This window comes from Trichosurus vulpecula, chromosome 4 (genome assembly GCF_011100635.1).
Source record: "Trichosurus vulpecula isolate mTriVul1 chromosome 4, mTriVul1.pri, whole genome shotgun sequence".
Classification (NCBI taxonomy): domain Eukaryota; kingdom Metazoa; phylum Chordata; class Mammalia; order Diprotodontia; family Phalangeridae; genus Trichosurus; species Trichosurus vulpecula.
In genome coordinates, this window is record NC_050576.1 from 170,161,486 (window position 1) to 170,374,709 (window position 213,224).

General features: G+C 41.6%; 2 protein-coding genes, 8 non-coding genes and 4 pseudogenes across 10 annotated transcripts; 9 read left to right on the forward strand and 5 right to left on the reverse strand.

The window, feature by feature from the left end:
* Positions 1–14,001: 14,001 nt before the first annotated feature.
* LOC118849370 lies at positions 14,002–14,151 on the forward strand (annotated as a pseudogene).
* A 4,567-nt stretch (positions 14,152–18,718) lies between these two features.
* On the forward strand, positions 18,719–159,450 carry TEX14 (testis expressed 14, intercellular bridge forming factor). Its single transcript, XM_036755595.1, has 30 exons — positions 18,719–18,854; positions 37,589–37,703; positions 40,648–40,813; positions 48,829–48,965; positions 56,329–56,410; positions 58,753–58,883; positions 61,437–61,550; positions 64,712–64,835; positions 70,409–70,587; positions 75,802–75,953; positions 78,004–78,194; positions 78,509–78,659; positions 83,778–84,694; positions 87,839–87,948; positions 89,510–89,592; positions 102,497–102,766; positions 106,180–106,280; positions 123,705–123,842; positions 125,992–126,076; positions 128,970–129,051; positions 133,730–133,857; positions 134,423–134,631; positions 138,825–138,927; positions 141,146–141,220; positions 142,058–142,135; positions 143,390–143,495; positions 152,163–152,258; positions 157,306–157,412; positions 158,614–158,671; positions 159,047–159,450. The coding sequence occupies exons 1-30, from the start codon at positions 18,719–18,721 to the stop codon at positions 159,081–159,083; spliced, it is 4,461 nt and encodes a 1,486-aa protein (XP_036611490.1). The 3' UTR covers positions 159,084–159,450.
* On the forward strand, positions 26,657–26,873 carry LOC118849372. Its single transcript, XR_005010415.1, has one exon. It is a non-coding gene; the product is annotated as a small nucleolar RNA U3 (small nucleolar RNA).
* LOC118849373 lies at positions 35,477–35,693 on the forward strand. The gene has a single exon (XR_005010416.1). It is a non-coding gene; the product is annotated as a small nucleolar RNA U3 (small nucleolar RNA).
* Positions 73,474–73,690, forward strand: LOC118849375. The gene has a single exon (XR_005010418.1). It is a non-coding gene; the product is annotated as a small nucleolar RNA U3 (small nucleolar RNA).
* LOC118849382 lies at positions 74,357–74,494 on the forward strand (annotated as a pseudogene).
* Positions 159,451–160,831: 1,381 nt separating the features above from the next.
* Positions 160,832–161,347, reverse strand: LOC118846215 (annotated as a pseudogene).
* A 5,482-nt stretch (positions 161,348–166,829) lies between these two features.
* Positions 166,830–176,349, reverse strand: SUMF2 (sulfatase modifying factor 2). The gene is made up of 9 exons (XM_036754512.1): positions 175,989–176,349; positions 174,292–174,448; positions 172,094–172,208; positions 171,421–171,465; positions 170,532–170,682; positions 169,564–169,619; positions 169,276–169,360; positions 168,892–169,042; positions 166,830–167,372 (listed from the first exon to the last, which is right to left on the reverse strand). The coding sequence occupies exons 1-9, from the start codon at positions 176,062–176,064 to the stop codon at positions 167,288–167,290; spliced, it is 921 nt and encodes a 306-aa protein (XP_036610407.1). The 5' UTR covers positions 176,065–176,349; the 3' UTR covers positions 166,830–167,287.
* An 8,412-nt stretch (positions 176,350–184,761) lies between these two features.
* LOC118849377 lies at positions 184,762–184,978 on the forward strand. Its single transcript, XR_005010420.1, has one exon. It is a non-coding gene; the product is annotated as a small nucleolar RNA U3 (small nucleolar RNA).
* A 2,340-nt stretch (positions 184,979–187,318) lies between these two features.
* Positions 187,319–187,535, reverse strand: LOC118849379. Its single transcript, XR_005010422.1, has one exon. It is a non-coding gene; the product is annotated as a small nucleolar RNA U3 (small nucleolar RNA).
* Positions 187,536–189,486: 1,951 nt separating this feature from the next.
* On the forward strand, positions 189,487–189,703 carry LOC118849378. The gene has a single exon (XR_005010421.1). It is a non-coding gene; the product is annotated as a small nucleolar RNA U3 (small nucleolar RNA).
* Positions 189,704–192,037: 2,334 nt separating this feature from the next.
* Positions 192,038–192,254, reverse strand: LOC118849380. The gene has a single exon (XR_005010423.1). It is a non-coding gene; the product is annotated as a small nucleolar RNA U3 (small nucleolar RNA).
* Positions 192,255–194,233: 1,979 nt separating this feature from the next.
* LOC118849376 lies at positions 194,234–194,450 on the forward strand. The gene has a single exon (XR_005010419.1). It is a non-coding gene; the product is annotated as a small nucleolar RNA U3 (small nucleolar RNA).
* A 5,681-nt stretch (positions 194,451–200,131) lies between these two features.
* On the reverse strand, positions 200,132–200,284 carry LOC118849381 (annotated as a pseudogene).
* Between the last annotated feature and the right edge of the window lie 12,940 nt (positions 200,285–213,224).

Below are 213,224 nucleotides of genomic sequence, written 5' to 3' on the forward strand. Positions count from 1 at the left end.
AATGGCGGTGGAGTTGAAGGGCGTCCGTAGGCCTCTGGTCTCTAGGCCGCGCCCCGGCGCCCATAAGCAGGCTGTCGGGAGCTTTCCCCGATTGGATTAAGTTGCTAGGCAGGGGCAACAGGCTTTTTTAGGTAAATGATGTTGAGAAATATATCGTAACCCATTCTCCAAGCATCTCATTTTAATCTCACAATCCTAGGAGATAGGGGTCATTTGTAATCTCTATTTTACAAATGGGGAAATTGAGGCAGAGCAAGGATTAGGGTTAGTGGCTTGACCAGGGTCGCGCAGCAGCAGGGAGGGTCTGAGGCTGGATTTGAACTGGTGTCTTTTTTACCCCGGGTCCAGCACTGTATCCACTGTAGCTGCTGCCTGTATAAAACGGCAGATCGAACGGGTGTAATTCTGTACTGTTTCATTTTTAAATCTTAGAGCAAAGATAACCTTTAAAAACTCCGGCCAAACTTTGACCTTCCACCTGTCACATAGATCGTAGTTTCCAGTGTGGTCATTCAAGCACATGGTCGTTGCTACAAAAAGCAAAAATGGGTCTTATGGGAGGCACAAAAGTGGTCACCCCCATACTGAACAATCAGGTCTACTGCACAGACAGGATTTCACGCTAAAAGAATTCTTCTAAATTGGAGGATCTTGACCTTTTTTGAGTGTCATGAACATCTTAGGTGATTTTAGTGAAGCCTATGAATTTCTTCTAGAGTTAATGTTTTTAAACGTGTAAAATAAAATGCCAACGAAAGAAAGGAAACTAATTATATTGGAATAGCTACCAGTTTTTTTTTAAGTTTACAGATCCCAGATTAGAATCCCTGTTATAAATTGATTCCAACCCTTTATTTAACAAATTAAGAATTTGAAGCCCATTGGAGGTAAAATGACTTACAGGAACCTTAGGCTCAGAATTCAAAACCCCCTAGTCTTCTGACTCCAAATCTAGTGCCTTTCCCACTGTACAATACTTCCTTTATATAACAATTAGTTGCCGTATACATAGTCCCACTGGTGTGATATTTGGGCAAAAATAACTAGGTTTGTAGTAAGTGGAGTTAAATTCTAGTTGTGACCTACTTGTGTTACCTTGGCCAAGTCACTTCACCTCCCTGGGCCTCAGTTTTATAGTGTGTAAAATGAGGGAGTTAGACTCTAAATCTAAATTACTGAGTATGTATTGAACTTGTACTTTGTTCAAGTCACTGATCACATGGTATTATTTATTCTAATAGAGTAAGTAGTGATAACTTTTAAATTGGTGTAATTAAATTTAATAGTGAATAATAAAAGTAATAAAGTTATACTCCCCTATTACTATCCAGAGCTGCACCATCCTCTTACTCACTCAAGCTTGCAACCTAGGTGTCATCCTCAACTCCTCCATCTCTCTCCCATATCCAGTCTTTTGCCAAATCTTGTTCAGTCTACCGAACAATAGCTCCAGCGTATATTCCCTTCTCTCTTTTGACACTTCTGTCACCTTGGTGTAGGCCTTCCTCACCTCATGGCTGGACTGTTGCAGTAGCCTTGTGGTTGTCCTCAAATCTCTTTCTCCATCTGGCTGTCAAACTGGTCTTCCTGAAGCTCAGGTCTGACTGTATCACCCACTTATTCAGTAAACTTTCAGTACCTCCAGGATCAAATATAAATTCCTGTTTGGGTTTTAAAACCCTTCAGAACCTAGCCCCTTCATACCTTTCCAGTCTTCTTAAACCTTCTTCTCCTCCACATTCTGATCTCCTTGATATTCCTTACATAAGACTCCAGCTACCTCTGATAAAGGCCTCATCTCTAAAATATACAGGGAACGGAGTCAAATTTATAGGCATACAAGTCCCAATTGGTAATTGGTCAGGGGATGTGAACAGGCAGTTTTCAGAGGAAGAAATTAAAGATATCTATAGTTATGTGAAAAAATTCTCTAAATTGCTATTGATTAGAGAAATGCAGATCAAAACAACTCTTAGGTGCCACATCTCTCCTGTCAGATTGGCCAGCATGACAAAACAGGAAGATCATGGATGCTGGAGAGGATGTGGGAAAATTGGAACACTGTTAACATTGTTGGTGGAGTTGTGAATTGATCCAGCCATTCTGGAGAGCAATTTGAAACTGTGCCTAAAGGGCTATAAAGATGTGCATACCTTTTGACTCAGCAATGCCGTTTCTAGGGCTGTATCCCAAAGAGATCAAAGAAGTTGGAAAGGGACCCATATGTACAAAAATATTTATAGCAGCTCTTTTTGTGGTGGCAGAGAATTGGAAATCAAGGGGATGCTTATCAATTGGGGAATGGCTGAACAAGTTGTGGTATATGAATGTAATGGAATACTATTGTACTATAAGAAATGGGGAGCAGACAGACTTCATAATAACCTGAAAAACCTATGTGATCTGATGCTGAGGGAGGGGAGCAGAACCAGGAGGACATTATACACGATTACAGACACATGGTATCTGTAATGACTAACTTTTATAGACTTGACTCTTCTCAGCAATACAAGGTTCATAGCTCCAAAAGACTCATGACGGAAAAAGCTATGCACATCCAGAGAAAGAATTGCAGAGTCTGAATGCTGATTGAGGCAAACTATTTGCTCTCTTTTTTTCTTTTCTTTTTTCTTTTTTGGTTTTGTGTCTTCTTTCTCATGATTCATTTCATTGATCATAATTCTTCTTTACAACTTGACTACTGTGTAAATAAGTTTAATGCAAAAGTATATATAGAACCTATATTGGATTACATGCCATCCTGTGGGGAAGGGGGAAGGAGAGGAAGGAGGAGAAAATTTGGAACTCAAAACTTGTGGAACTGAGTGGAACATAAATTAAAAAAAAAAAAGACTCCAGTTCCTGATTCCATACATTTTCGCCAGCCATCCCCACTGCCAGGAATGCTTTCCTCTTTTGTCTTTGATTTCTGACATAGTCAGGTCTAAGCTAAAATCCCACCTAATGCAAGAGATCTTTCCTGTGCCCTCTTAATGTTAGTCCCTTCCCATTGAGATTATCTTCAGTTGTCCTCATTAGGTATTTATTAAATGCCTACTGTTTGCCAGGAACTGTGCTTATTTTTTGGAATACAAATAAAAGCAAAAGATAGTTCTGTTCTCAAGAGTTCACAGTCTAATAGATGATTCAACATGAAAATAACTGTACAAACGAGATAAATTAGAGATAATCAATAGAGCATTATCTATCACTAGCATTAAAGATGATCAGGAAAGGCTTCTTGTAGAAAGTGGAACTTGAAGAAAAGAAGGAAGCCAAGAGGCAAAGATAAAGAGGAAGAGTATGGCAGGTGTGAGAAACAGTCAGTGAAAATGCATGGAGTTGGGAGATAGAGTATCTTGTGCTTGTGAGGAACAGCAAAGAGGCCAGTGAGTTAAATTGTGAAGGGTTTTGAATACCAAACAACGAATTTTATATTTGATCTCAGAAGTGATGAAGTATTGCTGAAGTTTATTGAACAGGAGGTGACGTGGTCATATCTGCATTTTAGGAAGACAAACTTGACAGCTGAGTAGAAGATGGATTAAAGAGGGAAGAGACTTGAGTCAGGGAAACCAACCAGCAGGCTATTCAAGTGTAAGGTGATGAGGGCCAGTATCAGATGGTAGTGGTATCAGAGAAGAGAAGGGAGAACACAAGCAATAGTTGTTACAGAGGTAAAATTGATAGGTCTTGGTAACACATTGGATAGGGAGGATGAGAGAGAATGAGGAGTGGAGGATGACATCTGAGCCTGGATGATTGGGAGGATGGTGGCACGCCCAGCAATTAGAAGGAAATTCAGAAGGAGAGGAGGATTTGGGGGAAGAGGTGAATTCAGTTTTGGACTTGTTGAGTTAAAGATGTTTACAGAACATACAGTTTGAAATGTCTAGTAGGAGCTGTGAGTCTGGATGTTGGGGAGAGGTTAGGGCAAGATAAAATGAGAGTGACACAAGAAAATCAGGAAAAGAGAGTCAGCAGCTTGGTGCTTCTCTGCTCCATTATCTTTGTTCCATCTCCTCAAGGCCATAAGATTTATATCTATAATGGACTTTATTGATCATATTCTAACCTTCCTGTTTTACAGATGGGAAAACTGCGGCCTAAGCAGGTTAAATAACGTATGTGACCCTTTATTTAAAAAGGGGGGGTGGTTCATTTTGGAAAATTTTAGGGTGGTCTATCAAGTTCTAACCTGTTTAATATCTCAAGAGTACCAGTTACCATGTGGTAGTAACAAAGATGAGATTTAAAACTCAGGCACTCTGATTCCAAATTCAGTGCATTTTCCACTAAACTACAATGCCTCTTCATACATATTTGGCACATGCAGATACACACACACTGACACACATACACAGAGTTTCAGTATCAGTAGGCTTGTTTGAGTAGCTTAATATACTTAATCAAACAAGTTAATATATGCAAAGCACTTTTTGAACATTTAAAATAGCCTGTTTTATTTGTAATGATAAAAATTCCTTGGAATAAAGAAACTCAATGTTGGCATGTTCCTTTTTTAATTGATTCCCTTATGATTTCTCTTTCATGTTTTATGTTTTTATGCTTCTCTTAAGTCTTGTGTTTGAAAGTTAGGTTTCTGTTCAGCTATGGTCTTTTCATCAGGAATACCTGAAAGTCTTCACTTTCATTAAATGTCTATTCCCCTCCCCACCCCCACCCCCCAAGCACTGTACTCAGTTTTGCTATTTAGCTTATGCTTGGTTGTAATACTAGCTCCTTTGCTCTCTGGAATATATAACTTAAGCCCTTTGATCCTTTAATGTGAAAGCTGCTAAATCTTGTGTGAGCCTGACTGTGCCCCAAGATATTTGAATTGTTTCTTTCTGGCTGCTTGTAGTATTTTCTCCTTGACCTGGGAGCTCTGGAATTTGGCTGTAATATTCCTGGGAGTTTTCATTTAGGGATTTCTTTCAGGAAGTGATTGGTGGATTCTTTCAATTTCTATTTTACGTTCTGGTTCTAGGATATCAGGGCAGTTTTCCTGGATAATTTCTTGAAGTATGATGTCTATGCCCTTTTTTTGATCATGACTTTCAAGTAATCCAATAATTCTTAAATTATCTCTCCTGGATCTGTTTTCCAGGTCAATTGTTTTTCCAGTGAGAAATTTCACATTTTCTTCTATTTTTTTCCTTCTTTTGATTTTGTTTTATTGTTTCTTGGTTTCTTGTGGAGTCATTAGCTTCCACTTGCCCCATTCTAATTTTAAGAAATTAATTTCTTCAATGAGTTTCTGTGCCTCTTTTTCCATTTGGCCAATTCTGCTTTTCAAGATGTTCTTTTCTTAGGTTGATTTTTGTGCCTCTTTTACTATTCGTTCAATTCTGGGTTTTTAGGTGTTATTTTCTACAGTATTTTTTCAAAGAAACGCTATTTTTTTTTCTTTTATTTATCTGTCAGAGGAATCCTGAGCAGCTAAGAGATAATACAACAGATAAGGGTAATTAAAATTGTGTACATACAAGAAATCTATCCATGCTGACACATCAAACTTTCTAAAATAATTATTACTAAAGTTGCCTCCTCCTGGGTGTAACTAGTTGCTTTCTGGCCCCAGATTATATTAAGGGGAGTCTTCCATCTATAAATCTGATTTTGTGATTCATTATAATGAGTCTAATAGTGTAGAGTTAGAGGACCTTGGTTTAAATTATACCTCTGATCCTTATTTACCTGCTTTACCCTGGTCAAGTCGCTTAATTTTTCTTGGTCTCAGTTTCTTCATCTCTAACATGAAGGAGTTGGACTAAAAAGCTTCTTGAATGCTTTGGGGGATTTTTGCACCTGGGATTTAGATGATCATCAAAATTCATTCATTCTTCCAGTCCAAAGACTGTTGTCTGCTAAGCAGAATATCCCTCCACCCTCCCTTGGTCAGAAAGAATTATCACAAAGTTTATTATATCACCACAAAAGAAATTTTAACATTGCTTTCTCAAAATTACTCAACCTGATACACAGAACCATTCCCAAAAGTCCCAAAATAAACCCCTTTCCTTACCTAAGGTCACATAGCTAATAAGCAGAGTTGGGATTTAAACACAGTGACTAAGGCATTGAAAGATAAGGTATGTAATGTTGTATCACAAGGATGTAATATATAAGGCATCCAAAAATTGAGAGGTAGAGAAAAAAAATTTTTGGAATAATGGATTCAAATTCATTGTCATACTTAGTTGTAGTATATCTGTCCATGCACATCTTACCTGGGTGCCCCTCAGTTTTCTCATCTATATTAGCCTTGTAGGAAAGAACCCTAAGTTTGTAATCTGAAGAACTGGGTTCTATTCCTGAGGCTGTAAATTAGCTGGGTGACCTTAGGGAAGTCTTTTATTCTAGGCCTTTCATGATTCATAATATGAAATGCCAGCACGAGCTATCTCACTGGATTGTCGTTAGATTGCAAAAAGATAAGGTATGTGGAAGTGAAGTACTATATAGATATGACATATAGCTTCAAGCTTTCTCAAGTCTGCTGGTTCCTTCCTGCAAACATGCTCTTCCCTATCCTAAAAATAATTTTCCTAGGCCCTGCTATCCTTTCAAGCTGTCATTTTCTCAACTCCTTGCAGTCTATCTTCAGTTCCCACCACTTTACTGAAACTTTTCTTTTTAAAAATAGATTTTATTGATACCTTTTGTTTTTATATTTTCCTCATTTAGATTTCCTCCTGTATTGCAGTCTCTCCCTTATCCCAGAGAACTAACCCTATATGTAAAACAAAGAATTTCTTAAAAAGGAAAAAAAAGAGATGAAGAAAAAAATTTAATAAGACCGATCAGTACCTTGAAAAATTCTAATATTATATGTGATGATTCACACTTGTGAACCCCCACATCTGCAGAGGATCAAGGGAGATGTCTTCTTACATCTTTTCTTTGGAATCAAACTTATTATTTATAATTTTTCAACATTTGGTTTCTACTTTTTGTGATGGTTATTTTTTTCCATTTTCAATACTGTAGACATTGTGTACCTGTATATTGTTTTCTTGGCTCTGTTTATTTCACTCTGCAGCAGTACCTTTCCAGTCTTCTTACAGCTTATTTCCTGCCACATATTCTTCCATCCAGTGATAATGGCTCCTGGCTTTCCCCTGAATAAGGCACTCCATCTCTAGCTCCAGGCATTTTCTTTGGCTGCCTTCCTTGCCTGGAATGCTCTCCCTCCACCAACCTCCCTGGCTTCCTTCAAGTCCCAACTAAAATCCCACTTTCTATAGGAAGCCTTCCCCAACCCCTCTTAATTTCAGTGCTCCCTCCATCCTCCTTAATTATTTCCTATGTGTCCTATATACAGCTTATTAGTACATATTTGTTTGCATATCTTCTTCCCCATTAGATTGTAAGTTCCTCTAGGCCAGGGACTGTCTTTTGCCTCTTTTTGTATCCCCATCACTTAGCATGGTGCTTAGCAAATATTGATTGATTAATTAATTTCATTTCTGGTCTTTCTATGATTCTCTTTATTCATAATGCTCATCATAAAACTGCCCTTAAAAGTCACAAATTATCATGTTAAATCCAGTAGCATTTTTTTTAAGTTCTCTGAAATATTTGACACTGTTGACAACAGCCTTCTTGTTCTTGATTCTGTTCCCTTGATTGCTATACCACTGAATTCTTATGGTTCTACTTCCTTGCTCCTTTTTCTATTTTTCTGACTTCTTATTCTCTTGCTTAAAAATTGGTTTCTGTCAAGGTTCTGTCCTTGTTCCTCTTCTCTTCCTACAGTCTTTCCTTAGTGATCTTATCCATACATTTGATTTCAATTATCACTTCTATGTATATGACTCACAAGTCTCCATTTCCAACTTTACAAATTTCTAGTTCTGTATTTCTGCCTCCTGCAGCATCTCAAACTTAACTTGTGAAAAATCCAACTCTTCACCTTCCCCCAAACCTTTAATTTCTGTATTTCTGTTCTTGATAGCACTTTCTGAGTCTTGTAACCTTTAATTCATTCTTGACTTTTCCCTTCAATTTTCCCCCATCCAATTAATTTCCAAGTGTTAATTCTACCTTGGCAATCAATATATCTAACCTCTTTTCTAGCTCTACTGCCGCCACTCTGGTATCACTTTTCCCCTAGACAGCCTCTGATTGATCACCTTGCCTGTATTCTCTCCAATCTCCAATCCATTCTTCCCACCCAGTCACTTTCAGTTGTATGTCATTCTAAAAACCTTACTCTTCAACTCATAACCTTTTAGTTACTTACAGTTGCAAACTGACTAAATTTCATTATCTTGGCATTCAAGGCCATTTGCAATTTGCAATTCCTAGCTTTATCTCATACTCTTTCCCTTCTCATACTCTTGAATTCCAGCAAAAAATGGACTTTCCCCATTTTCATCCTGTCTTCCCTTGTCTCCATGCCTTTCTACTCTAGATTCTCCGCTTCTTTCAAGGCCCAATTCGGGTGCTGTTTTTTCACAACTTTCCCTATCCCCAAATTCAGTGATTTCTACTGTCTACTCTCCAGATTTCTTGTGAAGCTCTCTCCTCTGTTAGTTATTTGTATACCTGTTTCTTCCTTCCACTGTATATTTCTTTCTGTCCGAAGTACCTTGTCAGTGTCCTTGTAGGAAAAGACTGGAATCACGACCATCTTGGCTGCACAGGAACATCATCAAACAAAGTCATTCATTAAACACCACATTCTAAATGTCCGAGAATTGCAGGTGTTCAGGGAAGCTTCCCCATGAAGGATGTAAACTCCTGGGGGAGAGGACTGTTTTAAAGTTGTCATATCTTCATTGCTTAGCACATAGTAGTAGCTTACTAAATGTTTGTTTATTGATTGATAACTGTACCTAAAGAATATGGAAAGTCTATCTAGAGTGAATAAACACTATGCCGTAATAAGTATGTAATATCATAAATGTACTGCCTGTCTAGAAACTGCATTTTCACAAAAGAATTTTACTGTAAGTTTGAGAAGAACTAGTTAGTACCAAAGAGGGGGATACAGTAGAAACAATGATGAGGTTTTACTTGCGTTTACTTGTAGGTAGTGTTTCATACTGTTACGTCCCTCCAAGGATCAGCAAGTTCGAACTGAATCTGGTGGCTGTGGCTATACCAAGAGCTTACATTCTAAAGTGTACAAGTTACTTTCTCCAACTCCTCCTGCCCTCCAACAACAGAAGGTGTCTATCCTTATGTCTCTATTGCAGAACACAGAATTTTGTTGTATTGCATTGAATTCTAATTGTGCTCAGGAGAGTTGTCTCTTAGGACAATGAGTCAGTCTCCATGATTGGGAGGCCCCCCAGTTTAGATCATATTCTGTTCTATACTAGTTTAAACAACTGCAACTTGATGGGTAAGGAGCTTTATAATGCATTTGGCAAAGACAGAGTAGGAAGGGAGAGGCAATGAGAGGTACTGGGAACCCCCTAGAAGACCAGAAGCAGCTAGAAGACCCATTCTGAAATGATGATTAAAAAGAGGTGGGGCATATGTTAAGAAAATTTATTCTAAAGTTCATGGGGAAACTTTCTTAAGTGCACATTCAAGAGGAAAACCTCTCAGGGCATCTAGATGGTGCAGTGAGTAGAGCACCGGCCCAGGAGTCAGGAGCACCTGAGATCAAATGTGGCCTCAGACACTTGACAGACTTAGTAGCTGTGTGACCTTGGGCAAGTCACTTAACCCCAATTGCCTTGCTTTCCCCTCTCAAAAAAAAAAAGAGGAAAATCTGTCAGACATCTGTACTTTAAAATGATTTTTTGAAATTTGTTCTTTTTTCCACCAAAAAAAAGTATGGTCTTTCAAACGGTGCTTTAAAAAAAAATAGGTAAGAATGTGCTAAGTAGCTTACATATGTGAGGGTGTTGAGATGACTGGAATTTTTTTTTACATTGCTTTTTGTTTTTTACCTGATAAGGGAATACTATGATGAAGGGAGTAATTTTTCTCCAAGGAGATTGTTTTCCATACCTGGCATGCTCTCCCCTTTTCACTTCAGCTTCTTCTCTTTGCTGATTTTAAAGATTCAGTTCTAAATTTACCTTCTGTAGGAAACCTTCTCTGGTCCCCTTTAATTCTAGACCTTTCCCTCTAAAAATACCTTCCATTTACATATGGCATAACCCTAAAGTGGTTTTGGATGTTTTGAGTTGAAGAATGGACATATGAGTTGAGTGATTGAGGACTCAAGCATGACACTGAGGGTAATGAGCCTGGGTGACTGAGAGGATGGTGGTGCCCTCCACAGAAATAGAAACTTGGGAAGAGAAGCCTTGAGGGTGAAAGGTAGGAAATATAATGAGTTCTATTTTGGACATTGAATTCAGGATGTCCAAGAGACAGTTGGTGATGGGAGACAAACTCAGGAGTGAGATTAAAACTGTCACATAGATTTGGGACTCATGTGCATAGAGGTGATAATTGAATCCATGAGAGAGTTTTATGAGATCAATCATCAAGTGAAATGATATAGAAGGGAGAAAAGTGGCTGTAGGACAGACCCTTGGGGGACACCCATGATTAGTAGGGTTGACCTGAATGTAGATCCACCAAAAAAGATTGAAAAGAAGAGGTCATACAGGTAGGAGAAAATAGAGCATTCATTAAGTGCTTCCTACATGACAATTACTGTCTAAAGTGCTGGGGACACAAAAAAAAAATGACAAAACAAGATAGGCTCTGGGAGGTCTGTCTTACGGCAGGCAGGAGCAGATCAAGATGTGGTCTCAGGCAGGCACTGGCAGTTTGAGGAGGCTCTCATCTAGGGATAGCCTCTAATAAAGAAGGCCTGGAGACTTGGTTGCCAGAATCAGGGCTGACCCAGAAAAATTTGAGGAGGAAGATAGCCTTAGTAATGGTGGGGGTTGGGGGGGAGGGAGCAGTTAGGGGAGGCTGCTCCAGAGAGTTGAACCCTAAACTGAGCCTTGAAGAAAGATAAAGATTCTGGTGCAGATGAAGAGGGAATGACATTGGAGACAAGGTTGACAGCTTGAGCAAATTCATGGAGGCAGGAAGATGGACTATCAGTTAAATTGGGGGAATAATTAATAACCCAGTGTGGTTAATGATAATTAACTGACATTGATATAGCACTTTAAGAGGCAGCATAGTAGTAAGCCTTGGAGAAGAAAGACCTAGGTTTAAGATCTACATCTGATCCATACTGCCTGTGTGACCACTTTCTCTCTCAGTAATCCTAGGCAACATTCTGAGACAAGCTGCTGATATGAACTGGTGAAAAGGATTTCTAGCCTGAAAGTAACCAACACTGATGAAATCAGAAGAGTGGACAGTATCTTTAAAGTTTGCAAAGCACTATTCTGTCTTTTCTTCATTTGAGCCTCATAATAGCCCCTGGGTCTAGGAACTACAGCTATTATTATCCTCATTTTATAGATAAGGAAAAAAATGACTGAAGTAAGAGGAGTAATAATGAAATAAGGCTATAGCAACATTAATAATACCTGACGACAGCAATTTACAAAAATTAAATCATTTGATACTGAGAAAACTGAGGCTGAGATTGACTTTGCCCAGAGCCACACAGCTAATAAATATCTGAGGTAGGATTTGAATTTGGGCCTTACTGAGACTCTCATATTCATCTCTCCAGCATAACTATGCCAGGCTGTCTCCATCAAAAAAAAAAAAGTCACAAGGATGCATTTGCTAAATAGTTCTGCCAAAGAATTGGGGTAAAGTGAAGATAATCTGCAACCAAACAGGGTGATCAAAAATGAAACTGAGCAATTTCAAATCACAAAAAGTATTAACACACATATGTTATATGGAAAGATCTAGTCAGGTACCTTAATATCATAATCCTAGGTGCACCTCTACTTCATCACAAGGTCAATTATGATGTCAGTTGTTCTGTACTTTATAGTGGAATAAGACCCCTTTATAATGGAATAGGTGTATGGGGAATGTAAATGAGAAGAGTATAGAATGTGTTTATCAAGGAGCAGCATGTTGGTCAGGGCTCATCCTTATGGGTGTTCTACATTTCCAAAGTTCTAGTAGATATTTAGAAGGTTGTTCTCTGTTCTGTCTGGGGAGTCAGTTGCTCCTGAAAGGATAAGTTATTGGTGACCATGTAGGAGAGGTATCAGAATGAAGGTGCTGTATTCATACTCTTTACAAAACCCTGTGGTTACTATCCGCTGGAGGTAGGTGCTATATTCTATAGATAAGAAAACTTATAGTCTGAGAGATTGTAGCTCACTAGAATTTGAACTTGAGGTCATGGTATTTTGTACTGAAATGGACAGTTCCTCACACCCTCTCCCCCTCCCATATTATCCACACTCACAAATTATGTGCTAGCATTTGCAACATTTGGGAAAATTTCTGGGGTCAGCAAATCTGGACCACTATGACCAGCTCAAAGCTTCTAGAGGCCACTGGTTATGCCTTCCTTAAGTTTGCAGCCATAATGGCACATTTACTATCAAGATGGCAACCAATTCTAATGGTGTATGGGGTTGAGAAACCAATATAGAAATGTCTTATTTAGAGAAAGAATGTAAGACTGGTGAAATCTTCAGAAAGGGAACCTTCAGTAAATCAGCAATTGATTGATATGGGGGGTGGAATAAGTAAATGAAGTAAGGTTCCTTGGGCTGTAAAATAATTTTCTTTCTTCATACGCAACTACCTGGAAGATGTTTCCTCAAGTTCTCCAACACTGGGGTACAGTTTTATTCCCTTGGTGTGTTTACCTATCCTGGAGTGTCTCCTGAGCTCAGTTCTTGCAGGAATGACCATGGATTTAGTGTGGTAAATGTTCAAAGGTGTTGGTGACAGAGGGTGGTAGGGAATGGAGACAGGCCTATCATATTTATCTTCTAGAATAGGTGCTATGGTCATAAAGGTGGCTTTCCCAGTACTAAGGTTTATCCATTCTGTTGGATGTCCTGAGTCCATATGATTTTCCTCAAATAAAACAAACTCAGCTGTATGTTCTATAATGGGAAGAGGCTGTGCGCCTCTGTTGATATTGCATAACAAAAAGATAGACTTTGTGATTTTTAAATTTATTTTGTTATTTTTCAAGGAAATAAACATTTATAAAGAAAAGGTTACTGGCATTTTGGGTAGACAGGTTAGTTGCTGGTGATCAGATTAGAATGTGATAATTTTAACAAAGGTTCTTTCCTAGAAGAAAGGTTACAATAAAGGCAATATAATCTGTTTCCTATTTAGGGCTGCATATGTTTGGTAGAATTCTCTAAAATGAAGTGGCAAAATCAGGGCCCAAAGCCTCAGTCCTGGGGTTTACAGGATTGAATTCAAACTTGAGAACATTTTCATAAACTATCTCATTTATTCATACCTCTACCCAAGATTTTCACTGGGAACAACCTAGGTGGGTTTTTCAAAGCCTCTACAGGAAACAGAAAAGGCCTCCCATTCAGGATGATAATACAAGACAGACTTTAATTAATTTTACAAAACAATGCAAAAATAGTATGTGGTCTTTGGAGATATCAGAAGTAGAAGAGCTCTGGATGGGGTCTGGTCTTTCCTTTATTTCCTGTGTGATTTTGAGGAAATTTCTTAAATTGTTTCCTTAATGACTTTGGCCTTTTTTGGAATGTTTGTGAGAATCAAAGTGACTTCCCTAGAAAAGCTGTTGATGAGGTGTGAAGGCCACACCGGGGGAGGGAACACATGCTCATCCTACAGACTAGGGACAACAGGAGCTGACCAGCCAGCTGCAGGAGGCGCAGAGCAAGTTACCTGACATTGCATGATGTTGAAAGAGAGGCTGGTAAATATGTAAAACAGATGTCTCCAGTTCACTATAGCAAAGATCCAGGAAGCATATGTTGTGGGGTAGAGTGGTAAAATCTGTGAGACCACAACATTTGAATATTATTCATAGTATTTATGCTATGTTGTTTCCACAGTAGAATTTTTCAGATTTTGGGAGGGTGTGACCATGGATGTAAACTCATTTGCTTGTGAAGGTGTTGATGTGTATGGTCATTGCAGTTCATACTTATTTGGCAGGGTGAGGCTTATCCACTATACTTTACATGGGTTGACTCTTATGATTTCCCAAATGTGGGAAACTCAACTGCATGATCTGTGGTAGTAGCGGGGGGGGGGGGGGGGGGGGGGGGGGGCAGGGGGAGGATTCCCTTTTGTTTCCAGGTTCTTATTACAGATTGATACTATATACAGTTTTGTACATATGGGTTTTTTCTTGTTATCAATAACCTCTTTGGGATTTGGTCCTAGCAGTATAAACTCTAGGTCAAAGGCTGTGAACATGTTAGTAATGTTTCTTGTATGATTCCGTATCATTTTCCAGAGTGGATTTTGAACAATTCATAACTTCACCAGCAGCCCCTCCAACAGTGAGTTTTCCACCTTTCCTTTGCTGATGAGAGAAAGGATTACCTCAGGGCTTTAAAATTTTTTATTTATCTTTTCATTAGTGAATTAACTTTATTTAGCATGTCATTAATTTTATTTAGTAGTGCAAAAGAAGTAATCAGGCCCTCTTATCCCATTTCTGCATTATTTAACAGCAGTACTTTCCAAATGAGTGATGTTGTGCTGAAGCCAGAGTTCCACACAAGAGAAGTAAAAGATAGTCTATGCACAGAATTTGTCTGTATCCTTATGAGATTTATTGAAGGATATTCTGTTATAACCAACCAAAATTTGAGGTGGAGGGAGATGCTTTGGTTCTTCTAGCATGATGGCAGAAGACTGCACAATCATATCAGTTTGGGGAGAGTTGCAATGTCCAAATAAGAATCCCCACTTTTCCCTTTACATATTGGAAAGGACTCATCTCTGACCGTGTCATTGATGTTTCACTAGTTTTTCCTCAATGCTGCAGGGCTTTTGGGACAGTGATTGATGGGCAGAAAGGGTGTTATATGTCCTGAATTCCCAGGTGTATGCTTTGAGATTAGGATCTTTGAACAATGTAATGAGGAAGAGTTGAAGGGAGAAAAGACAGTTTGGGAGAGAGTCTGACTCTCAAGCTGACTTTACAGATTTTTGAACTTGCTCTTAATGACTTTAACTGAGAAGCTTTCCCAGAACAGATGGGCTCCCTCCTTTACCCTGATGACCATTATTAGTTCATTAGGAGTTTGGATAAGAGGCTTCATGGATCAGAGAATCAAGGTTAATTAAAAGCACAACATGGAATAATACTGCCATTGTTCATCATTTTCTGAATTTCTTATTTAACCTTTAACCAAACCAATCTGTCGACTCTGTGATATTTATAGGTACAGTAAATAGGTTAATATTCACTCATGGATGATTTTTTTTACTACTTCATATATTGCAGTGTTATACAGATGGCATTAAGCAAGCAGCTCCTGGGGGCTTTTAGCAATTAGTGATTTTGAATCTTTTTCAGTTTTATTTATTGTTGGTATATTCCTCTTTTGAAAACATTTTTCTTCATATCCCTTGACCCACCTCTCTTTTGTGGGAAGGGTAGATTAATTTTTTAAACTGTTTTCTCAAATTTCCTTTATTGTCCATTCTTTATATTCTAATAAAAATTAATGTTCCCTAATAATTGCTTTACCTTAGGGCAGGGGTGAGGAACCTACAGCTTCAATATGGCCTTCTAGGTCCTCAAATGCTGCCCTTTGAATCCAAACTTCACAGAACAAATGAGGTTTAGATTCAGTCAAAGGACCTCACTTGAGGATCATGTGGCCTCGAGGCAAAAGGTTTCCTACCCCTGCCTTAGGATATACTAGACCCATGGTTGAAAAACTTCTTTTTTTAAAATCCTAATTTTTTTAAAAATTCTGATCTTAACAAATTTCAAATAAGATTATTTCCATACACAAAGCAAAACAGGAAAAAAAAAAAGGATTGCACATGCAGCTGCGAATCTTTACCACTTACAGCTTTCTTCTTCCTCCAGGTATATAAGGAAACACTATTTTCAAAGCTGTTAAGCTTGTTTTTTTCCTTTTGACTTTCTGTGCATTTTTAAATACTTCAATGATCCTCTTTTCATATTTTAAAAAAAATTTTAGTAACCTTTTTCTAGCCCACTTTTCCGTTATAACTCCCTCCCTACCACCACCACCACCGGTTGAAAGAAAGAAAAGGCAAGTCAAGGCAGCAAGTCATCATCACATAGGCAAAACAATCTCCATATTGGCAATGCCTGAAAACGTAAATATCTTTTGTACTTTGAGTTCATTGCCCCACTGCTGGGAGGTAGATAGCATGTTTTATCATCTATTGTCTGGAATCATGTAATGATAAGTCATTACATTAATTAAGAGATCTTAAGTTTCTTAGTTGTTTTTCTTTACAGTTTTGTTATTATTGTATAATTTGTTCTCCAGGGGGCTCCTTAACTTCACTCTGCATCAGTTCATGAAAGTCTTACCAGGTTTCTCTGAGAGTATTCTTTTTTCATTTCTTATGTCAACAATATTCTATTATGTTCATATTTTGTTCGACAATTGCACAATTGTTGGGTTTCCCATTCTTTGCTACTATAAAAAAGAATTGCTATAAGTATTTTTTTACATGTGGGTACTTTTGCCCTTTTTTTCCCAACTTTCTGGGGTTTAGGCCTAGTAGTAGTATTTCTGCCTCAAAGGTTTAGTGAATTTTTGGTTCTAGAACCAAATTGCTTCCCAGAATGTCTGGATAATTCACAGCTCTATTAAAAGTGCTTTAGGGATTGATTTTATTTTCCTACAAACTCTTCAACAACGATCACTTTCCTTTTTTGTCATCTTTGCCAATCTGATGAGAATGAGTTGGGAACTTAGAGTTGTTTTAATATGTGTTTCTCTAATTATTAGTGATTTAGAACACTTTAAAATATCTGTTGATAGCTTGGATTTCTTCCTTTGAGAAATAACTGTTCATATCCTTTCACCATTTATCATTTAGGGAATATCCCTTATAAATTTCAGTCAGTTCTTTATATATCTTCAAAATGAGACCTTTATCACAGAAACTTGCTGCAAAGTTCTTACCCCTGCAGTTTACTGTTTTGCTCTCATTTTAAATGCAATAATTTTGTTTGCACAAAACTTTTTGATTTTATATAATCAAAATTGTCTCTTGTTTCTTGTAACCCTCTCTGTCCCTTATATAGTCACAAATTCTACCCCCATCCATAGATATGATAGCTATTTCCTTCCTTGCTCCTCTAATGTGTTTATAATGTGATTTTTTTTTTATCTCTAAGTACTGTATCCATTTGGAACTTATCTTGGCATATAGTATGAGATATTGATCTAAAAGTAATTTCTGCCAGACTGTTTCTCTTCTTTAGCACCCTGATAATATGAGACATTAAGTTCTATCTTGTTTTCCCCCATTACATTCCTTCGTACCTCCTTTTTCTTTTTTCTTTTAAAAATGTTAGAATAAAACCCTTTCCAGGCCCTCTGTCTTGTTTAACTAATTCTATGACCCTTGATGACATGATTCTGAGGAGACAGTTGTTTTTCCTCTCCCTATTAGAATGTAAACTTTGTCCTTTTATAGTCCTTTATGATTGCTTCAGTAGATTTTTTAAAATGTTTCTCTTGATAATTTGGTTTGCATTTTGAAGTTTCTGCTTAGGTCTGGGTCTTTTCATCAGAAATGTTTGGAAGTCCTCTGTTTCAATAAAAGCCAATTTGTCCCCTATAGGATTACACTCAGGTCCTTGGTTTTAAAAAGCTTTATCTTTGCCCCTTGGAATATTGCATTCTGAGCTCTCCTCACCTTTATAGTGGTAGCTACCAAGTCTTATGTGAGACTAACTTTGGTTCCTTGGCACTTGAACTCCTGGCACCAGCACCTCTCTGCATCAGAAAAGTCTCCTCCAAGTCAGAGGGACAGAAGTGCAGTCTTTCTGATGTTCTCCCCACTTCTCCCTTCCTTATTTCCGTCTTCACGTGGAAAGCTCTGTAACCCCATACAGAATCAGTGACGCAGCTGCAGGTTCATCCCTGTCTTGAATTCTCTGCCATGGTATATAGCTACAGGCCTCAGCCCTCATCTTCACACTAGAAAGCTTCTTTGAGCCTTCCTGGTTAGACTCCTTCCCAGGGACCCACTTTTTTATCCCCCCAATTCCAACTTGTACTGGAAAAGGGGGCCCAATGTAGTTTCTCCTTGGATTTACAAATGACACTTGGTCTGGTACCCTTCTTCTTCAGTCTATGAATTATGTGTGAGAGCTAGGCCATATTTTCTTTCCCCCTGCTATTTTTGTCATATTTTGATCAAAGCTTGTTAGTTTTACTTAGATCTGTAACCCTAAATTATGATTCCCTGTTTTATTTGCAGGTACTTACCCTTACTTAAGCATTTCTGAGCCTCTAGAATATGGCTAGGTAGCTTTCCCAGAACTTTCTGTTTGATCTTTTCAGTATCTGTTTAATACTGGAAGGACTTTAGTGGAAAATGAATTACTCTTCATTTTCTAGTCATTAAACTTATGGAATTTTGATAAATATATCTTTTTATAATTAGAAATGTTTTCTTTCACCTAATGTTTTTTAAAATAAAATTTTATTGCTATCTTTGCCTTTTATAGTTTCTAAATTTTTATGGTATGATCTTTAACGTTCAGGCTTTACCCCTGATACTGAATTAAGGGAAAGGCTTGTCATTAATAAATTGAGTAATTTGACTCATTCTATATCTGATATATTCTCATTGATATTTTTAAAATTCTGTTTCTTTTATGTGTGCATGTGAGAACAGGATGTCGCGAGCTGTTCAGCTTCCAATCCCCTGCCCTGTACAGCTTGGTTCATTGAGGAATGACTCTCTAGAAGCTCAGTTCCATGAATATGTCAAACAAGGAAACTATGTTAAAGTGAAAAAAATTCTGAAGAAAGGTAAGCACAGTATAGAGATGTTAATAAACAAGGTTCAGAATATCAATAGATAGATATATTGATACATAGATAAATAGATAAAAAATATGGAGGCAAAACCAGAGACTATGTGCTAAGGAAGTCCTGAACTGGAAATCTTGATAAAATGTGGTTGGAGGTACATTTTTTTAGACTACCAAATTTATATTATTCAAATAGAGGTTTTTAGAGACATGCTGTGGATTGTTTTTAAATGAAGCTTTGCCAGGTATGACAAGCCTGTATCAAGTGACCATGGGCCCCTCTTGGCTTTAGTTTCCTCATTTGTAAAATGAGGGAATTGGACTAGATGACCCTAGATGACCTCTAAGTCCCCATCAACTCTGAAAATATGATTTGTTTCATCAGTTGAAATCAGTTGAAAATGACATGCAGAACTAAATCATACTGCTGTTGATTCTGAAGGCATTTTATTTCTAATATAGAGTTCTCTAGTATACTAAAGGACTTTTTGGTGATATAAAAGTATTTTAAAATCATGAAGATAATAAAACATGTATATAGTGATATATTGCGACATTTCACCCCACTTTGTTCATCGAAGAAAAATGAGCAGTGACTAGATGTCATTTGGAGTTAGGGCAATTTCATGTAACTATTTGTTATTAATAATGGTTCTTTTCCCTAGAGGAAGGAAAAAACCAAACACAAAATACAAACTGAGTTGCTATTTTCCTTTAACTTGGGGGGGAAAAGATCATGATTTTTTTTCTTTTTTATAAGTAGTAGGGTCTAATAGATGAGAATACAGGATTTAGAATTGGGAAGACCTGGGTTCAAATTCCACTTTTGATCTTTATTAACTTTATCATTTAAGTTATAATTCCTCTATAAGGAACCCCTGTAATCTGCAGGTTTAGTTTTCTTAGTCTTCCTGAAGATCAGTGATGGTAGTAATCTACCATCAGTGATGGTAGATTAACTAAAAATTTCCTTCAGACAGAGGTATGAAAAGCATGAAGAGTTAGACAAAATCAGTCAACAAGCATTTTTTAAGCTTTTATTACGTGCCAGATATTGTGCTAGGTATGTAAAGACAAAAGTGAAAAGAATAGAACATAATTTGGGAAGGAAGGAAATAGCAACTTGGGGATCAGAAAATGCTTCATGGAAAAGGTAGCAGTTGATATGAGCCTTGAAGAAAGCTAGGAATTCTAACATGCAGAGGTGAGGAGGGAATGCATTTGAGGCATGAGGGTAACTGTGACAAATGAAAAATTCAAGAGACATAGTTTCTGGGTATTTAATAATCAATTTCTTAATTATGGATAGCAGGTAATTAATAAAATGATGGTCATTTGGCTTTCTCTTCTAAACCAAAGACAAATCATGGAGGCCAATCAACACTTATAGGCCCTTGAAAGAAGAGTGGGTATTCCTGACAGACAGAAATCATCTGGGAGTGGTTAACAATTAATGAAAGAATGAATATTATAATGAGAGATGTACATATTTTAATGAGGGAGTAGAGTGGGGTGCTGACTTTGATTATGTCATTCTTACTTATCTCTACCCAGACCTCCCCTCTACCTTGGGCAATCTAGACAACCTCCACCCAAGCATGCCTAAGTAAAACACAGTGAATTAACCTACATTAGATTCTCTTTGTAAGGTTTTCTAGTTGGGTGGAGTCCCAGCCAAGTATGTACTTTGAAGGTTTGGGTAATCTCATCTATCAGCCGAAACTGGCTGTATAACCTACAGGGGGTTATTTCTGAATGAGGAACTAGAAAGGGAAGACCTTAATCTCAATAATTAGTTGTTGTTATTATAAGAGAAATAATCATTTCTCTCATCACTTAGTGCAGAAAATGGAGATAAGAGATGGTATGCCATGTCTGGGAAACAATAAAAAGGCTAGTTTGTGTGTGAATGAAAAGGAACTATCCATATAAGTCTGGAAAAGTAGGATAAGTCCTGATTGTGAAGGGCTTTAAACACCAAACAGAGTGCCTGTTCTCAAGGAAATGGGGTGCTAGGATCATAGATTCAGAGCTAGAAGGGATCATAGAGTATTATCTAGTCAAATCCTGCACAACATGTGGCCCACAGATAGCTAAAGGATTTTGGATGGCTCTCGAAAAATGTAGAGGATGTAAATATAGGCCTGCACAATGTACTGCCCTTAGGCCACTTTGGTGGGCCACACATATATTGTGCAGACCTGATCTAGTCTGACTCCCTTATTTTATAGATGAGGAGCTAAGGTCTAGAGAATTTAAGTGACTTGCACGAGGTCACATGGTTGTTAAGTATATGAGGTGGGATTTGATCCCAGATTCAAGAGAATCTAAACCAAGGACTTTATTCATTACATAACATTGATTCTATTCATAGGATCTCCATCTGACTTATTGTTTCTATCTGTGACGTGACTGTTGAGCCGTTCTTTGATGTTCTTAAAATTGTGGTCATCTTCAATTCTCCCTTCCCTTACCTCTCACAACCAGTAATGACTTGATGGTCATGTGAGTTCCATGTCTGCAACTTCTCTTGTGTATGTTACAACCTTTCTGAGGCTACTTAACCAACTAGACATTAGCATTCATTAGCACTCAGGTTTCCCAAAAATCCACTGAATCTTCTTTCCCCTGAAAGCCTTTGAGGTAATCCTGAAGGATTATGGCTTCTAGTGCTGGGGTTCCTGCTTCCCCACCAGTATGATCCCCATTATCAGTGAACCATTATAAGTTCATTACCTTTTAGAAAAGGCATCACAAAAATAATTAATGCAAAATATGTCTCTCAACCCTGGGGGCAATAGCCCCTTTGCACACTCCAGGTCCCTTGGGAAAATGGGTTTAACCTTAAAGTACAAAAGCTGAGAGGCACTCATATAGAGAACACATGGGGCAAAGAGATCCTGGCCTGGGAAGTCCCTATGTCCTTACAAAGTCTTCATAGATGTAGCTTTCTGTTGAACTGCTCACTGCTTTTCCAGAGGGCAGAGACCCTTCTCTCTTCAAGGGTCACACTCCCTGAAGCTGCTGCCTTCTTTGGATGACTGTCTTTCCATATCTGTCTGATTATGCTTCCTCTGAGTCAGTGGAGATGATACAGTTTAGGGGTACAGGGATCCCAAAACTACTGAGGTACAGGGCAGAGTCATCTGGAAAGAATTCTCAGACTCAAGTAGTCTTTCAGTCAAGTGGCAAAAAGTTTATTGTAATGCTAATATAGTGAGGCAGAGCTCCTTAGGGAACTTGCAGCTTAATGGGGGTGAATCTAAAGCTTATATAGAAAAAGTTCAATGTATGGTGTGCCAAGTCTATATCTTGGGCACAGGCATCATTCTGTGAGACACAACTCAGGCTTGGGAGGGGTAAAGATAAAAGAAAAGTTTATTAGTCACGACTGCAGTGGCGGGTGCTTCATAAAATAGATACACCTCTATAGAAACAAAAGCAAGCCTAAATACTTGTACTGGACCGCAGAGTCCCTTCCCTGTCTCCCCATTGGCTGGTTAATACAGGGTGTACAACTTTCAGATATACCTACTACATAGTGCCTCTTAACAGGTTTCCCCCTCCTGCTACATACATTGTATGACCATTAAAATGAACCATGAGGAGAAGTTAATATTCATAAGCTTATTATGTATGAGCATTCCAAGCAAGACTTAACCTTTACTCTACTTAGCTGATTTCTAACCTCAAAACAAGATGAAAACCAGTTGGATCCTTGCTTTGCCTGTTACCTTTTCTACGAGACATAAGTCCTTCATTATGTCTCCCATTCTGCTGATTGTTGTTCTGAATTTATGGAAACATTTCTCCGTTATCTCTCTCAATTTCTCTCCTCTTCTGCTAGAAGATGATCTAGTACTAACCTATGTTGATAGTGTCTTCAACAATCAATTTATTTTCCTGCATTTGCTGTATGTATGGATCCCCTAGATTTCACAAGTCATATATGACATAATTTCTGTGGAAACAAAAGTTTTAATCATTCCTCACAATTCACTACATGGCCTGGGGGAGGGAGGCTTCTAAGGGTTGCGTTTTTGGTCTGTAACAAGATAGCCTCCAGAGTTGACATCTATAGCTTGACCTCTGGATTGTGTCCTGTAACTGTGGGAATTAGTACATGATAGTTGTGCTGGTACAAGATACTCCTGTTCATACAAGGGAAATTCTACAGAGGTCAGCTTGTTCTTCTAACAGAGAGAGATGGTTTGCCTCACTGGGACCCACTCATGAGTTATTACCAGAGATAGGTCTTTGGGCTGGGGAGATATATGGCCCTGTGCTGGGGTCTGAGCACCCCATCAGAAAGAGGGTAGTGCCTGGAATCAGGAAGACCTGGGTTCAGATCTAGCCTCAGATACTTATTAGCTGTGTGACCCTGGTCAAGTCACTTGTTTGCCTCAGTTTCCTCAAATGTAAAAAGAAATGGGGATAATAACAGTACCTACCTTGCCTTGAACAGACTTTAAATACTGAGCCCTCATTGGCCAGTCCCCTCATTTCTTCTAGAATACCCATACTCCCCAAATTTTCTTGTCAAATTAATACCTATCTTTTAAAGTTCAGTTCACAGAATATCAGACATAGGATAGCACCAGTGTATACTCATTCCACTTTTTGTTTCCAGGGGGTGCAGTCCTGAGAGAGATTGATGTTTAGTTATGTGACCATACAAGTGTGTGATAAAGTGTAATATAGAATCTGGTCACTGGAGGTTAAGAAAATGAGAAATGATGTGGCCCACACTCGTCACGGGAGTCATCAATATAATGGAAGTTTGTCCCTCAGGATAATGGCAGGGGATGGGACAGAGGAAGAGATAGGTACAAAAGTGGGATTAAGGTCCTGGTAACTCCCTGTCATCTACAGGATCAAATACAAAATCCTCTCTCTCATTCAAAGCACTTTATAACACACCCATACACACACACTTTTCCAGTTTTCTTACACCTTTCACCCTCTACCTCCCCTACATACTGTTCAGTGACACACAGTGACATCGGCCTTCTTGCTGTTCCCCATACAAGACACCTTTTCTCCAGGCTTCAGGAATTTTCCGTCAGTCCCCCATGCCTGGAATGTTCTCTCTTACATCTACTCACCGCCTGGCTTCCATGAAGTCCTAACCAAAATCCCACCTTCTACAGGAAGCTTTTCCCAATCCTTCTTAATTCTAGTGCCTTCGCTCTGTTGATTATTTCCAGTGAATTTGGTACATAGCTTGTTTGTATATAAACAGAATTCAAGTAGTTTGCATGTTTAGGCTGTGAACTTCTGGAGGACAGAGACAGTCTTTTACCTTTCTTTGTTTCCCCAAAGAAAGCTCTTAGCAGAGTGCCTCACCCATAGTAAGTACCTAATAAATATTTGATGAAGGACTCCTTGACAGATAACCACAAGGATGGGAAAAGTGTGGCGCAAATGGTTTTGATGGACCCTGAAGGAGAAAAGGTCCTTGAAAGATGGTGGTAGACATGTTCTTAAAAAAGCAATGGAAAGCAAAGAGGCCCACTCCTCTTCTTCGACCTATGAGTTGTATGGGAGTAAAAGAAGAAACCAGCAGTGGAGGGAATTGCAAGACATTTGGTATCCTTAGAAGAGGATTAGATTTCTGTTAAAGCAAGGTTGGAAAGAAGCTTTGTTGAAGAATTCAAGGATGTGGTTGTGTTTTTTGGAAGGATTTTAGAGAGCACAGTGGATTGGGCTAGGTAGGCAGTGAGTGAGATGAACATATTTAAGAGCAAGTTTGGTTAGAACTAAGGGTGCTTAAAATGAAAGTGAATTCAGAAAAGGTAACATGAACACTTATAGTATTGTTTGTGGAAAATAAAAATGATTTTCAATGATTGTAGTGCACAGTAGATCCAGGCTTTCTTTGTAAGGAGGAATAATAGAGCAATCAATAAGTCAATTAATAAGCATTTATCAAGTGTCTGCTACGTGTTACGCCCTAGAAATAAAACAGCCTCTGTCCTTACCTAGCTTACGCTGGAGTGGGAGGAAGAGCAGTGCAAAGAGTATTTGGAGTAAGAGGACCCAGACTCTGACATTAATACTTTTGTGACTCTTAACAAACCACATCTGCAGCTTCTTCACTTGTGGAATGGGGATAAAAATATGTACCCTGTCTCCTTCACAGGACTGAAACAGTGGATGGTGGAGAGATCTTTGTAAGTTGTAAAAGTTCTCTATTTATGTGATAATAGCAGTAATTACAGTAAAAGCAGAAGTGAAGGTAATTTTGAAGAATCTACTAAAATTCATCATCCTTGGACATAGAGTTCAGTAAACAGGGAGAGGCTGCATAGTGATCATAGCTGATACATGCCTCAGTGTATAGCTGCTATAGTCACTATAGCACATGTTTTTTGATCTTCACAGCAGTCTGACAAGGATATATTTCAGGTGTTGCAACCCCCTTTTACCTTTTGGACTCTTAAGAAAGGTAAGAGGGAGTGGTCCTTAAGAGCACATGGGTTTGCAACTCCCCCACTCATTCTTTATAGCAAGCTAAAATATTTTTCTCAGTTTCCCCTTCATCCTGCTGCCTCAGATTAAAGTAGAGGGGGATATCATTTTCAGTTGCTAAAGACTCCTCCCTAGGTGTATTACATTTGGGCCTGGCAGCCCCATTTGAGAACAAAGGAGGCTGCCTTTCTAAGAACAAAGGAGCTAGTCCTTTTAGATATGCTAATTCTCAGGGGGGCTAGCTTGATTTCCTATCCCTAGCCACTAGTATATGGCTTCAAATCATGATTTTATATAATCTCTGCGGAAACAAAATTCAGTCATACCTTACATGAGCAAAGCTTAATGATTATAGAAATCAAAATCTTTCTCATAGTCAATACCCAGATTCAATAAAACCTTTCATCAGTAACTAATCAGCCCTATTTTCCAATCAGGTTACAAGTTTCTTTTAGCTTCAGCTCCCCACAGTTTTTCAATGTGGAGGGTGGGGGAAGGGGGTGGCCAGGAGCACGTGAGCAAGTGGCAGCTAAGAGCAGCACATGGACTCCTGGCTAGACAGGAGGTCTCAAGGTGTCATCCTACAACCCCCACCGAAATCCCTTTATCTCTAGCTTCTCTCTCTCTCTTTCCCAACTTTTACTGAAACTTTTACCCTCTGCGTTCCAATTTCAATCTTTCTTCCCTAATCTTGACCCAAACTACCTCAAACATTTCAGATAAATAATAGAATATGTCACACTCAGCCTCTGAAGCGTCTGTCTGGGCCCTAGTTTTCAAAGTGGGACGCACTTTGAATTTTTAAGTTGCAGGGCAGGTTCCCTGCGATTCTTATCAAGAGGCTCCCCTTCACTAATAACCTTTCCAGGGGTTCTCAGGGATTCAACACTGGCATTCTAAACCCAGGTGAAGGCAGACCCCAAGCCGGGGAAGGGTGGGGGGCGGGGTACACGGGACGGGAAGGACGGGGGACGTGAAGGACGGGGGACGACGGACTGCTGAGTGAAGGACGCTGCTTTTCTCTGCAGAACTGCGCGAGAACTCGAAGCCCGGCCCTCCTCTGCCCGTTGTTCCGGGTTGAAGAGCAGCTACGCGCACCTGATTGGCTGTGGGGAGGCAATATGCTAATTAGCATTCGTGAGACTTTCGGGGTCCTGGACAGCTTCCGGCCGGGGGAACGAGCTGTGCGGGGGCTCGTGCGTTAGCGTGCTTGTTCGGGATGATGCGCCGCGTGGGTTTGGGGCGGGAGTCTGGAGAGTATGGGAAAGTAGCCGTGAGCTAAGGGTGAGCGGGGTGGACTGGGGTTTGGGCGTCGGGAGAGTGTTGGTTAAGACTATACTTTCAGGGATCATTTCTATAGTATGTTACTAGAGAATTGTGGCTGAAAGTGTAGCACGGAGGTAACCACGAGGAGGAGCTGTGGTGTTCTCTTCTGAGCGTGAAGCTGGTTTGTAACGCTGCTTGTGGGCAGTTGTTACTTACCATTGATGATCGTTCTTCCCTACTTCTGGGTGGGGTGAGAGGAAGAGAACGCAGGCTGAGTGGTCTTCGCATCGTATTTTCTTGTGTGGAAAAAAAAAGTTATCTTCTTTTTCTTTCTAGTTTGCCGTTAGTACTGCTAAAAATCATCTCATTGTTTTTACTTAAATTATGTTTTTTGATTGGTGTATATCAAATTGTGTTCTTGGTTTTTATTTTTTAAAAATTTTAGGCTGTTGACTATTTGGTTTTTGTATTTTGAGAACAATTGTTTTTTGATTTCAACACGTAGATTCTCTCGGGCTTCTTAGGGTTTTCTTTATTGTGGCCGTGATTAATTTTTATGCTCCTAAATTTTGCTTTCTCATTGCTTGTTTCTAATGGTATAATCTTAGTTATTTGTTTGGTATGGTGTTAAATGTTTATGTACCGCTTTCCAAATTATCTCCTAGCCTTTTGGTGCATTTTATTGAACTGTTAAGTGGTTTCTCCTTCCTCGTTTTTATTAGTATAGAGAATGGCTGTTGAATTTTGTGGCTATATTTTGTATCCTGTTATTTGTTGTTTTATCTGACTTTTGGTTACCTCATTTTGGGTTTTTCATAAGTCATATATGACATAATTTCTGTGGAAACAAAAGTTTTAATCATTCCTCACAATTCACTACATGGCCTGGGGGAGGGAGGCTTCTAAGGGTTGCGTTTTTTGGTCTGTAACAAGATAGCCTCCGGAGTTGACATCTATAGCTTGACCTCTGGATTGTGTCCTGTAACTGGGAATTAGTACATGATAGTTGTGCTGGTACAAGATACTCCTGTTCATACAAGGGAAATTCTACAGAGGTCAGCTTGTTCTTCTAACAGAGAGAGATGGTTTGCCTCACTGGGACCCACTCATGAGTTATTACCAGAGATAGGTCTCTGGGCTGGTATACTGTACCCACTCCTTTTTCTGTACTGCTTTGTATCCAGGTGTGCAATTTGGACTCATTTTAGTGCTAAAGAATTGTGCTGCTAATGAAGTGGGTGCTTGGTTCCCTTTTTTTTTTCCCCACATGTTTGGGCTCAATGAGATCTCCATCCCTTTCTTTAAAAGTGGGGGTGGGGTAGAAAAGGTACTCAGTGTACAATAAAATCAAGTAAAAGACTAGTAATTTATTCTTATGCACAAAAATAAAATGTTAAAAATAAGACTCAAAGCATGAATATGCCAGGATGCTGGGATGCTGATACTTCAGCCTCCTCAGAACATAGTTTGTAGAACTGCTAATTAAGCATTTTACAGTTTTGCCTTGGATCAGCACTGTACATCTGCTAGTAAAGTGATCAGGCACAGAGCAAGCTTTTTCTCCACCATCCTCCCCAGAAGTACTGAAGTAGCTGCCAAGCACTCCTCCTCTGCCGCCAACCTATTCAAGCCCTAGCTGCTGCTACCCATCACTTGTCCCACTGAACCCAAGCCCTCCTGCCTTCTTTGATTCACAAGGTCATCTCCAAGTCTGGACAGGTCCCTCTCAGAATAAGAAACCCAGGCTCAAGCTTGCCTAAGTAGGACATTTGCTTTAGATGACATGGGGCAGGGGTGGGAGATAAGAGTAGGAATCCCTTCCTTCCAGCTCAATTCTGAAAGCAATTCTGACATAATTTAAATCTGGAAAGGAAGAGAGAGGAGGATGGGGGTGGCTCAGCCCTTTTTTGTACATCTTACAAATCCACCTTTTTCAGCTCTGCAACCAGCAAGGAGAGTTTTTGTTTAAAGTACTTTATCTCAGAGCACCAACCCTGTAGCCCAAATCTCATATGACCAGAAAACAATCTAAATGAGAATGAATGCAATCTAAGTGCTTTTCTTTTTGACTCTACTGGCAGAAAGGCCAGGGCCTCCTATCCCACAAGCCTTCAACCCCCAACATTGTTACACATAATTTACACATATAGCTCACCTGGTAGGCCAGAGGGATTATTATAAGCTCACTCCCCAAATACAAAAGTATACAAATCAAGGAAGCAAACAATATTTTTAGTAAGTTTTCATAGGTTACCATCACCATAGTACTTTTAAGAGCCTGTCTTAATCTCAAACCATTAAGAATAAAAATAAAACAGCTAACAAAAGCAGCGAGGAAAAAGGAAAGGGAAAAAATGTTTCTGTGTCAAAATGAAAGTCTAATCACAAATGAGCTCTCAGAATACTTAGTTTTCCCACCAGGGATTAAGGATGGACCGAAACTGACCCTTTTCTGCCAGATAAGAAGCCAAACTCTCTTGGGTGAAACTGTCTCCCACGGATGCCCTCAGCCCATAGAGCAGATCCCTAGCAATATACATAGATGGAGAAATGTGCATAATCTCCAGGGGTCCTTGTAACAAAAATATCATATGTGTTTTCCAATGACTCCCTGAGAGACTATAGGGCATTTCAAATGGAGGACTGAACCTACTGAAGGATAGACCCGGAGGGTAAGTTCAATCAATCAATCAAACTCATAAGACCTCCAAGCATTTGTGGAGCTTCCAAAAAGGCATTGAACACTTGCAACTGATTGAATTCAACCCCTCTAATCCTGGACTGGCCCCCTACGATCTCACCCAGAGCCTGAATTGGGAAGGAGTCTTCTGCCACAAAAAGGTTATCACTCTGGGTTCAAGCCAATCAATTTCATCCTGATGGTGAGGCCAACCCCAGAGAGAGGGGGATCAGGCTTTTCTCACACCTCCTGACTCATAATACTTCCTCTCCAAAGTCCTGGGGAAAATCTTTACAACAAAGTTTAAGTATAGCTTATGTCTAGGATGGTCATTCAAATGAATTGTTGCAAAAAAAAAATACTGATACTCTTCTATTTAGATCCAAATCTGCCAGAAACAGTTTTTTTGTATTTAACAACAATCTATGCCCAAGACATTTCTAGGAGAGAGATACTCAAACTGGCATAGACCCTGATGCCCTCTAATATAACCTTTTACCCCAAGACAATGTTGGGTATCTTGAACAAAGAAAAGATCATAGTATGTTAAAATAGAGTTAGGAGTAACTATTCCAGAGCAGTCACTACTCAGTTCCTTCCTGGGACCACATTGCCGGAGGGTTCTTTCCTGTAATAAGTATCTCAACCTTGAATTTTAAAAGAGAAGTATGGGAAGTCCTGTCACCATCAGGACAGGGGTTAAGTTTGATTATGGTCCTCACTCAATTTCAAAGGAAAGCTATAGTCTTTGTTCTTCCCACTTTCCCAAAGGGAATAGTCTGGAAAGGGTTTAGACTGATGAAATATTTCTTAATATTTCTAGAGAAATTTAAAAAAATGGATTTTTAACTTTTACCATGCTTCCACTAGATTAGAAGTACCAAGTATCAGTTGTAGACAAGCTATTGGTTTCTTCCACCACATAAGAGATGCTTAACAAAGACATAAAATGTAATAAAACAATAACTGATTGTACCAATTATACTTTAAATAAAGGCAAAGACACTTAGCTGAACTTCTGTACCTATGTTTCACTTCTCTGTTCTGAACTGTTTTCTTAGCTGGAAAACCTGGATGACCTGGCAAGTGAGCTGAGCACAGGCTTAAGTTTCCTAATCCTTTCGGCTGAAGCATTCTATCTCTTTCTCTGGGAGATGATGTGTTTCTTTGAGAAACAGTGAACTAGAAGAGAAGCCTTTCCTCTTAGGCTCTTGTCTCCCACTGAAAAACTCCCCACCCTCTCAAACCTATAAGGCAGGATCATCTATTGTTTTGCTTATTCAATGCTGAAACAGCCCTTGGGAAATCAAAATTGATCCCTTTGGTCTGCCTAGTTCTAGACAAAATAAGGAGAGGTTCAGAAATATAATAATAACTTGCATTTATCTGAGATTTTAAAGGCTTAAAACAGTTTCCTCACAACACCCTTGGGTAGGTGCCAAGGCAACAAATCCATTTCTCAGAATGAGTATTCTGTCACCTCTGCTCACAGAAAAAAAGCAAAGCAAAAAAAAAAAAAAACAAACCAGCCAGGCACTTGGGAAGTCAAATCTCAGTCTTGCCTAGGCAAGTACATGTATTCACTGCCATGTGCTATAACTTCTGGGGATTGGGAATCTTCTACTACCTTAATGAGAAGGCAAGAGACCGATGTTCCAAACTATTCAGGGCCCCAAAGAGCCTGCTAAGAAGGCAGCTCTTTCAAGGCACAATTAACAGTCAGCCTTTGGTCATGGGGATATGCAAGAACCAACCATGGGCCCATCTTCTACGTTACTCCTGTAGCAGGTATGCGTTGGCTGTTTCTCCCAGAACCAGGCTTGTTGCATCTGCCCTCTAAGGGTTTTAGGGTACCGTGAGGAGTTTTGGAGATACCTCCTCTAATCCCATCAGCTGGCAGTTTCCCCCAGTATTAGGAGCCGTTCACTAGCACCTCAATTCCGTTTAACCACTTTACACCCATTACCTTTTACAAAGAGAAAGTTTCAAAAAAAAAAAAGGAATTTTCTCTGTTTCCCCTAATACATTAAAGGGATACTCTTCCCTATACCACCTCAACCCTTGGGAGCTAGTAGTCCCAAAACCTGGCTCAATTCTTACATAGCATTGGTCCCACCAAGTTCATGTCCAGACGCTTAATGTTGGTCTGGTTCCAGAAGGTTGCTTCTTGCTCTGTGGGGCAGCAGTACTGGGTTGGCAACAAAACTCAACATGGATTCTTGACTCCTAGATCCCCGTGGCTTCTAACCTTTCAAAGTCCAGGATGTCTGAGACTCCACTCCCTTTACCTGGAATGGAAAAAAAAAAAAAGGTAGAAGAAGCAAGGTACTAAGGCTTTTCCCACAGAGCCACATGACGTCAGAGGGCAGAAGACCCCATTATCTCTCATTGGATGTTGTGAGCAAAGGAGTCCTGCTACTAGAGAGCCGCTGAAGGGAAAATGGCCAAAAGGCCTAGGCCAGACCAGTCTTTTTTGAAGGTCTCTGAAACCAAACAGCCTCCTCTTCACCATGTAACTAGCTAACCAGAACATCATGTCACATCAAAGACTCTCGATTTAATCAAAGAAACAAAGGCCGGACTTATCAAGGGCACTTGATTAAATAAGTGCTCCGAAAGAGAAAACAGTAAAAAAGTCCCACCTTAATTACTGATACAGCTTAACACGAGAACCTCAGAAGAATGCATTAGCAAAAGCTTAAAAGAAACAGCAATAACTTGTAACTACTGTTCTATCTCCCAAGAAGGTAAAATACTTAAAATATCAAAATAGGAAACTTGTAGTGGAACTACTGAACAGTTATTTTCCATTCACCTTCGCTTTGCACCGTCTTCCTAAATGTCTGTATTCTCTGGCTCCTCCCTTTGTTGATCATCTTTCCCTCTAAAAAGTACTTTAGGGGGTACCTCCTATAATGAAGTTGGCACTCACCTTAGGACCCAGGAACCCCTGATCTCTTAAATTCATGAGGAAACTAATGAGCCTAGCTATTTCCATCTTATCAATCACCTGTACTCACGGAAGGATCATAAAACAGAAGAGGCACCAAGGCCACAAAGCCCAAGGTTAGGCTTTCTGAGGCAGGACATGTGCCCATTGCAGTCACCAGACTACTGACCCGCTCCTCTACTCAGAGGATCCTGACACTCTTGGGCAGACAAGGAAAGAGAAGACTAGAGAGAAAGCTCACTTCTTTTTAAGGTTTGCTGCATAGGTAACTCTTCCTGCCTCATTGGCCGATCTGGCTGCCACCACAGGGACTGTTGTCCAGCAGAGGGTTTGCTGCATTATCCTAAAGTTCAAGCTTTTAGCAATAAAGTCAGCATACATAGCCTCATGGAAAGGACCACTATAAACATGTCATAGGAAGGGACCAAGTTCCAGGCAAACTCCGTGGAGTTTTCTCTAGCCAGAGCCAATAGAGAAGTGGGGGGAGGGGAAGTCCTTCTGATTCACATCCATTATCCTCTCCATAGTCTCCCAAAGATCTAGAGCTTGACGGTATCTGAGAGGTTATATAGTCCAGCCACTTCCTTTTTAAATGAAGAAACCATAGAGTTTGTTAGGTCCTCAAAGGTCACATGTCAGAGGTGGAAATGATGCGGTTTAAGAGGTTCAAGGACCCCGCAAAGACCAGAGTACTGTACAAGATAGTCTGGAATGAATTCCTGGACTCAAGCATTCTTTAAGTCAAGGTGGTGAAGATTTATTGCAATGCCAGCATGGTAGGCAGAGCTCCCTAAGACGCTTGCCACATAACAGAAATAATGCTAAAGCTAATATAGGAAAAGTAGTGGATTATCTGGCAGATATGCTAATTAGGTGATAACTTATAACCTTGGTCACTAGTATCATTCACTACTGAAACCAGGGGAAGGGATTTCTCAGGTGTATTTTTGGTCTGTTATGTCTGTAGCAAGATAGTTTTGAGAGTTGATGTCTATAGCTTGATCTCTGGATTGAATATGATAACTTTGAGAATCAATACATGATAATCTTGTAGTTTCAAGATGGTCCTGTTTCTTCAGAGGTCAGCTGGTTCTTGTGATGAGGAAAGATAGTTTGTGTGCCAGCAGTGGCAGAAATACAGGATGGCGTAATCAACACAAAAAGACAAAGACATGGGGTTAGGCGAGTCGTATAGTCGTGCTATAGACTGACTTTAATGGAGTTACTGACAGTATTTTATACAGGTTAATTGCTGAGTCATCTAGACTTCAAAGAAGAGTACAATAAAGCATTGGTTAAGTTTTTTATCTCCTTGTTCCTAGGACTGAGACACTATTTTTACTAACCAAATTGAAACATTTATGTTCTCTTGCATATAGATAACCAGACTGAAACATTTCTTTCATCACCCATGTGGGCAATCAGCTACAAAGGCAGGTTTTCTTTGCCATGTCTTCTCATCCTAAAACTGGCCTTGCCATGAATAGACCCATTTTCAATTGACCCTGTCTTGCAGAGGTCTAAGAGGCCTAAACAGGACGTAGCTGGCTCCCTACAGGTTTGTCTTACTGGGGCCCACTAATGAGTTATTGCTAGGCATAGTGTCCCTTGGGCTGGGGAGGAAACTGTAAGGGATAGTGTTTAAGGGATAGAAGCTAGGGAGAAATGTGATCTTGGAATTGGGGTCCAAGCACAAGCATCCAAGCACCACATTAGTATTTGAACCCAAGTCATACGATCATAGATTAAGAGCAGGAAGGGACCTCAGAGGCAATCTAGTCCAACATGCTCATTTTGCAGATGAGAAAACTGAAACCCAGGTTACTTAAGTACCAGAGGTGATATTTGAACCCGGGCAGGTCCTCTGATTCTAGAGCCGGTGTACTTTGCACCATACTGTGATGTTGCCCTTAGCTCTTCATTCTCACCAGATGTCTAATTATTGTTCCCTAAACATGACAAGCCCATTTATTAGAAAAGCACTATTTAAAGATGAGTTTTATTTTTCCACATCCTGAGTCTCACTCCAGGATGCCCTCCCTCCTTAACAGGGTGCCTGGCATATAGTAGGTGCTATATAAATGCTTATTTCCTTCTTCTTTTCATCTCTCTAAAGTTTATTCATCCTTTGAGCTCCTCCTTATGGCTTCCTTCCTCAGGGAAGTCTTTTTTGACCACTCTGTCTGTACTGAGTCTGTACTGATCTCTTTATCAGAGTACATATCATTAAACCAGGCATTTGACACTAAATACAAATACTTTCTATTTACTCTGTATAGAATTTATACTTATTTAACTTGCTTGGTGTATCTTCTGCTGTGTGTAAGCTTCTTGGGGTGGGGTGGGACTTTGTCACTGTATCCCCACATCTGGTATGGTGCATTGACCGTAGATAACTCTGTCATTTCTATTGTGCATTTATTTAGCTTTGGATGTGAGTATGGCCAGAGTACTTCCTTGACCTCTCAAGAGTAAGGGCCTGGGAAAAAAAAGTATCTGTACAGTAGTCTTTTTTTGTTGTTGAGTCATTTCAGTCGTGTCTGATTCTTCATGATCCCATTTGGATTTTTCTTGGCAAAGACATTGGAGTGGTTTGCCGCTTTTTTCTGCAGGACAGTGTAATCGACTCTTAAGTACATAAGAGCTGCTCTGGTGTCTGGCCTGAGAGTCTAAAGGGACACCCAGTGTGGCTGAGGCAGTGTCTTTTTAAAAATTAATTACATTAACGATGAAAATAATAATTGGCACTTATTATAATCCGTTAGGTTTAGAAAGGACTTTCCTTATAATCTCCTACTTAAAGTAGGTGCTAGTAGGAGTAGCATTTTGCCTGTTTGACAAATGAGCGCTTAAGACACTTGCTCAGTCCCCTTATGGGAAGAGCTCAGCTAATGTGGGCTCCCCAGGGATGCAGGTGCCCTTGGAAACTGGGCAGTATTCACAGAAGGAAGAAAACTTTCCCGGCCTGGGGAAAGGGCGGGGGGAGGAGAAGGCAGGCAGGGCAGTGGCTGGCCTCGGAGCAGTGATTGGCTGTGGGGAGGCAGTATGCTAATTAGCACTCGTGAGACTTTCGGGGTCCTGGACAGCTTCCGGCCGGGGGAACGAGCTGTGCGGGGGCTCGTGCGTTAGCGTGCTTGTTCGGGACGATGCGCCGCGTGGGTTTGGGGCGGGAGTCTGGAGAGTATGGGAAAGTAGCCGTGAGCTCAGGGTGAGCGGGGTGGACTGGGGTTTGCGCGTCGGGAGAGTGTTAGTTAAGACTATACTTTCAGGGATCATTTCTATAGTATGTTACTAGAGAATTGTGGCTGAAAGTGTAGCACGGAGGTAACCACGAGGAGGAGCTGTGGTGTTCTCTTCTGAGCGTGAAGCTGGTTTGTAACGCTGCTTGTGGGCAGTTGTTACTTACCATTGATGATCGTTCTTCCCTACTTCTGGGTGGGGTGAGAGGAAGAGAACGCAGGCTGAGTGGCCTTCGCATTGTATTTTCTTGTGTGGGAAAAAAACGTTATATTATCTTCTTTTTCTTTCTAATTTGCCGTTAATACTGCTAAAAATCACCTCATTGTTTTTACTTACCCTGTTTTTTGACTGGTGTATACCAAATCGTATTCTTGCTTTTTATTTTTCAAGAAGTTTTGGTTTTTTTTTTCGGGCCCTGCCTTTCCGCCCCGCGTCCCGGCTTCTTCCACGTCCCAGCCCGCGCCCCGGCGCCGCCATGTCCGCTCTGGCTCCGCGCCTGCTGAGCGGCGTGACGTGCCCCGGCCGCTGCCTCGTGCGTGTCCCACGCGCGGCCGGCCCGGGAGGAGCTGAGCACGCTGGACAAGGCCGTTGGTTTGGCCGCCAGCTTTGTGTGCCTCCTCGTGCCCGGGGGCTGGGTCTTATCCCACCTGGAGAGCTACAAGAAGGAGTGAAGGAGCGGCTCTCTGGACATTCCTCCGTGACCTCAGGATCTGCCTGCACCCCGGACCACGAGCTCCCCACATTCCGCCCCCAGCAGTCTTCTGATGAGTTAATCATGACCACTCGATTTTTCCCAGGCTTAGTGCTGTCCGCTCTGGCCTGGGCAGATGGGACCTCCTCCGCATGTTAAAATAAAATCACTCGAAACCTCTCTTCAAAGGTTTCAAAGAAACCTCTTCTTTTTTTGGGGGGCCCCCAAAAAAATTTAGCCTGTTGACTATTTGGTTTTTCTGTTTTGAGAACAATTATGTTTTTTGATTTCAACACGTAGATTCTCTCGGGCATCTTAGGGTGTGGCCTTCGGGTTTTATTTTACATAGAGAAGTTGTTGGTTTTTTATGGTGTAATGTGTCAATAATTCTTGTTCTTGTCTTTTTTTATATGAAGATTGTTGGGTGGAAGTAGTTTTGAAGTACTCGTTGAAGTGCTCGTTTGCAAGGTTTCTAGTTACAATTACGATTTGAAGTTAAACGGTTTTTCTTTCAAGTCCAGCACTTTGTTCTGCTCTTATTAGTTTTTCTAACGGCTATGAATTTTTCCAAGTAGGATCAAGGAGTTGGAAATTGAGGAGCTACCCAATAGTTAGGCAATGACTGGACTTCTTGTGGTATATTAATATGATGAAATGCTATTGTGCTGTGAGAATTTATGGAGAGTGGAATTGATGCAAGGTGAAGTGAGCTGAACCAGAACAATTTATACAATAGCAACAATATTGCAAAGATTATCAGTTCGAAAGACCAAAATGACCAAGGACTGATGATTAAGAAAGAGAACTGATGTACTGCAGTGAGGATTGAAGCATATTTTCTTCTATCTCCCTCTTTCTTGGATCATGGCTAATGTAAAAATTTGTTTTGCATCTCTATCCGTCTTTGTAATGGTTTTTATTTTTCTTGCTCCTCAATGAAGGAGGAGAAAGGAGGAAATTTGAAAGTGAAAATAAAGCTGAATTTTAAAAAATGACATTCTCTCTAACCATGAATTTCAAAGTTGATAAGAATTGAGATTTCCATTCTTTGCAGCTGCTTTTCAGCAAGTCATCAATGTGAGGCATTTGAGGCATACCTTCTTTCTTTTGGGGGGGGATTTTTTTTTCTGTTGAGCTTTTAAAAACTCACTTTTAATGATTTCATTTTAATTAATATCTGGCATTATAGGGAAAAGACTAAAGTCTTCATGATGGAATGTAGTAATACAATTTACATGTTAAATTCAACTGCACTCTTGTTTGCCTTTGTTCAACTTTTGGATAACATGATGAAGGAAAGTTATAAAAATAAATAAAACTTGCATCTCAGCATACACATGACAAGAGATTGATCTAAAACTTTAAAATTGTAGTTGAGTAGCAAAGAGCAGTTCATGAAAGTTGCCTTCATTCATTCTTCCATTTACCTTGCAGGAATTTATGTTGACACTGTAAATTCCCTGGGCCAGACAGCACTTTTCACTGCAGCATTGTTAGGTCTTCCCAAATTAGTTGATGTCCTGGTGGATTATGGATCAGACCCAAATCAGTAAGTATCTTGCAGTTATGATGCAAAAGATTGCCAATAGTCTCTAAAGATGCCTTAGATCTTTCGAAAATCATGTTGTTAGAAAACAGCACTAGTAATCTTGACCAGTGGAGGCCAGTTTGAATTAAGAAATATTTATTTATTAAGAAGCAGTTTTACAGAACTTCTATAAAAACTTTCTAAGGTAAGCCCTTCTAAGCTTGTTTAAATGGAATAGATGAGATATTTGTAATTAACATTATCATTTGCACATTTTTTAATCAATGTATTTAAAATCTCTTTTTAAAAAGTTCCATTACCTAATCATTTGCACTATTAATTTACTTAATAAGTCTCATCTTTAGAGAGAATGTAAGAGTCATTGGTTAGAACCAATAATTTAGTACAATAATGCCTTTCTGGAATACTTTTTGGAGTTCAGTGGATAAAACATCATTCTTCATTTCTTAAAATTAATGAAACTTGAGAGCAAAATCCAAAACCTTAAGTTTTTAAAACTGACTAGATTTTTTTTTTCAGAAACAGGTTGGGTGAGGTATTTTCACTTGGATTTGTGACATAGTTCAGAAATTTATAGAATCAAAGAGGCCTCCAGAGCATTACCTAGTTGCGTATATATTATACATGGCTTAATTATTATACATGTGCATAAATATCAGCCTTCGTAATAAAACTGGAGATCATAGGATTTAGAGCTGGAAAGAACCAGAAATTATCTAATTCAGGGCCGGGAAACCTGTGGCCTCCAGGCCACATATGGCCTGGAGGCCTCAGGTTCCCCACCCCTAATCCCTGCCTTTTATTTAAATGATAAAGCTACAGTGAGCAATGTAATACAGTTATTTATAGATACTATAAAGTTACATGATAAAGATGTTTTTAAGTTAGTGGTCTCCAAAGTGGGGACCTTGTAAAGAATGGTTGTAAAAGTTACGTGATTGCTCAGTTGGAGGATGGGAAGATGACTCTAACTGCATTCTCTCAACAATAGTTAATTGTGGGGCTTTTTTGCAATACAACCACATCCATACTTCACCCATTCTCTGCCAGTACTCCACTAGTCTACCACCTCCAGCATGTGGGCAAGCTCCTAACCTCTCCCCTTGAGCGATTATAACTCATTCAGTTTCTCAAAACATCTCTGCTGTGTAGGTCCTACTGGGAAAATTCTCCCCTCTCACTGCCAGCATAACCTAGAAATCACCTTATGACTGTGGCAAATGTAACCTTCAAGAGGGTAGGCCGTGATCCCAACCCTTCCCACCTGCATTTTTGTTTTGGGTTGTACAGAGTGGAAATGAACTTCACAGTAGTGTGCCTGTGTAAGATGGGTCATAGTGTTCATATCTGTAGCTGGGAGAGACCTCAGAGCCATTTAGTCCAACCTTTTATTTTACTGTCTGGAAAACTGTGAGCCAAGAAGGTTAAGTGACTTGCCCAAAGTCAGACAGCAAGCCATTGATATAGAAGGGGCCATATCTGTGACCCCATTAATATGACAATTTATAGGCTTGAGGAGATGCTGCCAAAGCAGGTCTTTGTCACCTTCTCTGATACTTGTAGACATAAGAGTTACATACAGCACAGAGGTTAAATGACACTTCATGGCCACTGCATCAGAGGCAAAACATGAACCCAGTTCTTCCTGGCTTCAGGACCAGCTCTCTACTTGTTAGGCCATACTGCTTCTCTATAAATAAATATATAATATTGGGGATTTGTGCTCAAAAATGTTTTTCACCTTGGTACATGACCAAAAAAGTGTGGAAGCCAGTGGTCTAGACTAAACCTTTGTTCCCAGAATCTATTTTCTGGCTATCTACATAATTTGAATTTTTTATGCCAGTGATTATTTCACTCTAAATTATTTAGTATGAACTTATTCATCTTTGAACAATAGACTTGTATATATGGTCCCCTATTAGAATATAAGGTCCCCTTTTGGAATGTAAGGTCCTTGATGTTAGGGACTGTTTCACTTTTGTTTTTGTATCTCCTAGTGTGCTTAGCATGGTACCAGGCACATAGTAAGCCCTTATTGTACACTTGTTGAATCAAAAATACTTGTTAAACATGGCAAGTCATTTTATGGAAATAAACTTGAATTTTATCTATTTTGTCCCCAGGTTTCTTGGCATCCCAGTAATGGCCCCATAGCACCAGGCTTTCCAGACCAGTGTTCTGTCAGTACATTATGAGGCAGTAGGGCTAGCACAGTAGATATAGTACTGGGCCTGGAGTCAGGCAGACTTGAGTTCAAATTCTGCCTTAGACACTTCCTAGCTGCATGACCCTGGGCAGGTTGCTTAATGCTGTTTGCCTCTGTTTTCTCATCTGTAAAATGACCTGGATAAGTAAATGGCAGACCACTCTAGTGTCTTTGCCAAGAAAACCCCAAATGGGGTCACAAAGAGTCAGACTCAACTGAAATGAGTGAACAACAACAAAATGCAAAATGCAATATGAATTTAAACCACACTTCTGTCATTTGCAAGCTGTGGAACCCTGGGCAGATTACTTCTCTGAGGCTCGGGCCCTAAGTCTCTAAATAATGGGGGGAGAGGAAAAGGGGAGTACAAACTGCCAATGTAGTAGTATCTTTCAATTCTAAATACTCTTCATTTTGTTTCTTGCCGCATTAGTTAGCAGAGTAATGAACTGAAGCCTGTCACAGGTATAGTGAAGAACAGCTTAGTTAGTTCAAAAGAACACCTACTTCAGAATTCATAGCCCTGATTTTTGCTCACAGCCCTGGCACTAACATGCTTTGTGACCAATCATGTGTGTAAAGGGCCTCTATTTTTTAAACTTTTTGAATTTGTGGGTTTTATAGGCTTGGAGAGCTAGCCAGCAGCATTCTAAGGCTCTTCCCATTTGCTCTTTGTTGTGGGGGAAACTTTCCACTTGCTTTTTATGGTCTAACATTTGGTCTGATGTTCCTTAGTCGCTGCTTTGATGGAAGTACACCTGTTCATGCAGCAGCATTTTCAGGTAATCAGTGGATCCTCAGCAAACTGTTGGATGCAGGTGGTGACCTGAGACTCCATGATGAAGACGGCAAAAAACCTCAGACCTGGGCATTGTCTGGAGGGAAGGAGAGAAGCGCCTCGGTAAGGCTGTGCCACAAAATAAGGTGGAGTGCTCTCTAGGAAGCAGCCCTGACTTGATTAAATCTTCTCTTACAAGAACCGTTCAGGGTTTTGATCCAAAAGAAATGAAGTTGTTTAAGACAGATCATTCCAATAATATTATTTCTTAATATCTGTAATACAACTGAGGCCCTAGTAGAGGAAGCTAGGTGGCACAGGGGATAGAGTGTTGGATTTGCAATCTGGAAGACTTGAGTTCAAATCCTATCTTGGACATTTACTTAACCGTGTGATCCTAGGCAAGTTGCTTATCCTCTCTCAACCTCAGTTTCCTCTTCTGTAAAAAGAGAATAATAGCACCTTTTATACAGGGTTGTTGTGAGGATCATACATACATATATATACATACATGTATATATACATATAATTATACACATATATGTATGTGCATATATAGTGCTTTGCATCCCTTAAAGCACTGTATAAATGCTAGGCATTAATTTTTTAAATTATGATTTATCTTTTTCAGTCAGCAAAAATCTACATTTTCACTCTCCCATCCTAACCACATGCCTCTTACTAGTATATATGGTCAAGCAGATGAAATTTCTGCATTGGGAAATATTTATGTCACTTTGCACTCTGAATCCTTAACCTCTCTGTCAAGAATTAAGTAGCATATTTCATCATTAGTCCTTTGGAATCATGGTTGGTCATTATGCTGACAAGAGTTCCTAATTCTTTCAAAGTTGTTACTTCTTTACCATATTGTTGTCATTGTATAAATTGTTCTTCTAATTCTGTTCCTCCATTCATCACATACAAGTTACCCTTCACTTCTTATAATGGTATAGAATTGCATCATATCAATATACTGTAACTTGTATATCCATTCATAAATTTATGCACATCCCTTCAGATTATTTTTCTTCGCCACCTCAAAAAGAGTTATAAATATTTCTGTACGTTCCTGGTTAGTTTGTTTTGCTTAGGACTAATCCCTCCTTTAACCTATCCTCACTGTAATTCCCTCTCCTACCTCTTTCCTTTCTCTCCTATTTCCTTCTTGAGTGAAATATGTGTCAGTACATTGTGTGTATGTCTGTGTGTGTATTCTTCTCACCTTTAACCAGTTCACATGAGTGAGGTTACGTCTTCCATGTTTATATAGATATCTGCTTGCTCTACTCTGATTATATGAAATGATTTTCCCTAACCTTTCTTTCCCTTACCCCACATCACAGTGCGTTCCTGTTCTCCTCTTTTTCCATTCTTCTCTTAAGTTCATCGGAGCATAACAGAACTCCCCAAAGAGATCAAAGAAAGAGGAAAAAGGACTCGTGCAAAAATATTTATAGCAGCTCTTTTTGTAGTAGCAAAAAATTGGAAACTAAAGGGACATCCATCAATTGGTGAATGGCTAAAGAAGTTATGGTATATCAATGTGATAGAATATTGTGTGTGTAAGAAATGGTGAATAGGTGGCACAGTGAGTAGAGCACCTGCCCTGGAGTCAGGAGGACCTTAGTTCAAATCCGGCCTCTGACCCTTGACACACTTACTAGCTGTGTGATCTTGGGCAAGTCACTTAACCCCAATTGCCCTGCCTTCTTCCCTCTAAAGAAAGAAAGAAAGAAACGGTGAATAGGATGGATTCATAAAAACCTGGAAGTACTTGTATGAACAGATGCAAAGTGAAGTGAGCAGGAGCAGAACCAGAATAGGTTACACATTAACAACAATATTGTAAAGATAATCAACTCTGAAAGACTTGGTAACTTTGAACGTATTTTTTCTTTTCTCTCTTTCTTCCCTTCCTTCCTTTCTCTTTCTTCCTTCCTTTCTCTCTTCCTTCTCTTCCTTCCTTCTTTCCTATCTTCTTTCTTCCCTCTCCCTTTTCCTTCCTTCTTTCCATGGCTAATACTGGAAAATGTTCTGCATTACTATATGTATTTGCAATGGGCTTTGTTTTTCTTACCTTCTCAATGGGTGGTGGAGAGAAGGGAGAGAATTTGGAACTAGGGCAGGGAAAGATGTAACAGAAACACTCCCAGGCCTTGTCTAAATAGATTCTTTCTATGAACCCTGATCGTGATAGGGTTCAGAGGCAACAGATGTATTAGGAACAGATCCTCACATTTGAATGTAAGCAGTTTGTCCTTGTTTAGTCCTTTATGTTGCCACTTTTATGTTTTACTTAACTTCTCTATTCTAATTTCAGAGGTTTTTCTGAAGCTTTGTGCTGATCATCAGAAATGCTTAGAAGTCTTCTATTTCATTAACTGGCAACTTTTTCCTCATGTAGTATGATACTTACTTTTGCTGAGCAAGTTATTCTTGGTTGTAAGCCTTTTGGAATATCATGTTACAAACTCTCCATTACTTTAAAGCAGCAGCTACTAAATGTTGTGTGATCCTGACTATGGCTCCTTGGTACTTGAATTCTTTATCTCTGGCTTCTTGACGTATTTTGTCTTTGACCTGAAAGCTCTTGATTTTGTCTATGATGTTCCTGGGAACTTGCATTTTAGGGTTTCTTTTAGGTGATTGATGGATTCTTTCCACTTTTCTCCCTAGTTCTAAGCGATATGGGCAGTTTTCTTGAAATATGATGTCTAGGTTTTGTGTGTGTGTGTGTGTGTGTGTATGCGTGTCTTGATAGTTGAATGATTCTTAAATTTTTTCTCCTTGTTATGTTTTACAGTTCACTTATGAGATACTATACATTTTCTTCTGTTTTTTCAGTCTTTTAACTTTGTTTTAATATTTCTTTTTAATTCTATTTTTTTTTGGAGGGGGGAAGGCAGGGCAGTTGGGGTTAAGTGACTTGCCCAAGGTTACACAGCTAGTACGTGTGTCAAGTGTTTTGAGGCTGGATTTGAACTCAGGTCCTCCTGACTCCAGGGCCAGTGCTCTACTCACTGTGTCACCTAGCTGCCCCTTTAATATTTCTTTTTGTCTCATAAAGTCATTAGCTTCTATTTGGCCCTTTTTAATTTTTTTTTTAGGAGTTTGATGCTTGGGCAAGGTTTTGTATCTCTTGTGCTAAGTTATTAATTTCCTTTTTTGATTCTTTCTTCAATAGCTCTTATTTCTTTTCTAATTTTTTCCTTAAGCTCTCTCATTTCATTTATAAAAACATTTTTAACTCTTAAACTCTTGCTTCATGAACTCTTTCAGAAGATCTAGTTGAGTTTGTGGCCAAAATATATTTTTCTTTGAAGCTTTGCTTATAGATATTTTGGAGTCACTCTTCTCTGTTTGTATCTTGAGCTTCCCTGCCACCATAATAGCTTTTTATGGTGAGGTTCTTTTTTGGTTTGCTCATTCTTCTAGTCTTCTTCCTGATTTCATACCTGATGTTAGGGCTAGGCTAGGTTGCATTCCTGGAAGGAAAGTCTGAGCTGATCCTATTGCTGCTTTCTTGAAGGATTAAGTATTTTGTGTTATTTCAGAATGTCAGGTACAGGCTAGGGGTTTTGCAAGTTTTCAGTTCTCCCTAAGTGTTCTGATCTAGAGCAAAGTATGATTGCTACCCCATAGTCTGAGTTTTGCAAGTTTCTGGACTGGGTTTGGGTCTGAGCAACAGTAGATGCTGCTGGACTGAGCCCTACTACTGGTACAGGCCCTCTGCTGGTACAGAAAGGCAGAGTTATAGGCTACCCTTGGGTCTGGGAGTTCTGCCCTGGTTATTCCTTTGCAGGCTGGGCTAGAAGCTGTACCTGAGACCCAGCTTAGCTCCTAGGATCTGAACCATACAGTTTCTCTTTGCTTATGAAATTTCTTTTTTCAGCACTGCCCAGGGCCTCTGTACTTGGAAGTCACCCCCTGTTGTAGAGGGTGCCCTCTATCTGTGACCCAAAACTGTATAGTGCATGAGGAAGTTGCCAGTTAATCCCTTTTTCCATAGCAGTGCATCAGTATGGGTCTAAGTGGTGTCCTGGTATGTGTCTGGGATCTCTTCTTGCCCAGGTAGATATCCTCTTGCTGGGCATATAGCTGCCTCTGGCCTGATACTGTCCCTGGTGTTCACAGACCTTCCTTTCTGTCTTTCTATGCCAAGCTGGTCTGGAGAAATGACTCGTTGTGACTGTTTTCTGGATTTCCCCATCAGGATTCAGTCTGGTGCATTTCTTTTTTTTTTTTTTTTAAATGCAATTTATTTATTTAACATATTTGGTTTTCAGCATTGATTTTCACAACATTTTGAATTACAAATTTTCTCCCCATTTCTATCCTCCCCCCCACTCCAAGATGGCTTATATTCTGGTTGCCCTGTTCCCCAGTCAGCCCTCCCCTCTATCACCCCCCTCCCCTCTCATCCCCTTTTCCCTTCCTTTCTTGAGGGCAAGATAAATTTCTACGCCCCATTGCCTGTGTATCTTATTTTTTAGTTGCATACAAAAACTTTTTTTGTTTTTGAACATCTGATTTTAAAACTTTGAGTTCCAAATTCTCTTCCCTCTTCCCTTCCCACCCACCCTCCCTAAGAAGTTGAGCAATTCAACCTAGGCCACACATGTATCATTATGTATAACCCTTCCACAATACTCATGTTGTGAAAGGCTAACTACATTTTTCTTCCCAACCCATCCCGCTTTATTGAATTTTCTCCCTTGACCCTGTCCCCTTTCCAAAGTGTTTGTTTTGATTACCTCCACCCCCATCTGCCCTCCCCTCCATCATCCCCCCGCCTTTTATTTTATTTTTTTATCTTCCTCCCTTTTCTTTCCTGTGGGGTAAAATACCCAACTGAGTATGTATGGTATTCCCCCTCAGGCCAAATCTGATGAGAGCAAGGTTCACTCATTCCCCCCTCACCTGCCCTCTCCCCTCCTCCCATAGAACTGCTTCCTCTTGCCACCTTTATGCGAGATAATCCACCCCATTCTATCTCTCCCTATCTCCCTCTCTCAGTATGTTACTCTCTCATCCTACTTAATTTCTTTTTATTTCTTTTAGATATCTTCCCTTCATCTTCAACTCACCCTGTGTCTGCTCTCTCTCTTTTACATATATATATATATATACACATAAACACACACACATATATATATACACATACATACACATACATACATATACACATAGATATATACATACATACACATTCACTTATATATATATACATAAACATATACGTATACATATATATATATATATATATATATATATATATATATATATATATATATATATATACATACACACATATATATGGATATTCCCTTCAACTACCCTAATACTGAGGTCTCATGAATCATACTCATCATCTTTCCATGTAGGAATGTAAACAAAACAGTTCAACTTTAGTAAGTCCCTTGCAATTTCCATTTCTTGATTACCTTTTCATGCTTCCCTTGATTCTTGTGTTTGAAAGTCAAATTTTCTATTCAGTTCTGGTCTTTTCACTGAGAAAGCTTGAAAGTCCTCTATTTTATTGAAAGTCCATATTTTGCCTTGGAACATGATACTCAGTTTTGCTGGGTAGGTGATTCTAGGTTTTAATCCTAGCTCCATTGACCTCCGGAATATCGCATTCCAAGCCCTTCGATCTCTTAATGTAGAAGCTGCTAGATCTTGGGTTATTCTGATTGGGTTTCCACAATACTCAAATTGTTTCTTTCTGGCTGCTTGCAGTATTTTCTCCTTGATCTGGGAGCTCTGGAATTTGGCAACAATATTCCCAGGAGATTTCTTTTTGGGATCTATTTGAGGAGGCGATCGATGGATTCTTTCAATTTCTATTTTGCCCTGTGGCTCTAGAATATCAGGGCAGTTCTCCTTGATAATTTCCTGAAAGATGTCATCTAGGCTCTTTTTTTGATCATGGCTTTCAGGTAGTCCAATAATTTTTAAATTATCTCTCCTGGATCTATTTTCCAGGTCAGTGGTTTTTCCAAGGAGATATTTCACATTGTCTTCCATTTTTTCATTCCTCTGGTTCTGTTTTATAATATCCTGATTTCTCATAAAGCCACTAGCTTCCACTTGCTCCAATCTAATTTTTAAAGTCGTATTTTCTTCAGTGGTCTTTTGAACCTCCTTTTCCATTTGGCTAATTCTGCCTTTGAAGGCATCCTTCTCCTCATTGTCTTTTTGGAGCTCTTTTGCCATTTGAGTTAGTCTGTTTTTTAAGGTGTTGTTTTCTTCAGTGTATTTTTCAGTATTTTTTTGGGTCTCCTTTAGCAAGTCATTGACTTGTTTTTCATGGTTTTCTCGCATCCTTCTCATTTCTCTTCCCAATTTTTCCTCTACTTCTCTAACTTGCTTTTCCAACTCCTTTTTGAGTTCTTCTATGGCCTGGGGCCAGTTCATGTTTTTCTTGGAGGCTTTGGTTGTAGGCTCTATGACTTTGTTGTCTTCTTTAGGCTGTATGTTTTGGTCTTCTTCTCCGCAGTCTTTGGTGTTTGTGGGTCGAGGGGGTCTGGTAACTGCCACAGCTCACATATTCAGGGCGCTAGGGCCCCCTCCGCCCGGCTTCTGGTCTGGATCATCCACGCCGCTCAGGCTGGGCTCTGCTCCACTCCGTTCCCAGCTCCGAGCTCCGTGTGGAATAGACCTCACCCAGAGACCATCCAGGCTGTCCTGGGCTGGAGACCTGCTTCCCTCTGCTGTTCTGTGGGTTCTGCCGTTCTAGAATTGGTTCAGAGCCATTTTTTATAGGTTTTTGGAGGGACTCGGGTACGGAGCTCACTCCAGTCCGTGCTTACCAGCCGCCATCTTGGCTCCGCCCTCCAGTCTGGTGCATTTCTTAGATACATTTGAAGGAGTTTTTGCAGGGTAGGACATCAGCTGTACTTCTTTCTGCTACTCTGTCCCCACAGTGCTAGCTGTTATTATAGGTTTCTGCAGCCTTCATCTCTGCTCTACACTATGCAGTTACCTCCAGGTCCATGTCTTCTGACAAGCCAGGCCAGGAGTTGGGCTTATCCTCTTCTCAATGGTCTTCTCCAAGAAGCTCTGTAGTGAATTCCTTTCCCGGAATAAAGCTGGTACTGACTGAGGACCCAGGAGCTCCAACCTCTTGAATTCACAAGGTTGCCTTCAGGGGTATAAAATTCTGTCTCAAAATCCCTACTCAGACACTTAGACGTAAAGAAGAAATTAGACAGAATAGGCAACCTAAGACCCAGGCTCAGGTTCTCTTAGACAGGCTACATGCCCCCTTCCAGGGTGGGAAAACCCCACATAGAAATCTTCCATGCTCCTTGTTCCAGAGACAAATGAAGAGACCCAAAGGGCAGAGTCACTCCTTTTCAGGTCCACTACAGGGACCACTCTTGCATTTGTGATCAGTCTTCTCCTATCCAGGCTCCGCCCCTCACCCAGCAGCCATAGCCTGGTAACAGGAGCAAAGGGCCAAGGAATCACCCAGGGTTTCCTGTGTCATCCCAAAGCAGTAAGCTGTGATAGCGTCCAGCCACATGTCTCTGGGAAGTGGTCAGAGTTCAGGCTTAGAGCGTGGGGAATAGGGGGATACTACTATTTATTCCTTTCCCTGTTACATATGGAAATAAAGCCACTCTCAGCCCAAATCCAATGAATGTTCTCGCATCTTAGATTATGGGGTTATAGCATCATTTCAAGTCAATTCCATTTATTGAACACCTTGCAAGGCTCTAGGGACACAAAGACAAAACCAAAATGGTCCCTGCCCTCAAGGAGCTTATATCCTAATGGAAAGGATACAGTGTACATGGATAAGCAAATGCAAAATGTATTCAAAGCAATACAGAGTAACTTCAGGAGGGGAAAACCCCAGAAACTGGGGAATCCCCAGGAAAGAGCTCATGAGAAGATGGCCCCTGAACTGTATTTGGAGGAGGAGGTGAAGGAAGAAGATTCTACAAGTTGAAGATGAGGAAGGAGAGTCTTCTACACATAAGAGACCACTTATACAAAGATATGGAGGCAGGAGTTTAGATTTGGAGTGTTGTCTACTTCCCTTGTCTCCCCCTTCCTCTTCCTCAAGTATTCTTTTGACCAAATGTGTGGTTGTCTGATGTTGAGAATTTATGCATCATTTATTGCAGATGTTGAAGTTCATGCACCGCTGTGCCTCCCATATGCAGGCAATCATTCAGGGATTTTCTTATGATCTGTTGAAGAAGATTGACTCTCCACAGAGACTCATCTGTAGCCCATCCAAATTTGGAAACCTGATACATGGGTAAGTGCCCTTCTAGCTAGGAAGCCCAACCAGGGACATAAATGGCCAACTATGTAGTCATTAAACCATAATGGTCAGACAGGGAGATTGCAGCCATTTGGTTGTGACAGCTGCCACCCTGCCAAATTACCAGACTTGGCCAACAAGGCACGGGGGTACCCTCTTCCTTCACTATTCCATGGAAACTAGTTCTATTCTAAGATTTCTGCCTGTTTGTACTTTTTTTGGGGGGGGTGGGGGTAGGGAGGAGGGAGATTGTTTCTGATATGATCCGTCTGACACTTACCTAGGCAAATTACTAAACCTCTTAGTGCCCAGGCAACTAAAAATTGAAAGGAAAAGTTACAGGGTAGCTGAGGACTTGCTTTGGAAAAGGGAGTTTCCTCACCAGGAGTTCCCTGCAACAATGAAGTTAAAGGTCCAGAGCCCAAGAAAGATCCAATAAAAAATAAATACTTGAGGTCACAGTGATTCAGTTAGTGTGGTTACTTGATAAGTCTTAAGAGACTGACTGGATGAATGTCTTTCCTTTGTTCACAGCTTGATTCAAGCCCCTCCATGATGTTAAAATGTGATCAGATATTATTATTGCTTCTATTATTTCTTGGTCCCTGGCTGTGTTCTTTGATAGCTGAGTTTATAAGACAGCTAAGCTTGAAATAAATGTAATAATAAATGTAAAAAAATGTAAAAAATAAATGTAATACTGACAGTATTGCTGTCATTAAGATCCCATTTCAGCTGCTTGGGTTTTATTTCCAGGAAAGTCTGTGAATATTGATGCAGAACAGGAAATTTCATTTTGCTTTAAAGGCTTACAGGAGAGCCTTCTCAACAGCTCTCCTGTTGAGCCAGCCCCACCAGACTGAGCTGTGAACTATGTGGCAACTTAAAGTGGCAATGAGGAGCCAGTACACAGATCTGGCAAAACATTCATGCAACAAAATGTGAATATTAGAAAGAGCAGCACTGTGTTGTGTGCTCTGCCCTTCTAGCAATAATGCATCATTTTTGTTTTCTTTTTTATTCACCCTGAATGGGAAAGTGGACAAAAGCATTACTTCTTCCTGATCCATGAGGGAAGTGCAAATGTAGAACTTTACTGTTTGCATGCATACTATTGCCATCTAGAAATATGTGTATTCCAAAAACAGCCCTTTTTTCCCTTTACAAATCTTCTTGTTTATTATTCATCCAAGGTCATTCAGCAGATTTGCTCTGGTGTCTACAATATGCAAGGCAGTGAACTGGGCACTGATGATATAAAGGAATATAAGTCTTAGTCTCTTTTATCAAGAGAGCTTACAGTCTAGTTGGAGACATATGAAGTATATCATGGTGTGTTGGAAAACTAATACAAATAGGAATTAGGGGATTTAGTGATAGCCCCAGCTCTGCCTCTAACCTCCTATGTGAACTTGAACAGTTGACTGAGAACCTCAGCTAGCTCTCTAAATTTAATAATTCAATTCAGTAGACATCTCTTAAACAGCTGCTGTACCAGGTCCTGGAAGAGATGCCAAGCTGAGTTAGGTAAGATGGCTCTTGGCCTTAGAAAGCATACAGTCTAGGAGTGTGATCCATAGAAAAGTAACTGACCTAAAAAAAAATAAGTACATAAGAGATGTGTAAAGCAAAGTGCTGTCTGAGATCTGAAGAGGAAGAAATCATTACCAGCGGAGGGACCTCAGGAAAGACTTGGCGGAGCTGGCAGTATCTGATTTGGGCTGGAAAGGGCAGGTCAAGAGAGAGGGGAAGGAACCTTCCAGGCACAGTGGATGAAGGTATGAAGTGGGGAAGAGGGAGGCCTCTGTGAAGGGACAACAAGTGCCTAGAATTCATGGTGGGGAGTGATTATAAAAATAGAGAGAGTTGTGCCGGGCCAGCCCATGGAAGGAGAGCTCTGATTACCAGGCTAAGTAAAGTTTGAAATTTACTCGGTAGGGAGGGGTTTTGAGCAGAGGGGTACTATAACCAGTTCTTAACATAAGAAAGATAACTGCTGCTGTTAAGGCTGGATTGGAGAGGAGAGATGCTGGAGGGAAGAAACCTTGATAGGAGGTTTTTGCAATAATCTAGGCAATGACAATGGGAATAGAGAAGAGGTGAAAGATATAAGAAATGCTGCAGAGGAGGAATTAACAAAATTTGATAACTGGAGGTTAGAAATAAAGGAAAGGGGGGCGGGCAGAGCCAAGATGGCAACTGGAAAGCCGGGGCTTGCGTGAGCTTCCCCCCAGGTCCCTCCAAAAACCTATAAAAATGGCTCTGAACAAATTCTAGAGCTGCAGAACCCACAGAATAGCAGAGGGAAGCAGGGCTCCAGCCCAGGACAGCCTGGATGGTTGCTGGGTAAGGTGTACCGCACGAAGCTGGGAGTGGAGCGGAATAGAGTCCAGCGTGGGCTGCGCCTGGACCAACCAGACTGGGAGCCTAGTGGACCAGGCCCTAGCACCCTGAATCAGTGAGCTGTGGCAGTTACCGGACTTCTCAACCCACAAACACCAAAGACAACAGAGAAGGTTAGTGGGAAAAGCTGCAGGGGACAGAGTGAAAGGAGTTCACCACCCCAGGGGCAGTGGAGGTGGTGCAGCTCTGAGGACAGAACTACAGCTGCAGTTGCTTCCAGCCCCAGACCCACCTGGTGGGAGGAATGTAGTGGCAGATCAGAGCAGGAGGGTAGAGCCTGCTTAAGATCTGAGTCGTGGTCTGGGTTTGCGGTTCTTGGGGAAGTCAAGGAGCGCTGGTGTGGCAGAGCTGGCTGCGTAGAAATACCTCTGAAAACAATAGCGCAACCTGTCAAGCTTGAGACAAAGTACTCTATGCTCTACAAGCAGTCATACCCCAACAAAAAACTCAAGGGTCAAGTAGTTGGCTGGGAACATGGCCAGGTGGTGAAAATGGATTTGGATTCAAACTCAGGCTTTGGAATCTTTCTTTGGTGACAAAGAAGACCAAAACATACAGCCAGAAGACGTCAACAAAGTCAAAGGGCCTACATCAAAAGCCTCCAAGAAAAACATGAACTGGTCTCAGGCCATGGAAGAGCTCAAAAAGGATTTGGAAAAGCAAGTTAGAGAAGTAGAGGATATGTTGGGAAGAGAAATGAGAATGATGCGAGAAAACCATGAAAAACAAGTCAATGACTTGCTAAAGGAAACCCCCCAAAAATGCTGAAGAAAGAGACTAAGTCAAATGGCAAAAGAGCTCCAAAAAGCCAACGAGGAGAAGAATGTCTTGAAAGGCAGAATTAGCCAAATGGAAAGGGAGGTCCAAAAGACCCCTGAAGAAAATATTACCTTAAAAATTAGATTAGAGCAAGTGGAAGCTAGTGACTTTATGAGAAACCACGATATTATAAAACAGAACCAAAGGAATGAAAAAATGGAAGACAATGTGAAATACCTCATTGAAAAAACCACTGACCTGGAAAATAGATCTAGGAGAGAGAATTTAAAAATTATTGGACTACCTGAAAGCCATGATCAAAAAAAGAGCCTAGATATCATCTTTCAAGAAGTTATCAAGGCAAACTGCCCTGATATTCTAGAGCCAGAGGGTAAAATAGAAATTGAAAGAATCCACAGATGGCCTCCTGAAGAAGATCCCCAAAAGAAAACTCCTAGGAATATTGTCACCAAATTCCAGAGCTCCCAGATCAAGGAGAAAATACTACAAACAACCAGAAAGGAACAATTTGAGTATTGTGGAAACACAATCAGAATAATACAAGATTTAGCAGCTTCTACATTAAAGCATCAAAGGGCTTGGAATATGATATTCCAGAGGTCGATGGACCTAGGATTAAAACCAAGAATCACCTACCCAGCAAAACTGAGTATGATGCTCTGAGGCAAAATATGGACTTTCAATAAAATAGAGGACTTTCAAGCTTTCTCAGTGAAAAGACCAGAGCTGAATAGAAAATGTGACTTTCAAACATAAGAATCAAGAGAAGCATGAAAAGGTAATTAAGAAAGAGAAACCATAAGGGACTTACTAAAGTTGAACTGTTTTGTTCACATTCTTACATGGAAAGATGATGTGTATAATTTATGAGACCTCAGTATTAGGGTAGCTGAAGAGAATATATATATATATAGACAGAGGGCACAGGGTGAGTTGAATATGAAGGGATGATATCTAAAAAAAATAAAATCAAATTTAAGGGATGAGAGAGGAAAATGAGAGAGGGAGAAAGGGAGAGAAGATAGAATGGGGTAAATTATCTCACATAAAAGTGGCAAGAAAAAGCAGTTCTGTTGGGAGGGAAGAGGGGACAGGTGAGGGGGAATGAGTGAATCTTGCTCTCATCGGATTTGACCTGAGGAGGGAATAACATACACACTCAATTGCGTATCTTACCCCACAGGAAAGGAGGAAGGAGATGAAAAAGGGGGGATGATAGAAGGGAGAGCAGATAGGAGGAGGAGGTAATCAAAAGCAAGCACTTTTGAAAAGGGATGGGGTCAAGGGAGAAAATGGAATTAAGGGGGATAGGACAGGATAGGAAGGAGCAAAATATAGTTAGTCTTTTACAACATGAGTATTGTGGAAGGGTTTTGCATAATGATACACATGTGGCCTATACTGAATTGCTTGGCTTCTTAGGGAGGAGGGGTGGGGAGGGAAGAGGGGAGAGAATTTAGAACTCAAAGTTTTAAAAGCAGATGTTCAAAAAAAAAGTTTCTGTATGCAACTAGGAAATAAAATATACAAGCAATGGGGCATAAAAATCTTTCTTGCCCTATAAGAAAGTAAGAGAAAAGGGGATGGGGGGAGTGGCCTGACAGAAGCGAGGGCTGACTGGGGAATGGGGCAATCAGAATATATGCCATCTTGTAGTGGAGGGGGAGGGTAGAAATGGGGAGAAAATTTGTAATTCAAACTCGAAAACTTAAAATATTAAATAAATAATGATTTAAGGAAAAAAGGAAAGGAAAGGAGAGTCAGCAGTTTTTAACATGGGAGATGAGGTGAATTATGGTGCCAGTGACAAAAGTATTGAAGTCAGAAGGAGGAGCAAATTTTGGGAAGAATACAATAAGGTTTATTATAAACATGCCAAGTTTGAGGTGCTATCAGGAAATTCAAGTGGAGATATCTTATAGGAACTTGGAAAGGTGAGTGTGGGTTTTAGAAGTGTGGTGAAAACTGGAGCTAGATTTGGAAGCCATCGACAAAGTGGTGATAGTTAAAGCTATGGGAGCGGATATGACTCTCTGGGGAGAAAATGTAGACAGAAAGGGGTAGAGGGCCAAGTACAACAGCACTTAACTCAAAGTCTTGGGATGATGTTATAGATCCACTGAAAGAGACAAAGAAGGAAGGGTTATAGAGGTAGTAGAACCAGCAGATTATTTGTTATTTGGGCTAGGTAGGTAAAGGAAAAGGGAATATTCAAGAGGATATGGTCGGCTGTCCAAAGCTCCAGAGAGGATAAAAACTGAGAAGGCCCTTGGATCTGGTTATTAGGTGGTCATTGGTGACTTTGGAGAAAGCCATTTGAGTAACGTAGTGTGGACAGAATCCAGAGTTGCAAAGACTCAGAGAAGAGTAAAAGGTACAGAAAGGAGGCATCAATCATAGATCATATGTTTAAGAAGTTGACAGTGAAAGGGTGTTGAGGAGTAGAGCAGGAAGTGGATAGAGCAGAAGAGTGAAGTGAAACCTTTTTAAGTTTGAGAAGGAACAGGTTCGTCAGGAGGAGGGAGAGGAGGTGATAGCAGGAGTACTGGAGGGGAGGAAGTCAAGAGGAGACACAGAAGGGTCAAAATCATTATCATCATTGGAGGAAGATGCACATGTTCGTTAAGACTAGGCTCCTGTTGGCCTGTCTTCTTTACACTCAGGGATATCTCTTCCTCCAAGGCATGGGAGAAGGAAGAAAGACTGAATGATGATAATGAGAAGTTTTGAGGAGTGGATATGAGGACGCTCCTCTCTAAGTCATCTGCTATCAAAATCGGGGATGCTGTTTGAGGCTTGAGAAAGAAAAAGATTTGGAATTGTTGCTGTAGGAAATGAAAAAGGCTAGAATGAAAGAATTGCCTAACAATGGTGAAGGCCCAGATAAGGCCCATACCATCAATTTGTGGGGATTTTCCCAAACCTGTTATTTCAGCAATGCAAATAACTTGCAAAGTAGAAATACCCTCCACTAATGCAAATCAGCAGCTTGTCTGTAACTCGTAGTCTTAGAGAGTTTCTTGGGATAGTGAGCACCCAAGTGATGAAGGGGAACCTTCTGCCCACCCTGTCTCATTGCCTGTCATCAGAAATTTATAGAGGGTGAAATCATCTTGATTATGTGACTTCCTTCTGTTATACTCAACCTGGAAGCAGGAATGACAGTGAAGCTGGATAATGAGGTTGATTGAGGTTAGTAGAAGCAAAAAAGTGGTTGAGGAATGGCAAGAATTTTTATGGCAATGAATTATTGAAGTGGAAAACCGTGGTATCAAGCATGGCTATGGTGGTGAGTGAAACCTTTGAGAATAGGAAGGAATTAAGTGACAAGCAGTCAAGAAGAGGGCAAAGAGCTGGTTTAGTGTCAGAGAAGAAGTGGGGGGGGGAGTTTAGGAAATGGTGGAATTTCAACATTCATGACATTTGATATGGGACAGTTCTGGGAAATGGTGATGGTCAAGAGTGTCACCATGGTTTGTGGCTGAAGAATGATGGAGAAGAGAGATCTTGGAGTTGAGGAAAATGAAGAATTTGTAGTCCTGATGTGGCAGGGTTTGTCAGCATGAATATTAAAATGCCTGAGGATGACAACAAAGGATACTTTGGAGAGGAATACCAGGGGCCAGGTGCTAAAGTCATTGAGAAAGCTAGGAAAGTGACCTGGAGTTTGGTAGATGACAGCAATAAAGTCTTTCTGAAAAGTGACATAAATAGATTGCATGGACTTAGAAAAAGGAAAAGTTTTTAAGAGATGGCAGTGGAGTAAAGATGCTTAACCTTTTCTGTGCCTGAACCCCCTTTGGCAGTCTGGTGAAGCATAAGGACCCTTCTCAGAACAGTGTTTTTGAAGGCATAAAATACTAGGATTACAAAAGAAATAAAGTCAGTGAAAATAAAGTTGTCATTTTCCCCATCCAAATTCACTGATCCTGTTAAAATCTATAACCCTTAGTTTAGCCCCCTCCCTGGTAGAAGAATGACCTGGAAGTGGTAACAGGGAGCAAGATGCTCCTGCAACCTTATCCTGGTCCCATCAGATGAATGGGTGGGACATTTTGTGTGTCAAGGAAGTGGTATGTATGAGTAGTATTAGAATTGGACTGCCAGGAAACTTAGTCCTGGAGCATTTCTCGAATGCAGATAGCTAATCCTTTTTTTCCCCCAACATTTTTAGAAACTCTGACAGCTCTCCTAACCGCCTGCTCAAACCTGGAGTTGTTTCTCCCAAAAACATCTACAGCTTTGGTTTTGGAAAGGTAAGGTGTTAAAAATGACGAACTGCTGATCAGTGTAGGTGCTTAATTCCTCCTTCCTCCTTTCTCTTCCTGCCCCATCCACCTCCCAACATATCAAGTGGGGATTTTCTTCTTTTTTAACTTCAAAAAAAGAAAGTCCTTAGTTTGGGTAGTAGAGACTCCAAAAGCATTCCCCTAAATGATTCACAGTATGTGAATTATTTGGGCATTTCATAAATCAGTCCTTCAGTTATCAGTGAGAGCAGAAGAATCAAACAGTCAAGCAACTTCTGACAGTGAATAGCAACAATCACTGGCTTCTGTTCTTTCTTTTCACCCTCATGGAGGGCTTCCTATTTTCCTAGTCAGTTAGACTGTAGGTTTGTGTGTCCTTTTACTCCCTGATCTTCTCCTTCTACATATGTTCTATCATTTAACAACCACAAAAATTTTTAATTTTGTATTCAGTCATGGAATCTTGGTCTTTTTGCTTCCATTCTTTCCCTGTTCAATCCTATACTGGAGGAAAATTATTTTAGCACATTTGTGGAAGCTGGATTCATATATCTATCTAAGTGTTTTGTATCTATGAGATAGACCATCAGGAAGTTTCCAGGAGGCTAGAAAAGGAGACAGCCGCTTTTTAAAATCTCTTAACACTTCAAGCTCCCAGCCCTACTCCCAAACCTGTTCACTCACTGACTTTAAAAAATGACTTTGTCTCCACTGTAGATGTCCTTGTTAATCTCTCTTAGACCTAAAAACCTCTCTTTGTCTTCACCATTCTCTTCTGCTATCCTTTTTGATAGGATGAGGTGGCCCTTCTTTTCTAGGCTAACCCCTTTGCTTGATCCTTTGATACTGGTGTCCTCTGAGATCTTGCTCCATAATCTGAGTTTCTCTTCTCTCTCTTCCTCTTTCCTTCTTTTCTCTCCTCTCCTCTTCTTGCCTCTTTCCCCCTCTTTTATATTTTCAAACTCTTTCATCTTTATCCCCTTCCTCCCTGCTTATGTTCTCAGCACTCTGTAGATCTTAAAAACTTTCCCTTAACTCTGTCTGCTACCCTTTGAGTTTCTGTCTTATATTTTTGTTCTCCTTCACTGCTAAGCTCCTAGAAAAAGCAATCACCCCTGTTGCCCAACTTTCTCACCCCTCAATCACCCCACTTCCCTGAATTTTGGTTTACTCACCTGTTCTCCTGACTTCCCTCTTCAAAATGTCCAATGACTCTTTAATTGCCAAATTTGATGGCATTTTCTCATCCACTTGGAGCTTTCCACGACATGTTGGCACCTCTTGACTATAGCCTAGAATAGAAAGTCTTCCTCATTCTGCCTCGCCCCACCCCCCATATTTCCATTCTTAGTTCAAATAATTCCCCTTCATGTCCTTTCCATTCCACTGAAATCCGCATGCTGGCTATTTCTCATAGGTCACATTCCATCTCCTGTCTCCTTGCCTTTGGTCTTCCATGTCTGGAGTGGACTTCCTCTTCCCCTCCACCTGATGGAATCCTCAGCTCCCTTCAAAGCAGAACATTTCCTGACCACTCCCCCTCCCCCTTTTAAATAACTTTATAGTATTTGTGTTTGCTAACTTGGGCCCAAGATGCATAAGTCCCTTGAGGGCAGGGAGGTTTCATTTTTGTCTTTTTATCCCTAGCTCTTCACATAGTACTTTGTTCACGATAGGCACTGAATTGTTCAGTGATGAATTTTGGGAGTGCTTATTAAATCAAGACTTAGAGAAGAGAATCGTTGGTCATGTGAGAGAAGATATTTTGGACCCCAGAGTGCCCTTCAAAAAAACACTATTAGGAAATGTTAAAATGGAGGGAGCGTACTGACCCACCGCTTTGTGCAGGTGGTTGGGCCACAGGTACTGCACATTACACACATTTTAAGCCTTTTTCACATTGTAGACAATTTGTGCTGACTTTTGTTTTCTCTAACAATACTTTTTATTCTATGAGATGACTCTCTAGGAAGGGCAAGGGGAAGGATATTTGGGATAAGTATGATGTAAGAAACAAGACATTGATGAAAACAAACAAAAAGAAATAGAGGGAGTATAATGAGGCAGTGTGGTATATTGGAAGGAGGGCCGAATTTGAAGTCTAGGAGCTGGGTCCAAATTTCAACTAAGCTGTTTACTAGCTAGCTATGAGACCTTGGGCAGTCACATCCCTTCCTGATTCCCAGTTTCTTCAACTGTAAGAGGACCTTGAAAGTCCTTTCCATTTCTAAATCTGGTCCTATATATTTTATTGTACTAGTCCTTAAACTATGTAAGTTTGTGACTCTTATGTAGCTTAGTCCTTTTTCTTTTCCTCTTCATATTATGAGGGAAAGTTTTGGCTTCAGTTTTATCTCACAGGAGGGACACAGCTGGCTTATTTGGGATCGCTCCCAGTCGTCGGAGAAAAGGAAGTGATTCAAGCAGATGATGAACCAACCTTCTCTTTCTGTAGTGGTCCCTACATGGTCATGACAAAGTAAGTCAAATATGCCTAGGGTTCGCTCTGAACATTTGCTTCCTGAACTGTAGGAAGGTTGAGTTATCTAGATTAGTTGTCTACACGTGTCTTTCCTTATGAAACCATTATTGTCCTCTATGTAAGCAAAGTACTGCTCTTCATGTTTTGCAGCATCCCAAATCATTATCTGTTACTGTCACCTGTTAAATCCAGTACAAGCTGTAGTGGTGAAATAGATCACAATATTGTTTCTAAGAAAGATCTCAGAGGTATTTTATTTGTAGCTAGAGACCTGACTTGACTAAAAAATCCATGACCATCTTCCTTTTCCCACCATCATTAAACAAAGTAGCAGCACCATCCAGGCCAGCTCTTTCCCCACCAAATGGCTCCATTTTCATAGGAACAGGAACCAGTCGATCAACAGCCATGGATCCTAAAAGAACTCTCATCAATCCTGTGACTTGAGAGAAACAGTGGTGGCATGTAGTGAGAAAACTCCTCTGCCTGGCTTTCATCACCCTTTATAGCCTGATCCTGTGCTCCCCATGCAGCCTTATACCCTTGTACTCCCAGTATTTATTCTCTGTTATTAACCTGTCTGGTCTCTTCATTATCTTTCTCCTTCTGTCCTCCACTCGGAAAAAATATTCTTGCTTCTGTTCATTGTTCTGAGTTTGAGGGGTGGATTTTCAGAAGCTGGAAGTCTCTTCTCTTCAACCACCAGCATTTAGTAGCAAATGCTCTCAAATGGACGTGTTTTTTTGGTAGGTTTCCCAGCATGCCAGATATGTGAAAAGACAGTTTCCCCACTAAACATATATCTAGAAGGTTTATTTAGGAGCATAGCAAAACTTATTGGGTCCTATCACAACATGGAAGGAATAGAAGCCATCTCTCTCTGATATTCCTCCTGAATATATAAAAGGCAGGCAGCCCTTTGATGTCTTGACTCCTGGGCTTTTATAACTTTAGAGGGCCTGTTTCTTTTAATTTTGGAGATACCTACTTCCCCGTTTCTTTATCTGACTTTGGACTTCCTAGCATTTTAATTAGTGGGGAAATAACTATCTCTGTTGCTTCCATTCCTCTATCTATGTTTTGGAGGTATTAAAACACTATAATTGGTTGAAAGGATGAAGAAGAAAGGATCAGGTAACTTTGGCTCAGCCTATGGCTGGTCTTGCAGATTAATTGTTCATATTCCCATAACCTTTAGAGGGAGAAGCCTGGACAGATCAGGAGTATATGGGATAAGCAAATAACCAAAAAATCCTAAAGATCCCTGTAAGTCTGTCTGCAGCCACAGTACACTACAACTCAATTCTACCAAGCCAGTCTCCAAATTTTAAAGCACACTAAGTAGGTGTCTTAGCAAACTGGTTTTCATTCAGTCAAGGCTTTGCTCAGTACTTCATGCATTGGGGGTAACTTATGTTTTTTACATGAGTCAGAGTGGAAATAGAACAAGAACCTGAAGAGCATGCTCATGGCACATTGGGACTGCTCCTTGAATCCAGAATACCTTTGATAAGTACCTGTTGGGTGCCTGAACTCTTGTAAGGGGGTGGGTCTGTTCTGCCCTAATGATGCGATTGTAGAGTAGCAGACCCTCTAAGAGAATATTGAAATACTGAAGAAAGAGGAGCCCAGGCCAACTTGGTTATTAATAGGTTTTATTAGGGTTAATTGGGGGAGTTTACTCATAAGAGGCCAGTCATCCTGGGTGGCAGCAGGACAGAATGGTGTATCCCTGCACTAACCCCAGGTGAGGCCAGGTATTATATAGAAACAGAACAAAGAAGGTGTAGTGCCAGGAATGGCTGAGAATCATGTGCAAGTTCTCCCATGAGATGGTTGGAGCTTCTTTTGCTGTTTACATTTACTCAAGGGTGGTTTACATTCTTTGTGGAGTCATAGGTCATGTTCCCAGGCTTGGGTTCTCACCATACCTCAATCCAAGGCACTGGTACTAGGCATATGGGGTGCAAAGACAAGAAGACAACAGGAGACATCCCCTGATGGCAAAGAGTTTACATTCTGCCTTCCCCCATGTCCTGTTCAGAACCTATCCACCCTCCTAGCTTTAACCCACATACAGCCTCTTTCTGGAAATCATGTGCCCTGATAGCCCACTCAGTTCTCCCTTCTCTGGACTCCTGATGTGCACAGGGGTTGCTTCAGATCTTTTAGCTTGGAAACTTTCCTCAGCCTCCAAGTGTTGTCACTGGTCTCTGGCTGTGAACCTTTTTCCATCAGCTTCTTAACGAAACTTGTGTCTCCCTCAGTACCCGGGACAGTGTTTGTGCTTCCTGATTGGTGACAAAGATGACCTTACTTTTAAGAAGGATAGATTGTGTTGTACTTTCCTTCCCTCTGTTGGTGCTAATACAGGTATTCAGTAGAGAAGAGTGACGAGATCATGTGAGTAGTCATCATCAGTGTTTACCTGCTGGAGCACTCTGGGTGCTGAGCGAGGTAACAGACATGCCCATCAGGAAACAGGGTTTCAGGTGAAACAGCCTACTCTGTGGGAAATTGACTGAAAGTGCTTTCTCCCTCTTTGTTTAGTCTGGTGTGGAACGGCAGTAGAGTCACCGTGAAGGAACTGAATTTTGCAACTCACCAAAACTGCAGTAAGCTTCGGTTTGCTGACTTGTTGATTGCAGAACAGGAGCATAGTAGGTAAGAGATAAATATCATGGTGCATGTGGCATGACTTGAGATACCACTAGAGTGTCCAGGTCAAGAGTAGATAGCTAAACAAGCCACAAGAGGCCACATTGCTCAGTGGGGAGGTGCTAAAATTGGATTAGATGCTGACTGTGTGACTGTAATAATCCATTTAGGATCATGAAGTTAGAGTGAGGTGGTTGTTGTTGGGTCATTTCAGTCATGTCAGATTCTGTTTGAGTATTTGGGGGTTTTCTTGGCAAAGATACTGGTGTGCTTTGCCATTCATTTCCTTCTGCTCATTTTACAGATGAGGAAACTGAGGTAAACAGGGTTAAGTGACTTGTCCAAGGTCACAATGCTAGTATCCAAGGCCAGATTTGAACTCAGGAAGATGAGTCTTCCTGATTCTAAACCCAGAGCTCTATCTGTTGTGCCCCCTAGCTGCCTGTTTAGATTGAGGGAGAGACCTTAAAAGTCATCTAGTTCAACCCCCTCATTTTACAGAGGAGTTACTTGCCCTGGGTCACAAAAATGGCAGGACCAAGATTTGAACTCAAGTCCTCTGATATGCATTCTAAAATGACAATGGTAATACCCAAACTTCCTACCTCAAAGGGCTGTGCTGAGGGCCCAACGGCATCATGTGTATCCAATGCACAATCTGTAAACTTTAAAAGGCTATATCAGTATTAGCTTCTACTATGATTATTTACCACGTGGGCCTCAGTTTGCTCATCTGTAAAACAGGGATGGTTGGACTAAGTGACTTGCTTTCTGTCTCTAGATCTATGATCTTGTTCCTCACAAGGCTCAAGACTCACTCCCAGCCCCCCCCCCCCGCCCGTGAGAGACGAGAGGCAGATCTGGAGCAAATTGGGCATAAACAAATTGTGTTCAGGTGAAATTAGGTGTCATTAAAGCAGAAAATAAGTTTGATTTTGAAAAACATTGAAGGTGGAGGAGGGGATGGAAATACAGAATTTGAGACAGGACTAAATTTAATTTTGAATTGAAAAATAGGGAAGGGCAATCTCACCTGCTTTGCCTTAGTGCATAGGGGTGGGAAAGTTTAAAGCCGGACATCTCTTTTAGTCCCAGCTGGCAGAACTGCCTTCTTTCCCATGTACTTCCCTGAGTAATTATTGCCCAGGGACCAGCCACTGGGATAGCAGGCATGATGTCCCAACTTGGCCTATGTGTTAGGGGTGGCTCTGATCAAGGTTATTTGGCAAGTTTGAAAAGGCCTTCCAACATGAGGTTAGTTATTCAACACCATAGTTTATAGGCATGTTATTTTTCTGACTTTTGCAGATAGTGTAGGAAACTCAGAGATTGAGGGGGCAACATGGTGCAATGGAAAGAGCCCTGGTTGTGAAGTCAGAGGGTCTGGGGTAGAATTCAGCCTCTGACTCTTAGTACCTGTGTGTCCTCAGTGCTAGTTACTTGACTGCCATGGGCCTCAGTTTCCTCATCTGTAAAGGACTTATCGTGGAATAGAAAGCCTCTGAAATCTCTTCCAGCTCTAGTGGTCAGAGCTCGTGAACCCTGTACATCCAGGTTCTTATGCTTGTAAAGTTTCCATGATGTCCCTGGTGCTGTACTGATTCTACTCAGGGTATGTCTGTGGATCTTTAGGGCCTTGAGGTTTAGTCATTGTTGTAAGGCGAGTTCTCCCAGCTCTTGACAGACCAGGAATTCAACTCTGTTTGACCACGGTTGAGGAACTGATTTTCCATAACTGAACTCGGGGGTGGGGTGGATTCTCTCAGAGTGTCGGTTCCCTCATTTATATGAGATGTGTGTATCTGGGCAGCCCAGAATTATCCCTTCTGGGAAGGAGAGTCTATGTGTTCAGAAACTCTGAGTGAGTCTTAGAAGGAAGCTCAAGAGAGCATATGAAACCCCAGGAATGAGAATTGGGGCTTATATAAAGGGGAATTTATATCTTGGTGACTCAGAAAAGAGATGTGGTCATGTGGTGGAGAGAGCGCTGGACCTGGTGCTCAGGATCCCTGGTTTTCAGGCCAGGTTCTCTAGTCACTAGCCATGTGATAGACCAGTCACCTGGTCTTCCTCATCATTGTAACACAGTGAAAGGACACTGGATTGGAAGTCTGAGTTTGAATCCCTGCTCTGCCCCTTTCTGTGTGACTGTGGTGAGTCACCTCTCTTAACTTTAGTCTCTTTACCTGTAAGTGGGATTAAACAACACCAACTTTATTTACTTCATAGTCAAATCAAGTCAGTTAGCACTTATTGACTGCTTAGTAAGCGCCAGGCATCTTGCTAAACATGGGAATACAAATACAAGCAAAAAGAAAGATAGTTCTTGCCTACAAGGAACTTATATTCTAAAGGAGAAGACAACGCATAAAAGAGAACTGAAAAGAAGGGGTAGGTTTTATTTTGTTTTGTTTTTTGGCACGGATGGGAAGATTACGGTGCTGAGAACATCCAAGAGGCAGAAATGCAGCCTGGAGAGAAGTGAAGACATGCTGGCCTGGGCCTCGCCTTAAAATGGAGGTTCAAGGAAGAACCATCTAATCAGAGGGAAAGGCCAAAGGGGTGGAGGGTACTTCCATGTGAGAAGTGAAGGGTGAAGAGGTTCTGGGACATATAGAGAAAGTCTAAAAGAATCAGGAGTGCAGCTTGGAGAGGATGAAGACTATCATCATCATCATCATCATTATTATTATTAATTACCTCATGGGGTTATTGTGGGAATTCGTTGTGATAATGTACATAAAAATTATTTAAAAGAGTGAAGCTCTTTATTATATAAATGGTAGGGATGATCAGTAAAAAAAATTTTAGAGGTTTTATAGGCTTCCCCCTGAATAGTTTTGTATATCCTCTGGGCACAGTCAGTAAGAGCTACATAGGTTTTCTCCAGACATTATCTGTTCCTGGATCAGAACAGGAAGGACTCTTGGTCCTGCTCCTCTCACCCTCTTGAAGAGGAGGGAACAGAAGTAAAATCTCTCATCCAGGGTCAATCTAGATAGGCAGCAGAGCAGGCCCAGATGGCAGGCAGGGCTGGGCTTCTTTTCAGGGCAAGAGAGGGCCCTGAGACTGTAGTTTAAATAGTGCCGAGAAGGAGAAGGAAGGAGAAAGACCCTTTTGTACTTCCTTTCACACACCTAATCTTTGAAGTCTTTTCTCCCTCACAGTAAATTACGCCATCCCCATTTGCTGCAGCTGATGGCCGTGTGTTTGTCTCAGGATCTAGAAAAAACTCGTCTGGTGTATGAGCGGATAAACATTGGCTCCTTATACAGCATCCTTCATGAAAGGGTAAAGGACTTTGTTCTCTGGTTTCTTTCTTTTTTTTTCCCTAAGCTGCAGTCTTTTCCCCGTTGCCCCCTCCCCCTCCAAAAAAAAGGAATTCCCATTTATGCATATTTGGAAAGTTACCACTCAGTAGGCCCTTGGGTAGGTGCGTATGATGCTATTGATGATAATAGCATTTATGTGACATTTTAAGGTTTACAAAGCACTTTGCAGAAGTCTTATTTTCTCCTCCCAAGAGTTAGATGATATTATTATCCCATTTTTTGGAAAAGAAAACTGAGGCAGGCAGAGGTTACCTGACTGAGGCTGCATTTGAACTCAGGCCTTCCTGACTTTAGGTGCAGCACTCTATCCATGGTAACAGCTGGCTGCTGCATGCATAAAGTGAGAGAACAGCTCTATCTACTCAGTTTAATCTCAGTCTTAGTGCCACATACAACGTAGTGCTAAGCTGACCCCTCGGACCCATCTGGACTCCATTTTGGCTGAGTACAGTTTGGAAGACAATGAGGTTTTTCATTTTCATTGTGTGTGTTAATCTAGTTCTAGATCACAAGGTACAGAAATGCAGGTCTGTACTCCCTTAGTCTAATCACTTAGTTTATTTGATATCATACCTTGTTAAACCTTAAAGGATCCCAAGAATCCAACTTCACCAGCACCCCAAATTCTCAGCTGTCTTCCTGATCCCTTAGAAGCAAAGTAGCTCAGATCGGTCAGAAAACCAGCCCTACCCAGAATAACAGGCCAGGACCAGGTTGCTGCCAGGGGGTGCCATGTTGGGCACAGAGAACCTGGAGGAGGAAGTGAAGCTTGTGCTCAGAAAGGAGGTGGGAAGATGCCTCAACAACCGCCACTCACTACTGTAACTTTTCAGTGACCAGTCTTGGTGGAGCCAACTCTTCCATCAACCAGATGAAGGTGTCTTTTGATTGACCTTAGTTAGAGAAAAATTGCCACCCTTACCTTAAGGAAACTTTCTTTGTATATTCTTGACAATGACTGTGGCTATCCCTGAGCAGATTTAAAGGTCGTCTTTGCTTTTCTTCCCCATCCCTGCTTTTCTTTGGTCCCTTGGCCCTCTTTCAACCTCTTTCCCACCTCTGCTTGCCCAAGGGTCTAATATACTGAGCCCTCTGTCTTCTGGATTCCTATTTTACTTTACTTTCTAAAAGATGCCTGGCTCTGCTCCACCCCAAGCCTTTGCTTATGCTTTCCCTCTGTCTAGAATCCCAAACTCTTCCCTCCCTACATCTCCAGCTTTTGAAAATCTTTTTATCCCTCAAGGCCCATCACCAGTGCCACCTGATCTGGGAAGCCTGCCCTGATACTGCCAGCTGGAAGCACTTCCTCTGTCTTTAAACTCGTGTAGAATTTTGGCCTTTTTTTATGACACTTACCTTACCATACATTCACTTGTAGGGTAATGTACTGGAGTGTGGGTTTTATCTCTCCTACTTGATTATCAGTTCTTTGAGGGCAGGGATCCTAAATTTTACTTCTCTGTAGTTACCCAGCTACTCTGTACCTGATCTCTTTGTCCCTACCTCCATAGTGCCTAACATAGTGCCCTGGGAAGTAGTGGGTGTTTAATGAATGCCTGTTAGTGCTGTTTCTGAAGATGATCCCCCCTGCTGCCCATTGTGCCTAGCAATACCCTATGCTTTTAACTCCCTCTGACTTTCCAATTTTATCTGAATCTAATACCCTGAGGACACATCTGGGATTGGGGAAATGGGAGGTAGTGAGTAACTTTATAAGATAAAATGATACTATTCTCCCTTTGTTTGCTGGCTAATGTATTAACAGGTCCAGATAAATAGTGCCCCATACCATTTAGAATGCACACACACATGCCCAGAAGGCCCTTAAGAATTTTTTTTCTAAGAACGGTATGTCAGGCACCTTGATAGATTCGTAGGGACAAGTCTTAAGGATAGATGGGTTTTTCAGGGCCCCTCAATTCCCGATAGGTACATAGGAGCCTCCTACTATATCAATAAACTTGACTAACTGTATCTGGAGGTACATTAAGAACACTTTATGATCCCCCAATGAATTCTGAAGCACTCACTAGTTTATAATTAATTATGTCCTGCTTTGTGCCATCTCTTCTGTTGTCTTAAAAATTTTTTAAGACTTGTATTTGTCAAAGATGATAGTGAGAGAGAGCAGCTGGCCTCACTCATGTGAGGCCTTCTTTAGATTCCAGGGTGTGATACTCAGGTCTGCTGACTCAGGGACTTGATTTTGTCAGCCTACCCAGAGAGGATCAGGCTCTCTAGGGGACTGAATCACAGTAACCAAACTTCCAAGAGGGAGGTTGCTAAATCAGAATGCCAGTTTTTAAATTTACAAACAGCAGAACTCTGCAGGAAATTTCGCAATAATAGTAGATGGTTGACTAATGAGCAGGTCATAGTCAAGTGATTTTAAGAGATGTCTCCTTCAAAGGATAATAGTTTGAGGTACCCTTCTTCACTCTAGAGAGATGCCTATGATTCTTTTTTTTAATTTAATATCTTGTTTTTCCTCAATTACATGTAAAAACAGTTTTCAACATTTATTTTTAAAATTGAATTCCAAATTTTTTTTTCCCTCTCTCCTGGATATATTTTCCAGGTCAGTTGTTTTTCTAACGAGATATTTCACAGTCTTCTATTTTTTCATTCTTTTGGTTTTGTTTTATTGTTTCTTGATGTCTCAGAGAGTCATTAGCTTCCACTTGCTCAATTCTAATTTTAAGGAATTATTTTCTTCAGTAAGGTTTTGTACTTTCTTTTCCATTTGACCAATTCTGTTTTTTAATGAATTCTTTTTTTCAGTGAATTTTTGTGTCTCTTTCCATTTAGGTAATTCAGCTTTTTAAGGAGTTTTTCTCCTCATTGAATTTTTATACTTCATTTGGCCTCTTCTGTTTTTTAAAGTGTTATTCAGTATTTTTTGTGCCTCCTTTACTGACTCTTTTTTTGTTATTTTCTTGTATCATTCTCATTTCTTTTCCCAATTTTTCCTCTACTTCTCTTACTTGATTTTTAAAATCCTTTTTGAGCTCTTCCATGGCCCAAGACCAATTCATATTTTTCTCGAAGACTTTGGACATCCAGGAGTCTTGACTTTTCTGTCTTCTTCTGACTATGTGTTTTGATCTTCCTTGTCATCATAGTAACTTTTATAGTCAGAATTTTTTTTCTGCTGTTTGCTCATGTTCCTAGCCTATTTCTTGACTTTTAACTCTTTGTTAAAGTAGGGCTCTGCTTCCAGGGTGGAGAGCTCACTGTCCCAAGCTTCAGGGGGTTTGTGCAGCTGTTTTCCGAGATACTTCTAGAGACCTGTAGGTTTTCAGTTCTTCCAAGGTGGTATGATCTAAGGAGAGGTGTTTACTCTTCTCTTGGTCTGTCTGTGAGCAACCACAAGCACTCTTTTCTGCACTGGAACTGAGACAAAGGTCTCTGCTCCAATGCAGCTACCAACTCTGGTGTACTAGTGTTCCTCCTTGCTCTGGAACTGCCACTCAGGACGGCAACCCAGATCTGACTGTGGGCAAAGCAACAGAGTTCCTGCTGCCAGTGCCAGCAAAGAGACCCCTGTAATCTCCTTCTGACCAGTTGCTCACCCCCCTTACCATCTGTGGGCTGAGAGATCCAGAAGTGGCTGCTGCCACTGCTGATTCAGTCACTCCTAGAGCCTGCTCCTGGTTTGCTGGGGCCCAGTCTGCATGGGCAAGGCCGGCACTGGACCGTCCTCCGCTCTCACCCTGGTATTATAGACCTTTTCTGCTGACTTTTAAGTTGTCTTGGGCTGGAAAGTTGTTTTACCCTGTCCCTTCTACTGCTCCAGAATTTGTTTTAGGGCATTATTTTAAAGGTCTTTATAGGGATTGTGGGGAGAGCTCAGGGGAGTCCCTGCCTTTGCTCTGCCATCTCGGCTCCGCCCCCCCCATTCCTGGGATGCTTGATCTTGCTTATCAGGACACCCTCTTCCCTGGGCAATTGTCACTGGTGTTCTACAGAAGCTCCCAACTTCAAAGAGAGGTTCCAGTTTGGTCATAGAGTCCTTGAGGGTTGGATGGAGCTGTGCCTTCACCAGTAGGGGCACTCTACCACCAGTAAGAGAAATCTATTATAATAGCATTAGTTCAGTTGCTGAGTTGTGTCTTGTGGACTGTTCCACTCCAATACTGCCTATGGCGTTTTCCTGGCAAAGATAATGGAGTGGTTTGCCATTTCCTTCTCCAGTGGATTAAAGCAAAAGTTAAGTGACTCACTCAGGGTCACACAGCTGGTAAGTGTCTAAGGTTATATTTGAACTCAGGTCTGACTCCAGGCCCAGCCCTATATCCTCTGAGCCACCTAGCTGCCTATATACTAGGGGGCATATAATATAATGCCCCTACAAGATATGACCTCCTTTCAAATACAGTTTAGTGAATCAGAGCTTATTTTACTTTAGTTACATTTGTTATTTTGGGCTTCTAGGGAACAAAAAGGAGAAATCTAAGTAGCCTGGAATGAACCAGGCTCCTGAAGGGACCCTGACATTTCTATAGGGGCATACCTGTAGACAGTTTCTTAGATTTTATAGCTAAAAGGAACCTTAGAGGCCATCTAATCCCAAAGGATGTTTGTTGAATTACTGAATTAAATGCTTGCCAGTTGACAATATTTTGAGGGAGAGGAGCCCATTTTCAAAATAATATCACTTAATATAACTTTGTTAAGAGTAGTACTATATAGATACAGATATAGACATAGATATAGATATGTATTATTGATATGAGAGAGTTTTCATCACCCTCATATGGACTAGTTTGAGTTTCAATTTCTAGGAATGACTCAGAGGGGCTCTTTTGGAGCCTTTCAGCAAGAAGGCCACAATGTTTCTACTTCTCTAGGGGTGCCTTTCAAATGTGCATAGACCAGAGGTGCTTAACCTGGGGTCTGTGAATTTGGGAAAAGATTACATTTTTATTTGAATGTGATTGGTTTGCTTTGTAGTCCTATATTTTATTTGATAGTTAAAACATGATTCTGAAAAAAGGTCCCTAGACTTGATCAGCTGTCAAAAGATCCACAACACAAAAAGTCTAAGAACTCCTGCTCTTGACAAAGGTCCATGCCCTGTAATCTCATTAAATAGTTTAATTAGAGCATTAATCCAGTGAGTTTAACCAATTTATCTTCACTTGGCAGTGAAAGAGACTAGCCCTAATTCATTGACTTCTGGAAGAGAAGGTGAAAGGGAGGAGTGCTTGCAGCAGGTCTGGGGGACCAGTGAGAACAACTAAGGAGAAGGATGCTCTACTCGCTCCTAAGGCCATTTATTGATTAATTGTTTCTAGTAATGGAGACGTCTTCATGAGATGGCTTCCTTCTCAAATCACAATTTGCCAACTGCTGCTTTAAATTGTTATTCATTGAGAAGTTTGGATGAATTTTATATCCTTTGTTAAAAGTATCTGTTGATGGGATCCCATCATGCCATCCTGCTTCTCAGAAACAAATGTGCCCTGTTTAATAATCAGATTGTGATGAGTTTTATTTCTTCTAACAACTGTGCTATTTGGTTACTTACAGCGTTCACAGTTTCCTGTGTTGCACATGGAGATGATTGTGCATTTACTCCTCCAGATTAATGATGCACTAAGATACTTGCACTCCAGAGGATTTGTGCACCGCTCCCTTAGTTCCTATGCTATCCACATCGTGTCAGCAGGTGAAGCAAGACTGACCAACTTGGAATACATGATAGAAAGGTACAGAAAACCAGTGTTGTTACTTTGAAAGGGGCCATGTTTCAAGTCATTTAGAATGGCTTTTTTTTTTCCTCTGAGGATTTAGTTTGTATACCGAACCATTTTCCATTATTAACAGGGTAATCAGTATGTTTATATAGAACTTAATAGTGCAGAGTCATCAAAAAGCCCTTTGCCACAAATACTAAGTACAGTCAATCCTCAACATTTGAGTATGATTTCAAGAATTCTCATGATTTTATTAGTAACCTCACTTTGGGGTTGGCAACTGCATACATTCTCGGCTCTGCCCAGTAGAGAAAAAAATGAAAGCTGCCATGCACAATTCTGTGTAATAGCTGGTATCCTACTAGGCCAGGGGTGGGGAAACTGTGGCCTTCTAGGTCCTCGGGTACAGCCTTTTGACTGAGTCCAAGTTTTACAGAACAAATCCTTTTATTAAGGGGATTTGTTCTGTGAAGTCTGGATTCAGTCAAAGGGCTGTACTTGAGGACCTAGAGGGCCACATATGACCTTTCCCACCCCTGTACTAGGCACTTCACTGGTCTTGTTGATCCTACTGTTGTAAAGAACTCAATGTATATTTGTTGCATATTTTCATTGTTTTCGTTTAAAACTGAAGTTCCATGTTGCAATTTTGCCCCCAAAGTGTAGTGAAAATCCTTAAGCTCTAAGCCAAAAGGAATTCAACTTAATGAGAAAAAAAAAGGTGTTAGATAAACTTTTGTGGAATGTGCAACCACTGTCAGCCTGTGAGTTTGAGGTTAACAAATCTATTATTCATTGTATCCACAAAAAGAAGGAAATTATTTGTAAAAGAATTCATGAATCTGTTCCAAAAAGTGCTAAAAGTAACTTCTCAAGTGCACAATGAGGGAATTGGAAAAAAAAATTGAAAAGCTTCTAGGTTTGTGGGTAAATGAGATGGTGGCCTGCTCAGCTGAGCATAAGGCACCCCAGGCAGGACTGTTCCATTTTCAAATAGTCTATCCCATTAACCAGTGAAATGTATCAGAACTTAGCTCAGTTTATAGCTTGATACTTCACGCGTGTATGTGTGGTGCAGGTGGTAGAGTGGCAAGTGTCTTTCCGAAATCTGTGAGGTAGCCATCTGTCTTCGGTGCCTCTACTTCTTCTCTCCTAAGCCCCTCCACTATACAGCTGGACTTCCAACACCACCACTTCACAGAAACTGCCCCCTCCAAACTTTATTGCCAAGTCTCATGACTTTTCCTCAGTCCTCATCCTTGACCCCTCGGTAGCCTCTTCTCTAGGTCTGTGACTGCTTTTTCCTGGTTCTCCTACCTGTCTGTTCCTTTTTAGGCTTCTTTGATAGGGATCTTCAACCAAGTTTCATCTTCTAATCCTAGGTGTCCTTCAAGGTTCTGTCCTGTGCTCTCTTTTCTACCTCTACTGTCTCCCTTCCTATCAGCACTCATGGATCCAGTGATCATCTATGAGATCTACTTGTTTATTCATCCCTAAAGTCTGCTGACCTCATCACTAGTTGTCTATGGGACGTCTCAAACTGGATCTTAGACATCTTAAATTCAACATATCTAAAATGGGACACATTCTCTCCTCCTCCTAATCTCCTCATTATTGTTAAGGACACCATCATCCTCCCATTCCCTCAGGCAGCTTACCAACGTATCCTCCTCCACTCCTCCTCTCCTCACCACCTCTCTGGTCCTCACCGTTCTCTCCTCTTAAACCCCTGGGGCAAGGACAGGTCCTCGCCATCAGTCTCTGGACTACTGTAGCTTTCTCATTGACCCCAGAGCCATCTTCCACTCAGTAATCTCCCCAAAGGACAGGTCATTAAATTCATTAAAAATTCCTGCCTCGCGTTATGGCCTCTAAGGTAAAATATCCAGCCCTCGGTTTGGCTTTTTGTACCTGGGCCCTTAGTACTGCCCCTGCACACCTCCTGGTGCTCTGCTCCATCTCCAGCCTCCAGGCATTTCCCGGCTACCAGTCACTCTCAGAATGCTTTCCAAGCCCTTCCCCATCTCTGGGCCTTTTCTTCCAGTCTTAGCTAAAGCTCCGCCTTCTTTCTGAGAACTGCTACCCAGGCTTCCTTCACCTCCCATGACCCTCGGGCTCGCCCTCGAGCCCCTCAGTTGTCCCAGCCAAGCCTAAAGTCAGGCCCGTTGGCTGGACTAGAGACTTAGCAGTGAGCCCCGAAGCCCCTGTCTCGGCCTTCCGGGGACGGACAGAGTGCCCACCCCGCATCATTCCATCATGCTAGATGTTATTTCACTTCCGCTCCATTCGGTTTTCAGCCCCTCGATTTGACAGGATCCGACCCTGGGTTGGGCCCCTCAACTCCAGCTCCTGGATCTCTTACTGAAAGACAAGCGTGGCCTTCATCAGCATTTCTGTTTGAGGCTCCTTCCAAACCACTAAAAAAATTTCTGGGAATTAGAAATACATATTTATTAATATACAATAAAATATAAGAAAAAATATATGTATATATGTGTGTGTATATGTGTGTATGTATATATAAAATATAGTTTTTTTCTGGGGGTGTTTTATTTTTGGAAATCCACCCCGGCATACCAATCTCAGTCACCGAGGGGCGGTTCTCTCCCAGCTAGGAGAAAGAGGGTGAGGTGGGGTAGGGGCTGGGCTTGGAACAGCTACGCGCTCCTGATTGGCTGTGGGGAGGCAGTATGCTAATTAGCACTCGTGAGACTTTCGGGGTCCTGGACAGCTTCCGGCCGGGGGAACGAGCTGTGCGGGGGCTCGTGCGTTAGCGTGCTTGTTCGGGACGATGCGCCGCGTGGGTTTGGGGCGGGAGTCTGGAGAGTATGGGAAAGTAGCCGTGAGCTAAGGGTGAGCGGGGTGGACTGGGGCTTGGGCGTCGGGAGCGTGTTGGTTAAGACTATACTTTCAGGGATCATTTCTATAGTATGTTACTAGAGAATTGTGGCTGAAAGTGTAGCACGGAGGTAACCACGAGGAGGAGCTGTGGTGTTCTCTTCTGAGCGTGAAGCTGGTTTGTAACGCTGCTTGTGGGCAGTTGTTACTTACCGTTGATGATCGTTCTTCCCTACTTCTGGGTGGGGTGAGAGGAAGAGAACGCAGGCTGAGTGGGCTTCCTTTGTAATTTTTTTGTTTGAAAAAAAAGAGACAGTTTTCTTTCATTTGTTATAATCCTTTAGTTTTTTATGTGTAAGTGTGGTTTGTTGTGTTATTTTGGGGTTTTTAGGTGTATGGTGATTTGCTTTTTGTGTTTTGAGATTACATGTTTCTTAGTGGGAACATGTCAGTTTTTTATAGATTTGGGGCTGGGGGGTTAGTACTGTTTCTTATCATGGTCATGGTTTTTTTTGCTTCTAAATTTTGCTTTCCAATTGGTTCCCATTTTTTCAACCAAACATTTTGCTTTTTTGCTAGTACTATAAGTGTTAAATGTTCACAAATTATTACAAAGGATTTTACTGCATTTTATTGTTCTTTTAAGTGGTGTTTCTCATTCTCACTCTTCTTTCTTGTTTGTATTAGGAGTATAGAGAATTGCTGTTGAATTTTGTGGCTGTATTTAGTGTTCTGCCATTTGTTGTTTAGTCGGTTCATTTGCATCTGTCTTTGGTGACCCCATTTTGGGTTTTTCTTGGTAAAGATACCTTGATGGTTTGCTGTTTCCTTCCACAACTCATCATTTTACAGTTGAGAAAGTGAGGCAAACTGGGTTAAATGACTTGGCTAGAGTCACACAGCTACTAAGTGTTTGAGGCTGATAGTGTAGCACGGAGGTAACCAGGAGGAGGAGCTGTGGCATTCTCCTCTGAGCAAGAAGTCGGTTTGGAGCACTGCTTGTGAGCAGTTGTCACTTTCATTGATGTTCCGTCTTCCCTACTCTCTGGTTGGGTGAGTGGAAGAGAATGAAGCCTGAGTGCCTCCCTTATGTCTTTGTTGTGTTTGGGAAAAAGGAATTGTAGAGTGCCATTAGTGTTTCTTTTTAATGTGTTGTGGGTGGTGTTAGAAGTGTACATCTAGCAGGGACTGTTTTAGGTGTGGTATTTGGAGAAATTAAGTGATTCCCTACTCAGTGAATTTAAATTCTTGTATAGGTGTGAATTTAAAGTTAACAGATGAATATACACATGAAGGAAGTAGCTAAATTCCAGGTATGTAGATGTTTAAGCTACATTTTAAAGGAGGGAAAAGAGGGATTCTGAGGAGTTCTGGGAGTAAGGAAGGTATATATTCCAAGTGTGGTAGCTAGAGTCTGGCTAATGCTCAAATTCAGTCTAGCCCACTTGTCAATACAAGTGTCATAGTAGTGCAGATTCTTAAAATCTAGCCCACCCTGACTGGTGTTCTAATAAACCTTGTCTTTGGCTAAAAGAAGGCTTGGGTTGAATTCATTTAAGGCAAGACTTGTGTCAGTTGCCCTTGAATTTTGGGGTCCCAACACCCGTATACCTCAACAGTAACATTTTCAGGAATCTTGAGCAAGGGAAAGGTCACAATATGATAACATACAGTTTGGGATTAATATTCTCTTCATCTTAAAGAACAAAAATCACTTCGTCTTCTAGAAACATTCAATTCCTTCATTAACTATTGCCAAAGTACTCCAGGTAGCCTGCAGTAATCAAAGGGACCATATGGTCAATACCCTAATCCCTTCAGAAGCAGGAATGAAAACATTGCCTTTAGATGGGCCACTTCTGGGAACTGGAAAAGCAAATTATCTTAACCAGACAAGAGATGTTTCTTATTCTAAGTTTGATTACTTAATCGATTTTTTGACAGGCTATTTGGGGGAGTTTTTGCTTTTGTTCTTTTACACAATTTCTAAGAGAAAGGAGTTAGGTCTAAAGCAAGGCAGAAAGATCTGGAAAGAACTGTAGACTGGAGAAATATTTATTTCTTAATACTTTCAGGTAAACTTTTTTTTAAAAAAAAGGTTTTTTAATGTGCTTTCACATCCAGCAGGGCTTTGTAGAAAAGGGGGGGGGGTTTGAACTGGATAAAGTGGATAAAACCTCTGCTATCCTGAAGCTTTGTGGTTCTGACTCCTGTAAGAATGTGTGTGTTTTGTGTGTGTGTGTGTGTGTGTGTGTGTGTGTGTGTGTGTGTGTAGAGAGGGAGAGAAGAGGGGAGAGAAAGAGAGAGAAATACTTGGGGGAGGCAGGGCAGTCATGGTGAATAATTACTTCAAACATGAAGTATGTCCTCTTTGCTTCTATGCTCTAGTCAGGACAGAGATGCCCACAAGGACCTGACTCGTGTTCCTATCCCAGCTTTACTGTATCGTTGGTCTTCTCCAGAGGTAATCTTGCAGAAGGCTGCTACAGTCAAATCAGACATCTACAGCTTTTGTATCATCATACAAGAAATCTTAACAGGTAAAAAAGGGGGAAATTAAGAGACTGCCAGATACAAATCATCCAGAGTGCTGCTTTTTCCTTCAGATTTGTTAAAAATGGAACCTAGAAAAAGTTCATGTAAGAAAAGGAAAATGATTTAATTTTAGAAAAACAAATGTTTGTCTCGTGAAGATGCAAGATCACCCGTAAAGTTTTATCTTTCCATGTGTGAATGAAGAAAATCCATCTACCTACCTACCAATGGTTATTTTTTATTTAAAAAAAAAAAGAATTAATTTGGATGCATCTTGTCTTTATACAGCAGATATTTCTTAACCAACACATCCAGATAATTCCACCAACTACCCCAAATACATTCTCGAAAAATATTTAAGCAAATGGGGCTGATACTATTACCTTCTACTTTTGTAATTTACCAGTAGTTAACAGGAAAGTAGGTTGTATGATTAGGGTAGCTATTTGTAGCTGAATTAACCCAAGTTTTATTGCCTTTTTCTCTTGTTTTTATTTACGTGGTTTCAGTTGTTATGTCTTTTTTTCTTTTGGTTCTATTTTCTACATACGCACACAAACGCGCACACACACTCTCACACACTCTTATCCCCACCTCTACCCTTTTTTTTTTGGCTCAGCAAGCATTTCTGTCTTTAACTGGTAATAATAGAACCACAACTAAGCTGGTAAGTAAATTAAACAATTGCTGACCCCAATTTCCCTATGAAGAATTATTTGACTCAGAAAAAATACTAAGAGTCAGAAATGAAAAATGAATGAAAATTTAACCAATAAGAAATCATATTTAACACCAGAATCAAATTGTAATTGTTCAAAATCTTAAATTCATCTTAATTCCTAAAATTCATTTTCTTGTTACATGGAAATATGCGTTCAGTTTTCTACAAGGCACAGGCTTGAATTAATAAGGCAGAAAGTTCTTGTCTGCATCATTTTGCACAAGTCCTCCCACATTTTTTCTGAATATTTTAATAGGTTCCTTTCTTTCCATTTATCCCTTATCCCTCTCCCAGGCATTTTATTCTCATGGTCATAGTTCATAGAATCATGGAGAGATAGAATGTTAGAGCTAGAGGGGACCTTCAAGATTTTGTACGCCCACCCTCTCATTCTAATTTTTATATTGTACATGATTTTTATTGTCATAGACAACAAATACTAGGAAATAAAGAAAACATAGAGTAAGTTTCCAAATAAAACTCTAAAATAGAAAGCTTTTTTACATTTTTGATTAAGGAAAAGAATAAGACATTTTAATAAAATAAAAACAAACAATATGTTTATCCCATGTCTAATTCTAAATCCATCCATGTACTTTAAGAGATCTGTTACCTTTGTTTTTATTTTTAATCAATATGTATACTTTTCCTATTCTACTGTTCTGGCTTTTCATTAGTTAATAGAAATCTTTGTATATTTCTTTGAATTCTTTATTTTCTTTTTTTAAAACACCAAAATAATTCCCTTGCATGAATATACCATGATTTATTCAACTACTCCCTTTGTTGTTGAACAAATAGGTCACTCACATATGGCAAATAAAACAGCTATGAGTATAAGGCCTTGAAGTGCAGGGACTCTGCCAGCATGGTCTCTGACACATAGAAGGATAGATGTTGCTGGAATTGAACACTTTTTGACAGATAGGTCTCTTTTTCCCTTTCTCGAAATCTTTAGAGTAGAACTTCAGTAATTAGATCACTGGATCAGAGCATAAGATCAATTTTGTGACTTTTATTATTTATTATGTGACTTACAGCTAAAGGTCTTTCTAAGAAGTTTCCACCAAACTACAGTTCCACAAACAATGTTTAAGAGTCTATCTATTTCCCCAGAGCACAACCAGTATTGAATTTTGTTTTATTTTATGTTTTTGCCAATTTAATAGTCAAAAGGCATTATCTTAAGGTGGTTTTGATTTGCATTTTTCTGAGTATTAGAGAATTTGAAGGGACTGATGTCTAAAGAGGTGATATGAGCAGCCTAAGGTTATACAACTTCATTTTATTCATTTGTCTGTGGTAAATTCCCTTATGCAATATTTTTCTTCCAGATACCCTACCCTGGAATGGTCTAGAAGGCTCAGTTATTAAGGAAGCTATAATTTTGGGGAATCATTTGGAGACAGATGCCAGACTTCCAAAAACCTACTATGATGTTGTTAAGACAGGCATACAGGTCAAACAAAAAGACCGGACTATGAACCTTCAAGATATTCGATATATTCTAAAGAATGACTTAAAGGTAACACACTCTGATATAGATGGAAATTTTTGAGATTTTGTTTGTTTCTTTAAATATCAATATTCATATTACCCTTATCTAAAATGCATTCTACTTAAAAATATTAACAGCATCCTATTTATGTTATATTTTAGAATTATGGACTCTCAGAGTAGGACACTTTGTAATACAAACCATACTTAAACAGGAATTTCCCCTAAAATACCCCTGCAAGTGGTTGTCATGCATTCCCTTGAAACTCTCCCATGATGAGGCTTGTCCCTCACATTTATGTGACAGCTGATAATGTTTTTGAAAGTCTCTCTGTGTTACAGGATTTAATTGAGACCCAGAGAACCCATCCAGTTGAAAACACAAATGTTCAGAAATATAAAAAGCATCATGACATAAATATTTACTTTGGCATGACATCAGAAAATAAGAGAGAGACCCTTGATTTGGAAGTCCGGGAGCTGAAGGAAACAGGTAAGGCATGAACTTACAGAGATTGAATGTGCCATGTACTAACAGGTGCTAGCTTCATGAGAATTAATCTCAGATTGTGAGCTCCTTAAAGATAGAAACTATCTTTTGCCTTTCTTTATATTCCCAGGGCTCAGCATAGTGCCTGGCAGAGGGTAGGCCCTTAATAAACATTTACTGACTGATGAATCATAATTTGGAAAATGATTTGTTCAGATGAAAGTTAAGATCCTAATGTCTCTATTAAACTTTCTGGACAAACACAATTAGTGCAAATAATGAATTCTGGGAAGGTGCATGTTTTTGAATTTGCATTATTCAGTTATAGTTGTGTAAAATATTCATCCTAGCCCAATGGAAATATGCAGTGTAGAGTGAACTGAACAGATTAAATGAGGCACTCAGGAGACATCCATTTTAGTCCCTGCCCTAATTTAGAAGAAGTTATTTGATTTCTCCTAGCCCTTTTCTTCCAATTTGTCTTATTTGGCTCTATCACTATTTTACCTATTGGGAGGTGGGTAACATCTTTAAATGATGATTAATCCTCTGGAATGCTGATCATTATTATGATCAGAGTTCCTAAGTATTTTGGAGTTATTTGTCTTACACTGTTGTTGTTACTGTATAAATTGTTCTCCTGGTTTTGTTCACTTTGCTCTCTGTATTAGTTTAAGCAAGTCTTCCCAGGTTTCTCCAAAACTTTCCCTATCATCATTTTGTACAGCACAGTAGTGTTCTATCACCTTTATACACCATAACTGGTTCAGCTATTTCCAGATTAATGGGCACCTTCCCAGTTTCTAATTCTTTGCCACTACAAAAAGAACTATACATATAAATATCTTTGTATGTCCTAAGTTAAACTTGCTTAGGACTAATCTCTCAACGTATCCTCCCTCTCATTCCCCCTTTGCTTTACCTTCCCTCCTGTGTCCCTATTGAGTGAAATGATTTCTGTACCCAAAGTGTGTTTATTCTTCCCTCCCTTGACAACAATTCAGATGAGAATCTGTCAGTCAGCAAACATTTACTAAGTGCCTACTGTGTGCCAGGCACTATGCTGATCAAGTGGGATAACAAAAAGGAGCTCACAGTCTAATGGGAGAAACAGCAAACAAATATAGACAAATAAACTATGAGCAGAAAAAATAGGGAATAATTAACAGAGGGAAGGCACTAGATTTAGGAAGGATTGGGAAAGGCTTCCTGTAGAAAATAGAATTTTAGTTGGAACTTGAAGGAAACTAGTAGGCAGAAATAAGGAGGGAGAACACTTTAGGCACGGGCGACAGCCAGAGACAGTACCCAGAGGCCAGTTTGATTAGATCCAAGTATGTGGTTGGGAGTAAGGTGTAAAAAGACTGGAAATGTAGGAGAGGGCTAGATTATGAAGGGACTTGGATGTCAAATGGAATTTTATGTTTGGTCTTAGAGGTGATCGGTGATAGGGAGCCACTAAAGTTTGCCAAGTAGGGATGGTGACATAGATCTGTGCTTTGGGAAGGTTGATTTGGTGGCTGAATGGAGGATAGACTGGAGTGGGGAGAGACTTGAGGTAGGCAGACCCACCAGCAGGCTAGTGTAATAATCCAGGCAGGTGATGAGAGTTTGCATCAAAGGGGTGGCTGTATCTGAGAGAAGAGGGGGGAAATACCAGAGGTATTGCACAGGTGAAATTGACAGGCCTTGGCAACAGATTGGATATGGGGAGGGGAAGAGTGAGGAATCCAGGATAACTAGTAGGTTGTCAGCTTGAAAGATTGGAAGGAGGATGTTATACTCTGCAGTAATAGGGGAGATGGGAAGAGGGGAGGGTTCAGGGGGAAAGATAATGAGTTTGATTTTAGACATGTTGAGTGTAAGATAGCTAAAGGACATGCAGTAGATGTCTGAAAGTCAGTCGGAGATGTGAGACTGAAGGTCATCAGAGAGTCACCTGCTCTTATCACCCTTCCCTTTTTGTATGGAATTCTACTTGCACATCCCAATTATGTGAGAAAATTTTCCCTAACATTCCTTTTCCTTTCCCTTTCTAGTATTTTCTCCTTCCCCTTCCTTTCTGTTCCTCTTTTAAGATCATCAGGACTTAACAGAACCACTCTTAAATCTTCTGTCTAATTATGGTCTCTGTGTGACCCCTGATGATGATAGAGTTCAGAGGGGACAGGTGCCATTTCCTCATGTTTGAATGTTAGTAGTTTATCCTTGTTTGGTCCCTTATCATTGTTTGTTCATGTTTACATTTTCATGTTTCTTTTGACTCCTCTGTTTGTACTTCTTAGTTTCTCCACAAGGATGCTTGAAAGTCTTCTATTTTAATAAAGATCCATTTTTCCCCTCTATAAGGGGATACTCACTTTCGATGAATAAGTTATTCTTGATTATAAGCTAATTCTTTTTAGTATAGGGTGTTCTAAATGCTTTCTTCCTTTATGGTGATGGCTACTAAATTATATGTGATCCTGAGTATCATTCCTTGGTACTTAAATTTTTTCTTTCTAACTGCATATACTAATTTTTTCTTTGACCTGGAAACTCTGAATTTGAACTATAATATTCTTGGGAGTTTTCATTTTAGGGTTGATTTTTTTTCAGGAGGCAACTCATATATACTTTCTATTTCCACTTTGCTCAGGTTCCAAGCAATATGGACAATTTTCTTTTAAGATTTCTTTAAATGTGATGTCTAGACTTTTTTTATGGCCTAAAGTTAGTTAAGTTTTTTCCCTCAATCTGTTTTTGCTGTGATATACCACATATTTTCTTCAGTTTTTTTTATTCTTTTAACTTTGTTCTAATATTTCTTGTCTCATGGAGTCATTGGCTTCTGTTTGATCCATTCTAATTTTCTGGGAGCTTGTTGCAAAGATTTTGTGCCAAGCTGATAATTTCCTTTCCAGTTCTTCCATAACTCTCACTTCTTTTTCCTCTTTTTTCCTCTATCACTCTGATTTTGTTTATAAAAATATTTAAAACTCTTTAAAATTTGTTTCATCTCTTTCAAGAATTCTAATTGAGTTTGCGCCCAACATGTTGTTCTTTGAGGCTTACTTGTAGATGTTTTGGAGTCATTCTCTTCTTTATCATCATAATAACTTTTTGTGGTGGATTCTTTTTTTTTTGCTCACTCTTCCAAAATGCTTCTTGATTTCTGACTGTATGTTATGGCCAGGCTTCTGGAGGCAATATCTGGGCTAGTTCTGCTGCTCTCTTGGGGTATCTAGTGTTACGTTATTCTAGGATCTCAGGGACAGTTCAGGTTAGGGACCTGCAAGCTGTCAAGGCTTGCAAAGTGGTCTTATCCAGGGCAAAGTCTTATTGCTGGCCTCCTGATCTGAGCTCTGCAGAGTCCTTCCTGGGCTTGGTTCTGTGGGCCTGTCCCATTTGGAGGTTTGGGAGGCTACTGCTGCATCCAGCCTCTCTTAGCCAGCTGGGAAGTTCTGCCTGTTCAGAGTAACAGAATTGTAGGCTTCCTTTTGGTCTGGGATTCTTGCTCTGGTTGTTCTGCTGCAGGCTTCAAATTTAGCTGGAAGCTGAAATTAAAATCTGCTCCATTCCTAGAGTCTGAGCCACACAGCTGCTGCTTGGCTCTGGATCCATGTGGGCTCACCATCTCTTTATACCCTGGAATACCCTTCCTCACTTCATCCTGTGTAGTGAGTGATAAAGCTGACACTAAGCCCCTATTCTTGCATCCACCCTATGCTAGTTTAGATCTCTTTGTGCTAGACCTGGGACCTCTTCTTGCAGTGATACACAGCCTATCCCTGCTCGGAAGTGCCACAGGTTCCCGGATAGACTGTCCCCTTGTCTGCAGGCTTCTCCATCTAAGCTGAAAAAATGACTTGCTGTGATTTTTTTTCCCTTGGATTTCCATATCTGTACTCAGTCTGGTTCATTTTCTAAGTGTTTGGAGGAGTTATTTGTGGGGGAGGTGGGGAGGGTGAAACTAGCTGTACTTCTTTCTGCCTCTCTGCCATCTTGGTTCTGCCACCTCTGTGGTCTTGTTTCCCAAAGCTGGGGGTGGGGACTTGGGTTCTGGCCACATCTGTGTAAGAGCAGCATTACCACAGTGCAGACTTACCAGTAACACCTTGCATTCAGGGAGTTTCCAGTGTAATTGAGAAGTCACGTTAGCACATGAGACAGATTAAAGAACCACTTGTCTGAGGACATACAGAGTAGGGGAAATTTAATCCAGTACCAGGAGCACATGAGTGCCAAGGAAAGGCAGGGTTAAAAAGAATAAACCAGTGTTGTGCAAGAGGCTGATCAGGGAAGGCTTCCCCAAGACAGCTGACCAGACTTTGAAGAGCTTGAGCGGCAAGGAATGTGAGCCGTTTCGATATTAACAGTCAGCCAGCCAATGAGCATTTATTAATTGCCTGCCCTGTCCCCAGCTTGGTGCTAGGCACTGGAGGTACAAACAAGACAAACAGCCCCGTCCTTCCGGGAAGATGAACAAAGCATATACAAAGTAAATAGAAAGTCATTTGGGAGGGGGCTGACGCCGCTGAGAGCAGGGTGGATCCAGAAAGGCTTCCTGCAGATGAGGATGCTTGAGCTAGGCTTGGCAGGAAGCAAGGGATTGGAAAAGGGAGAGGTGTGGAGGGAAGAGGCGCGAACATTTCTTACAGAACTCGAATGTTGGCAAAGCCCTTTACACACAGCAAGCTGTCGTTTCAGTGTGATGGCTATTATTGCTATTGTACTGATAAGGAAACTGAAGCTTCATTAGGTTAAATGACTTGCCTATAGTCAACATAGCTAGTAAGTGTCAGGTGGGATTTGAATGGTTTCTCCTCACCCAAATATGGCCATACGGTGCGTCATGCTGTGTCGCTTCACTATGGAATAGGAGCCTTTGATGCTTGCTGCTACTGCTGCCAGTCCTGGAAAATAGGCACAGGGATTCTTAAAAATCTCTCCTACTCATGCCCATGTTGTAGCATTGTGTATTTCTGTGTTTGCCAGGCAGAATTTTACATCTGAGAAGTAGAGTGAATAATGAAAGGCAGCTTCAATAATCAGAAAGGGCTGCTTGGCTGCCACTTGGGACTCAGTGTGGGGCTTGTTGCTAGTCTTCAGGAAGATCAAGGTGTTGATTCTTTCCCACAGGCTGTCAGCCCGATTCACCACAATGTCACTCAGCTTTACCTGAAAAAGCAGCGCTGGATTGTGAGGTTTTGCATCACAGTGTGACAGCTAAGGAAACTGGGGGTCAGGATACTACATCTGAATTGGCCAGGGCTTGTAGCCCAAGCTGTGTTGATGAGAGCCTCCGAAGTTTCGAAATAAATGAAATCTACTCTTGTTACTTGGATACATGTGACAATGATTTGGGAGAAATTACTACATCAGATATATTTTTAGGAAATGGAAAAAACCAAGGGGAGGAACCTAAGTCCATAATGGAAGAGTCACCTGAAATAAACAAAGCTTCACACTCAGATTATAGCGAGGACGATGCTATTTCTGAAACAGGCACAGAGTCATCCTCTGAGGACTGGGAGCCTCTCAATGATACTTTCAATTCATATGTACAAGAGGTGAGCAGGGAAACGAAGCCAGACATGAGCAGCAAGTCTAGAACAGAGCACTACATCAGTAAATGTGTTCTTAACTTGAAGATCTCTCAGACATTAATGCAGCAGGTGACTGAATCCCTGCAAAACGCAGAAGAGAAGATAGGCAAACTAGAGATGATGCGAAGGCAACAGGAGCAGCAGATGTCCTCCTCATGGGCTGCCCTAAAATTTTGTGCAAGGGGTCATGACCTATCAACTGTGTGGGCTGCCTGTGGGCCCCCAGCAAAGTGCTACGTCCCTCCCTCCACACAGGCACCAGGACAGCATCCTGGCTGTGTTGATCGTTTCCAGAACTTGGTGAAGACAGCTCAAGCAATGAGAGAATTCCAGGGCATGGGTCTTGGAGGCATTGGCCAAAGGCACAAGAGAAGAGGTGGTCACAGATGGAAACCTTTTGAGTCTGTCCCTGAAGAAAGTATTGGAGACCAGGCAGAAAAGAACCACCAGGTAAAGTGGGAAAATGGGAGAGCAAGGAGAGGATAGCAAGCGGCACCCTGACCTGGATGCTACTCTGGGCAGACTAGACTGAGAGGCAGGGCTGATGTGGGAGCCCTCTTGGGGTCTGGGTGTGAGGATAGCTTTATTGTTCACTGGCATTTACTTAAATTTAATGTGTGCCAGGCACTAAGCCAACCGCTTTTAAATGGCTCGCCTTTGACCTTCACAACGACCTCGAAAGGTCAGTGCTGTTACTATCTCCATTTATAGTTGGAGACACTAAGGCAGACAGGAGAAGGGACTTTCCCAGGGTCACACAGCTAGTCAGTGTTTAAGGCCACATTTGAACTCGATAGATCTTCTTGACTTCAGGCCCAGCTCTCTAGCCACCACAAAGAGAGATGTTTTGTTAATGAAGTCCTCTTTAAGAGACTGCCTTTCCATAAGAATTTGTCCCCCAGCTGAGCACACTGATGCTCACAGAAAAGGACAGAGGCTCTCCCCCAACCCCAGACTCAGGCAACTCCACTTCCTCATTGCTTGCGGCTTCTGGTTAATTACCCAAGTGGTAGGCAGCCCGGGAAAGGATGGAAGAGTTGAACATTCTTCTGGTGCAGATCACCATTCCTGTTAACTTTTCTTTTTTTAAATTTTGTAATCTGTTTTTATTTTTAGTTTACAACATTGAGTTCCACAAGTTTTTGGGTTCCAAATTTTCCCTCCCTCCTACTCCTCCCCCCAGCCCCCCAAGAAGGCATGTACTCCAATGTTAGGTTCTACATATACCTTCACATTGAACTTATTTTCGTAATAGTCCAGTTGTAATGAAGAATTATAACCAATGGAACGAATCATGAGAAAGGAGAAATGAAATTTTTAAAAAAAGGAAAAAGAGAGAGAGCAAAAAGTTTGCCTCCATCTGCATTCAGACTCCATAATCCTTTCTCTGGTGTGCATAGCTTCTTCCATCATGAGTCTTGTAGAGTCCTGTTTCCTTTTCATCCCTTCATTGTCACTGTGTAGCCTCCCTTTGAAGCTGCCTCCTCCAGTTCTGTGCTCTTGTCCCTAAGAACCCCCAGGCCTTTCCTTCTTCCATTCTGCCGTTGCCCCCTTAGAACTTTTTGGACTCAGTGTACAAAAGATGGGGTGAGGACAAACATTTATTAAGTGCCTACCATGTGTCAGGCACTGTGCTAAGTGCTTTACAAATATTTACTCATTTGGTCCTCACAGCGGCTCTTCAAGGTTGGTGCGAGGTGCTCTTAGTATCTTCATTTTACAGGAGGAAACTGAGGCAGACTAGCCCTGCTAGTGAGTGTCTGAGGTCATATTTAAACTCAGGTCTTCCTGACTCCAAGCATTCTATCTACTACACCCAGCTGCTTCTCCCAGTTCATGCACGGGCACCTTGAGATCAAGGACTGTAACACTTTTTTGTTTGTGTCCCCAGTATTTATTTTAGTGCTCGACACAAATGACAACCTAAAATTCCAATGAGAGAAAGAGGCCACAAACAATCCTTTGTCCATTTTCTGAAAGGCATCAGCACATCTCCCAGGGAAATCCTCTTTCTCATATCAGCAGTTCAAAGTTTACCTACTTCTCCTAGGCACCTCTCTGGATTATATCAAGTCCACAAGCTTTCATATAGACCATAAAACAATTCAGAATTCAGAGGCAAAATTTTTCCAGGCTTCCATTCAAGAAAGAAATATGTGAGCCTCAGGACATGGGCTTTGTGCCTTTTGGCCACTCATCCAGAGGCCTTTGTGTCTTTTTTTTTAAGGGGTTTAGAAAGTGACCTACAAATAAATGAGATTATTGTATCTGAAACATGAAAAGGAAGATTTATTTCAAGCAGGTATGACCTCTCATCCAATTTAGGATGACTTTTAAAATGGAGGTGATAGTAATAACTCTTACTCTACAGTGAATAAATAGTCAAAGGATATGAACAGAAAAAAGGAAAAATAAATTACTTATTATCACTTTAAAAAGTGCTCATTCTCATACTGACATGGCCATTGTGAGAATTTGTTTTGCTTGATTATGCTTTTTTTAAGAGTTGTTTTTTCTTCTGGTGGCAGGGGATGGGAGGGAGAAAAATTAATGCTTGATAAATGGAAAAAATTCTAATTAAAAAAAGAAAAAGTGCTCGAGCTCTCTAATAATCAAAGAAAGGTACAAAATAAAATGACTTTGAGGCACCACCCGTCACCTGTCAAAGATGGTAAAAATTACAAGCTACAGAACTCAGTGTTGTAGAATGTGGAGAAACCACTATAATTATTCCTTGCTAGTGGCATGGTAAACTTTGAGAATCTTTTTGGAGAACATTGTAGCAGTATCCATAAAGGCTACAAAAATAATCATTCTCCTAAAAATCTCATTGTTAGGAATATATCCTGGCATGTTAATCAAAAACTAAACATTTTCTCTTCAGAGATCTTCATAGCGGCATCATGTGTAATTGCAAAAATCTGGTAGCATTCTAAATGTCTAGCAGCAGGGAAAAGATTAGGTAAATTGTGCTATATTAGGCCATATAACATAAAGCAGTTAAGATGGACAATTATAAGGAATACAAAGACATTTGGGAAGAGCTTTATGAAATTATTGAAAGTGAAAAAAGAAGCTACCCCAAAAGGAATGAGAACAAATGGATAAAGAATCCTACTAGAGAGAACTAAAACATGCTATGATACCTTATACTTTGAAATTAATTCATTTAAGTGTAAATTGCTACAAAAGCAAGTATAGGTATTGGTATTGATGTTTGACATTCCTGATAAAATATTTAACTTTTTAAAATTGAAGGTAGTAAGTAAGCATGTGGTGCATGCTTGTCATCTCATCTGTCAGGGAGGCTGAGGCTGAGAAATCTTGTGAGCTCAATTTTGTGTTGCAGTGGGTCCTGCCAAACTCAGTCTGAATTAAATTTGGCATCAGTATGGTGAGCCATGGAAGGGGCTAAGAGGAATGAAAAAAGCCCAGGTAGGAAATGGAGCCGGTTAAAGTTCTTGTGCTGACCATAGTGGGATGGACCTTTTCAGGAGCCCTGTACTTAAAAAAAAAAAAATGAATAATGATAGTCACAAGAAGCAAGTTATGCCTAAGAAGAATGTAAAATTGTATTATCTTTCCCCCCCCCAGCTGTCAGCCTTTTGTGGAGTCAATAGACAGTGCACAAATGTTAAGTTACAGTACCCACAAGGAGATGACGAGAATTTGGAAGTTATTGACAGAAACCGTGATACAGTCAGGTGGGTTATTTTTATGACACTGAGGCTATTCAGTGATTTTTAAAAGCCTAGAAGGCCAATGGCTTGGGACTGATGGGAGAGTTAAGTCCATTCCCAAAAGCTTTTAAGTGTCTATTTACTTAGCATAGCCAAAATTATCCATCTGATGAAAAACTTCTAGGCAATGCCAGAGATTAAAAGTTTGATCCTAGCAGCCTAAGAATAATGAGTATTTTGTGAAAAGCAAAGTATCTGCCTTCACAAAAAATAATTTAACTGGGTTTCCCCCACCATTTCCCCTTTATGAAAAGGAAAGCCAGCTAATCAGTTAAGTCTAATTTCAGAAACCACAGGGAAGCCTGAGTTGAGGGTTTCAAAGCCACCACTGTTACCTTGTGGTCTCTGATTATTAGCCAAAGAAATTAAATGGGCATAAAATGATTTCATAGGAGAAAATATGGCAACTAAAGTCACGATTATAGAGAATTTTTTTAAAATTAAAAAAATCTAATAATATTTCCTTATTATTATGTTATTTCAGTCATTTCTGACTCTTTGTGACTGCATTTTGGGTATTCTTGGCAAAGATACTGGAATGATTTGCCATTTCCTTCTCCAGCTTGTTTTACAGATGAGAAACTGAGGCAAACAGGGCTAGGTGACTTGTATAGCATCACACAGCTAGTGAGTGTCTGAGGCTGGATTTGAACTCACCAAAATGAGTACAAGCCCTAGCCACTGTACCATGTAGCTGTCCCCATAATCTTTCCTACTGGGTTTTAAATAAGAAAGAGGGGGAAAGTGAGTATCTTTTGAGATTGTACCAATTCCAATTTTTCTTCCTTACAAATCCAGAGATGGTATTCTTTTAATCTATAACTACAATGTTAGCTCTGCTTCATCTCTTTTGATCTTAGCAGTAATGAAAATAAGGTTTTTGTTTTCAAATAAAAATTTTGAACAGTATGAATTCAATATGAATGAAAGATTCAGGAATTTTAGATTCATATGTTTCCCCTTGTTTGGGAAAAAGACTGTTAAATTGAATTGTCACATGAGAAGCTAAAGCAGTCTGAAAGAGCGCAGTGTTCAGAAAATTGGCACTTAGCTTGATGGTAGAATTCAATGATGTATCAAAGATCACATATCTAGTTAATAATAGAATAAGCATTATCACTCAGTGCTCAAAGATTTTGTACCCTTTTCAGTATACCATGCTACCATTTTTGACTGCCTGGGTCACTTGGGCCCATCACAGCAGCAGCTCTGGAGATAACTTGGTTTGTACTGAATGTGGCCTGGTTTCCTGAATACAAGAACCCAGCTGTAGTCCAAAGTGCACCCGCCCCCCTCACCGCCTTCAAGAAGGCTGCAGGAACCTAATGGGTAAAGTGTTGGGGATTTGGGTGCCCCCTGGTGGTTGGAAATCATGAATACAACTTCCAGTGATATGATCAGTGACCAAGCATAGGTTGGTCCAGGGGTGACAGTTTCTCAAGTTGCACTGATAGCCTTTATATTTGGCAAAGAGATGTGTTTTTATTTTTAAAAATGATACTACAATAACTCTAAACCCCTTTAGGATGAGCATGGAATCAGTATCATCTGAATGCTATAATTCAAAGACGAGAAATGATGACAGAGAAGCACGATTAAAATGGACAAGTGAGTATAAAGTCATAGCTTTGATTTATACAGAATTTAATTCAATCTATTTTTTCATACCTATTTAGGATATATGATTCCATGGAATGTATTAAAATAGTTATGACCATAGCAGCGTCCTTTACTCTGAATGACCAAAAGCTATTTTCTTATAGCACATGTCACCTTAAGAAGATCATCTTTTTGACTAACAGGCAAAGAAATGGAGAAAGTGGTGTCTTTTCTATATTATGTTTATCGTTCATGTAAAATGTTACATAATGTAATTCATAGGACAAGAGTCATCATAAAGTATGCAATATATAATATTTTTGTTATTCTCTATGTATGTATGTGTATGTTCAACCCTTCATACATAAGTGTGTTGTCATGACAACACTGCCTAATAGATAACTAGGCTTAAATTAGGAAAAACTTGGGTTCAAATACAGTTCTCTGAATCTAAATCATGGGCAGGTTGTCATCTGCATCGATTCTGGGTATTCCCACACCAGGAGTTTCCCATGCTGACAAAATCACAGGTTTTTTAGATATTTTCATATGTATAAAAAAGATAATATATAGTATGCTCTTTGGTATCCTCTGGCCCTAATTCTTTTATATCAGTGTAAAAAAGTGTTGTCTTTTTGACAACACTTGTTTGTAGAACTTAGAAATAGGCATATTTAGAAAAGATATTGTAGTATTAATGTGATCAAAGATCTTCCCCACCCATTCAATAGGCCTCAGGTGGGGCTGGGTAGGAAAGCTTGATTATATCTTGGTTTGCAAGTAGGCCTAAAGCCTCTACTTATCAGGCACTAAGACAATTTGGGCGTGAAGCCCTCAGGGCCCTAAGGGGAGTTGCTAAGACCAGAGCCAATGGTATGTGCACTAAGTTCTAGTCAATCATGAATTCAACCAATCAGATGCCCGGCTAGGACTGTATATAAGGAGAGCCCAGAGTGTGAGAGAACTAGAATTGAAGAGGGACAGAACTGAAGGGAAGCAGAATTGAGGATTCACCAAGAAGACATAGAGGCAGCAGACATCAAGAGGGTGCTGAAGAGCAGACATTGAGAGAGCCAGTGTTGACAGAGCTGCAGAAGAGAGTGTAGAGGGGAGAAGAGTTAGGATTTGTGAGTGACTATTTACAGGAAGGCAACAGAGTCCCCTCAAAATGAACACATCACATTTGCAAAATACTTAATATGACATCTCATCACCAGAGCAGCCACACGGCTCACTCGTCGGCCCCTAGATCTTGGTATCCATTACATAGGTCAATGGGAAACTGGTGCTAATAATACCGTAACAATATAACAGTACAAGAAGGATAATACAAAATAAGTACACTGAACAATGTCATCATTTCTGCTCCCCCTCCATCAAATGGGGCTCAAAATCTTGGGGTAAGGGGCAAAGGTCACATCTTCCATAGCTTCTTCCTGTTGAAATTGGACATAGAGCTGTCGTTGCTCCTAGAGGTCAAGAGTCCTATTTGAGAGGTTAGTTCTTTAGCAATCTGGCACCTAGAACTGGATTGATGCCAGGGCCAGGGGTGACATAGCACAGTCATGGACAGTGGGTGATGTCCAGCTTAAGCAGTCAGTCCTCCACAAGCATAGCGTATTTAATCCTGGAGGAGACAGAGCTAGCAAAAAGGTTAAACAAAACAAAGGCCAAAAAGAGTGGGCTAATATAGACTATTATCCTTCAAATAAGGTCATCTCCGTTTTGATTGAGACTCCAACTATGCAATGTCAATTTAACCTCATCAAAAAAGAACACAATGCGGAAACTAAGCGAGGAGGGATCCCATCCCAAATAGAGACTAAGATTGTTCTCCCAGCCTTTCCCCAGTTACACAAGGGAACACAACGGGAAAACTAAGTCAGGAGGATCCCATCCTAAACAGAGACTAAGATTGTCCTCACTGCTTTTTTCCCCCAGAAGCTAACTTCTGCTTGTTAATCATGCAAGATCACATTCCCTCTGAGTGGCTTTGTGGCATTGATCTCATCTGAGTCTCTCTGAAGGTGTGACAAACTGGGTACAAAGGTTCAGGATCTGTAGTAGCTGTAGGGGCAGTTCTTACTTCTCTATTCCATCTGTTATCAAGCGCCTTATCTCGGTACACTCTATACAATTCATTGCCTGGGAATACCATCTATCATTTCAAAATCTACCCCTGCTCTCAATAGAGCAGTGAACATTTTTCTCATCACTTTATTCTGATGCCAAATTTGCTGGCTATTCACTCTTCTCTCTTGAGGAGATCTTTCTCTTCCCCAGTCTTCGAAGTCATTTAACTGTGAAATCTTGTCTATCACCCCTGAAAGTGAATGCCCTACTTCTCCGAGTAACACAGTCAAAATCAGTTGTTTATAAGCAGAAGGAGCTGTCTTAACTATTAAATTTCTGTGAGAGACTCCCAAGGGAGTGTCATAGTATGTATCCATGCTCCATATCATAATAGCAGTCTTCACTACCACCTCCTTTACCTTGCTGATACAGTCTCTAAGTGAATACCAAAGTTTACCCCCAGTGGGCCACATAGAATCAACAGGATATTTTTTATCACATCCCTCAGATGCTAAAGCTAACAGACTAACCGTACTAACCGCCATTTCCTTGTAGATGATCATCCGTAAAAGCTTGCTGAATGAAAGGATTCTGGCTGATACCTATGAATTTCATACAATCCACATTGTTAACAGATACTCCTGCAGCCCCTTCATCACTCATTCTCACTATGCAAGACATTAACAATTCTCCCATTCTCTGGGTGAACCTACCCAAGATATCTGTGATTTCTTGCTTTGAAAAATCTTCTAAAACTTCCCTCATACCTGCATTACCATTTTGGGTTTCCCTCCTCCTTTAAAGTATGGGACACACTTCTGTCTGAGAATTTAACAATCTCTCATTCTCTTTGTGAGGGACATCATGCACCATAGTAGCATTTCGTGCCTCAGCTCCTAACATTGTTTCATTTTCTCCTGACTATCTTCCCCTGCCACCGTGGCAAGGACAAAACTGGCAGTTAGACTTGACCTGGGCTGAGATGCACTTTTAACCTCTTTGGCCTCCTGTTTCTCCTAGCCACACTAATGGCAAAATTCTCATTCGAGTCAGTAGATTCCTGAGCAATAACATGTTCTCCTGCCACCTGAGATTCCCCATCCTGCTGTGGCATAGAAGTATTCCCATTTCTTTCTCTTGATGATCTATTCAGTCTTTCATGTATCAGCTGGTAGGCTGATAACAATATCCTGCCTTGCCTAGAGAGTGCTGTCAATGATCCTTTCCCTGTCTTAATTTCAATCTCTCACAAACATTTTTCCAAATTCCTAGGGTCTCCCCTCTATTGTGCTTTTACCCAGATTTCACAGACTATAGATCCTTTAGCCTATTCTTTTGCTAGGGAGAAATAAGATAAATCCTCCCACCCTGGGATATCCATCTCTTCCTCTGAAGTCCTTCAGCTTCTAAATAGAGATTTTATATCCTGCAATCCCATCCTACTTGTCGCCAAATGTATCAGTAAGGCAAGATTCGTGATCATCAAGGATGAAAATGAACTTGTTTGAATGGTTCAGAATCACAAAGTATGAAAAACTCTCTAAGTAGAAAGCAGAGGAAGTATAACATTTATTTAGACACCAGAGAATCCAATCCCAGGTCCAGTAATTTCAATTCAATATAGCAGTAATTATATTCCAAAACCAGCAAGCCCACCTCAGTATAGCAACAAGGAAATTATAACATAGTAGTATAGTGAGGAACCAAGTCATCCTGTAACCTTTCCCCCTGCTAGGGCCTTCCTATGAACAGTCACTCACAGATCCTAACTCTTCTCCCCTCTACACTCTCTTCCGCAGCTCTGTCAACACTGGCTCTCTCAATGTCTGCTCTTCAGCACCCTCTTGATGTCTGCTGCCTCTATGTCTTCTTGGTGAATCCTCAATTCTGCTTCCCTTCAGTTCTGTCCCTCTTCAATTCTAGTTCTCTCACACTCTGGGCTCTCCTTATATACAGTCCTAGCCGGGCATCTGATTGGTTGAATTCATGATTGACTAGAACTTAGTGCACATACCATTGGCTCTGGTCTTAGCAACTCCCCTTAGGGCCCTGAGGGCTTCACGCCCAAATTGTCTTAGTGCCTGATAAGTAGAGGCTTTAGGCCTACTTGCAAACCAAGATATAATCAAGCTTTCCCACCTAGCCCCACCTGAGGCCCACTGAATGGGTGGGGAAGATCTTTGATTAGGTTAATACTACAGACATACATGTGCATGGATTTGTAGGTATAGGCCTATATGTGTATATGTATCATGTCACTTGTATTATATCCCTTCCCAATTTAAGCTCTATAGTTAACTAGTTCAGCTTTACACTGTTGTCTACTTTCAAAGCCCTGGTTCTTTCATCTTATCATCTCTTGTGCCTTGCCATTGTCTCTTCCCCTCTGAATCCCTTACCCTTACCATCTTCCTACTCGTATGTTACTGAAAAGTGTAGAAAAGTCATCCAGTCATACTGGAAACAATTAGGAACAGTACAGATCTATCTTGTCTAGTATTATTTGAACCCTCACTGTAGCAAGGCAAGCTTTTATTGTTTTCCTCTCATAAATGTTTCCAAACTTCTTCTCTCCTCAGTCTGTAAAGAGGAATAGGTCTGGAGTCAGAAAATTTGAGTTCCACTATGACCTCTGATACTGATACCTAAGTGACCTTGGAACAGTCATTTAACTTCTTTGGGTCTGTTTCTTCATCTGTTAGGAAAAAAAATGGGTGTGGGAGAATCCAACTAGAATCCATTGGAGTTCTCTTCCAGCCTAAAATCTATGACCCTTTTATTCTGCATCCCTCTTTCCCAACAGTTTCTCACATCATACTTTACTGAGAAACTAAAAGCCATTCTTGTGAGTTCCCTCTATATCTGAAAACTCCTTGACATCCTCCCTCAGTCACTCCTCCTTTACTCCAGTTTCTGATGAAGATGTTGCCTTTCTCCTCACCAAGGTGAGAAAGTTATACTTCAGTTTGCACTCAGTGAACTCTCTCTCTCCAGTTCTCTCTGGAGGTGGATAACATTTTCTCATCTTGAGTCCTTTAGATTGCCTTGAATCATTTTATTCACCAAAGTAGCCAGGTCTTTCACAGTTGATCATCATTACAACATGGCTGTCGCTGTGTGCAATGATCCCTTGGTTCTTCTCACTTCACTTTGCATTGCTTCATATAGGTCTTGCCACATTTTTTTGAAACCACTCCCCATGTTTTTTCTTATAGCATAATATGACACCACAATTATGTGCCATAATTTGTTCAGCCTTTGGGGCTGAACAAGGCCAATTGATGAGCATCCCCATTGATTTCCAATTCTTTGCCACCACAAAAAGAGCCGCTATAAATATTTTTGTGTATGTAGGTCCTTTTCATTTTTCTTTGTTTTCTTTGGGATACAGACCTAATAATAGGATTGCTGGGTTAAAGGGTATGCACTTTTTTGTATCCCTTTGAGGATAGTTCCAAATTGTTCTTCAGAATAGTTGGATCAGTTCACAGCTCCTGCAACAGTTCATTGGTATACCTATTTTTCCCTCATCCCCTCTAGCACTTGTCATTTCTGATTGGTGTGAAGTAGTACCTCAGAGTTGTTTTAATGTTCATTTCTCTAATCAGCAGTGATGAGGGCATATTTTTATATGACTATATTTAGCTTTGATTCCTTTTGAAAACTGGCTTTTTGTATGCTTTGATCATTTATTAATTGGGGGATGGTTCTTATTTTTATAAATTTGACTCACTTTTATATTCAGTATATATTTGAGAATTGAGGTCTTTATCAGAGAAGCTTGCTGTAAAGAATGTTAATATTACTTCAGAAATTGTCTCTGGTACTCTTTAGCAAAATGACATTTACCTGATTATCTCTTTTAATTAGGTCTGTTTTTGCTTTTGCTTTGTCTGAGATCATCGTTGCTATCCCTGCCTTTTTTACTTTAGCTGAAGCATATTAAATTCTACTCTGGGCCTTTATTTTAACTCTTGTGTCTTTCTGTTTCAAGAATGTCTCTTTTGGGGCAGCTAGGTGGCGCAGTGAGTAGAGTGCTGGCCCTGGAGTCAGTAGGACCTGAGTTCAAATTGGGCATCAGACGCTTGGCACACTTACTAGCTGTTCGACCTTGGGCAAGTCGCTTAACCCCAATTGCCCTGCCCTCCCCCAGGTACAAAAAAAAAAAAGAATGTCTCTTTTAAATGGCATATTGTTGGATTCTGGTTTGTAATCCCATTCTTCTGTCCTCTTCTGGTTTTATGGGTGAGCTTATCCTACTCACATTCACATTTATCAACTTCCCCTTTTTCTTATCCCTTTCACCTCCTGTTTACATATTGAGTAAGTTTCTTTATGCAACTGAGTGTGTATATATAGTCTTCTTTCTTTGAACCAATTTCAATGACAGTGAGGTTCAAGTATTGCCTGCCCCCGCCCGCAGCATTTTCCTCTCCATTGTAAAAGCTCTTCCTTGCATATCTCTTTTATGTGAGAAAAATTTCCCCATTCTACCCCTCAGTTCCCCCTGTCCCAGTACATTCCTCTTTCTCCCCACTTCATTTTTTTTTGGACATCAGTCTTAACATAATTAACTAACATCCATGCCCTTTGTTGGTGTAAACTCTCTTTAACTTCCTTAATAATGGTAAAGTTCTTAGGAGTTACATGTATCATCTTCCCATATAGGAATGTAAACAGTTTAACTTGAGTCCCTTATGATCACTCTTTCATGTATCTATTTGAATGTCACATTTTCTACTAAGCTCTGGTCTTTTCATTAGGAATGCTTAAAAATTCTTTTATTTCATTAAATATCCATTTTTTCCCTTGAAGGATTATACTCTGTTTTGTGGGTACATGATTCTTGGTTGTAATCCTAGTTCCTTTACCTTCTGAAATATATTCCTAGTCCTCCACTCCTTTAGGAAGCTTCTAAATCTTGTGTGATTCTGACTGTTGAATTATTTCTCTCTGGCTGCTTACAATATTTTCTTCTTGACCTAGGAGCTCTAGAATTTGACAGTAATATTCCTGGGAGTTTTATTTGAGGATTTCTCTCAGGAGGGGATCAGTAGATTCTTTCCATTTCTATTTTACCCTCTGGATGTATGAAACTGGTGCAGTTTTCCTTTATAATTTTTTGAAATATGATGTCTAGGCTCATTCTTTGCTTATAGCCTTTAGGTAGACCAATATCTTTTTTTTTTCCTATTTTTTGTTATTTATTTAATACTTTTCATTTTCAGCATTAATTTTCACAAGAGTTTGAATTACAAATTTTCTCCCCATTTCTACCCTCCCCCCACTCCAAGATGGCATATATTCTGATTTCCCTGTTCCCCAGTCAACCCTCCCTTCTGTCACCCCACTTCCCCCTATCCCCTTTTCCCTTACTTTCTTGTAGGGCAAGATAGATTTTTATGCCCCATTGCCTGTATATCTTATTTCCTAGTTGCATGGAAAAACTTTTTTTTTGAACATCTGCTTTTAAAACTTTGAGTTCCAAATTCTCTCCCCACTTCCCTCCCCACCCCTCCTCCCTAAGAAGGCAAGCAATTCAACATAGGCCACATGTGTATCATTATGCAAAACCCTTCCACAATACTCATGTTGTGAAAGACTAACTATATTTTGCTCCTGCCTATCCTATCCCCCGTTATCCAATTTTAACCCTTGACCCTGTCCCTTTTCAAAAGTGTTTGCTTTTGATTACCTCCTCCCCCATCTGCCCTCCTTTCTATCGCCCCACCCCCCTTTTCTATCCCCTTCCTCCTTTCCTATGGGGTAAGCTACGCAATTGAGTGTGTATGTTATTCCCTCCTCAGGTCAAATCCTATGAGAGCAAGATTCACTCATTCGCCCTCACTTGCCCCTCTTCCCTCCCAACAGAACTGCTTTTTCTTGCCACTTTTATGTGAGATAATTTACCCCATTTTATCTCTCCCTTTCTCCCTCTCTCAATATATTCCTCTCTCATTCCTTAATTTGATTTTATATTTTTATTAGATATCATCCCTTCATATTCAACTCACCCCGTGCCCTGTATGTATGTATGTATGTATGTATGTGTGTATGTATGTATATTCCCTTCAACTACCCTAATACTGTTGAGGTCTCATGAATTATACACATCATCATTCCATGTAGGAATGTAAACAAAACAGTTCCACTTTAGTAAGTCCCTTATGATTTCTCTTTCTTGATTACCTTTTCATGCTTCTCTTGATTCTTGTGTTTGAAAGTCACATTTTCTATTCAGTTCTGGTATTTTCACTGAGAAAGCTTGAAAGTCGTCTATTTTATTGAAAGTCCATATTTTGCCTTGGAGCATGATACTCAGTTTTGCTGGGTAGGTGATTCTTGGCTTTAATCCTAGCTCCACTGACCTCCAGAATATCATATTCCAAGCCCTCCAGTCCGTTAATGTAGAAGCTGCTAGATCTGGGGTTATTCTGATTGTGTTTCCACAGTACTCCTTCTTTCTGGCTGCTTGCAGTATTTTCTCCTTGACCTGGGAACTCTGGAATTTGGCAACAATATTCCTAGGAGTTTTCTTTTGGGGATTTTTTTCAGCAGGCCATCGGCGGATTCTTTCAATTTCTATTTTACCCTCTGCTTCTAGAATATCAGGGCAGTTCTCCTTGATAATTTCTTGAAAGATGATATCTAGACTCTTTTTTTGATCATGGCTTTCAGGTAGTCCAATAATTTTTAAATTATCTCTCCTGGATCTATTTTCCAGGTCAGTGGTTTTTCCAATGAGGTATTTCACATTGTCTTCCATTTTTTCATTCCTTCAGTTCTGTTTTATAATATCTTGATTTCTCATAAAGTCACTAGCTTCCACTTGCTCCAATCTAATTTTTAAGTGTTTTGAGTATTTTCTTCCGTGGTCTTTTGGACCTCCTTTTCCATTTGGCTAATTCTGCCTTTCAAGGCATTCTTCTCCTCTTTGACTTTTTGGAGCTCTTTTGCCATTTGGGTTAGTCTATTTTTTAAGGTGTCAATTTTCTTGAGTATTCTTTTGGGTCTCCTTTAGCAACTCGTTGACTTGTTTTTCATTTTTTTCTTGCATCACTCTCATTTCTTTTCCCAATTTTTCCTCTGCTTCTCTTACTTGCTTTTCTTTTTTTTTTTTTAATTTAAATTTATTTAACATATTTAGTTTTCAGCATTGATTTTCACAAGAGTTTGAATTACAAATTTTCTCCCCATTTCTACCCTCCTCCCACTCCAAGATGGTATATATTCTGGTTGCCCTGTTCCCCAGTCAACCCTCCCCTCTATCACCGCCCCCCATCCCCTTTTCCCTTCCTTTCTTGTAGGGCAAGATAAATTTCTACGCCCCATTGCCTGCATATCTTATTTTCTAGTTGCATGCAAAAACTGTTTTTTTGTTTGTTTTTGAACATCTGTTTTTAAAACTTTGAGTTCCAAATTCCCTCCCCTCTTCCCTTCTCACCCACCCTCCCTAAGAAGTCAAGCAATTCAACATAGGCCACATGTGTATCATTATGTACATATAACCCTTCCACAATACTCATGTTGTGAAAGACTAACTATATTTTGCTCCTTCCCAACCCATCCCGCTTTATTGAATTTTCTCCCTTGACCCTGTCCCCTTTCCAAAGTGTTTTTTTTTTTGATTACCTCCATCCCCATCTGCCCTCCCCTCCATCATCCCCCCCTTTTATTTTTTTATCTTCCTCCCTCTTCTTTCCTGCGGGGTAAGATACCCAATTGAGTATGTATGGTATTCCCTCCTCAGGCCAAATCTGATGAGAGCAAGGTTCACTCATTCCCCCCTCACCTGCCCTCTCCCCTCCTCCCACAGATCTGCTTCCTCTTGCCACCTTTATGTGAGATAATCCACCCCATTCTATCTCTCCCTATCTCCCTCTCTCAGTATGTTGCTCTCTCATCCCTTAATTTGATTTTATTTCTTTTAGATATCTTCCCTTCATCTTCAACTCACCCTGTGTCTGCTCTCTCTCTCTCTTTTACATATACACACACACACACACACACACACACAGATATATACATACATACACATTCATTTACATATATATACATAAACGTGTATATACATATATGCATATTCCCTTCAGCTACCCTAATACTGAGGTCTCATGAATCATACGTGTCATCTTTCCATGTAAGAATGTACACAAAACAGTTCAACTTTAGTAAGTCCCTTGCAATTTCTGTTTCTTGATTACCTTTTCATGCTTCTCTTGAATCTTGTGTTGGAAAGTCAAATTTTCTATTCAGTTCTGGTCTTTTCACTGAGAAAGCTTTAAAGGCCTCTATTTTATTGAAAATCCATATTTTGCCTTAGAGCATGATACTCAGTTTTGCTGGGTAGGTGATTCTGGGTTTTAATCCTAGCTCCATTGACCTCCAGAATACCGTATTCCAAGCCCTACAATCTCTTAATGTAGAAGCTGCTAGATCTTGGGTTATTCTGATTGGGTTTCCACAATACTCCAATTGTTTCTTTCTGGCTGCTTGCAGTATTTTCTCCTTGATCTGGGAGCTCTGGAATTTGGCAACAATATTCCTAGGAGATTTCTTTTTGGGATCTATTTGAGGAGGCGATCTCTTACTTGCTTTTCTAAATCCTTTTTGAGCTCTTCCATGGCCTGAGACCAGTTCATGTTTTTCTTGGAGGCTTTTGATGTAGGCTCTTTGACTTTGTTACTTCTTTTGGCTGTATGTTTTGGTCTTCTTTGTCACCAAAGAAAGATTCCAAAGTCTGAGTCTGAATCTGAGTCCATTTTCACTGCCTGGGCATGTTCCCAGCCAACTACTTGACCCTTGAGTTTTTTGTTGGGGTATGACTGCTTGTAGAGTAGAGAGTACTTTGTTCCAAGCTTGAAGGCATGCACTGTTGTTTTCAGAGCTATTTCTACACAGCAAGCACGGTCACACCAGCGCTTCTCCTCCCCCAAGAACCACCAACCGGGACTGAGACTCAGATCTTAAGCAGACTCTGCACTCCAGATCTGATCCACCACTTAATTCCTCCCACCAGGCGGGCCTGGGGCTGGAAGCAACTGCAGCTGTAGTTCTGTCCTCAGAGCTGTACCACCTCCACTGCCCCCGGGATGGTGAACTCCTTTCACTCTGTCCCCTTCAGCTTTTCCCACTAACGTTCTCTGTTGTCTTTGGTGTTTGTGGGTTGAGAAGTCTGGTAACTGCCACAGCTCACTGATTCAGGGTGCTAGGGCCTGTTCCACCTGGCTCCCAGTCTGGTTGGTCCGGGTGCTCTGCTCCCCTCCGCTCCCACCTCCATGGGATAGACCTTACCCAGCGACCATCTAGGGTGTCCTGGGCTGGAGCCCTGCTTCCCTCTGCTATTCCGTGGGTTCTGCACCTCCAGAATTTGTTCAGAGCCATTTTTTATAGGTTTTGGGGAGAAGTTGGGGGCGAGATTAAACAACTCCCTACTTTCCAGCTGCCATCTTGGCTCCACCCCTAGACCAATATCTTTTAAGTCATCCCTCTTGCATCTATTTTCCAGGTCAGTTGTTTTTCCAGAGAGCTATTTCACATTTTCTTCTATTTTTTTTTCATTATTTTGACTTCATTTTATTGTTTCTTGTTGTCTCATTAGCTTCCCCTTGCCCAGTTTGATTTTTAAGGAATTATTTTCTTTAGTGAGCTTTCGTACTTCTTTTTCCACTTTAATTTTTCTACTGCTTTTAAAGTTCTTTTCTTCAATGAATTTTTATGCCTCTTTTAGGCCTATTCTGTTTTTCATTATTTTCTTCATAATAATTGTGTTATTTTATTCAGTACTTTTTGTGCCTCTTTTACCAAAATGTTCCCTTTTCATAATTTTTCTGCATCATTCTCATTTCTTTTCTCAATTTTTCATGTGCCACTTATTTCTTTCTTTAATTCTTCCAGGAATTCTTGTTGGGCTTGGTTCAAATTAACATTTTTCCTTGAGGCTTTTTTTGGTAACTTTTCACATTCTTATCTTCTGAGTTTATGTCTTGGCCTTCCTTGCCACTATAGTAGCTTTTTATAGTCAATTTTGTTGTTGTTGTTTGCTCATTTTTCCAGCCTGTTTCTTGACTTTGAACTTTACGTTAAAGTTGGGCTCTGCTTATGTAGGAGTGGTGTTGCACTGTCTCAAACTTCAGGCTTTTTTGGGCTGCTGTTTTCAGAACTAGTTCTAGGGGCGAGGGGGTCTGCAAGTTTTTGTTGTCTCCAGGTTGATGTGATCCTAGGAAAGGTGTGATCACTGCTCTCTTAGTTTGTGCTGTGGTCTTTACCCAGAAATGGCCCCTGGTCCCCTGAAGTTGAATGCACTCGTGCCCTTCTCTGTTTTGGTACTCTGACTAGGGCCTTTGCTCCTTTGTGCCCAACTGTCAGCACTCCTCTCCACCCTGCAACTGCAACCCAGAACTATGTATGGGCAATAGAGTTGCCAATCAGCACCAGCTGTATCCAATGCCAACAAAGGGTCTCCTGTAATCTCTTTCTGACTAGCTGTTCAACCCCCTACCACTCTGGACGAAGAGCTCCCGAAGCTGCTGCTTCTGTGGCCACTGTTGCCGTCAGCATGGGCTCCAGATAGCTCTGCACCCCGATGCTACAGAGTTTTCCTGACTACCTCTTAAGTTTTCTTAGGCCAGAAAAATATCTCACCATGACTTCTTATTGGTTCTGCCACTCTAAAATTTGATTGAAGGCATTATTTTAAAGTTGTTTGGAGGACAATGTTGGGAGAGTTCAAATGGGTAGCTGCCCCTAATCTGCTACCTTGGCTCCTGTCTCTTTCTTTTCCTGTAAAATGATGTTCATGATGAAACAATTTATTGAACTTTATTATTCTGTGGTCTAGCGGAAGTGAAAGAAATGGCTGAAAAGGCAGCTAGTGGACAGCTTGGAAGTCTTCTTTGGTCTCCTCAGAGCAACGTCACTTCAAATAGTGAGATAGAAAATGAATCTGAACCAATGCAGCAGTCTTCTCCTAGGGACCTAATGAATACTGACTGCCACCAGGCCAATCCTCCCAGAGATCATGATGATCCAGGAAGAAAGGACAAATGTGAGAAAATCATCCACAATGATTCCGACAGTGAGGGGGAGGCTGAGTTCCAAAATGTAATAGGTAAGACTCATTGCAGGAGTAATATGTAAGCAGGTGGTCTGTCCACATTTACATCTAAAAGGAAAGCTATGTAACCTATTTATTATTCAGCTCTAGGCATGTCTCTGGGAGCCTTTTCTGCTAGATTGAAGCTGCAGATTCTTTTCCCTGGGTCTTGCCCTTAGGCAAGGAACTATATAGGGAAAGGGGAGAGAGAGAGATTGAGAGATTATGTCCTTTATTTTATCAGGTGGAAACTTTTGTACTAAAGGTCTCAACTTTAGTAATTTCCACTCTATGCAAATACAAGATTGGAGACATTTTACTTAGTGGCATCTCATATGAAAATATTTATGGATTTGAGTCAGCCACAAGCCCAACATTAAAAAAATAAAATCAGTGTGATTGCCACATAAAATGCTAATGGAAGCTTAAACTGCATAAATAGAAGTCTAATATCTATAAGGGAAGTGGTAGTCTCACTATACTCTATGCTAATCAGGCCACATCTGGAGTGTGCTTGTAGGCAGCACATTTGAAAAAGGGCAATTTGGCAAATTAAAAAGGGTCAATAGGCTATCTTATCTCCAGGGAATAAGTGGTGTTCCTATACTAGTAACTTTCACAGGATACAAAAGCTAGGAGGGATGGCAAACATACTTTATGACAGAATTAGAGTAGAAGATGATCTTGACAGGTCAGAATGATGAGCTAAGTATAATAATAATATGAAATTTAACAAGGATAAATATAGTCTACATTTAATTAAAAAATCAACTTAACAAACATAAGATGGGAAGTACTGGCATGGCTAGAACTGGGGAATTTTAGTCAACTACAGGTTCATTTTAGGTTATCAGTGTGACAAGGCACCCCCCCACCCACCCAAAAAAAAAATCCCCCAAACTGTGATCTCAGACTTCCTTAAGAAAGGGATAGTCCCTTGTGTTAAACCTGAAAATTTGGTTGAAGGAAAGAACAGGCTAGGTGATAGAAAAAAAATTCATATTGCTTATTTATTTATTCATTCCCTTTAAACTTAGCAGATACATGCATGCATGGAGTCAGACCTGAATCTGACTGCCTGAACAAAGGAATGAGAAAACTTATATACATTATTTTTAGCAGACTCAGAAGTCTGTGTTACCTCACTTTTATGATCCCCATGTATATTTAACCATGATACAAGAAGAGGATTTTCCTTAATGGAATAGGTTTGTAAAGACAAGAGTGTTGACAAAGGTCAGTTGAAGTACATACCCGCAGAATATTAAGCGAGGTAGTATTCTCAGGATTAGGATCTCATCCCTTAATGGTTAACGGGGGAAAGAATGTTCTTAGGTCAGCTGGATCTGGCTTTGTTGACAGAGAAGATATTCTGAGTTTACTCAGAGAACAAAGAGACTGTTAGGATCAGGCTTTTCTTCTGGTTAATCACTTCAGGCTCTGAGTCTTATTGAAATTACAAAAATGATATAAAATGGTATAAAATGTTCCACACTTGGAACAGAGAAGTACCATGTACTGGTCAGAATACACCAGGAGTGTGGTGTTCAATTCTAGGTGCCACATTTTAGGAATGACATCAATAAATTGGCCAGAGGAGAATGGCCAGGATAGTGAAGGGCTTTTAGATCATTGCATTTGAGGATTGGTTGAAAGAACTGGGGACGTATAGCCAGCTTGAAGAAGAAAAGACCCAGCAAGAACATGTTAGCCCACTGCAGATCTCACTGAAGAGGGATTAGACTTATTCTGCCTGTCCCCAAAGGACAAAATTGGGAGCAGTGGTTGAAAGTGATGGAGAAGCAAATTTAGCATTCATGGAAAGAGAAACTTTCTCCCAGTGACAGCCCTAAAAAGTGTAATGGGTTGCTTTGGGATTTCTCTAAGCAATGACTGTATGACCTCTTGTTGGGTGTATTATGGGAATTCTCATCAAAGTGGGAGTTCAGTTAAGTGGCTTTGAGGTCCCCTTCAATTCTGAGATTCTGTGATTAGGCTGGCCAGTGGGAGGCTAGTCCTCAGGAACATGCACATGATGCTCTGCCTGATGCAGTTCCCATGTGGAGCCTTTGGGACCCTCTTTATAGAAATCCATGGTGATATGGGATAGAACAGCCTCCAACCATGTGCACAGTGTGCATGCTTCTGAGATCTGGGCTCTCACTGGCTAAATCCCATCCCTTTTCCTGACCTTTTTCACCCCCATTACATATATAATTCTGTGGAGAGGGCTGCTGGGATGATGAAGAATGTGAAAATTGTGTTATGTGAGAACTTAGCTATCAAACTTTGCAAAAACCAGGGCGCAAGAGTCACTATCTCATATTTTTGCTTAATCATTTTCATTGGTTACAAGGGCAGGCTCAGTCTAGAGTAGGGTAGTAGAAATGACTGTAAAGACAAGGCATCAATAATATGGTTTTTTTTAATAGAATAGGATGCCTTTTGAAAAAGTGATCAGTTTTTTGTCACTGAAGACTTAAGCAGAAGATGACTAACCATTTGCAAAGGATATGGTAGAGGAGATGGGGTGTAAGATTAAAGAATAGGTGCTTCCAACTCTGAGGTTCTAGGACTTGATGTACATTCCACTTCAAAGGTAGCTGGATGACCCTGGCTCTAACAGTTGAGTTGAAATGTACTTTAAACTCGGCTTGAACCTAAGCACTCCATGTTCAGGAGGAGATGCCAACTCATATTTTTGCACACAGTCTTGACTTTCTCTAAACAAATCACGTTAATTCTCCCACACCTAAGGCAAAAATAGTTGTTACCCTAAAAATCTTCCCTTTATTATATTACAGAGATTATTAACCTTTTTTGTGTCATAGACATCTTTGGCAATCTGGTGAAGATTAGGGACCCCTTCTCAACATGTTTGTAGATGCATAAAATAAAATACAAAAGATTACAAAGGAAAACAATTATATTAGAATATAGTTATAAAATTAAAAAAAAAACCACAAGCTTGTGGAACCCAGGCTAAGAATACGACCCCTTTTTTATGTTTGTAATCTAAGTTCCGAAGCACCTGAACGCCATTATAGTATGAAATACAAAGTGGTTTCATCATCATTTGTAAGTCAAAGAAGGATATTTTCAAAATTGTCATATATCCTTATACAGAAAAAAACATAGGCTTTGGATTTTGGTATTCAGAATCTGATCCCTCCTCCTTTAGTGGCAGTTGAAACAGCTATTACCTAGAGATGCCTTTTTTATGTAGACTAGTCCAAAATGGCTTTGTCCTCTACAAAATCTGAACCAGACCAAGATGTCCATCCTTATCTACCCTTGACAGGATACAGAACAGTTTTGTCATAGAGAAGAATGTCTGCTCTTTCCCACTACCCTTAAAATATTTTCTTATTTGAATTTCAGTATAGATGAATGATTTCATTTGATCTCCAGCATGTTCTGTTTGTTAGGCACAAGACATCACTTGCCAAGAAAGAAAAAGCATCGAGAACATGGAGGAGTCTTTCACAAGCATTCTGACTCTACTGAAGGAATTGAGAAGCTCCGTAGTGTAAGTAACATCGAATACGCAATCTAGCAGGTCCCGGGGAGCTAAGAAAGCCTTTGTTTGGTCTCCTTATGTACAAGATCTAACCAAATGGCTTTGTGACTTCAGGCAAATCCCTTAACATTTCTAGACTTCTGCTTCCTCATCTGTTAAATTAGGAGGGGATAGGAATTTACTAAGATCCTTTCTAACATTCTTTTACTCTGTAGATAACACCCATTTTCCAGTGGGGAGAAAACAAACTTTTTTTTTGTACTTTTTTTCTCAGCTCAGTTTTATTTTATTTTCAGGTTCAAATTCTCTCTCCCACCTACCTACCCTTCCTCCCCCATTGAGAAAGCAAGAAAAACAAAACTCATGTTACAAACATGTATAATCAAGCAAAACAAATTTTCCTTCATTGCCCATGTCCATAAAACATGTCTTAATCTTCACTCTGAATTTATCACCTCCATATCAAGAGATGGGTTAAGCATGAATCCTCTGAAACTGTGTTTGGTTATTGTGTTAATCAGAGTTCCTAAGTCTTTCTGAGTTGTTTGTCTTTACAGTATTGTTATTATCATATACATTCTTCTCTTAGTTTTGTTCACTTCACTCCACATCATTTCATACAAGTCTTCCCAGATAACCATCACCTTAATTTCTTATAGCACAGTAGTATTTTAACGCATTTATATGCCATAACATGTTCAGCCATTCCCCATTTTATGGGCATTCCTCAGTTTCCAAATCTTTGCCACCCCAAAAAGAGCTGACAGAAATATTTTTGTACATATGGGTACTTTTCCTCTTTCTCTGATCTGTTTGTTGGATAAGGATACTGCTGGATCAAAAGATATGCACAATTTAGTATTTTCTTGGATATATGTGTAGTTCCAAATTGCTTTCCAGAATGAGTGAACCATTTCACAGTTCCACTCACAGCATATAAATGTACCTGTTTTCCCATATACTCAGTAGCATTTGACATTTTCCATATTTGTCAACTTTATCAATCTGATGAGTATGAGATTAAACTTCAGAGTTGTTTTAATTTTTGTTTCTCTAATTGGTGACACAGAGCATTTTTTTTCATATAGCTGTTGATAACTTAGATTTCTAATTCTTTAAACTGCCTATTCATATGTTTTTTTTCTTATTCATATTTCTTGACCATTTATCAATTGAGAAACTGCTTTTTTTCTTAAAAATTTCAATTCCCACCCCAGCTTCTGTGATAAGAACTCACTATTTGATGAAAACTGCTGGGAAAACTGGAAAATAGTATGGCAGAAACTAGGCATAGACCAACATCTGACACCATATACCAAAATAAAGTCCAAATGGGTACATGATTTAGATATAAAGGCTGGGGGCAGCTAGGTGACACAGTGAGTAGAGCACCAGCCCTGGAGTCAGGAGGACCTGCGTTCAAATCCGGCCTCAGACACCACTGACCTGGAGAATAGATCCAGGAGAGATAATTTAAAAATTATTGGAGTACCTGAAAGCCATGATCAAAAAAAGAGCCTAGACATCATCTTTCAAGAAATTATCAAGGAGAGTTAGAAACCGCGAGCAGTCTGAGTGGGGCAAATTTCCAAGCCAGGAGAGTCTGAAAGGCGGAAGGCATGAATCTGTAGGCTTGGAGAGTGCTCGGCGTGCGGAGCTACTCCAGACCAAAGTGGAAGCGGCTGGCCGGGAAACCCACGTGGGAGACAGGCTGGGAGAAAGCTGGGCGCCCAAAACGGGCGGAGATCCCCAGGCTTCCCAACACAGAACGGCAGTCTGTGGAAGCAACGAGAGGCAGCGCAACACCACTGGCCGTGAAATACCAACTCCTGAGGTTTGCAGCCCAAAGGTATGAAACACAGCTTCTTGAACTTCGGGGAGATATAATGTCCAGGTAAATAGCTCTAATCCCTCCCTCTCCCACCCAGAGAATTCCTTGGAAAAAAAGAACGCTGGACCAGAGGAGATAGAAGTGGGGCTTCAGTGGCCAAGTAGTAGAAGTTCATTAGTCCCAGAGGGGCAGAGCTGGCAGGGGTCAACACCAGGAGCCCATACGTACTCTTGCTCCACCAGGGGAAGTGCCAGACATCAGTTCAAACAATAAAGAGCTGAGACCATTGCTGGAGAGCAACAGTGCTGGAGAGCACCCCTAGGGAAAGAGACATCAGGGAGCCAGACCCCCTCCCCCCACACCTCAGGAAACTGAAGGCTATACTTCACAAAGACAGCAACTAGACTCACAATCCCCAGAATAAGAAAGCTGGGACAGAGAGCCCTGAGCCCCAAAGGCAGAAATTTGTTGTAAAGCCAGGAAAATGCTAACCAATATGAAGAACACAAAAAAACCGAGGACCATAGATTCTTTTTATGGAGACAGGCATGATCAAAATGCCAATTTGGAAGAGGACAGCAATGACACTATAGATACATCTGATACTTCAAAAGGTAATGTGAACTGATCTCCAGCTGATAAAGCATTGCTGGAAGAGCTAAAGCAGGATTTTAAAAACCAAATTAAGGGAGGTAAAAGAAAAAAATGGAAAAAAAAATCTACTGATGAAATCAGATCCCTAAAGAATAAGATTGGTGAAATGGGCACAGAGATTCAGAATCTAAATAGAGATTTACCCTGAGGTAAAAATCAACCAATTGGAAAAGGAGACTCAAAAGCACAATGAAAACACTAACTCATTAAAAATTAGAGTTGAGCAAGTGGAAGCTAATGAATGTATGAGGCACCAAGAAGTAGTAAAACAAAATGTAAAGAATGAAAAAAATAGAAAAAAATGTGAACTATCTGATTGGGAAAACAACTGACCTGGAAAATAGATCCAGGAGAGACAATTTAAGTTATTGGTCTACTGGAAATCCATGATGAAAAAAAGAGCCTTGACAGTATCTTCGAAGAAATTCTCAAAGACAACTGCCCAGAGGTCCTAGAACCAGAGGACAAAATAGTCATTGAAAGAATTCACCAATCACACCCTGAAAGAGATCCCAAACTGAAAACACCAAGAAATATAGCCAAATTTCAGAACTGCAAAGTCAAGGAGAAAATAGTGCAAGCAGCCAAAAAGAAACAATTCAAATATTGTGGAACTACAGTCAGGATCATGCAGGATCTCTCAGCTTCCACATTAAAAGACAGGAGAAATTGGAATATGATATTCCAAAGGGCAAAGGAGTGGGACTACAACCAAGGATCAACTGCCCAGCAAAACTAAGTATAATTTTTCAGGCAAGTAGAAGGACATTCAGTGAAATAAGGGAATTCCAGACCTTCCTGATGAAAAGGCCAGAACTCAGTAGAAAATTTGATCTCCAAATACAAAACTCAAGAGAGACATAAAAATGTAAACGGGGAAAAACCCCTACAAACCTTATTAATCAATAAGGGCAAATTATTTGTATCTTTATATAGGATTGTATCATCTTACGTATGTTTTATATATATACATATATATATATATATATGTCAGTTTTCAGAATAGTACAGCTATTATGACAATTGAAAGGGATACACATAGATTGTGAATGCCTGTATAAAACAACTGATATAAGGATAAAAAACATATGTAAGAGATGTAAAGGGAGGGCTATGAGAGAAGAGGTATGGAAGTAGTAAAAAAGGGTAAATTACACCAAATGAAGAAGCACAAAAACATAGTAGAGGGAAAGAAGGGAGGGAGAAGAGCAGTATTTGAGATTTACTGTCATCTGATCTGGTTCAAGAAGGGAATAACATACCCTGATAAGTATAGAAATCTAACTTGTCCTACAGGAAGCAGGAAGGGAAGGGGGGAAAAAGGGAGGGGGGTGGTCAGAAGGGAGGGGAGAAGTAACAAGTGAGAAACGGTAAGATAAGGGAGGGGAATAAAGAGGGAGGGTAAACTGAGGAAGGTCAAAAGCAAAACTTATTTGAGGAGGGGAAGGGGAAAGGGAGAAAAAAAAGCATAAACGGGGAAATAGGATGGAGAAAAAGACACAAATAGAAATTATAACTGTGAACGTGAATGGGATGAACTCTCCCATAAAACGGAAGCAGATAGCAGAATGGATTAAAAACCGTAATCCCTACAGTATGCTGTTTACAAGAAACACATTTGAAACGGGGGATATACACAGGGTAAAGGTAAAAGGCTGGAGTAAAATATATTGCGCCTCAGCTAAAGTAAAAAAAGCAGGTGTAGCAATCCTAATCTCAGACAAAGCAAAAGTAAAGATAGATTTAATTAAAAGAGATAAGGAAGGACATTACATCCTGCTAAAAGGCACCATAAACAATGAAGCAATATCATTGTTTAACATATATGCACCAAGTGGTATGGCATACAAACTCTTAGAGGAGAGGTTAAGGGAGTTACAGGAAGAAATAGGCAGCAAAACTGTAATATTGGGAGACCTCAACCTCCCCCTTTCTGAACTTGATAAATCTAACCTCAAAATAAATAAGAAAGAAGTTAAGGAGGTAAACAGAATTTTAGAAAAGGCAGATATGATAGACCTCTGGAGAAAACTGAATGGAATAAAAAGGAATATACTTTCTTCTCAGCGGACATGGCACATACTCAAAAATTGACCATGTGCTAGGGCATAAAAACCTCACAATCCAGTGCAGAAAGGCAGAAGTAATCAAAGCATACTTTTCAGATCATGATGCAATAAGAATTATTTGTAACAAAGAACTATGGAAAAATAAGCTAAAAATTAATTGGAAACTAAATAATCTAATTCTAAAGAATGAGTGGGCCAAAGAACAAATCAGAGAAACAATTAATAACTTCGTTCAAGAGAATGACAATAATGAAACAACATACCAAAACTTATGGGATGCAGCAAAAGCAGTTCTTAGGGGAAGTTTTATATCCCTAAATGCTTACATGCATAAAATAGGGAAAAAGGAGATCAATGATCTGGGCATATAGCTGAAAAAGCTAGAAAAAGAACAAATTGAAAATCCCCAGTTAAATACCAAATTAGAAATACTGAAAATCAAAGGAGAGATTAATAAAATTGAAACCAAGAAAACTATTGAATTAATAAATAAAACAAAGAGCTGGTTTTATGAAAAAACGAATAAAACTGATAAACCTTTGGTCAATTTGATTAAAAAAAAGAAGAAAATCAAATTACCAGTATCAAAAATGAAAAGGGTGAGTTCACCTCTAATGAAGAGGAAATCAAAGCAATAATTAGGAATTATTTTGCCCAATTGTATGCCCATATATTCGACAACCTTAGAGATATGGATGAATATCTACAAAAACATAAATTGCCCAGGTTAACAGAAAAGGAAGTAAAATTTATAAATAATCCCGTCTCAGAAAAAGAAATTGAGCAAGCCATCAATGAACTCCCTAGGAAAAAATCTCCAGGGCCAGATGGTTTTACATGTGAATTCTGTCAAACATTTAAAGAACAACTAATTCCTATACTTTGTAGACTGTTTGTGAAAATAGGTAAAGAAGGAGTCCTACCAAATTCTTTTTATGACACAAATATGGTACTAATACCCAAACTAGGTAGAGTCAAAACAGAGAAAGAAAATTATAGACCAATTTCCCTAATGAATATTGATGCAAAAAATTTAAATAAAATATTACCAAATAGATTGCAGCAACTTATCACGAGAATAATACACTATGATCAGTTAGGATTTATTCCGGGAATGCAAGGCTGGTTCAATATTAGGAAAACTATTAGCATAATTGACCATATCAACAACAAAACTTGCAGAAACCATATGATCATTTCAATAGATGCAGAAAAAGCCTTTGACAAAATACAACACCCATTCCTATTAAAAACACTAGAAAGCATAGGAGTAAATGGAGCCTTCCTTAAAATTATAAATAGCATCTACCTAAAACCATCAACAAGCATTATTTGTAATGGGGATAAGCTAAATGCATTCCCAATAAGATCAGGGGTGAAACAAGGATGTCCATTATCACCCCTACTATTCAATTTGGTACTAGAAACGTTAGCTGTAGCAATAAGAGGAGAAAAATTGAAGGAATTAGAATAGGCAAAGAAGAAGCTAAATTATCACTTTTTGCAGATGATACGATGATTTACTTAGAGAATCAAGTAAAAAACTACTTGACATAGTAAACAACTTTAGCAAAGTTGCAGGATATAAAATAAACCCACATAAATCCTCAGCATTCCTACACATTACTAACAAAGCCCAACAGCAAGCGATAGAAAGAGAGATTCCATTCAAAGTTACTGTAGACACTATAAAATATTTGGGAGTGTATCTGCCAAGACAAACCCAGGGCCTATATGTACATAATTATGAAACACTTTTAATGTGAATAAAGTCAGATCTAAATAAATGGAAAAATATCAGTTGCTCATGGTAGGCTGAGCTAATATAATAAAAATGGCAATTTTACCTAAATTAATCTATCCAGTGCCATACCAATTGAACTACCAAAAAATTATTTTACAGAGCTGGATAAAATAATAAAAAAAATTCATCTGGAAGAATAAGAGGTCTAGAATATCTAAGGTATTGATGAAAAGAAATGCTAGAGAAGGTGGCCTACCCATACCAGATATTAAACTGTACTATAGAGCAGCAGTCATCAAAACTACCTGGTGCTGGATAAGAAGTAGTGTTGTGAATCAGTGGAATAGGATAGGAACATAAGATGGAGAAGTCAACAACTATAGCAATCTACTCTTTGATAAACCCAAAGAGGCCAGCTTCTGGGCTAATAATTCACTATTTCACAAAAACTGTTGGGAAAGTTGGAAAATGGTAGGGCAGAAAGTGGGCATAGACCAATATCTTACACCATATATCAAAATAAAGTCAAAATGGGTTCATGATTTAGGAGTAAAGGCTGATACTATAAGTAATTTGGGAGAGCAAGGAATGGTTTACTTATCAGATTTATGGAAAAGAAAAGAATTCATGACACAATAAGAGATAGAGAGCATTACAAAATGCAAAATGGATAATTTTGATTATGTTAAATTGAAATGTTTTTGTACCAAAAAAGCCAATGCAACAAAAATTAGGAGGGAAGCAGAAAATTGGGAGAAAATCTTTGCAACTAGTATCTCTGATAAAGGCCTCATTTCTAAAATATACAGGGAACTGAGCCAAATATATAGGAATACAAGTCATTCCCCAATTGAGAAATGGTCAAAGGATATGAACAGGCAGATTTCAGAGGAAGAAATTAAAGCTATCTATAGGCATATGAAAAAATGTTCAAAATCACTACTGATTAGAGAAATGCAAATCAAAATAACTCTTAGATACCACATTTCTCCTGTCAGATTGACTAAAATAACAAAACAGGAAAATGATAAATGCTGGAGAGGATGTGGGAAAATTGGAACATTGTTACATTGCTGGTAGACTTGTGAACTGATCCAGCCATTTTGGAGAGCAATTTGAAACTATACCCAAAGGGCTATAAAAATGTTCATACCCTTTGACCCAGCAATACCACTTCTAAGGTTGTATCCCAAAGAAATCACGCAAGCGAGAAAAGGACCCATGTGTACAAAAATATTTATAGCGGCTCTTTTTGTGGTAGCTAAGAATTGGAAATCAAAGGGATGCCCGTCGGTTGGGGAATGGCTGAACAGGCTGTGGTATACGAAGGTAATGGAATACTATTGTGCCGTAAGAAATGGGGATGATACGGACTTCATAACAACCTGGAAAAACCTACACAACATAATGCTGAGTGAGTGGAGCAGAGCCAGGAGAACATTATACACAACCACAGATATATGGATTCTGTGTGGACCAACCCTGACAGACTTTGCTCTTTTCAGCAACACAAGGTACAAAGACAACTCCAAAGGACTCACAATGGAGAATGCTATCTACATCCAGAGGAAGAACTATGAAGTATGAAAGCAGATTGAGGCACACTTCATGCTAGCCTTCCCCCCCCTTTTTTTTCTTTTTCTCTCTTTTGTTTTTGTTTTTGGGTTGGTTGTTTTTTTTGGTCCTGTTTCTTCTTTTGTATGATTCATTTCATTGATCACAGTTCTTCTCCATAATTTGACTAATGTGTAAATTAATTCAATGCGAAGTTATACGTGGAAGCTATATGGGATTCTATGCCATCTTGGGGAGGAAGGGGGGGAGGGAGGGAAGAAAATCTGGAAATCAAAATTATGTAGAACCGAGTGTTGTAAACTAAAAATAAAAAAAAATGCTATAAAAAAAGAAAAAAACAAATTAAAAAAGGGATGAAAAAAAATTATCAAGGAAAACTACCCTGATATTCTAGAACCAGAAGGTAAAATAGAAATTGAAATAATGTACCAATCGCCTCTTGAAAAAGATCACCAAAAGAAAACTCCTAGGAATATTTTAGCCAAATTCCAGAGTTCCCAGGTCAAGGAGAAAATACTGCAAGCAGTCAGAAAGAAACAGTTTGAGTATTGTGGAAACACAATCAGGTTAATGCAAGATCTAGCAGCTTCTACATTAAGGGATTGAAGGACTTGAAATGTGCTCTTCTGGAGGTCAAAGAACTAGGATTAAAACCAAGAATCATCTACTCAGCAAAACTGAATACAATGCTCTGAGGCAAAATATGGATTTTCAATAAAATAGAGGACTTTCAAGCTTTCTCAAGGAAAAGACCAGAGCTGAATAGAAAATTTGACTTTCAAATACAAGAATCAAGAGAAGCATGAAAAGATAAACAAGAAAGAGAAATCATAAGGAACTTACTAAAGTTGAGCTGTTTTGTTTACATTCCTTCATGGAAAGATGATGTTTGTAATTCATCAGACCTTTCTCAGGATTAGGATAGTTGAAGGGAATATCCATATATATATAGACAGAGGGCACAGGGTGAGTTGAATATAAAGGGATAATATCTAAAAAAAAATTAAATTTAAGGGGTGAGAAAGGAATATATTGAGAGAGGGAGTAAGGGAGACATAGAGTGGGGTAAGTTATCTTGCATAAAAGTGGCAAGAAAAAGCAGTTCTGTTGGAAGGGAAGAGGGGGCAGGTGAGGGGGAATGAGTGAATCTTGTTCTCATTGGATTTCACTTGAGAAGGGAATAACATAGACTCAATTGGATATCTTGCCCAACAGGAAAGTAGGAGGAAGGAGGACAGATTGGGGGAGGAGGTAATCAAAAGCAAACACTTTTGAAAAAGGACGGGGATAGGATGGAGGGAAATATAGTTAGTCTTTCACAACATGACTGTTATGGAAGTGTTTTTCATAATGATACATGTGTGGCCTATGTTGAATTGCTTGCCTTCTTAAGAAGGGTGGGTGGGGAGGGAAGAGGGGAGAGAATTTGGAACTCAAAGTTCTAAAAGTGGATGCTCAAAAAGAAAAAGTTGTTTTTCCATGCAACTGGAAAATAAGATATACAGGCAATGGGATATAGAAGTCTATCTTGCCCTACAAGAACGTAAGAGAAAAGGGGATGGGGGAGGGGAATGGAGTGACAGAAGGGAGGGCTAACTGGGGAACAGGAGAGTCAGAATATATGCCATCTTGGAGTGGGGGGGGAGGGTAGAAATGGGGAGAAAATTTGTAACTCAAAATCTTGTGGAAATCAATATTGAAAACTAAAAATATTAAATAATAAAATAAGAATTTACAAAAGAGACCATAAAAATGAGAAGGGACTCACATGTACAAAAATATTTATAAGCAGCTTCATTTTGTGGTGGCTGAGAACTGGAAATTGAAGGTATGCCCATCAATTGGGGAATGGCTGAAGAAGTTGAGGTACATGAATGTAATGTATTACTATTGTGCTGTGACAAATGATGAGCAGTGAGATTTCAGAAAAACCTAGAAAGACATATATGAACTGATGCTGAGTGAAGTGAGCAGAACCAGGAGAACATTGTATACAGTAACAGCCAGATTGTGTGATGACTGACTTTTATAGACTTAGCCCTCCTCAGCAATACAAGGTCCTAAAACAGTTGCAAAGAACTCATGACCATCCACATCCAGAGAAGGAACTATGGAGTCTGAATGCAGAGCAAAGCAGACTATTTTCTGTTTTTGTTGTTGTTGTTCTGTTTTGTTTTGTTTTTTCTTTCTCATGATTCCTTCCATTTTTTTCTCATTCTTCTGTACAGCATGACTAATGTGATAATATGCTTAATAGGAATACATATGTAGAATCTATATCAGATTGCATGCCATCTTTGGGGGAAGGGGGAGAAAATTTAAAACTTATGGACCACCTCCAAAAAAAAAAAAATTTCAATCCCTTATATATCTTAGGAATGAAGCTTTTATCAGAGAAACTTGCTCCAAAGATTTTTTCCCCCACTTACCTGCTTCTCTCCTAATTTAAATTATTTTCTTTAATCAGAGTTGTTCAATTTGCTGCTTATGATTCTGTCTCTTGTTTGGTCATGAATTCTTCACCTATGCATAGATCTGATGGGTAATTTCTTCCATGCTCCTCTAATTTTTTTATATTTTTCATTTTAGTAAATAGCATTTTTTTCCAATCATATGGAAAGATAGTTTTAAACATTTATTTTTTATAAAATTTTGAGTTCTAAATTTTTCTCCCTCTCTTCCAAACTTCCCTCCCCAGGCTGGCAAGCAATTTGATATAGGTTATAGGTTATACATGTCCAGGGATATAATTCTATATGTTTATGTCATATAACCACTTGGATCTTGTTTCAGTATACAGTGTGAAATGTTGTTCTATACCTAGTTTCTGCCACGCTGCTTTCCAGTTTGAGGGGAAAACAAACTTGATGGTTCTGTCTCCCTTAAGAATCACAAAGCCATCCTGTACCAGCCATGCTTGTGATATATTACTCTATTAACTAACGAATCCCAGAGAGGCTAGGGTACTTATCTTCTCTGTCTAAGGGGTCCTAAACTGTGAACCCATGTATTCGGAGTAGGGGAGCCTAAAGAGAGGAGTTAGGCTTTTCTTTTTTGAACACTGGCTCCTAGAGCTATAGAGATAATCACTTAAAGCTTAGGTTTAGCTCACATCAAGGGTTTCCCTAAAAGGGGAGTAAAAAGATACTCTGTGCAGTATAGGTCAAGTATAGAGCAGCTCTTTATTTACTTCACTCAAAAGAAATGATTAAAACACATTCACAAGTGCACACTGACAAAACGTAAACGTGAAGCAGTAACCCAGAACTGCTATCATACTTTTCCCAGAAGATCAGCCCTTGAACACTAAAACATAGAACCCTTAGAGGGACTATTAAGTAGTAATTTCATCTTCACATCATCTTTGCGCAGTGTTTATAAAACTCCTTGAGGGAGTCAGGAGCTCCCAATCTTTTGAATTCACAAGGCTGCCTCCAGAGCTCAAAACTGCCATCTTAAGGATACTGATCCTTCTGATCAGTATCACTACTGCTTCAGGATCACCTATGATAAAGAAAAAAAGCACAATGCAATGGCAGTCAGAGGTCTGAGCCTCGGGCTCACCTAGGCAGTACATGTATTCCCCTGTAGGTCATCCTCCAAACTGTATTCCACATCTTCCTATTCCCCTTAACCCATCCCAAATTTCCAACCAAATTCTACTCTCCACTTCCCTTCCTAAATTTTTTCTTCAGGTTTTCCCTATTGGAACTCAACTGCCAGGGTGGTATCTGAAAGTCTAGGAGAAGAAAGGGGGTGGTTGGGTGGAGAGACCTTCCTGGAGCAGAGAACAAATAGCTCACAGGAAGTTCATTATCTTCTAAAATCTGAGAGAGAGGGGGAAGGGCATGCCCACAGCTCCAGGTCCTGACCTTCCAGAATCATAAGGCCAAATCCCAAACCTCTCCTACTCCCTTAGACATACCCTGTGAAGTCTTCACAATTATCCATCCCATTCACTACTGCTTATAAATATACTCATGTTTCCCTCATCCTCAAAAACCCTTACTTAATTCTTCATTTTCAATAACTATCATTTCATATTTTTCGGCCCTTTGCAGCTAAATTCCTTGAAAAGGCCATCTACAATAAGTGGCTCCACTTTCTCTTCTCTAACTCTCTTTTTAACCCCTTATAGTCCAATTTCCAACCTTATCATTCCACCAAAACTCTTCTCTCCAAAGTTACCAATGATCTCTTAATAGCCAAATCCAATGGCCTTTTCTGTCTTCATTTTCTTTGACCTCTCTCCAACCTTTGACACGGTTGATCACCCTCTCCTCCTCTCTAGGTTTTCAGGACACCATTTTTCTGGTGCTCTTCACACCTACCTCACCACTGTTTCTCTATCTTCCATTGTTAAATCCTTATCCAGATCATGTCCTCTAAGCATAGTTGTCACACAGTGTTCTGTCCCGGACCCTCTTCTCTTCTTCCTCTATACTACCTTAATTATTATCTCTTTGCTAATGATTCTCAAATCTATGTGTTCTGCCTTGACTCTCTGCTGACCTCTGTTAACAAACGACCCCAGGCCCATAAAGGGACCTAAACTAAACTGAATCCAATCACAGATTGCAAAGCATTAATTGTCTGAGAAAAGGCTTACAGAGGGGAGAAGATCCTACAAGGAGCGGAGAGGGAGAGAGTTCTCAGCTCTTCAAATGGGAGTGGAAAAGGGGTAAGATATTATAGTTTCTTGAAGCTTTCAGGTGAGAAATGTGTGTGTGGGGGGAGGGGTTGTTTAAGGGAGAAATGATCTGTAGACACAATAAGCCAGGCAGCTGGATGTTTAGAAACTCCCAAGCAAGGTCTTAAGTCAGCAGTTTCTTCTCAAGGTTGCCCTTGAGCTGATTAAGGCCTATTCTGTGGTTTCTGGCAGCTCCAGGCACCTCCAAATTCAGCTAGATCCGGCTTGGAAAGGATCACTGGTATGTCAAACAGCCTTGAGCCTCAGGAATCCTTCTAGTTTACTGGTCGTTGTATAACTCCGTTGTTCTCTTCTGTGAAGAAGGGAAGTTCTAACTGATGGGGTGCTAGTGTTTGGACCCTAATTCTAACATCACATTTCCTTTTAGCCTCTGCCTGGATGCCTGTGCCTGTGGCAGAATTCCAATTTCAGAACACATCTAGTTCTCAAACATTCTTTCCCAGACATCCTCTCTAGCTAAAGGGCAGTGTGCCCCAAAATTATCTCTGCTTCTTCCTTAGTAAGCAGCTATGCCCAATTATAGTTTGATTCCCAGGTGTTGATAACTGACCATATACTGAATCTGACACGTATCCTAGACATAGTTCAGACGTATACACCCTTACATTAATCTTGACTAACAAGGCACTTGATGGTAACCAGCTAGTATCTCCAGCTAGCCCTGAACTCCTGGTGACTTAGTGACATTTCACAGGCAAAAGCACACCTCCTCCCGCTCCCCTCCCCGGGCTATTTTTCAGTGAACTCTGGGTAAGATACAAAAAGTGCATGTTCCTTTAAGAACTGACCAACCCCTAATCACACCTGACCACTCCCTAATCCCACCGCAACACACCTGATTGACAGGTTTCATCCCTAAATCTTGTACTTAAACTTTTCCTGTAGCCCTGTATGGTTGCAGGTTCCCTAAGAACTCTTGCCCGCTTTATTTACTTTAAGTGTAATAAATCTTTGCCTCCTTGACTTAAAGAATGCTTGGATCAGGGAATTCATTCTAGGCGGCCTTGCCTTGGGAATTTTGGTTTGGGATTTCTGTATCCCTGGGTTCATTTCTCCCTCTACATAACTTATAGTATACTCATTACAAAGCTCATGTTCACACCTCCAATTTCACATCTCCAACTGACTTTCAGACATATTAACCTCAATATGTCTAAAATCAAACTCATTATTATTCCCCCTAAACCCTCCCCAACTCCTGCCTCTCTTATTACTGTCCAGAACAATACCATCCTTCCAGTCCCCCAGGCTGTCAACCTAGGTGTTAATCCTTGACTCCTCATTATCTCTTATCACTCATATCAAATCCTAAGGCTGTTCTACTTCACCTTTTCAATATCTCTCCAATATGCCCCCTTTTTTCTTCTGACTCTGCTACCCCTCCAGTATGGGTCCTTATCACCTCCTACCTGGACTATTGCAATAGCCTGCTAGTGGATCGTCCTGCCTGAAGTCTCTCCCCATTCTAATCCATCCTCCATTTAGTCACTAAAGTGAATGTCTTAAAGTACTAGTCTAACCATGTCTCCCTTCCCCCCAACTCCCCATCCCTCAGCTCTCTTCCCCCCCCCACACGCAGTAAAGTCTAGTGGCTCCCTATTGCTTCTAGAGTCAAATATAAAATCCTCTGGTTGATGTTCAAAGCCCTTCATAACCTCCCTACCTTTTCCAGACTTCTTACATCTTACTTATCACATATTCCTTGATTCAGTGACATTGGCCTACTTGTTGTTCCATGAATAAGACATTTCATCTCTCATGTCTGGGCATTTTCTCTGTCCCCCTTTCCACCACTGGCTTCCCTTGCTTCCTTCCTCCCAACTGAAATCCCTTTGATAGGAAGCCTTCCCTAACCCCTCCAGTGCCTTCCCTCTGTTATTTCCTATTTTTCCTGTATCTAGCTTGTTTGTGCATATTGGTTTGCTTCTCTCTCCTATTAGATTGTGAGCTTCTTTTTATATTCATTTGATTAGCACAGTGGCTGGAACATAGGGACTTAATAAATTTTTTGGATAAATGTTTTCTGACTAATTGACGTGTGCTTTCTGCCACGTATAAGCATTATACCTCACGCTCTGGAGAGAGGAATAACAGTAATAGCAGTAACATCATGTAGTGCTTTAAGGTTTGCAAAGTATTTTTAAAATATAATTTCATTTTATTCTTTCAAGAACTCTGGGAGGTAAGTGCTGTTGTTATCCTTGTTTTACAGATGAGGAAATTGAGGCAGAGGCCACATAGTAAGCATCTGAGACAGGATTCGAACTCCCAATTTTTCTGATTCTATGTCCAGCACTTTGTCCACTGTGCCACGGGGCTGCCTCATAAGGAAGGGAAAACAAAATGAGAGTACAGTTACTCCTTTTTAAAACTGATGCAGTACCTCTTCCCAGTTCCCCTGGTTCTCCTCTTGGTGGGAGCGAAACAAGAAGGGACCAACCTAAAGTTTACTTAATCTTCCCAAAGTTCCATGCTTTCAGAGAAAAGCCAGACCATCCATGGCCCACTAGAAGTTACCCAAGGTCCCAAAGACTTAAGTTACTTAAAAAGGCAGAAACTGTATTATTTCTGGCACCAGTACTTTGCACATAAACTGTTGTCACGTCCAGCTCTTCATGACTCCATAGGCCATACTGTGCTAATATTACCTGTGGAGTTTTATTGGCCAAGATATTAGAGTGGTTTGCCGTTCCCTTCTCCAGTAGACTTTGGCAAACAAGTTTAAGTGACTTCCCCAGGGTCACACAGCTAGTAAGTGTCTGAGGTTGTATTTGAGCTCAGGTCTTCCCACCTCCTGGCCAGGTGCTCTATCCACAGAACCACTCAGTTGCCTCCTTTGAACATAAATGGTACTTAGCAATTGTTAGTTAAATTAGATAAGTTCAGTTGAGTAAATCAATATGTGATTAAGTGCTAAATCTATGATTAAGTGTTTAAAGTCTTCTCTAACCATAGATTGTACAGACTAGAAGTTAGTCCTTTTAGAGACCGAGAGAGCAGGATAAAGGGGGGTCCCACTGGTTTCCTAGATAATTTAGAACTTGCCATGTATCTCTCCACAGAAACAAGGTTATAAATAGTTATAGGATGTAGTTGAAACAGTTACTTCACTTCAGGTACATTATTTATCATTAGTCTAAAATGGATTGTTCTACTTGAAAACAAAATGTTCAAACGAATGCTCCCCTCATGCTCCCAGATAAGTCTTTCTAACAGAAGACATGAAATAATGTTTATAGTGTTATTGGACATAGGAAAATTGATAGAACATTATGATCACTTTTCTCCAGAGATCTCCCCCAAGCTGGTCACTGGTGATGTGAAGTAATGAAAGAGACTTCCTCCCTTGCATCAATACCCTATTGCCTTCTGGAAAATGAGGAAAGAGAACACTGCTCTTGGGGGAGGGGAGTCTTTTTTATCCCTTTCAGGCATCTAGGCATTACTCTTGGTGCCACACCTCTCCCTGCCCTCTCTTACTGCCACAGGGAGTGGCAGTTCTCCCTTCAAGGAAGAAATCCTTCTTGGGCTAATCTGGTAGAGGAGGGTAGAACCTCATGGCAGAACTGATAGTTAAAGAAAGACTGGTAAAGGTTTTTCTCCCAGATCAGTCCAAAGACTTGAACTAGGGTACTTTTAAAATGCGTTCCTACTGTTTCTTAAAGAGAAATGAGGAAACAGAGGTTTGACTGCTTCCACCATTATCAGAGGAGTTCAGCTGGACTGGACTGGCCTCTATCCTGTTGGATTGCCAGAGCCAAACAGAGCAGGCTGGAGACAAGAGAGTCAGGAATCAAACAGAAGTTTAAGTTCAAAAGGAAAAAGGGAGGGAACAAGACACATGTGTTTCTGCCACGACAACCACCTCATGAAGGAACCCGCTCTAGTGTGGCTAAGCCTCGAGTTATACATTTGTGGCTAGACAAAGAGTCAAACAGTGTAGTGCAGCAGCAGTAGTGAGGTAAAGCAGCACTGCTGAGGCAAGGTTGTCAAGTGACAAAAAGTCCGTTCATAGCCGGGCTTCATGTCTGGGCCGATTGGTACTTGCCTGAACTCAGAGATCATCAGTTCTGTAATTTGGTTCCAGCAGTGTTCATCCAGAGGCTGAGTGAAAAGGATTGTTTTTATGCCAAGCTCAAGGCTCAGCGTGCTTGCTGGGCCTTAGCTCTGGAAAACAGGGTATCTCTCAATAATATCTTGTAAGTGGCTTTTGCTGGAATGAATGAAAACACATTAAGGGCTTACTGTGTGCCAGGCACTGTGCTAAGTAAGCACTAATAATACAAAAAACAACAAAAGAAAGTCTGAGCATACACATCTAGGGAGAGTGGTATTTTGATCTGAGAAGTCAGTGAGCTGGTGGGTGGAATCAAAGGCTTTTGTCTTTTCTAGGCCTGGTAGAGTCTCCTTACTCTTCTCAGAACTAAAGGTAGTAGGTGGGGAATGGGGTGGATTATACTATGATGGCTGGAGGCACAGTGTGTCTGGGGGGACCTAGATATAGTGTATTCCTCTCACCTATTAGAAGTACTGGGTCCAAGTATGGGAGGAGATTGAGAGAAGCCAGAGGAATACAGCAGCTCTTTCATTAAGGAGTCTTCTTTTTTTTTTTTTTTTTTTTTTGACAAATGCCAATGTAATTTCTTTTTAAAAATTTGTATTAATACATTAACACATTTTATTTTGACATATTAGTCATTTCCCAGCAAACAACCATCTTATAGTGCCTTCTCTTAAAAAAAAGTTAAGCAGAACTGCCTTAAGGGGATGATGGTGATGTAATATTTGTTACGTTCCAGTTTTTCTAATTTTCTGAGAAAAATCCTTTCTAACATCATTCCCTTAATAGGAGCATTCTATGGAATCACCTTGCTCAGTAGATTCTTCTGAAGATGTAACAGATGAATTTCTAACCCCTGATCCTGATTACTTTTACACCCCAACTGTTGAAGAACATTTAAAAGTTAAGGTAAAAGTTAAATCCCAGGTAAGGTGTATTTTGACACTCTACAGCCATAGTTTTCCCTAGAGCTGCACTTAGGACTTCTGGGCAACACATGTCCCTGATATATCCCTTACTACCTTTCACTTCATGCATAAGAAAATACTGTGGAAGATAGGAAGGGAAGGAATCGTTTTCTTTCCAAAAATGGGAAATCTTGAGGAAAGAAGAGAATGAGTCTGTGTGTATACACGTGTTGGAGAGAGGGAAATGTTAAATACAGTATTAATTTTTTTAAAATAACCAACTTTAACATTGTGGATCCATCAAACATTAATTTATTTTAGAAGCTAGTGTATTCTTTTCATATATAAGATTACCTTGGGAAGAAATATCAATATTTGAAAGAAACTCAAGCAGCTATATTCAGCTTAGCATGCTCTTAAAATATCCCTATCTTATATGGGTTCAAGGTTTTGTCTCTTATGGGAAATATTTCTTTATTCCTCTCATCATTCGTGCTCTGTTATATCTCCACCCTTAAATGTAGCTCCTTAAGAGCTGGGATTTTACATTTTGTGTTTATTTTGGTATTTATTTCAGGGCCTTCAACCCAATGGGCACCTAATAAATTGATGCTTATTGGTTACCTTATAACTGAATAATCCAGGTGCCCAGGTTCACTACCTCAAGCCATACTCAGCTTCTCACACTCTGTCACACCCCTTCTATCATCAGTTGCCTGTTCTATTTCCAATGCTTTCTCTTTTTTCACCCCAACACCACCCTCATTCAGGCCCTCATCACTTTTTGCCTGGATTGTTGCAATAGTCTTCTAATTTATCTCTCTCCCTCAAGTGATCCTCAGTTTCTTCTCTCCTTAATACATTCTCTACACAATTGCCAAAGTGATTTTCCTAAAGCAGGGGCTGACTCTTATTTGCTAAACTCCATTGGTTCCTTCATACCTCCAGATTATTTCATGCTTGGTATTTAGTGCACTTTAGAAATTGGACCCAACTAGTTTCTAGCTTTTTTATAGTACTCATTATTATCCACTCATTGGATCAGCCAAACTAACCTCCTTGCTGTTCCCTTGAAGATGACACTCCAATCTCCATTTCTGTGTCTTGGCACAGGTTGTCTCCTAAAAGTGGAATACATTCCCTTATCACCTCCACCTCTTAGAATCCCTAATTTCCTTAAAAGCTCAACTCAAGCATATTTTCTATAAAAGGTTTTTACTTATCCCCTCAGGTGCTAGTTCCTTCCTTGACAAAATTGCCTTGTATTTCTTTTGTATCCATTTTTAATTCTTTGGAGACCTATATTCCATATCTCACTGCTATGCAGCAACACAGGTAGAATGTTGCTGTTAGAAAGCTGGACTTTTGCCTCCGTGGAAAGCCTGGAGATCATCAAAGGAGCTTTGCAATTTCCTAAAGGCAATTCAGCGCACTCTCCTTCTCCAGTTCAACTCCTATCCCCCATACTGCCTTTCCCAGGGGTGCATCCTGATGGATAAGTTCTTAAAGGGTAGCCATCCACATGCATGTCATAATATAGACAATAAACATGCTTCATTACTTGACCTATCTTCTGATTGATGAGGGCAGTGGAGAAATACATGGTGTCTATAAGCAGGCACAGATACAGTCAGTGAGGAAACAAGGAGAACAGAGTAAAAGATTCCGTTAAGGAAGGGGATGATGGGGTAGTTACATGACAAGGGTGAGGGATGAGAGTGGGCATCCCAGCTGGTCCATTGGTACTCACAATGTCAGTAGACTTCATGGAAGGCCTTCAGCACTTTGTGCAGAAACCTTGTGGCACACCTGTTATAAGAGACAGACAGGAGTTGAGCAAGATGGCTGGCACGGACGGGTTGTGATTTGCATTATTGGAAAGAATGCCTAAATCCATAAGTTCACAGATTCATTTTCATATCTGAGTATATTTTGTTTTTACTTATTTATGTGTATGTCTGGTCTCTCTAAATAGAATACGTACTCCTCCTTAAAGGAAGAGAATGTTCCATTTTTGTCTTTGTCCTAATGCCTGGCACAATTCCTAGAACACAGCTGATGCTTAATAATTGCTTTACTGATTGAAGAATAAATGTTTGCTGAATTGGATTGGATGTAGTTAGGGGCCATATCTTTGATGTTTTAAAATAGTCTTACTTCCTTTGCAGACTTTAAGTCATGAAGAAGATGACATGGAAATCACACAAGAAGTCTGTGGTGCCCAAAAACAAGACTTCGGTGATATGTGGTCAGGTGAGAAATCACTTACTTTTCTGCTGTGTAGAGTCTTGAAGGTTAGAACTGAAAGGGAGCTTCGAAGCGTTGACAAGCCTACCTGGATGACCCAGATTGCCTAAAAAGAAAGCAAACTTTTAATTAGCATTTTTGAAAGAAATATCCCAAGCTCCTAGGATTTAGAGCAGGAAGGGACTTCAAAGATCTAAGTCCAGTCCCTAGTTTTAGGGTGGGGCACACAAAGTCACACAGCTAGTCAGTGGTGTAGCTGTCATTGGATCCTAGATCCTCCAACTCCAGGACCAGTATTTTTTTTTTCACAACACCACAGCCCTCTATCAACTCCTATGGGTCTTTGGGTTGGAAAATCATAATTAGGAATTATTAAGTCCAACCCTCCTCTCAGGGAGATTCAGTGACTTGTCCAAGGCTACGTGGACAATTAGGAAAGCTAGGAGCACAACCACGTATTCAGACATTTGGTTCTCTGATCCCAAACAGTCAGATCTCAACAAAACTGGTCTTTGCTTGATGCTTCATTAAAGCATCAGTTCATGGCATAGACATTTAAATTTGTCAGTCTTCATTTCTTTTTTTTTTTTTTATAAATTTCTTTATTTATTTTTAGTTTACCACACACGGTTCTACATAGTCTTGAGTTCCAGTTTTTCTCCCCTCCCTCCCCCCTCCCTCCCCAAGACGGCATGAAGTCTCATGTAACTGTCATGTATACCTTTTCCAGGCATCCATTTCACTGATATCACTAAATATATTAATGTAAATCAATTTTTGAAAACAACTCCTCTTCTACACAATTTTAAAATAGGGTTCTGACAGAGGAGAACCCAAAGGAATAAATATCCAGCAGTGAAATTTTAGGTACCTGGGTAAGAGATATTTTAAGAGGAACATTCTCAATGTTCTTTAAATGGTTCTTGCAACACATCCATGCCCAAGTCAGACTAAAATATGGTGTGTGGAATGGGAGGAGTTACTGTCTGATTGATCCATTCCCTTCTCCATGCTTAGTATAAATAGCATGGCAGAAAAAGCAGACCTGTCAGAAATGACAACTTGCTTTGTCTAACATATCTTTGAATGGCCTGCCTTTAAATGACTTTCTAATTGGAAATCTTCTGTCTGAGAAATTGCATAGTAGTGCAGGATAACATATGACAGTGGGAAATGCACTGGATTCCAAGTCAGGTTCAAATCCAGTTTCTGCTGTGTGCTTTCTTTGTGACTTCAAGCAGTCACAAAAGTACTGTGTTTCAGTTTCTTCCTCTGTAAAACTGGAGGTGGATTGGGGAGAAAAGAACCTCTTCTGTTTCTAAATCCTACAATTTTAGTTTCAAGTAGTTATAACCAAGGAGGAGATTAGGTTGTTACATTGAGCTGCTCAGATCCTCCAGCTGCTGCATGGCATAACTAAAAGAGGGTTAGACTTGGATACAGCCAAACTCTTTTTACATCTGACCCTTACGTGAACATATGGTGCAATGGAAATAATGCTGGATTTGGAGTGAAAGGACCTGTGTTCAGATCCTGACTTTGATACTTATTACTTATGGAACCTTAGGCAAGTCACTTTCTCCCTCTGGTTCTCAGTTCCTGCATTGGTAAAAATCAGTGATCTCCAAAGTCCTTTTCTAGAACATTCATTGGTTTAATAGGATTGCCTTGGAAGAAGCCTTAGACATCATCTAATCTATTTCCCTCATTGTACAGAGGAGTAAATTGAAGCCCAGAGCTTTTATCACCCATGGAATTGTGTGAAAGAACCATGATTTACTCTGTGGTCCTTTGATTCTAAATCCGTAGTTCTTTCTACTGCACTGTGCTGCTGCCTTCCTTGGCCTGGGCAGTATTTGGCTTAGAATTTTAGAATCTAAAAATATTAGAGCTGGAAAGTACCTCAGAGACAGATCAATCTATTCAACACTTAAAAATACTCAACACTTAAAGTACTTGTTGAAATTACTCATCATCCCAGGGTCAGGCTCAAGAAATTTTCCACAGAATAATATTAATTTATGCATACACTGCAGGTTCCCTGATAAAGGTCTCATTTCTCAAATACATAGGAAATTAATTCAAATTTGTAAGAAAAAAGCCATTCTCCAATTAATAAAGGGTCAAGGGATAAGAATAGACAGTTTACAGAGGAAGAAATACAAGCTCTAAATAGCCATATGAAAAAGTGCTTTAAATCAGTAATAATTAGAGAAATGCAAATTATAATGCCTCATACGCATCAGATTGGCAAAGTTGACAGAAAGGAAAATATCAGATGTTGCAGGGACTGCGGGAAAATAGGTACCTACATTGTTGGTAGAACTGTGAATTGCCCCAGCCATTCTGGAAAGCAAATTGGAACTATGCCTAAAAAGGTATTACCTTGTACATAGCCCTGGACCCAGTGATGTGACTACTAGGTCTATACCCTAAAAAGAACAAAGAGAAAGAGAATCAAAAAAACACTTGTGTACAAAAAACTTAAAACAGCTTTTTTTGCGATAGCAAAGAGTTGGAAACTGAGGGAGTGTCTGTCACTTGGGGAATGCTGAACAGGTTATAGTATATGAAGGTGGTGGAATACTAAAAGAAATGGTGAAGGGGATGGTTTCAGAGAGTCCTGGGAAGACTTGAATGAACTGATACAGAGTGAAGTGAGCAGAACCAGGAGAATAATTTATGTCATAACAATAGTATTGTAAGGACAATCAACTCTGAAAGACTTAGGAACCCTAATCAATGTGATGGATTGGAAGTTCTAGAGTTCTAGAGAACTCATGGGGGGAGATGAGAGGTAGACAATGTAGATCTGAAAATAAAAAAGGATTAAATGTAAAAAAATATTAATTTATGTACATAGAATCCAATGACTACACACATTTCCTTTTTCTTTCAGGTGGAGAAAGGTTTCAAGTGATTGAAAAAGTCCTTGGAAATAAGTCTGAGTGTGTAACAGAACTTCAGTTCACACCCATAAGGTTTGAGTTGTTATGTGTTAGCTGCTCCTTCAGATTCAAAAGAAAACATTTTAATGGTAATATCTCACCCTGGTGAAATGCTTGTGTTCCAAACTCTCCATCTGCTTAGTCAAAACTTGGCTCAGGCAAGCATGGTATCATGAAGACTTACCTTGGATAATACTTACCTTCCATTCTTCTGAAGCTGTCGCTAACAGTAAAGTACTTACCCCATTTCCTCAGGGTCTCAGCTTTGTTCTCCATAATTGGTGTTGTTATATAAACAAATATCTACTGATCTGTTTAGATAACAAGTATATTTTTTCCTCCCAGATGATATAATAGCTTAACCCAGTTCATTCATTCATTCTACTGACACTAAGCCATATTGTGTGTAACACTGTTCTACTACTGAGGGAGATTCAAAGACAAATGACTGGCCCCTGCCCCTGATAAGTTTAATCCAGTGGGAATAATAAGTCATATACACAATTAAATATGATACAAATATACTAGTATGTTGGTTGTTTATTTTATAGTAGCACATAAATGTAGTATACTCAGATAATTTCAGTCTAGAGGGGATCAGGAAAGACTTTACAGAAGAAATGTTATCTGAGCTGGGCACTGAAGTATGGTAGGATGTTAACAGGTATACGAGGGCATTCTGGGAATAGGGAATGGCATGAGCAAAGGCGTTGAGATGGGACCCCAAGGAAGCACTAAATGATCCATTATTACTGGAGCATTGAGTATGTAGGGGTTTTTTCAAGGTCAGGCTAGAAAGGTAGGTTAAAAACAAATTGTAAAGGGCCTTGATTGTCAAGTTAGTAAGTGTAGTCTTTGTTCAGAAGGCAGTGGGGAACCATGGAAGGTTTTTTGAGCAGTGGGGTGATCTGTAAATGAATGAAAATTATTTATTAAGCTCTTACTGCATGTCAAGCCACTATATCCCCAGCTAAGTGCTATGGATGCAAATGCAAAAGTAAAGACAGTACTTGCTCTCAGGAACCTTACGTTCTTTTTTTTTTTTTTTTAAGTAACAAGAACTTTTTTATTTATCTGGCTTTCCCACTCCTGCACCCATTAAGCAAATTAAAAAACAGCTACCACCTACATATTCCAGCAAAACAAATTCGCACATCAGCCATGTCCAAAAATATATGTCTCTCCTGCGTTGTGTTCATCATTTCTGTCAGGAAATGGAGTGTTTTATCTTTATTCTTTTGGACTCTGTTTATCATTGCATTGCTTGGACTTCTAAAGCCTTGCAAAGTTTTTTTCTCTATACTGTTATTGTAATTGTGTAAGTTATTATCTTAGTTCTATTTACTTTGCCCTGCATCAGTTTTTATGTCTTCCCAGTGTGGTCCAAATTTGTCCATTTCATCATTTATTTTAGCATGGGAATATTCTATATATTCATATACCACAATTTATTTCGACATTCTGGAATAGAATATTCCTTCGGTTTCTAGGTTTTGGCTGCCTCAAAAAGAGTGTCATCGATAATTTTGTACATATTGGATCCTTTTCCTCTTTAATTTCTTTGGGGTATAGGCCTAGTAGTGGTACAGATCGGTTATAGGGTATGCATAGTTTGTTAACTTTCTGGGCCTGATTCCAAACTGCTTTCCAGAGGGTCTGCAATTCATAGCTCCACCAACAGTGCACTAGGGTAACTCATTAATAATTTTCTCTTTTGAGCTTACGTGATAATGAGGGAAACAACTGACATGAGGGAGTAGTGGCCAGGGAGGGGCACTCTGGTCCAGAAAGTTACCTGGACAGTGAATGAATGACATACCCCTTCCAGGACTGGTTAGAGGAAAGGGTATGCTGGTGAGACAGTTACGAGGAGATTGGAAGAGAGGTAGTTGGACGGTAGGGAATAGAGTGAAGCCTGTCTGGGGCTCCAGAAATAATGTTCCTAGAGAAGCAGTCACCACTTAAGGCTCCAGATCTCTTCCTTCCAGTTTCCTTTCAGAGAGACGCACCAAGATCTGCACCAAGGAGAGGTCTTTGCTGGAGTGACTGACCTTAGAGAAAACTGCTTTGGCTTCTGGCCTCATTGCTGCTTCCTACTTTAAGAAAATAATTCCGATAGAAGTTTATAGGAAGAATTGGAATGAGTGTAGGTGATGACAGGAGGCAGAGAAATCAATTAGGTGACTGTTGGAGTAGTTTAACCAAGAAGTAATGAAGGCCTGATGGTGACCATTTCAGCCACTGAAGCAGGCCAAGGAGAGATGTTTTTTACTGAGCTTTTGTTCAGGGTTCCTCAATTCACCCTTCATAGAAGTGGCTGCCCCCCTCCACCCCCTGACCCAGAGAATTCCTCAGGAAAAAAAACACTGGAATAGAGGAGACAGAAATTTGGCTTCAGTGGCCCAGCAATGGGAGTTCCTGAGTCTCAGGGGGCAGAGCCAGCAGGAGTCAACACCAGGAGCCCAGAGCCCAGACGTACCCTTGCACCCCCAGGGAAAGTGGCAGACACCAGCACAAACAACAAACAGCTGAGACCATTATTGAAGAGCAGTAGTGCTGCAGAGCAGCCCCATGGGGAGAGGAGACTTCAGGCAGCCAGACCCCTTCCCACACCTCAGGAAACTGAAGGTTACAATACACAAAGCCAGTAGCTAGACTCACAATCCCCAGAATAAGAAACCTGGGACAGAGAGCCCTGATCCCCAAAAGCAAAAATTTAATGTAAAGCCAGGAAAAGGCTAACCAACATGAAGAACACAAAAAAACCGAGGACCATTGACTCTTTTTATGGAGACAGGCGTGATCAAAATACCAATTTGGGAAAGGATAACAATGACACTATACCTACATCTGATACCTCAAAAGGGAATGTGAACTGGTCTCAAGCCCAAAAAGCATTGCTGGAAGAGCTAAAGGAAGATTTTAAAAACCAAATTAGGGAGGTAAAAGAAAAAATGGAAAAAAAAAACTGATGAAATCAAGTCCTTAAAAAATAAGATTGGTGAAATGGCTATGGAGATTTAGAATCTAAATAGAGAAAATGACACCCTGAGAGGTAAAATCAACCAATTGGAAAAGGAGACTCAAAAGCAAAATGAAGGCAGCAACTCATTAAAAATTAGAATTGAGCAAGTGGAAGCTAATAACTCTATGAAGCATCAGGAAGTAGTCAAACAAAATGTAAAGCATGAAAAAATAGAAAAAAATGTGAAATATCTGATTGGAAAAACAAGTGACCTGGAAAATAGATGCAGGAGAGACAATCTAAGAATTATTGGTCTACCGGAAATCCATGATGAAAAAAAGAGTCTTCGAAGAAATTATCAAAGATAAGGTCCAGAGGTTCTAGAACCAGAGGGTAAGATAGTCATTGAAAAAATCCACCCATCACCCCCTGAAAGAGATCCCAAATTGAAAACACCAAGAAATATTATAGACAAATTTCAGAATTACAAAGTCAAGGAGAAAATACTGCAAGCAGCCAAAAAGAAATAATTCAAATATCATGGAACTACAGTGAGGATCACACAGGATCTCTCAGCTTCTACATTAAATGACAGGAGAAATTGGAATTTGGTATTCCGAAGGGCAAAGGAGCTAGGACTACAACCAAGGATCAACCACCCAGCAAAATTGAGCATAATTTTCCAGGCAAGGAGATGGACATTCAATAAAATAAGGGAATTCCAGACCTTCCTGATGAAAAGGCTAGAAGTCAATGGAAAATTTGATCTTCAAATACAAAACTCAAGAGAGACATAAAAAGGTAAACGGGGGAAAGCTAGAATTTCATGTCTGATTCTGAGATGCTTCACAGATTGTGGTGTTTTGATAACTCAAGCTTTTATAAAGTATCCTGGCTCGAACACTGTACTAGCTGCTTGACCACACCCAAATCACTTCCAACCTCTTTGAGCCTCAGTTTCTTTTCTCTAAAATAGAGATAACAATATTGGCAATGTTCAATTCAGTAAACTTATATTAAGCACCTACTGTGTAAGCACTTTGCTAAGTGCTGAGAATACAAATAAGAGAAAGATAGTACCTGCCCTCAAGGAGCGGACAATCTAATGGGGGAAGACAACATCCAAAAAGAGGCTGGGAAGGAGAGGGGTTCAAACTCAGCCAGGCTGCAGAAGAAAGTGAAGAATGAGCTGAAAAGCCCTCTGTAGAAGAGTGAAGTGCCCCACTCTCGTAAGCTTGACAAGGATTATTGAACAAGTAATTACTCTTGTGATTAACTTTGACATCTGGTAAAATAGGAAGAATGCTGAGGTTTGAACCAGAAAACCTGAGTTCCAGTTTCAGCTCAGATGTGTTCTAGCTATTTGACTGCCTCGTTCTCCTCTGTAAAATGAGGGTGTAATGTTTACGCTACATGCTGCTTGGGGTTTTTGTAGTGAAAGTAGTCCATAATCATAAATTAGCATATAAATGTGTTATAATAATTATCATGAGGACATAATTGAAAAAGAATTAATTATAAGTGGTGTTGGACCATACGACACTGAATCTTTACAGAATTTTTTGTCAAAAAGTTTTGGGAGGAGGGTCCTATTTAATATGATGAAAATGACACTGTGAATATTATCATACATAAGTAATGTCCTTTCAGATTTCTTGAAAAATCATAGGAGTTGTTTGATAGTTTGTTATCATTTTTTTTGAATAGCCTTTACTAATTCAATGGGATTTTTTTTCAATTCTTTAGATCATTGATAGATATTCAGGAATTGTCCAGTATTTCATGGGACCAAGGAAGCTCCTGTAAGGAAATCCCCTGCAAAACACCCAGAACAAGCCATGGACCAACCAGTGTCAGCACTCCACTCAGCCCAGGTAGCCACAAGACAGATTTCTCTCAGAACTAGTTCACCCACAAAAAGACAAGAGTTAACCACACCTGGCCATTGAGCTCAGTTAGTATTTTGTCTCTGACATTTGAATATTCGTTTGGGCCAAAGAGTACAGAGGCAAGATTATAGTAAAGAAAATAAATGTAAAGTAAATAAAAGCAGATCATTAAGCTCCCAGTGCAAGTTTTAGAAATGCCATGGGAGAGGCCTGCCTAGCTCGATGAGAAAATGTCAGATTTTTCATAGTTTGCAAAAGGTGATGTCATTGCATTTAGGATTAGATGCTTTTTAAAATTTCTTAAATAGTGTGTTTCTAGCATGGCGTACATCAGATGATTTTCCTTTAGTCTGGTGGCCCTGGTCCTTTGTTCTGTTTTAAAATGTGATATTTGGGCTCAGACTAGACACTTAATGGATCTGATTACTGAACACAATGGAAACTATCTGGTATACTTAATTCTAAAAACAAAAAGAACCCTAGCCAGGGTTCTAGATCCCATTATAACCTCCTGTGAGAAGATCTGTTAACTCTGCTGACTCCTTTTCAGTAGCAGGGGCAGCTTCATCAGTCATCACTCCATATAACGACTATTCTGGAGGAAGCTCATCCCAAGCCCAGGAGACCTCTTGCTGGGACAGCCAGAAATCCATTAGGACAATGTCAAATACATTCACGACAGCCAGCAGTAAAAAGGGCAGGAGAACTGATTGCTTCTCCTGCCCCTCTAAAATGCCTTCTTTTGGATTGACAGACCATGTAAGTAGGAGGATTGTGTATTTATTGTATGTTCTTAAGCCAAAGTCAAACCTGGCTCCGTGCTTCTTTTCCTGTTAGGGATCAGAAGTCTTACCTGTAGCAAAATTAACATTAATAAAGCAAATGTCTCCCAGTCATTCTTCCTCAGGGAAATGAATGAATGAATGAAGTATTTATTAAATACTCTGCAAAGCACTGTCCTAAGTTCTGGGAAGAATAACAGAAAAGTAGGACAGGCCTTACTGATATTTTCGTGAGATAATACATATATGCAGAGTTTTAGCTGCAAGTGAGATAGAAAGGTTTGTCAATACATTTATTAGGTGCCTGCTATGTGCCAGGCTCTGTGCTAAGCTCTGGGGGATATAAAAAAAGGCAAAAGACAGTCTTAGAACTCAAGGAACTTAGAGTCTAATGGGGGAGAAAACATGCAAACAAATATACACAAAGCAAACTATATACAGGATAAATAGGAAATAATTAACAGGGGGAAGGCACTAGAATTAAGAGAGATTGATGGGGCAGCTAGGTGGTGCAGTGAGTAGAGCACCGGCCCTGGAGTCAGGAGGACCTGAGTTCAAATTCGGCCTCAGACACTTGACACATGTACTAGCTGTGTGACTTTGGGCAAGTCACTTAACCCCGATTGCCCTGCCAAAAAGCAAAAAAAAAAAAAAAGAGAGAGAGAGAGAGATTGAGAAGGGTTTCCTGTCGAAAGTGGAATTTTAGTTGGGACTTAAAGGAAGCCAGGGAAACCGTTAGGCATAAATGAGGAGGTAGCACCTAGGCATGAATATTGGCTAGAGAAAACGCCCAAAGCCAGTAGACAGATTTTCTTGTTCATGAAATAGCCAAAGGGTCAATGTCACTGGATAGGAATGTATTTCTGGGAGTGAAGTAGATTGGGAATAAGAACACTGGAAAGGTAAGGAGGGGGCTAGGTTATGAATATCATTTTGTTTTTTATTCTGGAGGCAGGAGAGAGCCCTTGGAGTTTATTGGGGGGCAAGGGGAGGGTGCTCATGACATATTCAGACATGTGTTTTAAGAAAATCGCTTTAATGGCTGGAGCATGGGTTGGAGTAGGGAAGCACTTGAAGCACGCAGACCCACTAAGCTATTGCAGTAATCCGGGTGTGAGGTGATGAGAGCCTTCACTAGACTGGTGGCAGTGTCCAAGGAGAGAAGGGAGTGCATACTCAAGACTTTACAAAGGTGAAATCAACTGGCCTTGAATAGGGGTGGGTGGGTGGGGGGGTGAGAGATAGTGAAGAATCCCAGGACTACTTCTAGGTTGTGAGCCTGAGGGGCTGAGAGAATGGTATTATCCTCTACAGTTATAGGGAAGGATGGGGGAATGCTAATGAGTTTGATTTTAGACTTGTTAAATTTAAGATGTCTGCCAGATATCTTTTGGACTGGAGATGTGGGATTGGAGGTCAGCAGAGAGTTTGGGGCAGGATAGATTTGAGAATCCTCAGTGTAGAGATTGTAATTAAATTCATGGGAGCTAATGAAATCACCAAGTGAAGTAATATAAAGGGAGAAGGAAGAGGGCCCAGAACCAAATGCCAAGGGAAACCTGTGGTTTGAGGGTGCCATCTGGAAAAGAGTCCAGCCAAGAAGAGAGAGAGAAGGAGTGGTCAGATATGTAGGAGGAAAATCAGGAGAGAGTGATGTCCTAAAAGTCTACAGCAGAGAAATCAAGGAGTAGAGGGTGATTAACAGTATCAAAGGCTGCAGAGAGGTCATGGAGGATGAGGACTGAGAAAAAGCCATTGGATTTGGCAGCTAAAAGATGATTAGTAACTTTGGAGAGAGCAGTTTCTGTTGGAAGCCAGATTGCAAGGGGTTAAGAAGAAAGTGAGAAAAGAGTAGAGACACCTGTTGTGGACAGCCTCAGCTACAAAGAAGAGATGTAATGGCTGGATGGGATGCAGGAGTTAAGTGAGAGTTTTTTGAGGAATGGGACAGGATGGGCCTGTTTTAGACAGTGTCAAATGAGCCAGTAGACAGGGAGAGATTGTTATAGGGGCCAGTCTGTTGAAAGAGACATAATGGAATGGGGTCCTTTGTACAGGTAGAAGGGTTAGGCCACCTCACAGCCACAGATGGTGATGGGCTACAGTTATATAGACTTCCTTTCTGTCGTTTACTGTTAATTCATGTGTTCTAGTTGGGTCTCCCCCAGTAAATCCTGAGTTCTTTGAGGGCACAGTTCACATCTTATTCTTCCATATCTCCCAATTACATTGTAGACCATATATTTTATGCTTAATATTGGTAGTGTAATCATTCTTTCGTCATATTGCTTCACTGGGTACTTATTTCTGTATTGTTCCAGAAATCGGCACTGATTCCTCATTTTATTAACCAAATTAGGTAGGGTTATTTTGGGGGTCCATAGGAAAGAATTGAAAAGGGGAATTGATCCAGTTCTTCCATCTGCCCACATTTACAGTCATTCTTTCGCTAAATGAGTGATTTTGTGGTTAATTAACCATCATCACACACAAGAAGGAAAGAAATAAACTGCAGACATCAAACTTATGTATCCTAGTGAGGTTCGTTAAAGGATATTCTTTGCAGTCAGAAGTTCAGGGAGGGCTGGAGATGTTACAGGAGTGTTTTGGTTCCTCTAGTACTTGGGTGTCCTGCACTAGCTGTCTGGGCAGCTCAGAAGCCCTTGGTAAGTCTTGCAAGAATTGTCAGCTCTCAGATCACTTTTGGGATTGCAGCACCGACGCTAATGACGAGGTCAGGGTTGGGAGAGCTGGGTCAGATGTGAAAGAATTCACTTAGAACTTGTCTGTAGCCATTGGGAGCTTTATTGATGCAAAAGCAGCAGGCCTGAGATTTAGCAAGGAGCTAAACAAAGGCCCTGATACAGGAAAAGAACCAGACTTATATAAACAGAACGCTATATAGCCCGTTGCGTGGTGATGTAATTTTTAGGGTTTCTAATGGGGGTTGGAGATATAGGGATGAGGAAGATGGATGACACAAGATAAGGGAGAAGGGAAATTTTATGACCCAGGATGGGGAGAGACAAGGAATTTTATAGTCCAGGATAAGGGGGAAGTTTTATGGTAACTCAAGATAAGGGGAAGAGACTCCACTTCCTTCATGAAGTCAACTCTTAATATTAATTTTAACTCTTAGGGCATTGTTTGTATCCACATCAATAAGGTGGGAGAACTACGGATGGGACAACTGAATCACCTCAGAGAGAGTGCTAGCACCAAAGACAAGCTCACCAGCTTTCCCTTTTTATATAAAAAATGATCCCCTTCTCAGATGCTTATAGTCATGCTTCAGGTTTCTTGTTCCTTTCCTCATAATTGTAGGGTGGTGACTGGCTAGATGACATGGCAAGCATGGAATGAGCGTACTCATCTTTCTTTTCTCTCAGCATTTGGAAATCTGTTATCCTTGGGAACTGGGATGCTATCAAAAGCTGTTCCATTTAGCCTGAGATCAATGCTGTGTATAATTTGGAACCATTAAGAGATCTTCCCAGCAGCTTAGAGAGGAATTTAAGGGAAAATAATGACTGGCACCTGGTTCCCCCGGGGACCATTCAGAGTATGTAAAGTTTTTGTCTTCTAAATAACTTTTTCCCTCCTCAAAGGAACTGCCTCTGAAGCTGCTCCTTGGTGAAGAACTATAGAGCTTTTGCTCAAAAGAGTTTGCAACTTTTCTCTAGAGAGTCTGTATATGAGTATTGGCCTAGATTGGGAGAGGGAGGAGCTTCACAAAGATTCTATTGTTAGGGAAACTGGGATCTCAACTTGGCAGTTTCTCTGTATGTAGGTATGTATGCATATATTCATTCTTTAGCAAGAAATAGCAGTCTGTTTACATTTAAAGAGGAAGGATAGCACTTACCAAGTTAAAAATGCTAGATGGCAAAGCTATCCTTATATACATGATAAGAGTTGTGGGAACTCACAACTATGGGAGCCAGACATGATTGGATATAGTGCAGCAGTATTGACTGTGTTGTCACCAATGCACCGCTGGTCCTTTGGCATTGGGAAGACTACTCCTTGAGACGGAGAACAGACTGGTCTGCTTTCAGGTTGTCCTATTCAGCTTGTGGTAATTTGAGTCAAATCTCAGAAGCATCCTATATGGGTTTATTTAGCTCAATAAGCATGAATCCGATGTTGTGTTTCTTTGATCACTTACAGGGTAGTTTGCCCACATTCAGTGAACCTGGTTCTTCTATCACCAAGGCCAAAGCAGAATCTAGGAAACTACTCCTTGCCACTCAGCAAAGCAGACCACAGAAAGGTATTATGCTTAAACTTGAAATGCTTAGCACAGTGCCTGGCACATGCTAGTTAACTGACAAATGCAAGACAAAGTATTAAGGAACATGAAGGGAGTTCTTGTATTGCCTGTCCTTTAAAACAGTATTCTGCTTTAAAAAATTGGAGTATTTGGTAAAGCTGCATAGAAGTTTCCTGGGAAGGATGAGGCTTTTGTGACCGGTGGGGATTTTTTATTATTTTTGTGAATCAGTTTTAATTGGAGCTGCACCATAGGACCTGTTAAGTGTTTACTAGTCCTTGCTGATCCCCTGGTCAGCTTATACTAGTCTGCTTCTCTAGCAACCCTGACTGTTGAGGTTTAGGGGTGCCGAGACCCCAAAATAGCAACACTTAGGTCCTGCCTGAATGGATTCGACCCAAGCCTTCTTTCAGCCAAAGAAAAACAAGGTTTATTAATAATCTGCCATATTGGCCAGATTCTTAAGGAATCTGAGCATTGGTGATGCTGACCTGAGCACTTTGTTGGAGACAAGATGGATCTCATATACAGAAAGACTGTAGGAAGGATCTAGGGTTGGCCAAGTAGTCTGGGGTGACTGGAGGAGGGGTCTAGGGAGGATCTTGAAGGGAGTGGCCAGTAGGCTGGGGTGACTAGAGGTCCAGAGGCCAGGAACCAAGATAGGATCTAGGGTGGGAAGTGGAGATAACAGACAATGAAGAGCTAGGCTAGGTTAAGGGTAGTAAGAGAGTGTAGTGATAAGTGATAATGAAAGGCCAGTTGAGGGGATTATAGCCTCAGGAGAATCAAGAGGCAAGATTCAAAGAGAGTTGAAGGGGTAATGACCTCAGATCCAACCTTAATTTCAAAGCAGGTGTTCCTTTCTCTTCCCCTGGAACCTCTGAGAGTGAATTTCCAGGAGGGAGAGGCACCTAGAACTGGGGAACATGAGGAACATGGTTAGTGAGGGAATGACAACAATAAATCTCATTTCTGTAGAGGTGGTTTATGTAGTGAAAAGAGAGCTAACATCAGAGCCAGAAAGACCTGGATTAAGGCCCTGCCCCTGGTGCATACTGGCTGCCTAACCCTGAGCAGAATTGCTCAGCCCAGAGATCCTGAAATCTTTTTGCAGAGGTCTCACACCCAGGTCTGTTGGACTGGAGGTCAGTAAATCAAGAGGCAAGACTAGAAGATAAAAAAGGTTAATTACTGTCCATTGAAGGGCAGTTGCCAGGTGGATAGCAGAGCAGACACACAGAGGATTTTAGCAGCTTTAGGACAGACAGCAAAAGGAAGCTTTCAGATAAAACTACTCAACCACTTTCCTTATGTGGGAGGCTGAGTAAAAAGGACAGGATGTCAGATAACTGGGGGTAATGAGAGGGAAAACTCTTAACTTTGGAGTTGCCCAAGATAGGTCTGTTGAGGTAAGAGTGTTTGCCACTAGTCAGTCTCATCAGACCCTCTTGCCAGGCTGAGGCCTGAGATAGTGGAGGCTTCCCTTTAAGATGGAATCAGTTTGCCTTACACAGCCCTACAGGCCACTTTTCTTTGACCTCTAAGCCCACTGTTTCTGGGAAGATGTTTTCCCCAAGTTCCCAGCACCCAGGTTTTGTCCATTTCCTCCACAGCATTTAACCTTTCAACGTCCAGTGACTCTAAGTTGCAGAGAAGGTGCTAATCTGCATCAGTAGGCGTTTCCAATATAATAGGCCCAGTCCCTCCCACTACTTCCCCCAACCTCAACACACAGTCCTTCCTCATGACAATCCTGTAAGTTAAGTCATGTATATGTGGTGTATTATTATCCCCATTTTATTGATGAAGACAGTGAGGATCTGGGAGGTTAAATTACTTTCCTTTGATCACACAGACAATAAAATATAAGTGTGTAAGACTGGATTTGAACCCAGGTTTCTTGACTTTCATTTAGCCCTCTTTCTACTATACCTGGCAATTCAAAAATGTCTGCTCTGGAGTATAATGACCACTTCCAAGTGGCCTCAGCTGAACTTTCTTGAGAAAGAGACTCTTTTGCTATAGTTTGTTACTTCATTGTTGGGCCACTCATTGTGAAGGAGAACATAGAGCTATATAGGTCTGCCAAGCCTAGGTCAGTCTTTGAAGGACTAGTGCCAACAGGAATGTCATTTCAGCTTGACTCTTCATTCTCTATTTAGACCAACAGATTAAATTAATCATTCTTTCCTCTTCCCCTTTCTTTTTAATCTTTAAGAGAGAGCAGATTCTCCTTCACCAGAGTGTATTGATGAACTACCTCCACCTTCCCAGGAATTTCTTGATGAAATAGGTAAGGGAAATGCAATCCAGAGTATAGTATGGGCCTGTTAGCCAAAGATCCCCTCTTCAGCAGGGGAATGCTCACCTGCTGCCTTCACACCCATTCAGCTCAGCTATACAGCCTCTCCTGCAGATATTACCATTGTTGAGCACTGAAGTGACAGTTCCAGATGTAGTGAGATTTGTAGTTCCAATTATAGCATCCTTGCAGACTCCCTCTAGACCATTTCTTATTTGAAAAGATGGCTGCTGATAGAAGGGTATGATGAGTTAGACAGGTATAGTTGGTAAGACTGGTTATATAGATAGTGAAATTTCTTCCTTGGCCTTAGATCATAGCTTATACTCGTAGATAGATCCTCTTGCTCTTTGGGGACTTTACCTCATGGTAGCTGAGCATTTTTTCATGAACTAGGTCTAGTCATGCATGCCACATGGTGACTCCTTGCAGGGTTAGCCTGTGGCTATCTGTACTCCATTCACTTCTTATAGTGCATCTGTAATCCCAGTCACTACTCAGATGCTCTACTTCATTCACTTCACCAGTATAATAACTAATTGTTCCAAGTTTCTGAATGAGAAATCACATACCAGGTTGAGTTAGTGGTCTAGAAATCAGTCCTTTGGGAATTGAAAATCCATTCCTCTGGGAACCCAGAGGTGAAAAGATGAGGAATGTGTCAGGGTAAGAGAAGGCCATATTTGTCCTGGCCTTCATACATGGATGATGCTGTATGGAATGTATTGGTTAGAAAATCCCTCCTCAGTACCTGGCCTCCTAGAAAGTAGTGCAACAGCCATAGAGAGGCAGGCTCCCTTGAATCTTTTTGCTTTTATGTTATGACAGAGCACTTGAAGCAGCAAAATATTTCTTCCTCAGTGTTTGATGAGGACGGGTCAAGTTACTGTGGTCTGACGTTAAATGGTAAGTGGACTGTCCTGAAGACCTTTCTACAATGGAGCTATACTGTGATCCTGTCTTAAGAGTCTATGCTATAGAGCCATCTCACAAGTGAAGTCAGGGTGGGCCTAAATCAAAGTGTGATCATGAAATTTATTTTTGAGATTCCCAGCCTCTTCTTTGTTCTCTTTTTGTCTCACTCCCATCTTTCAGACACGTTAGTTCTGCCCTATCAAAATATACTCTCAGGAAAGAGGTCAATCTCAGTCATTTTTACCTTGGTGGGAACTTAAGTCAAGGTGTTCCCTGTCTGCCAAGGGCATTTGTATTTTCAGTCTTTCCTCTTTTCTGCTTGATTGTGGTTGAACTTATAGAAGAGATTTTGAGGGAGATGGTCAGAGAAACCTCCCCCAAAATCACACTGTGGAGAAGGTGGCCAGTTCTGTCTACTTAGAAATCTGGCCTTTGGCTGAGAGCCCTTTACAGCATGGTCTTCTTAGTACTTTAGTCTTAGACAAATAGCATATGATAAGTTCTGTAGAAAAGTCTGAGAAAGGGAAGTTCTCGTGGGTAGACTTGCCCTGCACAAATGTGATCTGATCAGACCTTGTTGCATCTGCACTAACTGTGCCCTAGAAGGTTACTGGGACTTGAATTATGTTCTCAAAAAATTGATGAACAGTATGAGACCTTTGTGTCCTTGGAATTGAGACTAAAATTGAAGTGCCTTCCTAGTCCCCGTTGTCTTTGGTTGTCTTAGGGCAGGACAGCTTCAAGTATAGGTCATTAAAATGTAAAGCTGCTTTTGCCCCATGTGCTGCTGCTACCAATACTTAAAGGGGTTCTACAGCATGCTCTCCATTTTCTTGGATGAGTTCAGTTTGCAGCCTGGAACATTCAAGAAGGAGATGCCAAAGCCCCAGCTGTATAAGCATCACTCATACTCAATTAAGTGAGTGAGTGACAAGTGCTTTACTTATCTGCAAGACCCTCTGAGATCTATAGAAGCATGCTTCCAAAGTGTTTTGATATTGCCTACATCTTTAAAAAAATATAAAAGGAAAATGAAGGAAGAATGAAAAGGAAAATGAGCTCAAAGAAGACAGTTTGATTTTCTAGGAACTGAATGGAAGAATAAAAAATACCTTCCTGGTTCAGAAGGATTAAAAAGCAATATATTAAATGCAATAGATTGTACTAACTCAATCTTTTCAGCCTGTATTCCAGTAGTTTTATTAAATCTTTTGCTATTCTGCTTAAGTAAATCTTATTAATTAGCTCTAGATCAAAGGCATTTAGAAGAAAAGCTAATTCCAAATAAAGGAGAAGATGGCAGTATACTTTGGACCAAAGAAACCCTGTACCTAACAGAAGAAACAGACAGGTTAGTGAAGAAGCTGGACTTTCCAGAGGACTTGTGTCTATGTCACTACATACACACCACCTATTCTGTCCCTATAGTACAGTGGCTTGATGGGCTTCTTTCAATGCATTTTAGAGAGACAGAATACTGTACAAAGCAAACCTAGAAAGCTAATGTGGTCTTAGTCTGCATTAAGAGAGGTATGTCTAGAAGCAGGGCCAGAGAAATGATAGTCCCTACACACTGCCTTGTCCAGAGCACATCTGGACTATTCTGTTAAGTCCTGGACACCACATTTTGTGAAGAATATCAGTAAGCTAGAGAGTGTCCACAGGAAGTCATCAAGGATTTCTTAATTCATTCAACAATCACTTATTAAGGACTGGACCTTGTCCAAGGCACTGGAAATACAAAGATTAAAAAATGATCCCTTTCCTCAGAGAGCTTACATTCAGTTAGGGGAAAATGATACATACACAGAAAAGTAAATGCAAAATAATTTGGGGCTTAGGGAAAGGAAAGTACTAGCAAATGGGAAAATCAAGATAGGTTTTATAAGAGGTGGCATTTGAGTTCTGCCTTGAAGGAAGCTAAGGCTTCTAAAGAGATGAAAGTGAGGAGGGAGTGCATTCCAGGCGTGAAAGACAGCCTGGGCAAAGGCAAGTCATTTACAGGGAAACCACAAATGAGCTAGTAGGGCTAGAACAATTTGGTGAAGAGGGTTAAGAGTATGAGAGTTGAATGTTCCACTATTCACTCCAAGTTCTCTAACAAGGCGGGCATTTAGGTACTAGTTCTGGACCCACAGTGATGCTTTATTCATGGAATTGTCTTTGGGAAAAGAGTGGAAACCTTCTTAGTGGGTTTTAAGGATGAAAGCAAAAAGCACTTTCAGTATACTTGAGTATATTTGGCAAGCGCCAGGAGAATGGTTTAGGGTTATTCTCACATGTAAAAAATCAAGTCCCCCTACATGTGCTTATGGTTTTTTTCTCACTTGGGATTATACATGTGAAATGCTAACTCACATTCCACAGGGGAGAGGGAATAAACTTTTGTACACAAAGATACTAACAAGGGAGAAAGACCTTCCTTATTAATATAGTTACGTATAAATGTGTGTGTTTTCTGGAGCAAGCAATAGTAAATTCATTTACATTCCAGTAAACTACCAAGCAAGACATTAGGGAAATCATTACAACAATTAAAGTTTTGCTGGCCCTGCCACACCATGGGAACTGATTGAGATTTCCAAGAGAAGGTGCAGAGAAGGAAGGGAAGAAAGCCTAGGATAGGACCTTAGCATATACGCATATGTTGGGGACTGTAACTCCACGAGAATCTACTAAAGTAAACTGAAGAGGAATACCAGTGAAGTAAGAGAACCAAGAGTGAGCAGTGTCACAAAAATCCAGGGAGAAGACAGTATGAAGAAGGATTCTGGGGTCAGCAGTGTCAAATACTCTAGGGAGGTCATAAATAATGAGGACTTGTTTCCAGCTCAATCTAATGGAAATAAGCAGTCCACATTTGAATAATGGGATTATTTCAGGGGATTCATTAATTAGGAACTAGCTATAATCTCTCAGTGATGCCAGCCAACTCTTAAGTCTTGTAAATTTGGAAATGTTGCTGATCTGTATTAGTGAAAAGAGTTTCCACATAGAAAATCACACCAGTGAAATCAAATCTAGAACCGAAAAAGAAAAATAAAGATCTTGGTGACTTCAGAGAGTGCAGCTTGGGCCGAATGATGTCAGATGGCTCGGGGCTGAGTGTGGGAGGTAAGAAGATGGAGGCAAGAAGTGAAGACATTTTTCTGGGGACTTGGCTATAAAAGCAGAAGAGACTGAGCTGGCCTAAAGTTAATAGAGAGAAACTAGTTGAGGAACTAGGGTTGTTTAGCCTGGAATATGATTAATGGGAACATCAATTTCTGTCCTCAAGTATTTGAAAAACTGTCATATGGAAGGATTAATTTTGTTTTGTAAAATCCAGAGTACAGAATTAGGAACAGTAGATGGAAGTTGCAAAGAAGTAAATTTTCACTTGATTTAGGGGGAAAGTCCCTAACAATTAGAACTTTTGGGGGAAGGAGGAGGGCAGGGAAGTAGTAAGTGTATTATCCTTCACTGGAGGTCTGTATGCAAAGTCTGAATTACCATTTACTGAGTATATTATAAAAGAGATCCTTTTGTATTACAAGGAAAATTAGGAACCCCTGAGAAACCCCTAGCTACTGACAAGCACCCCCAGAAAGAATGGACTCAGATATCTTTGGCATTTAGCAAACCCCCTGGGACTTCATGACTCCACCAAGGAATGTCAATAGATAGGACCATCCCACTGAAGGATAACCTGGCAGACCCTTTCTAGCAGATATCCCTGGGGCTCCGTGACTCCACCAAGGAATGTAAATGAGATTATCGCACTAGTATGATAACCTGACTGAATCTTTTGATCAGCCAGGACCTTTGTTCCTGTTCCCCCCGCCACTCTGTATCCCTATATCATATATAAGCCAAGCCATCACCCCAACACATTGCCATTGATTTGTGGTGCCGTACCCCAATGGCCGCCGGCTAACAAATTCTCCACTTAAAACTTATTCTCTGTGGTGTGTCTCGCTTGCTTCTGGTACAACACTTTTTCAGGTATAGGTTAGAACTAATTGCCCCCGTGGTCTCTTTTGTGAGAAATAATTGATTTACCAAGAGTTCCACTTGGCCGTGAGTGAATTTTGAAAAAACATTTTTTATTTCACACCCTTTCTGACTGGTGGCCCAGCCTTTAACCCCTTGTGAAAAAGGGTCTCTTTGTAGACATGTCTTAAGACAGTTACAAAAGCTTTTTATAATCATCCTGAAGCTTTTCAGAGTTAACAGCCTATCTGAAAACACCTAAACCCCATCCCCCAGGTGGGTCTACTCTCCTTCCCCATTTCAATTCCTTCTTCCTCCTTTCATCCTCATACTTTAGTTTCCTCCCAGTTTGTCTGCATCAAGATAGCATGAGAAAGGAATATTCTCAATTGCTAAGAGAATTGACAGAAGTTGTGAGTGGAAGATTCCTGAACCCAGGATATCCATAATAAGAGTCCCATTATCTAAGACCCTCGGGGTCAGTGGACTCCATTCTTGGTGAGCCACACCTGGTCTGGCCACACACCAGAAAAAGGCCTTTTCAGCACCAAAGAAGAAGAGCCTATTCTTGGAGATGCTGATTATCAAGCGGCCAACACCCCCTACTCTACAGTTTTATCTCTTATGTTAGCCACCTGTATGACTGCAAATCAGGTTTCATATAATTTCGGTGGAAACAAAATTTCATCATCTCTTACACTTTAAACTCTGAGATTCTGTGATTTAGTCTTCTTAGCTAAGGGAGAAACAAAAACAGCTAAGACATAGCCCCTTGAGGAGATTATAATTTCTTAAGGGAGATAATACAGGCATTAGGGACACAGTCAGTATAGAAGAAACAGTACAGAGACAGCATCAATGTGCCATCCTCAGGCACTGAGGTAGAGCTGCTGGTGTGACTGATAGTGTTCTTTGGGTATTCTAGAGTAGAAACCTATTTCTTCCTTATTTGCTTTCATCTACTTCAAGCTTTTATCCCTCCTAAAAAGAGCATCTTGGCTGAGCATCTAGAAGTTTTATCTCTTTAAATGGTATTATTTTAGTCCCTTGTTTTATGTGTTTGAAAGTGTATTGAAACCAAATATCGAATTCATGTCAATTCTGTTTTTTTGAATGACGTATGATTGGAAGGAGAGGGAACAAACCCAGGACAAGAGATCTAAATTACTGAAATTTCTTAAACCAAATTGAGAGCCCCAGAAAACATTCTCCAGGATCAACTTCAAATAAGTGAGCCAATAACCATGGAGGTAGTTAAGGAAGCAAGTTGGCAGCTTTTACTTTCCTTGCCTTTATGGTGGGGATAGAGATAGATTAAAGGAAAGCTGTGTTTCAGAAGGGGACTCAACTCACAGAATTAAAGAAATTGCTACAAGTGTTGAGCTCAGGGAACCATATGTTGAGGTTTTAGGGGTACCTGAGACCCCAAAATACCAACACCCTAGGTCCTGCTCAAAGGAATTTGACCCAAGCCTTCTTACGGCCAAAGAGAAAAAGTTTATTAAAAGATTTGCCATATTGGGTAAACTCAAGAGATCTCACCACTTTATCACGCTTCTACAAGAGGGCTAGATTGAGTTTGAGCACCTTCATGGAGGCAAGATGGATCTTATATACAGAAAGACTGTGAGAGGGATCTAGGGGTGGTTCTGGGGTGATGAGAGAATGGGTTTAGGGAGGGTCTTGACGGGACTGGGGTGGGGGGATGTTGTGCCGGGGGGGAAAAAAAAAAGCGAGTGAGACCCGGATATAAATTTAAATGTGGATTCACTGAAGTGCACGACCTTTCGGAGTAATTACTCAAATCGAACAGCCCTGAGCAAAGGGAGAGAAAGAATATTTAAAGGGAAAGAACACAATTAGATTTCCATGGAAATGGGGACACAAACAGTGGCACAAGCTGAGGCAGGATCATTTCTGTGGAGATGGGGACACAAACAGTGGGGTGAGCTGGGGCAAGATGGAGAAACTGGAGAGAGGGGGGCCAGGGCATAAGAGGGACTAGGGTGAGGTCAGGCTCCAGGAATGTGATTAAAGTTAGGAAATAGCTGAAGGCTACCTGGAGATGACTGACTGTGGAGGGCTAGGGTAACAGACTTGGGTGTAGATATTTTGATAGGATCTAGGGTGGGAAATGGCCAGAGGCAGTCCGGAGGTAATCAGTCAATGGAAGCAGCAGACTTTGGGCATGAAAAGCTGGATCAAGTGGGAAGGTTCAGAGTGGGGTCCAAGGGGGTTCCCCGAGTCTCAGTCCTATTAGTATCAGTAACCTATGCCCCATCAAGAGAACTCTGCCCATATAAAGGGAGAAGGGAATAAGTTCCCCAGGTGTACCCAGTAGTTATTTATAAATATAATTCACATTATAATATGATAAGTTGATAAATGGAAGGTACTAGTTAGCAGGCCAAAAGCAGAGATATTTTTGAACATAGACTATTTTGAGGACTCTTTAAAATATGTATCTCAGCCTACTCTGATATAATGGAAAAATTGTTGAACTGGGAGTCAGAGGACTTGGGTTCAACATTATGACTCTTATTATGTCAAGTAACTTCTCTAAACTTCAGTTTCTCTATCAGTGTTATGAAGGGGATGGGTGAGATAAGCTCTGACATTCTGTGACTTTGCTCTAGTGCCCATTCTGCCCCCATTTGGGGCTGTTTGCAATAGACTTGTGCTTACATGCCGTAGCAGAGTGCAGTCTTAAAGCACATATGCATGGAGAAGCTGTCATCTGCTTTTGTGCTATGGACTGGAAATTTGGCTATAATCCTCGTTAGAAACATAACTCACATTGTCTAGGAATAAGCAAGACTCGTTGGGAAGTCAGGAATGTTTTAATTATAATTTACATTTATTCCCCCTGAATAAATGGGTACCTCTCCTGAACAGAGTACAGGAGAAAGTACAAAGGACTCAGATGGATGCCAGTCCTTTAATAGACCCTCACCTTTAATCTCCTGCCAGGCCCTTCATTGGCCAGATACAAACCCCTGACTGCCTACGTCATGCCCTCCTCAGATGGGTCGTTTAAGCATGCATACAAGCCTCTGACCTTTTACCTGACCGACCTGAGGCCTGGTTTCTGCTAAAGCTGGGGTGGGGGAGGGGGGAAGTACACCTTCAGTTCTGTGGAAACAAAACTACTCCCATTTCTTACATCCTGAACCTCAACATCCTTATCCATTAAAAGGTGATAATATCTGTAGTACTGACTGATGGGGTATAGGCTGTGGGAACCCCCCTTGAGCTCTCCCTGAACTTTCCCCCTTGATCTGGCTTTTCATGCCCAAATTACCTTAAAACTTAAAAGTTAAAATGACCAACAAAATTTTTCCTTTAGAATCCAATCACACCTTAATTCAGAGCTCCCATCCCTCAACCTCTTCAGCTCCAATTCCTCATCTAGCGATTTGCATACCAAAGGAGCCCATTTCAGTCTCCTAGAGGTAAAATTTTCACCTGAACATAGAACAAAACTTTTTCTTTCCAACACAGACAAAACATTAGATAGCCATTTCACACGAACAATTTAGAATTCGAATTCAGATGCATTCCCAACGTTAAATTTAAAAAAAAAATAGATTTCCTGCTCCGCATCTCCCCCTGCAGTTACAAGCCTCCTTTCCGCAAAGCAGTGAAAGGCTTTGAAATGCAAATCAACCTACTCCTCCCGGAGAGTGAGAGTTTTCCAAATCTTCCAAATCCCTTTCTCTCCTGGGTAGTACCTTTCCTCAAAGCACCAGGAGCATTTTTCCCCACCTGAGTCAAATATTTTAAGAGCTCTTTCTATGGCCATTCCTTTCTACTTTGGTACAGCACGCCAGGGCTGTCCAAGCGCTGAGATTTGCAACCAATTTACACGAAACAGGTCGCCCTCATCTCCAGGTTAGAAACCCCACAAATTCCAATCCCCTGGCACTCTGGGGCCGGGTGGCTTGGTTTTTCCAAGGCGTTGCCATATTGACACAGCCTCGTTAAGTGTCTTCTCAGTGATCTTGTATTTGTTAGTTTACACTCCTGGGTCGCACAGGCAAGGTAAAACACTGAGGACCTGCCTTGGGCCGTATGTATACAACTTCAGTGGCTGAGAACTCCCACTCAGCGAATAGTGCACTCAATCAGATTTCCTCCTTTCACTTTGCTTCTCCAAGATCCCCTCCTCCAAGTTTGTGAATCCCCAGTGAGACCAGTCCTGCCCTCAGGTGCTCAGCGAGTGGGAGAAATCTCCCGTGCGTGCTGGCTGAGCCCCCAAATTCGGTGCCTGTCCACACGGAGAGCACAAATCTCAGTGGAACCTCCAATCTGTATGGGACAGAGTTTTCAAAGAATAGGAGAGACATCTTTAGGAGAAGCAAAGTGAAAAAGGAAATGCTGCCTTAATTTATACTCTTAATGAAAAGATTCCCGCCCACCTCTATCCTTTCTTACCATTGGCTGGGAGGCAGGTTTACAATCTAGGCGGGAAAAACTAGACAGAGGACCAGGGGACCAAGGTTGATCTGGTACCTTCAGGTTTTCCCTATCCGGAACTCAACTGTGGGGGGGTGCGGGGGCGGTGGAGACTGATAGTCTAGGAGAAGAAATGAAGGGTGGGAGGAGGCCTTCCTGGAGCACAGAACAAACAGCTCACAGGTAGTCCATTATCTCCCTGTTTGGTGCTAACATCTGAGAGAGTGGGAAGGGCATGCCCACAGCTCCAGGCCCCGACCTTCCAGAGTCACCACAAGGCCAAATCCCAAGCCTCTCCTACTCCCTTAGACATTCCCTATTTCAGAAATACGAGAAGAGTGTAACCCCTGTATTTTTACCCTGTGAAGTCTTCACGATTATCCGTCCCATTCAATCATCCTTCTGGAATCCTGGTTGGTCATTAGCTTGGTCAGATATTGAGTCATTTCTTCAGCTGAAACATGTTAGATTTTGCTCCAGCCTCTTGTTTTGATTCTGCATGAATCTTTGTTTCAAGTGTGTTTCTTATAAATAACGTATTATTGGATTTGCTTTCTAATACATTCTACTATCCTGTTTTATGAATGAGTTCGTTATATTCACATCCATAGTTAAAATTCCTAATTGTGCATTTCCCTTCATCCTGTTCTCATGCTTTTCTTTCTCTGTGTGAGTGAGAAAAAAAAAGCAAAGTGATGAAAGGTGGTGAGCTCAGCTCCAGTGTTGTAGGTTTGCTGCAGGTTGCTTCTTTTCTACCCCTTTCTCTTTCCTTCACCTTGAACCCAGTCACAAGTCCTTATATTTTTTTAAATCCCCTTCAAGATCTAGCCACCTTACTTAAGAGTTTGTTTTGGTTAGGACTAGTACCTACCTTAACCTCCCCTCCCTCTTATTCTCCTCACTTCCATCTCCCCTTTTTCTTCTGTTTGTCTTTTGAATGAAACATATTTCTTTACCCAGCTTTATTTTCGTCCCTCCTTTGACCAGTTCAGATGAAATGAGGTTCAAGGATAGCCAGTTTGCCCCGACCATTCCTCCTTTGGTTTTCTACTTTTATATACTGTATAAGATAAGTTTCTGTACCTTTCCTCTTCCTTTTTCTCTCCATAATATATTCCTTTTCTCCTTTCTTTCCATTTTTTTGATTCTTCTTTTAAAATCATCAAAACAAAATATCTTCTGGCTCTCCATTTTATTAGCAGATTCTTTTCATGACCCAACTGGAAACTGAGGCCCAGAGAGGGGAAGTCACTTACCCAGCATCGCAAATAGCAGGAGCCAAGATTTGAACCCAGGTCTTTTGACAACGAATCTGGTGTTCTCTCTACTATTTCTCATCACCATTTTACTGATGAGGAAACTTCTTGTCATGGGAGGTATTCAGAGAGGGATGACCATCTTACCAGGAATAATGTGGAAGTGATACCTATACCGGGTAGAACATTAGGCTCTTTGACCCCTTAAGTTTTCTTTGAACTCTGAAATTACATGGAGTTAGACTAGTCACTTCATCAGTAAGTAGATTGAATCATATGGAGTCAGAAGGAAATGTAAATGTTGAACCTGAACTTGGTCATTTTCCTCTGGACAGGGCTCACTCTACTCTGGATGAGGACTTGGAAAAATGGCTGTCTGAGCCATCTGAGATCAAGAAGCTTCAAGAAGGTCTTACAGACAGCCCTGCAAGGTTATTGCAACCCACTAGGGGATTATTCACTTGTTATACTAAATAGGTCTGATTTTCATTTTCTACCTATGGTTATCTGGAATCTTTGGAAAACTTGTCTGGTGATAAGACTGTATTATTGCAAATGAGCAGATGTCAGCCCCAGAATGATTTTACAGAAGTTAAGAAATGAGCACATTAAATTAAGTTCAAAGTTGCCATTTAGGAAAAGAACGTCTTTGAGATTTGATTGGGATAGAATGGGGCAAGTTTGGAAGTCAAATAGTGTGCTGAATCCTGATTTTAGTGGCATTAGGTTTTGTAGTTCTGGTCTAGATACTTGCTGTGTCACAGGTAGGATATGAGCTTTTATGAATAAAGATCATTTTTTTTTGGCATTATGCCCTCTCCATTGAGCACAGAGCAGATGTTTAATAAAAGTTTGTGGTGTTGAGTTCTGGTCCTGGTTTGTCAACTAACACATGGCTGTCCAAGGCGTGGCTGGCCCGGCTAAAAGCATAGAAATTTATATAAATGCTTTAGTAAATGAAGCTGAGCTACCTCAGAGCTCTCACTAAAATGGCAAATCAAAATATATTGTCTGTTGTTTTAATAAAAACCTAAGGTTGGACAGCCCTGAACTAACAAAGAATTTTGGCAAGGTGACAGATGTGAAGTAGACCTGACTGTCTTCACCTTCCTAGGGTCCCTAGATTTAGAAGAGGAAGAGCCTTTCATAACAGAGGCTGTTAAGTGATCTAGCCCAGATAGCCAGTAGTGGAACCAACAGGACAACCCAGGTTGTCTGACTTCAGGTCACAATAGCATTCTTTTTTTTTCCAATTTTTTTGGAGGGATTACTTCTTTATTTTTTTTTTAAACTTTTTTGGAGTGGGCAAGGCAGGGCAGTTAGGGTAAAGTGACTTGCCTAAGGTCACACAGCTAGTAAGTGTGTTAAGTGTCTGAGGCTGGATTTGAACTAGCTGCCCCAACACAATAGCATTCTTTCTGCCGTACCATGCTGTCCCTCCACATACTTTACAAAGCCATTATGAAAATAAAATGAAGTAATAGGCATAAAAAGACTTTGAAAAAGTTGAAAGTGCTATGCAGATGTAAAGTGATATTTATTAGTGATCATATTAAATGTTTTTTATTGTTTTGACCAAAAAGGAATAATGAGTTAGTGATGTGGAGGTGATAAGGATCTTAGGAGAAAAATGATGCATCATCCTGGAGTGTGTAATGATGAAGGAAGGAAACGCTAGACCTATTCATTAAAACCTTAGACTTTGACTCAGAAAAGCTAGATATAATTTCATAATTAAAGGAGGTTGGACTAGATGAGCTACAAATACTCATTTCAGATATAAATCCTGTGATTCTGTCTATAACTAAAATAGATTTGGTTTAAGAGGGATGGAAAGTTCTAAAAATTGAAATTCTCCACAGAGTTATAAATAATCTCTATGAGAGGCAAAAGGGGAAACAGCATTTCCCAACCTTTGTGGTATTTTATGTGATATGAATAAGGATTCTGTGAGAAACTTTAGTGCTAGGTTCAATTGGCTACAAATTTCATTGCCAGTATTCAGTCTGGTCCCTGAGAAGGGGTAGGTTATGGGTACAGCTAGCCAATCAGAGGGAGAGCTGGATAGTAGAGTAAGAAGAAAAACAAGGAGGAAGAGTGGCTGACAAAATGCTTGTTGGTAGGGTGTGGTTGGTAAGCACTTAGTAGCTGCTTAGTGAAATTTTGGCATAGGGCCATATTCTAGCCAGAGTATAATGTGACTTCCATTTTATTCTAGGTCCCCAGACCTCAGAATGGTAGCCCTTCCTTCCTTAGTTGAGGCTCATTGTTCCTTTATCATTATGATCTCCTCCATGGTGGCCAACAAGTTAGGGTTGTCATCAGCTTGTTTGAACCTAAAAAGTGTTCCATTGCCAAATTAGTTTGGAGAATTGATCCAAAGAAATCACTATGCAAAGAAAATTAAGATCATTAATTGTTTTTATAAAATTGCAAGATACAAAATCCACAAAAATTAACATTTCTACATAGCAATAACAAAATCCTGGAGGAAATGATAAAAAGGAAAATGTCATTCAAAGTAACTGCAAAATGCATAAAATCTCTGGGAGTCAGTCTACCAAGCCATGTGCAAGACTTACATAAGTACAATTTGAAAACACTCTTTAAAGAAATAAAGAAAAAGTTAAATAAATGGAAAGATATTCTGTGCTCATGGTTAGTTGGGCTGCTTACTATAATAAAAATTGGCCACACTACCTAACTTGAGTTACAGATTTAGTTCTATGCCATTCAGACTACAAAGAAGGTACCAAGATTTTTTCTCATGGTGAATTTGTAACCAAACAAGGGATAAAGGCCAGAGACAAAATTAGATAATTTTGATTATATGAAATTGAGAACATTTTGCACAAACAAAATTAATTCATCTGAGATAAAAAAGGAAATGAGCATCTATGAAAATATATTTGAATCAGATAACTCTAATAAGGGTCTAATATTTAAGATAGATAGACAACTAACAAATATATAAGAACAAAAGCCATTCCACAATAGCTCAGTCACAGAATATGGGTCAAAGAATATGAACAAATAGTTCTCAAAAGAAGAAATGCAAACTATTAACAACCAATATGAAAAGAATGTTGTAGAGGGCCAGCTCCAAGAAAGTCCATTCTGGGATATAGATACTGGCTAGGTTTTCCCTGAAGCCAGTTCTTGCCCTTGGGCTGATAACTCAGCACGTGGGCTCTCCTAACCCCCACTCTGCATATGCGTGCTCTCTCCAAAACCCCCACAGCACACACCACCTGTGAGCTGTTCACACAATATTGTTATGGCAAAAAGGGGAACAAAGCACAAGGAAGTCATGCAATGCAACAAACATCTCGCACGCATGTGAACTTATTGATCTGCTTGCATAAAAAGGTACATAAGCCCTTTTCTTCAGCCTAATCAACGAAGCTGCGCTGTACTCTCCTGCCTGGCCTGTGTAATCTTTTCACTCTCCGTGGCAGGCAGCAGAATGTTCCACATCACTAATAGTTATTGAAAGGCAGGTCAAAGCAACCCTGAAACCTATCGAATTGGCAAAGAATGACAAAAGATGGGAATAGTCAATGTTTGAGGAGTCCTGGAAAGACAGGCACATTAGTGCATTGTTGGTGAAGCTTAAGTGAAGCAGTGGGGTTAAGTGACTTGCTGAAGGTCACATTGCTAGTAAGTGTCAGAAGCCGGATTTGAACTATTCTTTGTGCTTCCCTGGCCAGTGCTCTAATTGGTACAGACATCCTGGAAAGCAATGTGGAATTAGTTACGCAGATAAAATGACAGATGCCCATACCTTTTGATCTAGAAATTGCATTGCTAGGATATTATTGCTGCTGCCACCACCAAGGACATTGATGAAAAACTTGCATTAAATACCTCACAGGAAAGCTAATGACAAACCTTAAAGAACTATAGAAATGTAAATTATCTATTAATTGACGTTTAAGTAGGCAGTAAGGTACAGTGGAAAGAAGCCTAGATTGTTAGAGGACCTGGGTTAAAATCCTACCTACCAGTTATACCTGTGTGACACTGGGCAGGTCAGGCTCTCTAGGCCTCAGTTTCTTTTTTATTCTCTTTTTTATTATTATTATTTATTTTTATTTTACAACAGACAGTTCTACATAATTTTGAGTTCCAGATTTTCTCCCCTCCCTCCCCCCTCCCTCCCCAAGACGGCATGGAATCTCATATAACTACCACGAATAACTTCGCATTGAATTAATTTATACACTAGTCAAGTTGCGGAGAATTATGACCAATGGAATGAATCATGAGAAAGAAGAAACAGAACCAAAAAAAAAAAGCCCAAAAACAAAAGAGAAGAGAAAAAGGCGAGCATGAAGTGTGCCTCAATCTGCATTCAAACTTCACAGTTCTTTCTCTGGATGTAGATAGCATTCTCCATCGTGAGTCCTTTGGAGTTGTCTTTGCACCTTGTGTTGCTGAGAAGAGCAAAGTCTGTCAGGGTTGGTCCACACAGAATCCATATATCTGTGGTTGTGTATAATGTTCTCCTGGCTCTGCTCCACTCACTCAGCATTATGTTGTATAGGTTTTTCCAGGTTGTTATGAAGTCCGTATCATCCCCATTTCTTACGGCACAATAGTATTCCATTACCTTCATATACCACAGCTTGTTCAGCCATTCCCCAATTGATGGGCATCCCTTTGATTTCCAATTCTTGGCTACCACAGAAAGAGCTGCTATAAATATTTTTGTACGTATGGGTCCTTTTCTCGCTTGTGTGATTTCTTTGGGATACAACCCTAGAAGTGGTATTGCTGGGTCAAAGGGTATGAACATTCCTGTGGCCCTTTGGGCGTAGTTCCAAATTACTCTCCAAAATGGCTGGATCATCTCACAACTCCACCAGCAATGTAACAATGTTCCAATTTTCCCACATCCTCTCCAGCATTTATCATTTTCCTGTTTTGTTATTTTAGCCAATCTGAGAGGAGAGATGTGGTATCTAAGAGTTGTTTTGATTTGCATTTCTCTAATCAGTAGTGATTTAGAGCATTTTTTTATATGCCTATAGATAGCTTTAATTTCTTCTTCTGAAAACTGCCTGTTCATATCCGTTGACCATTTGTCAATTGGGGAATGGCTTGTATTCCTATATATTTGGCTGTATATTTTAGAAATGAGTAGGCCTCAGTTTCTCTATCTGTCAAATGACATTGTTGGACAAGATGAGCCGCAAGAGGCCAAAGACCCCTCTAAGTTCCAAATAACAATTCTATGATCCCTGAAAATTTTCAGTATCTTCTTGACTCAGAGAGTATTCCTACTTGAGTTATCAGTCTAATATGTAACTTTCACTTTAGAAAGAATCTTAAGAGTGAGTCTGAAGTATTCATATAACAGGAGGTTGTGAACTGGCCCCTACCCATAAGCTGATATTATGTACTTTGCCCTTTGGAAAGGACTGTTCTCCTGGCCCTTCTCCTCATGGTCTGATGTCAGAATTCTTGTTGTTGAAGGGAGACAAGTGTAACAACTCAAGAAGTTGGTGAAAAGAAGAAAAAGGAGGAAGAAGGGGCTAAGGCAGAGAGAAGGAAAACAGACAGCTTTCCTGGGAGCCCTGAAGGTATTTTTCTTTTAATAGGTTCTATTTAATGGATCTACAATATCTCTATTCATAAGGCCTGTGTCTTAAGGAGTGCCAAGTTTATTCAGAAGTGGTTGCCTGCCAGTAGCCAAATTCATTTATGTTGCTTTTGTTAATTTATTTTCCTTCTAGTTTGTGGTAAAGGCTTGTTGTTAACAACCAGCTCTGCTTCTAAAGTAAGCTTTTGGTCCAAAATCATGAGTTTGTTTTGCATATAGATAAGAACAGTTGACAGAACACAAAGCTTTATTTTTTGGTGTTCTGGCAGTTCACAAAAGGGTTGCAGAATCAATCAAAACAGTTAATTATGGAACTAAAATGGGGAGCACATGTTATGGGAAAGTCTTCAACTTTGACTTTAAAACTGCTTTAGAAAGCTTTGCATGCCAGTGACACCATTCACAAATGACTCCTTCCCATACAGAGATTCCTCCCTGGCAGCAGATTAGCTATTTGGTGGGAGGCAGGTTTTTTTCAGGCCACCATGGCATTGACTGATTCCTCATAGCCTAGTGTTCCTACAAAGGGATGATAGGTACTATGCAGGATAGAGACCTGACCAGCACTTTAGTGAGTCTTAACCTTAACAAGAATGGCCTGCCTGGGTTTGGCTTATGAGTTAGTATGTTGGGTCCTAACCTGTGAGCTTCAAATACCCCAAGGATCACAGAAGAGTTTTTGCAAGGGATCTATCTCATCACATGAATTGGTGTAATCAATAAACAAACCTACTGTTGACTGAATAAATGATATGGTTCACATATATAAGTATCACAGTTTTTTCAAAGTGCAGAGCTGCTGTTGAAATAAATCAAATACAAATTCACTTAAAAGTTGTATTGAATTCATAGCAGTTTTCTATCATTTATTTTTTCAGTCAATGCATACAGATCCACAGTTTGCATCATATGAGACCCTGAAATGTTTTGGCCTTTAAAAATAGCATGGAGCAGCTATAAATAGACATAAAAATTAAGGGCTAGAGTCCATTCCCTATAGTTCTAAAATGAATATTTCTCTGGCAGGAGGGAGGGAACCCTGCGTAGCACCAACTACAGACTGAACAATCTGACTCAAAACTAGGGAGCCTGAGTTGCTGCTGCCCTATGTTGAATATAAAGATGTTTAGGGGCTTTGACTGGGATTACCTGCTAATTTACTTGTGATTTGTTTGTTCCAGATCAGGAAGAACTGAAACCTGGTTTGTGGCATTGCCTGGGTTGGACCCAGCCATCCAGGTAATTTGGTGTCAGATGCATTCATATGTTAAGCTTCCCCAATTTCACACACCATTAGCAGAAATATCAAAAATCACCTGCACACAGGTGGGGATACCAGCATTGTATTATATTTAAAATTTGTGTGGTGAGGGCCAATGAAAATGAAAATTGACAGTTGATTTCAGCATGGGTTGAATGAATCATGGTGGTTTTAATTGTAGTTCTCTTGGTGTTCTCCAAAGGACAAGACAGAGGTATGCCCCACACACGTTTCCCTAGTAATGCACTTCTCTTTTTTTTATCTCAGTTGAATAGAAATATTCCATTTGTAAGTTATTTTAAAGTAATTATTTTTTTTTTATCCCCTCTCTCTCCTTTAAAAAATGAACATAGGATAATCGTTCTGGATCAGAGCAACAACTCAGACTAATCTGAATGAGATAGTAGATAAGCTTCCAGTATGTTTTTGTGTTCTCCCTGTTGCACACTCCCTGCCTGTGGTTGGCCATGATCCTTACAATGACCCTCATCAAATCCTCTTGCAGTTGGTGGTGCTTGGACTTATCTCTTCACTATAATAACAGACATGAGGGATGTACCTGGATCCATTTGCTGGTACATAGAGCCTTGTTCTTTAGTCTCAGTTTACTGGTGAAAGAGAGTTTGGAGTATAAAAGTTTTCTTGTGGGTCTGTAAATTTGATGCTGTGCCTGGCAGTGGCTCCTGGTTTTATGATGGTGGGATGAATCAAAAGTTTACTGTTGGTTGATGTGTAATAAATGTTCCTTGTTAAACATCTCTGGTTTTGATTGTGTAAGATCCAACTGCTATGCCTGCTTATTCTAGTTACCAGGCACCGAAGAGTAGACACATGGACTTTTCAGGGACTCCAACACAAAGAAAACCCTTTAATTTGTATTTTGGGAGATTGTCAAGTAAAGACAATATTTAGTTACTACCTCACATAGAAAATGAGAATCAGCATTTTGTCACTGAGACATTGCTTTTGTTTTGTTATTGCTCATATTCTCACACTGCTTGTCTCAAGTTCTGGTTGGTACCCACTTAACAAGGAAAAAGGTTCAGTGATATTCCATATGCAGCCTGGAGTATGGGGATATGGAGGGACAGAAATATCACAGGCAAGGTTACAAGCTCCTCAAAAGGAAATTCAGTGAGTCACTACTTATTTCAGCACTGTATAGCTCATATTTGGTGTCAAAGGAGTGAGCTTATGAATGATATGTAGGGTAAGGCTAACATCTCCTTCATATCTTGTAATTCACTCTCCTGGGAGGTTAGCTTGGGTACATGTTATTAGAGGATGGTATTTCTTGACTTGCTTCGCATTTGCATTTGAATACAAGCTGTCAGTATCACTGACTAGATAACCACCTGATAACTCTGGATGAAAGAGTGGTGGGACTTCACTTATAACAACTGAGTTGTGAAGTTGGTCAGATTTATGGAGTTTCCAAAGTTTGGATGTTACAAACAGGCAGCTATGAGAGTACAAAATAAATGGAAGTAATGTTATACAGTTGTTGTGTTATTGGAACATCAGCCAAAGACATAAATCCATCAACAGGCACTTATGGAACCCCCCAAAATGTTTTGCCTCTTGGTCATTCTTACATTGATAAATCTTCTGCAACATCATGGGGGAGACAAAGTAGAAAACATAAAGAGAAGTTTGCAAAAGAGAATGATAGATGTGTACTAGTAACAAAAAGACAAAGCAGGAAATACCCTAAAAGAGGTACAGCTTCCCCTCTAGGAACACTTCCCCATCATCTGTCACTAGAAGGTTGGGTCTCCACAGAGGAGACTGCTAGCTCCAGGTCTAAGGGTGACCTTGAGGGCCATGCTCCCAACACTGGCCTCCACTAACAATCATCTAGTTATCTCATTTACCATTTAGTGAAGGGGATTACTCAAACGCAAAAACAGCAGGTACTGTGATAAGCACTAAAACATCGGGACATAATCTCATGACACATGTGGCCCAGACAATTTACAACTCTAGGACTACAGTGCCTCAGGAGAGTCCTCACAAAGCTCATGTGGGTTTTGGCATCGTAATGGGTTATAAGGTATTGATCTGATGGATTCTTTGGGCTCCATCTTCAGCGATCAAGTGCAGTCTGCCTTTTTTTTTTCCAAGTTTTTTTTTTAATTTTTTTTTTTTAGCAGTCATTTATGCCATGAATTCGTAGGGGATTGGTTCCAACAGCTCAGGTTCCTTGCCATTGGTTCTCACAAAGTGTGCTTCTCTGGGTGGAGCAGGCTGGCATTTCAGTTGAACCCAAGTGCCTTTTTCTTTGGCTTCCTTCTTCTTCTGATCATTTTCCTTTACACGCTTCAGGAAGCTATCTCTGCTCTTAGAATGCTTAATATGCTCAATACGCACATTAATTCTCTTGATTAGAATCTTGCCCTTAACCTGTTTGTTTACAACACTGCCTACAGCATGTTGAGTAACATTATGACTCGTCCAGTCTTGCCATGGTAACATTTGTGGGGCATTCCTTGCTGAACTGTGCCCATACCCTTGATATCTACAATATCACCTTTCTTGTATATTCGCATATACATAGCCAAAGGGACAACACCATGTTTTCGAAAGGGCCTAGAAAACATGTAGCGTGTCCCTCTCCTTTTTCCTTTTGTGTTCGTCATTTTGGCAACTCACTGGAATATAGCAGAGCCGGTGGAAAGGAAGCGCAGTCTGCCTTTGCTAAGCTCAGACTCAAACTTGTGCCTTCAGTGTGAAGGTGTTACTACAGAATTCTTTTTGGCTAGAATGCTAATAGGCACTTTTCAGAAAGGACAGAGACCCTTAACTTAGGATTGTCAGAAACCTTTCCAGGTCTGCCCCTTCTGAGCCATGGCTTGGAGGTTTATCACCTCATAGCTATGAGCCCTGCAAGCTACTCCTTGCCCAAGGAGGGGGAGTGAAGGAAGTAGAGCCCAAAGAACAACATACACATTAACAACAAGACAACAGATCCACGTCGTACATGTAGTAAAGAATGTACCAAAGGATCAGAACCAGTATTGTTAAAGAGTTTTAAGGGACCTCATTGGCCAGCTAGTCCGACACACACCTGAAACAGAATCCTCTCAACTACATACTAAGAAAGTGATACTTCAGCCAATGAAGGGAATCTTTGGTCTTTCAAAGCAGCCTGTTTAGCAGCTCTCATGATGATTAATTTTACCAAAATTACTACCCCTTTGCAACTTTTGCCCAAGGTTCTTAGTTCTGAGGTCTGAGATTGGGTTTATGGATAGGGTTATGGTTAAGCTTAATGAATAAGGTTATCATTAAGGCCAGCCATCTTAGGAGCCAGACCTCCCCCCCACCCTCTTGAGGATGGCACCGTACCCCATCTAACCAACCATCATGTCTCTTGAGGAAGCCATAGCTTTCTCTAACTTCCCCTAACAAAGACCTTTCTTCCTCCTTTCCTCCCCCCTCACCTTTACATATTATATACCAGGCAGTCTGGGATGGTGAGGTGTAAGAAGAGAGATGTCAGGGAATAGGTAATCAAGGATGTCCTACAACCCTTCCCTTGACTTCTCTGGGCCCCAGGTCCCCCTTCTCTCCCTGAACAGAGGTACCTAACCATCCTCCTGCCTCCCTAATCCCTTTTCTCCTGGGGAATTAGTCATTGGCTAGGATGGGACCAACCTTTCCTTTCTGCTCCTGAAGTCTTTCCTCCACCTCTCCCAGTGTGGGCTTTTCCCTTAATATCCCTTCCTCTTCCTGCCCCTGCAGGAGGTTTGTGACTCCCAACCATGGGGCGGAGATGGGGATGAATTTTAGGGGGAAAGGAAAGAGATCATTAGGAGGAAGGAAGGTGGTGAAGTATACAAAGCGTTGGGTAGGAAGAGTTCAAATCCTCCCTCAGACACTCACTAGTTATGTGACCCCATTGGGCAAGTCACTTAAGCTCTTTTTGCCTCAGTTTCCTCAACTGTAAAATGGGGATAAGAATAGCACCTACCTCCCAGGGGTGTTGTGAGGATCTAATGAGATAGAATTTGTTAAGCACTTAGCCCAGTGCCTGGCACATAGTAAGTGGTATATCAATGTTAGCAATTAAGTTTGGGGAATGGGATGGAAGTGACAGAAAAACAAATTGAAAACAATTAACACAGTAATTGAGTCAAACTTGAATTTGAATCCCGGTTGTCACTCTTGGCCCCGTGCTATTTTAACCTTTTAAAATCAGTGAATTGGATAAGCTGGATAAAGGCATAGATGCTATGCTTGTCAAAATTACAGATGGATTAGGGGTAGGTGGTGCAGTGAGTAGAGCACCAGCCCTAGAATCAGGAGGACCCGAGTTCAAATCCAGCCTCAGACACCTGACACACTTTACTAGCTGTGTGACCTTGGGCAAGTCACTTAACCCCAATTGCCCGGCCTTCCCCCACTGCAAAAAAAAAATTTTAAGAAAAGGGGGGGGGCAGCTAGGTGGCGCAGTGAGTAGCGCACTGGCCCTGGAGTCAGATGGACCTGAGTTAAAAGCCGGCCTCAGACAATTGACACACTTAATAGCTGTGTGACCTTGGGCAGGCCACTTAACCCAACTGCCCTGCCAAAAAGCAGAAAAAAAAAATTACAGATGGATGAGAAACTGCCAAGGCTAGCTAATAGATGACCCAAGTTCAGAACCGAAAAGATGGGTGAATTTAGGTGAGTCAGGTAACTCCTCAGGGCCCCATTCTCTTCATCTAGAAAGTGAGGATGTTGAAATAGGTGATCTCAAAAAGTGAGAATGATAGGCCCAAATGAATGGGATAAAATGAAATGGAGATAAATATGAAATTCTATACCAGCATCCAAAAAGTAAATTTCACAAATAGACTATGAGAGAGGAGGGGCTAGAGCCAGGAGTGGGGAACCTGTGGCCTTGAGGCCAGGTGTGGCCTTCTAGGTCCTCGAGTTTGGCCCTTTGACAGAATTCTGATTATGCAGAACAAATCCCTTTGTTAAGGCCTCAAGGCTGCAGGTTCCCCACCCCTGGCAGTAGTTTGTGTGGAAAAGATCTGGAAGTTTGAGTGGGTTGCAATGGCTCTAATGCAATTCTAGGCTATAAGAGAAACATAGTGTCCAGGATTAGAGAAGTAATAGTCCCACTACACTCTGCCCCAGTTAGTTCTCCGGCTTCCTTTGAGTATCAGCTAAAATCCCACCTTCTGCAAGAAGCCTTTCCTGAAAAATCTTCGTACCAAGTTTCTAATAAGAGTTTGGTATCTAAGATATAAAATTAAGACACGTAGAGAGACAAGCTAAATGAGACCAAAAACCCGTAGATAAGTAGTTAAAGAATAGGAACAAATCATTCTCAAAAGAATTGTAAACTATTGTTAACTATGTAGAAGAATGCTCCAGATCACTAAGAAATACAAATCAAAACAGCCCTGAGGTTTTTTCCTCACACCCAGCAAATTGGCACAGATGACAGATGAGAATAGTCAGTGTTAAAGGGGTTGTGGGAAGGTACTAGGGTATTGTTAGTGAAATTATAGATCAACCATTATTTTGGAAAAGAAATTGGAATTAGCAAATAACTGACTCAAATTTCCATAGTCTGACCCAGAGGTTCCATTGTTGGGTTTATACCCCCATTGATAAGGAAAAATGCCCCATATACACTGAAATAGAGAGCAGTACTTTTTGTGATAGCAAAGAATTGAAAAGAGAGCAGACTCCCTCTATTTGGGGAATGGCGAAAAAAATAATGATACACGAATGGAATGGAATACTACTTGTGCTGTAAAAAAGTATAAGTGATGAATGCAGAGAAGCGTGGAAAAATCAGCTTGGACAGATGCAGAGTGAATAAACAGAGCCAAGAAAATAGTGTACCCAACTACAGCAGTGTAAGTAGCCCAACAGAAAAAAAAGAGTGAATGTTGGGGAAAAACAAGAATGGCTCCAAAGAAGGGACAGAAGACGACACTCCCATCCCTCGACTGAAATAGGAAGCCCACGAGTGTTGCAGGTTGCATATATTTTCAAGGCTTTTTTGATTAGGTATATTTTATTCAGCATTGATCGGTTACACTGAATATTTTTCCCTTTTTTTTTTTGTCTTTAAAAAATACTGTTACGTGGAACATGTAAGATGAGGAAGAAACTGAGAAAAACTATGCTGACATAAAAAGATAAAAACTTTAAAAAAAACATCTTTCATAATCTCCTTTAATACTACTGCCTTCCCTCTTGAGATTATCTCATTTATCCAGTGTCTTATTTGTACATAGAACTGTTTAAATGTTGTTTTCCCCATTAGACTGACCTCCTAGAGGGCAAGGATTGTTTCTGCCTTTCTTTGTATACCCAGTGCTGAGCACAGTGCCTAGCACAGAGTAGGTGCATTATGTTTGACTTCTAGACACATTTTAGGAAGGCCATTGGCAAGGTGTACATGGTGCAGGACAGGCAGGATAGTGAAACACCTTGAAATCATGCCACAGGGAAAAGAGGGACAAGAGAGCTGTCTGCAAGTGTTTAAAGGGCTGTCCTATCGAAGGGGGACCCACTGGGCCCTAGAGAACAGCACCAGAAGCTGTGGAACTTACAAAGAGGCACATTTAAGCTTTTGCTGGGAAAAAACTTGTTACCAGTTAGAGCAGTCTCAAAGTGAAATTGGCTGTGCCCATTTGTGACAGTGGGTCACCAGAGCTCCAGGGGAAGGCTAGATTTGCCTTATCTATTGGCCAGAGATGTTGTCAAGGTAACAGGCTTGTTGCCTTGATCAGGTACAGGCTGGACCAGAAAAGGTACCTCTGGGATCCTTTGGGACTCTTGAGAGTTTTGTGATGTATTAGCTGGTTATGAGCAGGTTATTTCCCTTATCTGGACCTTAGTTTTCTGGCTTCCTATGTGTAAACCAGTGATGATGATACTTAATGCTCCAAACTCACAGAGGTACTGGAACCATGGAAACTCAGATAAGGGATAGAGACTGGATCAGTGATTTTAGTGGAATTGGGAACTCTGGTGAGGAAAATCCTTTTACCAGTGCAAGTCAGCATGTTCTCTGTGATTTTGAGTCTTAGAGTTACTCATAGCACTGAGGTTAAGTGACTTGTTCAGGGTCACATAGCCAAAACATGGCAGAGGCAGGGCTCGAACCCAGGTTTTCCTGGCTCTAAGCCTAGACTCTGCCCACTAGGCTACAGGAGATGTAAGCTAATCTTATTGTTGGCTTACAAAGGATCATAGTTTTAAAACTACAAAGAATCCAGAGGTTCTTTTTTAATTTTACAGAGGAACTGAAGCCCAGAGAGGTTAAGGACTTGCCCAGGGTGACAGAACTACTAAGGGGTAGAGCTCTGATTAAAATCCAGGGCCTGTGACTCCCAGTCCACTGCCATGTGTAAAGGTAGGGGAGGAGAGGGCTGGCCCCAGAGTCTAACCACTGCTCCGGTCTTCCCCTGATGCTGGTGATCGCATCAAAAAGGCTCACCTTCGGTCCAAGTCTACCAAGTACCGATACATGAAACTTGTGACCCAGAAGGTGGTGTCCCTTTGGCCTGTACACCTGTTCATCAATGTTGAATTTACTGCCACTGGGCAAAGAAAAGTGACAGAACCCTAGTGAGGACTTCTAAGGACCCATGGACCCTGGTCCCAGCGCTGCAGGACACAGCTGTGTGATTCTAACAGTCACCCTCTGAGTCTCAAGGGCTCTGAGGCATCTCCTGGCACCCTCTTCCCTCCTCAGTATAGTCAGCATTAGGCTGCAGCCAAAGGACATTCCTAGAGGAAAATGTGTGTTTGTTCAGAGCAGAGCCTTTTTACTGCTAGACACACCTGAGACTGTCTCAAAGCTGACTCCTCTGGGAGCCCTCTTGTTGGGTCTTCCCTTAGGTGCCAGAGCCTAAGAAATGACACAATACCATTAGAGGTTCCATTAGAAACAGCACTATTCTTCCCTCTTAAATAGGATATACTGATCTAAAATATTAGTGTTAGTTATCAAGTTTCCAAAATATTTTATACAACAATTCTTTTGGTATGAAAAACTTAATTTCATCTATTTCATTCTAAGATTTTCTCTTACCACCCCACCCCCTGCTTCTCAAAGCCTATTTCATAACCTCATATCCTCCCACCCCTACCCTCTGGACAAATATTTTAGGGTTCCAACAATGTATTTCAAGGGCCAAATCTATATTCTAGAGCTAAATTAGTTTGAGAACTTCTGTACTCTGTGGTACTGAAACTCTATCCCATTTCCAACAATCCATAATTCTTGTAAAAGCTTTGTTCCTCCATCTAATGTGCAGGTGGTGTGTTTGCCACACCTAAACTATAATTAATACTGGGGGCTTTGGTTCCCTGAGTCGGCGATGGGCCTAGTCCTTTAGATCCTGGTTATTCTCAGCTTCAGCCAGTGTTCTTGACAGAGTGGGACTCAATGGAGGGCTGGGGGTGGGGATTGAGAGGGAGAATGGTTGATGTGGCCAAGGTGGAGTTTGGAGTTCCTCCAGCTGACCCTCCATCTGGGCCTCATGTTTTGTTGATAAGGCATTGGCTGAGTCGAGAGTCCTGGCTGATCACGGGGGCAGGACCACAGGGGATTCTCCCCCTTGTCTCTTGGTCTCTGTTCACAGTTCCCCAGGAGGCCGGCCTGGGCTAGCTGCACAGCGGAAGCCCAAGTTGTCCGAGGCAGAGTCTGGAGTGTTGCCCATCCTGCCATCAGAGAGAGTGGGAAGAAAAGAGTCAATGGCTCAAGACCCAAGATAGCACTTCCCCTGTCACCTGAACAATGACAGCAGCAAGAGAGGGACTGCACTGAGAAATTGTCATTCAATTCGCTTAAGCTCAGGGTCTGCAAAAAACCACACTCAACTCACTTGTTCTATGACTTGCTCCCTTGGGGGCCTCATTTTCCCTCAGTTGTACCAGGTAACATCTGAGGTATGATACTCTTGTGAAACAGTAACAATACTCTTTATACTTTCCCACCCACACAACCACCCTGTGAGGCAGATGTTCATCCCATCTGATGGATAAAGAAGCCCAAAGCCCTGTCTGAGATCACCCAGTTAGTTCATGGCCAGGTCAAGCCTGGAACCCGACTCTCTGGCCTCCCAGGGAAGGAGCTGCTATTCCACAGGCTCAGGCCCAAAAGAGCCAAGAGCTCCTGGGAAGAGTCGTGGGGGCTGTGGACTTTTTCTGGTAGGTGGGATTTTAAAAAACTTCAACATAAGCCAGCTCTTAAAGGAAATCCAACCACCCGGAGACGGAGGGAAAAGCCTTGGTCACAAGGTTGCTAAGCCTGGTTCTGTCACTGTAAACTTAGACCAGTGCCTTCACCTTTCCAGGACTCATTTCATTTATAAAATGAGATCAACAGTAAATGCCTCACAGGATGGAAGTATGGAAAAGTGCTTGCAAAAGTGTGAAGTACTATACAGTACATTAAGAGAGAATTAACCATATGACTGGGCAAATCACTTCAGGGCAGAGGACCTGGGAACAAATCCCACTTTGCTGCTTACTGTGTGTCCTTAGGGAAATCCCTTGGCTTCCTTAGGCCTCAATTTCCTTATCTGTAAAATAAGGGGGTTGGACTAGATGACCTCTAAGGTCCCTTCCCCCTAGAGATCTAAGATCCTATAAATCACATTAACTTCCCTGGGTCTGTTTCTTCATTTGTAAAATGAGGAGGTCAAACTAAATGCTCTCCAGGCTCATTCTAGTTCTAAATTTGGTGGTTTTATTACCACTGACCAGACCCTTCTTACTGGAGCCACTGACTTACCTCAATATGTTGATGTGGGATATTCCCTCCCTCATCCTTCTCTTGTACTAGTGGGGAATCAGAAGGCAGGACAAAAAGCCAAAGCCTGAATAACATGAACATGGGACCTAAAGCCCCAGCATTCTAAGCTGGTTGTAAAAGATTCTTTTTCTCCCCAACTTCACTGGAAGCTTGGTGCCCACTAGACTGACTAGGGAAGCCGGGCCTCCGGGATCATGGTTCTAGGGCCGGAAAGGACCTCCACAGTCATCACCTAGCACAGGCCCCTCATTTTGCAAATGAGAAAAACCAAGGCCTAGAAAGGCGGACCAGGTACTAAGGGGCTAGTCCAAGGTTCACACTCAGGTCCTTTGTCTCCCAAGTTCAGCACACTTTCTACTACATCCCTACAAGAAACTCCTGGCCCCTCTCCTCCTCCCCTAGAACAGGGGTCATGGTTCTTACCTGGTGGTAACTCGGGCCCGGTGGTTGGCTGAACCTTCTGCTGTGTCGATCCAGGATGCTCCCCTCAAAACCTTCCTGTCTTGGCCAGGGATAGGAGGTCCATATGTCGATGCTGTCCACTCCCACACGTTGCCCAGGAGGTCATAGAGTCCTGATGAATGGTGGCAGACTGGGCTCAGTGGTCAAGACTGTGCCTGGCAGCCCAACAACCCCCCATACCCCCACTATCTGGGGAAGGGAAAGGATAGAAAGAAGGTTTGGGGATTTTCTCTTCCTGGAATAACTTGAGGCCCCCAAAATAAGCCTAACCCACGTGGGGAGAAAAGCTTAAGAATCTATGGTACTATGTGCTAGAACCTGGAGTGGCATCATGACTGGCTTTACCATAGTTGTTTTGGGGAGGGAAAGCATCTACAGGCGAGGCTCCATGGAAACCATCCTCAGCTGTATCAGCCTGAGGGAACTTGCCCTGGGAAGAAAGAAGTCAGGATCAGGGCTTTCCCATAAGTGAACAGGAGATCAGAACCAGGCTGGCCAGCCATTTCCTGGGAGGGGGTCAGTTCAGGTCTCAGACCTAGGAGCTCCTCTGCTCCCACCTCAGTATTCCCTTGGCTGCCACCTCCCTGTCACAGGAGCCTCTGCCCTAGGAGAGGGGAGTATGGGGAGCCTTACCTGCCACAGGTTGGTGCGATTCAGCTGGAACTGGTTCCCCCAGGGGTATACTCGACCTGCCAGAAAGGAGAGAAAGGAGATGAGGAAAGGGACAAAGGACAAGGGAAGGAAATGGTAAAAAGGGGGGAAGGAAAGAGGGAACAGAGAGGGTAAAGGTGAGAGGGAGAGTCAGAGGTGAAGTAATGAGTAAGTAGTGGGGAAAGAAAGGGTAAGGGAAGAGGATGGAGAGAAGAGAGAGGGGAGGAAGAGGAGAAGGTAAAAGGAAGGAGAGGGAGAAGTAGAAAGGGGGAGGGAAGGGGCGAGAGGATGTTGTCTGTCCTGGTTCTTCACTCGATTCAACTGGAGATGGTGGAGAGTCCTAACTGCCAGGCTAAGAAGTACAGATTTTTTTTTTCTGTAGGCAGTGGAGTGCCAGTGAAGGTGTTTGAGCAGGAGAGCGACACAGTTGTACTGGTGCTTAGGAAGATTATTTTGCCAGTTGTGTGTGATAGCTTGGAGAGGTAAAGATTGGAAGCAATTATGAGGCTATTGCAGTAGTCCAGACAGAGGTAAGAAAAGCCTGAACTAGACTGGGGCCCAAGTGAGTGGAGAAAGGGGGATAGATGTAAGAGAAACAACAGAGCTAGAATTGACACGAATTCTTCCTATTAAACTATGTACACCAGCCTCCTGAATATGCCCCTGGAAGACTGCCCTGCCCACCAAGCTGCATCTATGGGTGCAGCTCATATGGAATGCAGAAGGGGGGGTGGGGGGGAGTGGGCATACACAGGTCATAAGAAAATAACTGGAACTTAGATAAGCATCTACTCTAATCCCCTCATTTTACAGATGAGGGAACTGGGGCACAGAGAGGTTAAGTGACTTGCCCAATGTCACACAGCTCCTCTGACCCAAACCCAGGCCTCTCTTCATTGCTTCTCATTCCTTGTCAGGCCTTGTCGCTGTATGGGGAAAGACTGACATACCCTTCAGCCCTCCCCGGGCAGCAAACTCCCATTCCTCCTCTGTGGGCAGCCGCTTGCCTCGCCAGGCACAGAAAGCTTGGGCGTCATTCCAGCTCACATGCAGCACAGGGAAGTCTAGCCGGTCTCGGATGCCAGAGCCTGGACCTGCAGGCTGATTGGGCAGGAAGGGGAAGGGGGAAACACCTGGAGATGGTGTTTAGGAAAGACTGCTGGGCTAGGCCTTCACTATCTCATGGAACAGTGAAGGAGAGGAAGGGAAAGTGTTGAGGGATGAAAGGTGAAACTAAGAACCCATTTCCAGAGTACTTCAGACACAACCACCCTGTTAAGCCGGCCATGGGAGTATTCTGTTCCTCTCATCTTGCAGATGAGGAAACAGGGAGCAAAGGAAGAGTCACAGCTTTGACACTTCATAACTCAGAAGTCACTGAGTGCAGCAGCCCTCTCACTTTACAGATGATGAATGTGAGACGCAGAAAAGCCCAGTGACTTGCCAAAAAGTCACACAGGCACTAAGTGGGGTCCAAACTAGGATAGCAGGAGACTAGGATGAGGAAGAATAATGTTTGTCTTGGGAAGCGCTGGCTATTTAGTCAAGGAATAACAGGATTTAAAGCTGCAAGGGACCCTAAAGATCATCTGGTCCAACCTCCTTGTCTCATAAATGAAGAACCCAGGCCCAGAGAGGGCTAAGTAACTTGCCTCAGATCACACCCCTAATCAACCAATAGCTACGATTCAAACCCAGATCCTTTGGCCCAAATGCTTCACCTGAATTATTCTGTCATCCACATTTGGCTTTTGTTTCTGGGGACAGGAGATCAGACCTCCAGAATGAGACCACGTGGGGCAGAGGGTAGAGGGATGGGAACTCAGGAGCCAAGCTTACCTGCCTCCAAAATGCCTTCTCCACTGGGAGCCACCAGGGTGCAGACTGCAAACAGACAAGAGGACCAAGTGAGTCGGCCTGGTTCCCAACATGGCCTCCCACCTCCCATCCCCACGGCCCTGATGTTGTCCAGCTCAAAACCAAGGATACAGGGCAAAAACTGTGAGAACTCAAAATGAGGACACTGATGGTGCTGAGCAAGGCTGAAGCACCGAGGATCTTTTAAAGACGTCAGCTTCCCCTCTTCTGTATTTGTACAGGCTCCCCTAAAGACAGGTTTGTGTAGACCAGATGGCCTCTGAGAGGCCTTGTCATGTTCAAATCCCACGGAGTTCTTTGTTTCTCGCTGAGCTACTTTCTCCCTTCCAAGGTGAAAAAAATAAGAATGGGCTGAGGGAGCTCTTGGGTATATGTGTGGTTTCTCTTTTTAACCTTTGACCCCCCTTGATGTAATACACAAAATGTTAGGGCTAAAAAAGACTTTAGGAGTCATTTGACAGAGGAACTGAGGCATAAAGTCTTGGCTGCTGCCGCTGTACCTGATTGTAAGAGCTGATTCTTCATGGACTAGTTCCAGGACCACCCCAGCCTCCATTCCCCTCCCCAGCTCTGGCTCTGCCCATTGAGTCTGGCCCCATTTCCCACCCACTCACCCACCACTAATCCGTCTTACCTCCAGCTTCTGGGTCACTTTCTTTTTCAGCTCATCAGATACTAAATCTTCAAAGACAAAACTCCACCCAAATGATTCAGCTTCTGTCTGGTACTTCTTCTGCCTCACAAATTCCCTGGGAGGGGGAATGTTGCCTGGTTCATCATTCATGTTCCTGAATTCATTTGTTCAACAAACATTTCCTGAGTGCCTTCTATATATATGTAAGACACCATGCTGAATCCACCAGGAGGATCCAAATATGAATAACACCTGGTTCCTGCCCTCAAGCAGCTTCCAGACTGGTACAGGAGATATGTACACAAATAATTGTAACAGTGTAGAGGGTCATCGAAGCAAAAGAGATGTATGACACACTAGGAGAATCATAAGAGAAGGACAAAACGCTTTAGAAGACTACAAGGTTTATTAGGTTTGATTGTTTTTCAGAGGCAGCTAGGTGGCTCAGTGGATAGAGTGCTAGGCCTGCAGTCAGGAAGACCAGAGTTCAGATGTGGCCTCACACACTTACTAGCTGTGTGACCGTGGGCAAGTCACTTAACCTCTCTTTGCCTCTGGAGAAAAAACTGGCAAACCAGTCCAATATCATTGCCAAGAAAACCTCATGGACAGTACGACAGTATCGGTGCAGTATAGTCTGCAGGGTCACAAAGAATTACGACACAACTGAACCACAAAAAAGCTATTTTTCTGTTCTATTACTGTGTGTGTGTGTGTGTGTGTGTGTGTGTGTGTGTGTACATACTCAAAATCACGCTTGCTGGAGGTGAAGTACAGAGAAGGAGATTAGGAAAAGCTCCTTGGAGGAGGCAACATTTGAGCTGGTTCTCAAAGGCTGAGTAGCACTTCATTAAGACATTGCTGGTGGACAGAAGAGCTAGACTGAAAATTAGGAGAACTCTAGATTCAAATTCCAACTTAGTCATCTGATAACCGTTTCTGGCCCTGGCAAGTTTCTTCCCCTATTTAAGCTAAAGTTTCATTATCTGGCAAATGGGAATAATCACACTAGCAGGACAAGAGGAGAGAATTCTGTAAACCTTTAGGCACTATATGCATGTGGGGGGAGGGGTATTATTTGAGATGGAAAAGCATGAGGGTATTTTGTACATTTTTATTTCTTCTGTGATTATGCTCATTGTTTACCTTCTGTTCATCCACCCTTGAATCCTTGGCATAATCCTGATATGGCCTTTTTCCATCTTCCCAGAGAGGCCATCTGAAATCTGGACAAGCCTCTGATGAAGCCACACAGCCCATCCATCCCTCAGTCCAGATGTTAGTCTCCCTTGGCATTCCTCCTCAGTCCACCTGACTTCTGGGCTAACAGGGACTTTCTGCTTGGCAGACCGTCTGTCTTTTACCCAGGTATCTCAGTGATGTGCCCATGTTAAGTATACCTGCCAGCCAGCCAGGACACTTGGCTTCTTTCCTAAGAATTCTCTATGTGACATTGGGCAAGTTCAAAGTGACCTCCGGGCCCTAGGGCAGTTAATCCACTCTGTTTCAGAATTTCTACCTGGGGGCTAAGCTGTGTTGATTGATGAATGAGTGAAAACTCATCTAGCCCATTCTACCCAGAAGACACCAGGCCAGACAATGCTTCACATCCCACCCAGCCATCTATCTGGGACATCATGCCACCTATTCTGCCATGGTGGTGCATGCCCCCTCTCACATCTCCTGCTCTCAGGAACAGTCAGTGAATTGGTATCACCACTGCTTCTGAAAATGGCTGCCCTATGGTTCTACTTACCATGCCTGTCACTCCCCAGACCAAAACTCCCTTTCCTGGCCACCACTTCCCTTTATGTATTGTCTCCTCCATTAGAATGTAAGCTGTAAGATGACAAGACTTTCACTTTTGAAGTTATTTCCTGCACTTAGTACAACAAAAACTTAAGAAATGCTTTTTTCCATTCATGCATTCATTCAAGTCCATTAACATTCCAACTTCCTTATCCAAATACCACAATTTTTGAACTGTAGTCATCAATGATGATGGTCTATATATTTGTCTCATAAAAGGACAGAAACAATAGCATCCTTATACTGTTATGAAAATAAAAGTGAAATTGAATGGTAAATGTGAAAGTGCTTCTAAAAAACCTTACATGTCCTTTGCCAATAGATGCACAGGTTAAGAAAGAGGAGGATTAGTGAGAAGAGTACCCTGACCAGAAGAGGGGGCACTGTACCTGAAATCTCTGTTGGTGACGGGGTATTTGTCAATGGCAAAGGGCTTCACTGTTACTTCCCGAGTAGGCCCTTCCCCATCTTTGCCATCTGGGGAATTTGTCCCCATCTGGAATGTCCCACCTGGCAGCTGGACCATGCTGTTATCTTGCCCATTGCCTGCAAGATGAAAAACAGAGCTAACCTGGGCTATGATAAAATAAATATAATGCAAGAGGCAGTTCATTTATTCATTCATACATTCATTCATAAACATTTATTCAATGCCTACAGTATGCTTTAGTACTGTGCTAGGTGCTGGGGGAGGTACAAAATTCAGTTCTATTTGTCCCTACTTTTTAAAAAATTATGTTTATTTTTTTAACATTCTTTTTTTTACTCAGTTCCAAATTCCCTTTCTCTAACCCCTCCCTCACCCACTGAGAAGGCAAGCAATGTAATAGGATACCCATTATACATAGCTGTATTTGTTGCCCAAAGTTGTAGTTGTTTGTTGGGATGACAGGGAGTCGGACACAACTGAAACAACACAGCAAAATTTGTTGCAAAGGATGGTTCTATGGGAGGAGGAGTCTTGGGGTAATGACAGTAATAGAAGAGATTATCAACAAAAAAATTGTGTTTAGAAAAAATACACAGTGTAGATGAGACATGTACCAGGGAACTCACTACCCAAAAGGCACAAACAGATAATTATAATAGATCCTATTTATATGATCACTGCCTTGGGAGTTTCCAAAAAAATAAAAAAGATGTTATTTGAGGTAGGGGGAAAGTAAAGGTGAGAGAGGAAATCGGGAAAAACTTCTTAGAGGAAGGGGCTCTTGAACTGCCCTTTAAAGCATGCAAAGGGGAAGGGAGAAAGGAAGGAGGAGGATGTTCCAGGCATAAGGAACAGCATAAGCAAAGGGAAGAGAGTGTTCAGGGACACGGAGTAGCCAGTTGGGCTCAAGAGGAGTAAGAGGAGCTGTTCCTCAAATGCCAAGGCAAAGAAGTTTGAATATACACCTGTAACCCTAGTTTAAATGGTGTCTCCCATGTTCTGTTCCCACTCTCTTAAATACAAAGTAACAATCTCCAAAGTGACCGTATCTTTTTAAAAGAGAGAAAATGACAACACGCAAACATTAAGGTTTGCTTAGCACTTCAAATCTATTTCATTTAACCTCACAACCACCCTGGGAGGTGAGCGCCAGCAATATGCCCATTTTTCAGACTCGGAAACTGACACATTACTCGACTTGCCCAGTCACCCAGCTAGCTAAGTGTCTGAGGTCCGGTATGAAATGAGCTCCTTTACACGAGGGTTTCACACAAATTCAAGGGAAGCAGTCAAGGTACAGCGGGGAAGAGATCTGGAATTGGACTAGGTCTAAGGTTTCCAGTCCCGCTCAACGAGTGAGGCCTTGGGCAAGTGACTGTTCCTCTCTGGGCCTCAGGTTCCTCATCTGTAAAATGAAGGAGTTGGACTTGAGGACTTCTAAGGCCCCTTCCAGCTCTAGACCCAAGATCCTACGATCCAAGGCGTCTCCCAATTTAAGAATCGTATGAGTTGGAGTTTGGGGATAGGGAGAGGAGCTGGGGCTAGGGAGCCCAGGGCCGTGGTGTGGGGCTTAAGTCCGCGGGCACGTCTTCCTTGCGAGGCTCCAAGCCTCCCCCTGCCCTCCCTCCTGCCACAGCCTGGGGCGCCGGCACTGACCTGGCTTCGGACCCAGGCCCAGGAACACGAGTCCCAGGGCCGGCAGCAGCAGGAGCAGCGGGAGGAAGGCGCCCATGCCCGGACTGAGGGGGAAGGGCTGGAGCACCAGCAACCACGCAGTTCCGGCCCGGTCCCCGCAAGCCCTGCCGCAGAGGGCGGAGCCCAGCGAGCCCGGGAAGCGGGGAGACCCTGGGCAGGACGGGGGAACCGCCGAGCGGCCCAGAGCGAGGCGCCCAGGCCAGGCCAATCCCGTGCGGGTCCCCGGGAGGGGAGGGAGGAGATGCGCCTCGTCACACGTTCACACGCAGACACACCGGTCCCTCACCACCTCCCACTCACGCACACGCTCGCGTGGCTGTGTGCTACCTCTGGGGGGCCCCCTATCACGTGGTTTCTTTGCCGCCCAGTGAGCAGAGCTAGAGAGCTAGGGGTCTCTCTGTCTCTCTCTCTCTCTCTGTCTCTCTGTCTCTCTCTCTCTCACTCTCACTCTTTCTCTCCCTCTCCCTCTCCCTCTCTGTCTCTCTCTGTCCCTCTGTCACCACACATCCTCGTTTCCATCTAATTACTTTCTGGAACCTAGGAGGAGATATATAATCCAAACCACCATGAAACACACACACAGACACACACAGACACACACACACACACACACACACACCCATTGTGTGTGCTATTGGAATCATGAATGCCGTGTTCCAGGTGCTTAGGGAAGATAAAAAGCAGCAGAGCGAATCCACCCAAGCACAGTATAATTCAATTGCACCTTATACTTTCAGAGACTTGGCAAAGATTCTGAGAAGATAAGAATGGAAGGACTTGAACCCTGGTCTTCCTGACTCGGAGACCAGTACTCTATCCAGTCTATCAACCAGTTTTTAAGCTGACTTTTGTCCTCCACCAACTTACTTGGACCACTAAAAGAGTGTTATGAGTGGAAAGAGCTCTGAATTTGGAGTCAGGAGAGGTGGGTTTGATTTTGGACTATGTGTGTGTGAGAGAGTGAGATTTCTCTGTTTTCTTTGTGACTCATTTCCCATCTCCAAAGTTTCAGTCTCAGTAAAAAGCAAGTTCACAACTTCATTTGTAAATTAAATTAGCTGAAGTTTCACATTAAGTTGGCCAAGATGCTAAAATATACAACAGTCAATTCTGGAGAAGCCGTAAGAAGTCAGGCACACTAATATACTGTATGTACCATATTCTTATCCATTCTATTACGTGGAGATAGGAGATAACATGCATATAAATATGATTTAAAAAATAACATTAAAAGGGATCCAAGCCTCAAACAAAGTGTTGTGGGAGATGGGAGGGTTAAGGTAAGGGATAGGAGGTAGGCTATAGGCAATGAGGTTTGTGAACTTTAAGATGTAAATAAAATTTGCCTCTGAGGACAGCATCAACCAAAAATACAATTTCAGCTCCAATCTCAGTCCTAACCCAAACACAACTCAAAACTTGACATTAACCCTAATCTCATAATCCTAACCTCACACCGAATACAAACTCCATACTGAGCCCTGACCTCAAACTCAGCCCCAACCCTAACACTAACTATAACCCCATCCAAAATCCAAGGTGAATGAGGCAGTGGGAAGTAAGACTGTGTGTGTGTGTCTTATTGGACCTTCACAACGACCTTCTAAAGTAGATACTAGTACCATCCTCATTTTACAGACCAGGAGATTAAGGCTGGTTGAAATTAAATTACATTGTGACCTGCCTACCTACCTGAGGGGATGTGGGAGATGATAAGTGGAACATGGACTGCAGGTTTGTGGCTTCTGTAGCCTTGGAGAAAGTTAGTCTCACCTTCCTCATCTGTAAAATACGTGTTGTCACGCACCCGTTTCAGGCTGGTCCGGTTCTTCGGGTTCAGAATTGAAGTGAAAGGAATCACTCCTAGACTGTCCAACAATTATTAAAAGAAGTTTTTCTTAGTCACGACATAGGAAGGACACTCAGTAAAGACACAGCATTGATTTGGTGGACCTCAGATTCCTTACCTCTTTGTTGCCCACAGAGAGAGACAGAGAGACAGAGACAGAGACAGAAAGAGAGGAGAGAGAGAGAGAGGCAACTAGCTGCCTCCTCCCAGGCTGACTTTTATATTTAGGCCACCAGAAAGTAACATCAAGTTCAAGCAGCAGCCTAGATGGTGGATTTCACTCATGCCCACATTTCCAGGATAACCTAAATTCGAATCCCAACACTAACCCTAAACCAGAACAGTACTGATAATACCAAACTCAGCCCCAATTCCAACCTCTTAGTTTCTTCTGTGAAATAAGGGATATGAACAAGATGATTTGCCCTTCTAAATTCTCTGACCTCTTTGCACCCTAGTTTCCCTGATTATAAAATAGAATGTTGATATAGAGGGTCAGTAAACTCTCTTTCAGCTCTGACATCCTAGGATTCTTTTGGCATATCTCTAATTGAACTCTAATTAGAGCTGTCCACCCACTACGGTTATCTCCTGGACTTTGGCAGCAGTAGCCAATGATTTTCTATACCTTCTATCCATTTGCTGCATAGCTGCCAATTTGATTTTCCTGAAGAACAGATCTATTCGAGCTGAAATGTGTCTGACCTCTTTGCATTATTTGCCTCTGTTTACTATCTCTTCTACTCCAAAGGTTTTCAGGGCACTGCTTTTTTTCCTGTTTCTCATCCTACTGGTCTGATTACTACCCTTCCCTTTGTTGTTGTTCAATCTTCTTGGTGGTATCCAACTCTTCGTGTCCCATTTTAGGATTTCTTGGCAAATATACTGGAGTGGTTTGCCATTTCTTTCTCCAGTTCGTTTTACAGATGAGGAAACTGAGGCAAACAAGGCTAAGTGACTTGCTCAGGGTCACACAGCTAGTTAGTGTCTGAGTCTGGATCTGAACTCAGGAAGGTGAATTTTCTTGACTGCAGGCCCAGCACTCTAGACACTCTGCCACCCAGCTGCCCCTTCCCTTTTCTGAGTCATTATCCTTGCCAGAAGGTCTAAGTGTAGGTATAGCCCAAGGCTCTGTCCTGGCACCTCTTCTCATCCCTCTACTCTTTCTTTAAGTCAGGGATTCTTAACCTAGGGAGAGATTCCAGAGGGCCTGTGAACTTGGATGAGAAAGAAAAATTCTGTTTTTATTTTTAGTAACCTCTACCTGAAGTTTAGTATTTCCTTCAATTACAGTATTTAAAAACATCATTCTAAGGATAGGCTTCACTATATGCTTTACCAGCCTGCCAAAGGGGCCCATGATATTAAAAAGAAAAAGGCTGATAACCCCTGCTCTGGGTGATTTCATCAATTTTCATGGGTCCAGTTAACAGTTTTACGTAGATAACTTCCATATCCAGGAGTGTGCAGGCCATCAGAGAAAGGCCCCTACCCCACAACTTGGCCCCAGGACCAGCCACTTCCTTACTGTTCTTGCTCAAGAGGCTTCGGTGAGAGCCTTAGGCCCGGCCGCTTCCAAGACCAAATCTCCTCTACACAAGAGGATCTATATAAAATGGCTCCAACTTCATTTCCTAGAATGCTTACAGAAGTCAAACACTCTATACTCCAGGTAAAACAGCTTAAATTTAAATTAAATAACTTGAAACCCCTGGAACTGCTTAAATTTTAATAGTTCAGTTTAAGAAAGAAGATTGCATCAAGCCTCTTCTATAAGACAGGGTAATTAAAAAGGGGGTCTCCAGAGTAGCTAGGAGCTGTAGTGAGTAGAGCACTGGCCACAGAATCAGGAGGACCTGAGTTCAAATGCAGCCTCAGACACTAGACACACTAGCTGTGTGACCTTGGCCAAATCATTTAACCCCAATTGCACTGCCTTCTCCCCTTCTAAAAAAAAGGGGGGGGGGTGGGTCTCCTACAACATCTGCTGTTGTTTGTGTATTGGGCTCTTGTTGCTAACCATTCCCTTTCTGTACCAGAGCACATTAAGACTTCCACCTAACATAAAAAATAAATGGATTCCCTCCTCAATTCCAGTACTACTTGGACCTAGAAACAATAACTGGGTGTGCTATACCTCTTGGGTAATACCTGATTTGCATATCCTGCCCAAATTTTTCATAGAATGGACCATTGTTTGTCCTTCCTTTAGGAGAGGATCAATGATATCACAGAGTGGTGTCTTAACTGGATTTAAGTGAGGCAGAATTTCGTGAAGTTGTCAACCTCACTCTCTCTTCCAGAGTCATCAAAGTCCAGTGGCAAGACAAAAGTCAGGATGACTGGCAATAGCTTGCAACCTGGTGGATGACCTTGGCATCTTCTGTGTCTGACCCAGCTCTGAGCTCTCCACAGTGACTACTTTAGCCATGTTCATGGCCATGGGAACAAATTGTTCTCATCTGCCCATTCCACCAGGAAAAAGTCATCACATGCTTGGGGCAGACACCCCTCCCCACCAATTTGCTGTCAGGTCTGAGGGTTGTTAGTATATGCTTAAACTGGTTTGGCCCATCTGCTGATTTACTATGGCATGACCTCTGTGTGTGCTCCAGCTTCTTGGAGCCACGGGTGACAGTTAAGTACCAGGTGGACCCCAAAGGCGGATGAGCAGCCCCAAAAAGGGCAAGCCCTTACACCAGAGATTCTAGTCCTCCTTAAACAACTCATACACCCAGAATAGACTAATGGCTTCTTGAATGCACTTGTGGCAGGAGAGAAAGAGAAGAAACCAAACTGGATCCTACTAACAGAGAAACTCCACTTCTTAGAGCATAAAATCCAGGAAAGAGCCTTTAGGTGAGCCAGAAAAAGAAAGCTCCTTAGCCTTGGTTCCTTGGAGAGGGTGGAAGGAGAAAAGGCAAAGAATGAGACAAGTAACAAGAGACATCAATCAGTATTAAGTGTTTCGGTTATGTTTATTTTGTTTATAAGTATTATATTTTAATTATGGATAATTATAAATATTTTAGTTGAAGCCTTTTGTCATTGCCTTCCTGGATGTTTCTGAACCCACACCTCCCCCTCACCAGTTTCTACCTCTGAGCAGCTGTCTTATCCACACTGTGTCCTCACTCCTTTCCTCCCCAGTTTTTTCTTTTTCTTGTGGCCCTGAGGAAGTGTTCAGCATCCCAGAAGGCAGAGCCTTTTGCTTCCATACCCATGAAGAGAAAAGATTGAGGAAGTCTCTGGCACTCGGGCCCTTCTGTGGTCTCTGCTCTTATCTGGCTGGGATTGAGGATAAGGAAACCCAGAGGTTTCCAAACTTATTTGGCCTATTGCCCTCTTTTAAAAAAAAAAATTACTAAGCAACCCCCTGGAAGTCTACTTTCTTTAACCCTTAATTTTTTTTTTAAATTTGTGTCATTTCAAAAAAAATGATTTAAAAAAATAATGCATCTTAAATTTAATAATTTATTGTAAATGTTGAATGGAAAGTTTGGCTAAAGGAGGCAAACAGGCTAGGTGTTATATAAATTCATATAATTTATTCCCTTAAAGCTAGCAGACATATGATCATGGAATCAGAAGCAAACTTCTGGTTGACTGAAAGAAGAAAGACAAGGTTTAAGTAACAATCCCAACTCCAGTTTATGATCTCCATACCATAAGAAAGGAAGTTTCTTAGTTGAACAAGACAATTGACAAGGTTGGGTCACTTAGAGATTATGATCCCAAGATGCAGATGTCCCTAGAATATCAAGATGAGAGAAATCCCACTGTTCTGGTTGCACGGACAACCTGTCACCAACAGGAAAGATACCCTGGGTCAATCTTATCTGGTCTTTGAGGTTGCTGACACAGAAAAGGACATTTTTAGAGTAAAGCAGTTTGAATGATTAATTCAGACCTTGGATCTTATTGGGGTTCAAATAATCTGAAAGGATTGTCATAAATTTGTGGGTTTTTTCCCTGCATTGAAATTTTGACGACACAATGTTGCATCATGTAACCGATAGCTTCGTATCATAAACGCGTCATAATGATAGGGTACAGGCCCAAGCCAAGACCTTTGTCCCTTACCCCAAAATAGTTTGGGTCCCATATGTCTAAAAGGCCCTGGAAAACCCCACCTTGAAATCTCCTTGGATTTCCCCACTTGATCTGGTATTCCCTTGAGGCCATAAACCTTTCCTTATCACTATATCCAAATCTCAATTCAGCTACTTCCCACCCTTAATCCCATTCTCTAGGCTACTGGCCCCTCCCATCAAGATCCTCCCTAGATTTGACCTCTAGTCACCCCAGGATACTGGTCATTCCCATCAAGATCTTCCCAAGATTCTACCTCTACTCCCACTTTGGGAACCTATGACCTGTAGTGGCAGGGCAGCCTCTTGGTGCAGAAGGGGGCCGGGCATGCAAGTCAAGACTTACCCAAGAGGCAAAGCAATCATGATAGCAGAATGGTTTTTGGCTTTTCAGTACTATGGTGAGTTGTGAAGATATAGCCCATGGAGCACATGTAGGACAGTGGGTGGTATAGAGGCATCCCGTCTCGTCCTCAAGTTAGAGGAACAAAAGCTCAAGAAAGAGTAGAATAAAAACAGCATAATCACTTTCTAATAGTTTAGACAAATTGGTTTTGGCCCCAAGAGCTCCAGTACCCATGATTAAATCATCTAAATTTGACATCGAAGAATGTTAATTTGCTAGGGTAACCTGCATTATATCTGTAGGATTAATCATTAAAAGTGTCTCTAAATTTGTAGTCTGAGGTACTTTGATCATTGAAGAAAAAAGCGAATATCCCACTTAGAACCACTGGCAGGTCAGCTTGGGGGCAGGAGAGTTTGTTCTTCTCTTCTAATCAGAGGTCTACTAAGAACCAGTGGTTGATAGAGCAGTACTAGTCCAAAAAATGGGGTAGGGAGGGGGTACAGAAGGAAGTGGAAAGACTCCCTTGAATATAGTAACAGTTTTGAAATTTAGAGTAGGAATCTTGATGTGAAAAGGTGACTAGGAACAAGAGAAACTGGACTACCTTGAAGATGATGATACTGTTGAGGTTTAGGGGTGCTGAGACCCCCAAAGAGTGACACGCAGGTCCTGCCCGAATGCATTTCACCCAAGCCTTCTTTCAGCCAAAGGCAAGGTTTATAGAAACAACACTGGAAGGTGGGCCTGAGTCTAAAAATCCCTGGTTTGGTAGATGAGGCTAACACTTTTTATATGAGGAGGGGTCTAGGGAGGATCTGCATGGGACTGGCCTGTAGGCTGGAGTGACTGGGAGGTAACAGACAAGGGCAAGGAATGCCAGAGATCCAGACCATGTGGCCAAGGCACAATAGGGTCTACATAGCATGGAGGGGAGGTGGGGAAGGATTCCTAGGTAACAGACAGTGAAGGGCTGGACTAGGTTAGGGGTAGCAGAGAATTGGGAGACAGCTCGGCCCGTGCCCCATCAGCATCTCTTCATCCTCTTCGCGGGTCACGATCATCTGTAGTAAGTTTAAAATAAAAAAATCATGTTGCTGCACACTGTCCTGGGGAGAAAAGAATACCTTTTGCACTATGCCACCAAAGCCAAACAGTTAATTTACATCTGGGCAAGCAGATAGGACTTCCCTATCTCTGAGAAGACCATTTGAGGAGAACAAAAAAAAATCAAACCAGTTAGAGAACCTTTACTAGCAAGTGGGTACACATGTTGGCCTTCCACTTCTCACTAGAGAGCAAACAACTTCTCAGTAAATTATCACCTGGAACTCCAAGGGGATGTACACTTTCTAGACACATAACTGATGTGGATAAGTCCAAAAGTTAACAAATGTTTATTCCAAAAAGGAAATGAAAAAAGGGAAATGACTGTGATTGTATTTTGACTATGACTAGTTGCCACCTTGTCCTTGTATTTCTCTCCCCATGGGTTCTACATCCATTGGGGGTTGTCACTAGGTGAAGTGAGGCAAGTATCTCTGGGGAGAAAGTGAGCTGTACCATGGGGGAAGGGGGTGACAAAAAGAGAGGTATTAAAGTGAAGGAGGAAGGCAGAGTAGAGGATGGAGACTTGAAGGAACTGTGGAAGGGACTTATTCTGAGAGGCTCAATGACTTTCTAGCTAGGTTAGAATCAAGCGGAAAGGGGCTTATGGGGAGAAAAAAGTGCACTGATGAGAAATTGAAGTAAATATGAAGTACGACATTTAAGGCAGTAAAATAAACAATGCCCTCCTTACACAAGTAACAGTCAGGGGACGCTAGAGGCAAACACTCAAACCTTGAAGCCAAAGGTTGAAAGTCAGCCTCGAAAAACAGTGAAGCAAATCAAAGGTATACTACCCAAGGTATCAACATCTACTTTTAATCACAACATAAAAAAAGAAGGAGCCACTCAGCTTTCTCTTCCTGTCACCCCACCCTCAGGGAGGGAAGAACAATGATCAATGGTGAGGGACGACTGCTGAGCAACAGTGCCCCAAACCAGCTTCACAGCGCCTCGTCCTGGTTAGCTCCCTGCTACACTTTGAGCCACAATTGAATGATTGGTTTTGGTGGTATCTGACAAATGACACATGCACAGTGCATGCAGGGTGGGACTTTGTGACAATTCCTCAACTCATCACGTTGATTGGTTGGAAGGTGCGAGTATGTAAATGTGAAGGAGTGTGGTTTAAGGGTTCAGAGAGAGAGAGATGCCTTCCAGTTGGGGGAATGGGGCTGCCATTGCCCTTTGGGTCTAAGTGCAAGGGTTTGGGGACGCCCCTGGTGTGGATTGGCTGGTGCTGGGTGTCTTTTGGGTCAAGAGAGTGGAGTGTGTAAAGGTGGGCATGAGTGAAAGGGTTGTGGGCTTGGTAGTGATGGGGTGAGTTTAGAGTTGTTGGTCAAGACTATACTTTCAGGGATCATTTCTATAGTATGTTCCTAGAGAATTGTGGCTGAAAGTGTAGCACGGAGGTAACCACGAGGAGGAGCTGTGGTGTTCTCTTCTGAGCGTGAAGCTGGTTTGGAGCACTGCTGATCAGCAGTTGTCCCTCACCATTGATGATCGTTCTTCCCTACCTGCGGGTGGGGTGAGAGGAAGAGAACGCAGGCTGAGTGGCTCCTTCTTCTTTCATGTTGTGATTAAAAGTAGAAGTTGATACCTTGCGCAGTATACCTTTGATTTGCTTCACTGTTTTTTGAGGCTGACTTTCAACCTGAGGGCTGAGTGTCTTTGGCTTCCAGGGAGGTTTGAGGATTTGCCTCTAGCATCCCCAGGCTGTCACTTGTGTAAGGAGGGCATTCTCTGTTTCACTGTCTTAAATGTCCTACTTCATATTTACTTCAGTTTCACATCAATGCACTTTTTTCTCCCCAAAACCCGCCTTTCTCCTTGTTTCTAACCTGGCTGCAAAAAGTCCCTTCCACAGTTCCTTCTAGGCTCCATCCTCTACTCTGCCTTCCTCCTTCACTTTAATACCTCTCTTTTCATCGCCCCCTTTCCCACGGTGCCACTCACATTCTCCCCAAAGATATTTGCCTCACTGCACCAAGTGACAACCCCCAATTGGTGTAGAACCCGTGGATGGGGGTAGAGATGCGGGGGTGGGGGGGAGACACAAGGTGGCAGCCAGCCATAGCCAAACTATAATCGCAGTCATTTGCTTCTCTTAATTTCCTTGTCGGCATAAACTTATGTTACCTTTTCTTCCCCTGGGCCAAGTTGGGAGGCAGGGTCCTTGCTTCCACCGGACAGTTTCCAACAGTGGGAGAGTCCAATGGCAGATCACCTCTTGGAGTTATCAGTGGGGGAGGTGGACCGCATAGAAGACTAACCTAATGGTCCTGCTGTCGGGGGAGAAGGGCATAAGAAGGGGGAGGCTTTAAGGGGAGAGCCCAGATGTCATTTTGCCTAACACCATGGCAAAGATCTGAGGAAGTTGGCATAGGAGGAACAAGAATGCTGGCAGAGAACTGTGTGTGTGTGAGGGGAAGGGAAGGGAAGAAAGCAGAGGTAGGGAAAAGGGGCCCACCGAGTCTGCATCAAGGTGAATGAAAGGATGGGTGGGACAAAGCCAGATGCTGGCTTCCATTTGTTTTGCTTTCTCCCCTTGTAGAAGGGAGGTTTCTCAAAGACACAGGGGGGTGCGTCTGTGTGTGTGTGTGTGTGTGTGTGTGTGTCTGTGTCTGTGTCTGTGTCTGGTGGTTTTGGATTGTGTACCTCTACCTGGGTTCTAACCAGTGCCCTGTGCAGAGTGGATGCTCCAAAAGTGCTTGTTCACGGACAGAATGTGTGCTTCATCATTGTGAGGACCAATGTCAGGTCTGAAGTTGGGGAGAGGCAGCCTCCCTCCATTTTTCTAGACAGTTGGAGGACAGACAATGAGTCCACATTGTTCAATGGATGAAGCAGCTTTCTCTTTTCCTTGAAAAGAAGGTTCCCTGCATGGTGGGTGAGGTGGAGGAGCGGTGCTGGAGCCTGGAGGGATACCTCTCTCTCTATGTATGGCTGGATATGACTGCGATGGCTATGTATGTTTGTGATGTTGCTGAGGAAGAGAAGGGTTTGGTTTTGGCTTCCTAGCCCTCTCTCACCTACAGTAGAGTTTGTCCAAAAGTAGCAAAAGGTTTCTGTTGAAACTCGGGGTGCCGTACGTGAGGGGGGACAATGGAGGGTGGTCTAGCCAATCTGATCCTCCCATTCCTGCTGTGTGCTCAAAGGGTGGTGGGCCAGCCATCCTCTAAAGGTCTGCAGGACCCCTTCTGGTCAGTCAGCGGAGGGAGCTTAGAGGCTCGGTGGGCCCCAGCTCCTTGACACTCTCCCAGATGCAGCCACTGCCTCCGGTGCCTGAACGCCTCGTCCAGTCCCTCCTGCTGGTCTAAACGCCTTTGTTCCTCCCAAACACAACCCTGTGGAGTGAAGTGTGTGTGAGACCATCTTCTCTTCTATTTTCCTCTTTGTAGAGCAGGTAGAGGGATAGTGGGGGAAATGTTGGTGATTTCAAGCCATTGCCACCCTCCCAGCAGAATACAAAATGAAGACAAGGCGGAAATGCTCATGATTCTAATTTGCCTCCAAATGGGGAGAATGAAGGACAACATTTTGTAGATAAGCAAGTCAAGAAGTCATGAAACGGTTCTGAAGGATCAGATGCAAATTGCTGCAGATGACAGGGATTTCTACATTTGAGTAATATTCTTCTGGGCAGTGAGAATGAGAGTGGGTTTGGAATACTCAGCATATGGGCCTGTAAGTAACTCTGCAGGCAGTTTAGAAAGAGGAGAAAGAAGAGGAAAGCAAGCAGCAGCAAAGTTGCAATATGCTCTGGGACACGAGGGGGCATGGCAGATAGACACTGAAGAAGAAGTCAGAACAAGCACGGTGAGGCATTACCTGCCAACAAAGCCAAGTAGACGATTAGATCTAATTTGGTATCACCACGTGATAAGAGAGTTGAGGAATCACTCAGCCTGCATTCCCTTCCTCTCACCCCACCCGCAGGTAGGGAAGAACGATCTTCAAGGGCCAGGAACAACTGCTGACAAGCAATGCTCCAAACCAGCTTCATGCTCAGAAGAGAACACCACAGCTCCTCCTCGTGGTTACCTCCGTGCTACACTTTCAGCTACAGTTCTCTAGGAACATACTATAGAAATGATCCCTGAAAGTATAGTCTTGACCAACAACTCCAAACTCACCCCATCACTACCAAGCCCACAACCCTTTCACTCATGCCCACCTTTACACACTCCACTCTCTTGACCCAAAAGACACCCAGCACCAGCCAATCCACACTTGATGCTGGTACCATCCTGTGTTACCAGAGAGCCTTCTTTTGTAGGAGAAGAGAAAACTGGTTCATCCACTGGACATTGTGGACTCATTGTCCTCCAGCTCTCCAGAGAAATGGGGGGAGGCTCCCTCTCTTCAACTCCAAAGCTGACATTGGTCATCACAAGGATGAAGGACAATCCTGGCCTTTAGCAAGCACTTTTGAAGCATCCACTCTGCACAGGGCACTGGTTAGAACCCAGGTAGAGGTACACAATCCAAAACCACCAGACACAGACACAGACACAGACACACACACACACACACACACACACACACACAGACACATACACTTTCTCTTTGAGAAGTTTCACTTCTACACAGAGAAAATGAAAAATGGAAGCCAGCATCTGGCTTTGTCTCACCCATCCTTTCAGTCACCTTGATTTAGACATGTTGGGCCCCCTTTTCCTACCCCTGCTTCCTTCACTTCCCTTCCCCTCACACACAACTCCCCTCTATACTCTTACTCCTCTCATGTCAGCCACACAGTCCATCTCCTCGGGTCTCTGCTTTATGACCTTAGAGCAAAATGACATCTCGGCTCTCCCCTTAAACCCTCTTCATTCTTAGGCTTTCCTCCTCCTCCTCCTCTTCCCCCTCCTCCTCTTCTTCCTCTTCCTCCTGGGCACTGCCTTTTGCCACCTACTTACTGCAAGACCATTGGGTTAGTCTTGTGTTCCCTTCATCTTCCCCACTGATACTTCCAAGAGTTTGCCCAGCATTACGCCCCCCCCCCAATATGGGCTCCTGCCTCCCAATTTGGCCCTAGCTCCCAGGCCCAAGCACTGCTTGCTCCCTGGCTCAAGGAGACTCTCCCAACTGCTGCCAGCTTCAGGTACCAACTCCAGTCTTTGGCATGTCTACCATGACATAAACAATCTAATCTCAGCCTCCCTTTCCAGTCTGGCTCTCCCTCGTGCAGTCAGTCTACACTCCAGACAAAATAAACCCCCTGCCTGACCTTCCCTGGTCACAAAACTGCATCTCCCCCCCTGCCTTTGCCCATGGCCCCACCTCATCTCCTGGAATGCTCTCCCTCTTCATTGGGTCCAGCCTCTTGGAACCCCAAGCTCCCACAACGGCTCAGCCCAAGGGCATGAGTCCATGAGAGGCCTTTCCCCATTTTCCCAATTGCGAGTAATCCCATGCTCTCTTCTCTCCTTTGTGCATTGGATTCTCAGTAATCCACAGGTTTCCACTTTTTTCCTTTGTAGAAGGAAGCTCCTCAATGACAATGGGTGTGTGTATGTGTGTGTGTGTGTGTGTGTGTGTGTGTGTGTGTGTGTGTGAAATGGTGATTTTGGACTGTGCATCTCCAGCTAGGATCTAGAAAGTGCCTGCTACGTGTCAGGCACTTAACAGTGTTTATTGATTAATTATCTGTGGTGATTTGGGCCTGTGTACTTTCATCCAGGTTCTAAGGAGTGCCCTGTGCAGAATGGATGCTTCAAAAGTACTTGTCAAGGGTCAGGGTGGGTCTTTGTGACAATTCCTCAAGTCATCAGGGTGACTGGTTGGAAGGTGGGAGTATGTAAATGAGGAAGAGTGTGGCTTGAAGGGTTGAGAGAGAGAGAGAGAGAGAGAGAGAGAGAGAGAGAGAGAGATGCCTTCCAGTTGGGGGAATGGGGCTGCCATTGCCCTTTGGGTCTAAGTGCAAGGGTTTGGGGACGCCCCTGGTGTGGATTGGCTGGTGCTGGGTGTCTTTTGGGTCAAGAGAGTGGAGTGTGTAAAGGTGGGCATGAGTGAAAGGGTTGTGGGCTTGGTAGTGATGGGGTGAGTTTGGAGTTGTTGGTCAAGACTATACTTTCAGGGATCATTTCTATAGTATGTTCCTAGAGAATTGTGGCTGAAAGTGTAGCACGGAGGTAACCACGAGGAGGAGCTGTGGTGTTCTCTTCTGAGCGTGAAGCTGGTTTGGAGCACTGCTGATCAGCAGTTGTCCCTCACCATTGATGATCGTTCTTCCCTACCTGCGGGTGGGGTGAGAGGAAGAGAACGCAGGCTGAGTGGCTCCTTCTTCTTTCATGTTGTGATTAAAAGTAGAAGTTGATACCTTGCGCAGTATACCTTTGATTTGCTTCACTGTTTTTTGAGGCTGACTTTCAACCTGAGGGCTGAGTGTCTTTGGCTTCCAGGGAGGTTTGAGGATTTGCCTCTAGCATCCCCAGGCTGTCACTTGTGTAAGGAGGGCATTCTCTGTTTCACTGTCTTAAATGTCCTACTTCATATTTACTTCAGTTTCACATCAATGCACTTTTTTCTCCCCAAAACCCGCCTTTCTCCTTGTTTCTAACCTGGCTGCAAAAAGTCCCTTCCACAGTTCCTTCTAGGCTCCATCCTCTACTCTGCCTTCCTCCTTCACTTTAATACCTCTCTTTTCATCGCCCCCTTTCCCACGGTGCCACTCACATTCTCCCCAAAGATATTTGCCTCACTGCACCAAGTGACAACCCCCAATTGGTGTAGAACCCGTGGATGGGGGTAGAGATGCGGGGGTGGGGGGGAGACACAAGGTGGCAGCCAGCCATAGCCAAACTATAATCGCAGTCATTTGCTTCTCTTAATTTCCTTGTCGGCATAAACTTATGTTACCTTTTCTTCCCCTGGGCCAAGTTGGGAGGCAGGGTCCTTGCTTCCACCGGACAGTTTCCAACAGTGGGAGAGTCCAATGGCAGATCACCTCTTGGAGTTATCAGTGGGGGAGGTGGACCGCATAGAAGACTAACCTAATGGTCCTGCTGTCGGGGGAGAGGGGCATAAGAAGGGGGAGGCTTTAAGGGGAGAGCCCAGATGTCATTTTGCCTAACACCATGGCAAAGATCTGAGGAAGTTGGCATAGGAGGAACAAGAATGCTGGCAGAGAACTGTGTGTGTGTGAGGGGAAGGGAAGGGAAGAAAGCAGAGGTAGGGAAAAGGGGCCCACCGAGTCTGCATCAAGGTGAATGAAAGGATGGGTGGGACAAAGCCAGATGCTGGCTTCCATTTGTTTTGCTTTCTCCCCTTGTAGAAGGGAGGTTTCTCACAGACACAGGGGGTTGTGTCTGTGTGTGTGTGTGTGTGTGTGTGTGTGTCTGTGTGTACTTGTGTTGGTTTTGCAGTGGGCATTGCTACCTGGGTTCTAACCAATGCCCTGTGCAGAGTGGATGCTCCAAAAGTGCTTGTTCACGGACAGAATGTGTGCTTCATCATATTGAGGACCAATGTCAGGTCTGAAGTTGGGGAGAGGCAGCCTCCCTCCATTTTTCTAGACAGTTGGAGGACAGACAATGAGTCCACATTGTTCAATGGATGAAGCAGCTTTCTCTTTTCCTTGAAAAGAAGGTTCCCTGCATGGTGGGTGAGGTGGAGGAGCGGTGCTGGAGCCTGGAGGGATACCTCTCTCTCTATGTATGGCTGGATATGACTGCGATGGCTATGTATGTTTGTGATGTTGCTGAGGAAGAGAAGGGTTTGGTTTTGGCTTCCTAGCCCTCTCTCACCTACAGTAGAGTTTGTCCAAAAGTAGCAAAAGGTTTCTGTTGAAACTCGGGGTGCCGTACGTGAGGGGGGACAATGGAGGGTGGTCTAGCCAATCTGATCCTCCCATTCCTGCTGTGTGCTCAAAGGGTGGTGGGCCAGCCATCCTCTAAAGGTCTGCAGGACCCCTTCTGGTCAGTCAGCGGAGGGAGCTTAGAGGCTCGGTGGGCCCCAGCTCCTTGACACTCTCCCAGATGCAGCCACTGCCTCCGGTGCCTGAACGCCTCGTCCAGTCCCTCCTGCTGGTCTAAACGCCTTTGTTCCTCCCAAACACAACCCTGTGGAGTGAAGTGTGTGTGAGACCATCTTCTCTTCTATTTTCCTCTTTGTAGAGCAGGTAGAGGGATAGTGGGGGAAATGTTGGTGATTTCAAGCCATTGCCACCCTCCCAGCAGAATACAAAATGAAGACAAGGCGGAAATGCTCATGATTCTAATTTGCCTCCAAATGGGGAGAATGAAGGACAACATTTTGTAGATAAGCAAGTCAAGAAGTCATGAAACGGTTCTGAAGGATCAGATGCAAATTGCTGCAGATGACAGGGATTTCTACATTTGAGTAATATTCTTCTGGGCAGTGAGAATGAGAGTGGGTTTGGAATACTCAGCATATGGGCCTGTAAGTAACTCTGCAGGCAGTTTAGAAAGAGGAGAAAGAAGAGGAAAGCAAGCAGCAGCAAAGTTGCAATATGCTCTGGGACACGAGGGGGCATGGCAGATAGACACTGAAGAAGAAGTCAGAACAAGCACGGTGAGGCATTACCTGCCAACAAAGCCAAGTAGACGATTAGATCTAATTTGGTATCACCACGTGATAAGAGAGTTGAGGAATCACTCAGCCTGCATTCCCTTCCTCTCACCCCACCCGCAGGTAGGGAAGAACGATCTTCAAGGGCCAGGAACAACTGCTGACAAGCAATGCTCCAAACCAGCTTCATGCTCAGAAGAGAACACCACAGCTCCTCCTCGTGGTTACCTCCGTGCTACACTTTCAGCTACAGTTCTCTAGGAACATACTATAGAAATGATCCCTGAAAGTATAGTCTTGACCAACAACTCCAAACTCACCCCATCACTACCAAGCCCACAACCCTTTCACTCATGCCCACCTTTACACACTCCACTCTCTTGACCCAAAAGACACCCAGCACCAGCCAATCCACACTTGATGCTGGTACCATCCTGTGTTACCAGAGAGCCTTCTTTTGTAGGAGAAGAGAAAACTGGTTCATCCACTGGACATTGTGGACTCATTGTCCTCCAGCTCTCCAGAGAAATGGGGGGAGGCTCCCTCTCTTCAACTCCAAAGCTGACATTGGTCATCACAAGGATGAAGGACAATCCTGGCCTTTAGCAAGCACTTTTGAAGCATCCACTCTGCACAGGGCACTGGTTAGAACCCAGGTAGAGGTACACAATCCAAAACCACCAGACACAGACACAGACACACACACACACACAGACACACACAGACACACACAGACACACACACACACACACACACACACAGACACATACACTTTCTCTTTGAGAAGTTTCACTTCTACACAGAGAAAATGAAAAATGGAAGCCAGCATCTGGCTTTGTCTCACCCATCCTTTCAGTCACCTTGATTTAGACATGTTGGGTCCCCTTTTCCTACCCCTGCTTCCTTCACTTTCCTTCCCCTCACACACAACTCCCCTCTATACTCTTACTCCTCTCATGTCAGCCACACAGTCCATCTCCTCGGGTCTCTGCTTTATGACCTTAGAGCAAAATGACATCTCGGCTCTCCCCTTAAACCCTCTTCATTCTTAGGCTTTCCTCCTCCTCCTCCTCTTCCCCCTCCTCCTCTTCTTCCTCTTCCTCCTGGGCACTGCCTTTTGCCACCTACTTACTGCAAGATCATTGGGTTAGTCTTGTGTTCCCTTCATCTTCCCCACTGATACTTCCAAGAGTTTGCCCAGCATTACGCCCCCCCCCCCCAATATGGGCTCCTGCCTCCCAATTTGGCCCTAGCTCCCAGGCCCAAGCATTGCTTGCTCCCTGGCTCAAGGAGACTCTCCCAACTGCTGCCAGCTTCAGGTACCAACTCCAGTCTTTGGCATGTCTACCATGACATAAACAATCTAATCTCAGCCTCCCTTTCCAGTCTGGCTCTCCCTCGTGCAGTCAGTCTACACTCCAGACAAAATAAACCCCCTGCCTGACCTTCCCTGGTCACAAAACTGCATCTCCCCCCCTGCCTTTGCCCATGGCCCCACCTCATCTCCTGGAATGCTCTCCCTCTTCATTGGGTCCAGCCTCTTGGAACCCCAAGCTCCCACAACGGCTCAGCCCAAGGGCATGAGTCCATGAGAGGCCTTTCCCCATTTTCCCAATTGCGAGTAATCCCATGCTCTCTTCTCTCCTTTGTGCATTGGATTCTCAGTAATCCACAGGTTTCCACTTTTTTCCTTTGTAGAAGGAAGCTCCTCAATGACAATGGGTGTGTGTATGTGTGTGTGTGTGTGTGTGTGTGTGTGTGTGTGTGTGTGTGTGTGAAATGGTGATTTTGGACTGTGCATCTCCAGCTAGGATCTAGAAAGTGCCTGCTACGTGTCAGGCACTTAACAGTGTTTATTGATTAATTATCTGTGGTGATTTGGGCCTGTGTACTTTCATCCAGGTTCTAAGGAGTGCCCTGTGCAGAATGGATGCTTCAAAAGTACTTGTCAAGGGTCAGGGTGGGTCTTTGTGACAATTCCTCAAGTCATCAGGGTGACTGGTTGGAAGGTGGGAGTATGTAAATGAGGAAGAGTGTGGCTTGAAGGGTTGAGAGAGAGAGAGAGAGAGAGAGAGAGAGAGAGAGAGATGCCTTCCAGTTGGGGGAATGGGGCTGCCATTGCCCTTTGGGTCTAAGTGCAAGGGTTTGGGGACGCCCCTGGTGTGGATTGGCTGGTGCTGGGTGTCTTTTGGGTCAAGAGAGTGGAGTGTGTAAAGGTGGGCATGAGTGAAAGGGTTGTGGGCTTGGTAGTGATGGGGTGAGTTTGGAGTTGTTGGTCAAGACTATACTTTCAGGGATCATTTCTATAGTATGTTACTAGAGAATTGTGGCTGAAAGTGTAGCACGGAGGTAACCACGAGGAGGAGCTGTGGTGTTCTCTTCTGAGCGTGAAGCTGGTTTGGAGCACTGCTGATCAGCAGTTGTCCCTCACCATTGATGATCGTTCTTCCCTACCTGCGGGTGGGGTGAGAGGAAGAGAACGCAGGCTGAGTGGCTCCTTCTTCTTTCATGTTGTGATTAAAAGTAGAAGTTGATACCTTGCGCAGTATACCTTTGATTTGCTTCACTGTTTTTTGAGGCTGACTTTCAACCTGAGGGCTGAGTGTCTTTGGCTTCCAGGGAGGTTTGAGGATTTGCCTCTAGCATCCCCAGGCTGTCACTTGTGTAAGGAGGGCATTCTCTGTTTCACTGTCTTAAATGTCCTACTTCATATTTACTTCAGTTTCACATCAATGCACTTTTTTCTCCCCAAAACCCGCCTTTCTCCTTGTTTCTAACCTGGCTGCAAAAAGTCCCTTCCACAGTTCCTTCTAGGCTCCATCCTCTACTCTGCCTTCCTCCTTCACTTTAATACCTCTCTTTTCATCGCCCCCTTTCCCACGGTGCCACTCACATTCTCCCCAAAGATATTTGCCTCACTGCACCAAGTGACAACCCCCAATTGGTGTAGAACCCGTGGATGGGGGTAGAGATGCGGGGGTGGGGGGGAGACACAAGGTGGCAGCCAGCCATAGCCAAACTATAATCGCAGTCATTTGCTTCTCTTAATTTCCTTGTCGGCATAAACTTATGTTACCTTTTCTTCCCCTGGGCCAAGTTGGGAGGCAGAGTCCTTGCTTCCACCGGACAGTTTCCAACAGTGGGAGAGTCCAATGGCAGATCACCTCTTGGAGTTATCAGTGGGGGAGGTGGACCGCATAGAAGACTAACCTAATGGTCCTGCTGTCGGGGGAGAGGGGCATAAGAAGGGGGAGGCTTTAAGGGGAGAGCCCAGATGTCATTTTGCCTAACACCATGGCAAAGATCTGAGGAAGTTGGCATAGGAGGAACAAGAATGCTGGCAGAGAACTGTGTGTGTGTGAGGGGAAGGGAAGGGAAGAAAGCAGAGGTAGGGAAAAGGGGCCCACCGAGTCTGCATCAAGGTGAATGAAAGGATGGGTGGGACAAAGCCAGATGCTGGCTTCCATTTGTTTTGCTTTCTCCCCTTGTAGAAGGGAGGTTTCTCACAGACACAGGGGGTTGTGTCTGTGTGTGTGTGTGTGTGTGTGTGTGTGTGTGTTTGTGTGTCTGTGTGTACTTGTGTTGGTTTTGCAGTGGGCATTGCTACCTGGGTTCTAACCAATGCCCTGTGCAGAGTGGATGCTCCAAAAGTGCTTGTTCACGGACAGAATGTGTGCTTCATCATATTGAGGACCAATGTCAGGTCTGAAGTTGGGGAGAGGCAGCCTCCCTCCATTTTTCTAGACAGTTGGAGGACAGACAATGAGTCCACATTGTTCAATGGATGAAGCAGCTTTCTCTTTTCCTTGAAAAGAAGGTTCCCTGCATGGTGGGTGAGGTGGAGGAGCGGTGCTGGAGCCTGGAGGGATACCTCTCTCTCTATGTATGGCTGGATATGACTGCGATGGCTATGTATGTTTGTGATGTTGCTGAGGAAGAGAAGGGTTTGGTTTTGGCTTCCTAGCCCTCTCTCACCTACAGTAGAGTTTGTCCAAAAGTAGCAAAAGGTTTCTGTTGAAACTCGGGGTGCCGTACGTGAGGGGGGACAATGGAGGGTGGTCTAGCCAATCTGATCCTCCCATTCCTGCTGTGTGCTCAAAGGGTGGTGGGCCAGCCATCCTCTAAAGGTCTGCAGGACCCCTTCTGGTCAGTCAGCGGAGGGAGCTTAGAGGCTCGGTGGGCCCCAGCTCCTTGACACTCTCCCAGATGCAGCCACTGCCTCCGGTGCCTGAACGCCTCGTCCAGTCCCTCCTGCTGGTCTAAACGCCTTTGTTCCTCCCAAACACAACCCTGTGGAGTGAAGTGTGTGTGAGACCATCTTCTCTTCTATTTTCCTCTTTGTAGAGCAGGTAGAGGGATAGTGGGGGAAATGTTGGTGATTTCAAGCCATTGCCACCCTCCCAGCAGAATACAAAATGAAGACAAGGCGGAAATGCTCATGATTCTAATTTGCCTCCAAATGGGGAGAATGAAGGACAACATTTTGTAGATAAGCAAGTCAAGAAGTCATGAAACGGTTCTGAAGGATCAGATGCAAATTGCTGCAGATGACAGGGATTTCTACATTTGAGTAATATTCTTCTGGGCAGTGAGAATGAGAGTGGGTTTGGAATACTCAGCATATGGGCCTGTAAGTAACTCTGCAGGCAGTTTAGAAAGAGGAGAAAGAAGAGGAAAGCAAGCAGCAGCAAAGTTGCAATATGCTCTGGGACACGAGGGGGCATGGCAGATAGACACTGAAGAAGAAGTCAGAACAAGCACGGTGAGGCATTACCTGCCAACAAAGCCAAGTAGACGATTAGATCTAATTTGGTATCACCACGTGATAAGAGAGTAGAGGAATCACTCAGCCTGCATTCCCTTCCTCTTACCCCACCCGCATGTAGGGAAGAAGGATCATAAATTTACTTATTGGCATAAATTTATGTTACCTTTTCCTCCCCTGGGCCAATTTGGGTGGCAGGGTCCTTGCTTCCGCCGGACACTTTCCAATAGTGGGGGAGTCCAATGCCCGGTTACCTCCTGGAGTTATCAGTGGGCCAGGTGGACCACATAGGAGACTAACAAAATGGTTCTGCTGTAGGTGACAACAGGCCATGCCCGGGATTTGGAGGTGGGCCGAAGAAATAAGTGGATATAAGTGAGGGCCCACATGTTATTTTGTCCTAATCCCATAGCAAATACAAGTGGAGATCCAGTGTGTGTTTGGCATGAGAGGAGGAAGAACGCAGGTGTGGAATTATGCATGTGAGGGCAAGGGAAGTTAAGGGAGAACAGGTAAGGAAAAGGGGCCTATCATGTCTAGATCAATGTGAATTAAAGGGTGGGTCAGATAAATTCAGATGTTGGTTTCCATTTGTTTTGATTTTCCCTTTGTGCAAAATGAAATTTCTGAAAGACACAATGTGTGTGTGTGTGTGTTTATGTGTGTGAGCACTCACTCGTGGGTGTGTTTGTGGTGATGGTTTTGGATTGTGTATGTCTTCCTGGATTCTAAGCAGTGCTCTGTGCAGAGTTGATGCTTTGAAAGTCATTGTTAGCGGTTAGGATGTGTGCTTCATCATTTTGACAATCAGTGTCAGCTTTGGAGTTGAGGGGAGGGAGCCTCCCCCTATTTGTCTGGAGAGGTAGAGGACAAGGATTCCACAGTGTTCAGTGGATGAACTAGTTTTCTCTTTTCCTACAAAAGAAGCTTCACTGGGTGGTGGGTGAGGTGGAAGAGCAGGGTTGGAGCATGGAGGGAGATTTAGATCTCTATGTCTGGATATGACTGCAATGTGTGTCTATGTTTGTGATATTGCTGAGGATGAGAAGGTTTTGTTTTTGGCTTTCTTGCCCTCTCTCACCCATAGCAGAGTTTGTCCAAAATTAGTAAACAGTTTTTGTTGAAACTCCGGGTGAAATTTGTGAAAGAGGACACCACATGGTGGTCCATCTAAGCTTGTCCTCCCATTCTCCCTGCCTGCCAGAGGTGTGGTGTGCCAGCCATCCTCTTCCTCTGTCTGGCTGCTTTCCGGTCAGTCAGCGGAGGGAGCTTAGAGCCTCAGTGGGCCTCAGCTCCTTGACACTCTCCTAGACGCAGCCACTGCTCCCAATGCCTTGCTCCGTTCCACCTCCTGCTCCAATCCTCTTTGTTCTTCTCAAATACCACTCTAACAGGTGGGGTACCCAGGCTGAATTTCCCCTCTTGTTCCCCACTCCTGACTTTGGAGGTCAATTAATGGCAAGAAAATAATATATTCAATGTATCAATTGGCTTTGCTCTTTATTTCTCTTTGTTCTTCCTATTTTTTTTTCTTTTAAGAGTATTATTCCTTATATCCAATGGCTGTCTGGGAAGGACGGATGAAAGGGATGCTGGGAGAAATTTTAGTAATCTTAAAAAAATCAACCAAACCTCAAAGTAGCAGTCCATTGTTTTTTTAAAATAATTAAAAGATGGAGATGACTAATTTTACTTTAAATTTGAGTAGTCTTTACCCTAACCACAATCCCTGCTGTCAACTCCAACCCCATTGTTCTTTCAGTACAAGACTTCCTTTCTCCTTCCATTGCCCTCTTTCCCATTCACTTCCTCCTCTTCCCTCTCTTTTCTCCCATTCCTTGTCCCCTTCTCCCCATTTACTTTTGCCTCTCCTTCTTCCTTTATTTTGAACATTTTCATTTCAGGGTTTCAGTGGATTTTATTTTTTCCTATTTCCACTTCGGCCTCTAGTTCTAAAGGATCGGGACAATTTTCTTTTAAGACTTCTCGAAACAAGATATCTAGGCATGCATGTGTGCGTGCGTGCGTGCGTGCGTGCGTGCGTGTGTGTGTGTGTGTGTGTGTGTGTGTGTGTGTGTTTTGGGGGAGGGTCATGGTACTCAGATAGTGAAAATGATTTTAAAATTTCTTCTCTTTGATCTATTTCCCAGGCCACTTGCTTTTGCTTTGAGATACCTTACAGTTGCTTCAATTTTTCAGCCTTTTAACTTTGTTTTAATATTTTTGTCAGTTCATAAAGTCATTAGTTTTTATTTGATCCATTTTAATAGACCTGACTTGGGCAACAATATTTGGTGGGTTGAGAGAGCAGCTGGCAGTCCAGGTAAGCTGGTCCTTCCATTCTCCCTGCCTGCCAGAGGTGTGGTTGAACAGTAATCCTCTACCCTATCTGCTGATCCCGTCTCATCAGTCACTGAACTTAAAGCCTCAGTGAACCAGAGCTGCTTGACATTTACCTGGGTGCAGCCACTGGCCCCAACTCTAGGCCCAGCTCCTCCTCCTCCTGCCCTGGCCCTACCCATCCTGACCCCATCCTTCTGTACCTAGTACTCAGGTCGCCTTTTCCCTATTGTTCCTAGGTTCTGATGTTGGAGATGAACTACTAATTGTTTTTATTGAGTTGTGCCTGACTCTTGGTGACTCCATTTGGGGTTTTCTTGATGAAGATACTAGAGTGGTTTGCTGTTTCCTTCTCTAGCTCATTTTACAGATGAGTAAACTGAGGCTGATAGGGTTAAGTGACATGCCCAGGATCACACAGCTAGTTAGTATCTGAGGCCAGGTTTGAAGTGAGGAAGATTCATCTTCCTGACATCAGGCCCAGGCCCAGCACTGTCACCTGCACCGCCTAGCTGCCCTTAAACTACTGACAAGGTATCAAATATGTTCATTCTATCATTTGGTTTTGTTGACTTTTTTTCTCTCCTTTTTTCCCCTATTTCTAGAATAGGCAGAGGGATACTGGGGAAAATTTTGGTGATTTAAACTCATGCCATCTCTTCCCCCAAACCCCTAGGAAAAAAATTAACAAAAGATGGAAATCCCCATGATTATACTTTGGTTATAAGTGTAGATTCTGAGAAGGGTAGCAGAGGCTGAATGGGAAATCATGTAGAGTAGTGTTTTGGAATGGGCTGAGGTTAAGGTCCAGTTCTAAACCTACCTCCATCCTGCTGTTCCAAGGGATTTCCGTTAGTTCCCAGCATTTAGCCCAGTTTCTCTCTCCACCTGCTTTTGGAAAAGAAAAGTCAGCAGAATTAATTGATGCTGTACTTTACAGGCAGCTAGGTAGCACAGAGGATAAAGTCTAAGGCCAGAAGTCAACATGACCCTGGCAGCACATTAGCTCCTGATGCTCCTATCAAAAATCACTTAGTTTTATATAACTATGTAAAAAAAAAAATGGAAGGAGCCCCTCAGTCTGTGTTCTTTTCCTCATCCAAACCTGAATTCACACTCAGAAGAAAACACCACAGTTCCTCCTCGTGGTTACCTCCATGCTACACTTTCAGCCATAATTCTCTAGTAACATACTATAGAAATGATCCCTGAAAGTATAGTCATAACCAACAACTCCAAACTCACCCCATCACTACCAAGCCCACAACCCTTTCACTCATGCCCACCTTTACACACTCTACTCTCTTGACCCAAAAGACACCCAGCACCAGCCAATCCACACCAGGGGCGTCCCCAAACCCTTACACATAGAGCCAAAGGGCAACCGCAGCCCCATCCCCCCAACTGGAAGACATCTCTCTGAACCCTTCAAGCCACACTCTTCCTCATTTACATACTCCCTCCTTCTAATCAGTCACCTTCAGGTTGATGAATTCAAACACACACCCTGACCTTTGACAAGTACTTTTGAAGCATCCACTGCTCACATGACATTTGTTAGAGCCTGGGTGGAAGTCCACAGTCCAAAGCCACTACAATAAATCAATTGATTAATCAATAAACATTGTTAAGTGCCTACTCTGTGTCTAGAACCTAGTTGGAGATGCACAGTCCAAAACTACCATGAAACACAAATACACACACACACACACACACACACACACACACAAATACATACCCTGTTCCATTGAGAAGCTTCCCTTCTACAAACAAAAAAATGGAAACCCATGGAGCACTGAGAATCCAATGCACAAAGTAGAGAAGACAGCACAGGATTACTCCCAGTTGGGAAAGGCCTCTTATAGACTCTGTACTTGGGCTGAGTCATTTTGGGAGCTTGGGGTTCCAAAGGGCTTGACCAAGTCAAGAGAGAGAGCATTCCAGGAGATGAGGAGGGTCCATGTGCAAAGGCAGAGGGAGATTCATTTTTATGACCAGGAAAGGTGAGGCAGGGAGTTTGTTTTGTCTGGAGTGTGGACTGCATGAGGGGGAGCCATGTGTAATGGGGTTGGAAAGGGAGGCTAAGGTTAGATTGTTTATGTCATGCTAGACATGCCAAAGACTGGAGTTCGTACCTGATGTTGGCAGTAGGTGGGAGTTATTCAATCTTCTTGAGCCAGGGAGCTAGCAGTGCTTGGGCCTGGTAGCTGGGGCCAAATTGGGAGGCAGGGACCTTGCTTCCACTGGGCAGTTGCTCATAATGGGGGGAGGCCAAGGCCAAGGCCAGGCAACCTCTTGGAGGTTTCAGTGGGTGAGGTGGATTGCTGAAAAGATAGACCCATTTTCCCTGTTGTTGGTAGCAACTGGCAGTGAACTGGAGGAAGAGGGAATAAGAAGTAGAGAGTTAGCAAGAGGGCCCAGATGTCATTTTGTCCTGCTCCCATATCAAAGCCCTGAGAAGATGGGATGTAAGTGGTTGGGGTGGAAGGAAGGAGAGGCTGGATGGAGGAGATGGGGGAAGCAGCAGCAGGTGAAAGGATGAGCACTGGAAGACAGGAGATGAAATAGTCTTTGCCCAGTCACACTAGAGAAGGAGTCATATATTGGAGATATTTGTGGGGTAGAATTGACAAAGTTTGATGACAGATTGTATTTGAGCTGGTATGAGGGAGTGAGGAGTCACAGATAACACCTAGGTTGTGAGTCTATGGGACTTAAAGCATGGTGGTCCCCTCCACAGTAAAAGGAAAGTTAGAAAGAGGTTTAAGATAAAGAGTTCAGTTTTGGTCATGTTGAGTTTAAGATGTCTCCTACTAAGTTGGAGATGGGAGATCAGTAGAGAGGTTTGGGTTGGATAAACACATCCTAGCATTATCTGTATAGAGATGATAATTAAATTCATGGGAGCTGATGAGATCACCAAGTCAAATAGGATAGAGGGAAAAGAGAAGAAGACCCAGAAAAGAGCCCTATGGGACACATTGGTTAGTGAGCATGACCTGGACAAAGATCCAGCAAAAGAGACTGAGAAGGAATGGTCAGATAGGGTGGAAGAGAGCCAGGAGAGAGTAGAATCCCAATAACCTAGAGAAGAGACCATCAAGGAGAAGGGGGTAATCAACAGAGGGTCAGAGACTGCAGAAAAGTCCGGAAGGTTCGAGGAAAGGCCATTCAGTTTGATGATTAAGAGGACACTGGTAACTTTGGAAACAAATGATGAGGTTGGAAGGACGAGATTGGAAGCCAGACAGTAGAGAGTTAAGAAGAGTGAGAGTATGAGAAATGGAGGCCTTCTCTAGGAGATTAGAAAAGGCAGGAGAGATATGGGATGATAGTACTGGGGATAGAAGAATCAAGTGAGGGCTTTTTGAAGAGGGGGGACACATGGGCATGTTTGTAGGCAATAGAGAAGCAGCTAGTGGAGAAGGGGAAGACTGAAAATAGGTAGGTAGGTAGAGAATCAGGAAGGAAGCTGTGGTTAACAGTGCTGGATATTACAGACAACTCCCCCAAAAGGAAGGCCGAGCCAAGGCCATCAGAAATAGGGCAAGGCTTGTATGAGTGCTGATGGTGAGTGAAAAAAGTAGGGCCAGGGAAACAGGACGCACTATGACTACAATAATAAGGTCAACGAAAGGAACCTTGACACAAAGAATCAGCTGAGATGGGTGAGGATGTTGGAGGAGATTCTAGGGAGACCAATGCTCTGGAAGCCAAGTGAGGACATAAAAGACCAGAAGGAAGAAAGGGTGGTCAACAGCTCTGGCTACCGTCTAAAGCTCTCTTCCAGGGAAGAGTAGAATGATAATCAAAGGCGACTGGTCTGTCCTTTATTCTCCCTGCTCCAACTAATGTTCTTAGACTCTGCTGCCAAAGTAATATTCCCTTTTCATTCATCCAGTCTTGTCAATCTTCATTTCCTGGATCTTAAATTGTTTCCCAGTTTGCTTCTGAATAAAAACCTGTTTGGTATTCAAAGCCACAGAAATCTGGCATCCTCTGTGGAAGGAAGGAAGACCCTTTATTATTATTATTAATTTCTTTTATTAAAACTGCGAATCTTTTTGGTCCTTGACAGTTCTTAGGGTAACAGATTAAGGGTGATGCCCAGACCTAACTCTTGTCTAAAATCATTGCCTTCCTATCCTCCTGCTTCAATTGAGCCTAGGACTCACCCTTCTCTATTGAGAAAGGATTAGGAAATAAAAATGGTCAAAAAGAGACAGTCACTTTGTTTTCTCCAGGCATGAGAGAACTGGTCCAAGAGAGGGTGATGACTCTTATTCGACTATTTTGGTTGTAATCCAAGCTCTTCTGTCTTCCAGAATATCATATTCCAAGCCCTCCAATCTTTTTTTTTTTTCCCAAGGGAAAAGATAAAGTTTATTAGGGATTCACCATAATGGGTTGTCTTAAGAAATCCCACCCTTTGTGATGCCTGTTTTCACAAGCAGGCCAGATTCAATCTAAGCTAAGCTAGATTGAATCTGAGCACCTTCATGTAGGCAAGATGGAGATTATATACACAAAGATTGTAGGAGGGATTGAGGGGTGGTCTGGGGTGACTAGAGCAGGGCTTTAGGGAGGGTCTTGAGGAGAGTCTAAGGAGGATGAGATGAGGTCAGACTCCAGCAATGAAGAGAATGTAATTAAGGGTGGGAAGTAGCTGAAGGCATGGATATTGATAGTATTAAGGGTGGGAAGTAGCTGGATAATAAAGGGCAAGGCTAGGTAGAGATTTGGGCCTAATGATAATGTAAGGCTTATGGCCTTAGGGGAAGGCCAGATCTAGTTGGAAGATTCAAGGACAGTTCAAGGGGGCTCCCAGAGATGGTATTCCAGATTCAAGGGGATTCCCAGAGACTGTGCCCTCATCATTCCCCACTCAAACGAATGGGACCCAAATTCTTTTGGGGTCAGGGATGAAGGTCTCAGCTTCTGAAACTGCTTCCTGCTGGCAAGGGGCATAGAGCTGTCCCCGCCTTGATGGGTCCAGTTCAGGGGGTACATAGTCTGAGTAGTCATCTGGAAGTTGATGGTTTGGAGCCTGGAGGAGACAAACCTGGCAAGGAGGTTAAGCAAACAACCGGACAGACAGTATAGGAATATAGAGAAAGGACAATTTCCCTGGAGGTTATTAAAGATGACTATTTCGTACCTAGCTCCCCCAATCACTTGTTCTGTGTACCACACTGCTTTGGGGTTCAGGAGTATGTGTAACACTCAAAGAATTAGGTCAGGGGTATCTAAGAGCAAGGTTTGATTTTTGGTGAGTCTGAGGCTATCCAGCCACTGGTGGCCATCTGCTCCTAGGATGCTCTGGACTGGATGGGGAGTCAGAACTTCTAAAGGATGGTCTGCTAGAGGTTTAGAAGCTTCCTCAATTAGAGTGGCTGTAGCAGCCATGGAGTCTAATTGTTTTGAAAAACAGGCCTGGCCTAAGGACTGGATTGGGATTACCAAAGCTTGTCCTCTCCTTTCTTCAACATACTGAGTGAAAGGTTTTTCTAGATTAGGTAGAGCTAATGCTGGAGTGGTGGTCAGTTTAGTTTTCAGAGTCCCAAAAGCTTTAGCCTGGTCTGGGCCCCACTCTAGAGGGAGTGAGTCAGTGCCTTGAGTAGCAATTAATGGTTGCAGTCCCTCCCAAGCCTTGGGCTTAATTGGATATTGAAGGCAATCAAGGGGAACTATGGCTGGGGTGGCAGAAGTAACTTGCCCAGGAATTCCCTGATCCCTAATAATTGGATCAACTCTCTCCCACACCTCTGAGGGAACATGGGGAGATCTAGTAAACAGAGGGAAAAGGGAGTTATGAGGTTTAACTAGAGAAAATTGGCTTCCTAATTTCACCATCAGGTCCCTTCCTAACAAGGGGGCAGGGCCAGAGGAGAGTGTAAGGAAGGAGTGTTCAAACAACAGATCCTTGATGCCCATGACCTGATGGGTCAAGGGGTGTAGGGACAGAGCAATTAGTTAAAACAAGAGAACATAGCCATGATAAAGTGGGTAACCTTACCTTCAGCCTCGATTTTGCCCAGGGCTCCGTGACAGAGGTAGAGAAAGTGGGAGCACTGCTAAGCCCCAGGCTTTCCCCTCCTTGCCAGTCTTGAGAAGACTGGAGAAGAGGGTACTGCGAGGAGGCTCTACCACTTTTCTAACTTCGGGGATAATCCTTCCTCCAATGTCCCTCCTGGTTACATGCTGGGCATGGGCCTGGAGGTGTGGATGCTGGGGGCTTCCTCCAGGGGGGGCGCCCTAGAGGGGCACTCCTTGGACCAGTGACCCGCCTTGTGGCATTGAAAGCAGGTTTCCCCACTGGCCAAGTTGCAGGGCTTCCTCCAAGGGGGCCTCCTGGAGGGGCGCTCCTTGGGTCTTTTCCTGGCCATGGCAGCAGCCAAGAACTGAGTGTGTTCTCTGTCTCTAGCTCTTTCCCTGCATTTTCTTTCCTCTGCTGCAACCAGGTCTCTATTGTTGAAGACTCCAAAGGCCGTCTCCAGCAATTGGGCCTGAGGTGTTTGGGGTCCCATTGCCAATTTCTGCAGTTTCCTCCTAATATCTGGGGCAGATTGATTAATAAAATACATGTTAAGTATTGCCGCCCCTTCAATAGAATCAGGATCCAAATTTGTATACTTCTTAATAGCTTCTACTAGCCGGGCTTGGAAAAGAGCAGGGTTTTCCTTTTCTTCCTGAGTAATCTCCCTAATTTTTTGAAAATTTATTTGCTTTTGAAATGCTTAGGCCTTCTAACAGGCAAATTACCATATGGTCTCTCTTTTCTCTATCCTCACTCCTTTGATAATTCCATCCTGGGTCACTAGTGGGAACAGCAACTGTTCCTGGGGGGTATTTTATGGGGTTATCGCTAGCCAAACGATCCCCAAATTTTTGGGCGTGTTCCCAGATTCTCCTCTTCTCCTCAGTGGTACAACAGGTAGAGAAAAGGATAGGCAAATCATACCAAGAAAGTTCAAAATTGTAGGGACAGATCCCTAAAACCCTCAGTAAACTTAGTGGGATCTTCTGAGTATGTCCCCAGTTTTTCTTTAATTTAGATGATATTCGAAATGGAGAATGGAACATGCACTCTCCTTGTCCCAGTAGGGGAGGCAGGCACTTCCCTCAGGGGAAAATGCCCTGAAGGTGCTGTGGGGCCTGGAGCTTGGGGAGAGAGATCTGGCTGATCTGTATTAGACTGCAAGGCCAGGGGATCTGGCTGGCAAGGGAGATCAGCTGGTACCTGAGGAAGGGTAGAGGTCAGAGGGGGAGATAAAGAGACCTGAGTGGGAGCCACCTCAGAGAGAGGGGCCGGGGAGGAGGTACTGCCATGGGGGCAGGGCCCGAGGCTAGAACCTGAGTAGGGGTTGCCTTGGGGGTAGGGTCTATGGTGGTAGATACTGCAGGGCCTGAAATAGGGGCAGGCCTTGAGGCCGGAGCCTGAGTAGTGGTTCCCTCATGGGAAGGGGGCCACAGAGGGAGGCACCTCAACCGGACCCTTGGCTGGGACCTGAGCAGGGGTCATCAAGCGGGGGGGGGGGGGGGGGGGGCATGGGAAGAGATGCAGGGTAGGAGACTTGGACTGTGAAGCAGGCAGGAAAAGAGAGGGGTTGCACTACAGGAAACCAAGGGAAAGAGGAGATGGCCAAGGAAGGGGGAGCACAGGAAACAAGGGTGCTCCAGGGAGGTTGGGGAGCAGGAGGAGGGGCTGGGGCTGAGGTCCATAAGGAGGGGGTTATCCAAAATGTCCTGTTGACCCCATTGCCCCTTTGTGGGGGGGCTCTAGCTATGAGCATCTTACAATCTTTTCTGAGAACGGGGTTCTGAGAGAGCTGCATGAAGGTCATTATGTAAGGAATTTCTGTCCGTTTTCTTTCTCGCTGACAATATAATTCTAACTGTAAAAGAGTATTATATTGTAAAGTCCCAAAAATAGGCCACTCTTCATGGCATTCTAGGTGATATTGTGGCCAAGCAGTATTAGAAAGGTATACCAGCTTTTTCCTTTTAAGTTCTTTAGAGAACTTAAATTTTTTTCCAATTTTGTAAAAGACAGCACAAGGGTGAATTTTTGGGGATCAAGGAAGTTTGACCCATTGTGGGCTTGGGGGGCTGGAAGTCCCTTCCTCTGCAAGAAGGATCTGGGAGTCAACCTCCAAAAGATAAAAAGCAAGACAGAAAAAAAAACACAAAAAGGTACCTGGGGTTTTCCCATTCCCTAGCGCTGAGAGAATTGAGAAAATTGGGGGCACACTTCCGGATAGGGTATCTGTCCTTGTCCTCTATGCTTCAGAAGGTGTGCCCAGGTCCATGGCCTTGAACATAAACCGCTGGACCAAGATCCTGAGAGTGTCAGGCTGAGTCTGACACAGCGAGCAGCTGTCTGACCTACTGGGAACCTGGGGAGTCAGGCCCAAAAAGCACCTCCAAAATGCTTGGAGAGCGAGAAGGGGATTGGGATAGGGAGAGGCTTACCTTCCAGTCTTGGCTGGAGAAGAACTTGAGATGAGCAGTATTCCTGGTCAGGGAACCAAAAAAAATGAAGAGATTTAAGCAAAATGATGATAGGTAAGGGAACCATAGGTTTCTAGGGGTGCTCGAGACCCCAAAATACCGACACTCTGGGTCCTGCCGAAAGAATTCGACTCAAGCCTTCTCAGGCAAGGGAAAAGACAAAGCTTATTAGGTATTCAACATAATGGGTTGTCTTAAGAAATCCCACCCTTTGTGACACCTGTTTTCACAAGGGGGCCAGATTCAATCTAAGCTGAGCTAGATTGAATCTGAGCCCCTCCAGTCTTTTAATGTAGAAGTTGCTAAATTCTGTGTAATCCTGACTGTGGCTCCATGATACTGGAATTGTTTCTTTCTGGCTGCTTGCAGGATTTTCTCCTTGACCTGAGAGTTCTGGAATTTGGCTATAATATTCCCAGGAGTTTTCATTTTGGGAACTTTCCAGGAGGTGCTTGGAAGATTTTTTTAATTTGTATTTTACCCTCTGCTTCTATGATATCAGGGTAGTTTTTCTTGATAGTTTCTTGAAAGATGCTGTCCAGGCTCTTTTTTTTATCATGGCTTTCAGGTAATCCAATAATTCTTAAATTATCCCTCCTGGATCTGTTTTCCAGGTCAGTTATTTTTCTAATGAGGTATTTTACATTTTCTTCTATTTTTCATTCTTTTGATTTTGATTAATTAGTCCTTGCTGTATTATAGAGTCATTAGCTTCCACTTGCCCAGTTCTAATTTTTGAGGAATTATTTTCTTCAGTTAGCTTTTGAATCTCCTTTTCCATTTGGCCAATTCTACTTTTTAAGGAGTTGTTTTCTTTTTCCATTTTTTGTGCTTTCCTTTCCAAGTTGTTGACTCTTTTTTCATGATTCTCTTTCATAACTCTGATTTATTTTCCCAATTTTTCTTCTATCTCTTTTATTTGACTTTAAAAATCCTTTTTGTGCTCTCCAGAAGGACTTTTTGGGCCTAAGATCAATTCATATTCCTCTTTGAGGCTTTGCATGTAGATGTTTTGACTTTATTGTCCTCTTCTGAGTTTGTGTTTTGATCTTCCCTGTCATGATAGTTTTCTATGGTTAGGGCTTTTGTAAAATTTTGGTTTTTGCTCATTTTCCAGCCTATTTCATGAATTTTAAAGTTGAGCTATGCTCCTGGGGCACAGGGGGCACTGTCCCAAGCTTCTTTCACTGAAGGCCAAGGAGCTGGTCACTAGCTTTCTGCACCCAGGCCTCCAGGGCTTGAAGCTTACCTTTTTGATTAGATAAAGAGGCCATTCTCTGTGTCATTTCTTATGAAGCCTTAATCACTGAATGGGTTTTGCCTCAGGTAAACTGAGACCTGTTAAAGACTTTGACTTGAAAAGGTCAAGGTCTCCCATTGCATCTGGGGCCATCACCAGTCATCCTGATCTATATCTTGCCACTGGACCCAGATGGCTCCAGAGGAGGAACTGAGGCTGGTGACTTTGCACAGCTCTCCCTCACTTAAATCCAATTCACTTGCCTGTTATGGCATCATTTCCCTGGTGTCATGGTCCTCTTCAAGAACAAAGGACAAACAGCAGGGGCTTCCCTCTGGCTTGCCTGGACATCTGCTCTGGGCTGAGCTCCTCTTTTACCCAAATGAGACAGACATTTCCTTTTAAGTTACCTTGGGCTGGAAATTTGTTCCATCCCATCCCTTTGTGGGTTCTGTCACTCCAGAATTCATTTTGAGGTATGATTTAAAGTTGTTCTGAGGGAAAGTGGGGAGAGCTCAGGTAACTTCCTACCTTTCCTCTGCCATCTTTCATCTGCCTCCTCTTATTCAACTATTTTGGACTGTTAATCCCCAAAGCTACTTTCAAAAAAATTATGGTATTTTCTTCACTCAACTCATGGTGCCAGAGAGGCTGTGTTTCTAGCCCAAGGTCACAAGCCATCTGTGAAGGTAGATATGGGATTTACTGCCCTAATCTCTAAAGATCAAAGAACAATAGCCCCTTATTGCTACTAGCGGTGACTCCCCATACCCTGAAATAAAGTTACAAACCAAGGGTAAAAGAAGAGTAACTAACTAATTGAAAGATATAGACTTAAAGAAAGCCTAGTCTTTTTCTCCAATATGTTCCTCCATAGCTGGAAACAAAGCTTCAAGACTAGAAGGAGAAGAAAAGCAATTCATTTATGACCCACACTTACAGGAACCCCAAGAGCTTTTATCACCCCTGTCCTGATAGCACAACATACTCCTTTATATTTATACACAGCCTTAAACAAATGAGAAACTCACTCCCCCCCAACCAAAGCATATACTTTGAGGGGACATACACTATTTGGAAGCAGGGTCATGGGTGGAATGAACAAAGAAAACTCCTATTTCATTGCCCTGTTCCAAAAAATCCACTTAATATGTCGTTCTTGGATAGTGGCTGAGATTCACCTGACAAGAGATATTTTATTTTTATTTAAATTAATCTTTAAAACAGAACAAAATAATCTTCAATACTGTAATGACTTTAGTTGTATGAAACTATTAAGTGTTGATTTATTCAAAACAGATTTCAAAAAGACTACTGTCATAATAAGTTAATACCCTTCCAAAGATGTTTCATTAGGTGCCCCTCCGCCCTCCCCCACAATGGTGGCACTTGTCTCCAAAGCCAAATCATCAGGCCCTATTCAGATGCTATGAATAAACCATCAGGCTTCAAACAAGATCAAGAATCCCTCTCATAAAGAAAAGTTTCAGGCCAAGGCCATAAAAAGAACAGAAAACACTTTGCCTTGTTAACTATTTACTGCTTGTGAAATTGATGATCTGATTAATTTGAAAATTATTCTATTCTTTTCTGGAACCTAAACAGAACTGGGACCCCTACTAAGGTGCAATTGTCTCCTCACTGCTAAACTCTTCTTCCGTCTAGTGACTAGTCATTCAAGTATATAGCCAGCTCTTCTGGCCAGAGGTTGCACTGAATTTCTGAGCAAACAACCAAATGCTTTTACCTTATTCAATTAACATTTTTAAAAGATACACAATTCCTATCAGAATGATAAGTAACATAAACTTAAAATCCATACACATGTAATATAGTTAATTTCTTATATTTACAATAACAAAAAGATCCAAATAGTTATGCCCCAAGAAAGTTATAAAAGATTCATTATCTTTTCAATGAACACCAGTAATTTATATAGGGGATCTCTATAGTAGATAGAGCACCAAGCTTGGCATCAGGAAGATTCGTCTTCATGAGTTCAAATCTGGCCTTAGACACTTACTAGCTGTGTGACCCTGGGCAAGTCACTTAACCCTGTTTGCCTCATTTTCCTCATGTGTAAAATGAGTTGAAGAAGGCAATGGCAAACCATTCCAGTATCTCTGCCAAGAAAACCCGAAATGGGGGTCACTAAGAGTGGGACACAACTGAAAAAAATGACTTAACAATATAATTTATATATCTCTGCTCTAGCTTATTGAATCTCTATCCATTAGTTTTCTCATTTGGTTGCCATACTTATGGCCAGTTTTCAATTGGTTAATACAGTTATTTGCCTAGGTCTATGTTAGCCCAAATAACCTGAGGGGAAAAATTTTTCTTTCAAGAGCAATTTGCCAGAGGAAATTATGAAAATTAAAAAAAGAAAAATCTATATGACTAGACAGTAACTAAAATCCAAGAATTAATTATTGACAAGTATTATTTACTCACTAAGAAGATAAGGAAAAAAACCGCAACCCAATAGCACAATCTAGACTTTCTGAAAAGAATATCCATTATAATGTTTAAAAAAAGTCAATTCCTTAATTTTAAAAAGTGCCAATTAAATACCCAAACAAGCTTTAGTGAGATTAAAAAATAAAACAAACAAAGCCCAAATACAGATGAAAACACTTAGTAGATAACTCAAAAAACTCTTAAGATTAGAAACATTAATATTGCGTGATGAGCTAACAAGGCTCATGATACACAATCACTAAGCAAACTTCCAAAAGATTTAAAACCCATCTCATAGCAGGTATTTCTACAACTCACATAAAAACATCCCACCTAAGACCACATTAACCAGAAACACAAACATTAATACTTAACATGTCTAACTTTAAACCACCTTCTTTCACTCCTATTTAGAACACGGCGACACAAAAATCCACCCCACTCCAGGCTGCAGCTTTCTCCCGTACTCCATAAGCTGGAAAATCTCCATCCTCCTCTTTAATCGCTCTCATACCGAGTGTTTCAAAAGGAAAAAACAAAAACAAAAACAAACCCAGCAGGAGAGGTTGCCTCCTAAAATGCAGCCCTTTCTCCAGGCTACAAAACCATTCTGGGCTGCCTGTATTGCACTGCCTGCTGGGTAGCGCTTGATTTACATATTCCACCCCTTGTTCCTCCTTGGGCTAGTAACTTTTCCGAATACCCTAGTTGCTTGTGCAAGAAGACTAGCTGAGGTCAAGCTCATCGCTCCCCACTGAGAAAAATTCTACTCTCCTTCTCTCCTTCCCACTCCACTTAACCTTTCCCTTAGAGAAAGCAAAGGATTGCCCAGAAAGGGAAAGAAAAGCTCCTAGGGATAACTCCCTGCAGGAAGACTCGGTTTGATTCAGAAACAAAGGGGACATAATAACAAAATTAAAAGAAGGGAAAGGAAAAGTTCTGCAGGATCCCCCTATTCCCCAAAGGTCTTTCTTCTCCTCATTTGGGAGAGTTATCTGTGTGCTGTAGGCATTTCATTAAATGTTGGATAGAATTCACCTGAAAATCCATTGCCAGCAGGGTTTACCTTCCCATCTATCCCTTCTCCTTCTCCACCTTTGGTAATTTCTTTACAACTTTAATTTTATTTTCTGAAAATGGAAGGCTTAAGATCTCTATTTCAATTTCTGTTATTTTGGGTATTTTGCAGATAATGCTCCATTACTTTTTGTTGTTCAGTTTGGTGGGCATATAATTGTCTAGAAGAGTTTCTGATAATTCTTTTTATTTCTTTGATTCATATCTATATCATCTCTATGCATTCTATCTTCAAGGCCAGTCATTATGATTTGTATGGAGTTCACATGTTCTTTTAACATTTTTGTTCTTTGCTTCCTTTCTGCCAAATTTTCCTTCACTTCAGCATTTATATGTTACAAATCTATTTTTCTGTCACAGCTTCTAGTCTTTGGATAAATTCTCCATTTCCATCATCTATTTTTCCTACCTTGACAACTGGGTTTTAAAAATTTTGCATGGCGAACATGACTATCTCACCTAAATTCATTCCTAATTTCTTTTTGTGAATGGTTTCCCTTTTGACCATTCTGAAATTTCTTGCTATTGGATCTCTGGGGAGTTTACAGGATTCTGTTTTCACCAATCAATAAAAGTTTACTTTCCTTCTTATTGTAGGGATAGTGAAGAACTGGACCTGTGATTTTATTGATATGCTACCAAAGTAAGTCACTACCTTCTTTGTCACTTATAAACTAATAGAGCTACCTAGAACACTGAGAGGTTAAGTAACTTGCCCAGGGTCACACAGCCAGTATATGTCAGAGATAGAATTTGAACCCAAGTCCTCCTGGCTCTGGGACCAGGTCTGTATCATCCTTTAAGACGGAGCTGCCTTTTTCTACATTGTAATATTTGTTTAATGGGATTTGGTTTATTTTTAAAAGTATAATGGAG

Coding starts and splice junctions, on each gene's coding strand:
- TEX14 (XM_036755595.1), top strand. CDS start 18,719: ATGTCGCGAGCTGTTCAGCTTCCAATCCCCTGCCCTGTACAGCTTGGT. Junction 87,949..89,509: donor AGAAACCGTGATACAGTCAG/GTGGGTTATTTT, acceptor AAACCCCTTTAG/GATGAGCATGGAATCAGTAT. Junction 142,136..143,389: donor CTGTGGTCTGACGTTAAATG/GTAAGTGGACTG, acceptor CTTATTAATTAG/CTCTAGATCAAAGGCATTTA.
- SUMF2 (XM_036754512.1), bottom strand. CDS start 176,064: ATGGGCGCCTTCCTCCCGCTGCTCCTGCTGCTGCCGGCCCTGGGACTC. Junction 171,466..172,093: donor AAGTGACCCAGAAGCTGGAG/GTAAGACGGATT, acceptor GTCTGTTTGCAG/TCTGCACCCTGGTGGCTCCC. Junction 169,043..169,275: donor CCCTCCCCAAAACAACTATG/GTAAAGCCAGTC, acceptor ACCATTCATCAG/GACTCTATGACCTCCTGGGC.